The 258,725-nt window shown below is 57.3% G+C and overlaps 6 protein-coding genes across 10 annotated transcripts; 3 read left to right on the top strand and 3 right to left on the bottom strand.

Annotated features, from left to right (window-relative positions):
* Positions 1–10,329: 10,329 nt before the first annotated feature.
* On the top strand, positions 10,330–54,253 carry ACSS2 (acyl-CoA synthetase short chain family member 2). 2 transcript variants are annotated; one of them, XM_075901485.2, is made up of 18 exons: positions 10,330–10,494; positions 13,537–13,732; positions 34,699–34,790; positions 35,319–35,422; positions 35,645–35,717; positions 36,240–36,315; positions 37,726–37,840; positions 45,449–45,586; positions 45,763–45,933; positions 46,816–46,949; positions 48,734–48,866; positions 49,231–49,287; positions 49,607–49,687; positions 50,391–50,499; positions 50,642–50,710; positions 51,622–51,798; positions 52,614–52,688; positions 52,976–54,253. In XM_075901485.2, exons 1-18 carry the CDS (start codon positions 10,371–10,373, stop codon positions 53,101–53,103), a joined length of 2,052 nt encoding a protein of 683 aa, XP_075757600.2. In that variant the 5' UTR covers positions 10,330–10,370; the 3' UTR covers positions 53,104–54,253. The 2 variants fall into 2 exon arrangements, with proteins under 2 accessions (XP_075757600.2, XP_075757601.2); XM_075901486.2 differs by lacking the exon at positions 10,330–10,494 and adding an exon at positions 10,733–10,970.
* A 1,903-nt stretch (positions 54,254–56,156) lies between these two features.
* On the bottom strand, positions 56,157–71,269 carry GSS (glutathione synthetase). Of its 2 annotated transcripts, none has more exons than XM_075901487.2 (12): positions 71,005–71,269; positions 69,213–69,358; positions 67,003–67,078; positions 66,164–66,303; positions 65,481–65,597; positions 64,918–64,998; positions 62,751–62,828; positions 60,571–60,637; positions 59,788–59,982; positions 59,437–59,518; positions 58,659–58,848; positions 56,157–57,188 (listed from the first exon to the last, which is right to left on the bottom strand). In XM_075901487.2, exons 1-12 carry the CDS (start codon positions 71,140–71,142, stop codon positions 57,065–57,067), a joined length of 1,434 nt encoding a protein of 477 aa, XP_075757602.2. In that variant the 5' UTR covers positions 71,143–71,269; the 3' UTR covers positions 56,157–57,064. The 2 variants fall into 2 exon arrangements, with proteins under 2 accessions (XP_075757602.2, XP_025037228.3); XM_025181443.3 differs by lacking the exon at positions 71,005–71,269 and adding an exon at positions 69,958–70,395.
* A 4,741-nt stretch (positions 71,270–76,010) lies between these two features.
* On the top strand, positions 76,011–82,687 carry LOC102459295 (uncharacterized). Its single transcript, XM_075901488.2, has 5 exons — positions 76,011–76,089; positions 77,439–77,744; positions 78,829–78,936; positions 79,191–82,027; positions 82,480–82,687. The coding sequence occupies exons 3-5, from the start codon at positions 78,834–78,836 to the stop codon at positions 82,543–82,545; spliced, it is 3,006 nt and encodes a 1,001-aa protein (XP_075757603.2). The 5' UTR covers positions 76,011–76,089; positions 77,439–77,744; positions 78,829–78,833; the 3' UTR covers positions 82,546–82,687.
* Positions 82,688–101,723: 19,036 nt separating this feature from the next.
* On the top strand, positions 101,724–149,583 carry MYH7B (myosin heavy chain 7B). The gene is made up of 43 exons (XM_075901490.2): positions 101,724–101,853; positions 102,454–102,598; positions 103,356–103,459; positions 108,419–108,562; positions 109,156–109,312; positions 110,473–110,500; positions 114,555–114,651; positions 115,478–115,501; positions 117,188–117,280; positions 118,526–118,589; positions 118,691–118,789; positions 119,426–119,529; positions 122,684–122,822; positions 123,905–124,023; positions 124,707–124,856; positions 124,973–125,143; positions 125,506–125,685; positions 125,765–125,897; positions 127,035–127,111; positions 128,169–128,256; positions 128,812–128,929; positions 129,305–129,428; positions 129,869–130,005; positions 130,492–130,747; positions 131,141–131,383; positions 131,787–131,963; positions 132,869–133,014; positions 134,376–134,466; positions 135,115–135,504; positions 138,155–138,281; positions 138,946–139,064; positions 140,249–140,445; positions 141,166–141,515; positions 142,512–142,636; positions 142,983–143,098; positions 143,568–143,760; positions 145,738–145,941; positions 146,760–146,885; positions 148,210–148,380; positions 148,546–148,650; positions 148,955–149,050; positions 149,213–149,350; positions 149,483–149,583. The coding sequence occupies exons 1-43, from the start codon at positions 101,755–101,757 to the stop codon at positions 149,492–149,494; spliced, it is 5,976 nt and encodes a 1,991-aa protein (XP_075757605.2). The 5' UTR covers positions 101,724–101,754; the 3' UTR covers positions 149,495–149,583.
* A 2,757-nt stretch (positions 149,584–152,340) lies between these two features.
* Positions 152,341–204,245, bottom strand: TRPC4AP (transient receptor potential cation channel subfamily C member 4 associated protein). The gene is made up of 19 exons (XM_075901491.2): positions 204,088–204,245; positions 188,096–188,224; positions 187,607–187,726; positions 182,834–182,891; positions 181,817–181,872; positions 175,845–175,973; positions 173,788–173,989; positions 169,219–169,407; positions 165,790–165,932; positions 163,659–163,790; positions 163,169–163,227; positions 159,665–159,766; positions 157,207–157,290; positions 156,812–156,902; positions 155,881–156,021; positions 155,173–155,281; positions 154,703–154,815; positions 154,356–154,562; positions 152,341–153,096 (listed from the first exon to the last, which is right to left on the bottom strand). Exons 1-19 carry the CDS (start codon positions 204,196–204,198, stop codon positions 152,959–152,961), a joined length of 2,313 nt encoding a protein of 770 aa, XP_075757606.1. The 5' UTR covers positions 204,199–204,245; the 3' UTR covers positions 152,341–152,958.
* A 7,432-nt stretch (positions 204,246–211,677) lies between these two features.
* On the bottom strand, positions 211,678–226,099 carry EDEM2 (ER degradation enhancing alpha-mannosidase like protein 2). Of its 3 annotated transcripts, XM_075901494.2 has the most exons (11): positions 225,878–225,993; positions 225,692–225,802; positions 224,671–224,710; positions 224,119–224,224; positions 223,154–223,279; positions 221,689–221,900; positions 220,391–220,532; positions 219,807–219,931; positions 218,806–218,950; positions 216,276–216,397; positions 211,678–212,520 (listed from the first exon to the last, which is right to left on the bottom strand). In XM_075901494.2, the coding sequence occupies exons 1-11, from the start codon at positions 225,976–225,978 to the stop codon at positions 212,020–212,022; spliced, it is 1,731 nt and encodes a 576-aa protein (XP_075757609.2). In that variant the 5' UTR covers positions 225,979–225,993; the 3' UTR covers positions 211,678–212,019. The 3 variants fall into 3 exon arrangements, with proteins under 3 accessions (XP_075757609.2, XP_075757607.2, XP_075757608.2); XM_075901492.2 differs by lacking the exon at positions 224,671–224,710 and having other exon boundaries at positions 225,878–226,099; XM_075901493.2 differs by lacking the exon at positions 225,692–225,802 and having other exon boundaries at positions 225,878–226,076.
* Positions 226,100–258,725: the final 32,626 nt, after the last annotated feature.

Raw genomic sequence — 258,725 nt, 5'->3', positions numbered from 1 at the left:
GTACCGAGCACTTCAGCTGCCTATCCGGCCAGCAGGAACCTCACGAGCAAACCCCTCATACAGCCCATCTCTCCCTGTGCCCCAATCAGCCCCAGGCCTGCACACCAGTGTGGGGTTATAGAACCCAATCTCACCTCCCCCAAACAGACCCTCCCGATCCCAAAGAACCAGCCACAGGTCCCTGGTCAGTTTACACTCTGGATCTTACCCGCAAGAGCCCGCCGGGCCAGGCCTTTAGAATCTACAGTCGAAAGGTTTATTAACAAGAGAAAGAAAAGGTGGAGAGTGAGGTTGTTGGGGAGAATTCATCACGTGCCCCAGGCACCCAGTTCTTGGTGCAGGCTCTTAGCAGAGACGTTACAAACTGCTAGCTCTGGCGTACGTCCTATGTCAGGATGGGTCGGCAATCCTTCCCGGCCCGCTGTCCCCGCAGGGCTGCATCTGGGATCAGTAGCAAGACTGAAGATAAGATGGAGCCCACCTCATGGTGTTTTATATTCACTCCTGGTGTCTCCCAAGCTGGAGCTGATCACATGGTCTAGTGACCTGTCTGTGTTCCACATGCCGGCAGCCATTATGCCCTGGCTGGTTTGCAGGCTTCCAGACACATTCCTCAGGTGTGTGGGCCTCTCTGTGAGCCACAGTCCCTGGAGCCAGGCTAATTAGCACAGTCACGGACTGGCCAGTCCTTCCTCACACCCGGCAGCCCAGACCCACCGCTCTGTCTCAGGCAGAGCCCCTTCACGTAGCAAGCCCAGAGCCCATATGCATAACTCCCCACACAGACATCACACACGCACATGAGTAGCGCACACGGAATCAGCAGAACAGAAGCTTTTGTTTGACACCTCACATGGCCGACTTCGGGGCACACGCCCCCCCGGGTGCAGCCGTGATCTGTCTGCTCGCTTGCAAAGCCAATAACGTGGCAGCCCCCCACCCACGAGACTGCTGCACCCACACCGGCTTCCCGCTGCAGGGGGAGCCCCGAGCCTCATGGGCCAGATCCCGTTCACAGCGGGAGCAAGCGGCTTCACATGCTGATTCCCCCCTTCCCCACACTGCCGGGAGGCTTTCCCCTCTGCTCCCATTGGCCGGATGTGTGGTCAATGGGAGCAGCGGGAGGCGGTGCCTGGAATGCAATGCCTGAGGCTGGTCTACACTGCAGGGTTTTTCGGAAAAAGATACGCACATTGCAAACCTCAATTTGTGTAGCTTTGGCCACTTTTTCGGGGGGAAGAGGCTTTTCCAAAATTTGACTTGTCTGCACGGGGCCAAATTTCAGAAAAACCTCCTCTTTCGGAACATCCCTTATTTCGCTCACTGAGAGGAGCACAAGGATGCTGAAAGAACCCATCCGCTTTTCTGGAAACTATTTCGGACGCGGTGGAGTTTTTTCGGGATACCAGCGGTATCCCGGCAAAACTCTGTGGTCTAGACATTGCCTGAGAACGACGGGGGCACTCCCAGATCCCACACCCCCTCCCCACTCCTGCACCCTCCCTCCTGGTCAGACCCCCACATTTCCAGCCTGCTTCTGCATTTTCCTTCTTGCTCAAACACCCCACCCCCAGCCTGCTTCTGCACCCAGCAGGGCCAACAGCCACCATGGGCCCCGGGGCAAGGTGGGGGGGCCAGCTCCGCACCCCTGGAAGAGGTGGGGCTGAGGGCAGCCAGTCCTTAGCACCACCTGGACCATGGTGCTGGCACCCCCCGCACCCCAGCCTCAAAGCCTTGCAGAGTGGCACTCTGTCACCCCGTGGCAGTTCAAAGGAGCTCTAAGTCCCTGTGAATGGCCAGGCCCTGGTGCAATTGCCCCCTCCCCCTGTCGGGCCTGCTTGTGTCCTACTTCCTGCCCAGCCCCTGCGCCACCAACCCCTCCTGCACCCATTTGGGCATCAGGGGTGGCTGGCCAGTGGTCTGTGGAAAGGTTTGCATGGAGCCGGGTGAGCCGTGGAGACCCCCTGCTCTAGAGCGTTGAATGGAGCCCGGTGCACCCTTTGTGCTACCGATATGTGATGTGTGTGCGGGTTTCCCGCTTGAGACCCATCCCTGGCATGTACTATGAGAGTGTTCAGCACGCCGCCGGCGGGAGCCGTGCAGTGAAGCCGATTGCACGGGAGACGGCCAACCCCAAGGGCTCGCACGCTCGGCAGCAGGCCCCTCGAAACCATGAAACCGGCTAAACAATTGACAAGCTCTTACAAAAGATGAGTTTGCGTCTCTGTGGTCTGGTTTCTGAGCCACAAGGGGGGGCATTTTCTCCACAATCACAAAGGCAGAGACTACATCTGGAGAGGCCGGCTGTGCCCTCCAGAGCTCCGGATCCCATCGCCAAGTGTTGTCGGTCTCTAAGGGGCTGCCAGACTATTCGCTGTTTACGTTGTTACTATTTTAACGAAAGCCGAGAGCTATGTAACCACCTGACTCCAGGACCTGTAAAGAAAAATACCAAATATCGGGAATCTCAACAGAAGCCACCAAGCGCTGGCAGTACCGTTTGGCTGTGTGCAAGGGGCAGAGTTAAGGTTACTCATTCGCGCTTTGCTTCCCCCTTCCGAGCAGGCATCCTTAATGCTGCGCTGGCAGCAGGGTTCCCATGCTGTACGCAGACGGTGGGGCCAGGTTTGCAGGCTCCGTGCTCCACTCAAGGCCAGAAGAGCTCAGCTCCCAAGGTGCACTCCCTGTGCTGAAAATCTGGCTCCCGCCACACGTGGTGTCATCATGCCAGGCTGCACACGCTGAGGGGACCGATTCCACGTGGCTCGTGCACCTCAGGGACCCCAGGTGCCAAGGAGAGGCAGCAGAGCCTGAGTCAGTGAAGAGAGGCGCTGGCCCAGGCCCGGCAGAGCTGCCGTGCTGTTTGGGGGGTAATGCACGTCTCCCTGAGTGGCAGCCAGGGGGTCAGTGAATGCCCTGCCTTGCCGTTCTGGGCAGAGCGAGGGGCAAGGGCGGGGAGAAGCCACAAGCGAGCTGGCTGCGCCTCCCCGCCCTGCCCCAGCGCCCGGGTGGGTCCTCGCCCCAGAGTATCAGGAGCAGCACAGCTCTGTTCCACCTCCCCATCCCATCCCTGCAGGCCAAGGGCTGTGGGGTGGCCAGAGCAGGAGACTCCGCTGCCGTGCCAGCCCATTCGGACAGGCCCCGCGTCACTAGCATGCCCCGGCCCCGGCCCGGGAAATGCTCAGCTCCTCCGGAGCACGGTTCCCAGCTCCTCGGCTTCGCCAGGCCCCCTTTGAGAACTTTGGGGGCGGGGCGGACGCCGCCGGCCATCCAGCTCTTCTGGGAGCCCCGCGAGGTGGCCATCGTCGAATGACTCACTCACTCTAGGGAGAGCCACTGGGAAGCAGCCTGGCAGGCGCCCCTGCGAGGGTGCGCTGGAGCTCTCGGTGCTGAGCACCGAGGCAGGGCCCAGAGCCGGTGCTGGAGCTGGCTGGGGGAAGGCTCTGCCCAGCACACGCAGGCCATGGCTGCCCTGGGGATTGGGGCGACTATGTTAAAAGTTGCCTGTTCAGCACCCGCTTTTCGGACGCCCCAGGCGATTCCAAGTAGCGTCCCCCGTGAAAGCGATGCTGCGGGGCTCTGTCCCTCGGTCCATGCGCCCTCCCGGTGCATGCCGGGACCAAGCCTGTGCCACAAGCGGTCTAGGTACCTGTCGTCAGCGGCCATAATGCACTCGTCTCCTCCCCTGCGTGAAAGGGCAGACGGGAGACGGTCTCTCTGGGCCTTGGCCCCAGCTATCCGCACAGACGCCATTGCCACGTAAGCACGGACCCAGCCTGCGCCCCACTGAGCGTCACAGCACGACGGCAGCCACGTTAACCACGGTGCGCCTTAAGCTGCAGGCCCAGGTGCCATGCTGCTGCTCGCTGCACCCCTGGGAACTCATGGCCAGGAGCAGCGGCGGATATAGGGCAGGGCGAGCGGGGTGGCTGCCCTGGGCCCTGCGCTTCACTAGGCCCCGCGCCCTCACAAAACTCTCGTCCACCCCAGCCAGGGGCGCTGCCTGCTCCGACTCTGGCCGCACGGGAACTGAAAGTCAAACTTTCCTGGGGCTTTTCCCGTGCAGCTGCAGAGCAGCAGGGTTGGCCGTGCCGGCCCGCGTGGTCACCGCGTGGCACTGTGGGTCTCCTCCCGGGGAATGGCAACGCTCACAGCTCACAGCTGTGTCTGCCCTGCAAGGTCCAATTTGGTCTCACGCCTGGTGAGAAGCAGGAGCTCCGAAACCGGAATGACGACCGCGCGGGCTGGGCAGGGTGGTCGCTGAGATGCAGCTAATCTGGACCCTGACTCCCCGTCTGCAATGCCCGATGCTCGCCGCTGGAGGGCGGGAGACCCCTGGGTTTCTGCTCCAGGGCTGCGGCTGGCTGCAGGCCCGGCTCAGTGGATGGAGCAGGGTGGAGAGGCTGGATGGAGCAGGGTTGTGAGGAGCCCAAAGCTGTTGGACGGATTCTCAGAGTCCAAGGCTGCAGCTGGGCTGGGTCTGATCCACCTGCCCGGGTTTGTGTGCTGCTGCCGTGTGATTCCCCGCCCCTGTGCCCAGGGCAGCAGGGAGCTGGCATTGCTCACGCCAACACCTGCCGGCCTACTCAGAGGCTCAGGAGCAGATCAGCCCCCGCGTGGAGCAGGGGAGCCGGTCCCGCCACCCGCCAGTGTGTTTGCCACTGGACCAGGCACGCCAGCCAGAACCCCGGGCACGGCTCTTCCGACAGGCAGCAGCACAGGCCAGCATGAGATAATGGGTGGGAAGGCCCCCCCACCCCGAGTTCCTTGTCTCCCCTCGCCATTTCCTTCAGCCTGTTACTTGCCAGGGGGCCGGCAAGGCTGGAGCAGGGGAACCGTCACGGGGCGCTGGGGCGGGGAGAGAGCTGGGCGGAGCCGTCGGAAGGGGAAGGAAGGACCCAGCCGGCCCAGAGATGCTGCCGCTCAGGTGCTGGGAGCAGTGATGTTTGCAAACAAGGGCGTGAAGCAACGGCCCGCAGAATGACACGGCCTTAATCCCGGGGGCGCCGACTGAGCAGGCCGCTGGCTGGTGCCTGGCTCACGCCGCTCCACGCCCTCGGGAGCAGGAGGCTAGCGGCGGCCAGTCGGCGTAGCCTCGCTCATCTGCGCCCTGCGCATGCGGGGGCCCAGGCATCTGTGTGCCTCAGTCTCTCGTTGGAACGAGAAGCTTTGCTTTTGTGTCCCTGCTCGTTCGGGGGTAATGTCTGTGCAACCCCGGGGAGTATGTGTGTAGTCACAGAATCCTAGGAGTGGAAGGGACCTTCAGAGGTCAAGTCCAGCCCCTGCCCTCATGCCAGGACCCAGCACCAAGACCAAGGTGTCTGTCCAACCTGCTCTTAAATATCCCCAGAGATGGAGATTCCACAACCTCCCTGGGCAACTTATCCCAGTGTTTGACCACCCTGACAGGTGGGGAGTTTTTCCTAGTGTCCAACCTAAACCTCCCTTGCTGCAGTTTAAGCCCATTGCTGCTTGTCCTGTCCTCAGAGGCCAAGGAGAGAGGCGTAGTGAAGCGGGGATGGGGGGGCAATTGCCCCGGGGCCCCACGCTAGGGGTGAGAGCGAGCGCACACTGCGCAGGCTCACCTGGCATGGACGGCGAGTTATATGGGCGTCCCCCCCGCAGCCCCAGACCGTCCCTGCCTGTACAGCATTTAGTCGGCATCCCCTTGCCCACGCATGCTGCCAGCTGCTGCTGCTGCCATGAGCAGCGTTTGCAGGTAAGCAGGAAGGATGCCCGGGTATGACATGACATCACAGCCCGGGACTTTAAAACTGCGAGGTGCTGCGTTGCGCTGTGCAGCCTAGCTCCGGGTTCCGAGTCCGGGGTCTTCCGCGGCCCGGGCACAGACTCTGGCCCCGCAAAGTAGAAGGCAGAAGGTAAGGGAGGGGGAAAACTAGGGGGAAGGGGTGGGAGAGGAAGGGGCTTGTGTGGGGGGAGGGGGAAAGCTAGGGGGAAGGGGTGGGAGAGGAAGGGGCTTATGCAGAGGGCGGGGGTGGAGGAAGGGGCTTGAGTGGAGGGGGAGGGGGAAGAAAGGGGAAGGTACCAAGGGACGGGGGTGCAGGAGAGACAAATGCCAGGGGTCCAAGTGCAGACAACGAGGAAAAGGGGAGGTGTCAGTGGGAGGGGGGACAGGGTGATGCTGTGAGAGGAGAGGAGAGGGGAAGGGCATTAGGGTCTAGAGGGGGAAGGGGGAGGTGCTGGGAGAAGGCTTGAAAGGAGGGGTGGACATGAGAAAGGGGGATGGAGCAAGGCATGTGTGAGGGCACAGGGGCATGAGAGGAATGGGGCAGAGGGTGGTGAGAGGATGGGTATCAGGGAAAAAGAGGGCAAAGGGGGCAGGGGCAGTGAGGGAAGGGGGAGGCACCAGGAGGGTGCAGGGCTAAGGGAAGGTGCAGATACCAGGGGATTCTGGGGTGAAGCAGAAGGGCAGACACCTGCAGGGGAGGGATCAGCACCAGAGGAGAGAGGCAGGACAGGTGTGTAGAGGGAGGTGTTAGGAGAGGGGATGAGGAGGGGTAGCTCACCTGATCAGAGTGGGGCTACTGGAGGAGTGGGCACAGGAGGGAGTGAAGGGCTGGTGGAGGGGGCAGGTTGCAGGAGGGCTGAGGGCAGTGAGAAGGGCAGGAGTCAGGACAGCAGAGGAGGGTGAAGAGTTGGGGGGCAGCAGGCACCAGGGGAGATGATGGAGCAAGGAGAGGAAACATGGCAGCAGAGAGAAAAGGTAAAGGGTTATAAAATATTTATTAATAGCTTGGCATGCTGCCCATGGCCAGTTTGTTTGCACCCAGCAGTGCAGTTTGGGTTTATGTGGGGATCAATACGTGGCCGGCGAGTGGGAGCCGAAACAAAAAAGTAGTCAGTGTAATGATCTTCTGTTGAGATGCCGTTTAGTAGTTAAATTCTTGGACTGTCATTGCTCATGAAAAGTGTTGTCACATGGGTAGAAGTCGGGTAAATGTTGCATTTTATTAACATCAGCAGAGCTGACTTAAATGGGGCCTGTGTGTTGTGCAGTTTTGCCTTAATCTTTGTATTCATGCCTGTCAGTGTGAGAGAAGCTATTTGTATCTATTTGCCTGCATATGCAACCACGCTTAAGTTGAGGCCCTCAGCATGTTCTGTAAGTATCAGTGTGGCCCCTGGGGCTTCCAACGTTGAGTTGCCCTAGCTCATCCCTGACAGGCGTCTGTCTAACCTGGTCTTAAATATCTCCAGGGATGGAGATTCCGTAATCTCCCTGGGCAATTTTCCAGTGTTTAACCACCCTGACAGGAAGTTTTTCCTAATGTCCAACCTAAACCTCCCTTGCTGCAATTTAAGCCCATTGCTTCTCATCCTAACCTCAGAGGCCAAGCAGAACAATTTTTCCTCCTCCTCATGATACTCTTTTAGGTTATGTCTACACTAGTCCCCTAGTTCGAACTAGGGAGGCTAATGTAGGCATTCGAAGCTGCAAATGAAGCCCAAGATTTTAATATCCCGGGCTTTATTTGCATCTTCCCATCCGGGCGCCATTTTTAAATTCCCTTAGTCCAAACTAACTGCCCGCGGCTACACGCGGCAGTCAAACGTTAACTCCAACTAAGTCCTTAGTTCGAGTTAACTGTTACACCTCGTTCCACGAGGCTAATGGACTTAGTTTGAGTTAACGTTTTACTGCCGCATGTAGCCGCGGGCAGTTAGTTCGGACTAAGGGAATTTAAAAATGGCGCCCGGACGGGAAGATGCAAATAAAGCCCGAGATATTTAAATCCCGGGCTTCATTTGCAACTTCGAATGCCTACATTAGCCACTCTAGTTCGTACTAGGGGGCTAGTGTAGACATAACCTTAGATACTTGAAAGCTGCTCTCATGTCCCTTTTGGGTCTTCTCTTTCCAAGGTAAACAAGGCCAATTTCTTCAGCCTTGCCTCATAGCTCATGTTCTCTAGACCTTTCATCATTTGTGTTGATCTTCTCTGGACTTTCTTCAGTTTCTCCACGTTTCCTGAAATGTGGCGCCCAGAACTGGACATGATACTCCAGCTGGGGCCTAATGTAGATGGCTCATTCCCCGCCTAGGGGATGTGAGACTGAGTGGGTTAATTTCCAATCCTCCTGTTTATTCTTTTCCTAAGTCAGGAGGGCACAGTAGTTCTGATGGGGGCTCTGCAGGAAGGCAGCCCGCACTGCCCCCTGCCTGAAACCTTGTGCAGGTGTTAAACAGCTGTCCAGCCCACCCTAGAGGTGACTGCATTTCAGCATGCCTGAAGCAACAAAGCACCAACAATGGACAGGAGAATGGCTCCTGGGCATGGGTTGCTCATGACTGCTTCAGTCCCGTTGATGGGCCTCAGCCTCTTTCCTTCCACTCCCCCGCTTTGCAATGGGTCTGTAGACTCTAGGGCTGTGTCTACACTGGCCACTTATTCCGGAAAATCAGCTGCTTTTCCGGAATAACTTGCCAGCTGTCTACACTGGCCCCTTGAATTTCCGGAAAAGCACTGACAATCTACTGTAAAATCATCCGTGCTTTTCTGGAAAAACTATGCTGCTCCCGTTCGGGCAAAAGCCCTTTTCCAGAAAACTGTTACGGAAAAGGGCCAGTGTAGACAGCACAGATTTCTTTTCCGCAAAAAAGACGATCGGGGCTTTTTTGCGGAAAAGCACGTCTACATTGGCACGGACGCTTTTCCGGAAAAAGTGCTTTTCTGGAAAAGCATCCTGCCAATGTAGACGCGCTTTTTCCGGAAATACTTATAACGGAAAACTGTTGCGTTTTAAGCATTTCTGGAAAAGGATGCCAGTGTAGACGTAGCCTTGGGGAGAGGGCTGGAGGCAGGCAGAGGTGTCTCCCTGCAGCAGATGTAGACACGTCTCTGTATTAATCATTCTCTCATTGAAGTTTTAGCTTTGTAGCAAGTCCTTTTACATGGAAACTTTGTATGATGTCTCGGTAGAATAGTCCCTAGGACAAGTGAGGCAGAGACTGGCCCTGTGGGGTGAATGAGGTGGGAATGGAGAAGGCAGAAGGTGAGCACCTCAGGGCAGTTGCAAGGGTTGGAGAGGGGATGGAAGCCAGATCCAAGATCAATGAGCCCTGGGCAGTGGGCCCATTGAAAGGAGACTGGACCTGTGGATGCCTTGGGGTCTGCAGCAAGGGCCTGCTTTGGGAAGCCCCCTCTTTGGAGGTGAATGTGGCAGCATTGAGACACCACCCAGAAGCTGGCGCCACAGACACTAACTGCAGGTGCATGGGAGAGCTCTCACGGATCTTGCACGTGCATAAGATGATAGATCTGCAGGAGGGGGGGCAGTGGTGTAGCGAGGGGGCCAGAGGGGCAGTTGCCCCTGGGCACCATGCTAGGGAGGCTCCAATGTAATCCCATTCTGCTCCCCCCGTTATCCCTTCAGCTCACATGCTCCTACTCCGCCTGGCACCGGCAGCTGGAGCCTCCTCCCTTCCCCTCTGCTCCAAGCCCGACCCTCCTCCATCTCCACCGGCGGGTTAGTGCATGCGGGAGCCCGGGGGTGGGGGAAGATGCGGTACAAGTTCCCCTCAGCTGTGCACCAGGTTCGGGCGGTGCCACATGGCGGCGGGGGGAGGCGCAAATGTTGCCTTTGCCCCCGGGCGCATAACACCCTCGCTACGCCTCTGGCCAAAGCGCAAGTTTTCTCTCTCCTCCTCCAAACGCCTTTTAGATACTTGAAACCGCTCTCCTGTCCCCTGTCTGCTCTTTTCCCACCTGCACAAGCCCAGTTCCTTCTGCCTCCCCCTAGCTCGTGTGCGCTCGACCTTCCACCCTTCTGCTTGCTCTTCCCTGCACCTTCTCCAATTCGTGCACTGAAACGTGGCCCCGGAGCCGCTGCTCCCGGAGCCGCTTTCAACTGTCCGAGTTTTGCAGAGAGAGCCCAGGAAGAAGCTGGCCCGCGGGTCCCTGGTTCTCTCAAGAGGAGTCAGGAGCGAGGGTGTTTCCCAAGGCCGTGCAGTGACTCAGCAGGGAGCAGCATTTTCTGGCTCCCTGCCCCGGCCCCGCAGTTCTCAGGCCGGCAGGCACTTGGCAGGGCCCGAAGCGGGCTGGGTGCGGGCCAGGACAGGGCCCCTCACGCCGGCGGGGGCTGGGCAAGGGGCTTTCCTCGCCCAGCAGCCCCGTGGCACTGCCCGGCCGCTGGGCTCCGAGCAGTGTCCCTGCTGGCAGGGCGGGCGCACGGGCCATGTGCGCGGCAGAGACACGGGGGGGGGCGCGTCCAGCGGCCACCGGAGCCAGGGCTCCCCCCGCGAGCGGGCCCAGGGCGCCCGGCCGGGGGCGGGGCCGGGATCGCGCTGGGGGCGGGGCCGGGGGCGGGGCCTGGCGGCTCCCGGGCGGCGCGCTCAGAGCGGCGGGGCGATGGCGCTGCCGGCCGAGGGGGACGCGCTGTTCCCGGCGCCGCCGAGCCTGGCGCGGGGGGCCCACGTGCCCAGCCTGGCCGCCTACCGGGAGCGCTACCGCCGCTCGCTGGAGGAGCCGCAGGGTGAGCGGGGCGGGCGGGTCCCGGCCCCCAGCGAGCCCCCGCCCGGCCGAGCCGGTGCCCGGTGCCGAGCGCAGCCCGCGGGAGCCACCGGCCCCGGGGCGCGGCAGCCGCAGCCCTGCTCGCACCGTGATCTTCCTCCAGCCGTGCCCGCGCCGCGCTTCCGGGCCGGGCCTGGTCCCGCCCCGTGCCGGGCCGGGGGGTCTGCGCCCCGCCCCCGGGCCCTTCCCCTGCGCTGCCAGCCCGGCTCCGGGTCTGCCCGGCCCGCGCGGCTCCTGCTGCCCGAGGACCGCCCTGTGCCGCCCGCTCAGCTCGCTGCTTGCGCGCGTCTGGCCCCGCCTGCCCGGCCAGCGGAGTTTGCCCGACGCCCCCAGCCCGGTTGGGGTCCCGGGGGGGCCCCGCTCCAGCGCAGGCGGGGCCGCAGGAGGTGGCACCCAGAGGGTCACCCCGGCGGCGGCTGGTCGAGCCGGTGCGCCCCGGTAGGAAGGAGCCGGGGGGAGGGGGCCGCTCCTAGCTGGGGGCCGGGGCTCCGCGCCGCGCTGATGTGCTGAGCGGCAGGCAGGGGAAGGGGCCGGCTGGGGTCACGGCCTCCATTCACTTGTCTGGGGCAGTCCCAGTCCCGGCCCCCAAAGGGGGGCTTTTAGGGGAGAGTGCCCCCCCCCAGACTTGTGCCAGGACGCTGCTGTTCCTGCCCCGCACTGTGGGGGGGGGGGGGGGGGACGAGCTGTGTGCTTTCCTCTCGCTCCCTGACGGCTGGAAGGGAGGAGCAAGCAGCGCCCTGGTACGAATGGGTATGGGGGCTTCAGCCCCCCCACAACCCCAACCAGCTCTGAGCCCCCCACTCCTGCACCTCCCCCAGCCCTCTGCCCCACGCCCCTCCTCACACCCCATAACCCTCACCCTCCCCACATCTCCACCCCTTGCCCTGAGCCCCCCACCCCCTGCCCCACCCCACAGTATCTCAACCCCCTTCCGCCTGTCCTGAGGGGCCCCCGGAGGACTTGAACCCACCACCCTGCCCTCCCCTAGGCCATGCCAGAACTGGCCCTACCCCTTACCTTCAGGGCGTGCCTTGTCCCACTTTGCACCGGGACAGCCTGTGTATTGGCAAGCCCTCTGCTCCCAGTGGGTGGCTATGACTGTACCCCTAAGAGATGTAAAGTATCAGAGGGGTAGCCGTGTTAGTCTGAATCTGCAAAAGCGACGAGGAGTCCTGTGGCACCTTATAGACTAACTGAAGTGTAGGAGCATAAGCTTTCGTGGGCAAAGACCCACTTCTAAGAGATGTAAGTTACTAAGAGATGTTACTAAGAGATGTTTCTAAGAGATGTAAGTTACTTCCAGCCTGCGGTTGGTGCAGGCCCAGGAATCGTTTTCTGCGCGCTAGGTGGAGTGGTGCAGACACGAACGCCCGTGTGAGGCCGGCAAACGGGCAGTCAGCTGGCCCGCGTGCAGGGGCAGAGTTCTCCCGGGCTCTGGGCTGGTAACAGCTTGGATCGGGTGTAGCGAGGGGGAGGGGTGCCGAGGTGGGGGGGATGATTATGGCGGGCACTGAGCATGGGGCGAATTGTCTAGCAGCGGAGGCGGAGGAAGTAGCTGGAGTCCCTCTGCTGGCCCTGGCTCCTGTGCGCTCGAGGCTGCAGCTCGCAGGCCTCATGCCCGTCCTGTCCCTTGCCTGCCCCTCGCGTGCAGTGCTTCCTGGTCACGTCTCTGTGCTTGCCCGGTGCCAGGTGCAGAGCTGAGTCGATCAGAACCGGGTGGGTTGTGGCAGCATTGCTCCTGTGGAAGTTGCAATGCCCATCGGTTGGGCACCGTCCATTTTCCTTAGACACAGGACGTGGCCGTGTCCCCAGGAATTACTTCAGCATGACTTTGAAGGTCAAAGTGGAATAGTGGAAAAATCTGCTCCCTGAGAAAGGGTGGGGCGTTGTTAGAAAGCGAGGGCGTGGTCACAACCTGCGTGGTGTGAGGACACCGCTGGAAAGGGATCCCTTGAACGGGGGGAAATTGCCAGGTTGAAATGCAACATGTTTGCTCCCGGTTTTGGAGGAAGGTAAAATGCTTCCATGCTGTGTCCTGTAATCTGCGTGGAACCGGTTCTGTGTGAGCGAGGAGTCCTCCTTCCGCTCGACTCTGCGCTGGTCAGGCCTCCGTTGGAGTGTTGTGGCCAGTTCTGGGCGCCGCATTTCAAGAAAGATGTGGGGAAATTGGAGACGGTGCAGAGAAGAGCAACAAGAATGAAGAAAGGTCAAGAGAATACGAGCTAGGAGGGAGGACTGAAGGAATTGGGCTTGTTTGGTTTGGAAAGGAGAAGACTGAGGGGGGACATGAGAGCGGCTTTCAAGTACCTAAAAGGGTGTCACAGGGAGGAGGGAGAAAAATGGTTCCCCTTGGCCTCTGAGGACAGGACAAGAAGCAAGGGGCTTAAACTGCAGCAAGGGAGGTTTAGGTTGGACATTAGGAAAAACTTCCCAACTGTCCGGGTGGTGAAACACTGGAATAAGTTGCCCAGGGAGGTTGTGGAATCTCCATCGCTGGAGAGATTTCAGAGCAGGTTGCACAGGTGCCGTCAGGCATGGTCTAGATCAAGGTCTCAAACTCCTGGCCTGGAAAGCCACGCGCTTGGGGATGGGGGTGCCAGGGTTAGAGGGCGGGGCATTGGCGGGAAGGGGGAGGTGGACAGGCCCCCCAGCTTGCCATGAATCCCAGGACAGGTTGTGCAGTGGCTCCAGCTAGATTTGGCCCACGGGATGAGAGTTTGAGACCCCTGGTCTACACGATACTTGGCCCTGTCAGGAGGATGGGATGGGACTCGAGCTCCCAAGGGCCCTTCCTGCTTGGATTCTGTTATTCGAGGAGGACTAGATGTGGGTGGCAAAAGCTGCTTTTAAAAGAAGCCTGAGCGCATGCACATTTCCGCTGCCTGACGTGTGGCAGGTCTGCAGCCTCTGCTGAATCTGACCCTGTTCCTGAATTTTCTCTCCAGATGTGAAACGTGTCTTGAGCCGTGTTTTGTCACTTAAGGTCCGATTGTTGTTTTTGCAGAGTTTTGGGGTGACATTGCCAAGGAGTTTTACTGGAGGACCCAACCCTCGGGATCCTTTCTGAAATACAACTTCGATGTGACAAAAGGGCCCATCTTTATCGAATGGATGAAAGGGGCTACCACCAACATCTGCTACAACCTGCTGGACAGAAACGTCAACGAAAAGAAACTTGGGGACAAAATTGCTTTTTACTGGTAACGATCTGCTTTTAGTATCGTATCGTGTCATGTCTGTGTCGTGCTGGGGCGGTGCTGCTCGGCCCGTGGCCGTGCATCTCGGGGGCTGCGGGCCGGGGCCGAGGGGGCTGCCCGAGTGACAGGAATTAAGTTGGAGATCCCATATTGTGTTAATTCAGGCTGGGTGAGGAAACCTGCAGCTAGGAGTTTCTTGCGGGGGAGAGGATACGGCTCAGTTGCTCGTCACCGGGGACTGTGTGCAGTTGGCTGCTGTTGAAGTTTGCAATGGAAGACACTGTCGCAATGTGGCCAGGCTGGAAACCAGAGCCGAGTTGGTGGCATGCCATGGTGAACCCCCTAGCAGCAGCAGAACTGTTGCTTTCTCAGGACACGGAGCAGCCGTTTTCTCTCTGGTCTCCTGCCTCACTCAGTCCCTTGGCAGTAGGACCCGCTTTGTCGGTAGCAGGAGTAGAGGCTGTAGCCACCTGTTCCAGTTTCTTCCCCTTGCAGCTCGTTCCTGGGCATCGCCTGCTCCAGGAACAATTGACAGTCTTTTTATTGTCTGTCCCTGCCGCTCGGGACGCCTCTTCCTGCTCCTGCCTCACAAGCCATAGAAACCCCCCCGTGCCGGATCGTTCGGTAAAACCCCCAGGTGCGTAGCAGTTAGTGCTCGGCGCTGAGGCTCGCTAGGTCCCAGGGCGGTCACTGCCCGGTATTTTGAGGTGTTAAACGTAACAACCCATCGGGAGGCAAAACTCGAGTTCCCGGACACTGCCTCGGCCTCTAAGTCCAAAGGGGAAGTGTGGCCTTGCAGGGCTCATGGTGTCTATTCCGCTCTGGGGGTGCGCGCCCGTAACGCGACTCCTCTCGCACCACAGCAGCGCCCGTGTGGGTAAGTAGCGGGTTTGAAACGCTGGTCTGCCCGTGGCAGCGAGCCAGCCTGCCCCTCGTGCAGCTGCAGGGACAGCCCTGGGGAGCCAGGCAGCTGGGAGGGGGCCGGGGAGCGAGGCCGTGGGCTGAGCAGTGAGGCGTGGCAGGGGAGTGGTGGCCTGTTGGAGGCAGGGGAGAGGTGGCAGAGCTCTGAGGCTCCTGCACCTGCTGGCTCTGATCACGCTTAGGCGGTTTGGTTCCTTGTGTTCTTGGGCACAAAACATGAATCATCCTTAAAAGGGGGAAGTGACGATCACAAACTGGCGGTTTTACTTCAGCTCTGTTTAAAAAAGCCTGCGGCCGTTGCAATGAATGGCCTTGCAAGTCTGAGCCGTGGGGGGACGTGAACGGCTGCGTTACGAAGGAGCAAATATCGGGGGGAATTGGAGAGAGAAAGCATCTGGCAGGATCTTTGCTGCTTCAGCGGCTAGCCAGGGTGCCTGGGCATTTATTCTGAGAGGTGGGAGGGGGCTCCACTCCCAGGGCGCGCCCCTCTGCGAGCCCAGCCTGCGGGCGGCTGTTTCCTGCGTTGCCTCCGTGCTCTGGGCTTGGGATGCTGCCGCCCTCAGACGCGGGGCGTCCCGGGCTCTGGAGGAGGAGAGCAGAGGGGCCCGGTGCCCGTAAGGAAGGGTCTGTGCACATGGAGCGCCCAGGCACCGCTGGCTCTGCCCAGCCCCCACGCTCGCGGTGAAGAGCGGAGCTGTGTCCTCGCCTGCCAGTCCCCCCGGCGTGTCCATCCCAGCACTGGCCCCGTTCACGTGGGGACATGCTCCCGAGCCCTGCCGGCTGCCTGCCTTTGGGAAGGAGCTTGCGGTTTGCGTTGCTGCAGCGGGACCTTTCTCGGCCGTACTCGGCATCACGTCGCATTGCAAGGAGCCGGGCCTGGAATTCGTCAGGTGCTGCACCAGGCCTGATTGCAGCGGCAGCTTTTCCTCTGCGTCTCGCTCCCTCCTCCTGCCCGGCGGGGCGCGTGCAGCGTGCGGAGGGGGAGGTGACGGGAGGGGAGGGGGGTGCAGCGAGGAGCTCAGGGAATGCAGACGTTACAACTAACTTGCTTCGGCTCCCTGCTCCCTCTGTGCCCTCGCCCTCGGCGCCCCAGGCGAGGACTCTGGCCGTGGCCAAGCCAAGCCAAGTGTGTCCAACTTGTTTGGGAACTGGAGCCCTTTCCAGGAACCCTGCTGCAGCTCTGCCCTGCTCGGCACATGGCTCTCCCGTGGGAGGTGTTGGCTCGTTCACCTGAGCTCCGTGTGCCGTGGCTGGCTGGCACGGGCGAGCGAGAACGCTGTAGGGCAGACTGTTCGTGGAAGACTGGTTTAAAAGTCGGGTGACCGTTCGAAAGGAGAAAATCCCAAGCACACTTAAGCTACCACTTGAGCCAGACTGCCCCGGTGGCACCAGCAGATGGGGGGACTTTCTCTCTCGCTCCCGGGGCGTTTTTCCCTGGCAAGACAAAACCAGACGTAAATCTGTCGTCTTCTGCCGGCGTGGATTTCTGCCAGGCTTTAAGTGATTAAACTCGGTGGCTGACTGGCTGAACTCTCCTCTAAGTGACTATTTGTCCTCATTACGGGTTTAACCTCGGGGAGGGCAGATCCACGTCTCCCAGATGAAAGGATGCTGGGCCAGAAGCAACATGATTCGGCGCACGTGCCGCCGCAGCGACCGCAGTGGGCGTGGTGGGTTCGCCTGCGGAAGGAGCAGTGCGTTTAGCGCACTGGGCTTGTGTGGGGCAGGAAAAGGGCGTGTCCCCGTCGCCCCCCCGGGGCTCCAGCAGGAGTTGTGCTTCGCTTCTGAGCCCGTCCCTTTGCGTGGGGCGGCCCAGAGACTCGTCCAGCTGCCGGGGCCCTTCTGGCGGGGGCGTGCCCTGGTGCCAGCGCGCCGACGTGGCTCCGCACGACAATACGGCCCAGAGACTCGTCCAGCTGCCGGGGCCCTTCTGGCGGGGGCGTGCCCTGGTGCCAGCGCGCTGACGTGGCTCCGCACGACAATACGGCCCAGAGACTCGTCCAGCTGCCGGGGCCCTTCTGGCGGGGGCGTGCCCTGGTGCCAGCGCGCCGACATGGCTCCACACGACAATACGGCCCAGAGACTCGTCCAGCTGCCGGGGCCCTTCTGGCGGGGGCGTGCCCTGGTGCCAGCGCGCCGACGTGGCTCCGCACGACAATACGGCGCAGGGGCTCGTCCAGCTGCCGGGGCCCTTCTGGCGGGGGTGTGCCCTGGTGCCAGCGCGCCGACGTGGCTCCGCACGACAATACGGCCCAGAGACTCGTCCAGCTGCCGGGGCCCTTCTGGCGGGGGCGTGCCCTGGTGCCAGCGCGCCGACGTGGCTCCGCACGACAATACAGCGCAGGGGCTCGTCCAGCTGCCGGGGCCCTTCTGGTGGGGGCGTGCCCTGGTGCCAGCGCGCCGACGTGGCTCCGCACGACAATATGGCGCAGAGACTCGTCCAGCTGAGGGGCCCTTCTGGCGGGGGCGTGCCCTGGTGCCAGCGCGCCGACGTGGCTCCGCACGACAATACGGCCCAGAGACTCGTCCAGCTGCCGGGGCCCTTCTGGCGGGGGCGTGCCCTGGTGCCAGCGCGCCGACGTGGCTCCGCACGACAATACGGCCCAGAGACTCGTCCAGCTGCCGGGGCCCTTCTGGCGGGGGCGTGCCCTGGTGCCAGCGCGCCGACGTGGCTCCACACGACAATACGGCCCAGAGACTCGTCCAGCTGCCGGGGCCCTTCTGGCGGGGGCGTGCCCTGGTGCCAGCGCGCTGACGTGGCTCCGCACGACAATACGGCGCAGGGGCTCGTCCAGCTGAGGGGCCCTTCTGGCGGGGGCGTGCCCTGGTGCCAGCGCGCCGACATGGCTCCGCACGACAGTACGGCGCAGGGGCTCGCGAGTGCTGCTCCAGAAGCCCCGTTGTGCCAAACTCAAAGCTGCTCTCGTGCCCATCGTCCGCGGCAGGGCAGGGCAAACCGGGGCGGGGGCAGGGAGGGGCTGCAGCGGGGGCGGGGGTGAAAGCATCCAGCACGAGGCTTGGACATCTAAACCAACGCTTCCGTCCGGGGCAAGTCCTCTGTGTGCGTCTCAGGCCCCGAGTCCGGAGCAGAAAGCGCAGGCGCTGAGGGGCCGGGCTTGAGAACTGGGCATGCCCCCGTCCCCACCACAATTCCCTGGCCACCCCACTCCTGCCACTGTGCTCGCTGTGGACCTGCGGCGTCCTCAGGCCTGGGGGCCGGATGCCTGGGTCTGGCCCCGGAGGCTCAGCACTGGGGAGCCCGTGCTGGTGCTCCAGCCCCCCACCCGCATGGCTGGAGCGCGCACAATCTACCGAGGGGCACGTGGGGAGGGTCTCGCTTGTGTACGGCCCCCGACTGATTTGTCTGTGGGTCCGTGGCCCTAAGGCGATCCGCCCCCCGGTGTACGGCAGGATTTGCTGAGTATAACCTACTGCCAGGGTTGGTCAAAGAGCAGAACGTAAATTGGCAAGGGCTGCACGCCTGTGATCTCGCCAGCGCTGCGCTGCCCTGCGTCCGGAGCGGGTCTGGCTGTCTCCGTGTTGGTCGGATCCGATTAGCGGGGTGTTAGGGCCCCCCCCCCGTTAGTGTGGTCGTGCCGCGTTTAGCACCCGGGCAGCGTTGTCGCCGTGCTCATCAGTTGGCGCACGTGCTTGTGTACAGTTGTGCGATGCTCCTGGCTGCCTGCTCCGCCCGCTTCTGTTTCCCTTGACTTGGTCAGGCTCCCTCTTGCTGCGCCCGCCAGGCCGCTGCCTCCCAGAGACGGTTGCGCCGCGTCCCGCGTGGTCCTCGCCCGCTGGCTCTCCCTTCGTCCTGCCCTTCGCGTTCCCGGTGTCATGCTGGCTGCTGCATTTCTGTTCCGACCCTCCAGCCTCCCTGCTCAGGGACCCTGCAGGTCCTGGGAGCTGTACCCAAGGTGCTGGAGCCAGAGGACTGACCCTGCTAGCCACAGAGGTGGGGGGACCTCACCCATCGGGCAGATGCGTCTGTGAGATGGCAGCTCCTGGTCCCTGCCTGCCCAGAGAGGGGCGTGTGCCAGGTCCCTCCCTGGGGCCGCTGGAGGGGGGGGGTGCAGAGACACGACTCCTCTTCTGCTACCTTGCTAGTGTGCGGTAAACATCACGTCTCCTCTTTCTGTCCTTCCAAACACCTGGCCCCTGCTTTCCCCCTGCCGCCCGGGCAGGGGCCGATTCTTTGCTCTCGCCTCCCCCGGCCTCCTGGCAGCTGCGAAGGGGGCGGAAGGGAGCGCTCTTGCTTTTTGGGATCCACCTTTGAGTTCCCTTCCCCCAGGAGAGTTCCCACGCGCCCGGCTGTTCGGAATGTGCCTGTGCGTGAATGAAACTGACCAACTGCCTGTGGCCCGGGACCCGAGAAGCCCGGCGTGACCCTGACGGGACAGGCCGCTTGTTGCTGGTGTGGCTTGCGGCAGCGGGGCCGGAGTGGTCTGTCTGCCCGGCACGCTGCAGCGATCCGGGTTGGGGGGTTGTCGTGGCGTTTGCCTCCATGCCCTGGGCAGGGGGGTTTAAATCCCACCGGTAGCTGGCTCCAGAGCACAAAGGGGGCGGTCGAAAGACTCTTCCGGTGACTCCGCACGTGTCCTTACTGGGCAGGCCTGGTGCCTGGGTCAGCGTCTCACGGCCGCATGCTGCCTGGGGCCGGGCCGGTTCTGAAAAAGGGACACGCGCCTCGGAGCCATGGTTCGCGTGGCTCACGGCACTGAGGGGGCCTTAGTCTGCGGGTCCGTGAGCCTGGCTGCACCTGGCCCTGCGCGCCGAGGGACCCAGGCCTTGAGAAGTACAGGCCCTCTGCTCGAGTCCCCTCCCCTTTAGTGCCGCTGCCGGGCAGTGCTCTTCCCAAGGAAAGCTCCTTGGGGCAGCTGGGCAGTCGGGCTCCTCCGTCGCCATGGCCCACCCCGATAACTAGCTCCAGAATGTCTCCCCGGAGAGTGTCTGTCTGCTGGACTCTGCAGTACACGCCGCTGTGGAAGGAGCCGCTGCTCCGGGGGAGCGTTCCCTGAGCTGCACACAGCCCAGCCCGCCTGAGTCGTGGGGCTGGAGCGGCCTCGCGTTGCTGCAGCAGGTTTGCCCTGGTTCATGGACCGCTTGCTCACCTGTCCGCTGGCTCCTCCCTGCTGAGGGCAAGGGGAGCCCAGGGATGGGGTGCGCCTCAGGTGGCATGCCAGGGGTAAGGTCATTCCCTGCTCGTTCGTGCTGTGGGGGCACCGCTAGTAAATCTGGGGGCCCTGCTGCCCCCCGAGAGGGTACCTGGATGAGAAGTCCCAGCTCTTGCAGATTGGCAGCGAGATCAAAGCGCCAGCCTCTGAGAGATGCGCGGGGCAGTGTCTGGGGCAGGGTATCCCACCGCTGCCTGCAGGTGTTTACACCCTCCTCTGACACGGTGATGGGCCAGGTCAGGGCACCGCTGAGAGCGTCAGCTCAGGGCGAATTGCTCAAAACTCGGGGCTCTTTATAGCCCCCAGTCTGGCGGCCCTTCCCAAACAGGCCACAAACGAGTCACACAGAGCGCTAAGCTGCCTGTCTGGCCAGCACGAAGCCTCGCGAGCAAAACCCCTCGGACACGCCAGCGCTCTCCTTGCCCCAAACAGCCCCGGGCCTAACACACAGGTGAGGGGTTTTAGAACCTCATCTCACCCTCCCTGAACAGGTTCTGTCCGGTCCCAAGAAACCAGCCCCAGGTCCTGATCCATTTACACTCTGGACCTTACCCACAAACCATGCTGAGCCGCTCCTTTAGAATTGAACATCTAAAGGTTTATTGCCACAAGAAAGAGAAGCCTGAGAGTGAGGCTGTTAAAGTATCGTACGTTACGTGCATTGAATCTCCCAGTTCTCAGTGCAGCCTCTAGCAGAGATGTTACAGCTGCTGGCTTAACAGTCCTTGGTGCGCATCCTAGGTCAGGATGGGGCCACAGTTCTTCCGGGCTCGCTGTTCCCTGCAAGGCTGCATCTGGAATCAGGAGCAAAACTGGATACCCCAATGGAGGATGCCACATGGCATATTTATACCCCTCTCTGGCTTCTTCCAAGCTGCAGACAGTCACATGGCCAGTGGCCGGGTGTGTCTTTGGCCTTCAGAGGCCCATTGTTCCCGGGAGCTTTGCTAATTAGCATGTTCATAGGCTGAGCCCACAGACAGAGAAACTCCCAGTATTACCGCAGAGTACATATCCGTAACTCCATGCGCAGACATTATACAGGTGTGTGAAGAGCAGATACAGACTCAGCAAAAGGGAAGCTTTCATTTGACACCTTACATGGCCCCCTTCGTACCCACTTTTGGGGCAAACACCCCCCATGGGCGCAGCAGTGACCTGGCTGCTTCCCTTAAACTCCGGTAACGTGACACACGGGACACCAGGAGCCGACTGAGCGACCCGAGAGCGCCCAGCCCAGGGACTTCAGTTCTCTCTTCCGTCCCAGAGCGGTTTATCATGACGTGCTGCCCGGAGCCGCTTGCAGCTCCAGCACCGCTGCTCCAGCGCATCTGGCGCGGGGCACTGTCAGAGGCCTGTGCGCTGCAGCCTGGTGCTGATCTATAAAAACCTCTTGCTGGAGCCTGGGGGGAACATTTGACCCCGACTGGCCAGGAGAGAAAAGCACAAAGATCTGGAGTTGGACGGTGCTGGAGAATGGCGGGACCTGGGCTATCGAGCCAGCAAGGGAGCCACTGGGATTCAAGCCCTGTACAGCAGGGGCTGGGGACTGCTCTAGCTGGACCAGGCAGGGCTCACCGCGCCATGCTGCGGGCAGGGGCTGCTCCGCGGGGCTGGGCCACCCATTAACCGGCCGCCAGTCAGCATGCCAGTCAGGCTGACGCTGGTAACCCTTTCCCTCCCTGAGCCAGCTGTAGACGTGGCAGACGTGGTTTTGTAGTCGTGGTGCACGATATTATCTTGGTTTATTTTTAGGCATTTTTATCTATTTTAAATGTTCCCGGGGGGGCCAGGCAGGTTCTGAGCAGCAGCACACCGGGGCGGTCAGACGGCTGACGCTTTACCAGCTGCTCCAACGCAGTGTGTCCCCTCAGATCCACAGCGATTCTCCTTAAACGTGCTGTGACTGGCCCTTGGCTCCTCTGTCGCGTGGGGGAGCGGGTGGCAGGCCGGTAATTCCCACGGATGGGAACGGTGCATATGGACACGCACTGGAGGGCTCTAACACGGAGAGCCGGGTTCCCTCCAGGAGAAGGGAAGGCAGTCTCTCCCCCCGCGTGAAATCGACACAAGGAGGCCGGGGCTGGTGATGTCTGGGAGCACCCGGTGATGTGCTGGATACTACGGCGGGTGCCCTTCCAGCGGGCTTGGGGACCAGGCTGTACTCGGTCTTACCTAGGGAGTTTGGCTGGCTGGCAAATTGGGGTCCCGGTAGTGCACTGCCAGTCTGCAGATCCCCGCTTTGCACCCGCAGCTGCAGATGCCCATGGACTGTGTGTGTGGATCAGATGCAGGTGCCAGTGTTGTGTCCTCGCAGGGCTCTGTCAGTGTGACACCAACAAGCCCCGTTTGCGAAGGCAGAGGGGTCACGAGGCTGCCTGTGGCTCTGGACGGTCCCGGGGGGGGCGTCCCAATTGCCGACCTGCGTGCTGGTTAACAAGTGCCGCCTGGGCCTGAGCCAGCAGGGGTGGGCTGGGGTCTCTGAGGGGCAGTTACCGGCGAGGCCGGCAGCCGCGCAAGCCGAAGTTGTGGAGGAGGGAGAGAGACGCTTCCCCTGGGGAGCTCCGTGGGGCTGCTGAGCACTTGGCCAGCGTCTGCAGTCACCTGACACGTTCGTCCCTGGCAGTCTGGGGCTTGCCCGGTGAAACACAAGGTGTCACAGGAAGAGTTTCCGTAAGGGGCTTGGACTTGCCTCGGAGACGGTAGGATTAACTGAGGCCGTGCAAAACACTGATCTGCTCTGCTTCCCCAGCGGGCGTGCAGGCTGCTGGCTGGGCGGGGTAGTTAGTAACCGTGACCAGGCAGAGTCGACAGGCCAGCGAAACACGGTACCTGCCCTTGCCCAGCTCCCCAAAGCAGGCGAAACGATCCCACCCAGAGACGCTCGTGAGCCAGTCCGTGCTCTGGAGCAGTGTCCGCCTGCAGCCGGGTGACGGGGCCGTCGGGGCTGCACGGTGCAGAGCCGGCTTGGGATTGCAAAGAGCGCGTGTAATCTGCCTAAAAGCTGCTGGCAGCGGCTGGGGCTCTGACGGCTGTGAGTAATGGGAATGGCTCCGAATTTACTGCCTTGCTTGAATTAGCCTCCGTGCCCGAAAGGCAGCACGCTAATGCAGCGCGGGCGTGGGAGGAGGGAGCTGCTGCTTGGAGTCTCTGTGCTGCTAACGGCTGCAGCTTGCATTCAGACACCAGCGAAGTGTCACTCGGCCAGGCCGGGCCCAGGGCCTCTGCAGGCGATAGACACTGTTCCAGGGTGGGGCATTAAAACAAATTCCTTCCCGAGGTTTATCCCCGGGGTTCTGCCAGGGCCTGAATCGCTGCAGAAGTGACTGTGGAGCGGGGCTGAAGGGTCCACAATCGCCCCGGCTTTGGGCATCTACGGGGCGCCCCAGAGTCGGTTAGAATTGCTCTGCCGCTGTCCTGGGTAACTGGGCAAATCGCTCCTGCCTCCGGTTCCCTAGCTGTAGACCGGGGCTACTGCCCCCTCCCGTGCGAGGCCCTTGGAGCGCTCAGGCGCAACGCACCGGCCCTGGGGCACCACAGAGAACACAGATGTGTAGGTGGGGCAGGAGCGTTGGTGGGCAAAGCCCCTTCCTCGGAGGAGAGGGTCTGAGCGGCCGAAGAGCAGCGGGTCCCTATGGGCGCCTGCCAGCCCCCCTGTGTCCAGGGGCCCGATGGGCCGCGTCGCGCTTCCTGGCTCGCCACGAGGAATGCTCTGACCGGGGGCGGGGAGTGTGGGGTCCAAAGCCGAGGCCTTTGCAGAAATCACTCTGCTGCCAGCCCCCTCCCCCGGTAACTACGGGGCCCCTGGGGATCGGTTCTGGCTGGGCCACGGAACCTCCTATGCACACGCATCCTGCGCAGCCACCGCTGTTTGGAAGTGGCCTCTGGCCTCGGGGGACCGCGCCGTGGCGGGCGCTGGCTGCCCGGCTGAGCTGCTGCGAGGCTGTGTAGCCAGGGCTGGCTGCGTGGGGAGTCCCTGCAGCTCCGTGGCGTGGCGCGTCAGTCGGTGCGAGGGGACCGCACACCCTGGTCGCTCCGCGTGGCCTGGGGGGTTCTGTCCAAGCCGAATGTCTTGCGCAAGTTCCCGTTTTCGGAGGGGCAGGATTTGAGGCTCCTTCCGCCCCATCTCTCTTCTGGATCAGTGTTTCGTCGTCCCGGTTGCCAGGGCAAATCCCCCCTCCCTTTATGGGTGGTTGGTTTCATGGTGTCTCTTGGCCACCGAGCGTTCCCAGTCACCCCGGTTTGACTGGCTGGGCCATTTCTGGGCGCCGGCCCCGCCGGCCGCAAGGTTGGTGGGTCTGTGCTGTCGTGCTGGGAGCCAGCTCTCTGAGCTGTCCCTTGTGGGGTGTGCTCCGGCCTCGCGCAGCACTTCCTGGCCAGAGGCTGCCAGCTCCCTCTGGGTTACATTTGCCGTCTCAGGCCCGGGGGAGCGTTTCGGCCGGGCCCCAGGGCGCTGGCAGCGCGGCCGATGAGGGGCTTTGCCCTCAGGGCTGTTTTCCTGGCCAGTGCGAGCTGGCGCTGGGTCCGCCGGCGGGCAGGCCGCTCTCCTGAGCGGTCACCCGGAGCAGGTCTCCCGGCGGCGTGCGAGCCCGCGGGCCGGCAGAGGGGCAGGTTTCAAGTTAGTGGCAGTCTCGGGCCCTCCTGGCTAACTTGCCATTTTACGTCCCGCGCTCCCCCCGCTGTCCCCAGTAGCCGCCTGCACCAGGGCTTTCGGTGCTGTGGGGCTAAGGAGACTCACCCTGGCCCTGCACTACTCCCACAAGCAGCCAGCCAAGTCCCTCCATCCCTGCGGGGACACCTGACAGCAGCCCCCCTTTTCTGCCTCCCCCACCCTGCCCAGCCAGCAGGAGACGGGGGCAGCTCCAAGGCAGGGGGCAGCGGGGTGGGGAGCTGAAGGATCTGCCCGTGCCCCTGCCCAGCGCCCTCCCCCACGTAGGGCGGGGACAGGGGAGCAGGCGGCAGGCCACGGAGCTGGCTCTGGCTGGTCCCCTGTGTCACGTTACTGGATCTCGAGGGGAGCAGCCAGATCACTGATGCACCCATAGGTGGGGCTGCTGGCCCTAAGAATGGTATAGAAGGGGGCATGTGAGGTATTGAATAGAAGCTTATTATCTGCTGATCCTGTGTACGCTATTGATGTGAGTGTAGAATGTCTGTGTGTGTAGGTAGGAATCTGTATCTGTGTGGAAACTGAATATTTCTCTGAGTGTGGTTGAGCATTGGGCGGAGCCTGGCCTATGGACATGCTAAAGTGAGGCCCTGTGGGACAATGGCACTCGATGGGCCAAGGACACACCTAAAGCAGGAGGGCGGAGGCCCAAGAGCTGCAGCAGAGAGAGGCTAACGGCCAGGTGACCGGCTGCGGCCAAGGAGAGGCCAGGAAGGAGGGATAAAGAGGCCATGTGGGGGACTCCATTTTGTTCTCATCCCAGAGTCAGCATTGCAGGGATCGAAGAGCCCGGAAGACCTGTGAACCCATCCTGATCGTAGGATGTGCAACAAAAACTTTTAAACCAGCAGCTGTGACATCTCTGCTAGAGCCTGCATCGAGAACTGGGAGATTCGGTGCATGTAACGTACTATCCTTTAACAACCTTACTCTCATGCTTTTCTTTCTTGTGATAATAAACCTTTAGTTGTTAGATGCTAAAGGATTGGCCCAGTGTGATTTGTGGGTAAGGTCCAGAGGGTAAATTGACCAGGGATCTGTGGCTGGTTTCTTGGAATCAGACAGGACTTGTTCGGGGTAGGTGGGATTGGGTGCTAGGACCCCCCACCTGTGTGAGAGGCCCGGGGCCATCTGGGGCACGGATATTGCTGGGATGTCGGAGGGGTTTTGCTCGGGAGGCTTCAGGCAGGCGGCTGAAGCACTCTGGGACTGGTTTGTGGCCTGTTTGGAGAGGTCACCAGTCTGGGGGCTGTAAGGAGCCCTGGATTTGAGCAATTCGCCCTGAGCAGACGCCCTCAGCTGTGCCCAGACACGGCCCGGTCCGTCACAGTGGCATAGTCGGCAGGATCCACAGATCTTGGTCAATTGAGCTTTGGGATCAGGATCCCACGCTGTCTAAATTTGATTTTAGCTACTGAGAGTTTGGTTGGTTAAAGAGCAGCTGCAGTGAGTGAGCTACAGTATGAAAGTCTGGACAGAGAGGCTCTGGAACTCTTGTGCTTGGAAGGGGGCATTGCCTTTAATGAGGAAGTTTCTAATCCGGAGCTGGCATTTTTGTTAATGGTCAGAAATGCTGCAGAAGAAATGAGAGCAGGATCCAGTGAGGAGAATGCAACTTAGATGTAAACGAGAAGTGGAGGAGTCTCGTCTGCTGTCACAACAGAGAATACAGAGGCGAGACCGAGAACATGCAGAGAGAATGGCAGAGTGGGACAGACAAATCAATCAAGGCCGGGAAAAAGCTGCCAGATTTGAACTTCAACCCAAAAGAATTGAAGCATAAAAGGAACCGTGTCTTCTTGAAAGTTCGGTGTGTGACCGTGTGGGCATGTGGGGTAATGTTGTAGCCCAGCCCCGAAGCATGTGTGGGGTTTGTGAGGGGGGTACAGGTAACTCTGGGAAGCTTTCTGGGGCTAGTCAATCTTATTGTAACCGAAAGAAAAGCGTCTCTAAATGTTTGCCTGTGGCGGGTAGCCATGAATCTGCGAGTGAGGCTTCTAAGGGCCTGTCTAGTGCCTCAAAGGCGAGGCTGAAATCAGCACCAGGGCAGAAAAAGCCCAGAAATCAGAGAAAGTTTTCTGGGGCTGGCCAGTTTTACTGTAACCAAGGGGAAAGTGTCTCTACATGTGTGCCTGTGGCAGAGGGCTGTGTGTCTGCAGGGGGGCAGTGAGCCTGTGAGTGAGGGACCCAAGGGCCTGTCTGATGCCTCAGAGGTGAGGCTGGAATCAGAACCAGGGCAGGAAGAGCCCAGAAGTCAGGGAAATGTTTCTCTGGGGCAGCCTGGAGTGGCTGGCCAGAGTGAAGTTTTAGTTGAGGAGTTGGTGGCTGGTGAGGTTTGTGGAATTGACCCTGCACAAGCTGAAAGTGAGTTGTGTGAAGAAGCACAGTGTGTGCAAGCTGGCGATTTGGCTGGTGGAAGTAGCAGTGGGGCAGTAAAGGAAGCTGTCTCAGTGTCTAGCTCTATGCCTGAAATTAGCCAGGGGTATTGGGACAAGAGAGAAACTGTCTCTGGTTGCCTGTCTGTGTGTGGGGAAGGGTTTCTTCCTTTGTCTGAGGAAGGTGCCCCACAGCCTGTGTTGGCTGAGAGCAGGGCTGTTGTCCCAGAGTTGGGTCTGGATACAAAGAAGGCCCAGAAAGGAGGTGTCTCTAAGTTTGTGTCTGCTGGGGAGGAGGATGCTGTGACTTGGGTAGATCCAGGCAGTGTCTTGCCAGAACCCCAGAGACCAGACAGTGGGGACCCTGATGTTGTGCCTGATGCTGCTGTGTTGCTGGAAGAGGGGGAAGTGAGTCTGTGGGACCAGGGTGACCCCTTAGCCCAGGCACAAGGAGGGAATCAGGGCATGTTAACTCTGGAGCCTAATGATGTTGAGGAAGTTTACAGCCATCTAGAGAGCTGCAAAGGGAGAAAAGGTGTCTCTGACCTTGTATCTTGTGAGTCTGTCTGTATGCCTGAGAGGGGATTGTCTGTGAATCCACCGGAGGGGCCAGGGAGGACTCAAGGAGTAAAGGAATTTCAGGAGGAATTGGTTGTGGCTCAGCAGGGCTATGCTGCTGCAGAGCCAGGGAAGGGTGAACTGCTGCTTAAGGAAGCTCATAGGGAGGAGAGTCCTGGCAGTGCTTGTAGCAAGCAGGTTGCAGTAACTGAGGCAGGTGACATGGCCTTGCTGGGAGAAGGCATTGAGGAGAAAGCTCTGCCTGTAAAAGGCAGCAGCTTGTTGTGTGAGGCACTTGTTGTAGTGCCTGATGGACACAATTTGTCCATTAGCAGTGACTCCACTGACTTGGATATAGACAAATCCAGTGTGGAGGGTTGTGGGGAAGTCTCGGAGGGACTGAGGGTTGTTCCAGATGAGGCAGGAACAGCCAGAGAATTGGAGCAGGCTGATAACCCAGTGACTGTGTGTGACCAGCTTGCTGGGAAGTCAGTGTGTGTGGGACAGGATTGTTCCCAGGTGAATGAGGAGAGTGGGAAGTTAGTGTCTCAGATTCAGGAGAAGGGCTGGGTAGCTAAGTATGCAGAGCAGAACAGCTGTGTGGTCACTCTCCCTAGGATGCAGGAGATGGCAGTTACGCTCCCATCTCTGGACACGGTGGACACTCATACTCAATCAGGGAGGTTGATATCTGGTTCCATGTGGAAACAGAGGTTGGAGGTGGACAGAGGAGAGACTTGGGAGTCTACAGCTCACTGCTGTTACCCCACTGAGTGGGGAAAGGGGGAGAATTCCAGGGCCATTGTGAGCCAGGGAGTCACGCCCAGCCAGCCCTTTGTCTTGGTCAGGCCAGAGGTTTCAGGCCTGGAGCCCAGAGGACAAGGGGGAAGGGTAGGACTTGCTTTGGTCAAGAAGATTTGCAGTTTAAACCTGAAGGGCCAAAACTGCAATGGGGTGGAGCCAAAGAAGGGGCCAGATGGAGAATGTCAGTATACACCTGATATAGGATTGTTCTTGTTACTGATGTTAATTCTTGTAACCAATGGATTATTGTTGCAGAGAATCGTAAGGGTGTATGATGTGCCTGATCTTATGGAAACACCTTGTAACTTGTCAGGGAATGTGCCCAGTGACAGACTGGACGTAAAAGGACATTGTGATGTTGATATTTCATGCTTAATGCTTGTAACTGGTCCAGGAACTTCTTACAGGACAAAAATGGTTCCAGCCGGAAGGTCCTGTGTGGAAAAGGGAAACTGAGGCACGCCACCATTTTGTTTTCGTGGATAAGTGCAAAAATGCCTACACTATTTGGGATGAGAATACCTGCATTCACACAATGTTAATTGTGGTTCAGAGAGTTGCCAGAGCTGGCCGGGATAAATTCACTACTTTCTTCAGCTCTGGGCAAAATCACCTGACACACACGGGGATCGTGCTACAAAGGCAGATCCAAGTAGCTCTGGGTTTTACCAAGTTTTACCTTGGGATTCTAAGACAATGCAAGGACGTGGTTGTCGCTATGACAGACCTTGCAGTAATGAAGCCTATTTTTGGCGAACTGGGTTCTCATACACTGATCCAGCTCTGTACTGTTGTTTCTAACATTGGGTTAGAACATGTGATGAGACAGAGCCAAAGCATGGGGAGGCCTGTGATGCCCTCAGTGATGTTACTGGCATCACGTCCTGCATCAGTTTTGCATTGGGGGTGTCACGTTACTGGATCTTGAGGGGAGCAGCCAGATCACTGATGCACCCATAGGTGGGGGTGTTGGCCCCAAGAATGGTATAGAAGGGGGCATGTAAGGTATTGAATAGAAGCTCACTGTCTGCTGATCCTGTGTACGCTATTGATGTGAGTGTATAATGTCTGTGTGTGTAGGTAGGAATCTGTATCTGTGTGGAAACTGAATATTTCTCTGAGTGTGGTTGAGCACTGGGCGGAGCCTGGCCTATGGACATGCTAATTAGTGAGGCCCTGTGGGACAATGGCACTCGATGGGCCAAGGACACACCTAAAGCATGAGGGCGGAGGCCCAAGAGCTGCAGCAGAGAGAGGCTGACGGCCAGGGAGAGGCCAGGAAGGAGGGATAAAGAGGCCATGTAGGGGACTCCATTTTGTTCTCAGCTCAGCACTTCATCCCAGAGGCAGCAGTGCAGGGATCGAAGAGCCGGAAAGACCTGTGAACCCATCATGATGCTAGGATGTGCAACAAGAACTTTTAAACCAGCAGCTGTAACATCTCTGCTAGAGCCTGCATCGAGGACTGGGAGATTCGGTGCATGTAACGTACTATCCTTTAACAACCTGACTCTCATGCTTTTCTTTATTGTGATAATAAACCTTTAGATATAGATTCTAAAGGATTGGCCCAGTGTGATTTGTGGGTAAGGTCCAAAGGGTAAATTGACCAGGGATCTGTGGCTGGTTTCTTGGAACCGGACAGGACTTGTTCGGGGTAGGTGGGAGTAGGTGTGTATAGGCCCGGGGCCATCTGGGGCACGGATATTGCTGGGGTGTCGGAGGGGTTTTGCTTCGTGAGGCTTCAGGCAGGCTGCTGAAGCGCTCGGTGGGACTGGTTTGTGGCCTGTTTGGAGAGGTCACCAGTCTGGGGGCTGTAAGGAGCCCCGGATTTGAGCATTTCGCCCTGAGCGGACGCCCTCAGCTGTGCCCAGACACGGCCCGGTCCGTCACACCCTGCCCTAGGGGGGGTGACGCCCTGACATAGGCGCAGTCCGGCTGCTCCGTGCCGTGGGGCCGCGCCTCCTTGGGAGCGGCCTGTCCCACAGCCCGGCAGCGCTCCCTGTTCCTCGCTCGGCTTCTCCGCCTTCCCCCGCCAGCCTGGACCCTGGCCCTGCCATGGGGCCCGCGGGGTTTGGCCTGGGCTCACCGGGGCCCGCCAGGCCTCTCTGGTGCTTGGCTCGTGTGGGGGCAGGTGCTTGGCGTCCCTCGGGGCGGTGGGTGCCGGGGGAGCCCTTACTTCCTGCACCCGCTCCCTCAGACACCCACCTTGCTGGCGAAGGGGTGGCCCTTTGCCATGTGCAGAGCTCTCGGGCGGCCTGTGCCAGAGCCCCCCGCCCCGCCCCGTACGGAGCTCTGCCGGGCTCCCGCGCAGCCTCCTCTGGGCCTTGGCTGAGGGGTGGCTTTTGCCCACCTCTCCCTGGGCTGGCAGCCCTTCCTCTGTGGCCCCTGCTGGCCCCCCGGTCTCCTGGGCTGGTCCCAGGCTGCTTTCCTGGCACCTCAGCGTCTCCTGTTTCCCTCCCTCCTTCGGGGCAGGCTTCCTGGGGCCGGCTGCTGCGTTATCACTGCCGTTACCGCGGCGGCCTTGCTGGACTGGGGTGGCTGCCGCGGCGCGTCCTCCGGCTCCTCCTCCCCTCCCCATGCGTGCCGAGAGCGTGAGAGCCCCCTGCCCCAGACCTGCCTCCCTTCCAGTGCACCCGCCTGGGCTCTGGCTAACCGCTCCCGGGGGTCGGGCTGCAGGAGGTGCCTCTTCAGCGGAGGGCCCTGGACGGCCGTTTTCCCGTTTGGTTGCCTTGGGGGCAGAGAAAAGGAGAAGGCCGGGAAGTGCCCACCGGCTCCGTGCCTTGGGAAGCCAGTGCGATCCACGCGCCTAGGAAAGAGGTTCCCGGTGCTCGTGGCCGCTAGCGGCGCTGGGCGGGGGGACAGTGGGTTTTCTGTGGGGTGGGGGACGATTTGACCTGCAGCCGTGCGGCCGAAACGCGGGGGCGGTGAGCTGTCCCCGAGGGAGCCAGCTGGCGGGGCTCGCCTTGTGTGTGCGCAGTCAGTGCACAGGCAGGGAGAAGGACCGACCCCGCCGCGCCAGGGAGGGGCTGTGCCAGAGGGGCCGATAACGGGGCAGCGAAGCGCCCAGCCATGCTTGGCCGGGGTGCCTGCTGGGGGAGGCCGAGTCCAGCCGGGCCCGTGGGAGGGGGCTGCTGAAGGCCCCAGGAGCGAGGGGGAGGCCGGGGACAGGCCCTGGGCGCTGGCTGTGGCTGTTCAGCGCGACGCGCTCTGTCTGCAGGAGCCCGGGGCCAGCTGGCGAGTCCTGGCACGTGCGGCCGGCAGAGGGGGTGACGTTCACAGCGAAGGGCTGCGGGTTCTCCCAGGGGCTGTTTCTCGCTGATCTGCTCCAGGGTGGCGGCAGCAAAGGTCTCTGGACTGAGCGTGACAGGAGGGTTCAGTGCTCCCTTCTGTCCTGGCCTCTGACTCGGTTTCCCTCTCCCGGCCCTGTGGCCGTCTCCCCAGTGCTCTGACCCTGGGCAGAGCGCCGGGTGGCTGTGCTGTCTGCTCTCATTGGCTGCTGCACCCTGGTGGACTGATCAGCTCATCTGAGCCCAGCAGGCACCACCCTGCCCGGGCGGGAGCGGGAGCTGGAGCTGGCTGCTGATGCAAGAATGTGTTAATGGCCCAGGAATTAAATGCAGCCAAGTGCCGCCTGGGGCAGGGAGCCAGGCCAGCCAGCAGGAGAGGGAGGCGCCGAGGGCTTCACTCGTCTGCTGCGTCTCCCGCCTCTAGGTCACCCCACGGGGAGGCAGCGTGTGGCCGGCTTCCCCAGACAGCCTGCACACGCTCCCGCCTCGTGCAGCCTGGCCCCGCGCTGCCCGGGCCTGTGGGCGGAAGAGCTGTGCCCTGCTGTTCCCTTCCGCAGGGGGCGGGTTCGCCGTGGTCCCGAGACGCCCTGGCAGCTTTACCCGGCTCCCTGCCCCACAAGCCCAGTGAGCTGCGCTAGGCAGCGTTGCCAGCTCCCGTGGGTGCCATCTGCTGCCAGTGACCCGCCCTGCACTCCCGCCAAGCAGGTCTCTTCTCAGACGGGTGCCCAGCGCCTCCCCTGGCAGCAGAGCCGAGCTCAGCAAGGGCGGGAAATGTCTGACAACGGTCTCGCGTTTGCAGGGCCCAAGCCTCCTGCGCAGGCCTCAGTTCCCCTCTCACCCTGTGTTTGGCCTCGCCTTGCAGGCGGCCACGCTGGCCCGTGATCAAGACATAAGAGCGGCCAGGCTGGGTCAGAGCTAAGGTCCATTAGTCCAGAGTCCTGTCTGCCCACAGTGGCCAATGCCAGGTGCCCAGAGGGAGTGAACAGAACAGGAAACGATCATCTCCTGCCATCCATCTCCACTCTCTGACAGACAGAGGCTAGGGATCCCATTCCTCAGCCATCCTGGCTAATAGCCAGGGCTCAACAAATAATGCAATCAACTCGCCCATGGCGAGTAGATGGCAACCCGGAAGAGCCGGGTTTGGGCGATCTGCGCATGCGCAGATTGTCGGACAGCGCGGCTGGCGAGCAGGGCTTGCCGCAGTTCGGCAAGCCCTGCTAATAGCCATTAATGCACTTAACTGCAATGATTTTATCTAGCTTTCTTTGAACCCTGTTAAAGTCCTGGCCTTCGCCACATCCTCTGGCAAGGAGTTCCACAGGTTGACTGTGTGCTGAGTGAAGAAAAACTTCCTTTTGTTTGTTTAAAACCTGCTACCCATTAAATTAATTTGGTGACCCCTAGTTCTTAGATGATGGGAACAAGTAAATAACTTTTCCTTATTCACTTTCTCCACACCTGTTATAGATCTCCATCAAACTCCCCCTTAGTCTCCTCTTTTCTAAGCTGAAAAGTCCAAGTCTTTTTAATGTCTCTTGAGATGGGACCCGTTCCAAACCCCTCAGCATTTTTGTTGCCCTTTTCTGAACTTTTTCCAGCGCCAGCGAGTCTTTTTTGAGATGAGGTGACTGCATCTGCACGCCGTGTTCAAGATGTGGGGGTCCCCTGGTTTTATACAGCGGCAATGAGATATTCTCTGTCTTGCTCTCTCTCCCTTTTTTAATGACTCCCAACATTCTGTTTGCTTTCCTGGCTGCGCTGCCCGCCGAGTGGATGTTTTCAGGGAATTCTCCACAATGACTTGAGATCTCTCCTGAGCGTTAACAGCTGATTTAGTCCCCGCTGTTTTATACCCTGCGTGTTCCAGCAGGGATTCCTGGGCACGTCTGACACTGCATTGCACCTGCCAGGCAGACACCCATGGTCCGTTGCCAGTGCCTGGAGGCCTGTTGCAGACTTGCGTGCGGATAGAGGCAGTGCGTGGGCAGCATGTGCACGCCACTGTCGGCCGCGCTGCTGTTTCACGTGGGCAGGGCCCAGCGTGAGCTAGGACTCAGCAGCAGGACCTGCTGGCGCCGGGCTCCCACGCTGGCACTCTGCCCCCGGGACCCTGCAGCAGGGTGGCCTTGGGGACGCGGGGGGACGGTTCTGTCTTCGCCCCCAAAGCAGCGCTTGTTTCCTCTCGTGCGTCTGGCGCCCTGCCAGGGCCATGCTGTGTGCCCGGAGCCCTCCTTACCCGCTTGCAGCTGCGTAGAGCACCCAAACATTTGGGGCACCCCTGGTCTTAGTGTCCACCCACCTGCCTCTTCCTAGCCCTGGGCTGTGGCTCTGCTCCCCCCTCCCCTTGCAAGCCAGCCAGGCTGCCCGAGCTCTGATCACACGCTGCCTGGGACGGGGGAGAGCCCGCCCTTGGGCCGTGCTGAACGTGCTGCGCTTTAAAGCGATTCCCCTCCTGCCGTGCCGAGGGGCCTAAACTCCTCCCGGCGGCCGGCGGGCGCAGGCTCTGCCCAGGGCCCCGCCAACCCTCGGGCCGACCCTGGCCGCGCGGGGGGGGGGGGGCTGACGATTCGGGGAACGTGGCTGCTGCTTGTGCACTGGCCGGACCGGCGGCTGGAAGGGGCCCCCGTTGAGTCTGCGGGCTGGCGTTCTTTGCACCCCCGTTAACCCTTCGAGTAGCCGCGCGCCCGGCCTTGTGCGCGTCCCTGGGGTGGCTGCAGCAGGTTATCCGCTTGGAAACAAGGCCCTGGGTGTCTTGCATGGCGGCAGGCGCTTCCTGGGGCGCGGCAGGGCAGGAGTGCGGGGGAAGGGAGCCCTCTGCCCTGCCCTGGGCCTTCTCTTTGCAGCTGGTGGGGCGGGAGGGCCGAGGCCTGGCCTGGTTTCCAGGAGCGCGGGAACCGTGCAAGAGGCCCGGTGCGCGCTGGAGCACAGCGCGAGTGCCTGGCCTCGGGGCACTGGCAGTTCCTGCTGCTCGGTGCGTTCCCGGCTGCCCTGCCCGGAGCGGGGGTCCAGCCGGGCTCTGGCTCCGGATACACCCTCCTGCTGGGGCGAGCGCGGCCCCCGGGGCTGGGCAGGCTGGGCCCTTTCTGCTCTGAAGGGCAGTCCCTGGAGGCGCCCGGCTGTGCTGAGCTCCCCAGCTGCTGCTCCCCCCCCGACTCCCTTGTGCTCTCTGGCTTCGCAGGGAGGGGAACGAACCCGGGGACTCCACCGTGATCTCCTACAGCGAGCTGCTGCACCAGGTCTGCCAGTTCGCCAATGTCCTGCGGGCACAAGGTACGTGCTGAGCCCCGGCTCGCATGTGGGAGGTGGCTTTGCCTCTGGGCGGGGCGCCAGGCGCTCCAGCGGCCTGTACCCCGGGCCCGGTTCCCACGTCCCCAAAGGCCTGAGAGCCGCTGAGCGGGCGATCCCACCACCCCCTGTGGCTGGCTGAGCTGCACCGGCACCTGGCTGGAGCCGGAAGCCGTTGCGCGGGGAGCTGGCACCCGAGAACCGTTCCTGGCGCCTCCCCCAGCCAGGGGCCCGGGCGTGATCGTGCGTCTGCAGGGACCTGGCGTGGCCGGGCCAGGGGCTGCCGTGTCGCCATCCCCCTTGGAGCATTGGGGTCCCTCGCCGAGGCCAGTGTCCCTGGGAGCCCTTGGCAGGGCCCTGCGCCCGCCAGCTGAGCCACGAGCTTGCGCTCACTCGCCTGGGGCCCGCTGAGGGGCACGTGGCTGGCGGCGACCCCTCCCCTCCTGCTGGGCTTGTGAGGAGCAGCGGGCACCGCGCTCTGCCAGCCTGGGAAATCGCCCTTCTCTTTGCCAGGCGTCAAGAAGGGAGACAGAGTTTCCATCTACATGCCCATGATCGTGGAGCTGGTGGTGGCCATGCTGGCCTGTGCCAGGATCGGGGCCCTGCACTCCATCGTGGTAGGACGTGCTCAGCGGGGAGCCGCGGCGGGGGGGTGGGCTGTGGGTACGTGGGTGGTGCCGTTTCCTAGGGCCCGTGCCCTGCGAAAAGGCCGGAGTGGAGAAGCGGAGCGCTTCCTGCTTTGCTCCGCCACCGCCCTGGGCCCCTCCCCCCGTCCTGCTCCACGGGGAGCCCCGGGCGTTCCCGCTGTGCTCCGCGTTGAATGACTGTGTCCTTGTCAGTTTGCAGGTTTCTCTGCAGAATCCCTCTGCGAACGGATCCTCGATTCCAACTGCTCCCTCCTCATCACGGCAGGTAACGCCCCCGGCTGGCCTGGGCCGATGCTACGGCAGCAGCTCTGCTAGCGGCTGGTGACGGGAGACGATGTCCCGCGGCCGTGCCGGGCTGGGCAGCTCCTGGCAGTGCAGGAGGGACTTCCCCTTTCTCTGATGACGGGGGAGCGCTGGGAGCGCTGTGCACAGCCGGCGTCTTGGAAAGGCCCGGGGGCCGCTGGCTGCCATCGCTGCGGTGGTGCCCTGACCCGGGGCCGGGCGGCTGCAGGTCTGCACTTGGCAGAGCAGGGTGTCCGTCCGTGTGGGGCGCCGTGAGGTCTGCCCGGCAGCCCAGCCGGGGTTTCCGTGGCAACGGCAGTGCCATTCCCCCCGCCGGGGCGCGGGGAAGGCCGATGTGGCCGGGCAGGCTGTTCCCCCGGCCGTCCCCAGGGGGTCTGGGCAGGCTACATTTGAACCCGTCCCCAGGAGGAATTGGGCCCCCCTGTGCGCCCGCCCGGCTGCCCCGGCGGAGGGCCCGGGTGAGGACTCGCTCGCTGTGTTGCAGACGCCTTTTACAGAGGGGACAAGCTGATTAACCTGAAGCAGATCGCGGACGAGGCCCTGCAGAAGTGCAGAGACAAGTGAGTTCCCGCCGGAGGGCGCGGCGCGATGCACCTCGCGGCCGCGGAGCCGCCCGCCCATGGGGGGGTGCGCGCTGCAGGCGGCTCTGGGCCGGCAGGGGAATTCCATACGGGGTGGTTCCTGCCACGCGGCAGAGCCCCGTGCGCCAGCGTGGGAGGGGCCTTTCCGGTCAGGGCCGTGGCAGGGAGCTGGCGGCAGCGGGTTCCTACTGAAACGCCCGGGTGCGGGCCTGGAGGGCGGCCAGGCCGGGTTGGGGCGCTCTGGCCTGTGTTCGGGCCGAGCCCTGGTTCTGGGCGGGGTGACGAAGGGTCCCAGTGCTCCGGTACACCAGGCCCTAGCTCCGGCCGGGCTCCTCCCCGTTCAGGGAGCTTAGGCCTGGGCGCAGGCTGAGCTCCGGCAGGCCCAGGCACCGGCTTAGGGCGGGACAACAGTCGTTCAGGGGCACCAGCACGGGGAGACGGTGGCAGGGGGACGCAGGCCGACCTGCTCTGCTGCCTCCCAGCCCCAGCCCCTCACAGCGGCCGCTCCGGCTGGCGCTGGGTCCGCGGGGTCCTGACCAACACGCTGCCGCCTCGTGCTTCCTTCCCTCTCCTCAGCCAGGCACAGGGGCTGCCCGGCTGGGTCCCTGCTCTGCGCAGTGGCTCAGAATCCCCCACCTGTGACAAGGGCTCAGCCGCCTGACCCTGCAGCCTCGTCCTGCGGGGCGGGGCGGGGCGGGGGGCGTCCGAGCTTTGCGTTGCTGGGTTTCACGGGGCTCTGGGCCCGCTCCTGGGTGTGGGATGGTGGCCGGGGGCTCGTCGCCCTTGCTCGGTGGGCTCTGCGTGCAAGGAGTGCCGCGCTGGGCGGCCTGCTGGCTGGTGCTGGTCGTTCGGAAAGCGCTGCCCGCTCTGTGGGCGCCTGCTGGTGCCCGTCGGAGACGGCCCGGCCACAGGGCTGGAAGTGAGCGACCCGCCACGGGAGAGCCCTGCTGTGCGCCCAGAGACGCGGAGACACCCCTTCGCTCGGAGCGGCGGGGCTGAGCGTGCCTCTGGGCCGGGTCCCCGCGGCAGGCCTTCTGACCTCGTGTCGCACGTGTGCTCGGTCGCCACGGCTGGAGCCGGCCTCCCCGATGCCCCCGCGCTGGTTCGCTAACTGGGAAACGCCGTCCCGAGCAGCTGGGAGCCCAGCTCGGAGCTCTGGTGGGCCTTGCCCCGCTGTGCAGCGCTGCCACGGGCCGAGCCACCGGTGTCAGCGCCAGGGAGAGGCGGAGACTCCCCTCCGCTTAGCCCAGGAGCCGGCGGCTGGGGAGCGAGCCGACGCGGCTCGCGGCTGCCTGGGGACTGCGGCGCCGGCAGGCCCGGGCAGGGCAGTGCCCACGTGTGCCGGGCGCAGGCTGATGGCCCCTCCTCTCCCCTCCCTTCCCTCGGCAGGGACGCCCCTCTGAGGACCTGCATCGTGGTCAAGCACTTGGGCAGGGAGGCGCTGGTGTCGGGCGGGAGGTGCGGCAAGTCGCCTCCCCTGAAGAGGCTGTGCCAGGACGTGCCGGTGAGTCCCCGCGGGGGGAGCCGAAGGGATGGCTCAGGGTCTCGGGGCGCCCCGTCCGCAGCCTTCCTGCTCTTGTCCCCCCCGAATTACCGTGTGACGTGACCTCGCAGGGACCCCCCGCCCGTCCCTGACTCCTAGAGCCCCGCTGGTGCCAGGCGCCACGGCTCCGTTCCCCCCTTCCCAGTGCAGGCTGCTCTCTCTCCCGGCACGGCCGCCCCGTCAGCTGAGCCTGGAGCAAACCCAGCCCCTGCCGGAGAGGTCAAGCAGCTGCAGCTGCCGGGCGCTTGGCGTGAGCTGCGCTGGGCCGAGCCCCGGGCCCTGCTCTGTCAGCGAGCGTCCGGCGCGCTGGGGGTCAGGGCGTCCCCCGAGAGAACCCAGCCGCCTTCGAAACCACCGGGGGCCCTCGGGCGAGCGGCCCCTCCCCGGGCAGGGGGGCGGGCGAGGGGCTTCTCAGCGATTCGCAATGGCCCGCTGCCCTCGGAGGGGGCCTGGGAGGGGAGCTCCCACTTTAGGTAGGTCCCTGGGCCCATCCTGCCCAGCCCGGCGGGAGCTCTGTGCGGAGCGCCCTTGCGGCGCTGACGACTGGCTCCGGGCCAGGGGCCGCATGGAGACCACGTCGGGCGGGAGGCGCTCGGGCCGTGGTGTGTCCGTGTTTTGCCGAGGGGCGTGCAGTCGCGTGGTGCCCGTGCGCAGCCCAGGAGCCCCGCTGCCAGCTCCCCCGCACTGCCAGTCACGCCCTTCGCCGGAGCTCTCGCCTGTGCCCTGAGGATCGCGGCTCCGGGCCTGGCTCCGCCGTGCCTGGGAGCGAAGCCGGCGGCAGTGGGCGGGGTGGCTGGGCGGAACGGGAAGGTGCCGGGTTGGAGGCTGGCTGGACGCCCCCACCCCTCCTTCGGGGCTGCAAGTGCAATGTTGGCTCTGCGGTCCTGCGGCTCTCGGCTTGTCGCCGCGGGGACGCGGGGCTGGGGCCGATGCTGCCCCCGGCTCTACTGGATCGGGTGCTCGCCCCTCCCAGGGCAGGGAGCAACTTTCACAGGCGCTTGGAGAGGCCATCAAGTCCAATCCCTGCCCTCGTGGCAGGGCCACGCCCCGTCCGGACCATCTGGGCAGCTCGCCGGCCACGTGCGGCCCTTCGAGGTTCCCCCTGCAGCCCGCGCGCGCCCCCCCCCTTCCTCCACACTGCTTGTGCACTGGGACGCTGGAGCCTTGCTCCTGCCTGCTCCTGCCCCTCCCTCCAGCGCTTCTGGGTGTCAGTCCTAGTGCTGGCACGCACGGCACAGCCCCCCATTCCTGTTCGCGTGGCCGCTGGAGCCTGCCACGGCCTTCCCTCCTTCGCAGACAGCCTGGACAACGCTCCCTCCGCCGCTGCACGGGTCCCAGCTCCGCTGGGAAAACGAGAGAAGAGAGACGTTAAGTCCCCCCCCCCCCGGACTCCTTCCCTTGACCTCGTTTTTCGAGGGAGTTACCCCAACTCCTCCAAACAACATGTTTCGTCTCGAAGGGAGGAGAGCGAGAGCGTCACCGTGTGGCCACGCCCGCTCCTGGATTTAAGGAGAGTGACACCGGGAGTGTCAGGCTCTGACACATCCCCAGGAGCTTCGCGACACGCCGCACTTCCTGACAACACAAAAGGGAAAGAGAGCGCACGTACACGTGCACGTACATGCACAAGCACGTGCACGAGCATGCACGCGCACACGAGCATGTACGTGCACACACACAAGCACGCGCACATACGAGCATGTACACACGCACACGCACACGAGCATGCAGGCACACGCACACAAGCACGCCCACACGCACGTCCTGCAGATGGTGCAGGTCCCAGTGCGCCGTGGCTCAAGTGTGTCTTACTGGCCAGGCCAGGCTGAGTGAGGAGCCGGGTTCCTCAGGCTGAACCCAGAGGCCATGGCCAGAGCCCCCGTTCTTACACGGGTCAGTGCCCCTTGGAGTCTGGATTTGCGGGTCAATCGGTGTTCTCCGGGGCTGCCCTCGCGGGGGTGTCAGGCAGCCCAGGGGGTCTCTGCCTGTCCCCACGGCTCTGCCAATGCTGCTAATTCCATTCGCCTCAGACACGAGGGCTGTTTCCTCGCTGCCTGCAAGTTCCCCACTTCTCGACCACCTGGTGTCTGCTGGCGCCGTGCCCCCCCCCCCCCGCGCGCCAGCACACAGTGCGAGAGGCTCAGGAGTGACCAGATCTTTGCAGGCCGCACTTAGCCTTGCAGCCGATACTGAGACGCAGCTTGGCTACAGCCGAGCCTCCCGTGGGCGCTCCGGGGCCCTGCCCAGAAGTGCTGCCGCGCTCGTGGGGCCAGGCCAGGGCGCTGCGCCTGAGATGGCCTCCTGGGAAAACACCTTGAGCCACTCGCCCTGTGAACTCTGGGCCCAGGCCGAGTCTCGGGCTTCCACTGCCCCCAGGGAGCGAGCGTTAACCCCAGTGGGACCCCTGCCCCTGGGCCGAGCTCTTCCGGAGCCAGCAGCGCTGACAGAGCCAGCCTTGGGCGGCCTGTGGAGAGGGCGCGGACGGGCCAACCCGGAGCCGAGACCGCGGTCTCCCTAATAGCCCCGTGCGGCGCAGCGGGGGGCTGTCTGCTCTGCGACCCGGGGCCCCTGCACGGTGCGGGGAGATTCTCACTGACTCTCCCAAATGTGGATTAACCAGGCACCCAGGCTCAGCCCCCCAGGGACAGACAAAGGGAGGAGGGGGAGACCAGCCCCTGGCTGGGGGGCAGGCAGGGGCTGTCTGGGAAGCAGGGAGAGAGGAGGCTAAGCTGGGCTGCAGTTGCCCATCCCGGGGTTCAGTCTTGCAGCTCGCAGAGGCGAGGGGGTCGCTCGCGAGCCTGGGAAGGGCTTGGCGGGCCGAGCTTTGGGGAGACGCCGGGTGTTGGCCTGTGACGTAGTGGGGGGGCCTTGCTAGGGCTGTGGTGACCTCTGCTGTCTGGTCATTATGCAAAGGGGGCTCCAAACCTGTCTGACCAGCTAACCCCCATGGGGAGAAACAAAGGAAGGGGGATGCTGCCCCTGGCTGGGGGCAGGGCTGGAGGAGAGTGAGTTAGTTTCTGTCTGGGAGCATGGAGGAAGCAGCCTCAGCAACAGGCTGGGGGGTTAGAAGCCGGACCCCCCCCCATATCAAGGGGGGCTGAGGCATCCTAGGCCTGCCCTGTAACCTGGTGACGTCTGTGCTGGGCTGTATCCTGGAGAAGCAATAAACTCCTCTGTTCTACCGGCTGGGGGAGTCTGTTCGTGCCCTTTCGGGGGTGCAGGAGGTGGGGGATCCCAACGCGCCGTCACAGCCTGCCTGGCCGTGCTGCGCCTGGTGAGCTGGGCTGGGCGTCTTGGTGGGCAGCGCGCCGCCCTCTTGGTGTGCGACTGGCTCTGGGCGCCTGGGCACCTTGGACCATCAAGCAGCAGGCTCTCTGCCGCCTGGCTGGGCGGGTGCAGGGTGCTCAGCGCCTCCCCCGGGGAATCCGCTCCAGTGCGCCGCGATGCTGCTGTGGGCCTGGGCCTGGCGCTCCCTGGGCGTCCCATCAGCTGTGTCCCGGGCCACGTGGCCCCTGGCAGAGGGGAGGGGCTCTGGAAATGGCAGCGAGAGTCAGGCTCCTGGCTGAGACACCGGGAGTGCTGGCTGCTGGGCCAGCCTGGGGCCCCCACGTGCGCGGGCACGGCCCAAGCGCCAGTGTGGGCCTCTGCTTCCCTCCGGGCTTTCGACAGGAGACTGAGCACCCGGAGAGACCCGCCCGAAGGAATTTCCATCCAGCGGCAGCGTCCCCCGCGGGCACAGCGGCTGCATGGCGGGGCGGGGCGGGGCCTCGTGTTACGTGCGAGGGGGCGGCGGCGGCGCTGCGGAGCCTGTCTCCTGTGCTGTGTGGGGTTTGCCTGTCCCGGTGCCCAGTGAGTGGCTAGGGCAGCGGCCGGTTCCGCTGGGTGGCGCGGAGACAGCCCGGTCAGCGGCGGCCGCCCGCAGGGGCTGTGCTGGAAAGTGACTCTCGTGCCTGGTCCCCGTTTGCCGTCCCCGGCCGGTCTGGGCGAGGAGAGCGCTGCTGACCCCCGGCGCCGGCCAACCCTCCAGTGCGGGCCGGGGAACTCCCCCGCCGGGGAAGGGCTGCCCCGGGGCCTCTGTCTGGACGGAGAAGGCTCATCTGAGCAGGCAGGAGCTTGCCTGGCCCTCGCCCCAGCTGGCAGGCAGGGCTCTCAGCTGATAACAGTGTGTGCTCATCCGGGAGGCGATGGCCTGGTGCCACCGCCCTGTAGTAACCCAGCAGGGCCGTGGGCCTGGCCGCCTGCTATCGGGTGGCGCGTCGGCGGGCAGAGCTGGGCGGCAGCCGGGTGTCCTGGTCCTGCTGGCAAGCTGCTGCTGCGCTGGGCGTGGGCGTGGCACACCACCGGCTGCACTGACCGGCTGTGCCCGGGCGTGGGCGTGGCACACCTCCGGTTGCACTGACCGGCTGTGCCCAAGGGGTGGGCGTGGGTGTGGCACACCTCCGGTTGCACTGACCGGCTGTGCCCAAGGGGTGGGCGTGGGCGTGGCACACCTCCGGTTGCACTGACCGGCTGTGCCCAAGGGGTGGGCGTGGGCGTGGCACACCTCCGGTTGCACTGACCGGCTGTGCCCGGGGGTGGGCGTGGGCGTGGCACACCACCGGCTGCACTGACCGGCTGTGCCCAAGGGGTGGGCGTGGGCGTGGCACACCTCCGGTTGCACTGACCGGCTGTGCCCAAGGGGTGGGCGTGGGCGTGGCACACCTCCGGTTGCACTGACCGGCTGTGCCCAAGGGGTGGGCGTGGGCGTGGCACACCTCCGGTTGCACTGACCGGCTGTGCCCGGGGGTGGGCGTGGGCGTGGCACACCTCCGGTTGCACTGACCGGCTGTGCCCGGGGGTGGGCGTGGGCGTGGCACACCTCCGGTTGCACTGACCGGCTGTGCCCAAGGGGTGGGCGTGGGCGTGGCACACCTCCGGTTGCACTGACCGGCTGTGCCCAAGGGGTGGGCGTGGGCGTGGCACACCTCCGGTTGCACTGACCGGCTGTGCCCGGGGGTGGGTGTGGGCGTGGCACACCTCCGGTTGCACTGACCGGCTGTGCCCGGGGGTGGGCGTGGGCGTGGCACACCTCCGGTTGCACTGACCGGCTGTGCCCGGGGGTGGGCATGGGCGTGGCACACCTCCGGTTGCACTGACCGGCTGTGCCCGGGGGTGGGCATGGGCGTGGGCGTGGCACACCTCTGGTTGCACTGACCGGCTGTGCCCGGGGGTGGGCGTGGCTCACCTCCGGTTGTACTGACCGGCTGTGCCCTGGGGTGGGCGTGGGCGTGGCACACCTCCAGTTGCACTGACCGGCTGTGCCCAAGGGGTGGGCGTGGGCGTGGCACACCTCCGGTTGCACTGACCGGCTGTGCCCGGGGGTGGGCGTGGGCGTGGCACACCACCGGCTGCACTGACCGGCTGTGCCCAAGGGGTGGGCGTGGGCGTGGCACACCTCCGGTTGCACTGACCGGCTGTGCCCAAGGGGTGGGCGTAGGTGTGGCACACCTCCGGTTGCACTGACCGGCTGTGCCCGGGGGTGGGCGTGGGCGTGGCACACCTCCGGTTGCACTGACCGGCTGTGCCCGGGGGTGGGTGTGGGCGTGGCACACCTCCGGTTGCACTGACCGGCTGTGCCCGGGGGTGGGCGTGGGCGTGGCACACCTCCGGTTGCACTGACCGGCTGTGCCCGGGGGTGGGTGTGGGCGTGGCACACCTCCGGTTGCACTGACCGGCTGTGCCCGGGGGTGGGCATGGGCGTGGGCGTGGCACACCTCTGGTTGCACTGACCGGCTGTGCCCGGGGGTGGGCGTGGCTCACCTCCGGTTGTACTGACCGGCTGTGCCCTGGGGTGGGCGTGGGCGTGGCACACCTCCAGTTGCACTGACCGGCTGTGCCCGGGCGTGGGCGTGGCACACCTCTGGTTGTACTGACCGGCTGTGCCCGGGGGTGGGCGTGGGAGTGGCACGCCTCCGGTTGTACTGACCGGCTGTGCGCAGGGGTGGGCGTGGGCGTGGCACGCCTCCGGTTGCGCTGACCGGCTATGCCCGGGGGTGGGTGTGGGCGTGGGCGTGGCACACCTCCGGTTGCGCTGACCGGCTGTGCCCGGGGGTGGGTGTGGGCGTGGGCGTGGCACACCTCCGGTTGCGCTGACCGGCTGTGCCCGGGGGTGGGTGTGGGCGTGGGCGTGGGCGTGGGCGTGGCACACTTCCGGTTGCGCTGACCGGCTGTGCCCGGGGGTGGGTGTGGGCGTGGGCGTGGCACACCTCCGGTTGCGCTGACCGGCTGTGCCCGGGGGTGGGTGTGGCCGTGGGCGTGGCACACCTCCGGTTGCGCTGATGGCTGTGCCCGGGGGTGGGCCGGCAGCGGGAGGGAACTGGGTGCTCGAGCCAGGGGAGTTGGTGCTGATCCCTCAGGCCCTTTGGGGGAGTCTCTGGGGCTGCCTGCCTGGCCGGCCAGGCCGTGTCGTTTGGGATGAGCGCCCGCCTGGCCCAAGCCGAGGGGCAGAAGCTGGGTTCCAGAGGCCACCCTGGAGCGAGTTGGGAGCCGTGGGCAGGGTCTCTGGAGCTGCAGGAACCAGGGAGTAGCGGGGTGACGGCGCGTCGGGGTCCCCCCGATCCTGCACCCCCAGAGCAGCCAGAACAGACTCGCCAGCCAGTAGAACGGGGGGTTCCTGCTTCTCCAGGACACAGCCCAGCACAGACATGAGGTGGCCACAGGAATCAGGGCCAGGGTGTCTCAGCCCCTTGGGGTGGGGTGCATCACCCCTAGCCCCTCAGCCCAGGCAGTTCCCTCCATGTTTCCCAGCCAGCAACAGCCCCTTCCCCCAACACTCCCTTTTGTCCCGTCCCTTCCCTTAGCCGGTAGGACCGGTTCGGCTGTACCACAGGCCCCTAGAGCAGGGGGTGGACAAACCGAGGAAGCTGCTAAAAATGGCCCTGAAGCCAGAGCGGAGGTGCTGTCCGGAGCCCTCTGCTCCGCCTTGCAGGGTGCTCGGGTCGCGTGCTGCACGGCGCCGCAGGGCTGGGTGGCGCCGTGTGGCTGTGAAGCGAGGGGCGCCAGGAGGGCAGAGGCCTCTGGAGGAATGGGCGACCCACATCCCACCCAGGGCCAGCAGCTCCTCTCTGTAGCATGCCCGGCTTAGCGGCCAGGCTGGGGCAGAGCAGTGTCCGTGCAGCCCGGGATCCAGTCTGCTGCCAGCGGCTGGGGCCAGGTGCCCCGAGGGAAGGAACTCAGCAAGAAATCCAGCCCCCCAGCGCCCACGAGACATCCCTGACCATCCTGGCCAGCAGCAACATCTCCGGTTCTCTTTGGACAATCCTTCTTCTTTGGGCTTCCCCGTGTCCCTGGCCTCGGGCTCCGAAGGCTGAGGGGTGCAAGGTGGGCCGGGTGCCTGCTGATCTTACCAGCCAAGCCCTGGCTCTCGTGGGCAGGGGAAATAAAATGTCTGTTGGCTTTCTCCGCCCCTTTGCGACTTGCCCGACTCGTCTCACGTGTCTCCGTCGTCTCGGCCCCCACCCGAACTCTGAGCGCGGGGGCAGAAGGGAGGGGTGAGGAGGCCTTTGACTGTCCCTCTCCCCTGTCCTGCAGACTCCCTGGGATGCGGGCGTGGACCGGTGGTGGCACGAGCTCGTAAAGGACGCCAGCAAGGAGTGCGAGCCGGAGTGGTGCGACGCGGAAGACGAGCTCTTCGTTCTCTACACCAGCGGCTCCACGGGGAAGCCCAAGGTACTGGTCGGTGGCCAGCGCCTGGCCAGGCCAGTCCCGCCTGGTCACCAGCCCACGGACCATGGGAACGGGGCCCGCCTGGCACTTGCGCTCTGGAGCCCGCTGCGGAGTGCCGAGTGCCCGGCGGCGTCTCCGGCTGCGCGGCGCTGGTGGCTGAGCCCGTGTTCTCGTTGCAGGGCGTCGTGCACACGGTGGGTGGATACATGATTTTCACTGCTGCCACTTTTAAGTACGTGTTTGACCACCATCCTGAGGACGTGTACTGGTGCACGGCCGACATCGGCTGGATAACTGGGCACTCCTACCTCACCTACGGGCCGCTGGCCAATGGGGCAACTAGCGTTTTGGTAAGTTCTGCAGGGTTGGAGCCTCTTCCAGTGTGCTGCTTTGGGGCATCTCTGGGGAGCGGGAAAGCCCCGGCGGGAGCCGGCGTGCGCGCCCCGCGGTGACCAGGGTGCCCGGCGGGAGCCGGCGTGCGCGCCCCGCGGTGACCAGGGTGCTGCCCGGCGGGAGCCGGCGTGCGCGCCCCGCGGTGACCAGGGTGCTGCCCGGCGGGAGCCGGCGTGCGCGCCCCGCGGTGACCAGGGTGCTGCCCGGCGGGAGCCGGCGTGCGCGCCCCGCGGTGACCAGGGTGCTGCCTGGCGGGAGCCGGCGTGCGCGCCCCGCGGTGACCAGGGTGCTGTCCGGCGGGAGCCGGCGTGTGCGCCCCGCGGTGACCAGGGTGCTGCCCGGCGGGAGCCGGCGTGTGCGCCCCGCGGTGACCAGGGTGCTGCCCCTGGTCTCCCAAGCAGGGTGCAGGGTTTGCCGGTGGGCTGGCCTTGGTGTCGTGGCTGGCGTTAGCCACTTTCCCTGCTGGAGCACCAGGGCAGAGCCTCGGGCCCAGTGCTGAGGAGGGGCTGGAGCCAGGCCTCCTCTGCCCGGCCGGTCCCTGCCTGGCGGCCAGAGCCAAGGGAGACCGGGGGCAGGGGCTGGGCCTGGGAGGAGCAGGGGAGGTGCGAAGAGGGTTGTCTCTGCTCCTCCCTTCGCCTTTTACCCCCCCCCCAGCTGTGTCCTCGGCGTCCCTGGGCCCTCCCTGTGCGCAGCTGCGGAGCCTGGGGGATTCGTGGAGGTGCCGGCTGGGGGCTCAGAGCCGTCCTCGGGCTGCGCTGTTCCTGCCCAGGGCGGGAGGAGACGGGCCCAGCCTCACTCGGCAGCTCCCCGGGCCCGTCCCGACCCCGTCTCTCGCTCAGTTTGAAGGGCTGCCCATCTACCCCGACGTCAGCCGCATGTGGAGCATCGTCGACAAGTACCAGGTGACCAAGTTCTACACGGCGCCCACGGCCATCCGGCTGCTCATGAAGTTCGGCGACGAGCCCGTGAAGAAGTAAGTTTGGTGGGGGGGCTGACAGCTCCGCGGGTGCCCGTGGGGGGGGGCGAGAGCTCTGTGGGCGCCTGGTGGGGGGGGAAGAGGGGCTGAGAGCTCTGCGGGTGCCCGGCGGCGGGGGGGGGGGCGAGAGCTCTGTGGGCACCCGGTGGCGGGGGGGCGAGAGCTCTGTGGGCGCCTGGTGGGGGGGAAGGGGGGCTGACAGCTCTGTGGGCGCCTGGCGGGGGGGAAGAGGGGCTGACAGCTCTTTGGGCGCCTGGCGGGGGAGGGAAGGGGGGCTGACAGCTCTGCGGGTGCCCGGCGGCGGGGGGGGGGGGGGGGCGAGAGCTCTGTGGGCGCCTGGCGGGGGGGGGGGGGAAGGGGGGCTGACAGCTCTTTGGGCGCCTGGCGGGGGAGGGAAGGGGGGCTGACAGCTCTGCGGGTGCCCGGCGGCGGGGGGGGGGGCGAGAGCTCTGTGGGCGCCCGGCGGGGGGGGGGGGGGCTGACAGCTCTGCGGGCGCCCGGCGGCGGGGGGGGGGGGGCGGCGAGAGCTCTGTGGGCGCCTGGCGGGGGAGGGAAGGGGGGCTGACAGCTCTGCGGGTGCCCGGCGGTGGGGGGGGGGGGGGTGAGAACTCTGCGGGTGCCCGGGGCGGGGGGGGGGGGGGGGGGGGCGAGAGCTCTGTGGGCGCCTGGTGGGGGAGGGAAGGGGGGCTGACAGCTCTGCGGGTGCCCGGCGGTGGGGGGGGGGGGGTGAGAACTCTGCGGGTGCCCGGCGGCGGGGGGGGGGGGGGCGAGAGCTCTGTGGGCGCCTGGTGGGGGGGGAAGAGGGGCTGAGAACTCTGCGGGTGCCCGGCGGCGGGGGGGGGGGCGAGAGCTCTGTGGGCAGGAGAAGGCCCAACAGCTCCGCAGGCACCGGGCAGGGGGAGGGGTGGCTGAGCGCTCCCGGGCCGTGGCCGTGCGGCGCGTTGCCTGTGGCTGGCCTGTTCGCTAGGGCTCGAGGGTGCGTGGCGGGGCGGGCGTGGGCCCATGGGAGCCGGCAGCCGAGGCCGGGACGCCGGGCTGTGCTGGGCTCGGAGGCGCCTGCCGGCCGCTGCTCCCTGCCCCCCCGCCGGCCGCTGCTCCCTGCCCCCCCGCCGGCCGCTGCTCCCTGCCCCCCCCTGCCGGCCGCTGCTCCCTGCCCCCCCCTGCCGGCCGCTGCTCCCTGGCCCCCCGCCGGCCGCTGCTCCCTGCCCCCCCGCCGGCCGCTGCTCCCTGCCCCCCCCTGCCGGCCGCTGCTCCCTGCCCCCCCCGCCGGCCGCTGCTCCCTGCCCCCCCCCGCCGGCCGCTGCTCCCTGCCCCCCCCTGCCGGCCGCTGCTCCCTGCCCCCCCCTGCCGGCCGCTGCTCCCTGGCCCCCCGCCGGCCGCTGCTCCCTGCCCCCCCTGCCGGGCTGCTCCCTGCCCCCCCCCTGCCGGCCGCTGCTCCCTGCCCCCCGCCGGCCGCTGCTCCCTGCCCCCCCCTGCCGGCCGCTGCTCCCTGCCCCCCCCGCCGGCCGCTGCTCCCTGGCCCCCCTGCCGGCCGCTGCTCCCTGGCCCCCCGCCGGCCGCTGCTCCCTGCCCCCCCGCCGGCCGCTGCTCCCAGCGCCATGAGGGGTGGGCCGGGTGGTGGAGCAGCCGCTGCCTGGGCACGCAGGCCGACTGGACTGGCCCCTGCCGCGTGCCCGGCTGCCAGCGCGTCGGCGGGTCCCTGGTGCCCAGGCCCTTGGGGCTCCGCGCCAGCCTGCCCGACTCTCCGCTGGCGGGCGCCGACTCGCCGCCTCTCGCCGCAGGCACAGCCGCAAATCGCTGAAGGTGCTGGGCACGGTCGGCGAGCCCATCAACCCCGAAGCCTGGCTGTGGTACTACCGGGTGGTGGGGGAGGAGAGGTGCCCCATCGTGGATACCTTCTGGCAGACGGAGACCGTGAGTCCCCCCGGCAGCCCGCGCCCTGCCCCGGGCGTCCAGCTCCTCCGAGGGCCCCAGGCAGCCCCGTGTGTGTCACCGGCCCGGGGGCCTCGCAGCCACGCTGCCCCCACGGCGCTGGGGCGAGGGAGGGACAAACCGCCCCTGCCTGGGGCACCTCGGCTCGCAGGCCTGCCCCTCGGTCGGGGGTTGGGGCTGTGCGCGGCGTCCAGCTGGGCTGCTGGCCGTGCGGTCCGGGCCCTCGCCTGCCTCTCTGCGCTCCGCCCCTGGCCCCTCGCCCCCGCGTCCCGCCTGCGCCTGCCGTGCCCAGCGTCCGGGGCGGGGGCCGGGCCGGGCGAGGGCTGATCGTTGCTTCCTCCTGCAGGGTGGCCACGTGCTGACCCCTCTGCCCGCTGCCACGCCCATGAAGCCGGGCTCCGCGGTGAGTGGGGACCGTTTGGGCGCCCTTGGCTGGGGGGCTCCGCTTGGTGCCCTCCTGCTGGGGCGACTTCCCGGGGGCCAGTGACTTGGGGGAGAGGGGGGTTAGCGACACTGGGCCCCTCCGTGAGCGCCGCTGCCTGGGCCCGGCGCCGGCGCGACTGCGCTCCCTGGATAAGGGGGGCTCGGCGCCCCTGGGAGAGCCTGGCCAGGTGGGGCCAAGCCCCTGGGGCTCCTGTCCGGGACTGAGCCCCTCCCCAGAGCCAGGCCCTCCCGCCCTCCCGGGCCTGGGGCCGGGCGTGAGTTTGCGCTGTCCCCCGCAGACGTTCCCCTTCTTCGGCGTGGTCCCCGCCATCCTGGACGAGTGCGGCGAGGAGCTGGAGGGGGAAGCAGAAGGCTACCTGGTAAGGAGCCGGGATCCTGCGCTGACGGGCCGGGTCCTGCTGGGGGGGCAGGCGCTTCCAAGCCGGGCCCTCCCCCTCCCCAGCCCCCCAAGGGTCCCTCGTGCACCTCTGCCGGGAGCCGCCCGGGAGCCCTGCGGGGGCATCGGAGCTCCTGGGCCACTGGCCGGGATCCTCCTCCCCTTAGGAAGCCCCGGGGGCTCTCCCAGCTGGCTGCTCTCGCGGCAGCGGGAATGGGGCGTGGAGAGGCCAGTGCCCCCTTGGACATCGGCTGCCCCGGGGACAGCCCCCCTGTGCCCTTCCTAGCGGGGACCAGCTCTGCCCTGCCCCACAACCCTTCCCGCGGAGCTGGGGGCATTCTCCATCCCCGGCCCTTGGAACTCCGGCTTGGAAGTTTCTCCAGCAGAGGCAGCTTGGGAGTTATTTTGGGGAGGTTCTGGGCCCCGTTCTGGAGCAGGGTGGACGGGCTGTTGGCCCCGTTCTGGAGCAGGGCGGACGGGCTGTTGGCCCCGTTCTGGAGCAGGGCGGACGGGCTGTTGTCTCTGTTCTGGAGCAGGGCGGACGGGCTGTTGTCTCTGTTCTGGGGGGGCGGGGGGGGCTCTTGGCCCCGTTCTGGAGCAGGGCGGACAGGCTGTTATCTCTGTTCTGGACACCATCTGTGCCCCACAGCCTAGGCTGCTGACCCCGCGTCTGTGCGTCCCCTCAGGTGTTCAAGCAGCCTTGGCCTGGAATAATGCGGACGGTGTACGGGAACCACGAGCGCTTCGAGACCACCTACTTCAAGAAGTTCCCGGGCTACTATGTGACGGGGGATGGTGAGTCCAGACAGCAGCCGTGTGTGGGGCCTGGCAGCGTGCGTGGCCCCGCGGCGTCCCTGCTCTGCGCGGCGGGCTGTGGGCTGCTCCCCGCCTCCTGGCCCTGGCGCGGCGGCCTCACGCGGTGGCTGGTCCTTTGCAGGCTGCAAGCGAGATAGGGACGGCTACTACTGGATCACGGGGCGCATCGACGACATGCTGAACGTCTCCGGTGAGGCCGGGCCCTGGGGCCGGGGGGAGAGGAGGAGAGCGCAGCCTCCCAGCCAAGCCTTGCCCAGCGGGGAGGCTACTCGGCGCTTGCTATGGCGGCCTGGGCCCTGGGCTACCCCCAGCCTGTGATGGGGCCCGTGGTTCCCGCCAGCTGGGCGGGGCGGAGCCGTGTCCCAGTTCCAGGCTCTGGAGCCCTGTGGCGCATTCCTGCCCGCCCCCTTCCCCAGGACTGAGATCCGGAACCCCCTGAGCTCCAGGCAGGCCGAGGGGTCGCTGGGCCCGGGGCTAGCGCGCTTGGCAGCGCAGCACAAGCAGGGTGTGGGGCGAGGCAGAGAATCGCGCCTGCAGCGACCTGGCTCCAAACCCGCAGTCCTGCAGTGCCCGGTCTCCGCGCGTTGGGGCTCAGGGCTGCCTGCCAGGGAATGTCCTGTCCCGTCTCCCCGCGCGGAGCACCCCGTCCCTTTCCCATGCGCCCCAGAATGCCCCCCACGTGCGCTCCGGCCCCTCAGCTCCACCCGCCACAGGTCCCCAGGCGGAGCTGTTGCTGCGTGGGGAGGGCTTGGAGTCACTGGCCCTGAGCTCTGTCCTGGGCAGCCTCTGGCTACCTGCTCCCTCGGCCTTTGGGCCAGGCCCGGTGGCCTGTGTGTGTCGGCCCCAGGCCTGTGATGCCCCAGCTCCTACGGGCCCCCTGCGCAGGGCGAGCATGTCCCAGCGCGACAGCCGGCAGGGAGCGGCAGCCAGCGAGGGGCCCGCTCGGACGCGTGTCTCTGCCATGCAAAGCGCCTGCCCCTCGTCGGGCCTCCGGGCCGGGGAGTGGAGCCTGCCCCGTCCTGCAGGCCAGCAGGCTGCCGACCGGCACGTGGGCCTGCTCCCCGCAAGGCCCCAAAGCGCAGCCTCTCTGCTTCCTTGCAGGCCACTTGCTGAGCACGGCGGAGGTGGAGTCGGCGCTGGTGGGACACGCCTCCGTGGCCGAGGCGGCCGTGGTGAGCCACCCCCACCCCGTGAAAGGCGAGTGCCTCTACTGCTTTGTGACCCTGCGGGACGGGCACGAGTTCACCAAGGCCCTGAGGGACGAGCTGAGAAACCAAGGTAACGGCGGGGGGGGAGGGTGCTTCGGCGGGGCCCCACCCCAGAGACGTGGGGAGCAGCTGCTGGGCCTGGTGAAGGCCCCTGGCCGAGCGAACCCCCGTGCCCTGCCAGGGCTGGGCCCAACGTCCCGGCCCGGGGCTGGCGGAGCCCCCGTCCAGATCCCCGAGGTTGCGGCTGCTCGTGTGCTGCTGGCAGCCCCATGAGGCTCCTGCTTCCCATGGCGACCTCTGCCGCGGAGCTCAGCCCCCTCGGCGCACGGAGCCTGTGAGGCCGCAGGCCTGGCCCTGCACCTGTGAGCTGGGGCGTGGGCCCCCGGGGGCTGCGCTTGCTGCTGCCTTTTCGCCGTAGCCGGGCGGCTCCGGGCCGTGTCCGGGGATGTCAGTCGTGGGCCTGCTGTCTCTGGCTGGGTGTGAAGAGCCGTTCCGCGCGGGGAGCCTGGGGAAGCTGGGGGCCCATCAGGCTGGCCCTGGGTGCCGTGTGATGCTGAAGGTGGCTGTTTCCATGGCACGGCCTGGGGCAAGCTGGTTCGTGTCCTGGGCCTCCTGCGGGCGGCAGGGAGAGGCTGGAGCAGGCAGGCATGAGTCCTGCCGTGGAGAGCCGCGTGCTCGCTCCTCCCCTCCAGCCGCGGGTCTCCCGCCCCAGAGCAACTGGGCTCGCGCGGCAGGCACCGTGCCGTGCCGACAGCGGTGGTCTCGGAGTCGCTGCTGCGCAGCCCCTGGGCACGCACCCCTCTTGCTGCTCGGGGGTTCCCTGAGTCCTGGGGGCTGAAAAATCGCTCCAGCACCATAACGCTCCTGCAAATCCCTTGTTTCTAGTCCGAGAAAAAATTGGGCCGATAGCAACCCCCGATTACATCCAGCACGCGCCTGGCCTGCCCAAGACCCGCTCAGGTACGGTCCCCCCGGGTCACCTGCTCCCCCCACTGGGAAGCGGCACAGCGCCTGGCCTCTGCAGGCCGGGCCTCCTTAGAGCAACGGAGTCACCGGGGTGCTGGGGGGGCATCGGAAGGAGGTTTGGTGGGGGCCCCTCGTGCTGGGAATGGTCCTAGCTTGCCCAGGTCTCTGGTGTGTCTGGGCGCGGGAGGAATCTGTCCCCATGCGGCTCGTGCAGGGCTGACTGCGGACACGGGCTGACTGGCTGGGGCTGCGGCTAATCCCCGCGTTGCTCCATTCGACAGGCAAGATCATGAGGCGCATCTTACGGCAGATTGCGAAGAACGACCGGGAGCTGGGGGACACCTCGACGGTGGCAGATCCCGCCGTCATCAGCCAGCTGTTCCAGCAGCGCTGTGAGGCTGCCGAGTAGCCGACCGCTGGGCCATCCTGAGGAGACGCCGGCGCGCCCGGCCCTGGGCGAGCGGGGCCCTCTGTCCGAGCGCTGCACTCGCGGGCGGGACGCTGGTGCCGGCAGGGAGGAGACGGGCCTGGCCGGGCTCTCGCGTTGTGCCTCTGGGGAGGTGCGTTACATTGCCGACCGGCCCGGCGCATCTGGAATCAGCCTCCGTCCCTCGCCATTTCCTTTTCCGTCCTGCTTGTCGTTCAATGGGCGAGGCCAGCGGCTGCCCCCCTGAACCCCTCCCGCCACGGCGGGTCAGCTGAGCGCAGGGCACCGCATGGGGGGAGGCCTGGGGGATGTGCTGGTACCCCCATTTGGCTACGGTCACTGCTTGACCCCAGCAGTTGGATTCTGCCTGCACAAGGCCCCCCGGAGCAGTGGGCGCAGGAGGGAACCGGAGCCGGGGGGCCTGGGTTCCCTTGGCCGTGCTCCAGTGTCCTAGTGCGGGTGCCTCTGGCTCATGCTGGGCTGGTTCATCGAAGGGGGTGCTCAGCCCGGTGCCTTGGGGCAGTGGCAAAGGTGACCAGGCCGGTGGAAAGGGGCAGCCAGGGCCTTCTGTTCCTCTCCCAGAACCCTGAGGGCAAGGCCTGAGCATGGCCGGGCTGCCTTCAGCTGGGACCTCACCCCAACAGCCGTGAGCCCCCCATGAGCATCCTGCCAGCTGGCTACAGCTTGGGGGTGGGTTTCTGCTCCGTCCCTGCTGCTCAGCTCCAGCCCTGCCCTGGGGCGGGTTCCTGTTGCAAACAGCTGCCTGGCTCGTTTTGTAACTTACACAACCCTCGTGGCTGCCGGCGGGGGCCTTGCCCCGTGACTCCGGCACTTGAATCGGCTCCGACCCCTCAAGGCTCCATCCCAAGGCCAAGCCCCCCCGGACGCCGCCAGCATTTCCCTGGCTGCTCCCTGCTCGCAGGTGCTTGCGCGCTGTTCTCGTGCTGTGCGTACCTCCCGCTTGTACCTCCCACGCGGCTCTGCCGGCTGTGGGCTGCTGCCAGGGCCTTGCTACTTTGTGGTCCTCCACCTTGCTTCAACCCCCCCCCCCCGTGTCCTTTGAATCTTGGTCTGTGATTTTGTTGGAAAATGGCTGGAAGTGGGTTCTCGCTGGAATAAACATGAGCCCGGCCTGGCGGCGCAGTGGCTGCTTGCTCGTCTCGGGCGGGGCCCCGTGGACTTAGGCTACCGCTTATCCCCCCCAGACCTGCCCCTCACTCCTGCGGCTGCAGCCGGCATGTAGCGGTGGGCGTGTAACTGCATCACAGGGAGCTCGGCCCCAGGTCACTCTCAGGGTGCAGAGCCACAGGCTACTGCCTGAGGGCCAGGGCTGGGTGGGGCCATGACTGGACCGTGTCCTGGCTTGGGCAGGAAGATCAAAGCCCCTGCTCAGGCTTGGTGCATCAGCTGGAGCCCCAAGCGGCCGGCTACCTCCTGGAGAGGGGAGGCTGGGCAGCTGGGCTCCCCCCAGTGTTGTGTGCACCGCTGCTGGGCTGCGTGTGGCTCTCCAGGTGCCGCACAAGACTCAGCTCCCCCGCCTGGGGGCCTGGAACCCTTTGGCTGCCGGGAGCAGGGCTGAGGCCTGGCCCATGGCCAGGGTCAGTCAGAGCGACTGCGCCGGGGTGGGCGAGGTTGGTGCTTTGCTGAGTGACCCCAGCACCCTGCCCCCAGGGGCTCCCCCTGCTGCCCCCCACCCCATGTCCCAGTCAGACACCAGCATCTTCCCCTCAGGTTAACTCTGAGGGGGGCTCGGACCAGCGTAATGACAGTGGCTGGCCCAGGAGCGAGTGGCCTTTACCCACCCTTTGTCCTGCCATGCTTCTGGTGTAGCCCCCCCCCCCCCCCCCCCCGTGCAGCTCTGCCCCTCCTGTCCTGCAGATACACTCCCAAGCCAGCTGCTGAATCCCTGGCCAAGACGCTGCCTCCCTCTCATCTGCCCTGGCCCTGCCCCAGGAAGGTGCAACTTGAAACCAGGCCTGGCCCTGGGCAGAGCAGCCTCAGGGGTGGGCCTGCCCCTCGGGGAGGGAGCGTTCAGCACCTGGCCTGTGGCAGGGCCCGAGTGAACTCTAGCATGTGGGCAGGTGCTGGTTTGCTCAGGGTTGCAGGGGCTGGCTGGTGGGGTGGGGTCAGCCCAGCAGGCCCCACCCACCTGAGGCACCTGTGGGTGAACACTTCTGTATCGGCCCCTCGGCCAAGATGAGCCTGGGGGGTTAAACAGCTGCTAGGTGGGCACACTCATGGACGGGCCAGCTGCCAGATTACAGCTCAGTACAACCAGCGGTACCAACAGGCTCCCTGTGCAGGCCACTACCCCTTGACTGGTCCCTCCTCGCGTGGTAACTCAGGCCCCCCATTTCGCTGTGACATGGCGCTGGTTTCCCGCCGTGCCTGAGCGCTTGTCTCGCTCGCTACCAGCCCACCCACTAGCCAATATCGCCCCTTGTGGCGTGTGGGCCCAGCCGTTCCTGCGTGCGAGGGCAGCGACGAGCCCGGCTTACCTACAGCCACATTCCTCATGAGGCCCCGTTCTTCTGGAGCCAGCAGCAAGCGAGCCCCCGTGGCTCTCCCTGCAGCATGTGGCTGGAGCAGTGTTTCAGGGGCGCCCTCTTGGATTAGCTTGGGTCAAGCTGTTAACTAGCCTAACCTGCTCAGTGTGTTAGGCCCCTGGAACAGCCTGTGCCGTCCCAGAAGGTACCACGGTGCCCAGGCAGCCTGCCCTCTTCTACCACGAGCCAGACCCCTGCACCATTGCCAGGGCAACACCTTCAAACAGCAAATCTTGGTTTTCAAAATGGGCTAAGGCTACTAGCACCGCCCCAGCCTGGCATAGGCCACGCCCACCCCCTTTACTCAGGGCCCAGTGTGTGCAGAGAAGGGATCAACAGGCTCTTACTAGACCAGCTGTGGGATGCCCAGGCTCACTCTGCCCTGGGCCAGCAGCCCTCCACAGCCTGACCCAGACCCACTGAGGGGCTGGCTGCTCACACGACTGCCCCGCACCAAGGGCTCAGCGCAGTAAGCAGGACTCCCCTGCCGCCACCAGGCCTTTCTCCTTTATTCACTGCTCCAGCCAAGTTACATTACACTGGGACCTGGCTCGTTACCCACCCACAACCCTGTACCTGCTGCTTTCAGCAAACCCCCGTGCTTCTTAGCCAGGCTGGGCAGGGATGGCCCCGGGCCTGTTCGCCAGAAGCTGGGAATGGGGGCCAGGGGAGGGCTCACAGGGGGGTTCCCTCCCTCTAGGGCACCTGCGTTTGGTCACTGTGGGCAGACAGGACACAGCTGGATGGGCCTTTGGGCTGATCATTCTAGCCTGCTGCCTTTACACTGCACAGGGGTAGGGAGTCCTGGCTTTACATTAGGGCCAGTGTTTCAGCACGGCTAGGGCTGCCTTGGCTAAGCTCATGTACCAAATCCAGAAGCAGGCAGGGGGTAGGAGACCTGACTTCCACTCAGCCTGCTGAGGGCTTAGGGCTCAGGCCTTGCTCCTAGATCCATGCTCCCTCTCTGTGAAACCAAGCTGCTCTAGATTTGGCCTTGAGCAGCAGCAACCCACTGAGCAGCAGAGTGTGGAAGAGCACAAGCTCAAACCAAGGCACATTTAAGCCTTTGGACCAGGCACTTAAGGCACATCCAGGCAGCTGTCACCTCCTAGCGCTGATCGCCAGGCGAGCCTCAGCTCGACTCCGGCCACTTCAGTGTGGCATGCACAGCTGGCTGCCGGTGCAGGGTGGGGACGGGGCGGTGGCTTAGGGAATGTGATATTTAGAAGACCAGTGGAGAAGCCCAGTCTTTCAAGGGGAGGGGGTGGCATAAAAGGAGCTGGCCCGTTCCATGGCCAGGAGGGGGAACGCCCTGGGGCCCTGACTGCAGCCATGTATCAAACAATCCCCAAAAGAAATGCCAGCCCTGCCCAGCAGCACAGTGGGAGCTGTCCTCTTCACACCAGATAGGGGGTATCCAGTACGGCCACCCCAGCCGCCACGCCGCCATCTGCATGCTCAACGGCCTTGGTGCGCAGGAGGTGACCGACGTGCTTATTCACAACCAGGTCCGTCCCGTGCCTGCAATGGAAGTGTACGGTGAGTGGCTGCCGCATGCAAAGCTGGATGCAGCATCGGGCCTTGCCCCTGAGCTGAGGGGCCTGGTCCCCTTGCGCACAGCCCAGGGCGGGACATGTGCAAACAGGCTCTGACCCAGCCGTGAGGCCTCTTCAGCGGAGAACAGACCTGAACGAGGGTAGGGCCCAGAGCTCCAGTCCTGGGCCAGGACTGCTCGGTGCTGGGTGACTCAGCAACGGACCCTGCCCCTGAGTCAGCTTGCCCCTGCTTCACCCAGAGACCAGCCCAATCCCACAGCCAGTGGCCCCCGGCCCCACCCAGAGCACTCCAGGGGCACATGAGGAGATTCGTCAGGCCTTATGCCTTAACACGCGGCAGGAAACGAAAGCCGCGGCCGCGTTCAAATGTTTGCACAACGGAGACACTTCCTACAGCGCTAGTTCCATTTCTCAGTTTCTTCAAGAGCGCCCCTTGCTGGAGGCGTGCTGGCCGTGTGCTCTTCCTCACGGGGGCACGCCGGGGCTGCGAGTGCTGCTGGGACAGGTCTGTCACTCCGCTCACACACCGTGGGGTTGGAAAGCATGGCCGTGTTTCTCAGGGCCCGGGGAGGGGCTGTTTTCTTTAACCAAAGGGGGGCGGAGGGGGGAGTCAAAGCAGCAGCCGACACGGCAGGAACACACGGAGCCCAGGGAAAGCTGTGCTCCAAGCCAGTGTTTCTCAAGCTATTTGTTTTTTAAATAAAGTACCCCCTTTAAAAAAAACCTGTAAGTACCCCCAGTACCTACAGTTTTCACACACACAAAACATTTTTCTACCATTGCAACACATTTGTTCAAACAACTTAATCGTAGCCAGGCGGGCGCTGACATTTTTGGGTGTAAAAAGTACAAAAAGAATAAAGTGCTGGAAAACAGACAGGTTCAGTTTTCTCCCAAGTTCAGTTGTGGATGTACCCCCCCCAGACTCCTCGCAGGTACCCCTAAGGGTCCTGGTACCACTGGCTGAGAAGCACTGGTCTTAGCGGTCCTGCTCAGGGCATGGGGCATGCCATGAAACCCCCTGGCCGGGAATAGCTTCGAAGCCGCTGCAGAACTGAGCGGCGCAGGGTTCGTGGAGACCTGCCATCGCCAGCCTTATCTCTGCAGCCCCAGGCTCGCAGACTGCCCCGGCTCACTAACCTTTCTACTTCAGGCGGCAGGGCCGCAGCGAGCGGCAGGAGTTAGCCGTAGGCTGAAGCACGATGGGCCGGCCCTAGCAGAGTGCAGGTGTGCCACTGACGTAGCCGTGCACTACACAGACCCAACCTCGCCTGTGAGTGGCTAACAGCTGCATTTCTGTTATGCACTCTCACGTCCGCACACTCACCTGGCGGCTGCACTGGAATGCAGCCTCCCAGAGCGGTGTGAATTCACCAGAACCCAGGGGAGGGCTGAGAGCTGGGCACAGCACTATTGCAAAGAGCCGACTCCTCACCTGATGTAGACACCAAACACCCCCAGCTCAGAGATACAGCTGGAGATTTCCAGGGGGCTGTGAGCCCTGAGCAAGCAGTTCAGCGAGGGCCGAGGTGTGATCTTATCCATTAGGATATAGGAGGTCCTCTCGGGGCTGTCTTTGATCTTCTCCAGAAGTTGCTTGAGCTCTTCCCCATAGAGGTTGTTCCCTGAGAACACACAATCGTACATTTCAGCAAGTCACAGATGGCCCTGAAGAAACTCAAATGGCCCCCCAGCAACACAGTCTGCAGTCACCCTGCTGGAAGGATCCGCACTGGCTCCCCAGGGAATTTCAGATTCCATGTTATGGGCCTGGCTTTGTTGATCTGGGTCCTGGTGTGTGGGGGGTGAGCGCTGAGGGACAAGTACAATCAGCAGCACTGTTGGGGGGGGGGGGGCATGGGTTGATACGCTCGCTCTGCCGCTGGCCAGCTTCATGGCCACGGAGCAGCCTGCACCGACAGGTCAGCATGACAAGCCTCATCATATTACATCGGCAGGAAAACAAAAACCCTGACAAGCCAACACGGGGTGCTGGCAAGAGGAAGATGCCGGTTCTGCCTGGGCAGCACAGACGATGCTCACACAGGGGCTAAGAGGGCCTTAAGTCACCTAGTGCCACAGCTGGGAAAGGGCCCGCTATGGTGCCCTAAGGCCCAGGCACTGCAATGACCATACAAAGCAAACGTCCGAGAGAAAGGCAAAGGCTGCTGGGCTCTGTAGCTCACAGGCCCCACCTCAGGGAAGCTGAATACCTCCTCCTTCCCGCTGAGGCTTCAGCACGAAGCGCTCCGGGTCAGCAATGGCCATAGCAACCATCCTGTCACCTTCTTCGCCCTAGTGGGAGAGAGAGAGCACGATCCGTATTCCTGTGCCTCGGGACACGCAGCCAGCTGGCTGCGCTCTGGAGGGGAGCAGAGAGAGCACAGCTCGCGGAAGAGGCCAGAAAGGGAGGCTCAAAGCCTTGGAGGGGACGCGGGGTTGAGAGTTCCCAGCGGCTGTCACCCTGCGTCCTGGGCGGCAGAGTGACTGACAGCTCGCACAATCAAACCCAAGCAGGCGGAACAAAGTGCTGCTTCACGCATCGCACACACGAGCCTACTTACCATATCCAGGGAATAGAGGCCAGTAAAGGTCGCTCTTAACCGAGCAACTGCCTCAGGCCGGTCGGGCAGCAAGCTCTCCAAGGCTCCTGGCTGGCTCAGCTCCTGCTGCACTTTCTTGGTCCCAACAAGCTGGGTAGCGATGTCAGGACACTTCACCGCTTTGGACCTTTCCATCAACAACCGCGCCTCCCAGTTCTAAGGGGAGACAGAACAAGAGTCACTTGGTCCCGGGTGCACTCCACTTCCTGGAGCTAGCCATCGGCATGCAGGCTCAGCGGGCAGGAAAGGCCCACACGGAAGGCATGCAGACCAAAGCCAGGGGGGTCCCTTGCTGCTACCGACAAGCAGCACGTCAACCTGGTTATTCTCCACTGGACGGACAGCTCAGCGTTGCTAATGGTGATCGAGGTGGAAGCTCTGGAAGTGCCCTAAACAATCCATTTCAGTCTAGGGACTTTTCCGAAGCGGTCCTAATGCATTTCTCCAGGCCAGGCACTACCGCTAGACAGAGGGACAGCCCTATACATTCCTAGCCAACGGGTCGGCTTCAGCTTAGTAAAGGCATTCAACTGCTTCTATAAACATGACAATGAGCAGCGAGAAACTCGAGAAGAAATCTGTTCCCATGCCCAGATATTCCTCACCCCTGCAATAGCCAAATGCCAGGGGTGCACGGAAGCTCAGATAATTAGGGGATTCCCAAGGTAATTTACAGATGAGCGATTCCATTCAGGATACAAAACAAATACAAAGTGAAGTTAATTAAAAGCAGCCGGTACCCACCTGTTTGTTATAGTTCTGTGGCACATAGCCTTCTCGGTAATACACCACTGCAACCTCTTGGCCTTCCCTAGAGCAAAGACCAGCAATATCAATCCAGCCTCCATCAGCCCTCAGGCTGTAACATGGGGGCCTGAAAGCAAGTGGCAGTGAAGGAGGCGCACAGACATTGCTATGCTCGTGCGTAGCTCGCAGCGTATCGCACGGATGCGAGGCTTTTCACCGAAGAGTCGCTAGGAGCCTCTGGGACGCATTAAAATATCAGCGATTTGAGAAATGGAACATTCAGAACAAACTCCTCCTAGGGCAGCAATTATGCAGCTTTTTAAGAGTCCCTCCGGTCTGTGCACAGACCATCTCCCCTCCTAGTTGTTGCACAACATCCCTGCAGCAATTCCAGCAACTGCTTCTATGGAGAAGCGCAAGCAGGAAAGCACTGATGTATTCTGTGCTACATTTAATGGCAGCCTCCTGCTCCCGGCCACAAGCGGGGGGAAGTAATGGCAAACGCCCCTGGACTTTAGCAGGCCCAAGATTTCAGCCACTGTCTCCTCTGGATGTCTCACCAATGCTCGGCTCTCCTGCCCGCTCGTCTCTGCTGGCTGCTTCCCTTCTCTAGTGTAAATCCATGTGTTTTAAAGTCAGAAGCAACCGTTATGCTCATCAGAGAGCCCTCCTGTACAATTCACCCTGCACACTGCATCAAAGCCAAACACCACGCCCACAGTCTGGTCCCCCCTCTCCCTCTGGTCCTTGGACACGCTCTCCTTTTCTTCTCTCTAGGGGCTCTGCCTCGTCCCGTCACCCTGATCCCTCTGGCTCCATCTGCCGCTCCAGGGGAGAGAGGACAGAGATGACTGTCCTCTCCGTTTCCATGGGCACCCAGATTTCTCTTTGCAGAGGAGCCTGGATGCAACCCCGGCAGCTGGACGAGGGAGGCAGCACGTGACTTGCCTGCTCTCGGCGGAGCACTAGCCAACACATGGACCACAGGTGGAGAAACTGCTGTCCAGCACGAGGCGTCACTTCACAAGTCACTCAACCCATTCGCCAGACTTGCCATTAAGTCTCAGATGGGAGCAACTCTGAGAGCTCAATAATGCAGGGGATTTTCACACAGCCACTCTCTGCTCCAGCAGCTAGCACAAGAGCAGCTCTGTCTGCTCAGTGAGGAGCAGCTGGAGAGGCTGGTCATCTCCCAAGAATGACTAACAAAGTCAGTCCGAAAGGAGGAATTCCTGCAGGAATACACAGTGTGACAGGAGCTCTGACTAAACTGGGGGGGGGGGGGGAGGAGGGAGCGCATTGCTGTAGAAACTTCAAATGGGAAGCTGGAGAAGAGCAAATGTAACCGCGTAAGTAGCTTTGGGACAGGACTCGCCCCTTTCACGGCTGGGCAGCACGCTCAGGACCCACCCAGAACCAATAAGCAGCACGTATTTGGATTTTGCGACGGTCACACTAGGATTTCAGCAGTCTGACCTATGTCAGGACTCAAGGAGACCGAAGATTGAGACAGAAACAGCGAGATCGTCACCAACTAGCAAATGAGCTGGCCGTTACAAAAGCTGAGCGCAGGAAGGAACCAGTGCTACTTATGATGGTACCAATAGCTATGCAATAACGTTCTCCTGATATTTCTCCTGGAAACGTAAAGCGCGTCACACTGCCTGTAAGCAAACGAGTGCTCTTCAGGGCAGCGTTCCCCAACAACCAGTCAGTGGACTGGCGCTGGTCACGGAGACCTGCCAGACACAGTGTAAGGCAGCAGCAAGTCAGTCCCTGGTATCAAAAAGCTTGAGAAAAAACTGCTCTAGAATAGCTAAGCTGTTTACATACCCACAAAGGAAACCACCATCCCCATGGGGCCTCAGGGCTCTGGTTTGGAAGCGGGAACGTAGGTCTTTATATGGACTAGTTTATATATGCTCCCCCCACACAAACCCAACACAGAAACACTGCTAGAACTATTGCAGTGCCAGTGAGTTTTCTTACTGAAGAGGATAAAAGCGTGAAGTCGACTGAAGAGAGGGTTATGCCGCCAATTTGGACTGAAAATTGCCATTTATGAGTGATGTAACAAGCCTGTCAGAGATCCACCTTGGCCAGTCTGGACACAGGTGTGAGCCCAATGCCCTAAGAACACAGCAGAACGTTGTGGCCGGGCCTTGGCAAGTACTTACATGTACAATCTCCTGTCCTTATCCAAAGACGCCTTTTCAAACACCTCTTGAAACCGTCTCCGGATCACCCGGATATTCCTTTAAGAGAGGAGTGAGTCACTGACCTTGGCAAAAAGCTATATCTGCAAGCGAGCTCGTGAGTGGAACGTCCACCCCCAATGGCTTTAGCCCCCAGAGGAAACGGGTAAGGCTTCCCGGCCCCTCTTCTTTCCAAGGTCGCTTCACTAACAGATCTTCCGCAGACTGGCTAGGGCAGGCCAGGCCATTAACAAGGTCTGTAGCTGGTCCATAATCATGCGTCCCCCTTTCCATAACTAGACTGTCACCATCACGCCTGCCCGTCTTAGTAACATTCTTAGCACAAAGCAGCCCAAAGAGCAGAAGACCTGTCCCTAGGTTTTCACACCAATGTAACGGTAGCAGGTTCCTTTGAGAAGCCACTAGGAGGATAAAGAATTGTGACAGGCTTAGCGCTCAATGTGGATCTGAAAGCAGGGGCAGGATAAAAGGGGAAGCAGCGTACAACCAAATACCCCCCAGCACAACAGCACTGCTCCAATACAGAACGGCCCGCGAGCGGCAGGGTTACTCTGTCCTCAGAGGCCAAGTGCCTGTCTATTGCCCAGACTGAAATGCCAAGTAACCCTGACAAGTTCTTAAACGCACTCTCAAGTTTTACATGCTCATTGTTAATCTAAGAGTGTTTCTCAACCCGGGGTCCCAGTACCCTTAGGGGTACTTGAGAGAAGTCTGGGGGTGCGTCAACACAACTGAAACTTGGAGAAAACTGAATTTGTTTTAAGTTTTACAGCGCTTTTGTCACATTACCGAATTGGAGGGAAGCAGCCAGATCGCTGCTGCACCCCTAGGTGGGGGTGTTGGCCCCAGAAATCTGTATGAAAGGGAGCCATGTGGGGGATTGAATGGGAGCTTGTTGTTTTCTGATCCTGTGTACACTGTTTATGTGAGTATATAATGTCTGTGTGTGTAGATCTGTAATCTGTGTGGAAACTGAAGATTTCCCTGCATGTGGTTAAGCATTGGGCAGGGCAGAGCCTGTGGAGCCTGTGGACATGCTAATTACCTGTGGAACAATGGTTCTCAATGGGCCAAAGACACACCCAAAGAATGGGGGCTGTCCTGAGAGCAGCCAGCAGGGAACACAGAGAGGCTGAGGACCAAGTGACCTGCTGCATACCAGAAGAGGCCAGGAAGGAGTATAAAGAAGCCATGTGGTCGATGCCATTTTGTTCTCAGCTCAGCACTTCATCCCAGAGGCAGCACTGCAGGGATTGAAGAGCCCGGAAGACCTGTGAACCCATCCTGATCTTAGGATGTGCAATAAGAACTTTTAAACCAGCAGCTGCAACATCTCTGCTAGCGCCTGCATCGAGAACTGAGAGGTTCGGTGCATGTAACGTATGATACTTTAACAACCTCACTCTCAGGCTTTTCTTTATTGTAATAATAAACCTTCAGATATAGATTCTAAAGGATTGGCCCAGCGTGATTTGTGGGTAAGGTCCAGAGGGTAAATTGACCAGGGATCTGTGGCTGGTTTCTTGGAACCGGACAGGACTTGTTCGGGGTAGGTGGGATTGGGTGCTAGGACCCCCCATCTGTGTATGAGGCCCGGGGCCATCTGGGGCACGGATATTGCTGGAGTGTCGGAGGGGTTTTGCTCGGGAGGCTTCAGGCAGGCAGCTGAAGCGCTCTGTGGGACTGGTTTGTGGCCTGCGTGGAAAGGTCGCCAGTCGGGGGCTGTAAGAAGCCCCGGATTCGAGTAATTCGCCCTGAGCGGACGCCCTCAGCTGTGCCCAGACACGGCCTGGTCCGTCACAGCTTTATTATTTTTGTACTTTTTACACCCAAAAGTGTCATCGCCTGCCCAGCTACAATTAAGTTGTTTAAACAAATGTGTTGTAATAGTAGAAAAAAATTCTGTGTCTGAAAACTGTAGGAACTGGGGGGTACTTACAATTTATTTTATTTTATTTTTTTAAAGGGGGTACTTTATAAAAAAAGGTTGAGAAACACTGCTCGAAGACACTCCCAACAAAGAGAGGAAAGGGTTTTTTTTTTTTTTTAAATAAATTAGTTGTATGAGCTGGCTCCTGGTAAAGTGGGATTAAACAAGTTGTTTCATCCTAAAATGATAAGCAGTTACCTGGTCCACAGCTCATTTTCTATGCAGCGTTGGTCAAAAATATTCCTTTGGGTGTCTTCAACCAGGAACATCACCACAGCTCTGAAACATACATCCCAAGATCTGCTTCAGAGTCTGAAACAGACAGACCCCACCCAGAACCACAGGCCTCTAGCTAAAAGATTTCATCTTTTAAATTCACTTTGGTGGTACGTTTCTTGCAATGCTTTCCAACTGATGTTTTCCAGTACCCAGTCCACTTCTAAAGGGCAGTGTCATGATCTTACTAAAAAGCAGCTCTGGGCAGGAGCACTAGGGGAAGAAACAGGAAAATTCCAGAATGGCTACAAAAACATTTCTAGAGGTACAAGTCTTCCCCACCTTTTGGGAGCAGCTGGATACTGTGATTCTAAAGAAAGCGGCATATGGCCAACCCAGGGACCCTGAAGATCTCCTTTCCCTGGGATGGGAGGGGAAGGAGAGCAGTACTCAGTTTAAAAAAGTATTCCAGAGACCCCTTGGAAAAGAGAAATAACCATGTGCTCATCTGACATCGTCCCACCCACAGGCCACTTCTCCCTCACCTGGCTGAGCCATAGAGCTCCCAAGCTCTCCCAATGCCTGCGGCAATCCCCTTGGATGGATTATTGTCCAGTAACTTCGACGCCTCCTTGGACTTCCCCAAAACATTCAATACGTGCCTGTGATGCAAGAGAAATACGAAAAAAAAAAATCACATGATGATCTGCGCTGACCTAGGATTTGTAAGACAGAACTCAGAGAGCTTGTGGCGATTCAGAGGTTACAACAGGGCGCATTGGCTAGGCCTACACTCGCGGCTTCTTGCGCGAGAAATATGCAAATGAGGCAAAGCATGGAGTATCACTGAGCCTCATTTGCATACCTAATGAGCTGCCATTTTTGCAGAAGAGGCTCTTGCTCCAGAAGGAGCGTCTACACTGCCCCCTCTTGCGCAAGGCTGCTACCCTGATTATTTTCAGGAATAACAGCATTGCCCAAGAGGGGTTTTCTTGCGCAAGAGGGGGCAGTCTAGACCACTCCTTCTGGAGCAAGAGCCTCTTCTGCAAAAATGGCAGCTCAGTGATATTCCACGCTTCGCCTCACTTGCATATTTCTCGTGCAAGAAGCCGCGAGTGCAGAGAGCCATACAGCGGCAGAGACAGAAAACGTGCAGTGATGGTTTGCTGAACCCTCCTCACTGGCTACGGGTCCTGCGCTGGCTTTCGTCTCAAGGAGGTTCCCGTACCGATGCACAGCTGTGGTTCTCGAGGTAAGGCCTCCGAAGCTGGCAGCAATGGTGTTTATTTCAATTTGCTTCAGTGCTGGAGTGCCATCTGCACCATGGTCAATCATGTAATCAGAGCGGTTTATTCCCAAGAAGACGGTCTGAACAAGAGGGGGAAAAAAAAAAAAATAGCACACAGAGATCCCCACCTCCACCTCTGACCAGCAGAGCAGGGGCCTTTGCTTTCCACAGGCCACTTTGACAAAGTCACTTAACAGCCCCTTTTCAGGATGGTTCCAGCAACCTTCGCTCAGGTCCAATAACCCCCTGCTGGTGTCAAGGGGAGTTTTGGCAGGGCAAAGACTGTAGGTTGGGTCCTTCAATTTCCTGCAATTATTTGGAAAGACCCCAGCTGAAGCCCTTGGCATACATCTCATGGCAGGAGAAGGTAACAGATGCAACTGCAGTGCAAGAGTGTGGGGGAAGGCGTCCAGAGTGATGCAGCTACGCAGAAGGGCTATCCGCAGCATCGAGTCTGCCTCCTGCACACCCCAGGCCACTCATCACAAAGCTCTTTGGAGACTTTCAGAGCCAACACAAGTGGCGCGCTCAGACACGGCTAAAGGCTGTTTCCAGCAATACCCAGCAAGAATACTTAGAGGCATGTTTGCTGAATGGTCTCCTGAATGAGACAATTTACTCTTATGGTGTAAGTGGCCAAGATACCATAACCTAGAGTAACTGAACAGTTCAGAACCACCCCTCCTCCAACAATTTGAGAGCGCTGTCAAATTACCAGCCCCCAAACTTCCCTTAGGAAAGAAAGGAGGGGAGGACGGAGAAGACTCCCTCTGGGATACCTGCGCCAGCCCTTCTTTCAGCACTTGCGTGTAGATTTTAAAGAGTTGCGCTGTGAAGTCATCTGCCCTGATGGTGCTAGAGAAAAAGAGAGCACAGCAATCACTGGGCCTTGCCGGAAGGGGGAGAGACAACAAATCAATCCCTTGCCCCAGGAAGCCTAGTCCATCGTGGAAGCTATGGGGTCACTCAGCACAATGCACTGGGCTGTGGCCCAGCCATGCTCTTGGGCACCAAGCTAAAGTCTCACCTAGGGCATCTGCAATGTAGCCCTGTGCACAAGGCAACCACTGCAAGAGGCGAGAAAACCCGTATCCACAGCGCTCAGCTGTAGGCCCCCTAATAAGAAGGTTCACAGACTCACAGTTTAAGGACAGAAGGGACCATCGGGATCATCTAGTCTGCTCTCCTGCACCTCACCGGCCCCAAGCCTCACCCATCTGCTCCTGTAACGGCCCTAACCTCTGGCTGAGTTACTCGCGCCCTCAGAGCAGGGTCTGAAGATGTCACCTTACAGAGAAGCCACCATTCACACTAGTTTAAAGCTGCAGTTGACCTGTGCCCATACCGCAGAGCTCTCCCTCCCTCACTCTCCCCCTGCAACTGCCAACGGGAATCTCTGCGAAGGAGGAGAAGTCAAACATCTGATAGAGAAAGGCAGCAGAGATAAAATCAAAGTCCTCCCACCCCCATCAGGGCCTGGCATACTAATCCACAGGGCAAATTATGGGGACCACCACCACCAACTTCACCTGTTGGTAGTTTACTGGCTGGCCATGCTGCACATCACTATACTCACCACTGCGTAATCCTTCTAGAAAGGGCTCTGGCACAAACAACCGGACTAAATTACTAGCAGTAAGATGTTTACATAATACACTGCTCCCACCTCCCCAGGCCTAGAGCCACAGGAATCACGGGTCTGGCCTCGGGATCAGAGACACTGGGTTGTCTCTGCTCCAGGGGTCTCTTAATAGAAGACTTCCCTGTGCTGTACAGTGCAGAGCGGCAACTGGGAGGGGAGAGGGTGTATGCTGAGTGATGAGAGACCCGCGAAGCAGGGACGGACCCAGCATCTCAGTGAGTCGGCTGCCCTGTGCTCTCAAATGCAGAGCGGCAGCTGGGGGAGGAGGAGGAGGGGGAGGGAAGTGACTACTCGACAGCGCTAACCAATAAGTTCCTGCTTAATGGTTAGTCCACTAGCTGCCAACATCCCTAGTCCAGCCAGGCAGCCACAAGTAGCAGCTGCCAAGGTGGGGTGTGCACGTCTTCTCCATCAAATGTCCACTTACACAGCTCTGCAGTTAGATGGCTCAACCTTTAGTCCTTTGCCTCCCCCACAAGGGTCACAAGTTTATTCCTGTCTCCATTATCATCACAGCTCTTTGACCATACCAGATGCACCTCAGTACCCCAGCATTACTAGACTGATAGGGACAGCGACAGATGGGATAGGATTTTGGTCCAAAATTTGGGGCAAGGCTCAGGTATCTTGTCTTTGCCGAATATTTCCCTAGGTAGGCTGACAGTACAAACCTACAACTCTCAGACCCTCCTGGCAGCCAGCAACAAAACCTTCAGCAAGTAGTACTACAAAGAGCAAGATCCCAAGAGCTCAGAGTCTGGTTAATACTGAATTTAAATGCCAAGCAGGCTCCCTGGTGGTAGGATAAACTCTGTAAGGCCATCTGAGGTGGGGCACACACTGAGGCAAGTGAAGCCATTCCCAGTCCCCCTATGGATCAGTCATCTTTTGCAAGGCTTAACCAGACCCAAAAATCTTAATGAAAACAACTAACAAAACTACTAATGTAAATTGCAATGTAGCGTCTGATACACCTAACTACTTATGGACTACTGGCAACCACGTTATGAAGTGTCAGTGGAGAAAAGGAGCTACTGGTTCCATGACCAGTTTGGCAGACAGAGAGTAAGTGGTAGCAGAAGTGGGGCATTTAAACGTCTGCCTAAACCTGCAGAACTTGAGGGATGTGCGTAAATGATCAGTGGAGGTGACCGAGGGCAATTCAAGAATTAAGAGCAAAAACAGACTAAGATTAAGAGCAGCAGAACTAGGGTTGCCAGCTTCCCCAAATGGGCAGCCCAGATGCCATTACCATGAATGGTGTCTGGTCGGGAAAGAGGGCAACCCTAAAAAGAATATAAATACATTAAAGTATCTGTATAGTTAATATATCTAGACCATAAATACCTAGCAAGAGCACGTTCCAGGAATCCCACGTTCTGGCTAACAGCATCCACAAGTAGGTTAAAATCTTGCTGAACAGCATAGGCTTGCTCAAAGAGGGTGCTTGGGACTGCAGAGGGGAGCAGTGTCAAGGGAGCATAGTTCACCACCTGCGGAGAAGGGTCCAACAAAGGAAGTCAGCCATTCTCTTCCCCTAACAGACTGGGCTGAAGCCCCCTGACTCTCTCAATTTGTACTGAGTTAGTCCCAATTTAAAAGCAGACATGCTCTAGACTAGATCCTTACTTCCTTTGTCCTTGAACAGACTTTTCCTTGATAGGCCACTAGGTGCACTGGCCTGGACTTTGGCCTTTCTAGTTTTTGAGTGCTTCACTTCACAAACTTAATATAATGGCATTTGGGTCAGATTTCAATAGCAGCTCCACAGTGACAGTTGCATACAATCTCTGTTCTCACGCTACTGACAGAATGCTGTCTTCAGATTTAGTTCAGGGAATTAATTTTCTAGCATATGCCGTTCTGAAATTTATCTCTGAGGGTCTCACTTTCACTACTCAGCTCTAGTCCCTGCAAGTTCCGGACACCACACGCTTCTTCACTAGACCCCCAACTCAGGCATAAGCCACTTTGAAAACAGCAATTTTATACAAGACAAAAGTTGTTCTCCTTGTTCGTCAGAGCTGTGTGTGGGGGTCAAAACCCCCTGGGGCCACCGTGTACATCTGCTCTGCAGCACTGCCTTCCCTACCCTCCGCATCAAATCCTAGAATTCCCTAGGCACAGGCTGATCTTTGTGCTCCACGGCATCACTGTTGGTCATCTTCAGTCTTCTTCCAGTCTGCTCATGGATGCAGGCAACTCGTTAGCCTTCAGCCAATACACCTTCAGTCCCTCGCCCTCCCGGGCTGCTGGTGGATCAGGTCTATAAGCAGTTCTGGTCCGACAGACCCTGCTGAGAGCTGTAACACCAGCTCCCCTCGGGCAAGTTGCAGGAGAGACACCAAGGAAAACGCCTCCCAGCAGAGCGGGTGTCCCGGATTTCAGTCCAAGCCATTCCCGGCGACACCGTCTTTTAACCCTGTTCCGTTAGGGGGGCAGTGGGAGGCCCCTGAGCAGCAGGCCCGCTCGCTGACAGCCCGTCTGGAACTGCACAGGGGGCTCTGCGCGACAGAGACGGCATGTTCCTCACCCCCCCGCCCGCGGGGAGCGCACAGCCCCGGCCCCCCCCGCCCGAGGGGAGCGCACAGCCCCGCCCCCCCGGCCCCCCCCGCCCGAGGAGAGCGCACAGCCCCGGCCCCCCGGGCCCCCCCCCGCCCGAGGGGAGCGCACAGCCCCGGCCCCCCGGGCCCCCCCCCGCCCGAGGGGAGCGCACAGCCCCGGCCCCCCGGGCCCCCCCCCGCCCGAGGGGAGCGCACAGCCCCGGCCCCCCGGGCCCCCCCCCGCCCGAGGGGAGCGCACAGCCCCGGCCCCCCGGGCCCCCCCCCGCCCGAGGAGAGCGCACAGCCCCGGCCCCCCGGGCCCCCCCCCGCCCGAGGGGAGCGCACAGCCCGGGCCCCCCCCCGCCCGAGGGGAGCGCACAGCCCCGGCCCCGGCCCCCCCCGCCCGAGGGGAGCGCACAGCCCCGGCCCCGGCCCCCCCCGCCCGAGGGGAGCGCACAGCCCCGCCCCCCCGGGCCCCCCCGCCCGAGGGGAGCGCACAGCCCCGCCCCCCCGGGCCCCCCCGCCCGAGGGGAGCGCACAGCCCCGGCCCCCCCCGCCCGAGGGGAGCGCACAGCCCCGGCCCGCCCCGGACTCACGTCGGACGCGCCGGCCGCCTCGCGGGTCCGCATGAGGACGCCTCCCAGCAGCGCCGCGTCCACGGCCGCCGGGGCCACGTCCCGCACCAGGCGCTCGTCGAGCAGCACGTCGCGCCACAGCGCGGGCCGGGCGGCCATCGGGGGGGGGGGGGGCTGCTTCCCGCCCACAGGGGGCGCTGCCGGGCCCCGCAGCCAAGCGCTTCGCAGCGGCGGCTCCCGAGCAGGCCCCCTACCTGGCCCGGCGCCGTTGCGGTTGCGGTTGCGGTTGCGGTTCCGGTTCCGGCTCCGCCCCTCTCGGATTGGGCACGCCGACAGCCTATCAGCGCCCCACGCGGCAGGGAGCGCGCGCCATCCCCCGCGATTGGCCGGAGAGCGGTCACGGGGCAGGAAGCCGCGGTGTAAGGAAGCTCCGCCTCGTTCCGCGGGGCGCTCGGCCGGCCAGGCAGTGCGCCTGCGCGGGGCCGGGCCGTGGTGCCGAGCCGGCCTGCAGGGGGCGCCGTGGCGCGTATCGGGCTGGTCCGGCGCGGGGCGGGGCGGGGCTGTGGGCAGAGCGGCCAGTGCCGCACGTGGGAGCCCGGAGCCCCGCGCTAGGGGCGCGTGTCCCCGCCCGCGGGCTGGCTCCGCACAGGGCAGGCGGGGCTGAGTCCGCTGTTTGCATGTGGCAAGACTGGCACGTGCCCATCTCGAGCGTGGTGCGGATGTTTCTCCCGCTTCCGCTGCAATGTGCCTCCCCCGGGCTGTGCCCCGGCAGCACCCATTGCATGGCCGCTGTTTGTGCCGCATAGCGGGTGGATAGAAGTGGATGTGAATTCCCTAAGCAGAGCTGTCCCGCTGGTACGCTTTGGTGTCTGCAATGCAGCGTGTAGTCTGCCTGGTAGAAAGCTTGAATTTGTAATTGCCTGTGCGCGCAATACTAGCCTCTAATTCAGCGCAATACTAGCCTCTAATTCAGCGCAATACTAGCCTCTAATTCAGCGCAATACTAGCCTCTAATTCAGCGCCATGTGTGCACAGGGCAGGTTTAGTGTTAAGGGTGTTTATACTGGGCTTCAGTCAAAGAGTTCACTAAACAACAATGGCAATTCTAATGCTAACGTCTAAGTTACATGTAGATTATTAACACGGGCCTGTTCACTTGTACAAAATGAAAAGTGCTGGTAGTGTTGATGGTTCTTCAATTTCCATGCACAGCACAGGGTAGGCAAATCTACATCTGTGCTATAAAGCGCCAATGCTGTCCAAGCTGCTAGTAATCTGAAGCAGGAATGTAAGTCATCCAAATATTTGGTGGATGCTTTTCTGATGAGCGAGCCTGATGAACGTCTTTCAAATGTTCAAAGGGTTTTGTATTATACCGCTTCAGTCCTTCAGTCTGAAATAGCCAAAAGGAAAGCCCCAGAATATTATCCGGCGCCAGCTGATTGTAGTTTAGAGATGTCATCTACCTTTCTGCCCCAGTGGATGCAGGTCCCAGCAATGAGTATAATCGTTTAGAAGACATTCAGATAAGATGCCCTCAGTTACAGACCATATAGATTTAACACTGCACAAAAGACTTGCTGCAGAACTACACCGTGACAGGCTATTCCTTCACTGATTTGATCAGTTATGATGAATGAAGGCAATTCATCATGAGTGCTGCAAAAACTGAAGTAGAAAGACTCCAGGGAGATGTGTCCATCCCAAATGGAATTGTACCGCTACATGCAGATGGAAATCTCATCCATGAAGGAGACAATATAATCACATAGAGACCGTTGATGGAAATACTGTCTTTCATTCAGTAGACAGTGATACTTCAAGAAGTCTCCAGATACTTCTTGTGATGCTGGGCTATCACTGAAATGTGGGGAAGACTGTCGCTCTGCCCGTGCAGATTCTCTTATGCAGCATTTGAAAAGCCTAAAAAACATCTAGAACCAATTCACCATGAAAAATACTTGAGAAAATGAGCTGTGTCTGCTGTCAGCGTTTCCCCTGCACAGAGCTATATACATAGCAAGAGAATAAGGACTGTGATGATAATGTTGACTAGAAATGTCACTACTGCTTTTACCTCTCTATCATACCTGTATGGTGCATGCATTTAGGGTTGGTGATTATTGTGATGCTTTGAGGTTACAAGAAATCCAAATTTGTGCCTTGAAGTAAAACATAGACTAGTCATTACACTAGCAGTTCGAATGTGTTGATGGTGTCATTTATCCCTGTTTTTAATGGCAAGGACTCCACACCTGACCGCAAGTAGTCAAGATGGGCTCCGGAGTGATGTACAGTGCTTGTGCATAGAGAAGATACTTTAAGCTGAGCAAATCAGTGGTGTCTGCTACTCCTTTATCTCAGCTGAGAAAGCTGGAGTCTGTTCTGCCTCACACATCCAAAGAATTATTAGTGAAGTGTCACTTGCAGCATCTCAGGGGCATGTCTACAGCTTTTAGTGACAAGGCTGTCTTGGCGCAGTTGCTAAGAGGCAACGTGTGTGAATGCTGTTTCACAGAAAATACTTCTCCCAATGGGCGCGCTTTCCGACAAAGTGTTCACACCTGCACTTGCCACAAACCTTTGTTGTTCACGCGGCGCAGGGGCGGGAGGGTTAGGCACCCAAAAAGGACAGAAGGTTTGCCAAGCAAGGACAAATCTAGACACCCAGGCGCTCCTGGGGAAGTGTGTGTTGTGACTCAGGCTCACCAACCTGTACTCCCCAGGGAAATGCCCTATCCCCATGGCCACTCCACCTCCCTACTTTTGGAGGGTCCCTTATGCTGCCTTCCTAATACTGCAGCCAGCTACACCCCTGGGGCAACTGGTGATGGCTGTCCAGGGCTGCCTGGGTGGGGCGAGACTTAAACCCACCACCCTGTGCTAATGCCCTATCCCCTAAGCCATGCCAGAACCCACCCTGGTGTGTGGTGCCCCGGGGGAGGTGTGTCGTGCACCCTGGGGAACCGTGCGACACTCCTGGGGGAGGCGTATGTCATGCACTCCTGCTGTGCGGTGGTCCGGGGTTTCGGTAACCGGGTTTGGTTCTTTAAAGGATTTGAAACTACAGACAGAGGAATACTTCTTTTTAGGGTCAAACAAAGATTTTTTATTTTTTCTATTTATAATAAATTTTCCATTTAAATCAATTCACTATTTTTGATTCTTTAAAACAATATACAAAGAAAAAGTAGAAAAACAGTACAGTTAAAAAAACCAAGAAATAACAACTTCTCCTACAGATATACCCTCCTGAGTAACCTTTAAACAAACAAATATATAATACGTTAAGAAAGATAGACGCATTGCTTAGATTCAGGAGATATTCTTTTCTTTATGTTTTTCCTTTCTTTGGATTTTTCGTTGCAACTTACGTCCGGTGTTCGTTCCCCTTTCGGAGCTTATGTGCGGCAGCGAGATTCAACGCTGGGGAGGGAGCCCTGGTTGATCAGACCTGGCTTTTTGGATTCGCAACCCGTCCGCTCTTGGTCTGTTTCAGCCCACCTTATATACCCTGTTTTGGTATTTTGGTATTCCTCCACTCGCCTGACAATTGCTGACATTAGATTTTTGTTGTCTCATTCTGCCTTTACAAAAAACTTTCGGCTGCTCCATTTGGGGTAATCAGCACTTTGTTGCATACTGCTGTCTGAGATACTTACTTCCCTAAAAGTGGGGTTATTGTTGGTCAATCAAATTTTGTTTTTATTTTTATCTCCTGTATCTGTCAATGCTGCCTTTCCTTTCCACTTACAATTAAACTGGTGCTCATTTGACATATTCTGGGTAGGCCTCAATACCTTCCTTTCACACGGGGGAGGCGTGTGTGACTCCAAGGGGGGGTGCATCGTGCCCCTGGGGGAAGCGTGCGTGGCGCCCTGGGGGAGGCATGTGTGGCACTATGGGCGAGGCATGCGTCGTGCCCCTGGGGGAAGCGTGTGTGGTGCCCTGGGGGGAGGTGTGCGTGGCGCCCCGGGGAGGTGTGCGTGGCGCCCCGGGGAGGCGTGCGTGGTGCCCTGAGGGGAGGCGTGCGTGGCGCCCCGGGGAGGCGTGCGTGGCGCCCTGGTGGGAGGCATGCGTGGTGCCCCGGGGAGGTGTGCGTGGTGCCCTGAGGGTAGGCGTGCATGGTGCCGAGGGTAGGCGTGCGTGGCGCTCTGGTGGGAGGCGTGCGTGGTGCCCCGGGGAAGCGTGCGTGGCGCCCCGGGGAGGCGTGCGTGGTGCCCTGGTGGGAGGCGTGCGTGGTGCCCCGGTGGGAGGCGTGCGTGGTGCCCTGAGGGTAGGCGTGCGTGGTGCCCTGGTGGGAGGCCTGCGTGGCGCCCCAGGGAGGCGTGCGTGGTGCCCTGGTGGGAGGCCTGCGTGGCGCACCGGGGAGGCGTGCGTGGCGCCCTGGTGGGAGGCGTGCGTGGCGCCCCGGGGTGGCGTGCGTGGCGCCCTGGTGGGAGGCCTGCGTGGCGCCCCGGGGAGGCGTGCGTGGCGCCCTGGTGGGAGGCCTGCGTGGCGCCCCGGGGAGGCGTGCGTGGTGCCCTGGTGGGAGGCCTGCGTGGCGCCCCGGGGAGGCGTGCGTGGCGCCCTGGTGGGAGGCGTGCGTGGCGCCCCGGGGAGGCGTGCGTGGCGCCCTGGTGGGAGGCGTGCGTGGCGCCCCGGGGTGGCGTGCGTGGTGCCCTGGTGGGAGGCCTGCGTGGCGCCCCGGGGAGGCGTGCGTGGTGCCCTGGTGGGAGGCCTGCGTGGCGCCCCGGGGAGGCGTGCGTGGTGCACTCATGGTGTGTGCTGGGCACCCGGGGCAGGGCAGTTTGCAATGGCCCGAGCTGGCTGCAGGGGACTGTGCACGCCTGGCTATGTGCTGCTGGGGGTGGGGCCCGGCCGGGAGGAGGCGCTCGTGGCGCACCGGGACCCAGCAGGAGCCGGCGCGCGCTACCCGCAGCGGCAGCCCGCAGAGCGGCCAGAAGCCGCCACTAGGGGGCGCGCTGACGCCGGCCCCCTCACAGTGCGTGTGACGTCACCGCGCGCTGTGAGGCGTGCTTACGTCACGCAGATGCTCTGGGGACCCGGAAGCGTCGGGCGCGGGGGAGTAGAGGCCATGAGCTGCAGAAGGGGCGGAGCCTGCGGGTGAGAGGGGCGGAGCCGGGCCCGAGGGCGGCAGGCGAGCCCCGCTCTGGCTCAGCCCCAGTGTGGACCAGGGCCGCGGGGCGACCCAGGGCAATGCAGACACGGGGCGGGGGGCGCCTGGCCCCTTAGAGGCCCGGGCTGGGACCCAGGAAAGCTCCCTAGGCCAGGCCCCCGGGAAATGGCGCGTCCTGCGGGCCGGGCCGGGGGGGCGGCTCCTGGTCCCCGGGGGCATAAGGAGTCTGACACCGACTGGCGGGGCCACAGCGCGAGGGCCTGCCCCGGCTCCCCGTGGCCTAGGGCCAGAACCTGCCCCTTGTCACATGCCCAACCCTGGGAGCCCTCCCCCCAGAGATTCCGGCTGGAGCCCTGGCGCCTGGGAATGTGCTGTGGGACGGCGCGTGTCGCTCGCGTGTTCCCTTTGGCGTCTGGGAGAGCGAGGCTGTGTCTGCATCGGCCAGACGCAACTGCTGCCGCGCAAAGTCGTGCCAGCCGTCGAACCTGGCTGCGAGTTCTCGTGCGAGAACACTGGCCATCCCATGTGTGATCGTCAGTGTTCTTGCGCTAGAACGCTGACGCGCCCGCTCGGGAAAAAGCCCTCTTGCACAAGTGTTCTTGCACAAGAGGCCAGTGTAGACAGGGACAGGAATTTTTTTGCAGAAGAAAGCCCCGATCACGAAAATGGCCGCCAGAGCTTTCTTGCGCAAGACGCCATTTACACTGGCACAGGATGCTCTTTTGCGCAAAGGCACATGCCAGTGTAGATGCTCTCTTGTGCAAATGCTTTAACGCCAGAACTCTTGTGTTAAAAGTATTTGCGCAAGGGAGTGCCAGTCTAGATGCAGCCCCCGAGTAGAATGACTTAGACCCCTTTCGGGCCATCCTGATGGGGTCACTGAAAGAAGCAGCATTCTCAGCTGTATTCCCATTTATGTGAAGTTGTTGAACTGTTTATATAATGAACTCAGTAAAATGCATCCTAGGCAAATCTCTCTGGCTCCAGGGAAGTCTGGAGACCAAAAGCCAAATTCCCTGTTGATGGAGCCCTATTTTAGCTAGAGTTGATCATTGTCAGTGCTGGGTGTAGCTGAATGGAAGCTGAGCGCTCTGCAGCTTAAGAAAGGACCCGCCCTGTTCAGCACCACTTTAGAAAAGCCAGTGCTGTTCTAGCCACCGTTACTGAAATGGCACTGAATGCAGTTTGCCCATAGCTACATTCACAGTTAAGCTGTGTCCATGCCCTGGTCATAGCGTAGACATGGCTCAAGAAGGCTGCAGGCTCTGTGCTTTCTCTCTCGGCTTGGCTGTTCGTGGCACTTGTCTTCCACTGGCTTTGTTTCTTTTTACCACAGTGCTAACACCAGTCTAACTGTGGCAACAGTGTCAGAAGCTTTAAGTGTGGAGGGGCCACCAGCGTTGTTAAGACTTGTCTGCTGGATGTACTGTGAGCAGGCTTGTGTGCGATGGTGTTAAGATGCCACCGGTGCTGTCTACGCTAGGACTTGCAATGCTGCTACCTCTGGTGGAACGGATCACAAATTGCCACTTGAAAGGGGAGGATACGATCTCCTTGAAAGCACAAATGACGTTAAACAGTAGACCGAGGCCTGAGACAGTGCTTAAGATGCAGGTGTGAGGTGCCCCATGAGGGGTTGCAGGTAGGATGGCCTCTCACCCATTCCTAAAATGCCAGATATTCTGATACTTTCAGAAACAGTGCGCCTGTCCCTAGCTGTGTGACCCTGTCCCGCTAACATAACCTCACCCGCATGGCACATGGGCGGCTTTGCCACGTGGTGGTCATTTTGAAGAGAGCAGTGCCCTGCCTCTGCTGGTGTGAACTTCCACATCCAGTGTGGGCAAGGTCAGGCTGGCCAGGGCAGAGTGGTGTGCTCTCCGTTATGGTGGTGCCCATCTGATACTGATAAAACCATATCTGGTTTGCCTCAGGCTTGGATGGGGGCCAGACAGCACAAGAGCAGGATGCGCCAGTCTGAAACAGGATGAGCAGCCTTCCAAGTTGAAGAGCAGAAAAAAAATGCCTTTGTCACTGTGCCGGGTTGCTGAGGCTCACGTCTGACGCAAAGCCGCTGCGCCCAGATTAGAATAGACTCCTCAGGTTTTTTTGTCTGACAATAGATTCATTCTCTGATCCCATTCTTAGTACTTCGCCTGTCTTTAAATAGGCACTGCTGATGCTTCATTCGCTGGTGGAAGAGCTCAGTGGCCACATATATTACATTTCCATGTCTCTCTGAAAGGCAGTGTGGTTTTGTTGTAGCCTGTGAATTCTCGGCCAGGTTTCTGGGGGTGACAGCGGTGTTATTTTTCTTTTTCCGCAATAATAGAAACTGGTTCATTAGGGCGGAGAGTTTTGTGTTGTTTTTGTACAGCCCAGTGGTGTTCTGGTCCAGCACTGCTACCAAAATACAAATTATCCGCCAGAAGAATATCAGTAGGGATCTGAAAAGCTACTAACTATAAAAAGGCACGGAGTCCTATTCTGTATGAAAGAATACAGAGGTGCTGAGGGCTCCATCTCTCTTTATCATTCCAAATAATCATAGAAACCCTGCTGAACACATTGTGAGTGGACGAAGTAGTCAGGAATCTTACTTAATTATTTTGAAATCCCTGCAAAAGTCAGATTCCAGCCCCACCCCACCCCCGTCCATCGGTAGCATCAACCTCTCTATTCCAAAGAGTGATATTTTCAAAGCTTCTGATATGTTTCTGTTTTAGGTGCTATGTCCAACCAGAACTCAGCATGGTGTGACGTTGCAAATGAATCTGATTTTTATTGTTGTTCCTGGGAAGCAAGCTTTTCACATAGTCATTGTAGCTGCAAAGGTAAAATGAATGTCAGGTTACAAAACTTTGTGTAAACTTTCAGGAGTGTTTTGCTTTGAAGAATAAATGGTGAATTATTAAAGAATTTAATAGGAATCTGTTTCTCTCTGGTGAATTTGTTGCTGGTACTTTATAATATCTTGCCAAGGGTTGATATGAAGAGCGATAATGATTTCTTGTAATATATTTTGTAATTGTTGTATGGTGAAGAATTATTTTGAGTTGGAAATAACTTCTAAATGTTTCCTCTCTAGATTTAACTGCCTCTGACAGTGAAAGTGATCTTCATCCTTACGTTGCTACAAAGGATCAGTGCCATTCACTGGGAGAAGCGAGGGAAAGAAGCAAAAGAACCAATGACGTGACAGACGCTCATCTGGTCTCAGGAAACAGTCAAAGCATCAGCAAAAATAACTCTAGGGAATATCTTCTAGTACAAGGAAATAAATCAGAACGTTCTAGGGGGAGCCCAAAAGGAAAGATTTCCAAATCCACCCTCCCTTCTAGTGTTGCCGGGAATCAGACAGTTGCTCACCAATCGACACGTTCAGCCAGAGTGCTGCAGTCAAAGTCGGCCTTGTCGTCTCGAAAGGATTTGCCTTCCCAAAGTGAGCCCCGTCAGCTCTTCATTACTGAGCAACCAGCCCAGGAGCCAGCCTTTTTCACAATTCAGAAAGCTTACATACTCAACAAGCGACATCGAAAGCACCTGCCTGCTGATTCTCTGCCAACTTCGAAGTGCAATAAAGCGGTGCAAGCTTCTCTTGCTTGTCGGGGGGAGGAGCTTGGTGAATGTATTGTCTGTGAATGCTCAAAACAGTCGTCGTTAAAGGAAGAGAGAGACGGAAAACCATACAAGAAAGCTGCTGTGATTCATACCACTGAACGTATCGCCAGTCGAGATTTATCATCTGGTGAACTGGTGAATGGACATGTGCCTTCTACTTTGGAAGCAGTGACTGACATTCCTGTCAAACGCTATACGTCCAAGCATTGGTGTTTGCCCATTAGTTCCTCAACTCTTGTTATCTCTCTAGCATTGGAAGCAGATTACTCAGTTCCATCTGTTTCATTAGCAGGAGCTGGAACAAAATACAGTAGATCTGCAAGGGCTAGGAAAGTCAGAAGAGATGCAGGTGAACCTGCCTTAGCTTTCAAACTCAAAGAACCAGAGCTTAACCAATATTTTAACAAATTGTGTATTTCTATAGTTCCAAAACCTGCACACTTAGACACTGACACACAAAATCAATTTACGGGGCAGATAGAACGCCAACAAATCCCAGGTCCTGAAGCCAGACAGCCTCTGGAAACCCAGACAGAATCATCTGATTCTGACAGTCCTGGAGCTCAGCTAGAACAAGCATCTTCTATATTTAAACCTCGGTCTGCCAAGCAGGTCTTGGTGTCCTCTGAAGATAGACAGGATACAGTTTGTCCTTCTGCCTCTTACAGTGTTCAAAAATTGCCACACAAAAAAGGGATATCCATTAAAGAGCCCTTTGAAGAGCAGGAACATCAGTTAAAAGTCTCCAGGTCCATCAGACATCCTACTGTGCCTCCCAAACCCAGAGAAGCTCAAAGGGGTCTAAGATTTGTAAGCAAACCCTGCATCTCTTCCAATCTTGACAACACAAAGACTTTGGATATTGAGCCTTTCAGGCAAAAATCTGGTCGCTACAAAACTGTGAAAGAAACAGATAAATTGAGGACTGTGCCCTTATCACAAACCAGTAAGTGTCATTGCAGTCCTCTGTCTAACTTGAGTGTGAACCTGAATCCAAAGCGGCGATATTCTGGCATTGAGAAATCCCGAAGCGCTAGCAGAAAACCTCCCAAAAGAGGTGGTGTGACACACCGATTTTCTGCACAGTCTCTGCTGAGTGATAGAGACAGCCCGGAGGAGACCCCCTACGTCTCTTCTGCCAAAAGAAAAAAGGATTCGAAGATGCAGAGCATTCTGAACTTTTGTTTTGGGTGGCCTGGGGCACAAAGGAAACATGAGAGCGCGCCCTATAAAGGGGAGTTCCCTTCCGCTGCTGCTGATTTCGAACCAAGAGAGAAAGGTCTTTTGAGCCCTCCTTTACCACTGGAAAGGAGGAGTCTGACTGTCCCATTTCTCCAAGATGAAAGAGAGGGGCAAAGTCCCGCAGATGGGACACTGCAGCCTGAAGACAATGTGAGTACCTTGCATTATCCTTATCCTGGGAACGTCAGTAATTTAGTGCAGCCCCCAGAGCAGAGGGGTGTGTTTAAGGCCAGTAATAATGTGCCCTTGGAGACACTGGACTCAGAGTCTGCCCCTGTTGCTTTTGGAGACTCCTTCCTGAAGAAACTGATGTTTTGCAGATGTGGACAGATGCCCCAGCATGGGCTCTTCCCCAATGGAGAGATTTTTCAGGCCGTTACTAAGAAAACCAGAAGCAGTCCTGCTACTGGTCTGGGACCCTGCAAGAGCCAAGACCTCGAGCCTGCAAAAGGGTACTGCTGTAGAGAAACCCCAGAGAACGTGCACGAAACGTACCGGTACAGTAACCAGTCTGCGCTGCCCACTCATTCATCTTTGGAAAACATCCGTAAGCAGGAAGCCACAAGAGGGCACTTCAGGAACACACAGTCTTATTTTGAGAACAGCGTCCCAGCAACGCCGGCGGCAGAGGGGCTGCGGCAGGAAGGGAAGCGAATGGAAATGGGTGAATGTGGGACCACCAGAAGTGACAGAGATGCTACCGCCATGCAGCAAATTTGTGCACATGGCGTGTTTGCTGCAGCACCTGCTGGGGGTGGGGGGAGAGAGAAAACACTGCCGGAGTCCTCCGTATGTCACCCTCGCTGTTGCCCATCCCGCCAGCCTGCTGCTGCCCCAAAACTTGACGCAGCCAGTGACTATTACAGCTGCTTCAAATCACAGCAGAAGGAGCCCGAGAATTACTTGAGCATAGAGAGAGGGTTTGCAGTGGATCCTTGCCGGGGGAACAGGAACCAATGCAAATGTTCGCAAGAACTCCCCCTTCCCTACCTGGAGCAAAGTCTCGTGCATGAGGAAAGTAGAGTTACGCCTGCAAAGAGAAGTGACCACGACCCAATTCAGGTTTGTACCAGCTCAGCATGGCAATGCTAGTGCATTCAGACGCTCAGCGGGATAACATTACAAATCTTATCCGGTGCCCCCAAAAGTCAGAGCATTCCCCCTATACATGCGTCCTACAGCGTGTCTAACTGGCGCAGTCCATCAAAGCCTTATTCTGCTCCAGCTCCCACCAGGAAATGTAAGTCCAGAAGCAACAGAAGTAGGACAAAGATCTGATCCTCGGTAGGGCTCTCCTCTAAGCCTCTCCCCGCTCCCCCTCCCTTGGGATAGGTCCTTCCGGAAACCGACTCGCGACAGTACTCACGGTACACGTCTCAGAGATGAAAAAGTAACTCCTGGCCAATCGCGTGTGAAGGGCACAGCCATCTTCTGCCTTTCCCGGCTGGGGCAGCCCATTGCCGGGAGCGGCCGGGCAGAGTTTCTCTCCTCACTAACGTATTTCTTTTCTTTAGGACTTTCCCCAGAGCTGCTGGGGCTGGCGAAAAGCGGAGGGCCAAGCAGGCTGTCAGGGCAGGTAAAGCTCGGGGTGGCCTGCTGGCGGGAGGGGCGCCGAGTGAAAACCAGGAAGAAGAGCTCCAAGGGGCAGAAGCGATTATTTATCCCAAGACGCAGAGCCTGTCAGACTGACTCTCCAATAAAGCTGAGACAGTGGCATGTGAACGTGAGAGGACAAAGCCCATTCCTACTGATGCATGAAACCAGTTCCCAGCCTCCACAGCCGCCTGTGTAAAATCCCATCCCCTCGCTGCTTCCCTCCTTCGAGCCTCCCTTTGCTAGACTCCCCGGGGCAGCGCCTGTGGTCGCACAGCCCCCCGCACAGGTGCTGCTGCGAGCAGGGGCCTGGGCCCAGGTTCCTTGTGTGCCCAGGAGCTGTCTAGCACAGGGGAAAGGCCCAGCCAGGCCCCGTGTGCTCGTTGCCCAGGGAACAGGCGGATAGCACGCCCCTCCCTGGGGAGAGGACAAGCCACAGATGTCGCCAGGACGGTTTTGTGCCTCCCGTCCCAGAGGAGCTAGGTCCCCGCCCAGGAGAAGCTGCGCGTGCACACACTCTCCTCTCTGGCCAGGGCAGCCACGGGCTGGCCTTTCTGAAGAACTTGTGGGTTCCAGCTGCCAGAGGCCTCACTTCCCCTCAGGGCTGGGGTAAAGCTGGGGAGCAGGGCGGGGCCCAGCAGGGAAGTCGGGGATAACAAAACCCCCTAGTCACAGAGGGGAAAAGTGAACTGTTCCTGCTTGTTCTGACTGGTAACCACTGGCAACCGTCGCTGTGGGGTGTCAGGACTGCTGGCCAGGCTGGGGACCGCTGGAAAGCGTGCTAGCCTGCCCGTACGTCCTCGTGTCGCTGGGGAATAAGTGTACTGGCCCAGGGAGGGAGAACGGTTACGTTGTTCACGGCTTCTGAAGAGTGAGCTAAGTTGCTTTGACACCTTCCGGCTTGCTGGGATATCACTGCACCACCTTCCCCATGTCCACAGAGCCAGTTACCTCGTCATAGAAGGCAACCAGGTTGGCCAGGCAGGACTTGCCCTTGGTGAATCTATGTTGACTGTTCCTAGAACATAAGAACGGTCGTACTGGGTCAGACCAAAGGTCCATCTAGCCCAGTAGCCTGTCTGCCCACGGTGGCCAGCACCAGGTGCCCCAGAGGGGGTGGACTGAAGACAATGATCAAGTGATTTGTCTCCTGCCATCCCTCTCCAGCCTCTGACAGACAGACATAACTTTCCTGATCACTTTCCTCTCCTCCAAGTGCTTCCAGATTGATTCTTGAGGATCCCTCCGTGATTTTTCCAGAGACAGGTGAGGCTGACCGGTCCGTAGTTCCCCAGATTCTTCTCTCTCCCTTCTTTAAAGATGGGCACTACATTTGTCTTTCTCCAGTCATAGAATCCTAGAGCTGGAAGAGACATTAGGAGCAGGACCAACCCCAACTCAATCATCCCAGCCAAGGCTGTGTCCAGCCGGGACTTACACACCTCTAAGGATGGAGATTCCACCCCCTCCCTAGGGAACCCAGCCCAGCGCTTCCCCACCCGCCTAGGGAAAGCGTTTTTCCTAATGTCCAACCTAGACCTCCCCCACCGCAACTTGAGACCTTTGCTCCTTGTTCCGCCACCATCCAGGACCTCCCTCAGTGGCCACGAGTTTTCAAAGATAATGGCCAGTGGCTCTGCTATCGCACCCCCGGATGCATTAGATCCAGCCCCATGGATTTGAGTAGGTCCAGCTTTGCTCAATGGCCCTTACCCTGTTCTTTCTCCACCAGGGCTGCCCAGTGTGGCAGTCCAGGAGCTGACCTTATCTGTGAAGTATTGAGTACTTAAGCTTTCCCCATATCATCTGTCACTAGGTTACCTCCCTCATCCAGTAAGGGCCCCACGCCTTCGCTGGCCTCTCTTCTTGCTGACATGCCTGTAGGAACCTTTCTTGTTCCCCCCGCATCCCTCACTAGCTGCGATTCCAATTGCGCTTTGCCCTTCCTGCTGACACCCCTGGATGCTCGATCCTATTTATACTCCTCCCTGGTCATCCATCCAGGTTCCTGCTTCTTGGCTTCCCTTTTGGGATTAAGCTCCCCAAGGATTTCACTGCTAAGCCAAGCTGGTCGCCTGTCCTATTTGCTTTTCTTGCTGCGCATCGGGCTGGTTTGTTCATGTGCCTTCAATAAGGCTTCTTTAAAATCCTGCCAGCTCTCCTGGGCTCCTTTCCCCTGCATGTTACATCCCAGGGGATCCTGCCCATCAGTTCCGAGGGAGTCAGGCTGCTCTTCTGAAATGCAGGGTGTGTGTTCTGCTGCTCTCCTTTCTTCCTTTGGTCGGGGTCCTGAACTCGACCGTCTCCTGATCACTGCTGCCCAGGCTGTCCCCCACCTCCACTTGCCCAGCTAGCTCCTCCCTGTTTGAGCAGCAGGTCAAGCTGCACATGGCCCCTGGTTGGTTCCTTCAGCACTTGTACCAGGAAGTTGTCCCCAAAATCCTCCCAAAACTTCCTGAATTGTCTGTGTCCTGCTGTATTGGTCTCCCAGCAGATGTCGGGATGATTGAAGTCCCCTGAGAGAGCCAGGGCCTGCGATCTGGAATCTTCTGTTAATTGCTTGAAGAAAACCTTGTCTCCCTCATCCACCTGGTGTGGTGGTCCCTAGCAGGCACCCCTGGCTCCAGACTCTCAGAGGGTGGAAGTTTTTTGTCCGCAAAAACATCAAACATGTTTTACACTGCCTGCCTTTTAGTAACGTGGCCGTGTTGCTAAGCAGTGTGTAGCGTGGACGTACCTGAGGTCTTCCCAAAGAGCCTCCCCCCCAGCACCGTGCTTGGGAGCAGAGAGTTGTAAATCATGTGAATCAGGCCGTTACTTCTGTCTCCTCCCAGTTCACCACTTTCACGTCCTGCTGCTTGTGATGTCACCGCTCCATCAGCTTCCTGGGGGGCTGCCAGAGACACAGGGTGGCTCAGACCTGAATGCAGTGTAAGACCTTAAACCCCTCGCTTCCAGCCTTCCCTCTCCACCCTAACACCGACAGAGAGGGCCCCGTCTGCCCTCCCCGGGGGAAGTACCTTTGGCTCCTGCAGCGCCCGTCTGAACTGCCCTTGGCCCAGGTCTCATCCAAATGGAAAGCAGCTTTTGCATCGAAAACTCCAGCTGTCCCCCCCCTCCCCCCCCCAGAGCTGAGGCCATTTCCACTCTAATCCTGGGCTGCTGTCAGGGCTCTGCTAATGAATCCAGCCCCTAATCTCCATGACACCCGCGGAGGGCGGCAGAATAGCTCAGGGAAGGTTAAATGATAAACAGATATGGCAGCCATGGCAAGCATTTGGCACGCGTCCGCAGCAAAAGATGAACAACAGCAACTGTGACATTATCTTTGTTTGCTAAAAATAGTGCCCGGCAAAGTGTTATAAACAGCACATTGTGCTGCCTGACCTCTCCTCTGGCTGCTCATCAGCCTCCTGGGCCAGGCTGCGCGGCACTCGGGTGCAGGGTCCCTTTCCCAGGCCGCCCCCGGCAGCTCCGTACAACGGCGGCACCACCAGGGAGGGAGCGAGTAGCTGTCACGTGACCCTGCTGGTCTTAACCGCCACCACTTGAAGTGTTAGCGTGAGCTTTGCCACGGCCATGTGCTGCCCCGCAGCACAGACAGACGCCCCCACAGGCACGCACACGGAGCACAAGCATACGAACGAATAGTTCACCAAAGACATTGCCAGGTTCTGCAAAGGCAACCTGTGCGGGAGCTGACAAGCGTCTCCTGCTGGGCTACGCACCTGGCTCCTTCTCTCAGGCAGCGACGCACAGGGCAGAGGATGCATTCCCCAGCCAATAAAGGGAAATGCAGGGACAGAGTTTCACAATGGCCATTTCAGCTCGTGCTGTTATATTCTTGTAGATTAAAGCCGGAGAGATGTGGGCCTCTGTGGAGCTGATAGTAAATTTATTAGCTAGAACACATAGCTGGAGGGGATGACCTCATGTTTGACACCTGCTAAATAAAGCCAGAACAATTGTGCTATTTTTGCAGGAGAGGTTGCATATCTATCCACAGGGAGCCGGCTCCTTGAGAGGCCCCACACGCAAAAGACAAACAAGCAAAAGCTCCTGCATTCTGAACGCTCCTTTGTGCAAATACCAGCTCGATGGAGGGCATGAAAAGAACCCCATTGTCTCTGGGCGGCATTTCTCCGGGCAGCGTGCTTGGAAGGCCAACGATCCTAAACCCCCAATGCATGCGCCTATTGTTTGAAGTGCAGGACAACAATCGGAGGGTGCTCTGATGAGCTAAAGATAGAACTGCAGCTGGCGCTGTCCATCTCCCAGGAACCGGGACTAAAACAATGGCCAAGTATTGTCTGCATTGCTGGCGCAGCGACATTGGAAACTCTGCCGCCGGAGCAGCTCGAAGATCAATGAAACCTGGGTTATTTCTGAGTGGGTCGTGTCATTTCTTCCCCAAAGTCGTTTCGTTTCCTCAGCCTTTGCCACCAGGCCTGGCGTGTGACATTCACAGGCAGTGAGCACGGGGGCCAAGTATAAACAGCCTGGAGAGAGACTGGGACCAGACCAAACAAGCTTCCTCCCAAGCTGGCCGCCGCCTCGCTTCCCGGGTCAGTGCGGTCCTGGGGCCTGCGTTCCCACAGCAGGGCACAGCGAGGCACGGGCAGCATGGTCTCTCAGGAGCGTCTTCCTCAGGCCCCTGCCACAACACGCAGCGCTCCGAGGCAGGAGCTCCTCCCAGGTGGGAAGGAGAGGAAGGAACCTGCCAGCCCCCCAAGGGGCGTGGCCCCCAAGCCATGAGAAAGCAGGGTGTGCGTGCGGTCACTGGAGGGTATCGGCACGCAGGTCTGGGCACCGACTCTCCTCTCGCTCGCACTGGGGAGGTACTGATTGGCATGGGTTCTCCTGGCTGGGAGGATGTAGTCCAGGAAGAGCAATAAAACCTCTCATCCTACTGGACGCCTCTGTGATTTCCTGCAGGCTGACCTGCCGCTCACAGGCAGCGCTGAGGGCGGGGCGGAGGCATCATCTCTGGGTCGCAGTGAGCCCAGTGGCTTCTGGGAGACTGCGCGTGCAAAGCGGTGCCAAGAGACCCGGTAATGCTAACGTGCCCCATGCCAGGGCCCGGCCTAGAATGGGCGTCTCCGGCCGGGGCAGGACCCCTGCCCTCAAGCAGGCGCATGTGTATCACGGAGCAGAGCCCTGGGCGCCGACATTACCTGTAGCCTGTGGGAAGTGCCCAGGGCACTTCTCAGCCTTCGCTCAGAGTGAGAGCAGGATCAGTGGAGTCACACAGGGCCTGTAATGGTGGCTCAGCCAGCGAATGGCGCCGTGAGACACCAGCCACGAGGGTGGGCACCACCCCATGCTGACTGTGGCACCCGCATCAGCGCTGGCTTCCCTGCCTGTCATCCAGCAACCGGGGAGTCGTGTCCACCCCAGGACAGACTTGTGCCTGGCATGGTCGCTGGTGTGCAGCCGGGAGACGCCAGCCCTGGGTCCCTGCCCGCTGTCTCTGGCTGGCTGGACTCACGTGAGAGGGGGCCCCGGGTGCTGGCCATGCCCCATTCAGTGCACAGGTTCTGCCCTCTTGACTAGCATGAGCTCTTGTCATGTTCTGCGTGTCAGAATCCCAGACAAGCGGGGCTGGAAGGGGCCATGACAGGCCAACTCAAGCCCCACAGGACCTAACAGTCCTAGGCCCTCCCAGGCAGGTGTGTAGGCTTCCCTCAGAGCCTGGGCCAAAGCTGAGCTACCCGAGAGCGAGGCTTTCCTCCCGTCCGCCCCACATCTCACCTCAGTCTCCTCGACTGCAGCGTCAGCCCATTGTGGCCAGTGGAGACAGCATCGCAGCACTGAGCAGAGGGCTGGAAGCTGCGACTCGGGGCCAATCCATGGATGGCCCTGCACTGGGCAGAGGCAACAAAGCCCATCCCAGCCTGGCACTTGGATCGTGTCTCATTAACGCTCCCCTGGTCCGTCCCTCGGCAAGCAGGAGAGCCGCTGCAGGGGGGGCTGGGTGGGGCTGGCACCAGCTGGCTGTCCCTCAGGAATGGCCCAAGGTGCCTAAGAACCAGTCGCTCCATCAGTGCTCCAGGGAGCCTGGCCACTGCGGCTGGCGTGGCCGATGCAGAAGAGGGAGGAGTAACAAGCAAGGCCAGAAAAGCAGTGCTGCCTAGATGGCTGCGTGCACTCACTGGGTAAGGCCTGGCTGGCAGCCGGGGAGCCCCTGCCCCCTCACTGGTCCCCCTGGTGCAGAGATGATGCAATCTCTTTGGAAGGCGACGGAGGCAAGGACAGAAAAAGGTGGCAAGCCACAACCGTGACGATGTCCTACCACTGGACTGAGGCAGCCTGGGCCTAGGCCTTGGGCATATCTAGAGACCTGGGCTCTGCCGCTGTCTCTCTCTCCGACATGCCTCAGCAGCTCCAGCTGTAGTATGGGCATAGCCGTGTTTAAGAACAGCCCCACCTAATGGCAAAGAGCTGTTACTAGGTGAGAATAAGTCCCCCCAAGACCCTGAAGCAGTGTTGCCAGGCCATATTATCAAGCCCATATGCCAACCTGTGATGAGGCAGCCCATATTATTTATGGAAAGATGCTTATGAATATGCCTAACAATGTGCTTCATGCAAAACATTGCGTGTAACCTGTCATTGGAGCACTTGTAGCCCCCTCAACATGTACATTCTACTTGTGGGCATGGACCCTTCCTGTATTGGACGTTAGGCATAGGAAGCATACACCTGTTTGCTGAGCTAGACAGGCTAAGTGAGGGCCATTAGTGGTACTCAAGTAATTAATGGCCTGGTATTCGGGACGATGAGCTGTGAATTGTCTTGCTGCTCCTGTGAGCCTGGGCTGTGGTTGGTCCTACAAAGGCATGTGACCAGGCCGCCTGACACTGGAACCTGTGTTGGACACACTACTGTTCCACTCAAGGTGAGACAAATTTGAACTGACCACCAAGGATTCCTACCTTGGTCAAAATCTATCTAACGGCTTGAAACCAAACTATCGGGGCGGCTACCCAATGCCAAGAGACCCTTGGCTACCATGTAAGGTGCCTGCTGGGAACATCGCAGAGAGATCGGGAGAAGGATCATGCCCAAGCTAGGAGGCTGCCACGCATGTAAGAAAAAGGGATTGGAATGACTGCGAGGGTGAGAACGTGCATGTCACACATTTCTTGGAGTTTCGGGGGCAGGCGAGTGAGTCTGTAACAGGATAAACTTAAAAAACAACGAATAGTCTGGTGCACTTTAAAGACCAACAAACCATGTTGATGGGCTCCTGAGCTTGTAGTATTAGGCTTAGCTGGCAGGGTTTGTTTTATTTTTCTTAGTAGCTTACTTTGATCTGTCTGCTACCACTTGCAACCACTTAAATCGTACTTTTTATACTTAGTACAATCATTTGTATATTATTAAACCCAGTATGAATAATTGTTATGGGCTGCATCTCTCTTCACTGATAAGGGGGAGAGCAACTCACAAGCTCACTGTAGAAACGTTATGCCCGGTGGGATGGGTTTATCTGGGGCTCTGGTCCCACGGGGCCTGTGCCCACTCCCTGGAACTGAGCCTTCCCAGAGCTGAGCTGCTGTCTGTGTCAGTGCTGCTCTGCTGTGGGCTATGAGCGCCTCTCTGGTGCTGGGGGAGGTCAGAGGGTCTGGCCCAGCAGGACAGGGTGGTGGGGCTTGTGACGGACCGGGCCGTGTCTGGGCACAGCTGAGGGCGTCCGCTCAGGGCGAATTGCTCAAATCCGGGGCTTCTTACAGCCCCCCTGACTGGCGACCTTTCCACACAGGCCACAAACCAGTCTCACAGAGCGCTTCAGCTGCCTGCCTGAAGCCTCACGAGCAAAACCCCTCCGACACCCCAGCAATATCCGTGCCCCAGATGGCCCCGGGCCTCATACACAGGTGGAGGGTCCTAACACCCAATCCCACCTACCCCGAACAAGTTCTGTCCGGTTCCAAGAAACCAGCCACAGATCCCTGGTCAATTTACCCTCTGGATCTTACCCACAAATCACGCTGGGCCAATCCTTTAGAATCTATAACTAAATGTTTATTATTACAAGAAAGAAAAGCCTGAGAGTAAGGTTATTAAAGTACAGTACGTTACATGCACCGAATCGCCCAGTTCTCGATGCAGGCTCTAGCAGAGATGTTGCAGCTGCTGGTTTAAAAGTTCTTATTGCACATCCTACGATCAGGATGGGTTCACAGGTCTTCCGGGCTCTTCGATCCCTGCAATGCTGCCTCTGGGATGAAGTGCTGAGCTGAGAACAAAATGGCATCGACCACATGGCCTCTTTATACCCCCTCCCTGGCCTCTTCTGGTCTCAGCCGGTCACCTGGTCCTCAGCCTCTCTGTGTTCCCTTTCAGGTGACAGCCCCCATTCTTTGGGTGTGTCCATAGCCCATTGAGAGCCATTGTTCCACAGGTAATTAGCATGTCCACAGGCTCGGCCCTGCCCAATGCTTAACCACATGCAGGGAAATCTTCAGTGTCCACACAAGTACATGCTAATAATTGCACACACAGACATTATACAAACACAAGAACAGCATACATAGGATTATCAGATAATAAGCTTCTATTCAATACCTCACATGGCCCCCTCCTATACCATTTTTGGGGCCAACACCCCCACCTATGGGTGCATCAGGGATCTGGCTGCTCCCTTCAAGATCCAGCAACGTAACACCCCCAACGCAAAACTGATGCAGGAAGTGATGCCAGTAACATCACTGAGGGCATCACAGGCCTCCCCAAACAAAATGGCGGTGTGCCTCAGTTTCCCTTCTCACTCAGGACCTTCTGGCGGGAACCCTTTTTGTCCTGTAAGAAGTTCCCAAACCAGTTACAAGTGTTAACCATGAAATAGCAACATAACACTGTCCCCTTACATACCGTCTGTCGTTTGGTACATCTCCAGACAGATTACATGGTATTTTTATAAGCTCATGCACACTGTATACCGTTACAATTCTCTGCAACAATACTACAGTGGTTACAAGAATTAACATCAGTAACAAGAACAATCCTATATCAGGTGTATACTGAAATTCTCCGTCAGGCCCCTTCTCTGGCCCCACACCATTGCAGTTTTGGCCCTTCAGGTTTAAACTGCAAATCTTCTTGGCCAAAGCAAGTCCTGCCCCTCCCCCTTGTCCTCTGGGCTCCAGGCCTGAAACCTCTGGCCTGCCCAAGACAAAGGGCTGGCTGGGCGTGACTCCCTGGCTCACAATGGCCCTGGAATTTTCCCCTTTCCCCCACTCAGTGGGGTAACAGCAGTGAGCTGTAGACTCCCAAGTCTCTCCTCTGTCCCTCTCCAACCTCTGTTTCCACATGGAACCAGATATCAACTTCCCTGATTGAGTATGAGTGTCCACAGTGTCCAGAGATGGGAGCGTAACTGCCATCTCCTGCATCCTAGGGAGAGTGACCACACAGCTGTTCTGCTCTGCATACTTAGCTACCCAGCCCTTCTCCTGAATCTGAGACACTAACTTCCCACTCTCCTCATTCACCTGGGAACAATCCTGTTCCAATTCTCTGGCTGTTCCTGCCTCATCTGGAACAACCCTCAGTCCCTCTGAGACTTCTCCACCACCATCCACCCTGGGTTTCCCTAAACCCAAGTCAGTGGAGTCACTGCTAACAGTGTATTTATTCCTGCCTCTGGAAATTTCCACTACATGCATCTGACGAAGTGGGTCTTTGCCCACGAAAGCTTATGCTCCTACACTTCAGTTAGTCTATAAGGTGCCACAGGACTCCTCGTCGCTACTGCTAACAGACAAATTCTGTCTGTCAGGCACCAAAACAAGTGCCTCACACAAGAAGCTGCTGCCGTTTACAGGCAGAGCTTTCTCCTGAATGCCTTCTCCCAGCAAGGCCCTGTCACCTCCCTCAGTCACAGCAAACTGCTTGCTACAAGCACTGCCAGGACTCTCCTCCCTATGAACTTCCTTAAGCAGCAGTTCACCCTTCCCTGGCTCTGCAGCAGCCTTGCCCTGCTGACCCACAACCAACTCCTCCTGCAATTCCCTAACTCCCTGAGTTATCTCCAGCCCCTCTGGTGGATTCACAGATAATCCCCTCTCAGGGACACAGATAGACTCACAAGAGACAGGGTCAGAGGCATCTTCACTCCCTGTGCAGCTCTCTAGATGGCTGTAAACGTCCACACTATCATTAGGCACCAGAGTTAACACACCCTCATTCTCTCCTTGTGCCCGGGCTAAGGGGTCTCCCTGCTCCCACAGAGTCGCTCCCCCCTCTGCCAGCAACACAGCAGCATCAGGCACAATATCAGGGTCACCACTGTCTGGTCTCTGGGGTTCTGGTAAAACACTGACTGACTCTACCTGAGTCACCTCATCCCTCTCCCCAGCAGACACAAACCTTGGGCCACCCCCTTCCTGGGCCTTAGCCATATCCAGACCCAACTCTGGGACAACAGCCCTGCTCTCAGCCTTCACAGGCTGTGGGGCACCTTCCTCAGACACAGGAAGAAACTCTTCCCCACACACAGCCAGACAACCAGAGACAGCTTCTCCCTTGTCCCCACACCCCTGGCTAATCTCAGGCATACAGCTAGCCACTGAGACAGCTTCCTTTACTTCCCCACTGCTACTTCCACCAGCCATATTGCCAGCTTGCACACACTGTGCTTCTTCACACAAATCAATTTCAGCTTGTGCAGGTTCAATTCCACAAACCTCACCAGCCACCAACTCCTCAACTAAAACTTCACTCTGGCCAGCCACTCCCGGCTGCCTCAGAGAAACATTTCCCTGACTTCTGGGCTCTTCCTGCCCTGGTTCTGATTCCAGCCTCATCTCTGAGGCATCAGATGGGCCCTCACCCACAGGCTCACTGCCCCCCTGCACAGACACACAGCCGTCTGCCACAGGCACACATGTAGAGACACTTTCCCCTTGGTTACAGGGAGACTGACCAGCTCCAGGAAACTTTTCATACCCACATGCACCCCCTTCCCAAACCTCCCTGTTAGCTACAGGTAACACAAAAGGTTTGCATTCACACATGCTTTGGGGTTGGGTTCTCACATCAGCTGGGCAAAATACGTCTGCCATATCATAAGCACACCGCATACCCACAGAGTTATACATTGAACCTTCAGGAGGATACAGTCTCTCTTGTTGTTTTAGTCTCTTAAGCTGGAGGTCAAGTCTAGCATTTTCCTCCTTGGCTAGGGCCATCTTCTCTGCATGCTCCGCCATTTCCTTAAGCTGACGTCTGGCCCTCTCTGCCCTTCTCTCTGCATGTTCTGCTTTTCTCATCTCAAGTTCCCGATCCATCTCCTGCTTTCTCTTAGCAATTTCTTCATCTGCCTTCCGCCTTCTTTCAGCAGCCTCCTTGGCTTGCTTCTGCTCCTTTTCATCCACATCTCTGGTTAGTAACAGCACTACCAGATCTAGTTTAGAGGCCCTTTTCCTAAAGGCAATGCCTCTCCCCAAGCACAAATCCTTCAGAGCACTTTTGCTCAGACTCTCATATAATTCCGGGATCATCGCAGCGGCTCTTTAATCAACCAAACTCTCAACACCAAAAATCAAATTTAGACAGCGTGGGGTCCTGATCCCAAAGCTCAATTGACCAAGATCTGTGGATCCTGCCGACTACGCCACTGTGACGGACCGGGCCGTGTCTGGGCACAGCTGAGGGCGTCCGCTCAGGGCGAATTGCTCAAATCCGGGGCTCCTTACAGCCCCCCTGACCGGCGACCTTTCCACACAGGCCACAAACCAGTCTCACAGAGTGCTTCAGCTGCCTGCCTGAAGCCTCACGAGCAAAACCCCTCCAACACCCCAGCAATATCCGTGCCCCAGATGGCCCCGGGCCTCATACACAGGTGGGGGGTCCTAGCACCCAATCCCACCTACCCCGAACAAGTTCTGTCCGGTTCCAAGAAACCAGCCACAGATCCCTGGTCAATTTACCCTCTGGACCTTACCCACAAATCACACTGGGCCAATCCTTTAGAATCTATATCTAAAGGTTTATTATTACAAGAAAGAAAAGCCCGAGAGTAAGGTTATTAAAGTACAGTACGTTACATGCACCGAATCTCCCAGTCCTCGATGCAGGCTCTAGCAGAGATGTAGCAGCTGCTGGTTTAAAAGTTCTTATTGCACATCCTACGATCAGGATGGGTTCACAGGTCTTCCGGGCTCTTCAATCCCTGCAGTGCTGCCTCTGGGATGAAGTGCTGAGCTGAGAACAAAATGGCATCGACCGCATGGCCTCTTTATACCTCCTTCCTGGCCTCTTCTTGTCTGCAGCCGGTCACCTGGTCCTCAGCCTCTCTGTGTTCCCTTTCAGGTGACAGCCCCCATTCTTTGGGTGTGTCCATAGCCCATTGAGAGCCATTGTTCCACAGGTAATTAGCATGTCCACAGGCTCGGCCTTGCCCAATGCTTAACCACATGCAGGGAAATCTTCAGTGTCCACACAAGTACATGCTAATAACTGCACACACAGACATTATACAAACACAAGAACAGCGTACATAGGATTATCAGATAATAAGCTTCTATTCAATACTTCACATGGCCCCCTCCTATACCATTTTTGGGGCCAACACCCCCACCGATGGGTGCATCAGGGATCTGGCTGCTCCCTTCAAGATCCAGCAACGTGACAGGGCTCGGATATTTTCTGCACACCCGCTGACAGACTCAAGAGGATCTCTGTGACTGAAGAGGTCATGCAGGCCCGAGGCCTGCTCCTTGGGGAACTGCCTGTGTCCCACACACGGGCATGCTGGCTCCCAAGGGCTCCGGCTCAGCTTGATCGCACGTGCTGCATGGAAACCTTCAGAGCCCTTAGCCCAGAGCTGGGCTGATGCTGATGCTGATGCTGATGCCCTGCCGGAGCAGCTAGGGCAGCCAGCGGGCTTTGGAGCCCTTGTCTTGTGCATGCACTCACTGAACACCACGCCTGCTATGGCCGAGGCGAGGCTGTGGCACCTCTTGCTGTGGCCACCCACCACCTGCCTCCTCCCTCTGCACGAGGCCAGCCATGGTGAGGGAGCCCCTGCCCCTTTGTGCTCAGATCGGCCCCTGGCCCCCTCCCTGGGCTCTGCAGGCAAACCACAAGCAGGAAACCGAGGCCCAAGGAACAGGGTCAGCCATGGGGCAGCCCAGCCCAGGAGCCCCCCCAACCAGCTTTTCTTTGGGGGTGCATGTGTCACAACTTGCTTGTCCAGCGGCTGCGAGAGCAGAGCAGGGGCTGTGGCTGAACAAAGCCTGTGCCCACTTGGCAGCCCCGCCTTGGCATTGCATGCATGGTCAGCGACAGCAGCTGGATGTTCTGCACGGCCAGCGCCGGCTGCGCTCCTGGAATCGACCCAGGCGGCCATTCCAAATAGCTCTGCAGCCCGGAGCCCTGAGAGTAACTGAGGGTCCCCGGCGCCCTGGCCGCAGGGGTGCAGCACCCTGCCCAGAGGGGCGCTGACGGTGCTTAGCTGCTGCTCCCCGCTGGCAAGCGAGGCGCGCTCGGCGGGCTCCCCTTCCTGACCAGTTCTTAAAACCACACGGATTGATCCCAGCCTGCATGGCCTGAGGCCCCCTGACCTCGGGTGTCTGGCCAAGGGCCAGGCTTTCTGCCTCTCCCCCCATGGGAATTCAACACAGGGCGAGCAGAGACGGCCCTTAGCCAGGGTTACAGGCCCCTGGGGAAAAGATCTCGCGAGCTAGGGCTGGCCCAGAGCCTGGCACCACTGCGCTGTGATGGGCACTCAGGCCATACTGGCTGGCCTGGCTGCGCGGTGCCCCAGCAAATGCCCGGGGCCCAGTCTCCTCTGCCTGCGGTATAGATGCGGGGTAACTCTGTCAATGGAGCGACGCGGCAGGGCAGGGGGAGCAGGGCCAGCCCCCGCCCGTCGCTGTGGTGAGGAGGAACCGGGACGGAGCAAGGTGCAGAGCGGAACGGCACCGGCACCGGCCAGGCTGCTCCAGGAAGGCGGGTGCAGATGCGTTCCCTAGCAACCCCAGGCCAAGGTCTGGGGGGTCTGGGGTATGTGCACGAAGCCCATCTGGGCCACTGGGGTCGCGCGGGGGCCTGGATCCCTGGCGGGCGGGCGGGATCTGCCTCCCTGGGCGGGCACTCTGACTCAATGGAAACATGCCCAAAATAGCCCGCCGCAGAGCGGGCCTATCTAATCAGCGGCCTCCGCGCTGGCTGGGCCCCACTGCAGGGCAGCTGATAGCAGCGGCATGTGAAGTGTGGCACTCGCCACCACCCCGCCCCACGCTGACCGCCACCCCCGCCCGCCGCCCGCAGAACAGCGAAGGGGCCGGTTCGCAGGCAGGGTCGGGGGCTGGGAACGTCGCTCCTCTCCCAGCCTGTGCCAAGATCCTTCAGCCCCCGACCCCCCCGCGGGGCCAGCCCCTATTCTGGGGCACATGGCAGGCGAGTTGCTGGTAACCCCCCCGCCCAGGGGGCCTGTCTGGCTCTTGGCTACTGCCCAGGGAAGCTCAGGCTGAGGCTGGTCTCCTGAGGGCCTGGCCATGTTTGGAAGTGGAGGCCTGTTTGTGCCATCCCACCACTGCCATCCTTGGGCCAAAATTCTCTGCCGAGAGACAGGCATCTTCTCCAGCGCCTCCCGTGGACACCAGCTGGCCAGGACTCAGGCCCATGGGCTTCTAGTAAAACATGGCTGCCACCCTGGACAGACAGGACCCTTAGCCGGTGAGCAGCTAAAGCCCATGCACAGGGACTGATCATTAACCTCTTGTTCTTATCACAGACCCCAAGAAGAGGAAACTGAGGCACAGAAAGAGCAAAGTAACTTGCCAAGGTCACCCAACAGGCCAATAGTAGAGCCAGGTTTCTTGACTCCCAGTGCCAAAAATTAGCCCGTTGGCCACACTGCCTGAATGAGGCATCCATGCTGCAGCTGTAACTCCAGAGCCTTGCCGTAAGCCAGCAGTATAGTCCATCTCCGCTACAAGCATTAGCCAAGGACTTTGCAATTGGTGTATGCATGGGAGCCTTCCTTCCTGAGCGGGCTTCTAAGAGAGAAATTGACCTGGGGACGTGGCTGGTCCTTTGGGACTGGAAGAACCTTTTTAGTTTTTGAGATTGGTTTTCCTCTCTCTCATCTCACCAGGGATGGTCTTGGTGGTGACCCGGAGAGCTGGCGGGTCCGAGGGAACGGTCGTAGGACTCCGTTAGCCAGCGTGGTGATCAGACGGGCTGGAGGGGGAGACCAGCCCCACCAGCCAGCAACAGCCCGCCCGCTCCCATTGCTCACTATTGTCAAGCAGGTCAGCCATGGTGTGGTCGCTTGTGGCCCGAGCCCCACGTACCACTTGGGACTAAACCGAGAACGGCTCTCCCCGGTGGGTTGCAGGGCTGGCTGCTCCAAGAAGCAGCGAGTCAGACACGGCGTTGAGACCTTTGGCCTCTGCGTCACGGCCCGAGGTGGCATTCGCCGGCTCCATAGGACGACAGTGACGTTACCCATTACCACCGTTCTGCTTTTATAGCTGCCAGGACCCGAGCAAGGGCACTCGGGGGCAACTGCCGAAGCAGGCTCAACTCTGAGGCTGGGAGCAGTCGAGACCTTTGTAGTCGGGTTCCAGGTCATGGTCAGCACCAAGGGTCTGGATGCAAAGTCCAGCTCAAGCCAGGCGCTGGAATTGTCATAACAAGACCCACACCGCTACCTGAACACTTCCTGCAACGCCCTGCTCTAGATAGGGCAGGGAGCCAATCAGGAGCCATGAGGCTGCTGCTTGTCAGAGTCCTTGAGGCGGGACTTTCCATGGTCTGTGTCCACAGCTGATCACAAGGTGTGACGTACCAGCAAGCTCCCGTGGCTGTGAGATGCTCTGTGGCTTTGCAAGTCTGGGGTTCTAGACCTGCTGGGGCCTCTCGGACATGCTTTCATCTCCTTTGGTATTTTGCCAGCTGTGCTCTTCCTAGTCAAGCCTGGAAGTTCTGTCCCTAGAGGCTACCACAGCGTGCTTGTTCCATCTTGGAGTTTGGACTCTGAGCTGTTTTAACACCTGGGGCCACTCCCCCAGCAGCAAAAACGACTCTGTCCTTCTGGTATATTTCGTATCTTGGCACCGAGTCCAAATGATCGTCCTCATTCTGCCAAGCGTCCATGACGCCTACTACAGCAATAGCCTCATGCTGTACCAGCCACTTGAGTGCCCCCATCTTAGTCATTTGGTTTGCAGCATTGGTATGTTTTGTCAGAATCAGTCGCTTCCTTGGTAGGTTATATTTCAGCAGGACTCTTACGTTTGATGGTTCCTCATCAGCTCCTGCCTGGACTTTATCAGCTTCTTTCTGAGCCTCTCTCTTAGGATATAGACTTCCTCCTGTGACAAGTTCAGCCCTAAGGAATGTCTCTCCACACCTGCTGGCTTTCCCTCAGCCCTTAGTTTAAAAAATCCCCAACCGAGTGTTTCATTTTACATGCCAGCAATTGGGCTCCGGTTTGGCTCCATCCTCTCTGTGTAGGCTCCTCCTTTCCCAAACAGTTCCCCAGTTCCTACTAAATGTAACCCGGCCCTCCCTACACCATCGTCTCATCCATGCAAGGAAAGCCCGCTGCTGTGCCTGTGTAGCTGGGCTGGCCCATGGAACGGGAAGCGTTTCAGAGAACGCTACCACGGAGGTCCTGGAGTTCAACTCGGAGGGGGCGTCTACACTGCCAATTATGTATCTTATTTCGGTCTACTTTAGCAGTAAAGCGCTATTCCGAAACGTCCCTTAACTCTTGTGGACTGAGGGTTCCAGGGACGTCGGCATAGCGAGCCCATCATTTCAATAGCTACTTTGAAACAATGGGCTGGTTTAAAAGACGTGGAATCGCTCTTTTGGGATCCCTCCAGTACCCTGAAATAGCACTACAGTCTAGGGGTACCCTTACTGAGCAGCTGAAATGTGGCCAACTTGGGGTACGCGTTCTCCCAGGGGGTATGAGAAGCTTCTCAAGAGGGTATGGGGAATATTTGGTAAATAACTAGATTATCCTAATTGAAATATTCCAAAAGGAGTAGTGAGAGTGAAAAAAGTTGTGGATTCTAGAGTCTAGAATGTATTTCCTTTCCTATGGAAGGGGGTACGGGAAGGTTTACTAAAAGCCAAGGGGGTACGGGGACCGAAAAAGGTTGGGAACCCCTGGTCTAGAACCTCACTCCTATATTTCTTTAGGTCACTGGTCCTACGTGTACAGCAACTCGGGGCTTCTCCTTGGCCCTACAACTCTGTCTAGCTATCTTGTGGGATCTGCAACCTTCTCACCTGGCAGGCAAGCCACCATGCGGTTCTCCCAGTCGCCGCAAAGCCAGCTGTCTACATTTCTGCTAACTGAATCCCCCGGGACTAGCACCGAGCTCTTCCTGGGGACTGGGGTCCCCTCCCCCTGATGGGTGATTTCAGAGCAAGAGGATTCCATGACATCCTGCGGAAGGGGGTCCCAGTTATGGGACCATTTCCCTCCACTGCAGTCTGATGCATTCCTGCCCCAAGACCTTCATCTTGCATACCTAGTGGGGCGGGCCAGCCCTGCTGCGTCCTGGACAGTCTCTGTCACAGAAGCATGGAAGATTAGGGCTGGAAGGGACCTCAGGAGGCATCTAGTCCAGCCCCCTGGCCAAGGCAGGACTGATCCCACCTAAACCAACCCACTCAGGGCTTTGTCAAGCCTGGCCTTAAACACCTCTGGGGAACCCAGCCCAGCGCTTCACCACCCGCCTAGGGAAATAGCTTTTCCTAATGTCCAACCTAGACCTCCCCCACTGCAACTTGAGCCCATTGCTCCTTGTTCTGCCACCTGCCCCCACTGAGAACAGCCTCTCTCCATCCTCTTTGGAACCCCCTTCAGGAAGTTGAAGGCTGCTCTCAAATCCCCCCTCACTCTTCTCTCCTGCAGACTAAACAAACCCAGATCCCTCAGCCTCTCCTCACAGGTCATGTGCTCCAGCCCCCGAATCATTTCAGTTGCCCCCCACTGGACCCTCTCCAATGTGTCCACATCCCTTCTGGAGTGGGGGCCCAGGAGCAGACGCAACGCTCCAGATGTGGCCTCGCAGTGCTGAACAGAGGGGAAGAACCCCTGCCCTGGGTCTGCTGGCAACACGCCTCCTAACGCAGCCCAACATGCCGTTAGCCTGCTTGGCTACAAGGGCGCCCCGGTGACCCCCATCTAGCTTCCCAGCTGCTGTAGCTCCCAGGGCTGGGCGCCCATGTTTCCCGAGGGTGAACCCGGCACAGCTGGTAGAATTGCTCCAATTCGAGGGAGTGCAATGGCAACTGGAACGGTGTGTATCCCTGCCCTGGGGCGCCAGGGAAGGCAGCCGTGGGGGCCTAGGCTAAGGATCCCGGCGCCCCACAGCTCAGGGGATCCCAGGCCTCGGGGACTGGCCTTAACCATCCCCATTAGTTCCAGTGATACTGGGGACCAGTGCAGTGACTGAGCGGCCTCATTTATGCAGCTACCCTCTTGCGTGGCCAGTGTCAAGCCCTGGCGTGTTCCTGTTGTGGGCCGGGCAGCCTCGTTGATCTGTGAGCTCTGGCCACACAGGAGCCCCCAGAGCCCTCCTCGGTCTGGGGCGTTTGGCTACCGCCACCCAGCTGATTCCACAGCTGGCCAGTGTATCTCTAAGGGGCCGAGCCAACCCACTGGAGCCATGGCCACTGGCAGCTCACATCTGGGTGCAGGGTGCTGGTGCGGTCACTCAGCTAGCCCCCGCCAGGCTGCGCTAGGAGATTGCTGGACACCTCAAGGGCGAGAGAGCCACTGGCCCTCCCTGTGCGACCCAGGGAGGCAGAGGAGAGCGGCCCGCGGGGGCCCAGCCCTGCCCTCCGCCCCACGTCGCTGCCCCCCGCAATCGGTGGGAGCGGGGCCCAGTGGGAAGCCGAGGCAGCGGCTCCGGGTGAGGGTGGCGCTGAGGTTGGCGGGGGAGCCCTGTGCCCTCCCGGGCAGCGTGGCGAGACACAGACCCGGCCAGGTGACGGCGGGCAGAGGAGTCAGTCCTGCAGATCGGCCAGGCACAGGCTGGCCTGGAGAGCTGTGCTGGCTCCCAAGCCTGCAGCCGCCCTCTGCCTTTGTACTCGCCTGACAATACAGGAGTAAAAATAACCGGGCGCATTCCCAGGGAGATAAAAGGGAGGTTTGCCTTTTGTGTCGCTCCGGGCCGGAGCGGAGCAGCACCAATGGAGCCGCATGGACGTGACACATGGGAATTTCTGACATAGCTCTTCCCACTCTGACCTTGACGGACACAATAAAAAGGGGCTTTGCCGCAGGCCTGCAGCCATTCAGTCCGATAGCCAAGGTTGGTAGTAAAGGGCACGTCCCTGTGCTGCTAACCGCTCCCTGCCGGCCGGGGGAAGGGGGTGGGCGGCAGGGCAGCCGGGCTCAGAGGGAGGGACGGAGGAAAGGGGGCGTTTGGCGAGGGCTGGGCAGCGTGGGAAGTTGCTGGTGCCAGGGCGTTCCCGAGGCTGCGGTGATGCGGCGGGGCCGTTGTACGGAGGACAGGGAGCAGTGCCACCGTCCCTTGCCGGGGTTCACACTCTCACCCCTCTGTTTCCTAACTTTGGGAGCCCCGTATCCGCACGGGCTTGGCCTGCCTCCGGGGGTCGGAGCAGGGACTGGCTGCCGGAGGTGATCCGGACAAGCGAGCTTTCGCTGCCCCTTTGCTGCTGCCGGAGCTCCACACGTGAGGGGTGGGGAGTTCAGCCTGGCGGTTGCTCCCAGCGGCAAGGCGCGTGGGGACAGAGCCGGCAGGAGCACCGGGCGCGTAATCAGGAGCCTGGGTGAGCCAGGGCTCTTTGCACGGCCGTTATCCTCCTGGGCCGTGTGTGAAAACCCTCGCTGTCCTCGCTGGAGCAGCTGTCTCTGGACTGACTCCTCTCTCTGCTTCCCTCCTTTGCAGTGCTCCCAAGTCTTTGGCGTCTTTCTTTGCTGCTGCCCAGCCAGCACCATGTCAATGCGGGACATGACCGAGTTCGGGGAGGCTGCCGACTACCTCCGCAAGAGCTACACGGAGCAGCTCAAGCTTCAGACCATCCCGTTCGATGGTAAGAGCAGCAGCCCCTTTGAGCCTGGTTTGCGGAGCACCCCTGGCCTGCTCCCCAGGCTGTGGACCCTGGCAGGGTTTCATGGCGGAGCCCCCACTGCAGCGCTGCCCTTGTGCTCCCCGGTAGGAGGTCAGAGGCCCAGAAAGGCTTTTGGCAGCCAGTGGCCACGGCTCTCGGCGTGGCGGGTAACACGGCGGCTGTGCATCTGCACCGAGGCGACGTGCCCAGACGGGCCGAGGGACCCAGCAAAGCCTGTGCCACAGAACCCCTGGCTCAGCAAAGCTGCCGTCCCATTTCACTCGAGATGGACGGGGATCGTTGGGGCTTTGGGTGACAGATTCCTCCCTGTACCTCTCTGTGCACTCCAGCCTCATCTTCAGCACCATTGCCTCAGTGCCACTGTGCGCCAGGGGCAAAAAGCCCGGGGTTTGGGCCAGGAGAAATTCGGGGGTGGGGGGTGTGGAGCTGATGAAATGGGATGAGGAGAGAACTTTGTATTCCCTACACTGTGCTTTCCATGTGAGTCTCCAAATGGAGCAAACAGCAGGCGGAAGCCAATCTTAGCACCAGCTGGGGCAAGTTAAACAAGCCCCCGGCTCGAACAGGCCCAGGAAAGCCTGCCCCTAGGGTCAAAAACAGAGCAAGGACAAGAAGGGCCCTTAATATTGTGTTCGTGCTGCCTCCTGAAGCTATTGGCAAGAGCCCGGCGTTCCCTTCCCCTCCGACTGAGGGTTCTTCCTTTTCTTGTGCTCTGCAGGGAAGAAGCGAGCGTGGATCCCAGATGACAAGGAAGCCTACATTGAGGTTGAAATCAAAGAATCCTCTGGTGGCAAAGTCACCGTGGAAACCAAAAATAAAGACGTAAGCAAAACAGGCTTGATTTTTAACGTTTGGTGTTCCCAGGACGGGGGAAGGCGGAGAGGCGAGGGCTGCATGACGGGGCAGGGAGGGGGCGTACGTGGGAGCAGGTCAGAGCTGAAATTAGACACGTTCTTGCGGGAGGCTCTGAAATGCCCAACCTGCAACCCGGCAGCGTGCTCGCGTCCACGGCTTTTGTTACCCTGCCACGGCCTAGGAAACAATGCACTGTCTGACTCGCCAAGCACGCCGGGCCTTCGCTACACCAGCATCAAATGTTCCCCCGCAAAGTGACAGGCAGTAGAGCTTCCCAGCCCAAAGGGATCAGCTGGCACCTTAACAGCTGTGACAATAGCCAACAGGAGAATCTGCTCCGTCCGGGAAAAGTGCCAGTTGCTCCTTTGGACAAAATTATCCAGCTAATCTCAAGAGAAAATCATTCAAAGCAGGAACCAAGGGGAGCTGGTGTAAATCGGGGGTTACTCTGAAGTTACACCAGTCCCGCAGAGAGCGGACTCTGCCAGAGAGCTGTTGTAATGAACTAACAATGTTGTTTAGAGGGCTGGGAACTCAGTTTAATTACGGTTAGATACAGCTGACTAAAAGGTTGCTCTTTTTCCAAATAGGAATCAATTGTTACACATAGAGCAGGGGTGGCCAACCCGTTAAAGGCAAAGAGCCACAATAGTTGGGGGGGATAGCGCAAAGGGCCGAGGGGGGAAAGTTGTTGAGCCAAAAAAAAAAAAAAAAGGCTGCCCCCTTTAAATGGGTGGCTTTTTGGCCCCATCAGAGGCTCCCCTCAGCCAGCACCATTTTGCTTCGCTGCGCTGGACAGTGAGTACAGGGAACCGGGGGTCAGGGGGTGGTTCTTAGGGACGCAGGGGTGGTTTTGCAAGACACAATTTAAGCTGCGGGTTGGCTGGCCCTGACAGAGCCATATTCTGAGCTCTACCCATGTCACTCCATTGGGGCTGACCTCATTTATTACAGCAGTGTCAATCAGGAGTCAGTCAGTCCTCAGAAATCAAAGCAGTTTTACCAGGCTAGGGTAGTGGAGAAATCTGAATGAGAGTCACGGGACTCAGTGCACCTACTGGTGTAAGGGCAGCATCTGCTTTTAGCAAACTACTATCTCGCAAAACTAACGTATGGGCTGCATTCTCCGCTCCATGGGAACAGTTTTATGCCGGAGCAATATCGCCAGTGTAGAACTGTGGTGACGGAATGGGGAGACGTCCTTTGCACACAGTGATCTGTGTACTGCTTCATATTGCGCTGGGACTAGTCAGTCTAATGAGCAATAGCTTATATCTGTCGAAATCCTGAACTGGTTGGAAAAGAGATTTTCTGTCCAAGCAAAAATTATTTCAAAAACCACCTTTGTTCTGAGTTAGAACAAAAAGCCAAAACTTGGAACGCCCCAGGCCGATTGAAACATTTTGTTTAATTAAATTCAACGTTTAATTCCATTTCAAACCTGTTTAATGTTTTTAAAATATCAAATAAAGTACCTTTCAAAACAAAAAGTCATTTGGCAATGAAAAATCAAAATGGGAGTATTTGGGTGTGTTCAAAACTTTTGCTTCCATTTTTTAGTAAATGAACCATCACCCAAATTGAAACAATAGCAACAACAACAACAACACCTGTTTTGTTGCAATAACATTTTCCAACAGGAAGCTATTGGGACTACATTTTTCCAGCCAGGTCATATCTAATCCAAGTCTGCCTAAATTCTGCTTCCAGTTAAACTAGTGCTAGACCATGAACTGTGGAGGGGTTGCCCCAGTACCTGTAGGATTACAAAGGGCCCAGTTCTGAGCTTGAGTCCATGGCTCATCATTACTGATTCTGACAGAGCGACCCTGAGTTACATGAGAATAAATCGGAGGAGAATTAGCCTCAGGGTCTCTTCCAAACGACGCAGGAACCGTGTCACTCCACCAGGCTGTGGACTCAGTAGCTAGTATTAGCCCCATTTCATAGCTAGTGAGACTGAGGCCCGGGGAGGTAATAAAAGCCTGGCAGAGGGTCACACGGACTTGAAGACAGAGCTGGGATTAGAACGCAAGTCCTGAGGCCCAGTTCCCTGCTTTCATCACTAGACTCTCGCCCTCAAGCCTTAGTACCGGGGCGGGTGCTAAATCCAGGCCCTCACAGCCAGGCGTGGAGATGTGGCGTGACAGGGCTAACAGGTTCAGGGACAAGGGCCGGAGGGGCCATGCGGGCTGTGTCACGCTCCCTCGCCCTATTCTTTGAGATGGCACGGGGCCGGACAGACCCAGGGCCCCCGGGCTCAGGAAACAGGTAGCAGCAGGAACGCAGGGAGCGGTTAGAGCAACAGGCCAAGGGCTGGGGCCGGGGCACGGTGGGATAGCCCTCCCCGAGCAGCAAGGAGCTCACGTCTTGGGGTGGGGCATGTGGACAGGCAGTGGGGGACCTGGCTGTGTGCGCCCCCCGGTGGGATGGGCAGGGGCAGGGGACAGCGGGGTGGCGGGGGAGACACAGCAAGGTCGCTTTCACTGGCGGTGGCTGGCGGGGCCGACGCCGTGGCCCTCCTCCACCCGCCCAGGGCACCGCCCCAGCAGGCGCTGCACAGGGCTGTGGCTGCTCTGGCAGAACCCGGCGGGAGCGGCACATTTCACCGCTCAAAGGCTCCTCCGCTCAGCCCTGCAGGCTGGGAACCTGCTGCTTCATTTAACGGCAGGGCAGGGACAAGCCTGCTGGCTACCCGGGTGAGCCAGCTCCCCCCGGGCTCCGCTGGGGAGCCACTGACCCGCTGGGCCGGGCGGCTCGGGGAGGTGGCCCTGTGAGAGGACAGTGTGGGGCAGCCCCGCGGCGCTCCGGCCGGTCCATGCCAGGGGGCTAGTTACGCGGCTCCTGGTGGGATCGGGCCTTGGTCTCCCATGCTTTGTGTGCGCCGGCCCAGCGCCGAGCCAGCCCTTCCTTTCTCAGCCGCCACCCCCAGAGACAGAGGCCAAAGCCGCCCGGTGCCCGGTCCCTGAGCGCCTGGCCAAGCCGCGCTGGGCTGCCCGGCAGGACGAGGGAGCAGGCAGTAGTGCCCCCCACGGAGGCTCCGGAGTGGAGGGTGCTCGGGCTGGGGGCAGCTCTGCACTGCCACTGGCGCCGCCGAGGGGGTGAAAAGCCCCCCGAGTGCTGCCCACGCCGGCGCTACGCCGCAGGGAGACGCGCTCCGGGAACGACGCGGGCGGGCGGGTTAGTGCGCTCCTCTCTGCAGAGCATCCCCCAGGCGCTGCGGGGACACAGGCCTAGGCCTGCCTCCGGCTCCCGCCCCACTGACGCCTGCCGGTGCCCAGCCAGCCCCTCGCCCCGGCGTTCCGGATCCAGATGAGGCACTCGTGTCCTGCTGCCCTTCCAAACTGCCACCACCGCGGCGTTGCACCCGGCCCAGCTGAGCAGAGACATCGCCCCGCCCAGCCTAGGCCATGGACACAGGGCCAGGCGGGGGCACGGCCCCCAAGATCTGTTCTCCTCTGCAGTCCCGCAGGGGCAGCCAGGGTCAGTCTGAGAGAGTCACAGGAGGGCGCGAGGCCCGGACAGGAGACTGGCCCGACGCCCCAGCCCTTCCCGCCGCGTCTCTGCCACGCGCCCATCCGCAGGGCCTGCCCCAGACGCCCCAGCCCTTCCCGCCGCGTCTCTGCCACGCGCCCATCCGCAGGGCCTGCCCCTGACGCCCCAGCCCTTCTCGCCGCGTCTCTGCCGCGCGCCCATCCGCAGGGCCTGCCCCAGACGCCCCAGCCCTTCCCGCCGCGTCTCTGCCGCGCGCCCATCCGCAGAGCCTGCCCCAGACGCCCCAGCCCTTCCCGCCGCGTCTCTGCCGCGCGCCCATCCGCAGGGCCTGCCCCAGACGCCCCAGCCCTTCCCGCCGCGTCTCTGCCGCGCGCCCATCCGCAGGGCCTGCCCCAGACGCCCCAGCCCTTCCCGCCGCGTCTCTGCCGCGCGCCCATCCGCAGGGCCTGCCCCAGACGCCCCAGCCCTTCCCGCCGCGTCTCTGCCACGCGCCCATCCGCAGAGCCTGCCCCAGACGCCCCAGCCCTTCCCGCCGCGTCTCTGCCGCGCGCCCATCCGCAGAGCCTGCCCCAGACGCCCCAGCCCTTCCCGCCGCGTCTCTGCCGCGCGCCCATCCGCAGGGCCTGCCCCAGACGCCCCAGCCCTTCCCGCCGCGTCTCTGCCACGCGCCCATCCGCAGGGCCTGCCCCAGACGCCCCAGCCCTTCCCGCCGCGTCTTTGGCACGCGCCCATCCGCAGGGCCTGCCCCAGACGCCCCAGCCCTTCCCGCCGCGTCTCTGCCGCGCGCCCATCCGCAGGGCCTGCCCCAGACGCCCCAGCCCTTCCCGCCGCGTCTCTGCCGCGCGCCCATCCGCAGGGCCTGCCCCAGACGCCCCAGCCCTTCCCGCCGCGTCTCTGCCACGCGCCCATCCGCAGGGCCTGCCCCAGACGCCCCAGCCCTTCCCGCCGCGTCTCTGCCACGCGCCCATCCACAGGGCCTGCCCCAGACGCCCCAGCCCTTCCCGCCGCGTCTCTGCCGCGCGCCCATCCGCAGGGCTTGCCCCAGACGCCCCAGCCCTTCCCGCCGCGTCTCTGCCACGCGCCCATCCGCAGGGCCTGCCCCAGACGCCCCAGCCCTTCCCGCCGCGTCTCTGCCGCGCGCCCATCCGCAGGGCTTGCCCCAGACGCCCCAGCCCTTCCCGCCGCGTCTCTGCCGCGCGCCCATCCGCAGGGCCTGCCCCAGACGCCCCAGCCCTTCATGCTGCGTCTTTGGCACGCGCCCATCCGCAGGGCCTGCCGTGTGGAAACAAGAGCCGATCCCAGCCCTTTGCCCAAGAGGCGGGAGCAAGCGGACAGGGCCCTGCCGCGGCTCATGGAGCCTGCCAGGCCTGGTCCCGCCCCGCAGGGGCCCCGGACACGCTGAGGCTCCCCTGCTTTGTTTCCTCCCTGCAGATTCGGGTGGTCAAGGAAGACGACATCCAGCAGGTGAACCCCCCCAAGTTCGATATGATTGAGGACATGGCCATGCTCACGCACCTCAACGAGGCCTCGGTGCTGTACAACCTGAAGCGCCGCTACGCCCACTGGATGATCTATGTGAGTGGGGCCGGCAGGGGGTGACGCGCGGAGCCCTGGCGCCAGCTCAGAACCACAACCCACTTCTCCCAGGGTTGTCTAGCCGGGCCGGCTGGGCCTGCTTTGCCATGGCGCACGGGAGCGCGAATCCCCCGCAGGCTGGGGCAGAGGGGGGTAGATTTATGTGCGCTGATCAGACTCACTGGGCAAACCTGGTAAAGAGAACTAAGCCTCTTGCCATGCCTGGGGGAAGAGACTCGCTCACCGGGGAGTCTGCAAAACAAAACCCAGGCGCCCAGTGCCAAGGGGTTTCCAGCTACTGCTCAAGCGGGCATGTCCCGGGCAGACGCCACCAGCTTTCCTGGCGGGCTGCCCTGAGCAAGGCGGCCGCCGGGGTGCGGGGCTAGCGCTGGGCACCCAGCTGCCCACGGGGCGCGGGAGGAATGCCACCGCCAAAGGAAGGCGGGTCAGCACCGGGGACGCTGCTGTCGCGGCCAGTTGCTCCCTGCTCTGCAGCGGAGAGAGGCGCCGGCCCGGCAGCGTGTCTAGCTCTGCGCTCACAATTGCCTCTGTTCGGCGGGTCCCGCTTCGCTCACTGGCCTCTCTGCCCTCAGACCTATTCAGGCCTGTTCTGCGTCACCATAAACCCCTACAAGTGGCTGCCAGTCTACACCGCGCCCGTGGTGGCAGCCTACAAGGGCAAGCGGAGGTCGGAGTCCCCGCCCCACATCTACTCCATCGCGGACAACGCCTACAACGACATGCTGCGCAGTAAGCCCCCCTCGCGCCCCTCGCACCAGGAAACCAATGCACAGCCAGCCCCAGCCAACCCAACCGCTGGCGTCCCGGCCGGGCTCTGGCCGCAGGCTCCGGGCCGTCCTTCGGCCGCTGGGCGCAAGCAACGCGGTGCAGCAAATAGCCCCGTGCCTGCCGCACAGCAGACCCCTGGCCTGGGTCTGCAGGGAGCCCCACAGGGAGGTGGCGCCAGGCTGCCCAGCCCCCCGGGGGAGGGGCAGTGTGACAAGCCCCAGAGGAGGAAAGACCCATAAAGGACGGAAGGGAGCTGAGGAGAAAGGACACGTCCCTGCAGGGCAGGGCCCTGGCAGCACACTGGGCTGGAGCTGGCCCAGGCTCTTCTGGGGCGGGGGGCAGGTGCAGAGAGAGGAGCTGTGTAGACTTGTCAAGGCCCCAGGACACGTCTTCCCAGAGCTGCCGTCCCAGGGGGCCTAGGGAGCCCCCACGTCCACAGCCAGGCTGACGGGGAAGCAGCGTGTTCACGTCAGGCGACCAGCATCACCGCCCCCCTGGAGCGGGAAACCCACCATCACTGACCAGCCAGGCGGGGAGGGGGTGGGGGTGGGGACCCACCGTCACTGACCAGCCAGGCGGGGAGGGGGTGGGGTGGGGACCCACCGTCACTGACCAGCCAGGGCGGGGAGGTGGGGGGGGGAGGGGTTGGTTGGGGGGGGCCCACGGTCACTGACCAGCCAGGGCGGGGAGGGGGTGGGGGGGGGTGGGGGCCCACCGTCACTGACCAGCCAGGGCGGGGAGGTGGGGGGGCCCACGGTCACTGACCAGCCAGGGCGGGGAGGTGGGGGTGTGGGAGGGGTTGGTTGGGGGGGGCCCACGGTCACTGACCAGCCAGGGCGGGGAGGTGGGGGTGTAGGGGGGTTGGTGGGGGGGGCCCACGGTCACTGACCAGCCAGGGCGGGGAGGTGGGGGTGTAGGGGGGTTGGTTGGGGGGGCCCACAGTCACTGACCAGCCAGGGCGGGGAGGTGGAGGTGTGGGGGGGTCGATGGGGGGGACCCACAGTCACTGACCAGCAAAGAGGGGTGCGGGGGCAAGCCCAGCCCCCGGCTGCCTGCAGGGCTCTAGCGCTCCGAGCCATCGCAGGCCTGTGTCCATCTCCCGCTGGCGCTTTCTCTTCCAGATCGCGAGAACCAGTCGATGCTCATCACGTAAGTGACCCGCGCTGGCTCCCGGCCACCGGCCGCGTCTCTGGCTTGGGCTCCGGCCCGACAGGCCTGCCCCGCTTAGGGTCCAGGGTCCCCTGTCATTTGGGCGGGCCTGTCGAGAGGCAGCCTGCCCCCAGGAGATAGGGCTCCCCACTCCGCCCCGCGCCAGCCCGCCAGCATCTGGCCTCGAGGCCTGGCCCCGTGCCAGCTGCCTGCGCCCCTGAACAAGTGTCCTTTGCCCCGGCCAGGAGCCGCCAGGGCCCGCGCGGGCAGCCCGCCGGTGCTGGGGGAAGGGCCACTCAGCCCGCGCTTGGTGCCGCTGGCGCCGCAGGGCAGGCATTGCCCACGCACGTCTCTTGGAGCAAGCCGCAGCCCCGGGGCAGGCCACAGGCCCCGCGGGGTCTGGACAAAGGGGATGCCCACCTTGGGGCAGCAAAGGCCTTGCCCCTGCACAGGCCTGGTGGGCAGACGAGGCAGCTGGAGCCAGTGTCATGGGGCACAGGGCAGGCTGAGGCGGGTGGGACGTGGGGGAGGGGCCGGGGCAGTGGGGGTGGGGGCAGGACAGTGGGGGGTGAGGGATGGGGGGGACGGAGCAGATTGAGGCGGGTGGGCTGGGGCAGGCTGGGGGAACAGGGCAGGCTGAGGCGGGGTGGGATGTGGGGGAGGGGCCGGGGCAGTGGGGGTGGGGGCAGGACAGTGGGGGACGGGGCAGGCTGAGGCGGGGTGGGACGTGGGGGAGGGGCCGGGGCAGTGGGGGTGGGGGCAGGACAGTGGGGGATGGGGCAGACTGAGGGGTGGGAGGGGGGCCGGGGGGGGCAGGGGGCGGGCTGGGAGTGGGGGAGGGGGCAGGACAGTGGGGGGGGGAATGGGGGGCAGGGCAGGCTGAGGCGGGTGATACGGGGCAGGCTGGGGGAACAGGGCAGGCTGAGGCGGGGTGGGACGCGGGGGATGGGGCAGGCTGAGGCGGGTGATACGGGGCAGGCTGGGGGAACAGGGCAGGCTGAGGCGGGGTGGGACGCGGGGGATGGGGCAGGACAGTGGGGGGTGAGGGACGGGGGGAACAGGGCAGGCTGAGGCGGGTGATATGGGGCAGGCTGAGGCGGGGTGGGACGTGGGGGAGGGGGCAGGACAGTGGGGGGTGAGGGACGGGGGGAACAGGGCAGGCTGAGGCGGGTGATATGGGGCAGGCTGGGGGAACAGGGCAGGCTGAGGCGGGGTGGGACGCGGGGGATGGGGCAGGCTGAGGCGGGTGATACGGGGCAGGCCGGGGGAACAGGGCAGGCTGAGGCGGGGTGGGACGCGGGGGATGGGGCAGGCTGAGGTGGGTGATACGGGGCAGGCTGGGGGAACAGGGCAGGCTGAGGCGGGCGATATGGGGCAGGCCGGGGGAACAGGGCAGGCTGAGGCGGGGTGGGACGCGGGGGATGGGGCAGGCTGAGGCGGGTGATACGGGGCAGGCCGGGGGAACAGGGCAGGCTGAGGCGGGGTGGGACGTGGGGGAGGGGGCAGGACAGTGGGGGGTGAGGGATGGGGGGGACGGGGCAGGCTGAGGCGGGTGATATGGGGCAGGCTGGGGGAACAGGGCAGGCTGAGGCGGGGTGGGACGTGGGGGGGGGAACAGGGCAGGCTGAGGCGGGTGATATGGGGCAGGCTGGGGGAACAGGGCAGGCTGAGGCGGGGTGGGACGCGGGGGATGGGGCAGGCTGGGGGAACAGGGCAGGCTGAGGCGGGGTGGGACGTGGGGGAGGGGGCAGGACAGTGGGGGGTGAGGGATGGGGGGGACGGGGCAGGCTGAGGCGGGTGATATGGGGCAGGCCGGGGGAACAGGGCAGGCTGAGGCGGGGTGGGACGTGGGGGAGGGGACAGGACAGTGGGGGGTGAGGGATGGGGGGGACGGGGCAGGCTGAGGCGGGTGATATGGGGCAGGCTGGGGGAACAGGGCAGGCTGAGGCGGGGTGGGACGGGGGGAGGGGGCAGGCTGAGGCGGGTGATACGGGGCAGGCTGGGGGAACAGGGCAGGCTGAGGCGGGGTGGGATGTGGGGGAGGGGGCAGGACAGTGGGGGGTGAGGGATGGGGGGACGGGGCAGGCTGAGGCGGGGTGGGATGTGGGGGAGGGGGCAGGACAGTGGGGGGTGAGGGATGGGGGGACGGGGCAGGCTGAGGCGGGGGCCGGGGCAGGCTGGGGGAACAGGGCAGGCTGAGGCGGGTGATATGGGGCAGGCCGGGGGAACAGGGCAGGCTGAGGCGGGGTGGGACGCGGGGGATGGGGCAGGCTGAGGCGGGGTGGGACGTGGGGGAGGGGGCAGGACAGTGGGGGGTGAGGGATGGGGGGGACGGGGCAGGCTGAGGCGGGTGATATGGGGCAGGCTGGGGGAACAGGGCAGGCTGAGGCGGGGTGGGACGTGGGGGAGGGGACAGGACAGTGGGGGGTGAGGGATGGGGGGGACGGGGCAGGCTGAGGCGGGTGATATGGGGCAGGCTGGGGGAACAGGGCAGGCTGAGGCGGGGTGGGACGGGGGGAGGGGGCAGGCTGAGGCGGGTGATACGGGGCAGGCTGGGGGAACAGGGCAGGCTGAGGCGGGGTGGGATGTGGGGGAGGGGGCAGGACAGTGGGGGGTGAGGGATGGGGGGGACGGGGCAGGCTGAGGCGGGTGATATGGGGCAGGCCGGGGGAACAGGGCAGGCTGAGGCGGGGTGGGACGTGGGGGAGGGGATAGGACAGTGGGGGGGGGGTGGGGGGGACGGGGATGGGGGGGCAGGCTGGGGGAACAGGGCAGGCTGAGGCGGGGTGGGACGTGGGGGAGGGGGGGGAGGGGGCAGGCTGGGGGAACAGGGCAGGCTGAGGTGGGGTGGGATGTGGGGGAGGGGGCAGGACAGTGGGGGGTGAGGGATGGGGGGACGGGGCAGGCTGAGGCGGGGTGGGATGTGGGGGAGGGGGCAGGACAGTGGGGGGTGAGGGATGGGGGGACGGGGCAGGCTGAGGCGGGTGGGACGGGGCAGGCCGGGGGAACAGGGCAGGCTGAGGCGGGTGGGATGTGGGGGAGGGGGCAGGGCAGGCTGAGGCGGGGTGGGACGCGGGGGATGGGGCAGGCTGAGGCGGGGTGGGATGTGGGGGAGGGGGCAGGACAGTGGGGGGTGAGGGATGGGGGGGACGGGGCAGGCTGAGGCGGGGTGGGACGTGGGGGAGGGGACAGGACAGTGGGGGGTGAGGGATGGGGGGGACGGGGCAGGCTGAGGCGGGGTGGGACGTGGGGGAGGGGACAGGACAGTGGGGGGTGAGGGATGGGGGGGACGGGGCAGGCTGAGGCGGGGTGGGACGTGGGGGAGGGGACAGGACAGTGGGGGGTGAGGGATGGGGGGGACGGGGCAGGCTGAGGCGGGGTGGGACGTGGGGGAGGGGACAGGACAGTGGGGGGTGAGGGATGGGGGGGACGGGGCAGGCTGAGGCGGGGTGGGACGGGCACGGTTAAGTTCACGTGACATCTAGGTGACTGCTATATAAAGTTCTCTGAATGGCCCGACCCTGCTGCCTTGAGCCACTGACATTTTGAGCCCAGGCCACGGCCTAATTAGGTCAGGCCGGGCTGAGACGGGAGCTGCTTGGCTCATGTCCAGTGGCAGCCCCCCCACCCCTCCCGCTGGGCGCTGGGATTGCAGTGGGAGAGCGGGTAACGCGAGCCAGGGATCCACGGCGCGGCGTCGCCAACCGGTGCCAGGGGCGCCGCAGACCAGGGCAGCAGCAACGGCCCGGCCCGCCGGCTAGGAGCCAGCCCCATGGCTCCCCAGGGCTCCTGTGGCCCACACGGCCCTTTGAGGGGTGGGCGAGGGCAGAGCATGTCCCAGCCCCTCTCCCCCCGGGCTCCCAGGCAGAGCACTAGCCAGTCGGACGGGATCCTGGGCCGCCCAGGGCCGGACTCTCCCGGGACGTGTCACTTCTCCCACGACACCGTTGGCAGGCGGCTGGGCCAGGCCCTGGCTTCTGAGTCTCAGTGCAGCTGCAGCGGGTGTGCCTGTCTCTGCCTCATTTCTTGATCTGTGTATTTCTGTTACCCTAAGCGGAGAATCTGGTGCTGGTAAGACTGTAAACACCAAGCGAGTCATTCAGTACTTTGCCATTGTGGCGGCCCTGGGCGACACGCCGGGCAAGAAAGGAGTAAGCCCCCCGCAGGGACAGACGCTGGCTGCTCTCCCTGCCTTTTCTTTTCTTTTCTTTTCTTTTCTTTTCTTTTCTTTTCTTTTCTTGTTCCTTTTTGGAACTTTTGGCGTTTGGAAGCGTGTTTGGATCTGGCCCTTCGTGGGCTTTGCTTTTCCTTTTCCTTTTGAACAAGCAAGGCTTGAAACTACTGCTCTTGGGGAAATGGAGTTTTTCTAGCTCACCAAACCAAACAGCCACCCCAGGCCCTGTGGGCCCCTCTCTTCCTTCAGCCCGACTGATTTTCTTTCAGAAGCTTTAAAGGGGACTGAGTCCCCCGCCTATTTCCACCCCATCTCTTTTAAGCCTTGCTTTTTGCTTTTTGCTTTTTGCTTTTTCCCGCCTTTTCTCTTTTTGTTCATTTTGATCCTTTTCCATCTTGTGCTTTTTCTTGCTCTTGTTTTGATTCTCTCACATTTCTTGGGTGTTGGTTATTTTTGAGAGCCCTTGCAATTGCTTAGTCCTTCTGGGTACTTGTGGCTCCAGTCTGCTTTCTCTTGCAGGCACGGACTGGCGGCGTCAGGTACTGGATAAGCAATTCTCCAGCGTTGTTTTCCTTCCCTCTTCCCTGGGCTTGGATTTAACTGTTCCTGCTTTTTGATGCTTTTCTTCTTTTTCTTCAGCTAATCTATTTAACATTTTTGGTGGATTTTTTCAATGTAATCCTTCAGGGGTTTTTGGACCTTTTTAGTAACTACATTTTAACGTCCCGCTTTGATTGGTGCGTTCTGGGGTTTTGATCTGTCCCTTCTGGAATTCTAAAGCCACATTTCTTTCCTTTCCCTAGCAAGCTCCTGCCACTAAAACTGGGGTAAGTGTTCCCAGGAAGGCCAGGCTGGACTCGGCTAGCGCGGGGGAGGTGTTGGGCCTAGTCTGAGCTCACAGACACCAGTGCAAGCCAGGCGGCTCTGTAAGGATGTTGCGGGTGGGAGTGCTGGGACAGTGACGCAAGACCGGGATCAGGCCCCCATGCACGGGGCCGTGGTTTGCTGACGTGACTGCGGCTCAAAAATGCTTGTGGCGGCCAAGAGGCTCCAGGGAGGCTGCCATGGTTCCTAGAGCAGCTTCTCCCCGCAGAGGGCTCGCTGTGGCCAGGGTGAGGGGCTGCAGGGCACTGAGGCAGGCTGGGAGTTTCTATCCACCGCCCTGGCTGGGGACAGAGGTTGCTTAGCTCTCAGCTCACTGCAAACCTGTCCAGCTGCGTCCTGGGTGGGAGGGGGCCAGAAGCTAGTGCAAACCAGAAACAGCTGCCCAGGTCCCTGGCTGGGCTCAGTGTCTGGTGGGCCGAGCGCTTGCTGACCTCCTCAGACCCGGAGCCGGGCGTGGCCTCCGTACCAGCCCCGTGGGGCCAGAGGGCAGGGGCTGCTTGGGTCGGGAGGCCTTGGCTAATGGCGGGGGTGGAGCACAGAGAGGACCCCAGCCCCAGGAGCCTCGGTCGACTCTGCCTGGCACCTCCCCGCTAGGAGCCGAGACAGCTGGATGCGGGGGGATGGCGAGGAGGAGGGAGGCTGCTGCCTGGTGGTTACATTTGCGGTGGCAGTCGTGCAGCTCACAGGTGGGCAGAGGCCCCGGGGTGCAGGCGCAGGGCCGGGCTGGCGCACAGGCGGAGGGAGCTCGGCTGAGGAGGGGCCTCGAGCGAGAGACGATCGCCGGATTCCTGTTCCATAATGCTGGGGGCCTCGGGGCCCTCGTGAACTCAGCCCAGCACGGCTTAGCGCGGCGCCGGGCCAGTGGCTCTGCTCGGCCGCAGCTCCGCTTTCTAGGGGAAGGGCGTGTGAGCATCGGCCATGCAGGCCAAGGGCTGCCAGCCCACAGAGGAGCAGCACAGCCCGCGAGGCTGGGCGGATCCAGCCGCCGTCTCCCGGGGGGCAGGGAGCGGGGTTAGTGGCGGCCCGGCCGTGGGCCCGGCCTAGAGTGTTGCAGGCAGGCAGGTGTGGGAGCCAAGGGCTCAGGTTAGGTTATTTGGGGTATTTTCCAGTGTGTGTGTGGGGGGGAATCAAGCCCATGTCCTGGCTGGCTCGTTCAATTAGCGCGCGAGATTTACAGCTTGACTCCCCCTAGTGAAGGGTTTGCCTGGCCGTTTCCTTGCTGGACGTTTGCGCCAGCGTGGCAGCCCCAGACCCCGGGGCTCCCCACTAGCCTCCCTTCTCCCCCGCCCCCGCCCAGGCGTGGGGACAGCGGGAAATCCTGCGGGATCGCTGAGCGGCAGGCAGCCAGGCTGCATGTTACGGCGACTCCCAGGTGCCGCTGAGCTAATAGCCTGGACGTTGCGGGGAGGGGCGGGGGCAGGTGGCCACAGCGTTCACGGCCTCGGGGCCCAGCCCCGTTCTCCCCGGTGTTACTTACAGAGACGTGCCCCCCGAGACTCAGCCTAACGGGGAGCCAGGGAGAGCCGCGGGGGGCTGAGGCCCCTGCCCCGGGCCCTGCAGCAGCCGTACCCAGAGGCTCTGCTCCTAATGCTACGGGCACAAGCTGACCCACCTTTGGCCTTTTCTAGGGTACCCTCGAGGATCAAATCATCGAGGCAAACCCGGCTATGGAAGCCTTCGGCAACGCCAAAACCCTGCGCAACGACAACTCCTCGCGCTTTGTAAGTGTGTGCGCAGCCCGCGCCTCGCCGCAGCGACGTGCCGGCCAGCCAGGCCCCGCGTGGGCGCAGGGCCCAGAAACCCCCCTCCCGCGCTCGCTCGCTCGCACACAGGCAGCACTGCCCTGCGCTGGCCAGCCAGGCCCCGCGTGGGTGCAGGGCCCAGAAACCCCCCTCCCGCGCTCGCTCGCTCGCTCGCAGCACTGCCCTGCGCAGCCCGTGCCTCGCCGCAGCGACGTGCCGGCCAGCCAGGCCCCGCGTGGGCGCAGGGCCCAGAAACCCCCCTCCCGCGCTCGCTCGCAGCACTGCCCTGCGCAGCCCGCGCCTCGCCGCAGCGACGTGCCAGCCAGCCAGGCCCCGCGTGGGCGCAGGGCCCAGAAACCCCCCTCCCACGCTCGCTCGCTCGCAGCACTGCCCTGCGCAGCCCGCGCCTCGCCACAGCGACGTGCCAGCCAGCCAGGCCCCGCGTGGGCGCAGGGCCCAGAAACCCCCCTCCCGCGCTCGCTCGCTCGCTCGCACACAGGCAGCACTACCCTGCGCTGGCCGGCGGCTCTCTCCTGGGCAGGCGGGTTGGCTGCAGGGCTGTAAGCGATGCCCCTCACCAGGCGAGCTCACTGGCTTGTGCCGTGTAGGTTACACCAGCCAAAGATCTGGCCCTACCAGGGGGCTGGAGTTCAGGGCAGCCCACCCGCAGCTCAGCTTGGCACCGGCTGTGGGTGCTGACTGGCAGCGCCAGGAAAGAGCCTGGCACAAAAGAGTCCCGCTGCTGGAGGTTCCCCGTGCACAGGGATGCAGCACCCCCTTCTTCGCCCCCTGGGCTCAACCAAACCCCTGGCCTCTCCATCTCCATCTCCATCTCCATCCTATCACACTGGAGGTGGCAGAGGCCACAGGGGCCGGCGGGGGCCTCCCTGGATTCCCTGATGCACCTGGGGCCTGGGAGTGTCTGGAACTTGATCAGCAGCTACAGGCCAGACGCCACCGACCCAGCATCGGGCAGCTCTGCCCCGGTGCCAGGGGCTGCCGGACACGCTCCACGTGCTGCCTGAGCGCAAGGCCCGGGCACAATCCCTGTCGAGCCAAATTCCTAGAGGAGGGACCAGCCCAGGCCAGAGCCTCCCAGCCAGTCTGCTCGGATTAGGCCCCTTCCCGGCGTGATACCAGCTGTGTGCGCCTGGGAGGGCAGCGGTACCCCCCTTAGCCCATTTGTCCAGCCTAAGCACTTGCCTCCCTCCCGTCTTCCCTCAGGGCAAGTTCATCCGCATCCACTTTGGCCCGTCCGGGAAACTGGCCTCAGCCGACATCGATATCTGTGAGTGAAGAGCCGGTCGCAGGCGGCCCTGCCAGGCTCCCCCCACCGCGCGCTTCGGGCCCCGGCCCTGGCTCAGCCAGCCCGCTTTCTGCTTTGTCTAGACTTGCTGGAAAAGTCCAGAGTGATCTTCCAGCAGCCCGGCGAGAGGAGCTACCACATCTACTACCAGATCCTGTCGGGGAAGAAACCCGAGCTCCAGGGTAAGCGGCTTCCCAGCCACAGCGCAACCCCCTCCACGCCCCCGGAGGAGCCCTCCCTGCCGGGAGCCGCTGGGCGCGGGTGCCTGGGGACGGGAACCCTCCCACCCTGGAGAGAGGCTCGGTGGAGCCTGGCGGGAGAAGCTTCTGGCTGCTGCTCGATGGCGAGTGGGCCCTTACCGGGCAGGCCTGGGGCGCCCTGGAGCGGGGCGAGGCCGGCGCGGCCACTTCCAGATCAGGCTCCGAGGGGCTGTGGCGCGACGGCAGAGCAGGGTTCTGTCTATTGCTCCTTTGGTCCGTGCTGCTCAGCCGGCCGCCTGAGACGGCAGCACGTGGCCGGGGCCCCGGGGAGCAGCGGGTTTTGGGGGGTGCACGTGGCACTGTGGGCGAGGCTCGAGGGAGCCCAGGAGCTACACGCGCTCCGCCCGCCCAGGGCAGCTGCTGAGATTCAGGGCACACGCCGAGGGCCAGGGCTCCAGCCAGCCCCCGCCCCAGGCCTGGGGGCGCCCAGCCCAGAGCTCAGCTGAGGAGTCCTGGCGCTGGGCAGAGCGCTCGCCCCGCCGGTCCTGCCCCGCCTCTCCCGTGGCCATTGCTGGAGCTGCCCGCACCTCACGCCCTCGCCTTCCCTCCGGCTCCCAGACATGCTGCTGCTCTCGCTCAACCCCTACGACTACCACTTCTGCTCACAAGGCGTCACCACGGTGGACAACCTGGACGACGGCGAGGAGCTCATGGCCACAGACGTACGTGTGGGCCCTGCCCGCGAGGGAGGGGCCGGGGAGAGCCGCCCCCCACTCCAGGCCAGAGCCGCCATGGGCCAGCGTCGGCCACACACCTCGGAGTCCCCTGGCGTTTAGCAGCGATCTCTGGCCCCTGCCCCTAGGGCCCACAAGGCTCGCGGGCGTCCACGCCCCGGCTGTCCTCCGCAGGGAGGTGGGCGCATTCTCAGCCCGGGGAGCAGGGCGCAGCGCGGGTAAGGGCCTGCCACGGGGCACACGCAGCCCTGAGAACTCCCGGCAGTTCTGGGGGAGCGCCTCCGAGGGAAAAGCACAGAGGCAGTGCCAGGCCTGGGACTAGCAGCGGCAGCCGGGCCCCCGCTCCTTGCAGGGGTGTGACGGCACGTTGGGGGTTCCCCGTCTCCTGCACCCCGAAATGGCACAAACAGACTGCACCAGCCAGTGGAATTGAGGGTGGTTTATTGCTCCTCCAGCACAGCGCAGCACAGATGTAATCTGGTTACAGGAACTGGGCTAGGATGCCTCAGGCCCCCTTGAGATGGGGGAGACTGGGCCCCTAAACTCCAGCCCCTTCCCCTAGGCTCTCCTCCATGCTCCCAGACAGTAACTAACCAAATTCCCCTCCAGCCCTGCCCCCCAGCCAGGGCAGCATTCCACCTTCCTTTGTTCCTCTCCATGGGGGGTGTCTGGCCACTGGTTCAACAAGTTTGGCATTATCTCTGCCTAGCGAGGTTTTCCCTGCTGGGTCTTGCTCCGGACAGCAGGGGTCACCACAGCCCAGCAAGTACCCCCACTACGTCACAAGGGGTAACTCAGATCAGGCAGAGCCCCCAGACACCCAGCCCAGTGGGGCGGGGCAGTAGCTGGGAGCAGCGAGAGATCTGCTGCCAGGGGAGGAGCCCAAGGGGTTTAGCAGGGAGGAAGGCGCCGGGCAGCAAAGACCAGAATGCCTTTTCCAAACACGGTGCTCCCACCCCTGCAGTGCGTGTCCAGTTCTTGTCCGCCCGGCGCCGGGGCCGGGGAAAGGGAAAGCCGACTAGGACGGTCGAGCCTACGGCATGGCTTCCCTGCAAGGAAGGTGTGTCTAGACTACAGGGTTTTTTTGAAAAAATTTCCCCTGCGTCTAGACTGCGCCCGCGTTCTTTCGAAAGTAAATCGAAAGGACGTGGCAGTTTTTTCAACCACAGAAAACCTCGTTTTACGAGGAAGACGCCGTTTTTCAAAAGTGCTCTTTCGAAAAAAGGCGCTGTGTCATGCAAACTGTGCTTTTCGAAAGAGAGCGTCCAGACTGCCTGGGTGCTCTCTTTCGAAAAAGCGGCTTGCAGTCTAGACGTAGCCGGAGAGACTAGCCCCGGTGGAGGTTCGGCTTAGGAAAGCGATGACTAAGGACAGAAGCCCGTACCGTCATGGCTGGCCTGAGCAAAGGGAGGGGAGACGTGTTATTTCCTCTGCCTCTCTCTACAGAGCCAGGGCTCACTCACTGACATGACTAGGAAGCAGGTTTAATACAAACCAGAGGAAGAACGGTCCCACCTGCACAAGTAACCGGCAGAGCGCACGGCCCCAGGCTGCAGTGAGGGCCAAAGCATACGTGGGTTCAAAGACGAACCAGAGAAGTTCTGGGAGGCAGGCCCAGCAGTGGCCATTAGCCCGGTGCCCGGTGCAGCCCTCAGTGGCTGACGCCAGGAGCCAAAAGGGGCTCGTGCCTGCTGCCCTGGCCCGCATGCTCACCGGAGCCCTGGCACCGGCACGGGGAGCCACGCTCCTGGGTGGGATGGACACTGCTCTGAGGCGCACGCAGCTCTCCCGACCAGCGCCCGGGGCTCCCGCTTGCTAGGGAACGCAGATGACAGACACTAATTGGTGAAAAGCAGCTGGGCCTGTCCAGCCTGGACGCGCCGAGCAGTGGCAGCCACATCGCGCACCCTGGCCCAGGGCTGGGAAACGTGGCTTTCTCTGGGAACGGGACCGTCTTGCCAAAATAAGTGAAAACCAAAAACCTTTGGTCAAAAAAACAAGTGGGGTTTTGGGGGGGAGAGAATTTTTTTTCCTGAAAATACATTTTCAACTGGGAACAGACATTTTTGTGGAGCAAAAAGATTTCCAAATAGTTTTGACAGAACTGTTTGGACCCACCCTGCTGCAGGTGTACATGTGGCCAGCAGTCACAGTGATGGCATGCGGCAGAGGCTTCGTCTACACTGCCAGTTTTGCCAGCAATGAGTATGCAAATGAAGTGCAAATTAGAATATTTCCATGCCTCATTTGCATTTGTGGGAAAAAAGTAGTGTGGATTTTTTTTTTGCACAAAAAACCCCCATCCACATTACTTTTTTTTCCTGCAAAAACCCTTTGTGCAAAAACGGCATGCATAAATTATGCAAATGAGGCACGGCAATATGTTAACCCATGCCTCATTTGCATACTCACTGCCAGCAAAACCGAAGCCTAGACAAAGCCTCAGGCTAGGTCTACACTGCAAGGTTTTTGCACAAAAACCTGTGGACTGTCCACACCTCAAATGTACTTTTGAGCAGGGAAATCAAGAGTAACATGGCAGAACAGAGGCCTTTTACATGGACACTCCAGAGGGGTTTCTTGTGCAAGAAACCCCTCTGGGAAAAAGCACAGGTGCTCGGATGGCCGTTCTGTGAACCGCCATCAGAGCTTTCTTGTGCAAGAGCATTCATGTGTCTTTGAGGTGTGAACATGCTCTTGTGCAAGAAGTTTTTGCACAAAAACCCTTGCACAAAAGGCTTCCTGCGCAAGTAGCATGTAATGTAGACATAGCATCAGTGCTTAGTTTTTCTCCTAAAGGCCCAGATCTTAGTCATGTGACTTTTCCTTCCTTCCTTTCCCTCCCTGTGCTTGCAGCTAAATGTGACCCCAATAAAGGCTCCATAAACAAATGAACACAGCCCCATGTTGATGATTTCTAAGCCACCCTAATGGTGTTCAGGGCCTGCCTCCACACCCCGGTCCCTTGGGGCAGGCCATGCTGTGCGGGGGGGTCGCGTGACCATGCTCAGCCGGCAGCACTGCAGCATCTGGGGGGACCCTGGGAGCGCAAGTCCGGCTGCCCCGCCGGGAGCCCCATTTGCAGGTGGGGGTGGCGTCTGTGGCAGCAGCTGGCTGGACGCTCTCTGCTTGTCGCCCTCAGCATGCCATGGACATCCTGGGCTTCAGCAACGAGGAGAAGTACGGCTGCTATAAGATAGTGGGCGCCATCATGCACTTCGGGAACATGAAGTTCAAGCAGAAGCAGCGGGAGGAGCAGGCGGAGGCCGAGAACACGGAAAGTGAGTTGCCGCCCAGCCGAGGGGCGGGGGCTGGGCAGCGTGGTGAAGCCCAGCATGGTGCCCATGCTCCTTGCACTGCTGGGCAGGAAACCACAGGGCTGGAGCACCGACCTGTCCCCATTCTGCTTCCCATTCGCACAGTGCCCAGGGCTCCCTGCAGGTGGGGGCACATCCCTGGGTCTGCTTCCATCACTTGAGAGAGGCTGCTGGAGCCTTGCCTGCCCCGCCCTGCCCACGCCCGAGGGGCAGGGAAAAGGGGGACACTTAGTTCCCAGTGAGCACCGTGCAGGTACAGGCAGGTGCAGCCGCGCTAGCAGAGAGAACATCGTCCAGCAGGAAGCTAGCGAGTGGGGCTGGACGAGGATGATTGATCTGGGCTTGTGTAGTCTGCAGGAGAGAAGAGGGAGGGGGGATTTGAGAGCAGCCTGCACCCCCCTGAGGGGGGCTGCAAAGAGGCGGGAGAGAGGCTGTTCTCAGGGGTGGCAGGACCAGGAGCAATGATGCAGCCGGGTTAGTCTGGTCTGTCTGAAACAGAGGACAGCGCCAGGCAGCACTTTGAAGACTGACAAGATGGTTTATTAGCTGATGAGCTTTCGTGGGCCAGACCCACTTCCTCAGATCTCACGTTGCGGGGGGGGGAGGTCTAGGTTGGAGATTAGGAAAAACTGTTTCCCTAGGCGGGTGGGGAAGCGCTGGGCTGGGTTCCCTGGGGAGGGGGTGGAATCTCCATCCCTAGAGGTGTGTAAGTCCTGGCTGGACAGAGCCCTGGCTGGGCTGATTGACTTGGGCTGGTCCTGCCTCGGGGGGCTGGACTCGATGGCTCCTGAGGGCTCTGCCCGCCCTGGGGCTCTATGACTGCAGAGGGCTCATCCAGCCCCCAGGCTCTGGGGTGAATTCTCCGCTCCCCTGCCTCGTTACAAGGCAGAGATCTCAGAGGCAGGTGTGCGAAACCCCCAGTGCTAGGGCCCCCCACTCTCCCGTGCCCACCGCACCCTGGGAGCACAAGACAGACACTGCCCAGGAGCCCTGACGGAGCCACGGCCACCCGTCCCAGCCCTCCCTCCTGCTCTGATGTGTTGCAGGTGCCGACAAGGCCGCCTACCTCATGGGGATCAGCTCAGCTGACCTCATCAAGGGGCTGCTCCACCCCCGCGTGAAAGTCGGGAACGAGTACGTGACCAAAGGCCAGAACGTGGAGCAGGTGAGTGCTGGGGCGCTAGCCTGGGCCTGCAGGCGAGTTGGGGGGCGCCCCGGGCAGGCGTGGGGCCAGCTGGTCCTGCTGCTGGCCTGCGTACTCGTTGCTGTGGGCTGGCGGGAGGGCCGGGACTGGTGGCCGTGCAGTTTGCTGAGTTCCCCGGGTGAAGGCGGAGAGTTTGGGTTCAACTCCGCGCACGCTGTGGTGGGGCCGGGGGTGGAGCCCCGCCCTGCAGTTCTTGCAGCCTCCACCCCCAAGGCAGCAGCGTGAGAGCAGGAAGGCTGCAAGCCCAGCTCGGGGGTTTCCACCCACAGCCTGGCCTGCCCACTCCCGTGCACACGGGCCTGGGGGTCACATGTCTGAGTGTCCCACCTCCCGTCGGCCCAGGCTGCACCGTCCGGAGGGACTTAGGCACGTGGAGCGTGGGGCTCAGAAGGGCCCTGGGACTCAGGCTCCTAAGTCACTAGAGCACTTTGGAAAGCGTCGCCCTCGACCCAGCCCGGCCCAGCCGGAGATAACGGGCTGGCTGAACACAGGCCCATGGGCCGAGTCGCTGGCTGGGAACAAGAAGGGCCGAGGTGGGAGCAGCCGGAGAGCAACGGGTCTGCCCACCTCAGGCTGGGCGGAGCCAGAAGGGAGCCGGCGGCGCACGTCCCGCTGCCACGAGCCCTGTGCGGCTTGCCTTGCAGGTGGTCTATGCCGTCGGGGCCTTGGCCAAAGCCACCTACGACCGCATGTTCAAGTGGCTGGTGCTTCGGATCAACAAAACCCTGGACACCAAGCTGGCCAGGCAGTTCTTCATCGGCGTGCTGGACATCGCGGGCTTCGAGATCTTCGAGGTGGGTTGCTGGGCACTTTCCCAAGGGGCGCCCGGGGGCCTGCGCAGGCGGCGGGGTGCAGCCAGTGCTGCCCAGGGCTCCCGCTGCTGACCCCGAGCTCTGATTGGTGCCCGCAGTTTAACAGCTTCGAGCAGCTCTGCATCAACTTCACCAACGAGAAGCTGCAGCAGTTCTTCAACCACCACATGTTCGTGCTGGAGCAGGAGGAGTACAAGAAGGAGGGGATCGAGTGGACCTTCATCGACTTCGGCCTGGACCTGCAGGCCTGCATCGACCTCATCGAGAAGGTGAAGCGGGGGGCAGGGCCAGGGGCGCCACGGAGCCTTTTGGAACGAAGGCAGCGCCGCTCGGTGGCTCCTTTTCTGACAGGAGAAGGTGAATTGGCTGCGGGAGGCTGAGCGAGGCAGGCGCTTGTGCCCTTGGGCGCACTGGCTGGCAGCCTGGCCCTGGCTGCCGGGAGGGAAATCAAGTGGGACGCCCTCTGGCCGCAGGGAAATTCCCTTGGCTTGGGAGCAGGGGGCAGGGAAGATGTGGGGCGTGCGGCCAAGAGCGGCCCAGGTGCTCGGAGGCGTGCCAGGCGTTGGGTGGGGGCCTGGCCTCTGCCCGCTGCGCCCAACTCCCAGCGGCTCACAGGTCTCCTTTCCCGCAGCCGCTGGGGATCCTCTCCATCCTGGAGGAGGAGTGCATGTTCCCGAAGGCCTCCGACATGTCCTTCAAGGCCAAGCTGTACGACAACCACATCGGCAAGTCGCCCAACTTCCAGAAGCCGCGGCCGGACAAGAAGCGCAAATACGAGACGCACTTCGAGCTGGTGCACTACGCCGGCGTGGTACGTCCCCAGCCGCCCGGCTCTCCCGCCGGCCCGGGGGGCCACAGGTCTGACCCCTTCTCTCTGCCCCACGGGACAGGTGCCCTACAACATCGTGGGCTGGCTGGATAAGAACAAAGACCCCCTGAACGAGACCGTGGTGGGCGTCTTCCAGAAGTCGCAGAACAAGCTCCTGGGCAGCCTGTACGAGAACTACGTGAGCTCCTCCTCTGGTGAGCCAGGGGCCTGTCCCCACCCCTCGCGCCCCCCCGGCCTGCAGCCGCACTCGCCGGCCTGGGGGCACCGAACCCTGCTCCCGGGAGACTCCCAGGGGGCAACGCTGCCCTGACTGCGGGGCCCAGGCACGGCCTCGGGCAGCGGGCCTGGAGCCCAGCGAGGGAGGGTGTCGTGGGCGCGAGGGGAGCCCAGCCTGGAGAGGGGGGCTGCCTCTGGCTGCGGGGCGCTCCAGGGGGAGGGCTGCCATGTCCCCCTTTACCGAGACCCAGTGCCCAGTGCTGGGGGGTTTGCTACGCTCTGCCCAGGCCCCCCCGCGAGGCCAGACGGGGGGACGCACGCACAGCTCGGTCCCTCCATTGCCTCGCTCAGCGATGCTACGCACCCGGCCCCCAGCGCCCTTCTACCGCTGTGCCTGGGCCACCCCTCCCACCTCATGCACCGGGCCCCTCCTTCCCCTCACACACCCCCAGCCTTCCTCTGCTACCCCCTTCCCCCTCCCACCTCATGCACCCCCAGACCCTTCCCACCTCACGCGCACCCCCTCCCCTTCCCACCCCCCCTCCCCCCCGCCTCATGCACCCCCAGAACCTTCCCCCACCCTCCCCCACACACCCCCCCCCTCCCCTCCCCCCTCACCCCGCCCCCCCTTCCCCCTCCCACCTCATGCACCCCCAGACCCTCCCCCTCCCTCCCACCCCCCCCCTCCCCCTGCACCCACCCCTCCCCCCCCTCCCCTCTCCCCTTCCCCCTCCCGCCCTCCCGTGCACCCCCTCCCCCCCCCTCCCCCTCCCGCCTGCACCCCAGATGTATCCCACCCCCTCCCCTTCCCCCTCCTCCTCCTCCTCATGTCCCCTTCCCCTACCTCTTCACACACACCCCCAGCCCTCCTTCCCACCTCACACACATCCCCTCTCCCCCTCCCCCCATGCACCCCCAGACCCTCCCTCCTTGCACCTCCCCGTCCCCTCCCCTTCTTTCTCCCCCTCCCTCTCCCCCCTCACGCACCCCCAGCTCAGAGCTGGCCGGTGGCTCCAGCCGCACCAAGATGGGCCCCCTCTTCCCAGGGCAGCAGCCACAGGCCACAGCCCAGCGCTCGGCTGCCATTGTCTAGTGACCTTGTGTCCCCCCAACAGACGAGCCGCCGAAGGCCGGGGTCAAGGAGAAGCGCAAGAAGGCAGCTTCCTTCCAGACTGTGTCCCAGCTCCACAAGGTAAGAGCCAGCCGGCCCTCAGCCTCCCTCTCAGGCCCCTCCGGGCGCAGACACCCTGCAGGGCTGGTGCTGCCGGCGGCCTGGGCGGGACCTGGCCACAGCCCCTGCTGCTAGCCCCTCTCCCCCCCGGGCCGAGGTCCCAGACTGCGCCCGCGATGGCCGGCGCCCGGCAGCCTCTGGGAGAGCGGCGGTTAAGACTTGCAGTGATGTTTAGCTAATGTATTACATGAACATCACGGTGAGTCTGTGCTACCTCTCTCCTCACGTCCGGCGGCAAGGGCGGCCCGCGGCAGAAGACAGGCGCCTGGATCTCACGGGGCTCTGAGCAGGCACCCTGCGCCCCTCCCAGCACTTCCCCGGGCTGGCTGGGAACAGGCCAGAGGGGCTCTAAGCCAGGTCCTGCTGGGCCGGGGGAGCTTTCAGAGCCGAGGGGCCCGGGTTCAAAGCACGGCGGGGACGCTGGCCGGCGCCTGCCTTGTGCAGCGGGAAGGCCTCTGTCTTGCAGCCAGGCTGCTGGGAGGGGACCATGCTGCCCAGCGACGAGCTCTGGGTGACCGGCTGCTCTGGGGGTGCCTCCCCCCGGCTGGGCCCTGCCTTCGCCCCTCCCCATCCATCGCCGGCTGCCAGCGAAGACGCGCTTGGCACGAGCGGCACGGCCCAGGCCTGCTCGGGAGCCTCAGAGGAGCGCTAGGCCGAGCCCCCACAGGCCCCACCCAGAGCGCTCGCTGGGAGCGGGGCGTTGCTCCCACACAGCCCAGCAAGGGAGCCAGGCCGGGGCGAAGGGGCAGCTGGTGGCACCGAAGTCACGAGCGGGAGCTGGCCCGGGCCTGGCTCAGCCCCTCTGTCGCCAACCCGACATTCAGCCTCACGGCCCAGAGCCTGGCTCCTGGCCAGCCCCGCAGCGCTGGTGGGAGGCGCTGGCCCTGCCGGGGCTGCGTCTAGCTGGCAAAGCAGCGGGAGGACTCGCCCCCGGGGCGCGAGGAGGGGCTGGAGCTGAGGGGTGACGCCCGGCAGGGCAGGGGCCGCAGGTCCCCCTCACCCTCTGTCTGCCCGACAGGAGAACCTCAACAAGCTGATGACCAACCTGCGTGCCACCCAGCCTCACTTCGTCCGCTGCATCATCCCCAACGAGACCAAGACCCCAGGTATGCAGCTGCAGGGCCGGGCGGGCGGCCCATGGCAGCCCATCACCAGCGCCTCAGGGCTGCACGGGTGGGGGTCCCCGTGCCCACCAGGCCGCGGAGGGTCGCCCCACCGCTAGTCACTGCTTCCCAGCCAAGGAAGCTGGGCGCGCGTCTCTCCTGGCCCATGAGGTTCGTCCCCTCTAGGAGGGCTTGTGGCAGCAGCTTCTGCGTGTGCCCTGGAGAGGCCCCGAGGGCCCCGGCCGCAGGGGCCCCTGGGGTGCAGCAGGGACAGGACCGTTTCCAGGGTCCAAAGCTAGAAGGAAGCGGCTGGCTGCTCGGGAGCGTGGCCTTGGCGAACGCTGCTCCCGTGGCCAGAGCCTCCTGGCAGCCCTCCCGGAGCCGTCCTCAGCCCGCGCAGCACCTGGGGCCGGGGAGGGGCAGGCCCTCAGGCAGGGCAGCCCTGCTGTAGAAGGGGCCGAGCGCGACGGCAGGGCCAGGGGAGGCTTGGCCAGCTGGCAGCCCCGGCCTGGTCGCCATGGGCCCCGCTGACGCAGCCCTGCCCTCTCCCCTCCGCAGGTGCCATGGACGCCTTTATGGTGCTGCACCAGCTGCGCTGCAACGGCGTGCTGGAGGGCATCCGCATCTGCCGCAAAGGCTTCCCCAACCGGATCCTCTACGCCGACTTCAAGCAGCGGTGAGCCCCCCTCGGGCCCGGGGAGGGCTGCCTGGGGGGGATGGCGCCTCAGCCTGCTCCCCCGGGCGAAGCTGCCGGAGTCCTGGCTGCACCCAGGCTGCCGTGGCGCCAGCGGGGCCTTGCCCAGCCGGGGGCCGGGGTGGGGCGGAACGAGGCCCATCGCCTGTGAGTCGGGCGCAGCGCCGGGGGGAGGCACTGGCAGCCCAGGCACCATCCGGCCTGCTGGCCTGGCTCCAGCCGGGTCGGCTCCAGAGGAGGCAGCCCGGAGCTGCCAGGCATGCTGGGTCCCCGTGGCCAAGCCAGCGCAGGGCCTGTGCAGTGCGGCCGCTGGGCCCGTGGGGAGGGGGTGCTACGAGCCCGCTGCTGTCTCTGCAGCTATCGGATCCTGAACCCCTTGGCCATTCCCGACGACAAGTACGTGGACAGCAGGAAGGCCACGGAGAAGCTGCTGACTTCCCTGGAACTGGACCACTCCCAGTACAAGTTTGGCCACACCAAGGTGAGAGGGGAGGGGCTGGGCAGGGGTGAGAGCTCCCAGCACTCTGCTCCAGCGCGGCCTGCGCTCCCCGGGCTCCTGGCCTCCAGCGCCCCGCCCCCGGTGTGCCTGGGGCCCCAGCTAGAGAGGGGCCCGGCGAGGACTCGCTTTCCCAGGGTCCCATCCCCCGGTGCACGTTGTGTGTTTGCATTGCCGGGCGCCTGGCTCGGAGTGCCCCAGGCCCTGCCCAGCAGTCCAGGTGGACGAGGGGCGCTAACGCCAGGCCAATGCAGGCAGTGCTAATGAGCCGTGGCGCTGCCATGCGGTGGGGGGGCTGCCACGGAGAAGCAGGGTGCCCTCCGCCGGGCCAGGAGGCTGCGGCGGGCGGCTCTCGTGAGCAGCCTGCAGGGCTGTGGGTGGCACCGGCTCGCTGGGCCTGCTCCTCCCATGGGCTCTGCCTGCAGGTCTTCTTCAAAGCTGGCCTGCTGGGCCTCCTGGAGGAGATGCGGGACGAGCGCCTGGCCAAGATCCTGACCATGCTGCAGGCCAGAATCCGGGGGCGGCTGATGCGCATTGAGTATCAGAAGATCATCAGCCGGAGGTAGAGCTGCAGGGGCTGCCCTGCCCGGGGCCCGGCCGGGACGAACCTCCCCAGGGCGGGGCGCGGTTCCAATGGAAGTGCTGGCTCCGTGGGGCTGCTGTTCCCGCAGAGCCCCCTGGCTTCGGGGCAGCCTGCCTAGGAGCAGCCGGGAACCTGCTCCCCGGCTCCTGGCTCCAAGGTAGCTCCGCCCAGCAGCCTGCCTGCGGCTCCCTTCCCTTCCCTGGAGAATTTCAGTCCAAAGGCTGCACTGCCCCATGGCTCCAAGGGCGCCTCTCCCATTGCTGCCAGCCAGCGGGGCCATACCCTGGCTCTGCTGCTCCTGGCGAGGGGCTGGTGGCTGTCAGGCCGGGGTCCTGGCTGAGCCGAGGTGGATGCTCAGGGAGCAGGCCAGGGAAGCGGCCGTGCGGCTCAGGAGAAGGGCTAAGGAGCAGGTGCTTGGGGTGGGAGGCAGCGGGCGGGGACTGAGCCGGCCCCCCTGTGCCGCAGGGAAGCGCTCTACACCATCCAGTGGAACATCCGCGCCTTCAACGCCGTCAAGAACTGGTCCTGGATGAAGCTTTTCTTCAAGATCAAGCCGCTGCTCCGGTCGGCTCAGACGGAGAAGGAGATGGCCACCTTGAAGGAGGAGTTCCTGAAGCTGAAGGAAGCTCTGGAGAAGTCCGAGGCGAAGAGGAAGGAGCTTGAAGAGAAGCAAATTACCATGATCCAGGAGAAGAACGACCTGTCGCTCCAGCTCCAAGCGGTGAGCCCCGGTGCAGCTCCGTGGCGGGGCGGGGCGGGCGGCGAGCGTGGCGGGAGGCAGGGGCCGGCCCCATGTAGAACCACGAGCCAGAAACAGCCCTGAGATGGGAACCGCTCACCCTCCTTCTGGCCCCTTGCGCCCCGCACTGGGGAGAGGGTGGCGCCAAGGAGTGAGCTCCGGAAAGGAGAAGTGCTGGGCCAGTGCTTGGTCTGGCCCAGGCCAGCAACGGCCCGTGCTGAGCGAGTGCCCCTTGTGCCTGGGCAGACGGGGGGTCGATGGGCCACTGGGCAGAGGTGCCCCACCCACGTGGGTGCCTGCTCCAGGCACTGGCAGCCCGGCCAGGACCGTTTCCTGGCGGAAAGGCACGAGCACGTTTCCTTGTGCGCGCTCCAGGAACAGGACAACCTGGCCGATGCCGAAGAGCGCTGCGACCTGCTGATCAAAGCCAAGATCCAGCTGGAGGCCAAGGTGAAGGAGCTGACGGAGCGCCTGGACGACGAGGAGGAGATGAACGCGGACCTGACCTCCAAGAAGCGCAAGCTGGAGGACGAGTGTGCCGAGCTGAAGAAGGACATTGACGACCTAGAGATCACGCTGGCCAAGGTGGAGAAGGAGAAGCACGCCACAGAGAACAAGGTAACCGGCTCGCCGGGCGCCGCTGCCCGGTACTGCGGCCGGGCTCTGCCGGCTTCCCGGAGCACCGGGGTGAGCGCTGGAGTCTCAGCGAGGATGGACATCCCGGAAGCAGGCGCCACACGATCTGAAAGAGCAGTGAGCCCTGGACTCAGGGCGTCGCCCAGTCTGTGCTGCGGGACATGGGGCTGCAGCCACGCCACGGCATGGCCTGGGGCAGCTGCTGGGAGCATGGGGACAAGGCCTGGCACCCGAGTGAGCAGCGGGGCAGAGGCGGCGCAGGCGATGATGCTGGTGGGGAGGGTGGCAGGGGAGGCGATGCCGGTGGGGGGGTGACGTCGTGTTCTAGGGGTTCGCTCTCCCCCGTCTCCGGGGAGCTGAGGTCTCTTCTCCGCCACCGACTTAGGTGAAAAACCTGATTGAAGAGATGGCGGCGCTGGACGAGATCATCGCCAAGCTGACGAAGGAGAAGAAGGCCCTGCAGGAGGCGCATCAGCAGGCCCTGGACGACCTGCAGGCTGAGGAGGACAAAGTCAACACACTGACCAAGGCCAAAGTCAAACTGGAGCAGCAAGTGGATGATGTGAGTAACGTGGGTGCAAAGACCAGCGACAGCAGCCCCATTGTACCGATGGGCCCCGCGCCCCCGGGGAATCGGCACAGGGCCCCGCGCCCCCGGGGAACCGGCACAGGGCCCCGTGCCCCCGGGGAACCGGCACAGGGCCCCGCGCCCCCGGGGAACCGGCACAGGGCCCCGTGCCCCCGGGGAACCGGCACAGGGCCCCGCGCCCCCGGGGAACCGGCACAGGGCCCCGCGCCCCCGGGGAACCGCCCCGGCACAGGGCCCCGCGCCCCCGGGGAACCGGCACAGGGCCCCGCGCCCCCGGGGAACCGGCACAGGGCCCCGCGCCCCCGGGGAACCGCCCCGGCACAGGGCCCCGCGCCCCCGGGGAACCGGCACAGGGCCCCGCGCCCCCGGGGAACCGCCCCGGCACAGGGCCCCGCGCCCCCGGGGAACCGGCACAGGGCCCCGTGCCCCCGGGGAACCGGCACAGGGCCCCACGCCCCCAGGGAACCGGCACAGGGCCCCGTGCCCCCGGGGAACCGGCACAGGGCCCCGTGCCCCCGGGGAACCGGCACAGGGCCCCGCACCCCCGGGGAACCGGCACAGGGCCCCGTGCCCCCGGGGAACCGGCACAGGGCCCCACGCCCCCGGGGAACCGGCACAGGGCCCCGTGCCCCCGGGGAACCGGCACAGGGCCCCACGCCCCCAGGGAACCGGCACAGGGCCCCGCGCCCCCGGGGAACCGGCACAGGGCCCCGCGCCCCCGGGGAACCGCCCCGGCACAGGGCCGGGTCAGACGCCGTGCTAGATTTCGGCAGCCGTGGAGAGGGGACCTCTCCCCCGAGGCAGGCTGACGTGGAGGAGCAGAGGAGGTCGGGGTACCGAAGGGAGTTCCCCTTCTAATCTGGGCTGTCTCTCTCCAGCTGGAAAGCTCCCTGGAGCAGGAGAAGAAGATCCGCATGGACCTGGAGCGGGCGAAGCGCAAGCTGGAAGGAGATCTGAAGCTGACGCAGGAGTCTGTCATGGATCTGGAGAACGACAAGCAGCAACTGGAGGAGAAACTCAAAAAGTGAGGGCAGCCAGCGCCCGGGCACACGCCCCCAGCCGGCCTCCCGGCCTGGCCCCTGCTCCACGGGCCCGAGCACGCCCACGGGTGCCATGGGCTGGGCTCTCGCGTCCTGGGGCTGGTTCCAGGCTCTTGTGCCGTGTAGTGCCCAGTGTGCCCAGACACGACCCAGCAAGGTCCCTGCCCGAGGAGCTTCCAGCCCAGCCAGCCAGCGCCGGCGGGATCTGCTCCCCACGGCCCAGGGGCCTGTGGCTCAGAAGATGCACTGACTTGCCCAGAGGAGCGGGCGGCAGAGCTAGATCTCCCAAGTCATGGCCCAGAACAGCCCCCCCATCTCACTGCCGCCCAAGCTCTAAGGGGGGCTGTGCAGAGCTCTCACCGGCACCCCAGAGGCTGTAACAAGTCAGTAGGGCTGGGAACATCGGCTGCTTCCCAATTCATGGCCAGGCCGCACGCCCCCCCCAGGGGACCTGCCCCAGGGCAGGGCAAGGCAGGGCTGAGCCACGCACCCCCAGGGGACCCGCCCCGGCGCAGGGCAGGGCCGAGCCATGTGCCCCCAGGGGACCCGCCCCGGCGCAGGGCAGGGCCGAGCCACGCGCCCCCCAGGGGACCCGCCCCGGCGCAGGGCAGGGCCGAGCCACGCGCCCCCAGGGGACCCGCCCCGGCGCAGGGCAGGGCCGAGCCACGCGCCCCCAGGGGACCCGCCCCGGCGCAGGGCAGGGCTGAGCCACGCGCCCCCAGGGGACCCGCCCCGGCGCAGGGCAGGGCCGAGCCACGCGCCCCCAGGGGACCCGCCCCGGCGCAGGGCAGGGCCGAGCCACGCGCCCCCAGGGGACCCGCCCCGGCGCAGGGCAGGGCCGAGCCACGCGCCCCCAGGGGACCCGCCCCGGCGCAGGGCAGGGCCGAGCCACGCGCCCCCAGGGGACCCGCCCCGGCGCAGGGCAGGGCCGAGCCACGCACCCCCCAGGGGACCCGCCCCGGCGCAGGGCAGGGCCGAGCCACGCGCCCCCAGGGGACCCGCCCCGGCGCAGGGCAGGGCCGAGCCACGCGCCCCCAGGGGACCCGCCCCGGCGCAGGGCAGGGCTGAGCCACGCGCCCCCAGGGGACCCGCCCCGGCGCAGGGCAGGGCCGAGCCACGCACCCCCCAGGGGACCCGCCCCGGCGCAGGGCAGGGCCGAGCCACGCGCCCCCAGGGGACCCGCCCCGGCGCAGGGCAGGGCCGAGCCACGCGCCCCCAGGGGACCCGCCCCGGCTCAAGGCAGGGTCGCACAGGGAAGTCTCCTGCACTGGTCCCTGGGGGACGGGCCAGGAGGCGCCTGGCTGCTGGGTTCTGCTAACGCAGGCTCTGTCTCGGGTCTGGGCAGGAAGGAGTTTGAGACGAGCCAGCTGAATTCCAGGATTGAAGATGAGCAAGTTCTTGGGGCCCAGCTGCAGAAGAAGATCAAGGAGCTGCAGGTAAGGGGGTGGCGGGAGAGGGCCCCGAGGCCACCGGCTGGCAGGTCCCTGAGCGAGCGGAGCATGGCCTGCCTCCCTGGGCTCTGCTCTCCACCCCGGGCAGCGTCTCCCTGTCCCTCTGCACCCTGGGGCCTCGCTGGGCATGTTCCGGCCACTCCCAGAACCCAGCGGTTCCCTAGGGCTCGCCCTGCGCACGGGGCCTGGGCCAGGAGAGAGGGATTCTTGTAGCCGCATGTGAGGGACAGAGCAGCCCTGTGGGCGCGGGCCGGGCGGGGCCCAGGCTGGGGAGCAAGCCAGGCCAGTGCCAGGTAGGGCCGGCAGGTGACGGGGGCCGGGTTTGCGTGACCCGCGCTCCTGGCCTTTCGGCAGCGGGAGGCCACCCTTGAAGGTCCCGCCCTTTGGCCATGCCCCAGAGCCTCAGGCCCTGCAGATCCAAGTGTCACAGGCTGGGCCCCCGTCTCCCAACGGGCCAGACCAGATCCCTGGGGCTGGGCTGCCCTTGTTGGGGGCGGATGCAGGGGGCTGAGAATCCAGTCTCAGCTGGGTCCAGACTGGGGGGCAGGTGCTGAGCAGCGCCGGGCTGGCTGGGGGCGGCAGGTGGGAGGGTGCGGAGGCGGCGCTAGCCCGGGGCTCGCTTTGCCCCACCAGGCCCGCATTGAGGAGCTGGAGGAGGAGCTGGAGGCAGAGCGGGCGGCCAGGGCCAAGGTGGAGAAGCAGCGCGCGGAGGTGGCGCGGGAGCTGGAGGAGCTGAGCGAGCGGCTGGAGGAGGCGGGCGGCGCCACGGCCGTCCAGCTGGAGATGAACAAGAAGCGGGAGGCGGAGTTCCTGAAGCTGCGCAGGGACCTGGAGGAGGCCACGCTGCATCACGAGTCGACGGCCGCGGCCCTGCGCAAGAAGCACGCCGACACGGTGGCCGAGCTGGGCGAGCAGATCGACAACCTGCAGCGGGTCAAGCAGAAGCTGGAGAAGGAGAAGAGCGAGATGAAGATGGAGGTGGACGACCTGTCCTCCAACGTCGAGTATCTCACCAAGAACAAGGTGAGGGGCCTGCGGGGGGCTCGGGTGCCCCAGAGCAGCAGTGGCTGAGGCAGGCGCTGGGCTCTAACACGCAAGCGCAGGGGCTAGGGCAGGAGCCTGGGGCTCGGGGCCATGTCTCTGACCTCCCTGCTGCTCCAGGCTGGGGCTCTGGAGCCGCTGCGCTCAGAGCCGAGGCTGGAGCCGTTAAGCCCTGGATGCTGCGTGTGTGTCGGCCCCAGCTGAGCCGTCTGTGCGTCTGGCAGCGGCAGGCCCGGGGCAGAGACTGCAAGGCCAGAGGGGCTGCTGGGATCCCCATGTCTGACCCGAGACCTGCCCTGCAAATCCCTTTGAGAGAAACACCCGCCCTCGGGTGCAAGATTCACCCAGAGCCCCCACCACGACCCTGCGGCCGCTGCGGCAACGGTACAGACAGGCGCCGGACAGGCGGAATGTGTCGGCGACAGCCTCCCGCCAGCATTTCACAGGCCCCGCGGAGCCCAGGATTAAATATTTGCTCCCCGGGTCTCAAGCTGCCCTTTAACCTGCTCTGGAAGCGGAATGGGCCGAGCTCCTGGCACCTGTCACTGCAGGCAGGCACGGCCGTGTAGAGCCGTGCCGCGTGGCCAGACGCTGCACACAACGGTGGCAGCCCCGCCGGGCCTGACTAGTTCACTGCCTCGATTGCTCCCAGCAGCAGAGCTGCACTGGTGAGCGATTCCCATGCTCGCGTAGGGAGGGACACTGCTAAGGACCGCGACCTGGCATCCCTGCAGGGACGGGCACGGCCGCATGCCTCGCTCCAAACCCAAAGAGCACCAGGAAGTGAGACTCGGACCATTAACTCAGGAGATTGGTCTCTGCAGCCTGAGCGTGCAACCGATGCCTTAGCTCAGCCAGGGCAATTGTAGAGTTTATTGCAGGGCTGGTCGATTAACTGCTGCAAACTCAAGCAATTAATGCAAAACAAATTAACCCAATTTTTAAAAAGTTGCAGTTATCTGCAGTTTTAATTCCACTGACAGACGACAGAACAGCAGTGTTAACTTATTACAAATATCCTGGCACATTTTTCAACATTTTCAAATATTCCAACCTCAACCACAACACAGGACACAAAGTGCACAGGGCTCACCCCACATTACCACTATTACAAATATTTGCACTGTAAAACCCCCAAATAATTAGTATTTTCCAAATCGCCGCATACAAGTACAGTCATGGAATCTCTTTTTTGTGAAAGTGTATCTTATAAATGTAGATGTTTTTAAAAAGACACCACTCAAAAACTTTTACAGCCTGTAAGTCCACTCAGTCCTACTTCTCGTTCAGCCAGTCGCTCGGACAAGAAGCGTGTTTACATTGACGGTCAAACATGCTGCCTGTTGCTTGATTACAAGTGAGAACAGACATTTGCCTGGCACTGTTGCAGCCGGCGCTGCATGGTTTTTAACATTCCAGGTATGTTAAATAGTCACATGCCCCTTAGTGCTGCGATTTGTAGCTTGCACCCTCTTTTTTACAGTGCAGATATTTGAAATAAGAATATAGCGAGCACTGCCCACCTTGCGCCCTGTGCTGCTGTCATGGTGCAATCCCACAACCGACACTGCATGCAGAGAGGGGGGCTGGCTAGCAAAATAAACTCTGCAAAAGCCTGTCTCTGATTTCCAGAGACAAACTTATTCAGTCTAAGTCCCCCTGAGATCCCCAAAAAATTAAGGCTGGTTCCTCGCTGCCACCGCTCCAGTGAGTCCAAGAAAATACAAAACTAAAGCCTTTTGCAGGGAAGAGATCACCTGGGAATCACCTCCCTAAGATAAAGCTCTTCCCTGCGCAACCTCCGTTTTGCTTGGAGTTGGGGCAAACAGACAATGGACTCTGCCCTTGTATCTAGGCACCGAGTCCTAAGGACACAACACTCAACCAAGACCGCTTCATTAGAAGAAAAAGAAAACTCTCCGTTATTCTCAAAAAACAAAGCTACAGTTGCAAGCGGAGTAAATCGGCTAGGTGGTAAATAGCCACATACTCAGGGAAGTCCCGGGCTGCAGTCCTTAGTTACAAAAGAGACACCCAATGAGCCAGCTCAGACATGATTTCCAAACCCCCGAACAAGGAAAACAATGAACCCTGATGGGCTCTCAGCACTTCTCCCTCCGTGCACATTTCAAGAGGTCCGTTCTTGGAGAGAAGCGTCTCCCACTTCCCTCAATCCCTGAGAGAAACTGCTCTGATCTCAAACAAAGAAGGGAGAGAAAACCTCCCTTTTCCAGTTTGAAATTCCTACCTGCGTTGTTATTGGCTGATTTCCCCCCCCCCCCCCCCCCCCAACACCTTTGCTAGGTACCTGAGTTAACCCCTTAGTCACTGGGTGCCGTTCTACACATTGGAAAGTGTAGAAAACATTCAAACCCAGGTAGGATACGTTCCAACGGGCGCCCGCTCTCGTTCAGCCGGGCGATGGAACCACCTCTGGGACCTCGTGCTAAGTGGTGATGATGTGCGAGGGTCCCGTGCTGGCAGGCCTCTGGGTGAGAGGCTAACGGGAACGTGGCCTCTCCCCGCTGAAAGGGGGCGCAGCCCATAGGGTGGGAACAGGCCAGGCCTGGGGCGGCGGAGTGGGCGGCTGTGGCCGTGCTGGGCTCTGGCGCTGACCGGCTGCTCGCCGCAGGCCAACGCGGAGAAGCTGTGCCGCACCTACGAGGACCAGCTGAGCGAGGCCAAGTCCAAAGTGGATGAGCTGCAGCGCCAGCTGGCCGAAGTGAACACCCAGCGCGGCCGGCTGCAGACCGAGAACGGTAGGCTCAGGAGGGCTTCGCGCAGCCGGGCGAGTGGCGGAGGGGCCCCAGGCGGGCTTGCCATGGCCTGGGCCTGGGATCAGGCACTGGCAGCTCCTTCTGCCTCAGAGCTCAGCGGGGCACAGGCCGGAGAATTACTGACGCCAGGCGGCGCCCGGAGGAGCCGGCCAGCTGCAGAACATGCGGGCGCCAGAGGCAGAGCCGCGGCAGCAGGGGAAGGAGCCGGGGGCAGCATCAGTGTGGCTGGGGACGGGCCAGGACCTCGGCTGGGAACTGCCAGGCGTTACCTGCGGCGCAGTTCAGCCTCTGCCCCTGCTGCTGTCTGTGGGCCCGGCCTGGCCCAGGCGCTCTGGGCTCTGTGCTTGGGGGAGGTGGGACACGACCCTGAGTCCCTGGCCTGAGGGAGATCAGCCCCATGCCCAGGCTCACCAGGTTCTGCCACTCTTGGCCTGGCCGAGGCCCATTGCGCGCGAGAAGGCCTGTTGTGACCGAGCGCGCGCTGGGCTGTGGCCGCAGGGCTGGGGCTGGACGTCCCAGCTCGGGAGCGCAGAGGGGCTCAGACCCCCTGGAGTGGGGCCAGGTCTGCGCCATGGCCCCGGGGAGCGGAAGGACGCGAGCCGGGCCTGGGCCGGCATCCCTCACGGCTGCTGGCTCCGGGCCCTAGGGGAGCTGAGCCGGCTGCTGGAGGAGAAGGAGTCCTTCATAAACCAGCTGAGCCGCGGCAAGACCTCCTTCACCCAGACCATCGAGGAGCTCAAGAGGCAGCTGGAAGAAGAGACCAAGGTCAGCTGGGGAGGGCCTAGCGCTCCTGGGGCGGGAGCCTCACTGGCCAGCCAGGAAGGGAGCCGCGGAGCCCGGCAGGGCCCTAGAGAGGGCTGGAAAAGGCCACGTGTCGGGGAGCCCCCACCCTGCGCCCCGCGGCTCTCAGGCCATAGGCAGAAGGGCTACTGCCTCGCAGAGACCCAGCGCAGCGTCCGCGTCCTCTTGGGGGAGGGGGTCACAGGCCTGGCTTAGCCTGCTTCCTTCATGCCCCAACCCCAGCAACCGGTCCCTCCGCCCCCAGGCCGCTCCACCCCACGGTCCTGCTCCCACACCCCGGGGGGTCACCTGGTCCCCACCGGAGAGACTCTGGCACACTTCCCCAGGGCGTCCTGCCTGGCCACTCCCCTCATGCAGAGAGAGCCGCAAAGGGGGGACTGAGGGACCCCCCCCCACAGTCACACCAACCAGGCCAGCCGGGCAAAGGGGGGGACTGAGGAACACCCCCACACACAGTCACACCAACCAGGCCAGCCTGGCAAAGGGGGGGACTGAGGGACCCCCCCCCCCCAGTCACACCAACCAGGCCAGCCGGGCAAAGGGGGGGACTGAGGGACCCCCCCCCACAGTCACACCAACCAGACCAGCCTGGCAAAGGGGGGGACTGAGGGACCCGCTCCCCCCCCCCAGTCACACCAACCAGGCCAGCCTGGCAAAGGGGGGGACTGAGGGACCCGCTCCCCCCCCCAGTCACACCAACCAGGCCGGCCGGGCAAAGGGGGGGGGGGGACTGAGGGACCCGCTCCCCCCCCCCCCCCCCAGTCACACCAACCAGGCCGGCCGGGCAAAGGGGGGGACGGAGGGACCCCCCCCCCCAGTCACACCAACCAGGCCAGCCGGGCAAAGGGCTGAAGCCGCAGCTGTGAGCGGGGAAGACCTGCCCTGCAGTGCAGCCCCGGGGGGTTGGCCGCTCAGTCCGGAGGCGGCCGGCTGGAGCCCGGTGCACGGAGCTGGGGTCTGTCTGCCAGCACGCGGCTCCCTGCTCACCCCGGCGCAGCCTCCCTCCTGCCTGGTGGCCCCGCCGGGCCGGCTCGGGGCTCACGGGCGCCTGGGGCACAGAAAGCACCAGTCCCCGGGCCCCCGGCCTGCACTTGGGCGGCGTGGCGGCTGGGGAAGCCTGCGCCCGTCTCACTCTCGCCTCCCCCCAGTCCAAGAACGCCCTGGCCCACGCGCTGCAGGCCTCCCGCCACGACTGCGACCTGCTGCGGGAGCAGTACGAGGAGGAGGCGGAGGCCAAGGGCGAGCTGCAGCGCACCCTGTCCAAGGCCAACGCCGAGGTGGCCCAGTGGAGAACCAAGTACGAGACGGACGCCATCCAGCGGACAGAGGAGCTGGAGGAAGCCAAGTGAGTCCCAGCGAGGGCCCCGCTCTGGGAGCAGCTCTCCCCGGGGCCGAGCCCCCTGCCAGCGACCGCCGCCTGCTGAGGGAGGGAGGGAGCCGGGCGGCCTGCCCCACGGCCAGCCAGCAGCGCTGCCGGAGCGCCCGCCCGGGGGGGCCTGGTGCGCGGTGGCCGCGGGTTTGCGTCGGGACGGCCCCGCCGTGTGGAGAACTGGCCTGGCTTCTGCCACAGGCTGAGCCCTCGGCCCCTTCCTTTGCCCGGGCAGCGTGGGGCAGAGACCCCTGCCGGCGGGGCTCCCCTTCGTGGCAGAGGCCTCGTGCCCCCGAGAGGGCTGGGCCCCCCACTCTGCCATGGCCACTGGGACAGGGGCTGGGCGGCCACGCCCTGACACGCCCCTCCCCTGCGGCTCAGAGCAAGAGCCCATGACACAGCGGCCGGTGGCAGGCACCCGGCGCAAAGGGGCGCGGTTAGGGAGCCAGCGGGGGCCATCCCGCAGTGCCAGGCTGGGGGCAGGGCCGGTGGGCTGCTCCGTGGGGAGGCTGCAGTCAGCCACGGGCCTGGCAGCACCAGGCGCCTTCCGCCCTCGCCGCGTGGGGCCAGGCGTGGCCAGAGCCGGGCTCGCGCCCAGGCCGCGGGAGTCAAGGGAAGCTCCCTGGGCCGGGAGGCGGGCGCGGTTGGCTGCGAGGCGCCGTGCCTACCCCTGCTCACGCCCGCGGCCCGTGGCAGGAAGAAGCTGGCCATCCGGCTGCAGGAGGCGGAGGAGGCGGTGGAGGCCGCGCACGCCAAGTGCTCCTCCCTGGAGAAGACCAAGCACCGGCTGCAGACGGAGATCGAGGACTTGTCCATCGACCTGGAGCGAGCCAACTCCGCGGCCGCCGCGCTGGACAAGAAGCAGCGCAACTTCGACCGGATCCTCGCCGAGTGGAAGCAGAAGTACGAGGAGACCCAGGCCGAGCTGGAGTCCTCGCAGAAGGAGTCGCGCAGCCTGAGCACGGAGCTCTTCAAACTCAGGAACGCCTACGAGGAGTCCCTGGACAACCTGGAAACCCTCAAGCGCGAGAACAAGAACCTCCAAGGTACGGCTGGACTCCGCCCCCCCAGGGCTCCAGCCCCAGCTCCGCCCCCCTGGGCTCTGCCCCCCCCAGGGCTCCAGCCCCAGCTCCGCCCCCCGGGCTCTGCCCCCCCCAGGGCTCCAGCCCCAGCTCCAGCCCCAGCTCCGCCCCCCGGGCTCTGCCCCCCCCCCCAGGGCTCCAGCCCCAGCTCCGCCCCCCCCCCAGAGCTCCAGCCCCCCGCAGGGCTCCGCCCCCCCCCCCCAGGGCTCCGGCCCCCCCAGGGCTCCAGCCCCGCCCCCCCCAGGGCTCCACCCCCAGCTCCGCCCCCCCCAGGGCTCCAGCCCCCCCAGGGCTCCGCCCCCAGCCCCGCCCCTCGCAGGGCTCCGGCCCCCCCAGGGCTCCGCCCCCAGCTCCGCCCCCCCCAAGGCTCCAGCCCCAGCTCCACCCCCCCGGGCTCCAGCCCCTCCCAGGGCTCCGGCCCAGGGCTCCGCCCCCCGCAGGGCTCCGGGCCCCCCAGGGCTCCAGCCCTGCCCCCCCCAGGGCTGGGCACAACCAGGCTGTGGCTCTCAGCACTGCCCCCCCAGGACTGGGCATGGCTGGCTCCAGCCCCGCTGCCCTCCCTGGGCTGTCCCTGCAGCGTGGGCCCTTGCGCTGAGACGGGGGGGGGGCAGTCAGACTTCCCTTCTGGGCAGGGCTGTAGCCCCGCCGCCCCCCCTCGGCCAGGGCAGGGCAGTTTGTCCTGCCCCAGGCTCTGCTGGACTGGGGGGCCCGAGGCCCCGGCTGCCTGTGGTGGTCGCTCGACCAGGGTCTGCCGGGCGTGGGGGGGGCTGCCTGCCGAGCGCTCGTCTCTGCCCCGCTGGCCAGTGCGGTGGGGGCAGTTGCTGTTGCCCATGGAGCCTGCCGCAGGGCCTGGGGCTGCCGGCGGGGGCGGGGAGGGGGGCAGACCCCCATGAGGCTGGGTAAGGGCCCCGCAGCTGGGGGCTAGGGCAATGCAGCCCCCCACGTCCCTCGTCCCCCCAGAGGAGATCGCCGACCTGACCGACCAGATCAGCCTGAGCAGCAAGACCATCCACGAGCTGGAGAAGGTGAAGAAGGCCCTGGAAAGCGAGAAGAGCGACATCCAGGCCGCGCTGGAGGAGGCCGAGGTGGGTTTGGGCGACGCCCGGAGCAGCCCCTGCCCCGCCGGCCTCAGGGGTCTGGGCACGGCCCTGTCCCGGGGCCCCTCGTCCCTCAAACGCTCCCCAGCCCCACGCCTGGCCGGCAGGTCCCTGCTGCGCCCCTGGGGCGAGCCACGGCCTGTGTCCTGGGGGCTCCCCGGTCGCCAGCAGGGCTGGGCTGGGCCCTGTGCTCAGAGCAGGGGGCGGCTGGCTGGCTCAGCCTGCCTGGGCTGCTCCCCCCGCCCCCCACCCCGGCTCCAGCAGCCGCCCGCTCCGCACAGCCCAAGGGGCGCCCCGGAGAGGGGCCCCAGTGCCCATCGCCTGCTGCCCACAGGGGGCCCTGGAGCACGAGGAGAGCAAGACCCTGCGCATCCAGCTGGAGCTGTCCCAGATCAAGGCGGACGTGGAGAGGAAGCTGGCCGAGAAGGACGAGGAGTTTGAGAACCTCAGGTGGGGGGGCCCTGGGGCAGCACCTGCCTGTGCCCATCTCCCTGTGGGGGCCACCCGCCGGCATGGCTGGCAGCCGCATGCTCGCCCATGGGCCTGGCGGCAGCACTGGCGTGGCCACGGGGGGGGGGACGCTCACAGCAGCACTGGCGTGGCCACAGGGGGGGGGGGGGGGGGACGCTCACAGCAGCACTGGCGTGGCCACGTGGGGGGGGGGACGCTCACAGCAGCACTGGCGTGGCCGGGGGGGGGACGGGGGGGGCCAGGGCTCACGGGGGGGGGGGGGGGGACGCTCACAGCAGCACTGGCGTGGCCACGGGGGGGGCTCACAGCAGCACTGGTGTGGCCACGGGGGGGGGGACGCTCACAGCAGCACTGGCGTGGCCACAGGGCGGGGGGGCACACCGTGGCGAGGGCAGGCTGCCAGCAAGCTCTCGGCCCCGGCGTAAGATCCACCGCTGCCCGCCCGCAGGCGCAACCACCAGCGCGCCATGGACTCCATGCAGGCCACGCTGGACGCCGAGGCCAAGGCCCGCAACGAGGCCGTCCGGCTGCGCAAGAAGATGGAGGGCGACCTCAACGAGATGGAGATCCAGCTGAGCCACGCCAACCGCCAGGCCGCCGAGTCCCAGAAACTGGTGCGGCAGCTGCAGGCCCAGATCAAGGTCAGCGGAGGGCAGGGCCGGGTCTGGGTGCGGGGGGGGGGGGCTGGGGGGAGAGGAGCAGAGGGTTTAGGGCAGGGCCGGGTCGGGGTGCGGGGGGGGGGGGGTGGTTGGGCTGGCGCGGGGGAGATAGTACTGCCCTGGGCAGGTTGTGAGGGGGGGGAGCCTGCCCTGGCGCAGGGGGGTACTGCCCTGCCGTGGGTCGGGGGGGGAGTACTGCCCTGGCGCGGGGGAGATAGTACTGCCCTGGCGCAGGAGGTGCAGGGGGGGGTACTGCCCTGCCGTGGGTCGGGGGGGGGGAGTACTGCCCTGGCGCAGGTTGTGAGGGGGGTACTGCCCTGCCGTGGGTCGGGGGGGGAGTACTGCCCTGGCGCGGGTGGGGGGGGGGGTACTGCCCTGATGGGGGCCGTGGGGGGGGGCTGTACTGCCCTGGCGGGAGCAGTGGGGGGGGGGGCGTGGGGGCGCCCTGGCACCTGCCGAGCCTCGCTGAGGGCAGGGCTGGGTCGGTGTAGGGGGGGGGGGGGGGGCTGAGCCGCGCGGAGGGCAGGGCCGGGTCTGGGTGCGTGGAGGGGGAGCTGGGTGGGCTGAGCCGCGCGGAGGGCAGGGCCGGGTCTGGGTGCGTGGGGGGGGGCTGAGCCGCGCGGAGGGCAGGGCCGGGTCTGGGTGCGTGGGGGGGGCTGAGCCGCGCGGAGGGCAGGGCCGGGTCTGGGTGCGTGGGGGGGGGGCTGGGTGGGCTGAGCCGCGCGGAGGGCAGGGCCGGGTCTGGGTGCGTGGGGGGGGGCTGAGCCGCGCGGAGGGCAGAGCCGGGTCTGGGTGCGTGGGGGGGGGGGGGCTGAGCCGCGCGGAGGGCAGGGCCGGGTCTGGGTGCGTGGGGGGGGCTGAGCCGCGCGGAGGGCAGGGCCGGGTCTGGGTGCGTGGGGGGGGGGCTGGGTGGGCTGAGCCCCGCGGAGGGCAGGGCCGGGTCTGGGTGCGTGGGGGGGGGGGCTGAGCCGCGCGGAGGGCAGGGCCGGGTCTGGGTGCGTGGGGGGGGCTGAGCCGTGCGGAGGGCAGAGCCGGGTCTGGGTGCGTGGGGGGGGGGGGGGGCTGAGCCGCGCGGAGGGCAGGGCCGGGTCTGGGTGCGTGGGGGGGGCTGAGCCGCGCGGAGGGCAGGGCCGGGTCTGGGTGCGTGGGGGGGGGCTGAGCCGCGCGGAGGGCAGGGCCGGGTCTGGGTGCGTGGGGGGGGGGGCTGAGCCGCGCGGAGGGCAGGGCCGGGTCTGGGTGCGTGGGAGGGGGGCTGAGCCGCGCGGAGGGCAGGGCCGGGTCTGGGTGCGTGGGGGGGGCTGAGCCGCGCGGAGGGCAGGGCCGGGTCTGGGTGCGTGGGGGGGGGGGCTGAGCCGCGCGGAGGGCAGGGCCGGGTCTGGGTGCGTGGGGCGGGGGGCTGAGCCGCGCGGAGGGCAGGGCCGGGTCTGGGTGCGTGGGGGGGGGCTGAGCCGTGCGGAGGGCAGGGCCGGGTCTGGGTGCGTGGGGGGGGGCCTGAGCCGCGCGGAGGGCAGAGCCGGGTCTGGGTGCGTGGGGGGGGGCTGAGCCGCGCGGAGGGCAGAGCCGGGTCTGGGTGCGTGGGGGGGGGCTGAGCCGTGCGGAGGGCAGGGCCGGGTCTGGGTGCGTGGGGGGGGGCTGAGCCGCGCGGAGGGCAGGGCCGGGTCTGGGTGCGTGGGGGGGGGGGCTGAGCCGCGCGGAGGGCAGGGCCGGGTCTGGGTGTGTGGGGGGGGGGGCTGAGCCGCGCGGAGGGCAGGGCCGGGTCTGGGTGCGTGGGGGGGGGCTGAGCCGTGCGGAGGGCAGAGCCGGGTCTGGGTGCGTGGGGGGGGCTGGTTGCTGCCAGCCCCAAGCAGGGTCCGGCCGGCGGAGGCTCAGGCCGCTCTGGGGTTACGGGCCCCGAGCTGCACCCAGCCCCCGCCCGGGCCGGCCCCCTCCCCTGACTCCGTGCGGGCGGGGGCGGGGCAGGACTTGCAGATCGAGCTGGACGACACCCTGCGCCACAACGACGACCTGAAGGAGCAGGCGGCCGCCCTGGAGCGGCGCAACAACCTGCTGCTGGCCGAGGTGGAGGAGCTGCGGGCGGCGCTGGAGCAGGCCGAGCGGGGCCGCAAGCTGGCCGAGCAGGAGCTGCTGGAGGCCACCGAGAGAGTCAACCTGCTGCACTCCCAGGTGAGCCGGAGCCGGCCTGGAGCCCTGCACCCCGGGCCAGAGACTGCCAGCCCCCGCCCGGCCCTTCCGCACGGGCAGCCCCATCCGGGCCCGGCCCTGGGAGCCGTGCAACCCGCCCGGGCACGAGCCGTGCAAACAGCCCCGTCCCCGTGCGACCCGCCCTGCCCCCCGTGCAAACAGCCCCGTCCCCGTGCGACCCGCCCTGCCCCCCGTGCAAACAGCCCCGTCCCCGTGCGCCCCGCCCTGCCCCCCTCACAAGCCACCCCGTCCCCGTGCGACCCGCCCTGCCCCCCGTGCAAACAGCCCCGTCCCCGTGCGCCCCGCCCTGCCCCCCGTGCAAACAGCCCCGTCCCCGTGCAACCCGCCCTGCCCCCCGTGCAAACAGCCCCGTCCCCGTGCGCCCCGCCCTGCCCCCCGTGCAAACAGCCCCGTCCCCGTGCGACCCGCCCTGCCCCCCCGTGCAAACAGCCCCGTCCCCGTGCGACCCGCCCTGCCCCCCCGTGCAAACAGCCCCGTCCCCGTGCGACCTGCCCTGCCCCCCTCACAAGCCACCCCGTCCCCGTGCAACCCGCCCTGCCCCCCGTGCAAACAGCCCCGTCCCCGTGCGACCCACCCTGCCCCCCTCACAAGCCGCCCTGGCCCCGTGCGCCCCACCCTGCCCCCCTCACAAGCCACCCCGCCCTGTGCGACCCGCCCTGCCCCCCGTGCAAACAGCCCTGTCCCCGTGTGACCCGCCCTGCCCCCCTCACAAGCGGCCCCGTCCCCGTGCGACCGGCCCTGCCCTGCGGGCGAATGACCCCGCCCTCTTGCTGCTCCAGAACACAGGCCTGATTAACCACAAGAAGAAGATGGAGTCGGACGTCGCCCAGCTGAGCGCAGAGGTGGAGGAGGCCGTGCAGGAGTGTCGCAACGCGGAGGAGAAGGCCAAGAAAGCCATCACCGACGTAAGGGGGGGGGGGGGGGGGCGGGGTAGCCACGCAGGCCTGTGCCACGTCCGACCTGCTGTGAAACGTCCCCTGGGACCCAGGCCGGCTTGAGCTAAAGGCCCCTGTGCCAGAGCCTGGCCAGCTCCAGGGGGTATCGCCCCCGCCGTGTCGTATAGGGGGCTGCCCGGGCCAATTCAGGGCAAGATGCCTGAGCTCAGGGCTGCCGTGGCCCAGCCTGGGGGGCTCCACTCCAAGGCACCAGCCAGGCCCAAAGCGCCCCTCTGTCCCCCTCCCCCGCCAGCAATACCCCCCCCCAAACAGCCGCTCAGACGCCCCTGCCCCCGCCGCCACCAGCCCGGGTCTGAGAGCCCGTCTCCCCAGTGGCCCCAAAGCGCGCGGCGCCCGCCTGCTGCCACAGAGCGCAGGAATAACCCCCCCCCCGCAGGGGCCTTGGGGAGCTTGCAGCAAAGGTGGAACAAGCCGCGCTGCAGGGTCCCCCCCCGGCCCCCGCCCCCCGGAGCAGAGAGCCTCCGGAGAAGAGGAGCTGGTTGAGGACGAACGGGCGGAGCCTGCAGGGCCCTGGCGTCTCCTCGGCCACGGAGTGGGCTGCACGTGTGGCTCACAGGTCAACGCAGGCTCAGGCTCCGGCCCACGCTCCAGACCCGCCCGTTCAGTGTAGCTGCTTCCCGGCTCCATGGCCCCTGCTGGGCTGCTCTTCCCAGGCGGGCGCTCCTGCGAGGGGCGCTCCAGGGCCAGCGGCTGAGCTGACAGCTAACGCCCATAGCGGCACGTGCAAGCCCCACCTGCGCCCACCCCTGGAACCAGAGCCAGTGGCCAGCCCCCCGCTGGGCCCGCATTGCACCCCACACGTACCAGTGGCTGCAATACCCAGCCCTACCCCCGTCACAGGCCCGGCCCGGCCGACTCTTGTGCTGAATTTCCAGCCACCGGCTCTTCCCCTGCTGGGCAGAAGAGACCAGCTTAGATACTTGGGGCCCAGGCTGGTACTTGCTGACTGATCAAATTCCCTGCCCAATGCTCCCGCTAATTTTTTCCATCCATGTGTGGAATACTGTTGAGTGCGCACAAAGGCTCGAGATGTGCACCACCCGTGGAAACAAACCCCAGCTGTGTGCACACGCCCCTCAGCTGGGGCCAGCGGAACCTCCCGCAGGGCCAAGCGCCCAGCTGCCAGGGACACCGCCCCGAAGCGGCAGCGCTCCAGGAGGCCGGCACGCAGCCACGGTGCCAGGGCTCCCGCAGGCCTCCCCGAGCACGGGAGGGGGCCGGGGGCCATGTGCCTGGGGCCCTCGTCCGCACTGACAGCCCCCCTTGGCCCTAGGCGGCCATGATGGCGGAGGAGCTGAAGAAGGAGCAGGACACCAGCGCGCACCTGGAGCGCATGAAGAAGAACATGGAGCAGACCATCAAGGACCTGCAGATGCGCCTGGACGAGGCCGAGCAGATCGCACTCAAGGGGGGCAAGAAGCAGATCCAGAAGCTGGAGGCCAGGGTGAGTGGGGGCAGGGCCGGTTCCAGCCCCTGGGTGGCGTCCCCTCCCCTCCCCCAGTGCTGGGCCAGGGGCTGGCAGGAGCCCAGAGCCCAGAGCCCCAGGTGCATCCCCAGCCCCTCCTGGGCCAGGCCGCCAGAGCCCGAGCGACCCCGCCTCTGCCCACAGGTGCGCGAGCTGGAGGGGGAGCTGGACGTGGAGCAGAAGAAGATGGCTGAGCTCCAGAAAGGCATCCGCAAGTACGAGAGGAGGGTCAAGGAGCTGACCTACCAGGTACAGCAGTGCCAGGGCCCCAGCCTGACCCCCGCCGGCCATGGGGAGCCCCCCAAGCACAGTGCACATCTGTGGGAAAGCCCCCGGCCTCGCCCCACTCAGCCCAGCGCCACACAGGGCCCCCGGCCTCTCGACTCGCTGCTGGGGGGTGGCCCCGGAGCTGGAAGCAGGGCAGAGGGGGGGGGGGGGGGGAGAGAAATCAGTCAGCAAGCGGGGGATGTGGGGAGGGGCCCAAGGGAGTGGGGGAGGGACACTGGGGGTGGCAGCCTGGGCTGAGGCTCACGGCCCCGGCGGGCTCTTGCAGACGGAGGAGGACAGGAAGAACCTGGCGCGGATGCAGGACCTGATTGACAAACTGCAGAACAAGGTCAAGAGCTACAAGCGCCAGTTCGAGGAGGCGGTAAGTGCCAGGCCCAGCCCGCCCCAGGGCGAGCCCCTGCGGCTGGGAGGGGGACCCTTCGCCCCGGCCCAGCCGGGCAGAGGAGGGGCGGTGCTGCCCAGAAGTGCCGGGCAGGTTGGGGCCCCGGAGCCCTGCCCTCACCCCCTGCTCTGCCGGGCACAGGAGCAGCAGGCCAACTCCAACCTGGTGAAGTACCGCAAGGTGCAGCACGAGCTGGACGACGCCGAGGAGCGAGCCGACATCGCCGAGACCCAGGTCAACAAGCTGCGCGTCCGCACCAGGGACGTCATCACCTCCAAGGTAGGGAAGGGGAGCCAGGAGCCGGCCCGGGTTTGCACCAGCCCCTGGGGCTGTGGCTATGGCTATGGAACGGGCCAAGGGGCCGCCCCTGCAAGCCCGGGGCCTGAGTCCACGTTTCTGTTCTGTTGGCAGCACGAGGAGTAGGAGCCACGGCGCCCGCCTGCGGGTCTCGAGCAACCGGCTGCAACAGCCGCTGCCCGCCTGTCCCGAGGAATAAACGCAGCTTCCCACGAGCCCGGCTCCCTGCTGTCTGTGGGCGGGAGGGCAGCCCCGGGCCTGTGCGCTGGGCTGAGACCTCGGGGCCTTGAGGGCCGCGGCTGTGCAGGGAGCAGCCCGCCAGACGCCCGGGGGGACAGGACCCAGAGGCCATGGCACTAGCCCTGCCCGCCAGGAAGCCCCAGGCCCAGGCCCCCAGGGGAAGGGAGCCGAGCTCGCAGGCGGCACTGGCTCCCTGGCATGGCGCTTCAGCCTGGGTCCTGCGGGACACGAGCCGGGAGGGGCCAGTCGGGCTAGTCCAGCAGCCGCCATTGCTGGAAAAAGCTCGTTACCTGCCCCAGGGCGGCGGCGGGACACAAGGGCAGCGCCCGGCCCAGCGCCCTCGTCTCTGAACCATCTGAGCCATGGTCCCAGCCGAGTGCTTCTTGCAGCACGGCCTGGCCCGGGGCGAGGGGAGGCTGCCGACCCCGGCTCAGGGGAAGGCGGCTGAGGGCCCTGGGCTGCCATTCCAGCCCGATCAGCGGTGGCCGGCAAAGCTGCTCCAGGAGCGGGGAGACGCAGAACTGGGGCTGTGGGGACAAGCCAGCGGAAGGCCCGGCTGTGCCGCAGTAACGCACCTGCTGCTGGCCTGGCGGTGCCACAAACTGCAGGGGAGACCGCTGGGTTGGGGCTGGATCCTGGGGAGCCTCCCACAGCTTGGGCCCAGCCGGGGACAGGCCAGCCACGGGCATGGCCCCCACCACAGTAAAACCTGGGAGGAACCACAGCAAGAGGGAAGAGCCCTGCCAGGCTCAGCCGGGACCAGCCCCCCGCCCCGGCCCACCTGGCCACTGCCGCAGGAACCTTCCCACGTCCTGCCTCCTGCTCTCAGCTGAGGGCTTTCCGGGCTCGCCAGCCTGGGCCTGTCTGTGCCAGCAGCGGGCAGCCCCACGGTGCTCTCCGCACACCGCCCGACCCAGCAGCTCAAGCGCTCACCTGCCAGCCAGGGCCAGGGCCTGAGCGAGGGAACGCCAGGCAGCCCGGCCCGGCCAGCGGCGTGGGAGAGGGGCGCAGCCAGGCAGGGCCTCTGAAGACAGACACCGCTCCACCCAGCTTTTAAAATAGAGTCTTTAATTGCTTCCATGGACACACGTTCGCAGTTAGTCGTGGGCAAGAGCAGCAGCACCCCCTCAGCAAAGCCTCTGGGAGAGCACCGAGCCAGAAACGTTGCATCCCGGACACTGCTCCAGCCACAGCAGCAAGCCCTGTGGTCCCTCAGGCCGGCCCGGCGAGGCACGTCAATCGGAGCGCCCCTCAGCCAGGATCAGGGCCGGGTCGGCCCTGGCCCCTGCAGGGTGGGGCTCCCCGAGCAGCTAATGCCAACAGAGTCCCTGGAAGCCAAGGGCGCGAGCTTTCACCCCAACCTACTCAGTCGTGTTAGAAACTCGGCTCACGGAGGGTCCTCTGCCCCGTCACAGCTCAGAGCCACCCCTCGGGGCGGGCGGGGGGATTGCTTCCGTGCACCTGCCCCAAGCCCCCCAGATCAGTCCGAGCCAGGTGATGAACGAGTCCTGGCTCCACAAGTCAGACCCTGGAGCTGCCTGCAGGCCTGACCGCCCGAGGCGCTCGAAGAAAGGGCGTCTGAGGCACTGGCCCGCGACAGAAGAGGGGCGCCAGGAGGGGCGCACAGCCTGGCCCCACCCCCCCAGACAGAGAGTGCCGAGGGCCGGTCCTCTGCAGACGCACAGCAGCCGTTCGTTAGCGGAAGCAAGTTAGCGAGATGCCAGCAAGGGCTCTCCTGTAACCTTCGCCTTCTAGGCCCAGGCCTGGATTTGCAAGGGCCCGCCTAGGAGAGCTCCGAGCAGGCAGGGGCACAAAGCAGCCCAACGGCAGAAGAGGGCCCTTGCTGCGAGGAAAGGTGGCTGGAGAGCTGAGGCGGCCGCCGGGCGGCCTGGCTTGGGAGGAGAGGCATCGCCTGGAGCTGCGGGTTAAGTGTCTCCCTCAGGCCAGGCTGTCCAAGTCCCTGGCTGGCTCAGCTGGGCACTCGACAGTCCCCTGCTCCTGACTGGGAGCTGTCAGGCTGCCCATGAACAGCACGGGGGGGGGGGGGGGGGGAGAGAGTGGGATGGCCCTGTCCAAGCCAAGCCCAGCCCGCACATGGCAGCAGCAGGCCAGTTCCCCCAACGCCAGGGCCTGGACCTCGCAGGGTTATTCCTTCGGCTGGCAAGGCTCCACCAGCACCGTGCGTCTGGCCCCTGGAGCTGCCCTGCCCTCCCCTCCGGCGGCAGACGGGATCTTGGGGGAGGTGCTGGCCCGGGGTCAGAAATACCCTCACTGGCTCTCGCGGCAACGAGCCGCTCCCAACGCCGTCTGGGGGGAGGAGGAATCCGGCCCCAGGGCGTCCGCGAGATGCAGGAGCTTTGCGGTGAACGCGGGAGCTCCACCAGGCTCCAGCGCCGCACCGACTCACTCCACTCATGGGCCACGCGGCACGCGGCCCTCCCGCGACCTGCTCGGGCCCGCTGGGAAAGGCAGGCTCGGCGAGGCAGCAGAGTTCTGCCACACGGGGGTTTTAAAGTGACTTGGACCAAAGGTGGGTCTGTCCCCAGCGCCTCGGCCAGTCAATACCGCACCTGGAACGCACCGTTGTGTTCACAGCAAGCTCAGCCCGCCCTAGGCTTCCAGGCACACGCGTTAGCGCTCGCCGGGCAGCGTGGGGAACCCCACAGCAAACGCCAGGCTCCAAGCTTTAAACTGCCTTGAGATTAGTGACCCAAGAAGGGACAAGCCACGGGTTTAAAAATCAGTCCATTTAATGTTAATGCCTGGGCCAACCGAGCCCTGGCTGTGATTTCAGCCCCTGCCCGCTCCTGCGCTCGGCTCGGCAGCCCTGCGGGACACTCCCGGCAGGAGAGCGCCACCGGAGAGCAGGAGCAGAGACCCCGCCCCCCGCCCCAGCGCAGACGGGGGCACACCGATTTAGCGCCAAACAATCCAAACAGGGATGGGACAGGGTGGCCAGAGCTACCGCAGCCAGGCATTCCAAGCGCGCACCCAGCCCAGCCCCGCAAAGCGCGCTCCCGGCCTGCACCGTGCTGTGGACAGCCTGGGGCCTTGCTTCATTCGAGTGGCCAGAGAAGCCGCAGCTCCTGTGGCCAAGGGAGAAGGCGTGGCTAGCACACTGCACGGGGGCGGGGTTCGCAGGTGATTAGTTGTATCCCGAGATGCTTGGAAGATCCATCCCTGAACAGGCCCAGAGAGCTTCCAAAGAAAGTCCTTTCCTGCAGGAGCTGCGGCGGGGGAAGGGTCTTAAAGCACTAACATCCATGGTTCCAAGCTGGTGCACACACGATGCAGCGTATCCCTGAAAATCCACCATCTGCCAGACACTCCGTTGGAGCCAGCCTGGGGAATCACTCCTCCACGAAGTCTCTGTCGATGTCCATATACGCCTCCTCAATGTAGCTAACTATGGCCCAGGGGGACGTCCGGTCGGGGCTGAGCAGTAGAGAGACAGTCTCTTTCCAGTAGGTAAAACTAATACAGGAGCTCTGAGGGGGAAGAGAGTCCAGTCAGGTGACAGGCTGCAAATATCCCTGATGCTCGTTAGCATGAGCCTGAGCTGCCCCCAGATACGAGCTGGTCTCCCTCCCCGAGCACCAGGCAGAGAAACCCAAAGGCCCACGCGGTCACCCGCTCGCCAGGACCCTGCGTGGGGCGGGGCTGGCCCTAAGGGAATCATGGGTACCCAACCCCTGGATCAGAGGCAGCAGTGCAGGGTGGCAGGCAGGAGCAGACTGGCTCTGATACAGAGGCAACAGCAGCCCCTGTCCGTGAGGGAGAGGCGCTCCCCACAGGCTGCAAGGTGGGGGGGAGGAGAGAGTGTGGTTAGTAGGATTAACCGACAAGCCCAGGGTGATGGGTGAAATCGACGACACGGTAACATCCCCAGCCTGGGTTAGATGCTGCAGAGGATGTTTGCTTGCTAAGTTTCCCAGCCGATTTTACACGGAGACATTTCTATGGGCCTTGGGTTGGGTCAAAGCCGATCACGGTGAACGCTCCATTTCCAACCTGCTGCCCGCTCTAGCACAGAGGAATTCTGCTCAGCATTTGATCCAATGCAGACAGGCATGTCGGTCAGTAAAGCTACCGAGGGGCTATTGCCCCACCCATGCTACTCCCACCATGGAGCAGAGGACAAGTCCGCGGTTTGCACCAGGGAGCGGGCCCTGGCTGGAGAGAGACAATGGGGCAAGGAAGGGTTCCACTGGACTCCTGATCCCTTAAGACTAAGCCGTGGGAGAGGAGCACCATTTCCTGCTGGCGTGAGCCGAACCCCGAGGTGCTGCCACGCTAGAGGGGCGAAGCGAGCGAACGAGCAGGAAGTGCTGTGGCGGAGAGGAAGCTGGAGAGCTGTATGTGAAAGGCGTGGCTATCCGGGGGGCAGACGGGGGCGTTAGCACAAGTCAGGGGAAAGCTTCCTGATCTGGCGCCGGGGCAGAATAGCCCCTCACCCTCCTCGCCCCCAAGGAAGGGGAACAAGCCCATTGCTTGGGACGCTGACAAGGAGACTTGCCAAGTTCCAGGGAACAATTCTGCACCGACTCCTCAGGACCCTGCCTAAGGCCTTTGCCCCCCGAGCCGGTCCCAGGGCAGACCGGATTCCAGCCCGACAGCTGCCTCCCGCTCCCGAGTGGGTGACCTGGCACGGGATTGCCGAGACAGCACAAGCACTTTAGGGACACTCCCTTGGGAGGCAGGGACACTAGCAGACCCGGTCTCCCAGGGCAGTGGAGACTCCACCTACGTTTTCTAAGCAGGTGCTGTCCTTGTCCTTGTTGAGGTAATGCTGCTGCCAGAAGCGCAGGAGACTATGGAAGTTGTTGAGGATGAAGCCGGGGTACTTTTGGGTGTATTCCATCTCTTGCAGCGTGTGCAGGTAGAAGGGGAGCTTGTCTTTCCGCCGGGCCAGCATTAGGATAACTAGGCTTGTGTTCAAACAACTGACGTTCTCCTAGAAGGCAGGAGAAACGGAGAATCAAGGTGCAGAGCACTGGCGAGATCAAGCATTCCAGTGATCAGAGAATTAGCTTGGGAGAAATGCTCCTAGCACCCGCTCGGCCGCAGCAATGCTATCGCCGTGCCAGCTCTTACCTGCGTGAGCGTCTGGACATGAATGATGTTGATGAGGCGGAAGAGGAAGGACATTCTCATGGTCATCTGAGACATGTACGACAGCAGGCGGCACTCCGACAAGACTTCGGCGACTGTGGGGCCAGAACCAGAGCGTTAGCTTTGCAGAGTTTCGATACACAGGAATGCAAGTGTGGATGGAAGGGCCGGGCAGCAGTGTCTGAACCCGCGCCTGACAAGGCCCTGTGCTCAGAGCTGCAGGCAGGCTGGGCGTCCCTCAGAACAGACGGGGACACTTGGCTTGGAGGAGACGGCTGTGTGGGGTCAGACGGGGCTGGCACAGAGCTCTGTTACTGCGAGGGGTCTGCTGCTGAAGGCTCCCCCCTCCCCGGCAAGGTGGCAGCGCAGCAGAGAGCTGGTGCTCACAGGATGCACACGGGCCAAGTCACATGAGACACAACCTCTCCCAGAACTGCCAAGTCTTCCCTTACCTTTAATATCAGACAGGTTCTCAAATCGGTCCAGAGACAAGGTAATGCAGCGAACCAGCATGTTTGAGTCAACCAGTGAACTGTTGATCTGGTTCAAAAAGATCTGAAACTGAAGACAGCCATTTTAGAGCTAGGTTTGCCAGTGACATGAGAGGCGGGCGCTGGAGGAGCAGTTTCACACGTGCGGAGAATGCTGAATGCAGTAACAAGCGGCATTACATGGCAGGAACAGCTATTCGGACTCTGGTGTCGAGGACAAGCGGACTCTGGTGTCGAGGACCAGCCTCCAGCCCCCGGCTTACAGCGAGGCCTTTCACACTCTGTGCATCCAGCGTGCAGCTCCCCCAACAGTCCCTCCGAGTACAGCGCCCCGACCACTCCAGGGCCCATGTACCCGAAGCCCATGGCCGACACCCCTCCCTGTCACAGCCGGAGAGCTCCAGGCAATGGGACGCTTGCCCAGGAAGGGATACGAAGATGCACAAACTGGTCTTTTGAATATCCCGGGACCACCGCCCCTGGGCGTTCCCGCCCAGCCGGGTAGAGCCAGATGGGCTGCCAGGCAGGCCCCACGCAAGCAGCAAGGTGTCTGAGCCCCTCCCGCCACACCAAACCATCCCTCAGAGACGGAAAGGGGCAATTAACTCAACTCAGCACAGCACTGCACCTGGCACAGAGCAGGGAGGCTGGCTTCCCGAGGACACTCACCTTCTCGTCCGTGTTGATGTATTTGTTGAACCTCTTGAAAGCGTCAATGTTGAATTTCATCAGTTCTCCCAGAAGGTCGAAGTAACTCTGAAGCACATCGCGGGACTTGCACTCGCTGTCAACAATGCAGTAGAGAATATGCTGGCGAGAAAGGAAAGGGGGTTACCGCCACATCGTAGCCTACGTCAGCAGAACGCAGATTCGAATGCTTGCGACCCAGCTACTGCTTCCGAGTGACACGCGAGTACACTTTCTGGAGGAGGTGAATCAGGTGATTTTCCCCTGTAGGACCCACAAACGGAGCAGCTAAGATCTCCTTGTCTATGCTACCCCCCCGCCACCCATCTAATCTACATGACTCCAGCCTAGCTGAAGTTGACGTACTCACCGCTACGTCGTCTGCGCTGTAAGGTCTTCCGCTCTCCCATCGACACCTGCTACTCACCAGGGTGAGCATAGTAGCCAGGGTCAATGGGCGAGCGCGTGGAGATCGATTTATTGCATCCAAGCAAACATGATAAATCGACGACCGGTGGATCGATTGCTGCAGCATCGATCCCGGTGCAGTGGAGACAAGCCCTCAGGTAGAAACAAGTCACCTAGAATCTGCATACTGTAAGGACCTGCACCGATTCCCTGGTTCGGAGTGAGCCCAACCTTAACTCTGATCACCTACAACCGTTCAGATGCCTAGAATCACAGATCTACCAGATGTGACCACCCCTTAAAAAGTTGATTTTGTTGAAAACAAAGCTACACCTCTCAAAAGTGTCGCACTAGGTGTAAGAGCTGCCTATTACTGCAGTGAATTCCAGCTCTCCTTTCTTAAGGTGCCTGAATTTTCTTAAAATTAAATCCACCCATTTCCATGGAGATACCAGCTAAGTTCGTTCCAGTGTACGTAGGCCAGAGCAGACATCTAGGGGGTTACCTCCAAGAGCCCTCTCTTTAGCAGGAACATCTGGTCTGCATAGGAAGTGGCACCTCGGAGAAAGCTTTCAACTGCTCTTGCTTGCCAAAACCTGAAACAAATACAAATGGAGTTTTCCCCAGGAGCCTTGTTGAACTAGTAAAGATCAATTTAGCACGCACATTTCAGGCTGAACGAGGCCTCCCTGGCCATTTCGTTCCAGCACACAAGTGAAAAGGTGCAAACTGATTCCACTGAAGAGTCACTTCCACGCACTACACCTGAGAAGCCGGATCGGCCCTTCCAAGTCTTCTCCCCACGGATAATACAATACGGCAGCTGTCACAAGCACTGATCACTAGCAAGTCTTGCCAGTCCCGCAAAGAGCCACGTACCCCAGGGTAAATGGAACCCACCTGAACGAGGACTCGGCCGGTTCCTTCTTCATGACCTGCAGCAGCCTGGTTAGCAGCCCCCTTTTCCCGTCGCAGACCAGACTTCTAAAGGACGCAGGAAAAAGACTGGAAATATTTCAAATGGCAACGAAACAGGAGTGCTCAGAAGGAGCAGCAGGCCTGACGGTTCTGCGTGAGAACGGGACGGGGGAGGGAGAGTTTGGTTCGACAAGCACAGTGTCTCTACTGGACTCAGAGCCAGGCAGAGCCAAGTGAGCTCGTCCCCACAGGAAAGCCTGCCCAGCTCATCGCGCCTGACCCAACCAGACAGCGGCATCACCGGGAAAGGCAGAAGTGGCGCCTGAGCCACGAACAGAATTTGCAGGCACGGGGTGAGACGAGCTAGGGAGGGACATGGTGGTTCAAGGAGGCGGCAGCGGCTGCAGCCTGGAGCCCGCAGAGCAGAACTCTGCACAAGGGTGGGCGCCGGCCTAGGACAGCTCACCAGCGCCGTCAGCAAACGGGACGTCCCCTGCGGCGTACACAGGCTGGACGAGGCCGCCTCCCCCGCCCCCTCCTAGCGGCCACGCCACGCAGGGCAGCGCCTCCCTCCGCACGGCCGCCTCCCCCGCCCCCTCCTGGCGGCCACGCCACGCAGGGCAGCGCCTCCCTCCGCACGGCCGCCTCCCCCGCCCCCTCCTGGCGGCCACGCCACGCAGGGCAGCGCCTCCCTCCGCACGGCCGCCTCCCCCGCCCCCTCCTGGCGGCCACGCCACGCAGGGCAGCGCCTCCCTCCGCACGGCCGCCTCCCCCGCCCCCTCCTGGCGGCCACGCCACGCAGGGCAGCGCCTCCCTCCGCACGGCCGCCTCCCCCGCCCCCTCCTGGCGGCCACGCCACGCAGGGCAGCGCCTCCCTCCGCACGGCCGCCTCCCCCGCCCCCTCCTGGCGGCCACGCCACGCAGGGCAGCGCCTCCCTCCGCACGGCCGCCTCCCCCGCCCCCTCCTGGCGGCCACGCCACGCAGGGCAGCGCCTCCCTCCGCACGGCCGCCTCCCCCGCCCCCTCCTGGCGGCCACGCCACGCAGGGCAGCGCCTCCCTCCGCACGGCCGCCTCCCCCGCCCCCTCCTGGCGGCCACGCCACGCAGGGCAGCGCCTCCCTCCGCACGGCCGCCTCCCCCGCCCCCTCCTGGCGGCCACGCCACGCAGGGCAGCGCCTCCCTCCGCACGGCCGCCTCCCCCGCCCCCTCCTGGCGGCCACGCCACGCAGGGCAGCGCCTCCCTCCGCACGGCCGCCTCCCCCGCCCCCTCCTGGCGGCCACGCCACGCAGGGCAGCGCCTCCCTCCGCACGGCCGCCTCCCCCGCCCCCTCCTGGCGGCCACGCCACGCAGGGCAGCGCCTCCCTCCGCACGGCCGCCTCCCCCGCCCCCTCCTGGCGGCCACGCCACGCAGGGCAGCGCCTCCCTCCGCACGGCCGCCTCCCCCGCCCCCTCCTAGCGGCCACGCCACGCAGGGCAGCGCCTCCCTTTGCACGGCTGACGCAGGACAAGCAGGGTAGCCGCGCCCAGGAGGAGAGGGCTCGGTCGCCGGGGTGGGGATCTCTCAACAGGGCAGCTAAGAAGGAAGCTGGCAAAGAACTGGGGAATCCCACCGCGCCAGAGACCCCTCCCGAGTCAAGGCACCGCTGCGCTCACACCAGCTTTCTGGTCGGAGCCATTGGCGCTTTGGTCTGCTGTCGCCGGAGCCCTGCAGAGGGAAGAGCTGGGTTCTTGTGTCTCGCACACGAGTGGGGCCGTGTGCCAGGGCTGGTCTCCAGAGGTCACACGGATCAGACACCTTCGTGGGGCCACTCCAAAGGGTTTACACACGTTAGGGCAGGGTGGCCGAACTGGATCAGCAGCCGCCCTCACGCCCCTTTAGCAGGTGCTCACATCTGTTCACTCCAGTGACTCAGAAGCCAGCTGGGGTCATGTGGGACTGAGGCCAGGCCTACAGCCCAACCGCAAAATAGCACTGGGGGCTAGTCCTGAGCTAGGGGGGCTGCAGCTCACTTCCCACAGCCACTGGCAGGCTGGCGGTCAGAAAGGCCAGGGCCCCTGCTCAGCAGCACAGAGCGTGGGGAGCCCGGCCACACGCTGGAATCCGGTGCCACCGTCCCCGCCACCGGAGTCGTTGCTATGAACACAGCGCAGCCGGTCGGGATCTGCACCTAGCGATGCAACGGCCCTACAGAGCACGGCTATTTGATACGGACGTGCCTAGCTTCTTCCACGTGACATGAAAACACATCTCTTGGCGTGCCCATCGTTTCCCAGTGCTTATGCTAATGCACCTTCTTGCAGACGCTAAGGGAATGAGGCTTCGCGAAGGATTTCAGACACAGCAGATCGACAAAACCTCTAGTGCGAGCACGCACCGAACTTCTCAGCGTTTAAGGAAGCTTAAACTAGCAGGCTGCAAAAACTACAGCCGCCCCCTACCTGTCTGTGTTGACAACTGCATCTACTTCCGGGATGTTGGCTTTGAGGGAGATTGCACTCAGTTCGTTAAGCTCTTGGCTGTTTAACAGAAGATACTTGTTCCTGAAAGTTATGGAGAGGAAAAAGGAGAATGAAGCGAGCACATCCACGTGTCTCCTTAATTCATGGTGTGTGTAGTGCTGCTAGAGCAGCACGTGTATCTAGCAATCACTGCCTCCAAGCCAAACAAGATAATGTGGCTAAGTTACCTGTGAAACTGGAAATATGGGAACAGACGTTTATTTAGGCAGCCTGCTAACAGGTGGCTATCCTGCTTATGAGTGCATGCTGTCTCACATCGTCAGTCCTCCCAAAGTTCAGTCCCTGCCACTAATCATTAAAAAAAGCAGTGCTAAGCTTCTTACGCTTGTCTCCATTATACCATAGTCACCCAAAAGCACATTTGAGATGCAACACAAGGGTGCCCTTTCAGCTTACAAGAGGCATTTTTAGCAGCTTACAACAGATAAAGTAGCAATGACACTAACTTTCAAAAATAGTCTAAGACTTTATACAATCCCTCAAAAAGCTGCCTATGAATAGTAGCCCAAACATATGAACCAGTAACATTAAATTGTATAAAACACTCAACTTTTCCAGTACTTGGTCACAGTTTACTTGACTGTTATTCCCCTATTCCTGAAGAGATCTGAAAAATGCCAGGAAATGAACTAGAAAATGGGGATGATATAGCAACGTCAAAAACTCACACAATAAAACGAGCCTAGTAACTACACAAAAGTTTTTCCAGTGTCATTCAAAAAAACCTTAATTTCCCATTTACCATTTTCAAGAGAACAAAAAAAAAAAGTCACTCACTATATAATATTCACCGTGAAAGAAAAATATTTTCCATCTAACCAATGCATTGTATGAACTACTCTTTCCAATGCAACAGCCATTTTTGCTGTACGCCATAACTAATTAATTTTTAATCAGACATGGCAGCCTGGCCTTCCTTATCAGCACTGTCTAGCTATTTTCTAGGCCAAACCAATTCCGGCCACCTGCTAGTCAGGGTGGCTTCCAAGACTGCCCAGGCTTTGCTTTCATGGGCTAACAAGCCCTGAGCACTGGTCAGCACTTCTCCCCTAGTTTAAGATGCTGGGCCAAGACCAAGAGAAAAATACAAATTGTTCCTCAGATGCCCTATGGCTTTCAACTCCTTACCCTCCTGATTAGCATCAGCTGGAGATGCCACATGGTACCTGATTCCTTCCAGGTCAATAGGTTTCTGCAATGGAATTCTAACACCTTTCACTATTCCAAAGGGAATTCTTGAAATCCTTAGCCAGTAACAGAAGGGCTCAGGTGAGTCCTCTCCCCCTGCACTAGCTGAGTTTGAGCCCTCTTCAGTTTCTTGCTTTCATCTGCTTTTCTGGTAACTCCAGTTTATCAGTCATTTACATGCCTTAACACAGACTTTACTTGCCTATTATTTAATGTTAATAACCCATTCTCTTAACATTTCTGCTCTAGATTCCACACTTTCCATTTCGTTTCAGCCGATTCCAATCTTCATGAGCTAAAGAGATTCAACTTATTATTTTTCAGAGGGTTTGCCGGGTTAGTCCAACTTCAAAAACAAGTAGTCCTGTGGCACCGCAGAGACTAACAAATATACTAGGCAATGAGCTTACATGGGTAAAACCCACTTCATCAGAGGTGTTGGAGTGGAAATCCAGACTCCAGGTGTGAGAGACCAGTGTTAATGAAGCTAGCTAAGTCAGGCTGGAAGTGTCCCATCCGTACCATTTGATGTGGAAATGCAAATATCAAAAGCAGAGAAAATAAACGCAATACAAAGGCATATGTGAGAACACACTTGAAACACACTCACCAATCACCTTCCGCCCACAACAGAAGCACTAATCCAGGAACCTGTCCTTGCAACAAACCCTGTTGCCAACTCTGTTTACACATGTACCCCAATGACACCATCATGGATCTAACCACACCAGCCATATCAAAGGCTTGTTCTTCTGCACATTTACTACTGTGATCTATGCAATGATGTGCCAACAATGCCCCTCTGCCATGTACACTGGACAAACTGGACAGTCTCTACGCAAAAGAACAAACGGACACAGTCAGACCTCAAGAATGGTAACATGCAAAAGGCAGCGGGAGAACACTGTAGCCTCCCTGGACAGTTACAGACTTAAAGCTGCCACCCTCAAGCAAAACAACCTCAAAACCAGGCTGCTACGTGAAACTTCTGAGTTGGAACACACATGCAAATTTGACACCATTGGAATAGGTCTGAATAGGAACTGGGAATGGCTCATTACAATTTTCTACTTTTGGTTTCTCATCACCTTCTCCACATCCACCTGGATTGAATTAGTTCACGTAACACTCCCATCTCTGTATCCTTACCTTCCATTTCCTTTTCTTTCCCTTCATGCATCTGATGAAGAGAGTTGCAACTCAGGAAAGCTTATGCCACAATATAACTGATAGTCTTTAAAGTGCCACTGGACTCCTTGTATTTTCTTGAATTAGTTTTCTCCATGTGGGCCTTTCCTGCACATTATAAAGTATCTATATTTGTGGGTCTGATAATGCCAGGAAGCTACATAGCATGTCCCATAATTATGGGGACAAATTCAGGTTGGAGCCCCAAGGACCCATTTTGAAAACGTACAAGTGCCTTTTGCTAGATCTGACAATCCAGAGAAATGTCCTACTTCGTTAGTCACGTAGGGCGGTTATGGAACGGGAGCACTGGCATCACAGATAACGCCTATGGTCAGACAAAGAAATGCCACAGTGCCAAGGGAAAAGATGAACCATGGAACGTTACCTGCCCCACCAAAGGGGCCGGCCAGCAAAAACAGCAAAACATGGCAAGTCTGGATTTTGCCAGTTACAGCCTAGAGCAAAATACACATTGGCAAGATGTGTTCCGTCCCTCGAGCTATACCCCGAGACAGATCTGCATCATCTTATCGCTCGCAGAAAACAGCCATGACATGTAGCTGTTCATGTTAGGGATGATCTAAATTGTTGAACACGGTAACCGTGTAGTGCTGAAAGCGTCAGCGGTTTCAGGCGCTGCGGGCTCTGCAGCAGCTTAGCGTTACCCTGCAGAGCCTGCAGCGAAGCCTCCCTGGCCGTGTGTAGCAGATCCCATTAATCGGCAGGCACCAGCGTCAGGGTTAAACGGCTACTCGGCTACGCGCCAACATCCCTAGTTCACGTGGGCCGGGATTTTGCTATTTAAGAAGAGCTGCAACAGAGCCTGCGTGCCACACCACTGCCGGGCTCAATGCTCATTCTGAGGGAGGAGAGCCACCTATGGACTCAAAGGTCCCTTTTACCAACATCCGCAATGGGACATTTCACTACGGCAGTTCTGAGCAGGGATCTAAGTGCATTTGCGGATGCTCAACAGTTTAATTCAAGGGAACAAGAGACGCCACTACACACAATTTACTGTAAGCTTATTTTTCCCATACTTACTCGTGGTGATCACTAAAACTTTGAAGAAGCCTCAAAAACTGTATCTTTAAAGTAATGTCCTACAAGAAAGAAGGTGAACAAGCCCTTTAAAATACGTACAATACATATTGCAGCATCAGCACGAATGAGAAGCAGAGGACAAATAGGTCTCAGGCGAGGGCAGTCAAATCTTTCTAGACTGTAAAAGCATTCACAGCATCCTGAGCGTGACAAGCAATCAGCGCAAGGAAGGAAGAGCCACACTTCGCGAGCGCCCCGAAACAGAAGAGAAGGGAGATAGGAGTGCAAGGGGGAGTTTTGGTGTGCAACGCAACATCAAGCTAAAGTTTACCACCTCCCCCAACCCCACAACAAAGCAAAGTTTACTTCAAGTGTGCAGGTAAAGCAATACCTCATCTCTGGTATCAATGGGACCACGGCAACTCCAAGGGACAAGTTTACAACTGTAGCATCTAAATTACCCTGCATGTTGTGAAATTAGGGTACTCACTGGACTACAGTCACAATTTTGATTATGCCCATGCAGAACAAGGGTTGATGCCGAATGCTTCCTCCAGATCAGCTTGTCGAAGAGGTTATTAAGGCCGGGAATCAATTTGAATTCTGCTATCATTTTGTGAACCTGGTCGAGGAAAAAAAAAAAAATGTTCAACTTGTCTGGTTGTCTGATGCTTTCCTAAAGGGAAAAAGGCAATTCAGAACAGAGCTGGGCATAGCTCCATGAACTCTGAACAGACACACGGAAATGCTTTACTGAGCATGGGGTTTACTCCCTGCAGAAGACGTGGTAAATCCCAAAGGGAAGACTTCAGCCTCCCCCAAGAATTAATTCTGCCCACTTCCCTTGAACAGAACCACGTGATCCAGTTTCTTGGAGACCACCAAAACTCAGGCTTGAATTTATGAAGGCTCCTCTGAGGAAGGAGTGTATTCCGCAAGAGGCAAGTTAGCCTTCAGTGTGCTAAGGGGCACTCAGCTACTATCTAGTAACTCAGTGCCTGGACCCTCCCGTCTTTCCTGCTGCTCCTACGGCAGAACCCTGCTTCTGGGGGGCCCCTTGAGGCAGCAGTGGAAAGTGCCAAGTGTCCTAGCTGCTGTGGAGAACGCGATCCTGAAGCACTACAGGGAACTGATCAGCAACGCACAAGCAGCGGACTCTGTGGCCAGCAAGGCAGAACGTCCCTGGTCCCTTTCTAACACAGAAAATGCCGATCAGAGGCAGAGCTCCTGGGCCAGCCGTCTGTCACTCCAGCTGCCAGTGAGGCAGGGGAACTGCAGCTGCCTAGAAAAGCCCGTATCTTAGCAGCGAGTGAAAATAGGGTTGTGCCAGGTGTCTCGTGTCCAGTAAAAAAATTCAGAAAATACCAGACCTCTAAAATCCTGGGTGCTTACCGGGTTCCACAGGGGAGCTGTCTGGCCCGGAGCAGGAAGACAAGATGCGGACAGCCACCGGCAGCTTGTTAGGGCCAAAAAGGCCTCAAAAGCATTTTTTAAAGGGGCCACGCTTAAAAATTTTTTTTTTGCTTAACTCAGGGTCCTTTTTTTTGCTCAATAACTTTAATCTCTCCCCCCCCCCCCCCAAACAGAATCTTTTCCCTGGTGTTTCATTGGGGGGGGGGGGATTCTGTATTTTTGGTTAAGCCATCTGGCAACCTTAAGTGAGAAAGAGCAGCCAGACTAAGGAGCCTGGGGCTACACACAGGCCCAGGGAAGGAGGGCTGGGGGGCCGCTCTTCCCGTCCTAAGGCTGAGAGCCCAAGCTGTGTATGTGAAGCAGGTGGCGGGAGCGCGCCCAGCAGACATGCACTGTGACTGCAAGCTCCAGGGTCTCCGAGTGGCTGCTAAAAGCAGCAGAGGCAGGAGCAAAGGGGGCCTGCTACAGTCACCACCCCTCGAGCACCCCTCTTAGGCTGCCAAGGCCCAGATGGGGGGTGCCATGTGACACGAGGGCGACAGCCAGTCACGCCGGATACTTGTGCTGCGGGATCCACTCCTCATGAGTGAAGGGAGGGAGAAGGCCAGGGGGTTACGGGAGGCAGGGAGCTTTGTGCCGTCCCGTGAGGTGAGGTGCCATCTAGAGATCTACTCCCAACCTGACTAGGGCAGTCTTGGTTCCCGAGTGCCCTCCCCACCAACGCCAGGCTCCCGGCAGACTCCTACCCTCAACTCCTGCAGACTGCTGGGTGTTTGAGTTACCAAGGATTGTCCACAGAGCAAATGAGAAGCTCCAGTGAGCATTAAAACAAGGCTGGCAGCTATCCATGGCAGAGGCTATATCATCACTCATTTAAATACAGCAGAGTCGACAAAGCCCATGCGTTCCAGGAAGCAGAACTATTTTCCAGCAGTCCATCTCATTTCACTCATCTTCCTCAAACTGGCCAGCTGTTTAGACCAACTCAAACAGGCCGCGCCGCGTTTTTAATTGGATTCTAGTCAATCATTGCCACAGCTGGCATTCTGTATAGCAACGAAATCCATGGCCTGGGTACTTTCTAACCAGTGACTTCGGTACAGCATCACTACAAAATGTGGAGCGCATGGTGGTGGGTCCAGGTAGGTTTCACCTCGGTCTAGCAGTCAGAGAAAGAATGTTCGACGAACACCTAGGTAGCCACTTACCTGATTCCTCTGTCTCCCCATCAGCAATACACAGAGAACGTACAACACCTCCAGCTTGTACATGATCTCATGCATGATCTTCATGGACTGCGGCAGCTGAGTTCTTGCCGAGGTGTTGGCCAATCCACTTTCATCTGAAGATTCTAGATAAGAGGTCAGAGACATAAGCCCAAAGCAGCACTAACAGGAGAGGGCCGGTCACAGCTTTACATAATAGCAAACACCACAATTCTGCATGTGCGGGACACTTGCTTCAAGATCTTCCTAGCAAAAGTGAAGATGTGTCACGAGACAAATAAGCAATCCCACGTTTGCTGCAAGACTCTCTCTATGGGAAAAATGCACCACTGGTAGTTTAGATGAGAATATTAGGATCCTTCATTATATTTTGTACCTCAAATATATTGTTAAATAACTCGCTTTCTGATAAGCCAAAGAGCATTTCACACACAAAACTAACAGATTATAAATGTGAAATGCCTAATGACAATGTGTCACTTCTTACCCCTGCACAAGAAATCGTGAATTAGAGGTAGCTTACCTCACGGCCAGCTATCTTCAGTGGGGGCTGCAGTGAGGCCAATACTCACTGCTTCTGAAAACCCATTCCGGAAGTACAATGCTGAAGGACAGAGCTAAGGGGGACAGCACAAGTGACGAGCACTGGGACTCCCTGTGTGTCCTGTGTAGCAGGCGTGAACACAGTTAGATCTCCCATTGGAGAGTCGTTGGGAAGAGATTGCTGCACCTTCCGGTCGCTGGAGACAGACAATCCTGTGGATTTGTGGAATGATTTGGTTCTACCCAGGAGAGGGCCACAGCCTGTCTGACGCTGAGCGTGTGATGGGAAGCTTCGAGGGCGTCCTTGTGTGGTTTAGGAAAGCACGCAGGCAAGCGTACAGGTTCATAAGTGTGGAACATTGGAAGCAACTTTGCCTGCACCCTAAGATTTTGCCCAGAGTGAGATTTTCTCTCGTAAGCTAGTGTGGGCAGGGTCTGCCGTAAGGGCTGTTACTTCACCTACTCAACTGGCAGAGGGGATCGCCGCCAGGAATACCTCTGTCATCGACATGTGCAGGAGGGAGCATGAGGCCCAGGCTTCGAATGGAGGGCTTGGGAGACCCCTAAGGACCTGGTTAAGGTCCCAGGGTGGCGTAAGGTTCGCCCTGCACTTCAGGACGTGTTTGGATTCCCATAAGAAAGCTCTTGGTGATACGGTGGGAGAAGATGAACGAGCTGCCCATCGGTTCATGAAGAGTCATGACAGCCGCAAGGGTGCTCAGGACTCCGCATGATACGCAATGACATGCTGGACCGTAAAGAGGGCGCTGAGGTAGGAGACACTTGCTTTTGTTGGCACTGCAGGGAGAATCTTTTCCACGTACACAGGAGTCTCTCACTGTGGGACAACAGCTATTTAGTAATAGTGTTTACTCTGTCAGAAGAGGTTTCTACCATGGGGGAGCCATGCTCTGAGTTGGAAAGATGTGTTGTTCATGTCCATTGCAATGCCGGTCCCACCGCCCCTCTGTTGGAGCAGGCAGCAAGAAGCAATTGAGGAGGGGTTGGGTCAACAGGGCGCTCTATTGGCCTGGGCTCTATAGTGGGTACCACGAAGGCGATACTCCCAGAGGCACCCGGGCTGACGCTACAGGCGCTGCTATGGGAAAATCTTCCCGCTACCGTGCATGTGCACAGCGCTAATTGGAATAGCTAGAGCATCACAACCCAAAGCACAACAGTCACGAGAAGGGATGTAGCCGTTTTTTCTTTGGCTGCTTGTGTGTGCTCCAATAAGGTGATTCGCAAGCAGGCGGTTCAGAGGTGGGGTCAGTGCTAACCACAGACTGTTATACAGCTTGGCCACAGGAAGCAGCCGCCAGCCTGCCGAATGTCCGTGCGATGCAAGGCGAAGGTACGCGACACGGCCCTGTTTGCAGATACAGACAATTGCTATGGTGCTGTGTCATGACAAACACCGGCGTGTTTAACGAGCACAATGTCGGACACCAGCCTCGCTGCCCTGAGCCCCGACACAGACGAGAAGGGACAAGTCCGCCTGTGACCACAGACCTTGGGTCCCAAGTCCCACAGGGCGGGCACCCCAGCCCAGGCACCCTAGCCCAAGCCTGAAGTGGGAGACGGGAGGGATCCTGTGAGGATTCCCTGTGGGGTATCTGGCATTGGTCACTGTGGGCAGACAGGACACTGGGCTGGATTGACCTTTGGGCTGACCTGTCCGGCCGTTCTTATGTAAGTGTCCATCACAAATGACAGGAACAGCCCGGCATGCTGCCTGTTAAATGGAGCAATCATCCGACGGGTTACAACAGGAAGGGCTTTAAAAAAAACCTTTATTCCCTCTCCCCTTTTTTTAAGCAGAGGGAGGGCGGGCTATGGGGAGGTGGCGGGAATAACTATTGCAAGGTTTTCATCTCACATTTCAGGGTGAAGGAGTCAGCCCCGGGGATGGCAGAGACAGAACTGAGGGGGCTGCACACACACACAAGTGGGCGCCAATGACCCCACGAGACAACTGAGCATGTGCAGCACGGCCAGGCCTGGCTAGCAAAAATCTCCCATCACTGGCGCAAGGATGTACGGATGGTTAGAGTGCAGCACCTGCAGGGTTAGCACTCGAAAAAACCACTTTCTCCGTGTCCCCTGAAGGAAGGCCAAGAAGTAATGAGCTTAATAGGAAGCACGGAGGAGCTGGGTTAGAGATCAGGAAAAGCTTTTTAACCCCAAGGGTATTTAAGCTCTGGAACAGGCTTCCAAGGAAAGGATGGAAGATCACTGGAGACTAAGAATAGGACAAATACTCTTCAGGAAAGGCCGACGTTTACTTGGTTCTTTGTCAGCACAGGGGCTGAACTTGACCTCTCCAGGTCCCTTCCAGCCCTACATTTGTATGAGCTGCCATCTCCAGCTGCATTGAGATGATGTAAAATAAGTAATTTGTTGAAATAAACAGTTTATCCAAATTAATTCTCATTGTATGAAGGTTACTGAGTTGCCTGAGCATAGCGCTGAATGCCAGAACGCTTGGATTGTAAAGCAGTGCTGCAGCCAAGCTGCTGAAGATTTGGAGGAAATTGCTTAACTCATGCCTCAGTTGTTCCCATCTGTAAAATGGAAATAAAACATTCTTCTTGTGGAAGAGGGATTCTGAGGACTGTAGGCATAGCGCTACAGAAGGAGCACTTTGGACAGCTGAAATGTCAACTTTTCCACAGGATAGAGGTACAAAAATCCACTCAACACATCGGAGTAAAATAGGAGACATATCAAGGTATACTATGTTCCACACGGTTGGTTTTTTTTTTTTTTTTTTTTTTTTTTTAAAGACGGCGGGGGAAGGAACCCGGCTATTCTACAAGTGAAACTATAGATTAGTAAACAATGGGTATAGAGATTTGAGACAGATACCTGTGCTGCTCTGCTCTGCTTCCTCATTTGCTACTCGCATCAGGGCATCAAGAACGAGTGCATTGTCCAGCCAGGTGTACCATTCCTCTAACTCCTGGAGAAAATTGGAAGTACCCGTTGTTTCTGATACTTTCCTTGTTGCCAGCTTGCATAATCGTTCAACAAAGCCGGGAATATTCAAGAGCGTAGCTACAATAGGAAAACAAAAACAAGTCAACCACCAACGAAGACTACATACCAGACGGCAAATTCACTTTCCAAAATGCTCCTATCGAAGTACAAACCAGTATGTACAACCAATTGTATATTGCTGATAAAGCCCAAATTTTGGTTTCTTGATGAGCCATCAGTAGCAGCAAGAGGGAGGCCAGGTAGAGAGAGACGACAGGTTGGGCAAACAAATCATTTAAAAAAAAATGGATTTTTAACCCTGGAACATCTGGTACGTCCACATGAAGCTATGGAAACAGCTACACACGTGGTTGAGAACATTGTTAAGAATATCAAGTTGCATCACCACCGGGATTCAGTCTGTTACTGTCCCATATTTAAGTTTCTCAGCCATTTTCACTTTATGCAGTACACCCATGCAACAGCTCGTTTGAAATTAACATGGGCTATTACGATTTAAGGCCTAAACTTGCTATAAATAAAACCTGCCACCTCAAGAGTCCTCGTCAGTGTTCCCTGTAAGTTGTGCGCTTGTGCAGTTGCCCAAGAGAAATTCAAATACTGCTCAGCTGTTTAGAGGAGCGCCCAGAGCAAGGTTTTGTGTTTCTATTGGTGGTGCACATTAGCACATGGCTTGGTGCACAAATTTATTCTGCACATGGATGGAAAAGATTAGTGGGAACATTGTCCATTGTGATATCCGAAGGAACTCAACCAAACACCACTCAGCAGCTCATTAACAGGCAACAATTTCACCAGTTGTATGAGGAAGACTGCAGAGAGGGTGGATTCCCTTGCTCAACTGCTACAATTCTTCAACACCATTCATGCCACAGCCAGCAGCGCTTACAACAGCCTTAAACACCCTCACGGCAGCACCCAGTCCTAGTGGCCACCTGTGCAAATCTACACAACCCCCCAAGGCAATACAACCACCACCCGTCTCAGCACATGCAGTAACTCAACTCTGAACATCCACTGAGTCAATGTCAAGTGATACAACAGCAAACTATATGGAGGAGAACTTTTCTTTAAAAGACCAGATTCCATCATCCCCTGGATGTGCAGTCTGTTACTGTCAAGTTCTCCATTTTTTCTTAAAAATAATTACAAGTCCCCACCCTTTACAGATTACCTCTGTGAAACAACATAGGTTTTCATCTACTCGTTTGCAATTAAACTCAGGCTAAACTTACCATACACTCTTTAAATAAGAGAAAAACGTTCCCCAAAACCAATGCATTTACTACTGAAGTTTTCAAGAACCAGGTCACTGAACTGGTGCAAGTAATTGGCTAAGGACCTTGAACCACAATTTGTTGAAGTGTTAAACTGGCTAACAGAAGTTGCCTCTTCTACAGATGCAAAGAATTCTCTTTCATTTCCCTTTTTTCAACTAATTCAGTTCAGTACCCAGCTCATTCAAAGAAAAACTGATTGCGAGTTGAAATGTTCCCCCTCCATGAAGGACATGAAGATCAGTACAATTCAAAACTACAGAGAATACTTACATATAAGAGGAAGTTTAAGGTAGCTTTAAATCAATAAAATAATGTTTTTGCATTTTTAATTGATATCCAATTTCCATCCAAATAGCGTTTGATACAAGTTTAAAAAAAAATGTAAGACCAACATCATTCATCATTTCCTAACATATTTCCACATTCTTAAATCTCTATAACTGCTTAAATAAATGTAGAGATACAAGATAGCCTTCTGGTTGGCAAAATGAAGTACCCAATGCAGCAGAGAAGCTATATTTAGTTGGAACCCCCCCCAAAACCGCCACATGTTCTAATGATTACCACCCATGGCAAATCAACTAAAGGAAAGTAACTAAAGCACAATGCAAAAGAAGATCAAAATCAATTATTTAAATCAAGATTTCTTGCTTGCTGCTTTAACTCATGATTAAAAACTGGTGATTTAAATCCTTTTCCACCCAGGGTGGATTGATGTTGAATTTTTGTTTTTCAAAGACTTTTGGAAAGATACATATTATCAGGTCTTCATTATCATCTAATACAGAGCGGTTAGATGTATTCCTATGCTAAATCTTCATCTTTGTGCACTCAACAGCAAGGCCCTTAGCCCATGAAGGGCCATTTTCAGCAGCTGCATCAACAGTAGCACATCAGTTATGGAATTCTGAAGTTAGAACAACCCCACATTTCCAATGTAATTGTATAAGAATTTGCAAGCGTGCACATGGTTCACCTTTGAGCGTGCGTGGAGACTCCGGCAGTGCCCAAGAGTTAAGCATCTGTAGGATCAAGGACTTATTCGGTTAACTTGCTCAATCAGCCTCAAAACGTGCACATTCGCTTGAATACAGCGGGGTCCTTGGCACGCCAGCCGTAAGGGCTTACTGCAGCACAGATCAGCCGCTGGCCACCATCCAGCAGCCACCACTTGAGCACACGCTTTACCGGGAGCTTCCGAGGCAGCTACTCTGCTGCCCACAGCCAGTGTAGAGCACAGGGAACAACTGCAGAGAAGGGCAAGGAGGATCTCTCCTGGCCAGCCCACTTGCAGGGCTTGAATTTGCTATTTGCAGATGTGGGTTAAGCTGAACATTTAGAAGACACTGCGACCCCTCAATGCACTGGGTCCTGCCATGGGGCAGGGACTGGTCTCCACCCTTCAAGTCCCTTCCAGCCATAGTGTGCTAGGATTCTAAGTACAGGAGCCTCCTGGAGTCCCTACACCACAGAGCCTGGGGCTGCTATTTCAAAGAATTTCAGCACGAAGACTGAAACCAGTCCACCTTCCCGCTGACGGCATTTCAATGACTATACGGTTAAAGCCTAGAAGGTTTATAGTAAACCAGGAGCCTCAGAGAAACTTTCAAGATGCAACTTCGAGGTGTTCAAGCCAACAGGAAAGTTCACAGGATGTTCAAAGATGCTGAGCACTCTCGGCTCCCAATGCTTCCCAAACGGTCATCAGGTACCTCTGGGGGAAACAAGCCAAAATCACGACCCATCAGGGAGGGACTTTAAATGCAAGAAGTTATGCATACAACTATCTCCGCCATTTGTTTAATTCACTGTCCTTAATACGAGTGTTGTTCTGCCAAAAATCTAAGCTCAAAACGGGAACCAACAGATTGCACCTAGGACTGTTTGAAACGGCTTAAATTATTTAACCTGCAACACTGTTTTATTCTGAAACCACCAACTCAATCGGAAAAGCTGCACACATGTTGCTTCAAGGATTTCCAGCAACAACTAGACCCATCTTGAAGTTCTGCACAGAACAATGCCTAGTTCAGCCTGTGGTCCGGACTGTTCTCAGACACGGGTTTCACCTTCTGCTATCTAACACAAAAGCATCTCGCAAACGTGGTAACTTAACTCCTGAAACTAAGGGAAAAAGCATCGACCTGGAGAGTCACACGAGGGTCTTGATTAACACGCCTAAGTGCAGGCTAGAAATCCTAAGTCCCCGAAGAGCGATCGATCCATAGTCCTTCCAGCACAGCTCAGCTGGAAACTGGGACATACCCATAAGCTGCCTAAGAGTCACAAACCACGTTAGTTCAGGGACAGGCACAGAATGTAGGACTGCTTCCTCCCAGGCTAGAGCTCCCATTCCCACCAGCATGCACGGGGCATCCCTCCCGGGGCAAGTTGCATTCTCCCCCGTGCTGGAGTAACAACTGGTGGGTGATGTGGCCAGAGCCAAATCGGCTATTGTTTTCCTTAAGGGGAAGGAGACAGACGTGTTGCTCGAGAGCAAAATATTAGTTAAAGCCACTTGACGCTACTTGAAATGCTTGCCTGGGCAGCAGACACTGGCTACCCCTTCGGCAGAGACATTCCAGCCGGCCACCTAATTTCTTTCTAAGCTGCACGGCTGGGAGCCACGGACAGGCACCTCTCACCTGGCCCCAAGCTACTGTGGTGAGAGGGCTGCAGGGATCCTCTTCCTCCCTCGGGCAGACTGTCCCAGATCCTTCTCATTCCCAGCCCTCCCCTAGTGCCTGCACTCCCAGCCAGAGTCCTTCCCGCCACACACTCCAACTCTGCCCCACGCTCGCCATGTGCAGAATGAATTCTGCCCCAATACAGAAGCGATATAGGTCACCGATCACCTCCATATTGGCGCACAGCATCAAGCCATCTTCCCTCCACATCAACCATCAACGCCTACTCAGCTACTTTCTAGAGTGCAAGTGATGATTATAACCAAACTAAACGGTTCTTTGTTGGTAGCGATTTTGTAAGAGCCATCATGCAATGCAGAATGAAAGGAACAGGCATCATAAATGAAGAAAGCTTACAATATCACAATACAAAAGCCTCAGACAGGATGGAGAGAAGATTTCTTTCTTCCTTTTTGCCTCCTCTGGACTTATGCTTTGACTGCAACATTCCAGTACCCAGGACACTTTACCTTGGTTAACTTCAGCTCGAGAAGGACCCAAATTTTTTTTCTGCTGTGCATTTTTAGCAAGAAGCGTGTGTTTGTCATCACTCCCCGTGTCAAGCTCTGAAATTGTGACAGCAAGAATCCTGCAGAAATTAGCAAGTTGCTGTTGATCAAAACTGGATACTAGGCTTGCAAGATTGGGAATATCTTCTAGCTGTATCATTTCCTACAAAAGACAAAACAATGCATTGGTCATTTGATGAAATAAACCAACAGTAACAGAGGGAATATGTAAAAGCCTTCCCTAACAGGATTAAATTGTTTTACATTTAGTCCTACACAAAGGTAGATGGGGGGCACAATTTGAAAGGGGCTGTGCATCCCAAACTAAGGCTAAAAGGCCAAATGTTCACCAGTTCACAAGAGATCATTTTACTAACCCCCCCACCCAGACTTGTAAAAAAGAAGCATAAATCCAATTTTAGCTATTTTGATATTTTGTTTGTCAGTATCCTCAAACTTGTTGAAGTTAATGCATCCCTAGATAGAGGGCGCTGTTGGATTTTTTAAGTTATAGTGTCATCTGTGGCAAGAGAAGATTCTGAACAGTAATCAGACGGAAAGATCAGGCCAGGTGTCTAAGCACGCTTCAGAACAGTGAATCAAAGTGTACATCCCAATAGTGAGAATTTCCATAAATATTGAATTTCAGGAAAAGACAAATCCTACAGCAGGGACAGGCAAACTCCGGCCCACCAAGCCTTTTAACCTGCCTGCCCCTGTGATCTCACTGCGCCCTGTGTCTCTGCGCTCAGGAGAGGGGAGAAGGCTTTGTGTGCTGCCCTCACCCCCAGCGAAATCTCCTAGCTGAGATTTTGCAGTGCACAGCACCACGTTATAGAGTAGTACGGGGCTTCTGGCAGTAGGGAAGCCTGCTTGAGCACGCTGCTTTGCTGGGACCTGCTGAGGTAAGTGCCTCCTGGCCAGAGCTGGCCTCTGGCACGTCCACCCTCTCCCCTCCAACATTTCTCCCCCAGGTCAGAATCCTCTCCTGCACCAAAGCCCATCCCAGACCCTGCACCCTGATCCCCTGCCCCAGGTCACAACTCCCTCAGACCCCACATCCCCTACTGCACCCCAGTTCCCTACCCCAGTTCCCTTTTGCACCCAACCTCCGTCCCAGACCCTGCACCCCCCCTCATAGAAAAGTGCAGCCCTTGATCACTCACCAAAACCTTGGATTGGCACCCCCATCAGACGTTACTGCCCACCCCTGCCCTGCAGCCCAAAGCCCTCGGAGAAGGCAGAAATTCTTTGGACACTGAAGTTCAACTTTTGTTATTTCACCACTGCAGAGCTATTAGCGGAGGAAGGGGAATACTTAGGTTTGCAGTATTCCTTCCGTCTTAGAAGGGATACTGGTCATATTATTCAGGGCTACAGAATAGAATTTTTAGAGTACAAACAAACATTTTAAAAACCAGAAGTTGTGGAATTAGCAAGCCTCATTCCATGAGAACGAGTCAAACTGACAAGTGTATTTTCATTGTTCAACCCACTAAATGCTGTTTCAAATGTAATAGAATTTTTCTTAACACTCTGCTTCTTGCTTACCAGTAATTTAAATCTTGCATCCCTTTAAGGCAGAACTTTTGTTCTCATACCCAGCGACACTGCACAAAGTCTTGAATATTACCTCAGAGCAAACGAAAAGCCACCACATGGACTGGCAGCCTATGGCAAAAAGGCTCCTTTTAAGACTATCTGGAAAGCAGCCTGACACATGCATTCTTCAGTTCTCAGCGAAGAGAAGCACGTCTATCTTACCAATGCAACAGTGTCAAGAGACCTCCTAACTGTGGTCCCTGACCTGGTTACAGCACAGAGTAGATAAGACCGTAAGTGTACTCTGTCCGAGGTTTTACAAAGGGTTAGAAAAGTCTCCCACACTGTTTTACTTCTACACTAAATGACACATTTTCTTCAATGTATGTTCACAAAAATTCTATGAACACAGCTGACTTTCCCCCCTACAAGCCTGAATGGTTACACAACCATTGTTATCGGGAACATCCACAGACCTTTTTGACTCCTAGGATGTCTTCAATAAGTGTTGCCGTTTGTAGAAATGTCTTTTTGTTTGTCATCAATGTGAACAGGAACAATACAAAATCGTTTCTCTCTGCCAATCGTTTTGTGACTCCTTCAGTCTAGAATAAAGCGAAGCAACGTTATAGTACACACCACAGCAGCAGGCAGCTGCATTGGCCAATCAGATAAGCATACGTAACAAATCACTTTCACACACACTCTTGGTTACCTCTTTGGCAGGCGCTAGATCTTGGCGAAGTGCTCTCAGGGAGATCAATTCAGCTAATCCTCACCTGAGGTTAACATGGGACCTGCCAAAGTTACAGGCCCCAGCATGAAAAGCTCCATTTTGACTGGAAGGGTTTGCCTGTCTGGCACAAGATTAAGTGCCGCACAGCTGGACCCTGCATGGTCTGGGGCTTTAGCTCTATTGTAACAGAGAACAGCTGCCTTAAGCTTTTTTATGGAAGTGGTCTTCAATCTCTTGTCCAATTGCTCACCTAGTTCTCAGCTGAACGGAGTTTGCTCAAAGCTTGCACCCACTTCAATGGGGGCCAGAATTTCACCCAGCTCCCTGGCTGAAATAAGGTTGCTATTTGGTTTCAGTATTTTGAATGCTACCCAAAATGCTTGAAAAGCTGTCTGTTCAGAGTTCAGTAAGACGAGCCGCCGCTAATGGCCGTATCATGGAAAAGACCCGAAAAGGTCAAGTCCAGGCCCCCATACTGAGGCAGGGCCAAGTACACCTATCAGGGATGGTCAAGGTTTTTATATAAACTATTCTTAAAAAACCTGTAACAATATGGTATTGATCAAGTGGATTAAATATCAGCACAGATATCACACCTAGATACAGAGCGAATTAATCCAGAATGGCACCAAGACACCAGACAATCTTAAAAACCAAACACCACAAGTATGGAGTGGCAAAATTAGAAAGGCATAAAACAAGCTCAATCGAGCTAGAGACCAAGGGTAATAAGAAAACATTCTACACATATATCAGAAGCAAGAGGAAGACCAAGGACAGGGGTAGGCCGATTACTAAATGAAGAGGGGGAAAAAAATTGAATAACCGTTCCCAGAGAGTAGTTCTCAATGGTTCAGTCATGATGGAAGGGCATGCCACACGGGGTTCCGCAGGGATCAGTTTTGGGACCATTCTTTTCAATATCTTCATTGGTGATTCAGATAACGGTATAGAGAGCACTTATAAGGTGTGCAGAGGTACTGGGCTGGGAGGGGTTGTGAGTGCTTTGGAGGATGGGTCATAATTCACAATGATCTGGACAAACTGGAGAAATAGTCTGAGGTAAATAGGCTGAAATTCAGTAAGGACAAATGAAAGTCACCACTTAAGAAGGAACAAGAACCCTTTTCCTTTTGTTCTTCTTATATATACACCTCCCAGGCCTCTAAACTCCACTCCAAGTCACCCGATGAAGGGGGCTTTACCCACAAAAGCTTATGCCCTAGAAGACTGTTAGTCTCTACCATGCCCCAGGACTCCTCATTATTTACAGGAAATGGGAAGGAGTACTGCAGAAATGGATCTAGAGGTCATAAAGGATCATAAGCTAAATGTGTGTGTGTCACACACACACACACACCCCTCCCAAAACATTCTGGGATGTATTAACTGGAATATTGTGAGCAATAGACGAGGAGTCATCCTGCTCTGATTAGGCCTCAACTGTCTGTCCCCAGTCCTGGGCATCACATTTCAGGAAAGCTGTGGACAAAATGGAGAAGGCCCGAGAAGAGATCTAGAAACTGTGACCCCTGAGGGAAGACTGAAGGAATTCCGACTGTTTAGTCAGAGGGGACATACCAGTTTTCAAGTTTTTAAAAGGCTGTTAACAAGGAAGGAGGAAAAGTGTTCTCCCTAACCCCTGAGGCTAGGACAAACAGCAATGGGCTTAAACTGCAGCGAGGGAAATTTAGGCTGGACGTTAGGGAAGACTTCCTAACAGTCAGGGTGGATGAGCCCTAGAATATATTGCCTAGAGAGGTTGTGAAACCTTGGACCTGCCATGAGTCAGGGGACTGGACTTCGACCTCAAGGTTCCTTTCAGTTCTATAATCTAAGAAGGAAACCTCCACTTGAATTCATCCCAATAATTCAGAGGTACTACAACTGAACTGAGTTAGTCAGTCAGTGCTATTCTATAGACTGCAAATGTGAAGGTCTGTAGATCAAATGCTGCCATCCCCTCTCCCCCCGTAGTAGATCACCACACTGGAATTCTCAAAGACCAGCCCTTGCCGCTTTCACAGGGTCTCCATTGATTTGAGAACACTGTGTACTAATGCTTTGCTAAGGTTAAGGGAAAGTCCAGCTTCTCTAAAGGGGTTCTAACCTAACGATTACATGCAGCATGCCATTACAACCACTGTATTTTACGCATGGCCTCAGCCTTGTGATTAGTCAGTCACGGAAGGGTTATGAGTCATTAGAGATGCCATTTAGGCAGGGTGGATACAAATTGATTAAAAACCATATTTTGATTTTTTAAAACCATTGAAATATTAGATTTCTCATTTAAAAAATAAGGTACAATTAAATCACATGTCAAACATGCTACAACTACAGTCTCAAAAAAGTTCAGTTTAACTAATCCTTATGGCTTGCGTGTTTCATTAACTAGGTTTAGAGTCATCACTCAAGATGACAGTACTGAAAACTGCACGAGATACCAGGGCGTGTTATTTTTTTACTTTACTAGCAGACTTACCTGGTGTTGCCTGGATCCTTCAGGGCTGGGGCTGACAGTGTAGGGGCGCAGAACTCGGGGATGTATGTGTGTGGGGGGGGAAGAGCATAAGAGTGAGATTTTGGGGGTGAGGGGTTCAGGGTGGGAGGTCCCACCTGGCACAGCCCTTTTCTCTCTCCCCTCCAATGGCCAACCCTCCCAGCCTGCAGGGACTCCCCCCCCCCCCCCATCCTCCAGAAGGGTTTAGGTATAGTGACCATATTTTCTGAACCAAAATTAGGGACACATTAGCCACACCCCTGACCCCTGTTAACCATGCCCCTGATCGCCATTAGCCACACCCCGACCTCCGTTTGCCACGCCACTGGAGGTCACGCTCGCGGGGGTCAAGATGGACACATGACCAGAAGTAAAAGACGTCATATGCGCCCCCCCAAGAACTTTTCCCACCATCTTCCTCCCCCCCTTCCCCCCCCACGCAACTATCCTGCAACTGTATTAACCCAACGTGTGTGTCAGTAACTCGGGGGGAGGGGCGCAGCGAGACTGGGGGAAGTGTTCCCTCTAAGACAGCGCTTCCCAAACTTTTCAGCATCACACCTCTTTTTTGATTTGAGAAATCCTCATGCCTCCACCTCCCTCTCCCCCCCCAAAATAGCAGCAAAAGTTGGGGTGGGATTGACGAGAGGGTGGCAGGGTCACCGCGCCCCCCCCCAGGAGGCACGTCCCCCAGTTTGGGAACACATGCTCTAAGTTTCCTCCCATGAGCAGAATGAATGTTGTGTTGTGCACCAGTACTGAGTTCATGGGGCTTGTTCGGAAGTGCCACTGTGGCACCCAAGTTAACCCCACACCCTCCTCTGCTGTCCTAACTCCTGCCCTTCTCACTCCCCTCAGCCCTCCTGGAACTTGTCCCCCTGCACCAGCCCTTCTCTCCCCCGTGCACCCACTCCTCCAGCAGCCCCTTTGATCATGTGAGCTACCCCTCCTCATCCCCTCCCCTCTGGTGCTGGTCCCTCCCCTGCAGGTGTCTGTCCTTCTGCTTCACCCCAGAATCCCCTGGCACCTGCACCCTCCTGGTGTCTCCACTTTCCCCTCAATGCCCATCCCCCCTTGCCCTTTTTCCCTGATGCCCACCCCCTCCCCACCCTCTGCCCCAGTTCTCCGCATGCCCCTCTCTGGCCTCACACGACTTGCTCCATCCCCGCCTTCCTCATGCCCACCCCTCCTTTCACCCCTTCTCCCAGCACCTCCCGCCTCTTGCCCCCAATGCCCTTCCTCTCTCCTCTCCCAGCATCACCCTCTCCCCTCCACCTCCCCTCCTGCCCTTTTCCTCATTGTCTTCACTTAGCCCCCCGGCATTTGTCTCTTCTCCACCCTGTCCCTTGGTGCCTTCCCCTTTCTCCTCCTGCCCTGCTCCCTCCCCTCAGCACAAGCCCCCACCCCCCCAGACCCACCATGCGGAGCACAGCAGATTGAACGGGTCCGTGCACTGCCGCTCCCCCAGCAGGGGGAGAAAGGGACGTGCAGAGAGCGCACCAGCAGAGCCCGAACTTACCCCACTCCGCAGCGCTCCAGCCGGGCTCTGCGCGGTCTCTGCTGGAACTCCAGCAGCTGCTCCCAGGAGCAGCTTGCCGGGATTATCTCCTTCCTCCAGCAGCGGTGGCGGCCGCCTGCAGACGGAGGCGGCAGCGTGGCCAGACTGGCGGTCCCACAGCAGGAGGGAAGGGCCATGGGGAGGGGCGGCGGGGAAGAAACGTGCCAGACAATGGCACGTGATGCAGGGGACCTTGGCCCCGGGCAGTGGCCCTGGGTGCCCGTGCAAAGCACCAAAGGAGCCACTTACGTGCTGGGTGGAAGCAGGGCGTTGCTGCTGCACCGCGCTAGCGCTGGGTGTCTGCGAGGGTGTCCCGGAGAGGGGGGGGAATGGCGGTGCCGTTTGTAGCCAGATCCCAACGGGTTTTCCAGGACATTTGCCTCCTTTATCGGGACACCGGGACAGAACCCTTAAATCCGGGACTGTCCCGGGAAAAAAGGGGCACATGGTCACAGTAGGTTTAGGACAGGGGGGCTACTTACTTGGTGGGCTGGCAGGCAAGATGGCGGAGCCCCAGCCCTGCTGGCCACACCTTTGGTGGTGCGGCTGCCCCAGTGGCCACTCTGCAGGAAAGCTCTCCCCTCCGTTTTCCTTGCTCCCAGTGGCCCCTCTTGAATCACATCCCTCCCCTCCCTTTCCATGCTATGGAAGAAAGACCCATCCCCGGCACTTCTTGAGCTCCTGGCCCAACCAAACCCTGGCCTGGCTTTACATTAGGAGAAGAGGAAGCTGCCTGCCGAGTTCTGTGATCCTAGCTCTTCCCATTTTGGAGGCGTTCTTGAACAAACAGACTTGCAGACAGACAGACCCACTCAGACAGAGACAGGGATATAGTACAAGCGCCTTATTTCAGAACATCATGGCCAGACACCAACGGCGATGTCCTAAGTCTATTCCCTATTTAACTTCAGCTTTCCCAAGGGAATCCCTTTCTATTCTTGTTGTCAAAAACAGAAGTGCCAGTGAGTTCAATGGGCCTTATCCAAAATTAAGTGCACTCTAAGTACAGTCACTCTTCGCTTTTTTGATAATTTGATTTAAATCAATGATTTTTGGGGATGATTTAAATAGTCTTGATTTAAGTCAATTCACCCTGATTTTAGGCCACAATATTTGAGCCAAGCTCTCAGTAGACTTCTAACCAGTAGCCCTCCCTCGGCATTCAGATGCCACCGATGGACAAAGGGTGTTCTGCACCTGCACTGTCTGCAGAATCAGGCTCCTAACACCTTGGGTCGATGAGGCTTTTGCACGGAGGGCAAAACGCTCAGATGAAGACGTGGGTACACATTTTTCCAGATGATATTTCTGTACAAGAGCTGAAAATAGCTCTCAGATGGGAACATGAACATGCAGACAAATATCCACAATCATGTGCCAGAATTACAGGCCATTCAGCTACTGCAGTGGTGTATTACAGAAAGGCCTATAAATAAAATGCTACTTAGACAAATGCCCAAATGCGGTAGGTCAAGATAGATAACCAGACTTGGAACAAAGTTCCAAACTAGCGTTGCAGCAGGTCTTTAAATTATGTTTTAAAGCAAATAGGTTTTGTTTCCTTATTGAGGTACGTGCAGCCAATGCTGAACCATGGACCATGTTTGTTGCCAAGAAGAGGAACACACATTGTTAAAGAGGCAGTACTTACACATATGCAAGTGTTGTACAATATGCTTAAGCAGTCCTTGATCAGGTCATCACTTACTACAAAGCAAAAATAAGACGTCAATCGATTACACAGTTTTAGAACACTTCCTTCCTGTACCACAATCAAAGCATTAGGTAGGAGGACTTAATATATTCAGTTAAATAGCCTGAAACAGATGCAAAAAAATTAAGCTGCAATGAAGCAAGCAATTAGAAATAATTAATGAGATACCCAACCAGTACAGTCCAAAAGATTTAACAGACTGAGGGCTTCTTATAGGGCATGCTAATTCTGACCTACATCCAAACAAATATCAATCTTCAAGTCTTCCCCCTCCTCGGATTAACCACAACCAGCTAACACGGTTTCAAACAGGACACATTTTCCCAGCGTAAACAAAACCTTTGACAGATTTTATCTTGATATTTCACCTGTGAATCTCAGTTTCTTCACTTGAGAAGTGAGGAGGATACCATAATACTTCTTCCAGAGGCATTGCAAGCACGAGATAGTGCCAGGTAGACATGGAAGATGAAAAATACAAATATTGAGCCTACTGAGTTGCTCCAGCAGACAAAATGCTATTCTGAAGCAACCACTGAGTTCACTTTGGCACACTCCCTTTATTACAGAGTTAGGAAATGTCTAGTCACTACATCTCTGGAAAAATAAGTTGAGTCAGGGAAGCCAACTCCTGTTGTGTATCCTAGGGATGACATTCTGGAACATTTGAGTAGGAGCTATATAGTCACCAGTAACTTCAGTTAAAGTTTCTAACATTTGTGGACATGCCAATAACCGGAAACCAAGTTTATGCACCAAATATAGACACTAAAATGATGCTTTAACACACACAGACTATAACTCGGCTCCTCATAAATTAGCGCCACAGCGAGAGACAGTTTTCATATTCAGGAAAAGTGAATCCTTTGCTTAGTATTGAAAATAGATATAAATAATTGGAGGGGGAACAAGGTATTGAAAAACAGCTATTTAATCTTAACCTTATTTACTTACTTTTCTGTTTCTTTTTCTGTGTAATCAGAGTTGGTCTCATAAGAATTTCCACTAGAAGCTGTGAAAACAAAGAATGAATTGAAGTGGAGTCATTTTAACAGGCTCAAGACACGATTTTTATCTTCTCTAAATAGCAAGCCCCAAATCAGACTATTTCCTAGGCCATGTCTACACAGCAGCATTATTTTGAAATAGGGATATTAAGGGATGTTAAATGGAGTTTAATCATCTAATCGACTAGTCGATGGCATTTCCGTCGATTAGCTGATAATAGGGGGAACTGCAGAGCAACAGCTGGGTTAGCTTCCGGCCCTAGAGAGGTAACCCTGCTGTGGCTCTGACTTTTAAATGTATTAAGAGCCACCAGGCTCTTAATACATTTAAAAAGCACAAGTGCAGCAGGGGGGACTGGACGCAAGCCGAGAATCAGCTGATTCCTGTCTCGCACCTGGTCCTCCGCTATACCTCTGTCTCCCCTACCCCCCACGGAGACAGTGCTGGGGGGGAAACCGTCTAATTTTTATTAGTCTTGACAGAAGAACTGATAACAGAAAGAAAAAAAATAGTAACTTTGGCCCTTTTAAAACACCAAGTATTTATATGACTGGTCTGGATATTATATATGTGATCAAGTCATGATCACTTGTACCAATTTCACAAAGCTTAAAATAAATCAAGCCAAAAATCAGCTGGGCAGAAAACGTAATAATTGGGAATTGTTCAAGAACACTGCTAAATGTCCAAAAAGCCACATTAAAGATCCTCATATTGGTCAAAAAACTGACTTGGTTTAGTGAGGAAGTGACGACAGCTATAACCTTCTCCACCCTTCCCCAAACACCTCCCACAACTAACAAATGTAAGAAAGGGGGGAACTGATGATAGTTGAATATTAGTCAGAAACTATAATTGTAGAAAATCGATAAGGGAAGCAAAAGGACAAAATAAGATCTCTAGAGCTAGCAAAGCTAAGGACAATAAAGAGTTTAAATATACTATGAATAAAAAGAATCCTGACAAAAGGGTTGAAAGATACCTCAGGAGGTCATCAAGTCCAATCCCCTGCTAAAAGCAGGGCCAATCCCAACTAAATCATTCAAGCCAGGACTTAAAAACCTCTAGGGATGGAGATTCTACCACCTACCTACCTAGGTAACCCATTCTAGTAATATTGGCCCATTATGAGATGAAAATGGCAGAATTATCAATAAGACAGCAGAAATCAATGAACACCTCTGTATTTCGGGGGAAAATCAGATTATGTAATCATATCCCATGACTTTTCATTGCACTAGTTTTGCTAAGGATGCTGAACAGCAGCTATTGAAGTGAAATCTTTTAAATTGGCAAGTCTGGGTAACTTGTAACAAACTTTTGAAAGAGCTGAGTAAGGTGCTCACTGGACCATTAATGCTGATTTTCAAAAGTCTTGCAACACCAGTGAAATTACAAAAGACTGAAAGAAAGCTCATGTTGAGCCAATACCTAAAAAGGGTAAAAAACAAGATTACCTGTGTAATTACAGGCCTGTCAGAGACAATCCTGGGTAAGATAAAGGAATAGCTGATTTGGGACTTTATTAAAAAAGCATCAAATGAGGATAATTAATTAAATGCCAATCAACACAGATTTACAGAAAATAGGGCCTTTGTAACTATCTTTTTTTCTGATTTACAAGTTTGATACAAGAGAAGGATATGAAATTAACACAGCACATGTTAAATGGATGAAAAGCTGGCTAAATGATGGGTCTCAAATGTAACTGTAAATAGGGAATCCCCATCAAAGAGCATGTTTTCAGTAAGGCCCTGCAGGAATCGGCTCTCTGCTCTACAACATAACATTTATTAAGGACCTGTAAGACAACATAAAACCATCTCTGATAAAAATCAACGGGTGACAGTTGGAGGAGTGGTACATAATTAAGGTGACAGGTGATTCATTTAGAGCAATCTGGATCACTTAGTAAGTGGGTGCAAGCAAACAATATGCTTTTTAATATGGTGAAATGTAAGTGTACCCAATCAAGAAACACAGAACGTAGGTCACACTTACAAGAGTGGAAATTCTATCTTGGGAGTGGGTTACTGAAAAAGATTTGGAGGACATGGCGGATAACAAGCTAACCATGCGTTCCCAGTGTGATGCTGTGGCCAAAAGGGCCACTTAAAACTCTTGGATGGATCAACAGGGGACACCTGAGCATGAGTAAAGGGGTTGTTTTACTTGCCATTGGTGTGAATACAGCTTCCAGTTGGGGATATCAGAACTGAAGAAAGATATTGATAAATTGGAGAAGGTTCAGAGACGAACCATGAGACTGATCAAAGGATTAGAAAACATGCCTTATCCAAGTGATAATTTAAATCGACTTAAGGAGCTCAGTCAAAAGGGTGATAATCAATCTAACAGTACCCATATAGGGAACAAACTTTTAATAATGGGCGCTCTAATCGAGCAGACAAAAAGGCCCAACATGATCCAATGGGCCTCAATCCAAACACCTCAACTTTGAAGACCTGTATGTGACCCCAATTAAACCAACAGTTAGCCACTCGGTTTGGAACCAAGACCTGAACGAGGTTTCCAGGAAATTACTGGTGTTAAACTTTGGACGTTGTGTTTGTGACTGGGTTTGCCCAGGAAGAGCATAACACTGAATATAAAACTGAAACAGCGTCGCTTATACATGGGGAGTTGAAGCTTGCCCATTTAGAAAGCTCAGACCAACATCAGGTAAGGTCAGTGAATATTGCCTATAGCTAGATCTGCCAAGGACTACTACTTTGCACCATCTTTTAAATCAAAAAGGGAACCTTTGCTAATAAGAATCTCTAGAGGCAATTACAAATGTAGCGACAGTAGTACCTGGCTGCTCCAGAGTCTAAATCTGACACGTTTAACAAAGGAGAGCAAGTCACAGTATAAAGACTCATTACAAATATAGAAGTGAAAATGGCAGCACTTCCTCTCTGAGATAAGAGGACAACAACGCTACCTCTCGAGTCCTGGACTGACCCTCTGGTTAATTCACAGTGGATCTTTAGGTGTTCCAAGACCCATATATCACAGTCACTGAGGATACCTTTCTAGCTGCTTATACATGGGAGCCAACAGTAGTTACCAACTTCTACTAAAGGGATATTAGTTGGATTAGTGGATTTGCATTACTGCTTTACTTCAATACTACACGTACTCAACAGTACAAAACAAACCATCTTCTGTTCGTGCTGCCATTCTCTGTCCCCCGCCCTCCAGTAAGTAACAGGGGCATCCCGTTGCTGGGCTTCCTCCTTCTAAAGTATTTGAAAAGGTTTTAAGGTTACCTTTTGTGGCTTTATCTAGTTAAATTTGGTTTTATGCCTTGGCCTTTCTAATTTGGTCCCTACATACATGTGGCGTTTAGACTAAGGATGTTAAGGACTAGTCGACTATCCGATAGGCATTTGCTTATCGGATAGCTGAGTTGACTAATTGCTTCCCCTCCTCCCCCCTTGCTGCCTCTATCTGATAGAGGCAGCAAATGGGTGGGGGGAGAAGAGGAGATACTTCAAAGCGGCAGTTCAAAGGGGCAGCACTGGATAGCTGATCCTGGGCTCCGTGTGGCACTGCCTCTTTGAAATGCCACGTGGAGCCTGAGATCATCTCCCGGGCTCTGCATGGCATTTCCGCAGAACCCAGAGGTCCTGCAGAAATGCTGCATGGAGCCCAGGATCAGTTGGGGAGTCCCCAGATGACTCCAGGTTCCGTGGAAATGCTGCACGGAGCCTGGGATCAGCGCTTGTTTTGAAATGCACAAGAGCCCCCACTGGGGCTCTTGTGCATGTGCCTATCGATTACTCGACTAGTAAATTAATCGATATTTAACATCCTTATACTCATCCTTTGTAATTTAACCTAGGGCTTTTTTTGGTAGGACTCTGTTTCAGATCATTGAAGATCTGCTGGATAAGCCTCATATTTTTCCCTTCACAAGTGAGATGGTTTGCACTTGTGTCCTTAACGCCTTTGAAAAACTGCCAACTCTTTCCAACTGTTTTCCCAGTTGAGAAGGGTTAGCCACACGTGCCGTTAGCCTCATAGCAGGGTATAAGGAGGAAAGTGCTTGTGCAAGTCTAGCTGGACCAAACGTCCTCCAATCAGTAACATATGGACACAAGCACACCTGAAGTGGAGCATCCATAGGGACACGACTCAAAGAATTTCTGTGCCTCAGTCCTCAAGAGATCCCTGGACAAAAGGCATGTGAGGAGCTCCCAATATCATTTGATTAGTTGGAACAAGATAGTTTTAGCAGAACGTTAAGCATGCAAAGTATGTCAGTTTTTGCTTTTAAAGACAGTGATATTTGCTTCTTTTCACGTTATGCAAATTATGTACGTAATCAGAAATCAATTTCTTCCACTTTGTCCGATACCCCTTCATCTTTTCTAAGAATGTAGCTATTATCTTAGATCTGACAGAACTATCTGGCAGCAGCAGAGTAGAAGAATATCATCTTTGTTATGTGCTCCAGAGCCAGAACAATTTCACCAAGACTTCTTTTCCATGTATCTTGCTTTTGAACACACAGCACCTTGGAAAGCACTTGCAAATCAAACAAAGTAGACAATCTTGTGGGGATTCTCTTATGAAACCCAACATGTGACAATACAACCAAAGCTTCTAATCATGCGTCATTTGCATTTAAGACACTGCTTCGGTTTACTCGCTATAAAACCCTCAGAGGTTACTCAGCTACAGCCATGTTTAACAAAACCCCCAAACACTTACATCTACTCCTCCAAACAAATCAAACGTGTATGTGTTTGGGAAAGTGGATTCTTGAGCAGCTTTTCTATTATCTTCAGTGACAAACGCCATCGCTTCCATTGAGAGGAGCGGAGAAATTTCCTGAGAGAAAAAAACAAAACAAAAAAACCAAATACATTCAGTCAACACCTTAGCAACAAAGTAGGGACGTCAACAAACATTTGTTTTTGTAAACGTGTGACGCTCAGCAGCACAGGGGGTGGACAGCTCTGCAGGAGCCGGTCCCTGGGGGGAGGAGGGGAGAGAGCCAGTGTTTAAACCGGCTCCCCTGAGCTGCTGCCTCTGTGGGAGGCCGTGTGCGTGCGTGCACGGGGCTTCCAGGGGAGCTGGTATGAGCAGTGTACCACCTCCTGCCTGCCTCTCCACCACCCACGCTGCTGAGGCGGGAGGGTGCGTAACCTTCTAACATGCAACGTGAAGCGACACAGTCAGCGACCGAGTAGATATTACCTTGAGGATGCCTTGGCACTGAGAGAAGTCGCTGTTCGGATGGCTGTTCTCATACAGTTTCTGCAACAGCAGGGGAATTCCATTCCATTTTGCTTGTTTATCCCTTTCCTTTAACAAGGCCTCTGTGATCTACAAGGGAGAACACCATTGGCTTTTGAACTAACATTTTCTTACCTTTCCCCATATGCTGCATGCCACCGTCAGGCTGACCTCATGACTCATCATCACTATGCTCCTAAATCTGGTGAGCTCTTGCTTATTTCACTCCATTTTAAACACTATAGCAACTCACTGAAGCAAGGGTGAGGGACGTCCCAGCTGCTATCTCTAGGAGTAAGAAGAAATAGAGGAGGTGGTGGTTTGGCAGGGCCCTATATTAAGCACCATGGAGGTGCCACTCCAGGAGGCACCCAGACCGATCCTGTGGATTACTACTAGGGGACATCTTCTAGCTACTCTGCACATGTGCGTGGGCCCACCCCCAACAGGAACGCACATGAACAAGCACTCGAACATGAGCTACTGAATGCAGGAGTCGGGAACGTTTACTGCTGAAATTTCACGCTGATTTTGCCCAGCAAAGGAGAGGATGATAAATTTGGGCTGAAATTCAAGAGTGAGAGGGAGGATTCAGAGAAAACTGAGCAGAGGTAGGGGGCTGGCTATAGTGAGGGAGGGCTCACTCATCACGTTAGAAGTCACATTGCTCTTTCTGACCCATTTGAGCACTGTGGTAGAGTTCCAGGTTCTCACCTGTTTCAATGAGGGTAGAAATACCCTAAACCTGCATCCATACCTTGCTTTCTTTAGCAAGCCAACACGCTCCTGTCCACATTGCACAAGAGTGAGCAGTAACTGCACTTCAAGGAGCGGGAAAAGGGTCTGCTTAGGAAATCAAATTTGTTCAGGAATATAACTTCTTTTCCCCTTCCTATTGCGTCCATCTAATTTCCAGCACACTTGGTTTACTGATTTCTACTTGGATTTGATGACTGATTTGTTAGCCATCACACAGTTCTTGAACTATCTCTTCAGGCCTTTTTGTTTGGTCCATTTTTCTGCCTCACTCATGCACTCCTCCACTCCCGCCAACACAATTAGGGCAAATTTATGGGCCCAATTATCCCAACAGGAGCACTCATGGTAGCAAAGTTGAGCATATATGTAAGTGTCTGGAAGGCTCTGAACACAGTCCATCTTGAATGAGACAGGTGCAGGGAGGGAAAAACAGAAGGATTCTGTAATTAGAGCATGCATACACACAAGGGATCCAAATTAAGGTTCCATGGCATTTCCTAACTTGAGTGCTAGAATTAGCAACTGTAATTTTCCTTATGGCAGAGTTTAATGTAGGTTTTGTGTGTTAAAAAATGGAGTGACCGGCCTTGTAGTGTGGAGTGCTCAATACAGTATTTGAGAGGTGCACGGTGTAGACGACAGATGGCATTTCCATGGATGATAGGGTGGGCTTCACTTCAAGGTTCCAGGAAGCTTAGCTTCCTGCTCTTTGTGACTAGTTCCTTCTTGGCAATGGCAGAGGGGCTCAGGAAGCTCTTGAAAACAAACAGCTTGGTACAGCGCTGAGCTGAATCCAGGATCTTTGCATCCCAGGCTCTCCAGCAAATGCTGTTGGTTGCGGCGTAAGCTCCTCCTGGAACAGAGAATCTCTGTGCAAGGCTTTGCCTTGTGAGCAGAAAGCTGGGCCACTGCTGCAGGAGCACTGATACTTTTTAGCAGTCGTTCCCCTCCATTCTTCAAGTCTTCAGGCCCTGGCTTGTGAGAGACCTAAACACTGTTGAAATTCCTCACTCTGTGATTTAAGTGGGAAGATCCTTGGTGTTTTCCTGGTGTCTCCAAGTTGGGGGCACTGCTTCTGTTAAAAGCCCTCACGTAGCCTGCTAAGGACTTCCCCCCTCTCTCCATCCACCTGCAGGAAGCAGTCCATGCTGGGGAATATCTGCATCCTCTCTGCTGCTGTGGATCCCTAGTGGACTCTGCATCAAGCTTTATTCAGAATCTTCATTAGGCTTTCTTTTTTCCTTTCTCTTTTATTTGGAAAAGACCTCCCCACCTCCTCCCCACCTCCACTTCTGAGCCTCAATTTTTGACAGCTCTTTTCTATTTTGGACAAATTGCTAGACAGGACTGTAAATTGACTCAAGTGCAGCAGGTTGCAATGCTCTTTAGGATTTCCTACCAGGTCAAGTTGGCAACCTTGGCACCAATCAACACTATCAAGCTTGTTGTCCCTCTTGCCAGACCCGGCCCACAACTACTCAGAATGGGCTATTCCACACACCACTTCCTTAAGGACCCAAAAGACAGGAGGACGTTGGGGAAAAAACCTGACTACTGGAGCAAGCTTCAACATCATGACTACCTCCTGGGACTGCAGGCCTCTCTCATGCTCACCCTGACCAGATGGGTCAAAGAGGACCCAGATGACACCGCTACCACTACCAGCTCTGGCAAAATCCCAACTACCGGTGATGTGAGAGATTCATTCCCTCCCTCCCCTTGCCCTTCTCCTCTTTCTCCCCCTCTGTCTTCTCTTTAATAAGAATCTGCCTTCGCCATCCAAGACCGTATATTTTGCAACACCGCTACAAGCTTATTACCAGAAAGAGGCAGCTATAAGCAGAGCCGTAAACAGCCTCATTCTAGGACAAGTTTGCCCGGTGTCAATGCTCCCATCCTTGACACTGCAGGAATATTCCTACTAATACCCTTGCTAAATTCCACATCTCTATCCCAACCATTTTAAGAAGCTCACGGTTTGTAAGAGGTTTTCTCCTAACCTCGCCGTGAGAAAAAAGCCAAATAATTTTTGGTGACGTCTTCCAACAAAATTCAGCCCAAAGGAAACTTCTGGCATGGGAAGTTTCAGCCCAAATGTTCTAAATTTGGCTAAGTTTAAGCAAGTGAAAACACGGTCTTACAAATGGAAGATGCCGGGCAATGTCAACTAGAGGAGTCGCCAGCAGCACAGTCCGTAATACATGGGATAGGAAATACAATACAAAACGATGCAGCTAACACCCTAGACCTGCTGAAACTTTGAGTGTTGGAAGCTGCATGCCCACAAAATAAGATACACTCATCTCACAGCACTGTGGAGGGCAAAGGCTTATGCTGTGTAAGGCAGGGGTGGGGAACCTCAGGCCTGGGCACCGGATGAGACCCCCGGCTTGTCTGGATCCAGCTTCCAAGGCTCAGGGCTCCCCCAGCTTTGGGGAGCTTGTGCTGGTGCTCCAGCTCTCCCACCTCCCCACTGTGGGGCGGGAGCACACAAAATCTACTGGGCTGGGCCCCCCGAGGCTCTGGTGCGAGGGAAGGTGGGGAGAGTCTCTCTCCTTCTCCGTCAAGGGCCATGTCACTCAGGGGTTGTCTCTCTTCTCACGTGTGCCTGGCCCCTGATGTTTCCGGATCCAAAAATGGTTCCCCAGCCCGACGTAAGGTAACAACCACCACGTAATTGTCACTCAAATACTTCCTGCACCTCCCCTCCTGGCTCTTTACAATCGAAGGCCAACTCTACACAACAGAACTGCTTCAACCCAGCCACATCCCGGAGCGAGTAATGGTGCCAACCTCACCCAGGGCGCAGGCAGTGCTAGCGGAGCAGAAGAAAGCTTCCGTCAAGCTAGACCCCACCCCTCCAGGAGGCAGATTAGCTAAAGCAAAGGAGAGCCCCGCCCACAGTCGTAATTAACATCTGCACTGCAATGCTGCTGCGCCATACGCTGGTTGGCGGCATGATCTTTAAAAGGGGGCCACCCCAGAAGGGGAGGGCCAGGAGACTTCTTGTGCTTCCTCCCTGCCCTGTTTGGCCTGGGGTGGGGGAAGTGCAAGAAGCCTGACTGGCCTGGGGGAGGGGAAGCAGCAGGGCAGCCCAAATCCACCGGCTTGGCAGGCCAGATCCAGCCCGCAGAGGGCCCTTTGCCTACCCCGATCTACACTGTACCGTTAGGTTGCCATACGGCAGCTTCTGTTGCTCTGCCAGTGTACACACTCCAGCCTTGCTCCCCCGACTGGCGGGCACGGAGCTCACGCTGAGGTTGGTAGGACGACGCAGCGCCAGCGCAGACACTACACTACTAACGCTGGCTGTTGCCAAAAGCCCAGTTTTCCAGCTGAGCTGCCGCCAGGTCTCCACTCCAAGCCAGACTGCCCCCTGGGTCTCAGCTTCAAGCCCTGCTGCCCCATCTCCCCTAGCCCCCGTGCACGCTCGCAGCTTGGAGCCCTCACGGAGACGGGGGGGTGAATCCAGACTCCCTGCTCAGGCTTTAGCTCTCAGTTCTGTCCTGGAAGAATAGCAGCTGACCGGACTCATGCTGCAGCTTCCCTGGGCTCCTGGCAGGAAGGGAAAGGCCCAACGCAGATGGGCTCCAGGTGATGAATAGAGCAGAGCCAAGAGCCCTGGCTCTCAGGGCCGCACACTGCGCTTTTCAGCCGGGGCAAGAGCTCCCAGCAAAGATGCACAGCAGCAGCAGGAGGACGGTGTGGACATCAGCCACTACCATACTTACTGCAGCGCCTCAGTCTCAGCCTAAGCCAACCTAACGTAGGGTGACTTAAGATTGCAGCGCAGACATAGCCTAAGACTGGCCCGAGCCTCGTGAGAACTACTTCAAACAGGTCTTACACGAGTGGATGCTAGCTAGGAAAAATCATAGAATAGAATCATAGAATACTAGGACTGGAAGGGTTCTCGAGAGGTCATCGAGTCCAGTCGCCTGCCCCCATGGCAGGACCAAGCACTGTCTAGACCATCCCTGACAGACATTTATCTAACCTGCTCTTAAATATCTCCACAGATGGGGATTCCACAACCTCCCTGGGCAATTTATTCCAGTGTTTAACTATCCTGACAGTTAGGAAGTTTTTTCCAATGTCCAACCTAAACCTCCCTTGCTGCAGCTTAAGCCCATTGCTTCTTGTTCTATCCTCAGAGGCCAAGATGAACAAGTTTTCTCCCTCCTCCTTGCGACACCCTGAAAACTGCTCTCATGTCCCTCCTCAATCTTCTCTTTTCTAAACTAAGAAAGCCCAATTCCTTCAGCCTTCCCTCATAGGTCATGTTCTCTAGACCTTTCATCATTCTCATTGCTCTTCTCTGGACCCTCTCCAATTTTTCCACATCTTTCTTGAAATGTGGTGTCCAGAACTGGACACAATCCTCCAACTGAGGCCTAACCAGCGCAGAGTAGAGTGGAAGAATGACTTCTCGTGTCTTGCTCACAACACACCTGTTAATGCATCCCAGAATCATGTTTGGGTTTTTTGCAACAGCATCATACTGTTGACTCATTCAGCTTGTGGACCACTATAGCCCCTAGATCCCTTTCTGCCGTACTCCTTCCTAGACAGTCACTTCCCATTCTGTATGTGTGAGACTGATTGTTCCTTCCTAAGTGGCGCACTTTGCATTTGTCTTTATTAAACTTCATCCTGTTTACCTCAGACCATTTCTCCAATTTGTCCAGATCATTTGAATTATGATCCTATCCTCCAAAGCAGTTGCAACCCCTCCTAGCTTGGTATCATCTGCAAACTTAATAAGTGTATTTTCTATGCCAAGATCTAAATCGTTGATGAAGATATTGAACAGAACTGATCCCAAAACAGACCCCTGCGGAACCCCACTTGTTATGCCCTTCCAGCAGGATTGTGAACCATTAATAACTACTTTCTGAGTACGGTTATCCAACCAGTTATGCACCCACCTCATAGTAGCCCCATCTAAGTTGTATTTACCTAGTTTATTGATAAGAATATCATGCGAGACCGTATCAAACGCCTTACTAAAGTCTAGGTATACCAGGTCCACCTCTTCTCCCTTATCCACAAGACTCGTGATCTTATCAAAGAAAGCTACCAGATTGGTTTGACACGATTTGTTCTTTACAAATCCACACTGGCTGTTCCCTATCCCCTTGCCACCTTCCAAGTGTTTCAACCAGGGTTCCACGCAGGGTGCATGTCCGTGCACCAAGACTTTCAGTCCCATCCACCCCCTCAGCAGAGCCGTGCAGCTGCAGCCCCCACTGCTCCCGGGAGCAGGGCTGTGTGGCGGGTGGCTGCCCTGCCCCAGAAGCAGCTGGGCAGCTACCTCATGGCCTGCATGACGGCTGCTAGAGCAGGATCCTAAGCACCACGGCTCTTGCTTCAGCCCCAGCACACAGGGCTGCCACCTGCCATGCTACCCAGCCCAGCAGGTTCAGGTGTCAGGATGGCAGGTGGTGAGGGAAGGGGCAGGGGGAGAACTAAGGGGAAGGTAGAGGTGGACAGAGGAGGGGCCAGGGCAGGAGAAGAAAGGGGAAGGCACCAAGGGGCAGGGTGGAGGAGAGACGAATGTTGGGGGCCAAGAGGAGATGAGGTGCAGGGGGGATGGGACGGTGTCAGGGAAGGCGGGAGAGGAGAGCGGACAGGGTGATGTTGGGAGAGGAGAGGGAGGGGCAATGGGGGCAAGAGGGAGGAAGAAAAGAGGGGAGCAGTGGGTGCTGGGAGAATAGGGGTGAAATGAGGGGTGGGCACAAGGAAGGCAGGAGATGGAGTAAGTCATGTGTGTGGGTGCACAGGGGCATGAGAAAAACTGAGACAGATGGTGGTGAGGGTGTGGGCACCAGGGATGAAGAGGGCAAGAGGTCAGGGCAGTGAGAGAAGGGGGAGGCACCAGGAGGGTGCAGGGAGCTTGTGGGGGTGAAGCAGAAGGGCAGACATGGAGAGGAGTGGAAGGGAGGGACAGGAACCAGAGGGCAGAGGAGAGAGGCAGGTGCTAGGAGAGGGGAGGAGGACTAGAGGAGGGGTGGGTATGGGGCGGGGGGGGGGGAGGAGGACAGGTGCAGGGGTCAGAGAGGATGGGGAGGGGCATGAGAAGGGCAGGAGCCATAACAGCAGAAGAGGGTGGGGGGCAGCACGCACCAGGGGAGCAGATGAGGGGAGCGGAGGGTGGGGGAGACAGCAGCAGAGGGGAAAAGGGAGAGGTTTATAACTTGGGTGCTGCGATGGCACAAATCCAAACAAGCACACACAACCTCAATACTCAAGACCTCAGGGTAACCAGACTAAATTTGGAAAGTGAGGTTCTGAACTTCATTGGAAATACTGCAGTGGCGAACCAGAGAAAGTCCATAAGAACGTACCACTATATGAAGGACACATGATTATGTATAAATAATGCATATAGAAAACATCAGAACCTGACAGCTAAAAAAGAGAGAGAGAATGAATATGAATAAAACCCAGTGCATGCTAAACTCACAGGTTACCGTCTTCCTTAATGCACATATGGACTAAAATTCACTTTAAGATAAGCACAAATTGTTCGTCACCTGGAATGTAAGTTTGGGTATGTTCCAACTAGACTTAAAGCAAAGTAGTTAGTATGTAGTAACAGGCAACCAACTAACTATTCTAGTCAAACCCACAGTGCACACACATCCCTATTAACCACAGCTTGAAAAATTTACCAGCTACCTGTTGCCAGAGGCCAACAACTAATAGCACTAGGCCAAAATCAAAGAGGGAGCCAGTAGAAAGGTCCAGACACAATACCCTGAAACAAAGTCAAATGCCACCCTCTGGATCCTGAGAAAGATGCAACAAAATGGCTCATTCAACTGAGAGCACATTACCAGCCAAACAATCCAAGTGTAAGGACAGACACCTCTGTCAACACACCGGCCCCGTACAGGGTTCCCTTGTGTCCATCAGTCATTACTGCTCTGATTCAATGGCAGAATGCTCTGTCCTTTCCCTGGGGGTAATAAAGTTCTTCCCCCCCTCCTGGCACAAAATCTAATGGCACGTTAGGAGGCAAGAACAGCTGTCCTGTCTTCTGACAGAGGCACAGCAAGAGGCAATGCACAGAACAGGACAATTATGAAACGATCCATACTGTGTCCTCCAGTCCCAGAATCTGGCAACAGAAGTCACTCTCTGCTGGTTGGAGACATCTCTAGCACTACCTCTATTTTAAAAAGAGAAGGAAAAAGGTGTTGCTCCCTCTCTGGGTTTGCAATATGCTTTGGGTTTTCCATTATCCAACTCCAGTTTATGGGCCATTATTCTGGATTTGTTGGAGTCTCCCTTGCTTTTGGTTTTTTCCACTGAGGTGAGGTCATCTCCTAATGTGCAAATTCTGCACAAGCATCTGTGCCAATCCAGATTGCAGGTGGATCTCTGCAGCTGTTCTGGTGAAGGTCTTGGGCTTGTGACTTTGGTAACTGTCTCTGGCTAATGGATTTCCAGTAAACCAAGTGGTCTCCCTTCCCCTGTGGAGACCTCTCTCTGACAACAGTCTGTTAGTGAAACAAGAAAACTCTACCCTCTCCACGCTCTTCTCTCCCTTCACACCTACTGCTAGAAAGTTCCATTGACCACGGCTCTCTGTCAAGGACTGAATTTGTTCATTAGTTGTTGACCTCCACTGAGCCGGACACGTGAACACCTCTGATGTACAGCTTGAGATAAGAAGGTCTTGCCCAAGTGAATGTTGTATCTCAGGGAGCAGAACGAGATCAGACAGTTCACTAACCTAGAGGGACAATTCTCGGTCACAGGAGCTATGATCATCACATGCTTTAACTGGCACATGCTTTAAACTAGAGGAAAGAAGATGAACTGAAGACGAAGCATGACTGCACTAGGTGAAAACTAGAGACAGCCACACTGTAATCACCAAGTTAGAGAACCTTTAAATGCTGGTCTCTTGTTTTAATACTGGGTTACATACAGAAGTTTTGAAGGGCCCCTCTCTCTCGCTACTATTTTATCTTCTCATTTGCAAAATCTAAAGTAACGTGTAATTTCCAGCTCTTCCACTTTTTCATATTCTAGAGACAATTTCAACCTGGACAATTCTACAGAGGATTTCGAAGTGGACAATCTGCACACATTAGGCAGAAAGAAATTCCAACTTGTCAGCTTTTATTGCCAACTGGCTGTATATTGCTCCGTATACCATGTCTAACCAAATATGAGCTATTTCCAGACAGTGTGCAACAAAGCACAGAAAGACACCTTCACTTGCAGCCAACAAGCCACATACATTTAGAGACGACAGAAGTTAAAACGCAGAGCTATAAAATACCTGTCATGCAGCCCACCCAAGCTTGCACTCTAGAGCTCTTTTCTGGTTCCTTGTCCTGTCTAGTCTTGGCATATCCCAAATGACAAGGGTTCATATTTTCTCTTGAGCTCATTTCAAATCCTGATAGCTGGTCACAAAGCTTGTCCCTGGTATTCTATCTAAATACGTCTGTTCCTACATTTTAAATCCTAAACTATGTTCAGTACCCTGTGTGCTTTCAAAACAGGCATTTTAGAAACAACGTTATACGTGTCCTTTTAGTTTCATCCCATTCTTCCTATTTATAACCACCTAATGACTCATCACTAGTATATGCAGGTTTCAGAAGAACTGAAATAGCCCAGCCTTAAAATAAAGATTTTAATTAAGCCCTTCAGCAGCTTTGGCCCTCTTCTCATCACTAGGTCCAATTTGCTAATGCATTTGTAACGTGCCCAGAAACGGATGCTGTATTCCAGATGCAAGCTGTCTTATGGGGGGGAGAACGGGGTGGAAATACCCCATCCTCAGCTCAGTGATGTGGTGGCCACTGTATTTGCACTCAAAGCTAGAATTTTTTTGCTAACATAGGGCACTAGCAAGTGGCCATTCAGATAAATGACGTCTTTCAGTCATTCCTACTTCCCATGTTCTTCTCTTTCAGCAATCCTTTGCAGATTCTCCCCCAGCATCCCAAGTGCATTAACTTGCATTCCCTCTATATGGAATCTCATTGTTATTTCCTAGCCCTGCTTCTCTTATCTCTAGTTCCCAGAAGAGGGGCATCTACCCACCCTTTACCCATTGCAAGTTGCACCGGCGAGGGAATCCTTAAGCCACAATTCTAAAACTATTGCACTTGTTTTTACACAAGTTAGCGTGGTGATGATACAAACATAAACTGGAAGTCCTTTACAGACTCCAAGTCTCCTTTTATTCAATATTTCACCTGTCTGCTTTTCAAATAGGGTCTTCTACAAATGTGCGAGAAAAACAGCGTTGATGCTACTAGTGGACAAAATTAACATTGTCTGATGATCTTAGATATGCTTTTCCAAGTCTTTAAAAATTCCACTTTTTTTTTAAAATAGTGTGCAAACCTTTCAAAGCCTTTAATCGATATGTTCCAAGCATTTGATTTGGGGGAAAAACGGAAATGCTGATGTCTGTGCAACTAACCATTTCAATTTGACTCAAACTAGTATTCCTTAGCAAGCAGCCACTGGACATCTGCCAAAGCAGCACATATCCATGACTCTAGGGAGTGCCCAGTCACCTCAGCCCACTAGTTTACTTGTGGACTTCCAATCACTAATAGGGATGTAAAATCACATTTAATTGGTGAATTAGTTAAATGACCAATTAAAAGGGGGTACTGGCTGGAGTGCCCCCCCACACACTGTTGCCAGACTAGAGCACCACTCAGATGGAGCAGCCCCTGTCTGAGGTGGGTGGGGAGCTGCTCCAGCCCCTAGTGGCTAACTGGAACCAGTGAAGGGTGATGCTCACCAGTTAGCTTTTCGCAGCCGTACTCACTAACAGACAGTCCACTGGGCTGTTTCTCCTCAAGACACCTGTCCTTCCACAGAACGAGCTGAAAAGATGAACAAGACAGCCCACTTCTAATTTACCGCCCTAGATGACAACAATAGAAATAAGCAGGATGCCAGTGTCAGTCACTTTCAGACCAGTTTTAAGTAATAGTCCATAAATAAAGGGTGAAATGCCTCGATGGCAGCAGAGATTGTGTTATTAATGACATGCCTGGGACTCCGGGGCAGCTCAACGTACGAGAGCATCAAACCTGAAGGACACTTCCCAAGTTCTAGTAAGATTACCTTTAATACCCCCTTGGGGCTGTGTTACATACCAATAGCACACTCATTTTTTCCATGACTAGTGCCAGGGTCCCTCTAAGCTGTGTGGCTGCGCCGCTGCCCAACAAGCCCCCGCTGACTGCCGGGCCCCCAGTGGCAGCAGCAGGGCCAGGTTAAGAAAGGGGCTTTAGGGCCAGCCCTTCCAGTCTGGGAGAGATTCCACACACTGACTTTCCTCCTGTCCTGGCCAAGCTCCGGCCTCCCGGCTGCCTTCGCCTGAAAGCTCCACCCCCCACAGCTCACTGGCCAGGAATCGAAGACCCTGGGAGCTGTGGGGAGGGCAATGCCTGCAGGAGCCACCTGTTTCCTCCTACACAAACAGGAGCTGCCCTATGTCAGTATCCCACCCTCCTGCTCTGGCCCAGGGCACCCTTACACAACCGAAGATCCTAGCCCCCGCCACATGCCAACCCTAATTCCCCTCCTCAGCCTAAACTTCCTTCTAGACCCCCGCCCTGAGCCATCTTACACACTCAACACTCTTGGCCCCGGCTTGGCGCCCCTCCTCATCTCCAGCCCCACCCCAGAGCCTGCATCCCCAGCTGGAACACTCACCCCCTCCCACACGCACTCGCCTGCCTCAACCCACAACCCTGCCCCGTACCCCAAAGGCCTCATTTCTGGACCCACAAAAATCAATAGACCTCTCCCAGCAGAAGAGTTAACCCGGCCTTGCCCAGCAGGGGGAGGCACCCTCTCAAAGTTCTCCCACCACCATTCCCAGCAGCACGGACCTGCCATAGCGGGGAGAGGGGCATCCCTACTCCAGCCCTGCCTCGGCCAGCAGGGGGCATCTCTCTCCTGGCCTGGAGTTGCCAGAGAGTGGGTTCCCACAACCCCTCATCCCCAACAACAGCCTTCACCCCAGCACCTCAATCCTCTGTCCTAGCCCCGAGCCCCCTCTACTTGCCAAACCCTTCATTCCCAGCCCCCACACTGAACCTGCGCTCCCAGAGCCCTCAGCCGCCCACTCACGCCGAACCCCAGGTCCACCTCAGCCACAGATCGTCCATACGCAGAAGGTATTGTGTTATGGGCACCAATATAAAACCATACAACTTGATGACCTCTCTGGTTCCTTCAAGTCCAGTCCCCTGCACTCATGGCAGGACCAAGCACTATCCCGGTCAGGTGTTTGCCTAGGAAGGCTGTGGAAGCTCCATCTATGTCTAACCTAGTCTTAAAAATCTCCAATTTATTCCAGTGTTTCACCACCCTGACAGTTGAGAAGTTTTTCCTAATGTCCAACCTAAACCTCCCTTGCTGCAGTTTAAGCTCCTTGCTTCTTATCCCATCATCAGGGTACTTGAAAGTTATGGCCCCTCAGTCTTCTCTTTTCAACACTAAACACACCCAGTTTTTTCAGCCTTCCCTCATAGGTCATGTTCTCTAGACCTTTCATCATTTTTGTTGCTCTTCTCTGGACCCTCTCCAATTTCTTCCCATCTTTCCTGAAATGTGGCGCCCAGAACTGGACACAATACTCCAGCTGAGGCCTAATCAGCACAGAGTAAAGCAGCAGAATTACTTCAGTGGCTCCTATGGAGCCACCCCCTGTGTGAAAATTTCAGCAGTTACATGTTTACAAAATAAAGATTGAACATCCCTAGTCTGTACAGGCCCTACCATACCACAATGCTAGCGGTCCTTTCCAGTTACTTTACAAAGAAAGCCCTGCGGCTCAGAGTTGCCCATGTAATCTATACTACTGCATGTCAGATGAAGCCACCATCTTGAATACTTTTAATTATACAAAAGATTGCTGCCATTTTTAAAGAATGGACTTTTGACATTTACCGCTATCGAAAGCATCCTGTTATGCTGCAGCTTTCATTACTGCAAGCAGCTCAATCCCTGAACATTTTAGGAGAATGGTGATCCCACAAAAGAGCAATTACAGATGTGCCTGAGCTGGTACTACCCCACTTTCACTGGAGAGTCTGCTTTTCACTATGAAGAATAGATCCAATACTGCAGCTGCTTCTCATGTGGATATCCTACAAAAGACAATGGGGTTTGTGTGCACAGCAGCTACAGAATAATTGCCCTTAATTACAGTAGCCCTCAGTGTTGAGCCAGCTGTGATAGTTTGCAGAAAAAGCCTAGCAGGGTAGATTGATTTAAATCACCCCCTTCTCTCCTCCCAAATCCCACTGATACATATTTTTGAGTTTCCTGCACCTCTGCTCTATGCCTCTATTATGGGACCTTCCTAATGCAGAACAGTGGATTGACCTAGTCTCTTACTGGTGATTAGTGTTTGCCTGGATGAGGGCTAACTGGCTGAATCTCAATCCAGATAAGATGGAGATAATGTCTGCAGATTTGAGAAGTAGCCAGGAAGAGCTGGAAAGATTCTTGCTGAGAATATGGCAACCATTTGCTATGGGCTGTCCACAGTTTAGGCATCTGGCTAGATATTCAGATACCAGCTGTAGCCAGACAAGTTTTTCCCCATCTGTTCCTGGTAAGCCTAGAACCACTGTACCTTCCAGATGCAGACTTTGTAACATTTATTTATTCATGCCTTTACCACTTTTAAGACTAGGCCACTATGTTGTTTCCTTCTTGGGGCTGGATCTTGAAATTGCCTGAAAACTGGAGCTAGTGCTGAATATAGGAACCCATTTGCTTACTACAGCTTCATGTCAAGAAAAATCATGAGATACTCAAGTAAGGTCACTGATTGCCTCACAGGGTCTAGATTAGGGACGGCAGAGACCATGTTTAGTAATCACGTCTCCATAAATTGCAATGGTTACACGATTACTAAAATACTCTCAGGGGCAGCCAGTGTGCCCTGCCTCACTCCCAGAGAGCCTCCATCACCCTGTGCTGCTGCCTCTGCATTACAAATAAAACAACAGCAGCAGCATTTGCTCCAGTACAAAAGAAATACATGCCTGGTTATGAGATTATGATACCAGCTTGAATATCTCCCAACTCCAAGCAAGTGTACAAAGATACATAGCATTTAACACTTGCACCACTAAAATGATTTTTAATGCCATAGTAAAGTTCTAATCCTGTGCCAATTATACAGTTCATAACCTGTCAAGCAATTCCATTGCTCCCTCAATCCAAGGAATTTAATGAAGTGTTCTTGTGGCACTTAAGTACTGGGAGCTCTCAGCCTTCAGCTTTAAGTTTCTCCAATGCAGCCAAGTCAGTGAGTTTTATAAAAGGAGAGATGTAGTTAGCAGAGAAATCCTAACCTAGTATTCTGGGAAACTGCACAGGTGTAGTCACATTTAATCAAACTTTTTACAAAAGCACTGACAAAAATACAACTAATACGATGCATAAAATGAAGGTGTACAAACATCTAAAGTGAATGCACAGGAAGGTGTCATTGCATTATACATATGATCATTTACTTAAATGTGTATAGCATGAGTATCTGCTATAGTAAGCACACAAAAAAAAGCACAACTCAGACCCTGAACAAGTTACCCACGTTAAATGATTTGCGGAAAACAAACTCATTTTCAAGAGGCCATGGAAAGGTTAAATTAATAGGTTAACAAAATATAAAGAAAAGTAAAAGCTGTTGAAAAGTCATTTTACTCAGACTGGACAATATACTGGACAGTTGGAAAGTGCTTAAATACAAATACTCTTCGTTTCCACTGAAATAATCTTTTGTCCCAAACCCCACCCAACATCAAGAACGTAAAGGGTAGAGGTCGCTTCTCATTAGCCAAGACTCTGTCAAACCCGTGAACCTTCTTTGCTGGTATTTCTACTAGGGGAGAGGAAGGGAGCATTGCCATAAAGCAGTGGTCTCCAACCTTTTTACACCCAAGATCACTTTTTAAGTCTCAGAACAGGCGAAGATCTACTGCCCTGCCCCTTCCTTGAAGCCCCACCTACATTACATGAGGAAATCTAATGTAAATGTACTGCGCAGGTGCGCAGTTCAGAGAGGGCTCAAGAACTACTCTTAGAGCCCCTGAGATCTACCGGTAGATTGCGATCTACTGGTTGGTGACCACGGCCATAAAATATACAGACAGAGAACTTGTTTCGAGTCCCATTGATTCACATTTTCCTCCAAAATAAATGCTACTTTCTTTATATTAACAACAGCTAGTAGTCTGGCACCCATGCACTGCTTTCCAAGACTGCAGAACATACAGCATAAGCAAGAAACAGACTTCATTCCCTATAGTCCTTGAAACTAACAGAGAAACCAGAGATTTCAGTCATGGTCAGTAGTATTTTAATAGAACACAAAGACTGGCCCGCTACTCAACAGGTGAGGAACCAGATCTTACTCAGCACTAAAGCCACTAGGTCATGCATGCCACTGAATCAAAAATAAGCTTAATATTTTGGGTTATATCCTAACTCCATGCCAAGTTCCATTTCTCTTCAGAATGGAGAGCTACTTAGGGATGTAAAATCCTGTTTAACTGGTTGAGTGGAGCGAACTCCTGCAGGTTAATCGCAGCTGGTAAGCCTGTGAAGGCCGAGGTTTACCAGTTCACCACTAGCATCCCTGCCTTCCATTCCCACCACTAATCCAAATGCAAGCTCAGAACAGCGCTTGGACGCTGCCCCTCTCCGGCTTGTTTCACGCTAACACCGCGGCGGCGGGGGAAGGAGTCACAAAAGGGGCGCGCACTCCCCGTGCCCAGCGCTGCCGCGGGCAGTGCCGGGGGGGGGCAGGCAGGGGGGAGTCAAAACCTGCAGGGCCCAAGCGGCCGGGGCTGGCGGCGCCTCAGGGGCTGGCGCCGAGCAGGAGCCCGGCCAAATGCTGCCGCTCAGCGCGTCTGACCCCCCCCGGCCCGGCCCCGCAGATAAGGCCTGGCGGAGCCCTCGGGCCCCGAACAGCAGAGACCGGGCGGATCTTTCGGGGGGGGGGGGCACGAGCGCCCCGCCCCCCCGCCAGGCAGGCGCCTGCCCTTCCCCCGGGGGCGGGGGGGGGGGGGGAGTCACGCGGAGTTTCGCCGCGCGGGGGGGGGGGGCCGAGCCCGCAGCCCGGGCTGGGGGCGGGAAGCGCCGCGCGCCCCGGGACAGGCCGCCCCGCCCCGCGGTACCTGCGCCCCCCGGGTCAGGCCCCGGCCGCTGAGCTGCCCGCGCCGCAGCTGGGCCAGGATGTTGGCCGCCCCCCTGCGGGCTCCCGGCCCCGGGGCCCCCGCCGCCGCCATGGCCGCTCCGCCTCGGACGCAGACAAACAGGAAGAGGCGCCCCCTCCCCCAGCGCTTTGTACGGAGCGGCGCAGGGGCCATCCCGCAGCGCCCCCCGCCGGGCCCCGGCCGCACTGCGGGCGGGGGAGCCGCCCGGGGGCCGCTGGGAGTTGTAGTCTCGCCCGGGGCGGCCGGAGGCCCCCTTCTTAAAGAGACAGCGCCCTATTGGCGCCCTCGCGCGGGGGGCTGCGCACGTCACCGGGGCCCGCGGACACGTGTTCATTGCTCCTACAATCGAGGGGAATGAACTGTCAGGGTGGAAGAAAATGTTTTAATTTTTTTCTCACATCAGAAAAAAAAGAAACTTCTGGGGCCCACGGAATCGGTTCCGTGGGGCCGGAAACGGAAGAGTCGCTGCTGCACGTTAGATACAGATAATGTTGAATGTCGATATTTCAGGGCTCGCCGAGCTGCAGTAGGAAGAAGAGATCCTCCGGCAAAGGGCTTTATTCCGGAGGATCGCGCCAGTCTGGACGCTCTTTTCCGGCTTTTCCCCAAGCCGGAAAAAAAGCGGCGGCCATGTTTATTTAAATCCCCCGCGGATTTCCCTATTCCAAAGTTAGAAATTAGCATGCCTCTTCCGAAGAAGGGGCCAGTGTAGACACAGCCTATTTGTCCAGCCCTGGATATTATTATGGTGCAAAAGTGCCTAGGGCCCACGAAAGTCATAATGCAGCCCTGCTCCCGTCGGCCCTTGACACGCTCCCCCCTCGCTGTCCTCTCCCTGCTGTGCCTGTTCACCCTCCCCCAGCTGGGACTCGGAGCCCTGCGCCTCTGCGGTACCTTGAAGGCCTGAGATCCTTAAATGCTCGGAACAGAGAAAAGTTCCCCGAAAACCCCAGTCTGTGTGCTCCAGTCACCCAGCCATTCACAAAGAGCAGAGACTGGATCTCTGCAGCCATCGTTTCCCCATTTCATTTGTCACATGAAGAGAACATTCCCTCTGAGAAAGGAGGAGACATGCAAAGCAAGCCCTGCCTAGTGCTTAGGGCACTGCGTCTTGGGAGACCCACGTTTAACTCCCTGCTCTGCCACAGACTTCCCATGTGACATTGGGTGCTTTACTTGGGCACCGTGCCTCAGTCCCCCTTCTATATAATAAGAATTATAGCAAAATGTGGCAGAGAGGAAAAATAAACTAAAGATTGCGATGTGCTTTGAGATCTACTGGTGAGAAATACTACATAGGAGCCAGGCGTTATTACTTGCCTGTAATGTCAGTGATGCGTGGGCTGGAAAAGATCATGAGGCCATTACTCTTCCCTAGTCAATGGTGGTTTGAACAGTGAGCTGAGTCACTGTCCCATGTAGCGGCACTTCGACCACTGACAGCGAGAGACAAGAACAAGGGAGCGCTGCAGCCACAGCTGAGAGCCAGCTGGCTTTGTAGCTCAAGCTCTAGAGCAGGGGTGGGGAACCTGAGATCCAGGGGGCTGCCTGGATCCAGCCCCTGGGGCTCACGGACCCTCACAGGATTGGGGAGTCTGCACTGGTGCTCCAGTGCCCCCACTTCTTCTCTGCTTCTCCACCAAGGGGCTGGAGCCCCCCAAATCTACTAGGCTGAGCCCCCCTAGGCTCTGGTGTGTGAGGGGAATGTAGGGAGAGTCTTTTCCCTCAGTCGGGGGCCATGGCAGTGAGGGGTTTCTTGTTTGCTTCTCACTTGTGTGCAGCCCGCCCTTTGATTTGTCTGTGGGTCCAGACATCCCAGGTTTCAGTAGTAGTTACATAATGAATGGGGGAGGGGCAATACCCTTTTCTGGGCATTCCAGCCCTTCAGTTAACTAATGTCTTTTCACAGGGGTTAACTCCAGACCTAACCCTAATTGTCTTGCCTGTAAGGGTTAAAACCATAGACAGTGGGTCCTAGTGAGTCTCCAGGAATGCTGGGGAAGCAGGAAGTGAATTGGCAGGAAGCCAGAAGAGCCAAAGGAAAGCGAATGTGAGCGCTTGAATTGGAAGAAGCAACCTTCCTGTGCCACGCCTGGGAGACAGGAGTTAAGGCAGGAAAACAGAGCTGGAGGATTCAGCGACATCCATGCCTAGGAAAGGGTTAAGTCTTGACACTACAGAGATGTGAGTAGAACAGGGAACGTTTAGTCAGACACAATCAGGTGATTTCTTTATTTTCGGGTTTGTTGGACTTCTCTGTGCTGAGCACATATAACCCCCCTTACACTGCAATTTTCCAAACTGAATCTCAGGGAAGCACTTCTCTGTATTTTAATCCCCTTTTTTTAAGTAACACCCAGCAACCAGGCAATGTTTCACTAAGTGTGTTTGCTTTTTTGTTCTCGTTGTTATTAAAAATCACCTTTGTAAGACCATGATCTGATCCCTGTGTCCTAGGAGGTTCTGCGTGCCTGTGATGTGCCTAAGACTGCAAGCTGGACTACTAGGAGAAATTAGTTTTCCAAGCTCTCTCCAGTGTGAAGGTTAAAGAGCTTGCAGGTATCCACAAACAGGAATTCCCAAGGGTGCTCTCCTGGCTACTCAAAGAGGTTTTGCAATACGCAGCCCAGGCCCAGGGTATGTGACCTTGGGGTTTTGAAGCAGAAGCCTTTAGAGGCAGGGTATTTTAAAGTTACCTGAGGGCCCTCACCTTCTGCAATCAGATTGACAGAGTAGGGAACAGCCTTGACGGGTATCGTGGAAAAAACGACATCATCATGCAGCCAGAGCCTGTTGCATGAGGCCTGCCACAAAGGGCAGAACTATAGGAAGGTTGCGCAGAACCTTCGTTTTGGAATGAGTGTTTCACCAACCTGACTCATGTTTTAAAAGAGGGTTGTGTAGTAGCAACATCGCTGTAGAGGCGAGAATGACGCTCGTTACTACGCTATCAGAGCACCTACATCTCCCCTTGCCAGGCATCTGCCGAACTCCAGCAAGCAGGGCTGTTTTCACACTCCCCAACTCCTCTTACATGTCTGGGGAGCTAAAAGAAACCAGGAGGGGGGTGGGAGAAGGTACTTCTGGGGCAGGGAGAACTGGAAATGGCAACAGCTTTGTGACTCTGCAACACAACGGTCCATAGAAAGGATGGTAAGGTTTTCTGGAGGGCTCTGAACATATATGCAGGATGCTTTCCAATGCCAGAGACATGGGCTCAACCCGTGTTTGGGAAACAGTAGTAAGGCATGTCATGCATCGCTGGGCCTGGGATTGCTCTGATAGGATGTCTGGTCTGGATACCTCGCCTAGGCACACAGAGACTCTCATTCAGTAATAGACAGACCTGCGGGGCTGCCCAAACCCTGTGACCCCACCCCCACTCCAGTACAGGCTGCCAAGGGGTAACAGCGTTCACTGCCCCACCTGCGAGAGCCACGGCTGCTGCTCTGGCAGCTGGAAAAGAGGATGCTCATGGAAGCAAAGACTGAAGCCCACCTGCCCCTCTCACATTTGGGCTGCCCCTGCTACTTTCTGGAATGACTTCAGGGTAGCCAAGGGTTGCAATGCCTGAGTAGATCCGAGTTTCCTCTCTATAATGTCTAATGAACGTGATCCAGTATATAGCTCTGAGAAGTCCCCACACCCTGACTGCTGCCGCCAGCAGATGCAGTCATAGGTCCAATGGGCCAAATTTGGCCTGAGAGAGGTCACATCCCATGTCCACACCTGCATCACAAATGCCACGCCAGCAGGCTGCGTTTGACCTACAGAGTAGCAGCCTTCTTGCTGCGTGACCGCCCATATACAGGGTGGCCTTGCACGGATGGTGCATTTCTCCAAGACCTTCTATTCTCTCTTCCTGCATGAGCACTTGGGGACCGGTTATGCCTGTTCCACACGGAAGTGAAAGAGCTCTCAGGCTGAAAAGTGCTGGGATGGTTTTCTGAACTGAGACACATGCTGTGCACCTGTGCAAGCACCTGTTGATTTTCTGCATTCCCAAAGGAAGAGGGGCCTTCGTGCCTGTGTCAGATGTATTCGGGAGTTTGAATGAACAGAGTCCAGGCCTGCAAGGGCACCTCTATAGCAGAGTGACTCTAAATCACAGGACTCCAAGGCTATGTCTACACTCGCGGCTTCTTGCGTGAGTAATATGCAAATGAGGCTAAGCGTGGCATATCGCCGAGCCTCATTTGCATACCTAATGAGCCACCATTTTTTTCAGAAGAGGCTCTTGCGCAAGGAGCGTCTACACTGCCCCTTCTTGCGCAAGAAAAGCCCTCTTGCGCATGCCGTTACACCTAGTACTTTTCAGGAAGAACGGCGTTGAGCAAGAGGGTTTTTCTTGCGCAAGAAGGGGCAGTGTAGACTCTCCTTGCGCAAGAGCCTCTTCTGAAAAAAAGATGGCTCATTAGGTATGCAAATGAGGCTCAGCGATATTCAACGCTTAGCATCATTTGCATATTACTTGCGCAAGAAGCCGCGAGTGTAGACATAGCCCAACTGTTTTCTGAAAGTGTAATTTTTGGAAGACAAACTATGAATTCTTCCTTCAGCTTTGCAAGTTCCTGAATGAGGATGAAATGGTTCCACCGCCTACGCAGGAGTTGGCCGAGTCTCTCAGCTGGCTGGAGGACAGTTTAGGTCCTTTTCCCCTGACCTGGATGTGATCGAGTATGAGTGGGTGTGAAACCCCTTTCAGTGCAAGCCTGAGCCCATGAAGTCGCCAGCAGCTCACTGAAATTTCTGGTGGGAGATTCTTGCAAGGAACCTCGTCTGCGAGTTTGGCTGACGGTCAGGAGCGACTAGCCTGCACTCACTGGCGCCAGTGGCAAGCCTGCTTTGATCTCAGGCTGGATTCCCTGCGTGTGTCCATCAAGTCTCTCAGTTAATCTACTGTTGCTGCCACAACCGGAGATCAGATGTGCCATTTCTACCACTGCCAGGCTCTGAGAAGCGGTGTCACCCCATGCAAGCCCCAGAGAGCATTAAATAATTTACCTACCATGTAAATTCCTCGCATCGCTTGGTTGCTAGCAGGTTACTAGAGACTGTCAGTCTCAAAAAGGGGTTATGCAGGCAAAATGTTTGGGAACCCCCTTGTAAACATAATCTAGTTATTGTCCAACACGAAGTGAGGTTTGGGGCTTGGTTTACAGCACTTTGCCTGCCTACCACCATGGCAAACATGCTAGTAAAATCATTTGAACCTTTTATTAAAGGTAAAGCAGGACAAACAGTTACAGCACTTGGAATGTAAAGTACTAGCCTTTCATTTGAACACTATCCTTTTCTTTCTCTCTCAAGCTAGGGAGTTTTTAGAAGGAAAACACTTCTAAAATCATTTGGGTGCGTCTCAGTTGGTATCAAAGACAGTAGCAACTGCCCTTTTGGGGACAGGAGGGTGAGATGAGCTGGAGTTAAAGTCTGATCCCATTTCATCCCAGCTGGTGTCTGGGAGGCAGCTGGGGAGGGGATAGGTGGCAGTGTCATTGGGGTACCTCTCTCTGGTCATCTGGTGAGAACATTTCTCAGAGCGACCCGGCTGCTAACGGCCCAGAGTCCCAGATGGTGGGGGTGGCAGGCATGATGGGGAGAAGCCCCTGACTGAGAATCAGACACTCGCCACATTCCCCTCACACACCAGAGCCTAGGGGGGCCCAGGCTGGTAGATTTTGTGGGCCCCCATAGGCTCCAGGGTGCAGCCAAAAATGAGGGGCTCAGTGTGTGGGAAGGGGCTGCCAGGAAGTGGGTCTGGGAGGGGGAGTGAGAGACGGAGGAGGGAGGCAGGGTCTAGGTAAGAGGGGGCGCTTTGGGCAGCTCGTCGGGGATGCACATGGCTCTGTGCCACTTACTGCTCCGCTGAGCTAGGACTGTGGCCCATCGCAGCAGCAGGGGAACAGCCCCCAGGCAGAGCTCTGCTGTGCTGGCCAGGAGGAGGGGGAGCGGCAGTGCACAGAGCTGTTTCCTGCACCTGCCAGGCAGATCTGGCTTTGGCTGGCCTGATACTGGCCAGAGAGGTTTGCCCTCCCCCACTGCAGTGGGGAGCCAATGTTGCTGCGCCATCCCTTGGGGGGCTGGAGCGCCAGCACGGGCTCCCCACTACTAGGGGGAGCCTTGGAGGCCAGATCCAGGCAAGCTAGGGGCTGGATCTGGCTCCTGGGCCTTAGGTTTCCCACCCCACTATATGGGATCAAACCAGCAGGCGCTGCCATCTCCAGCCTTGGGCAGTTTGGTTCCTGCTACCTCATCCTGCAATGCACCTGCCACCATGACACAGGGGCAGGCTCCCCAGGGCCCATGCAGACGCAGAAGGGCCAGGGTTCTCTATGCGCCCTGTGACTCAGAGCAGGGGGCCGCCCAGCAGTCAGGACAGCGGCAATCACAGGGCACCAGCGTTAGCTCCAGGTGTAAGTGCCCCCCTTCTATGCCCAAGGTACCTTTGGAATTTAAGGGCAACCCGACACCCACGTCATCCTTTCCTTGAGGCCCCCCGCCCGCTGCTCGCTCCCCCACCCGTCACTGACGGACTGGACTAGGGCTGGGAGTTGGGCGTTGGAAGGGGACTGGGATGGATGCTGGCTCTGGGAGTGGGCTCAGGAGGGAGGACAGTGCAGCGAGGCTGGGGCAGTCTCCCTGCCCGCTCGGCCGATCCAGGGTCTGCCCAAAGCTAGACAGTGGCAGTAGTTGCTCCACAGGCGCTGCCCCCGGAACGCAGTGGCCAGAGAGAGCAGGGTGCCCCCGCTCCAAGGAGCCAATGCCCCGCACCAGTAGCTCTTCCCAGCCATGCGGCTGCACTGCCTTCAGCCCGGTCACTAGTATCAGAGCCCAAGCAGCATCGGCAGCTGGGGGCGGGCTTTTGGCCACAGTGGATTGGCAGATGCCCATGTCAATCTTCAGGCAGACATTTGTATCCACACACCACTCCTGGAAGTGACCCACCCGCGGCTGTGGCCCCAGCAGTGAGGGGCATGTGACTCTGCACGCTGCCCCTCACGGTGGCCAGGGGGAGCAGTGCCAGCAGTTTCCTGTTCCCCGGCCAATGGGAGCTGGGGTGGGCGGTGCTTGCAGGTAGGGACAGCACCCCAGCCCATGGGAACATGCTGGCCCCTCCTGGGGTGGGCTAATGGCGTGGGGCTAGGGCAGGCAGCCTGCCCAGTGTTCATTGTAATCAACTGGGGAGACTCTCCGGGATTGGCCAGACAATTGCAATTGACAGGGGATGTAGGGTGAGCAACTGTCTATGAAACAAACCCATTTCCTGACACTGACAGACCCTTGCACCTTGGTTTCCCTCCTACTGCCAGGTCTGTCCCTCTGCAAGCATGGAACTGAAAACCTGTTATTTGGGACAGTGTTTGCCTTGTTGCTCATCGGGGACCTCTGGGTGTAGAAACCTCTGCCCCTGCATGCAGCAGTAAAACGGAGGGCTAATCACAGAGCCAACAGGCCATTTCTTTAGTAAGCTGCTAGTAATTCGCTTCTGTTCTCATGCTGCTACAGCCAGGGAGCTCAACTTCGCTCGTCGCGTAAGCAGGAGGCCCTGGAAACCCTGCACATAGCGGAGACTTTAATCAATCTCAAGGCATTTAACACAGCTGCAAAGAAACAGGCCCAGGCTCTTCCTTCTCAAGGATTTCTGCTTTCCAAGGGGTAAGTCATGCTGGTACAACACGACAGCTGTGTTACCATGCGGCAGTGCCCCCGATTCTCGCACTGCAGCTGGCAAGACTGCAATGGATTCTCACAGACGGGTGTTTTACATAACTCTGGAAACCCTGCTGGGCACTTTTTCCACCTGGGAAAAGCATTTCCCACTGAATAAAAGGGTTCACTGAGCGCACACCCAAGCGGATTTATTGACTTCAACAACTTGGACTCACAGCGGAGTCACGTGTTGTCCAGAAAGACCTGGCCCAGAACGGCAAGTCTGGAGGTAAAAGGCTGAGTGGGGCAGCTCAGGAGAGGGACCCTCCTCTTGGTGATCTTCTCTGGGTTCCTTCCCTTCCCGCTGCTCTCTGCGGTGGTGTCTGCAGAGCCTGCCTGGCTCCCCCCCCGACTGTGGGCTGCAGTCCTTGTGAACATGGACTTCCTCTTCCTCTTCAGAAAGTGAAACTCTCTCATTAAGTCTTGCACTTCCCACTGCTCTTCCTTCTGCTTCCTGCAGCAGTGCAAGGCAGCAGGGTCTATGGGGTGAGCTTCGGTGTTGAAGACGTATCCGCCAGCACCAAGGATGCACTCCCCGTAAGGCATGGGCACCACATCAAAGGACGACCCATTGTTGTGAATGAAGTTGTCGGGGTCGAAGAGAAGATACAAGTATTTCACGGTTTCGGCCAAGAAGAAGGACTCCATACGATTATCCAGTCGGTGATCCCTCAGGTCTTTGATCTGTAAGAGCAGAGCAAGTGGATTATGTCTGCCCTGACCTCAGAGCCTCGTGAAGTACAAACCAGTCAGCGTGGAATTCATCCCTATGCAAAAGCAAGCTAGGGAATCACAGCCGATCCTTACCCAGAGGCCTTGCTATTTGACTTGATTTCAGATTGCTCACTTCTAGCCGTCTCTTTGTGGATGTTTTACCCAGCTGCAATGTGTAGCAGTTACAGCAAGCGACTGCGAATCAGGAGGCGAGTTCTAAGCTAAGAATTTCCATTGTGACTTGGCGACATGAAGTGAGTAGCCCACCATCGCTCACCCTGTAAAATGGGGACTTACCTACTTCAGTTGTGAGGATAAATTCTCAGTGCTCGTGCATTAATCATTCATCGTGACAGGTATTAGAGAAGTGTACAGAAACCACTGCTACAGGCTCATGCCAAGGCAATGCAGACCTGTACCACTCCAGCAAACCGCAGCTCCTTAGCACACAGTGGGAGCATACCCTGGCCGTGCCTCCTCCCCAGTCCCTTAGACCCTCAGAGGCACTAGGAGGAAGCAGTCCCTGTGCTGAGGGCAAAGGGAAGCGGGGAGGCTTTTTGTGCCTTACACAGCAGCTCCTTGACTAATCTGGGAATGGACTTACTCCACGAAGTATGACAAGGGCTACAGATTCAGTTTTACAAGGAACAGTTTGATCTGCCTTAAAAAGAAAAAAGGAGAAAACTAACCGTGGGGCCCAGACTGTCCACTGAGTTCTTGGACTGCACTGAAGACAACTTTTTATTTCCGAAGGCTGGAAAACCTACTGGGGGGAAGCTGTTCTAGGTTTGATTTTAACAAATAGGGAGGAACAGGTTGAGAATCTGGAAGTGGAAGGCAGCTTGGGAGAAAGTGACCATGAAATCACAGAGTTAAGGAATGGTAGAAGGGAGAACAGCAAAACAGAGACCATGGATTTCAGGAAGGCAGATTTTGGGTAAGCTCAGAGAGCTGGTAGGTAAGGTCCCACCATGGGAAGCAAGACTAAGGGGAAAAACAACTGAGGAGAGTTGTCCGTTTTTCAAAGGGCCGTTATTAAGGGCCCAAAAGCAAGCTATTCCGCTGCGTGGGAAAGATAGAAAGTATGGCAAAAGGTCACCGTGGCTTACCCAGGAGATCTTGCATGATCTAAAACTCAAAAAGGAGTCATATAAAAAGTGGAAACTAGGTCAAATTACAAAGGATGAATATAAGCAAACAACACAAGTATGCGAGGGCAAGATTAGAAAGGCAAAGGCACAAAACCAGCTCAAACTAGCCACAAAGGGAAACAAGAAAACATTCTATAAATATATTAGAAGCAAGAGGAAGACCAAGGACAGGGTAGGCCCACCGCTCAATGAGAAGGGAGAAATAATAACAGGAAACTCTGAAATGGCAGAGGTGCTTAACAACTTCGTTTTGGTCTTCACCAAGAAGTCTGATGATGAAGGAATGCCCAACAGTGAATGCTAGTGGGACGGGGTAGGTTTAGAAGATAAATAAAAAAAGAACAAGTTAAAAATCACTTAGAAAAGTGAGATGTCTGCAAGTCACCAGGCCTGATGAAATGCATCCTAAAATACTCAAGGAGCAGAGAGAGGAGGTATCTAAGCCTCTAGCTATCATCTTTGAAAAATCATGGAAGACAGGAGATTCCAGAAGACTGGAAAAGGGCAAATCTAGTGCCCATCTATGAAAAGGGAAATAAGAACAACCCAGGAAACTACAGACCAGTCAATTTAACTTCTGTGCCAGGAAAGATAGTGGAGCAAGTAATTAAGAAATTGATCTGCAAACACCTGGAACTTAATAAGGTGATAGGTAACAGCCAGCATGGATTTGTAAAGAACAAATAATGTCAAACCAATCTGATAGCTTTCTTTGATAGGATAACGAGTCTTGTGGATAAGAGAGAAGCGGTTGAGGTGGTATACCTGGACTTTAGTAAGGCATCGGATACGGTCTCGCATATTCTTATCAATAAACCAGGCACATACAACTTAGATGGGGATATTATAAGGTGGGTGCATAACTGTCTGGATAATAACTACTCTCTGAGAATGGTTAATGGTTCACAATCCTGCTGGAAAGGTATAACAAGTGGGGTTCCGCAGGGGTCTGTTTTGGGACTGGTTCTGTTCAATATCTTCATCAATGATTTAGATGTTGGCATTCAAAGTACGCTTATTAAGTTTGCAGATGATACCAAGCTGGGAGGGGTTGCAACTGCTTTGGAGGATAGGGTCATAATTCAAAATGACCTGGAAAAACTGGAGAAATGGTCTGAGGTAAACAGAATGAAGTTTAATAAGGACAAATGCAAAGTGCTCCACTTACGAAGGAACAATCAGTTTCACACACACAGAATGGGAAGTGACTGTCTAGGAAGGAATCCTGGAAAAAGGGACCTAGGGGCCATAGCAGACCACAAGCTAAGTGACTCAACAGTATGATGCTGTTGCAAAAAAAACAAACATGATTCTGGGATTCATTAACAGAAATGTGAGCAAGACACAAGTAGTCATTCTTCTGCTCTACTCTGCGTTGATTAGCCCTCAATTGGAGTATTGTGTCCAGTTCTGGGCACCACATTTGAAGGAAGATGGAGAAATTGGAGAAGGTCCAGAGAAGAGCAACAAGAATGATTAAAGATCTAGAGAACACGACCTAGGAAGGAAGACTGAAAGAACTGGGCTTGTTTTGTTTGGAAAGGAGACGACAGAGAGGGCACATGAGAGCAGTTTTCAGGTACCTAAAAGGGTGTCACAAGGAGGAGGGAGAAAAATTGTTCTCCTTAGCCTCTGAGGATAGAACAAGAAGCAATGGGCTTAAACTGCAGCAAGGGAGGTTTAGATTGGACATTAAGAAAAGCTTCCTGCCTGTCAGGGTGGTCAAACACTGGAATAAGTTGCCTAGGGAGGTTGTGGAATCTCCATCCCTGGGGATATTTAAGAGTAGGTTAGATAAATGTCTATCAGGGATGGTCTAGACCAGGGGTGTCCAAACTTTTTTCAAAGAGGGCCAGATTTGATGAAGTGAACATGCGTGAGGGCCGACCATTTTGCCTGACATTCTTTGAACCATTAAAATTAAATGCAAATTAGCTATTTTATGCAAAGTTTATTGCAAACGGCATACTTTTCATTTCGTCACATGGATGACAAATCTAAACTGGTATTAAATCACTCTGCCTTTTATATCTGAAGGCCAGATGAAAAGAAAATCCAGGAAGCTGAAATATATGTCAGGAACATTGTAAAGTACATTACATATTATTGGTAATAAAGGTTGCCTGTCAACTTTTAAGTTCAAAAAATACGAACAGGAACATAACACCAAGTATACATGTTGTGTCAAATATATTTATAACTGATTTAGACCAACTGACATTAACTGAGATTTTACAATGTATTCATCTCAATACATATGGATTCGTTGGGGGCCATAAAAGATAGATATTGCCAAATTACCTGTGGGGCCATATTAAACCGGAACACGGGCCACAACTGGCCCCCGGGCCGGACTTTGGACATGCCTGGTCTAGACAGTACTGGGTCCTGCCATGAGGGCAGGGGACTGGACTCGATGACTCTTGAGGTCCCTTCCAGTCCTAGTGTTCTAGGAAAACCTCCAGCTCTGCTACTCCTGAGCAACCAGCCAGACTGCAAACATCCTCCCTCCTCAGCAAATGATCAAGAGAGCGGCATCTGCTGGTTGGAAGCTGGTTTTCAGTACACACTTACTGTTGCAAATCCACAATCCACCTTGCTGGTTTTCTCTATGGACTCCACAGCATCTCTCCCCAGTTCTAAGAGGGTGGGATCTCGTGTGGCACGGTACAGGTACATGGCACTCTCAATCAGCTCTGCAAAACCCAGCAACAAAGACATTGCTACATCACTGCCACTCACACAGATTCATAAGCCCTGCACATCGCCCCTGGCTCACCCCCCGACGACAAGCCAAGTCCGAAAGTGAACATTTTGAACTGAGATGACCTGTTCACTATGCCCCCCCCATCTCACGTTTGTGGGTTGGGAATAAAGTTAAAAAAAATATTTAAAATTAGCTTGCCCCAATTTGGAAAATTGCTTTTAGATGGCAATTCTGCATTAGAAAATTCCAGCCCCATTAAAAAAGTTGTATATTATTTTATAAGCCACTGAAAGAGAGGGTTTCCTAATGGGCCACATGGAAACAGACATGGCTGCATCTTCTCTTTTCCTTACTACTGAAACGTTGCTACTGTGATGCTGTAATACACAGGTAAAATTAGTGTTGCTGAGAGTTTTTGGTAAAAAAAAAAAAAAAAGTCCCATTTACATGCCACCCAGAGAATACTACAGGCAGTCCCCGGGTTACGTACAAGATAGGGACTGTAGGTTTGTTCTTAAGTTGAATCTGTATGTAAGTCGGAACTGGCGTCAGCCGCTGCTGAAACTGATCAGTTTCAACAGCGGCTGAATCTGGCTTACATACAGATCTGACTTACATACAGATTCAACTTAAGAAACCCAGGCGTCCCCAAATCAGCTGCTGCTGAAACTGATCAGCGGCTGATTCCAGGAAGCCTGGGGCAGAGCAACTCTACCTCGGGCTTCCTGTAGTCAGCCGCTGGTCAGTTTCAGCAGCGGCTGACTTGGGGATGCCTGGGGCAGAGCGGCTGGGGTGCTGCTGGGTTGCTCCAGTAGCGCTCCTCGGCGCTACTGGAGCAACGCAGCAGCACCCCAGCTGCTCTGCTTCAGGCGTCCCCAAGTCAGCCGCTGCTGAAACTGACCAGCAGCGGCTGAATCAGGACTCCTGGGGCAGAGCTGCTGGGGTGCTGCTGGGTTGGTCCGGAGCAGCACTGCGGGACCAACCTGGCAGCCCCCAGCTGCTCTACTCCAGGGGTAGGCAAGAAAAGCCTGGTCTGCTGGGGGGAGGGGGAGAACTAGCTGCTCCCCCCCCCAGCAGACCAGGGAGACGGGGGTGGGGACCCCCAAGTCCTCCACGGCTTTGCTCCGTCTCCCTGGTCTGCTGACCTGGGAGACACGGAGCAAAGTCGCAGAGCACGCGGGCAGCGGGAGAGTCCAGGCACGCCACGCTGTCCCACTGCTGGCTTGCTCCAAGGCTTTGCTCCCCATCTCCCTGGTCTGCTGGTCAGACCAGGGAGACGGGGAGCAAAGCCTTGGAGCACGCCCGCAGCGGGACAGCCCAGGTGCGCCTGGGCTGTCCTGCCGCCGGCTTTCCCAGCGGCTTTGCAAAGCCGCCGAGGGGCTGGGGCTGCGGGGCAGCCCAGGCGTGCCTGGGCTGTCCTGCCGCCAGCTTCCCGCGCGGCTTTGCAAAGCCTCGGGGGAAGCCGGCGGCGGGACAGCCCATGCGCGCCTGGGCTGCCCGAGCCCCTCTGCGGCTTTGCTCCGCGTCTTTCTGGTCTGCAGACCAGGGAGACGCGGAGCAGCTTTTCTCGCCCCGGAGTACATGGGCAGCGGGACCGCGAGGTCCCACACTCCGTGTCCTCTGGGGCGAGAAAAGCCGCGTTCGTAACTGCGGATCCGACGTAAGTCGGATCCGCGTAAGTCGGGGACTGCCTGTATTATGCTGTTGTAACAGCCACTCAGGGAATTCAAATTAACAAAACCCTCTTGCAGACTTACATGATTCAGGTGCACAAGTAAATGAAGTAGAACCATTATGTGTTATAAGAAACGGAAAAGGGAAATTAATGACCGTGTTACAGAAAAGAACAAAGGAACAAGGAAGAATCCTTTTCTAGTTTCAGAGAGGATCTTACATCACTGGATTATTTGTGTTACTCAACTGCAATAAGGTTAATAAAACCAGAGGAATAGTAAAAGTCCGCTTTACTTTATGCACCTCATTCAGCAAAACTAGACTGATCTGTATATGGTCAATTTCACTTTCTAGTTACACTAGTACACAATTCGTGTGCAAGTGCATATTTACATCAAAAAAAAATCTTTTTACTGCTTTAGAACTTGAGGACACCTGACTGATGCAGCTCTTTTTTAACAGCACAACTGCTACATTTTAGGCTTAATCCACTTGGCATGACCTTTTTTAAGAAGTGGACAATGGTTAGGTGCCTTTATAATGTAGGCCCACCTATAGTGAAAGTCAGACTATAATTTGTGCCTTGCCAAAAATGAAGAATACAAATGGGAGTGCATTGGGACTGAAGTAATTATGGCACTAGCATAGATCTTGTAGGCTAGAGGTGAAATAGTATTTAATTACTACACCAGAGTTAAAGCAGGATTCAATATCAATGTTTACCAGGTCTAAGCGGGTACCCTTCTCGCTTCTCCACTGTATAGCCCTGGGGAATGTTGTAAAACTCGGGTAGCCCACCAAACTGTTTCCAAACCGTGTAATAATTGAGGAATGTTCGCATGGCATTATTGATGTCTCCTATTAAGCTCTGTGAAAAGAAAGAAAAGAGAACACCTAGAGAAGCGATTCAGTTGGGGAAGAACAAATTACATAGACTCTTTTGTAGGAAAGCCCTCTATCACAGTCATTACATGAGAAGCCAATGAGCTGTGCAGTGTGGAACTTGTATAAAAAAACAACCCCCCCCATAAACCCAGAACTTTGTGGGCACAACCCAAAAAATCATGTTACCATCTACATGTTTTGTTCATCTTTAAGGTGCTACCAGATTATTTGTTGCATTTTAAGGTTTTCCTGTTCCAGGCTCACTCGGCTGCCCCTCTGAAGCTTGTGTCATATTCAGACAGATAAGGGAAGCTGAAACTAAAGAGGATAGAGGTGACACTTTTTGGACCCTCCCTTCTGCCTGACTCACAGTGCACATTCCCTCTAGGGCTTCCCTGACTCATTCGAAGACACTCTTCCTTTCAGTTCAGCAGCAGAGGGGCTGCTGCTGGGGCTGTCAACTACAGGACACCAGAGAGGAGTGAGAACTGCTCCATAAGCAATTCTCATTGCAAGAAATGCATTCAAACATGGAAAGCATTTAGGATGAAAGGGGGTGGGGGTGGGGAGAGAAGAGATTTGGTCTCTTTTCTTAGGTTCCCAGCTGCATAACAACTATATTAGGCAAGCAGGTGACAATATGGCTGTCCCCATTCACACTTCATATATGGAGTCAAATTCAGCTCTGCTGAAGGCTGCAAGAGGTGAAGTTTCTCTGCACTACACATCAGAGCCAGGCTTTACCCAGGGCAGGAGACAAAGCTATCCTGTGTGTTTGTGGTACAGATAGGCCCAAGACAGGGAGGAACAAGGTTAGCGTACGTTATTTCTCTTCATACCTGCAAGCCTGGCCAGTAGGCCTCCAGAGACTGAAAGACAGGCATGGACACTGTCCCTTTGTACATCTGAACCCAGAGATACCAGTCTTCAAATTTTGTGTAGTTACTAATGGCTTTGTTATAATCTAAAGAGAAGCAGAGGACGAGAATTTAACACAGCCAAGTTTTTAAACAACAGCCCCTTTCCACTGTGGTCTACTCAAATTAGCACCAAGAACATTCGTTCATACAGAACACTCTCAAATCTTACAAGGTTTTATTGGTACAAAATGATCGCTACAGGAAACAGTGTAGAAAATTTTGTCTAACTTCTAGCACCTTCTTACTAAAAGAAAGTCTAAAAGACGAAACACCGAAAGAAACAAGTTTAGCTCAAAAAATACCCGAGTACTAGCCTACACCTACTGAAATCAACGGGAGGCCAGAATCTCACCCAGAGAGCTGAAGAGGCCTCAGTATGGAGGTGCTTAAGGTTGCATTTCCTGGGCCTCTCTCTGCACATAGATACCTGTCCCAAGGCTGTGTCTTAAGTGTACCTACAATCTGGTGGAAAACGGCACAATCATCCAGTGGACGAGTCTCACCTAGGAACATGGACATCAGCTCTTCGTCATGCAGAAGAACTGCTCCTTTAACAAGATATTCAAAGTAGGAATCTACCCCAGCCCCGATGCCTGCGTCTTGGGCTACCCATTTGGCAGTTACAACATCAATGTGGTTACCAACCTGTGGGAAAAGGAAGGTTTTAAAGACATGCCAAAGCTTGCTGTTAATGCTACATTCTAAAGACAATCATCTCTTTCTGTAATGGTTTGGAAAGACATGGATTCCAAACACTTGGCAATCTTTATGAAATACAGACACATACAGCAATACGACATGAGCATTGCTGCCCTCATCTTATTACGAATTTGCAAGTTTCAAGTTGAATTGTTTCCACAACTATACCTGGTTTGTCAACAGGGGGATGTAAACAATATTCAGGAAGCCATTACTTTGCATTTTTAATGTGCAATATTAATGTCTCATTGGTGTAACATTTTACCTAGGATCTTATTGATTACAAGGCCATAAAGTGCAGCTTTATTTGATCAGAATTCTAGGACTACAGAATAGTGCAACTGCATTTTTCTGAAACTCCAGATGATTTTAAGGTAGGAGACTCTTTATACACAAGGAAAATATCCTATCTGTGGCACTCAAGTTTTAGAGCATGGCATTATGGAACTGGACCAGACCATAACTATATGCTTAGAGATTTTTCTCTGTCAGAGTACATGTGTGGAAAGCTTTGTATTTTATTTAAATTTGCCAGCTTCCTCATTTGAGGTCTACCTACTTATGGAGATGAACATTTTTAAACTTCAGAAATTTCCAAGATTTGTGTATAAAATGCAAGTACCAGGAGAAATATACGTATATTTTCAGTATGGTGAAATTGTATTTTAACACTCGCTTTCAAAGCCATCAATTGACAGGCCTTGATTTAAAAAAAGGTAATCTTTGACACAGACTATACTTGAAGTTCCAGTACTAAGGCAGTGTTTTAAGGAGACTGTGAATCAGCAAGGACAGGGAGCATAAGGAAAGCTGAGTTATAAAACTATAAAACTGTGAAAACTAAAATATATTTGCCCACCTGCCTCTTCTGTGTGGAATACAAGAACTGTGTAATACAGCTACAGCAGATACAGTATTTAACTGACGTTAGAGGTGTTCTGAAACAGTAGGCTGTGCGCCACCTATAGCATGATACCCCAAGGTATCATTCATTGAAGGCTAACGCTTGGTTATCTACCCTGGCTTACCTAGTACTGTCCCCCGACACAGTATATACAAGAAGAATATAAGCATAACACGAAAGGCATTCCCCCCCACTCACCAATCCAATATCTGAACGATTTTTCCAAAGGGCCTTAAGTGCTTTTCTGGCTACATTCTCAAAAACGGGGTCACCCGTAAGATGGCTTAATGTAGCAAATTCCACTATGAATGTACCGATACCAGCAGTACAGGTAACTGGGGTCTCTCCGGGGTTTACTCCATGCAGCAAATTCACTGTCCCATATGGCATGCCAGTTGGGGTCTGAAAAGCTGAAACATCAGAATTGAGATTCATGGGAGAGTGTTCGGCATCCATCACCAGACAACATTTAACAGGCTGTCGACAGGTGGAACCTCTCTAGCCCAGCACCCTCATGACCTGACCGGTGCCAAACCAAAGAGTTTGCCAGATCACAGGAGGTCAATATTGTTCAGCGGCATTCACAACGCTTCCACTGCTTGCTGGGCTCTTAGAAGACATTTGGGGTAAATTAGAGCTAAAAAACAGCGCAGAATACTGACAGCTAGGACTGGTGGGACAGCAGGAACCTTGGCCACACCTGGGATTTGTGGACCTCCAGCTGACTCAAATCATGCTGGACCACAGATGTTACTGGACTAGAGAGGTTCAACGAGAATTACTGCCTGTGTCTCTCATTCAAATGCATGAAAGCTAGCCAGAGACTAGGGCTTGGGGTAGCCCCAACAAGCATAGCAATAGATGGGTGATGGTACCACAGCCCAGTATGGGAATAAAGAGGGGGGAAGCCAGAAGGCTAGAGAACAAGTGCGAGGCATTGACTGTGGTGCCCTATCACTTAGCGCACAATGTTCGAGGTACACCTGCTTCACTGCACAAGTGATGATCTCTGTGAGATACAAACATTAAACAGCTGCCGAATACAGTCCTGTGCCCTGGCTAAGGTGCATGAAAACATTACGACTCTCATACTTGGTCTGCTTATCTTAATGGAAGCCCACAATAGAGTTTGCACATTTTCTACCTCTCGAGACCATTTAATGTTCTTTTAACATCTTTTTTTTTTATATTTTGCATGGCATAACCACTATATCTGATGGTGTACATTCATGCGACTGAAAATGCCATGTTCTAGGTGTCTCCTGCAGGCATTACACATACTTAAGGCTGTCATTTCAGGACAGCCTCACATAAGGTATTTTGTCTCAAGAGACCCATCAGTCCTTCATTTGGTAACCATGCCACAGCTGCTTTGGAAGCTTCAGAGGTTTCCATGTGGATTGTACAGGACATAGGAGAGCACAGGCCCCTTTTCCCCAAAGTCAGTAACATCAAAATACTTGTATATCAATGCAGCTCTGACAAATTATGGGTGTTTAATGCAACCAATTAGGCATCCCCTACGATTCCAGTGATCTGGGGGGACCATTTTAGATGCTGAAGTGATGCTACTTGCATTACTACTGTCTAATGAACCTGGCAAATACTATCCAGAACAATGCAGAGAGAAGTCAGATCTACAGCTCTGGAAAGGCTCTCTCACCTGGCAGGAGTTTACGAGCAGCTTCTTCAGCCATCCTCAGAAGAGGTCCCGAGCACGGCCATCCTGCTTCCACTTCAACACCAGCTTTCTTAGACAGCAAATGAGCAGACAGGAGACCACCTACCACTGGAACAGCACAAAGGGAAGGGCTCATTAGGAAGTTAAAGGAGGAACGAAGTGAGTTTTCCCCTCAAAACACCCAAATCAGCAGCATTTTATTGTGTAATTAGGAACTTGTGGGTGGGAAGGGGGAAGACAGATGGCGCATTTGTATTGTCTAAGAAGGTAGTAAGCAAAGATGTTTTGCAAAGAAAAAAGTTGGATTATCTTTATCGTTACTTCCTTGTAAACTATCAGAAAGAACTGGAAGAACTTCTTTTAGTTCACTGAATTAGAAACAGCAGACTTCACCTATGCCCATTTAGCTGTATTACTCTAGAGACAAGCAAAGAACTTCTCATTTTATGACATCTGAATAAAATATGAGCAACTGAAAGGGAAAAGAGTGTGTGGGGTTGTTTTGTATTTTAAATAAGAGTTTAGAATTCGTGTAACACAGCAGCCATAAGCCACATGCTATTAGTGTGTAAAATATTTTAGCAGAAACTGTCTCAGGGTGCAGAAGCCAGCAGAGCAGTGGAGGAGCCAGGGGCTTAGAGAAGGGGCGGAACAGGGGTACTTGGATGTGAGGCAGATCCTGGCCTGACTTAAATTCAAGAAGTGATCTTGTGCTTAAAATAGTTGGAGACCACTGATGTAAACTATACATCTGGAAGCATTCAAGAAGGCGGGGAGGAAATGCACAATGAAGGACGGGAGGTGTATTTTTCTTTGTTTAGTTTGTATACAGCAGAATTCAATTCCAACTGCTGCTCTGCATTGCCCCTCTACACAACACACAAATTCTGAAGTCAGACTGACACACAAATGATTTCCAGGTTAACCTAGTCTAGCGCCCAGCTCACCTCGGATGTTGGTTTCAAAGACAGATGCATTTACGTCAATATTAAAATCCACCCCCTCCTGCAGCACATTGACAACCCTCTGGAACTCTGAAACATTTCCCAAAATCTGGAAAAAGACAAGGAAGACATGACATAAGACATCTCAGCAGCTTCACTGTAGGGTTCGGTACTGTTTTAGATCTTTTTCCCTTGACCCTAACTGGGAGCAGAGGCTGCTGACTCATGAAATTGAGATTACAGAAGATGCTGAGAAAATGATTCCTACTTGACTTCAAAGCCTGTCTCGTCTCATTCTGGATTCTTATGCCATATTTAGAAGGCCTCAGTGACTGGGCACTCCAGGCACCTGCATCTCAGTGCTGCAGTGAAGTCAATGCAAGCTCTCCCTCGCTCAATTAATGCATTACTCTCAAGTGGTGAAGACCTGAGAGGAACAGAGGTGGCTCTAGACTTCTAATGCAGGACATTTAAAAAGTTCAGGAAAAAAACATTTTATGAAATAAAACAGAGGGAAATGGACAAGAAGAGGCTATAACTGAGCAAGGTACTTACTAGTAGAGTGTCCAAAGCATCAATCAAGGTGAGAGAAAAACTGAAAGAACAGAAGGCAGTGTAATGAAATGCCAATGAGATTGTCAGCATTTCTGCTGCTTGACAGGAACAAATGGGATGCTTGGATATTTAACAATTGATAGTCTAACTACAACACCGGTGGCTAAAAGGTAACAGCGGGAAGCCCCCTAAGCTGTGTATAGAGAAGGCTGGGAATCCTACCCACATGGCATCAGAGACCCGCACGAAATCATCCTGCGGGATCGGTCAGGTCACAACCTTTGCCCTAATGCCACCCCTGAAAGCAGGACTCCAGTGCAGAGCCGGCACGAGGCAGAACGAAGATAAAAGTAACCTGCAGCCTTAGTGGGAAAATACCCCCCCCCATTATCCACTGGCCTGAAGTCACCCCAGTCTCTCTTCTTACTGAGTGTTCACAGACCCCCGCCCTCCGGGCTCGCGGCGATCGCCCCTCCCCCTGTACCTGTCTCCCCCCCCCCCCCCCCCCGCTCCGGGCTCGCAGTGATCGCCCCTCCCCCGCTCCGCGCTACCCCCCCTCCCCGGTACCTGCTTCCCCCTCCGGGTTCGCGGCGATCGCCCCCCCCAGTACCTGCCCCCCCGGTACCTGCTTCCCCCCCCCCGGGCTCGCGGCGATCCCCCCCCCGTACCTGCCCCCCCGGGCTCGCGGCGATCCCCCCCCCGTACCTGCCCCCCCCCGGGCTCGCGGCGATCCCCCCCCCCCCCCCGTACCTGCCCCCCCCCGGGCTCGCGGCGATCCCCCCCGTACCTGCCCCCCCCGGGCTCGCGGCGATCCCCCCCCCCCGTACCTGCCCCCCCCCGGCTCGCGGCGATCCCCCCCCGTACCTGCCCCCCCCGGGCTCGCGGCGATCCCCCCCCCCCCCGTACCTGCCCCCCCCCGGCTCGCGGCGATCCCCCCCCCCGTACCTGCCCCCCCCCGGCTCGCGGCGATCCCCCCCCCGTACCTGCCCCCCCCGGGCTCGCGGCGATCCCCCCCCCGTACCTGCCCCAGGTGTCCTGCCCGTCGCACGTGAGCGGCCGCAGCTCGTCCAGCGGGAAGGCGCGGCGCAGGTAGCTCTCGTACGCGTGGTAGAACATGGCGCGCACGCGCCCCCTGCGGGCACACAAGGCGTCAGGCTCAGCCCCCCGCCCCGGGCCCCGCCCCGCCGCGCCCCGCCCCGCCGCTCACCGGTAGTGGGCGGAGTCTATCCCGCGGGCCGCCGCCCCCTCCCCGGCGCCCGGCAGGCGCAGGGCCCACAGGCAGCCCAGCAGGCAGCAGGAGCGGAGCATGGCGGGGACGGGGCAACGGGAGCCGCCCGTCGCGGCCGCACCGGCACTTCCGGGAACCGCCCCTTCCACGGGGCCACGCCCTCTTCCGGGAGGCCGGGTGGCGCATGCGCTCACGGCACCGCCCACTTCCGGGCTCCCTAGCGCTCGCACACAGCTCGCTCCCCGGAGTGGGTCGTGACTCAGAGCGAGGCTGCGGGTTCCCCTTCCGGGGCACGGGGCTCTGGCGGGGGGAGAGGCGCCAGGCCAAGCCCCGCCCCCTCGCCTTGCTCCCCAGAGTTCCTGAGGGCTCCCGGGTCCCGCCCCTTCCCGCCAGCGCGGCCATGTTGGAGCGCCCCGGAACGCGGCCACCCGCGCGGGAACGAGTCGGTACCTGCCCGCTCCCGTATTGGCCCGGCACAGACACAGACACCCAGCGCACAGGCCTCCAGCCTACAGGCACAGGCACAGCCACAGCCCTACAGGCACAGCCCTCCAGCCTACAGGCACAGGCACAGCCCTCCAGGCACAGCCACAGCCCTACAGGCACAGCCCTCCAGCCTACAGGCACAGGCACAGCCCTCCAGGCACAGGCACAGCCCTCCAGGCACAGCCCTCCAGCCTACAGGCACAGGCACAGCCCTCTGGTCGACAGGCACAGATACAGGCACAGGCCTCCAGCCTACAGGCACAGGCACAGCCCTCTGGTCGACAGGCACAGATACAGGCACAGGCCTCCAGCCTACAGGCACAGGCACAGCCCTCTGGTCGACAGGCACAGATACAGGCACAGGCCTCCAGCCTACAGGCACAGGCACAGCCCTCTGGTCGACAGGCACAGATACAGGCACAGGCCTCCAGCCTACAGGCACAGGCACAGCCCTCTGGTCGACAGGCACAGATACAGGCACAGGCCTCCAGCCTACAGGCACAGGCACAGCCCTCTGGTCGACAGGCACAGATACAGGCACAGGCCTCCAGCCTACAGGCACAGCCCTCTGGTCGACAGGCACAGATACAGGCACAGGCCTCCAGCCTACAGGCACAGCCCTCTGGTCGACAGGCACAGATACAGGCACAGGCCTCCAGCCTACAGGCACAGCCCTCCAGCCTATAGGCACAGCCACAGCCCTACAGACACAGCCCTCCAGCCTACAGGCACAGCCACAGCCCTCCAGCCTACAGGCACAGCCACAGTCCTCTGGTCGACAGGCACAGATACAGGCACAGGCCTCCAGCCTACAGGCACAGGCACAGCCCTCTGGTCGACAGGCACAGATACAGGCACAGCCCTCCAGCCTACAGTCACAGCCACAGCCCTACAGGCACAGCCACAGCCCTCCAGCCTACAGGCACAGGCACAGTCCTCTGGTCGACAGGCACAGGCCTCCAGCCTACAGGCACAGCCCTCCAGCGCACAGGCACAGCCCTCCAGCCTACAGGCAAAGGTACAGGCACAGCCTCAGCCCTACAGGTACAGGCACAGCCCTCCAGCCTACAGCCACAGCCACAGCCCTCCAGCCTACAGCCACAGATACAGGCACAGGCACAGCCCTCCAGCCTACAGGCACAGGCACAGCCCTCCAGCCTACAGGCACAGCCCTCTAGCCTACAGGCACAGCCCTCTAGCCTACAGGTACAGGCACAGCCCTCCAGCCTACAGGCCTACAGGCACAGCCCTCCAGCCTACAGGCACAGGCACAGCCCTACAGGCACAGCCCTCTAGCCTCCAGCCTACAGGCACAGCCTTCCAGCCTACAGGCACAGCCCTCCAGCCTACTGGCACAGATACAGGCACAGGCCTCCAGCCTACAGGCACAGGCACAGCCACAGCCCTCCAGCCTACAGGCACAGCCCTCCAGCCTACAGGCACAGACACAGCCACCCAGCGCACAGGCACAGCCATCCAGCCCACAGGCACAGGTACAGCCACCCAGCCCACAGGCACAGCCACAGCCATCCAGCCTACAGGTACAGAAACAGGCACAGTCATCTAGCCCACAGGTACAGGTTCAGCCATCCAGCCCACAGGCACAGTCATACAGCCCACAGGCACAGGCACAGCCATCCAGCCTACAGGCACAGTCATCCAGCCTACAGGTACAGGCACAGCCATCCAGCGCACAGGTCCAGCCATCCTGCCCACTGGCACTGCCACAGTCATCCAGCCTACAGGTACAGACACAGGCACAGTCACAGTCATCCAGCCTAGAGGTACAGGCGCAGGCACACACACTCCCACTCGGGGTGTCCGCTTCTGGAGGTTCAGTACCGTAACCCACATCCATGCACGCTGCTCAGTGTTACATTCTCCACCCAACATCTTTCTTAGGCCTCTCTTGCCTCGGAACTGCCCCTCTGCAAAACCAGTTCACTCCTTCCCATGTCACCTAAAGCCATTCCCTGAGACCCTGTAGTCCTCCCAGAACATACAGCAACGGGGACCCCTTCACCTCAACAATCAACTGCTCCTGCCATTGGCCTCTCTCTGATGGCCCTTTGCTGTCCCCCCAGCTACTGCTTCCCTTTTATCCAGAAGGCTTGTTACCCTGTCAAAGCTGTCGGTGGTTTGACATGATTTGTTTTTAACAAATCCATGCTGACGGTTACTTATCACCTTATTAGCTTCTAGGTATTTGCAAATGGATTCCTTGATTATTTGCTCCATTCCCTTTCCTGGTTCAGAAATTAAGCTGAAGTGTTGATGCACTCCAGCCAGCATCCCCCACAGGGAGTACATTTTAAATCCAGACACATCCTGGTTTTGAATGACTGGCAGTTACCCAATGCTTCCCTCCTCACACTTCGTGCAGTCTAGTATGGTCCCACTCCCACCCCCTCCACATGCGGACTCCAGTACCAGCATCAATTAACAATGACGGGTCCCCGGGGGTTTGATTAGTCCATAATAGTTCACATTGTCTCTTTAAAGCAGTTATTCCTGGAAGTGAGTGTGCATGCACATGGTGAAGGAGTGCAAGAGAGGCACATGCAGAGAAGAGATGGAAGGAAGGTGAAGGCATGTGGCAGTCTAGGTCTTGGCCTGCCAAAGCTGTGCTCTGTAGAAACCAAACAGATCAAGCAATTTGCTTTCAGAAAAGGGAAGGCTATGACCAGCCTCATAGCCTGACATGAGTAGCTGTGGGGCGTCATGTCATTGCCAGCTGACGTTTGTTAGTAGGAAAGGTACTCTAACTCTCAATCTTTAAGGGGATACATTTTTATTCACAGGTCCCTGTGTGCGGTACTCACAGCAGGCAGCAGAGAGGCGAGAGCTAGGTTTGGAGTAGTCTTTTGCAAAAATTGGTGTTCTTTGAAGAAAGTGCAAATTCTATGGACGGTGCTGGTGGGCTGGTTTCTTGGCTGGGTGTGTGACCACTAGGTGTCACTGCAGGTTTGCATACAAACAAAAAGTCACTGAATAATTTCCACATAGTGTTCATTTGCTGCAGTTGTAATTTAGGTTTCTAAGGCCATTTATCATAAAGCTGTTTGCTCTCTTATTCCATGGCTGAAGGCTGCTAGAGTATGTCTCACTACGCTCCTGGGAGAATCAAAGTATTGGAGTTGATTTCACTAAAAGCTGTCACAGCACATTATTGGAGCACATTTTATTAAAGTTCATTTTCCAGACTTGAATTTAACAGTTTTCTAGACCACTGTCATTTACCATACAGTGGAACAGTAATTTCTCTATCAAAGTCAGTTATTGAATTCTGAAAGTTGACTAAAGTATTTTTGAAACAGATACAGTATGTGACTTGAAAGAAAAACAGGAGGACAAGATGCTAGATTGGAAAAATGCAACAGTATCTTTCACAGGCTAGATGCTGGAATCTGGAGGACAGGACAGCAACAGTGAGAGTACAAATAACGGGATAAGAAAAGGCAGATTCCAAAGGTGAAATGGCAGAAATATCAGTGGGAGCATGTTAATTACGCATTGCATCCCTATGGGCACCTGGGAAATATAGTGGGAAAAAAATCTCCTTCTTCCTTCCTAGAATATGGCAAATAGAGTTTGGATAAAATGTTGCAAAGTACTCCTCATCTTTCAATCTGCTAAAGCCAGAGCCTGTCCAAGACCAAACTGAGAGTAGCAGAGGACAGTATAGATGCTGGTGAATCATTCCTTCAGGGCGTGATGAGAACAGGACTGTTTAGGTCAGAGGAGTAAGTGGTTCTAAAACGAGTCCTATTTATAATGGGTTCTATCCTGTGAAGTGCTAAGCACCATGGACAGGGCAACTGGTGAGGGGAGATCCAGGGAGTGACCAGCCATATGGCCCCCCCAGCCTGGGGAAGGGCCAGGATAACCCCTCTTCCCCAGATCCACTTCTGGCAGTAGGGTTCCGCCTCTCCCCACCTCACTGGCAGCGGCGGAGGAAGCAAAGCAACACAGTCCCAGCTCTGCTCCCCGGCTGTGTCACTCCACTCCCCCTGGTGAGTGCGGGGATGGTCCCGCCCCGAGCAACATGGCTGGAGTAGCAGAGTGAGTTGGAGCCGTTTCCCTGTCACTGCCAGTCGTTTTACAACAGGGAGGGCTGCTATGGGTGCCAGGTCCCCTCTGCTAGTCCCCCTGTTTTACCCCTTTTGCATATGGTGTTTGGGGGGCATGTGACCCTTCTTGCCCCCATGCAGTGCTCTGACCATGGGCTTCTATTGTAACAGCAGCTAGAGTGCCTATCGGCATGCAAAAGGCATCAGTGCCTTTCAGCAGGGGTTCTTAACCCCCAGGACATGCAGAGCTCTTCCTGGTGTACATCAGCTCAGCTAGATCTTTGCCTCGTTTTACAACAGGCTGCATGAAAAGCACCAGCAAAGTTGTACAGACGAAAACTTCATACAGACAATGGCTTGTTCATACTGCTCTATCCACTGAAATGTAGAAACGGTACTTCTGTGCCAATGGATGGTTAAACTGACAAAATAAGCACATTTTCAGTGGACTTTTGCAGGTGTATGTCTGATTTTTTAAGCAAGTGGTTTTAAAGTGAAGTGAAACGGGGTCTAGGCAAGACCAGTCAGACTCCTGCAAGGGGTACAGCAGTCTGGAAAGGTCTAAGCCGGGAGCTGCTGACAGGATCAGGCCCACTGTGTAACAGTTGAGAAGCAGGTGGATCCTGTATTGTGTGGGCTGAGGTGAAGTAGCATGGGAATGCCACATCATTTCTCAACTCCTGGCCGCTTTGCCTTTGAATCACGTTAGACATGAGAGCCCCAAACTGCCAATTTACCCTGCATCCCATGGAAACGACGCGGTGGGGCCACGCCCTTTGTTGCATGGTGTTTGGCGGCGGTGCTATGAAGAAGTCCGGCTCTGAATTGCTTGCACTTCTGGAGCATGTTAGAGAAATGGAAATTGCTGGAGCTTGTGTAGCACCTGCCTTTAGGATTTATAGTGAATACCAGGCAGTAGCACAACCAGTACCTTAATGGTAATAAACACAAATATGCCCTTGGCTAACTGACATACTGTAGAGAAATGGAAACTATTGGTCTGGTGGTGGTGAAATGTCTCATCTACTCCCCTAGACCATGCTAGTTACATGTGTCTGGCTCCAGGGGATGCAGAAAGGAATGTTAAGAGCAGTGCTTTCAAATGGACATTGTACATTACTAAAATATTTAGGCCACGTCAGGCTTAAGTGCTTCTTCAGCTATGTCACTGTACAGCTCCGACATTCAATCTCTCTCTCAAGGCCGCTGGTGCAGTAATAAAAAGTTTCATATGGCTGTGGAGGAGGGTGCCCTCTAATTGTTATGAGGGTGTTTAATGCTTTGGTTTATGAAATCCTTAACTGGTGACTTGTTCACTACATCTTATTATCGGGAGTAGTTTTGTTGCCCTGCCTGAAGATCTGAGGCCCATTAAGATGGAAACTGTATGTAAATCAGGATCCCCCATTAATATCTATAATTCATGCTGCAATGCCGGAGCTTGCTTATGACAAGAAACCATAAACAGGAATTTTATAAACACTAAAAATTGTTGTAAAGGTGGTTCACTTGGAATAATTTTCACTTGCAGGCTCATATCAATTCTTAATTTTAGTAGCACCCATAGCAGGATGGAAATGATGATTGATTTTTCTCCAGGTATTGTGGGTTGCTGCAATTGAGATTTCACTATAAAAGACTAGACATTTCAATTGCTTTTTATACATTCAGAATTGATTTTATTTGCTAAGCATGAGACTAAACTAATGAAAGGGCGGGCGGGGGGAGAATAACAAAGCACAGCCAAATGCTAGGGCTTACTGTACAGAAAATACAATGGGACCTTGTTTTCTTCTTTTGGGCGCAGTGAAATTATGTCGTCCAGTAGCTCAGGGGTGGGGAACCATTTTTGGATCAGGAGCCATACAAAAGTGAGAAGCAAAAAAAAAAAAAAACCAAACCCCAACCCCCCAAATCCTCATTCCCCATATTCCCCTTGCACACCAGAGCATGGGGGGGCCCAGCTAGTAGTAGATTGTGTGCTCTAGCCCCATGGGGAGATAGCGGGGGGAGGGGGCTGGAGCCTCGGGGGCCAGATCCAGGCAAGCCAGGGGTCACATCCAGCTCCCGGGCCTTAGGTTCTCCACCCCTGCTGTAGCTGAAAAAGAAAGAAGCATGCACACAGCTCTTCACATATGAATGACTGGATAGCCTATTGCTGTCCTGTTTCAAAATCAGATAGTCCTCTTGGGGAGCAAGGGGGAGGATGTGTATTCTTCAGAAAGGGTCAGAAACTGAGAGAAAGTATGTGTGGGGAAAGGCTGTAGCTGCTGATACAGAGGCAGCCGGCGGGGGCGGGGGGAGCGACTAGTTGAGGGACTCGACTACCTGAGAAGCCTAGGCTCATCAGGTACTCGACTAGTCGCTTCCTTCCCTAGCCTGCTGGTAGGTTCTCTTAACTGAACGTATTGTTAGTAAGTTACAGTTAGCGGGATGTGGATGGAACATGCATTGAATTACAGCATATACCTTCAGAGTCAGCATATGCTGCCTTTTTTGTCTCAATAGCTCTGCCTTCAAACCTGAAATTACTTCATTGTATTCACATAAGTTTGTCCTATTAAAGCCAGTCGGATAATGTCATCTCGGCTACAGCATGTCCTCTCACGTATTTTTTGATGGGAGTAAATAGCAAGTTCCTCCCTGATGGCGGTTGTGTTAGTCTGCGTGGGAAAACAATCTCCGATGCTGAAACCTGTTATCCTCTGTGAAATGTACTTGGATGCTCAGTAGTTTCAAATGTGTGACATCCAACTGAGTGTGCAAGCAGCCCAAGTGACTCTGCACAAGCACTCATTGAAAGAAAGGTGGAGCCCTGATCTGTGCTAAGGGGAATGGGCTGCTCTGTACCATAGAGTCACGCTAGAGGTAAAATCCTGCCCCTGTTGAAATCTATGGGCATTCTGACATTGAGTTCAGTGGAGCCAGGATTTCACCGCAGGAGAGACATCTGGACTGGCTGGAGTTGCTGAATGAACTGGCTGTGGCCATGTCTCCTCCAGACTGTTGTAGAGTGGGGCTGTCTCAATCCAGAGGGAGCAGCAGCCTTATTGAATGGGGGGTTTGAGCTCCATGATAGAAGCTGGGAGCCAGAGCCTAAGCTGGTGTAAATCAGCACAGACCCCCTGTGCCAGGTGACACCAGTTCAGAATCCAGCATACAGACTCCTAGGTTTTGTCACTAATGTCGTGTGAGCCGTTTCTTTGCTGGGCTTAGCCAGACTTTCCCATGGCTGTCTGCCTTGTAGGAAGGCAGGCTGTGCTTAGGGTCAGGGTGCTGCACGAGGGCTTCGGAGATCTGTGTTCAAATCCTCTCAAATACACCAGAAGGGTCTGTTTTAATCAGTGTGGCCACGGGGATCTGCCCTAGATGTGAGCTCCACTGACAGAAAATGGGTTAAGGTTTATAAAATGTCCCAGTGTCCTGTAACCACAAAGGTTAAGAAAAAAGGCGCCAAAGGGAGCCAGGCAGGCCGAATTAGCCCAACAAATAGACTCCTCATACAGTCCAAGGACTGCACTGATATCCGGCCTGGTAAACCAAAGGAGGATGTTGGTGTGTCAAAAATGGGAGCTCATTGGTGAGCAAAATCGTGAGGGCAAAAGCCATCCTGCCCATCGCTGCCTTTTTGCATCTGTAGGCGGGGGGTGTGTGTCGAATGCGGAAGGAACTCCTGAGTTTTGACTTGCCTGCATTGCACGTCAGAGACCCATCCTCCATTGATGAACCTTGAGGATCATCCTGGCGCCCAGGTGGTGCATCAGTAGAAAGGTCTGGTCATCACGGCTGCACCTGCCAGGACCCAGCCTGGTGTACAAGGCCCTGCTTTCTCTTCCCTTTCCTCAGGTGTTCTATTCACCTCCCTCTACCCTCCCTTCCTCCCTCTCTCTTGGCTTTTCACTCATCATAGGACCTGCTGCACCACAAGGCACCAGCAAGGCAGCATGAAATGGCTTGTCCAACTCTGTCTAGTCTGAGATGAGCTGGCGAAGGAGAGGGACCTGACCAGTCCAGCCAGATGGCCTCCCACACTAAGGAAGTGAGCCAGACTCCAAAGCATCAGGTACTGTGGCCAATCCGCCAACACAAAACATCTGTGCATGACAGCCCAGATACCTTGTATTCTGATAACATCAACAAAGAGCTGTCTTCTCCCCATCTTTACTAGCCTGTCTCTTCTTCCACCATTTGCCTGTCTTCTTTGGCAAAGACACAGACAGGGCTGTCATCCACAACTCAGAATTCAGCCACAGAGCTCTTCACTCCCAGTCCGGAGGTCTGTTGGAGAGCGTAAGATGCTCTCTCTGATGACCTTTTCTATTCTCTGATTTCCCCTTCTCGCAGGGAGAACTTGGGGGAAGCACCGCAGAAAATGAAAAAGCAAGACTAGTTCAATAGAGTAACTGTGAGTAGTACATTTTGCATAATTTGATCTCGTTAGCTGCAAACAGCCATGCTTTTCCAGGAGCTGTTTAGTGCTTTGCTTAATGGACATTGGCCATGCGTACAGTCGGGAAGAGGATTGCTAGCTCTGCATTTATTTTTTTCTTGAAAGATAGGGGCTGGCATGAATGTGCAGCAAATTCCTTGGCCTTCCTACTTCAGTCATGAAGGAGGAGTCTGCACAGTTGGTCTAGTCTCTGTCTTTTGCGCTAAACTAGTCTGCAGCTGATGGTTCAGAGAACCCTCCAAATTGCAGGGTATGAAGACAGTTGGCCAGTGCTCAGCAAGGGATAGACCTATCTCCTGACCCCCCCTCCGCTTGCTTGAGAATCACGAGAGAAGGCAAATATATTTCACCTTCTTGAGGTACTGCTCTGCTGAGCGGCATTAAATGATCCAGCCTCATCTCCAGAGCACTGGCGTCCATGCACACAACTGATTTCATTGATCTTTGGATCAAGCTTTCAAACCCTGTTCTTTTGCCTGGCTGCACAGTGAAGGAAATGCTGCAGAACAGCCTTTGTCGTGTTCTTTGCTGGGAAGCTGTTGCTCCTGCCCTTAGAACTTGCCGTAGATCTTGTGCTCTGGGACATTTCTGTTTCTCCTGGACAGTTCTGCTTTTCATAGCATGTGCTGGTGCCTGGAGAACTGCGAGGACGCCTGAAATGCCCTGATTCCTCATTTCACCAGCCAAAGGCTCTGGGGTGAACGTAGCTAGAGTGTCTGTCTTCAGGACATTTTGCTCTGCCCACAGAAGGACAGCCTTTTGCTTCACGAATCCCAGGAGGCTGAGTGTGAGGCTGCCCTTCAGTTCTACCCCCCATGTCCTAGGTCTCCTGGGGGAGGAGACTATGGAACCAGGTCAGGAGGGGAAGTTGTTCTGCTAGGGGCAGGTGGGGGGAGCCCGTCCTGGTACGTGTCTTGGAAAGCTGCCATGCAGTCCATCACTGACGTCAGGGACAAGACAATTTCCTGGTGCTTCCCTGGTCCATTTTTGCCTTTGGATTTGTGCAAGCCAGACAGCTGCTGGAGATGGGAGAGGGAGGGTTCGCAGCCAGCTCCCTGATTTGGGTGGAATTGGCTAGGTTTCCCCAAGCTGGTTGTAAACCTGTGGCAACATCATTGGCAAGTTGTTACCATGCTGGTCTTACGAAATCTGGTCCTGCTCCTGACTCTTGATGTAGAAAATAACTGTACCCTAATCTGTCCCCCCTGCACTTCTGCTCCGAAATAAACAGCGTCCCTCGCCAGCCCCAAGTCAGCAGCCTCTCTTGCCTCCAAACAATGCGCTTTGTTTTGCATTTTCTTGTGGGCAAGGTGATGAAACTGCTAAATCACGGCTGCTTTGCTCATCCAACCCCCAAAGCGCCTGTAGACCCTGACACCTGCTCCCGCGCTGCAGAAAGCCTCGTGTACACAGGAACGATTAGAGATCTCTCTTGGTTTTATCGCCGCACCTCCTACTCCTGCAAGCTGCCAGGCAGGGCTCAGTTACTGTCTCATGGGCTAATAGCTTCCTGTGTTACTCAGAACTTCAGCACCCAGAGCGCGATAAGGGACCGGCTTTGTTTAAGACGAAATGAGCATTAATAAATACCTCATTACCAGAAAGTTTATACTGAAAGTGCTGCATTTCTCCAGGCCCACAGCTGGATGCTGATGATCCCCACAGTCAGTAGAACAGCACAAAACCCTGTCTGGGGATTAGCACGAGTGTCGCTAAACACAGGAGCAGAGAGCAGTTAGTGGCTGTTGCAGCCGCTGATCAGACAGGTGGACTAAGGTGCCTTCACTCTACACAGCAATGGCCATTAGCATGAATTTGCATGAGCTGCATTTCGTGGCTATCAAGCATCCTGTTGGGTTGCCAGGAGCAACGGCCGCTCTGTTAAGTCCCCGCCCAGTGTGTGCACTGCAGTGACTGCTTCAAGTCGCTTTTCTTGGCCAGAGATGGCCACTTCTCATGCTTTCTCCTACTCCCCCATTTTTGAGGGGCAGCCTCTTGGAGAGATGGGGGTAGCCTCATGGATACATCAGGGTGACGTTAAGCCCTTTCCCACCCCAAGGGGAGGGCTGACACCCATTTCACTCGGTGGGAGTTCAGCCTACAAGTTTTACTACTGTAGAGAGATTATCAACTGAGGAGGGACCCCATGGTACACACCAGAGACTTCGCAGTGCTGCAATAACCCTACAAACCCAGCAAACAGCACGCACACCGCAGTCTGGCAAAGAAGGACGGGTTCAGAGGCATAATATTTGCCCACCATGCCTTGCCGAAACCCCCAGAGTTTTAGTCCTCATTTGCTTCATCTTCCTCACTACCATCTTCGTCTCCCCATCCCCCAGTTGTGTTACTGGTGCCTGGCCTTCCTTCCACGACACGCAGGCCAGGATACGGCTTTGAGAATGGGTTACGCCGACACCCACAGGGGTTCATACGCATCTGGGAACCTGCTAACTCCTTCCCCTTATTTGAACTTCCACGCTCTGCCTCTCCTGGGCTGCCCCATTTCTCACACGAGAGTCCTTAGTTCCCCGTGTGCTCACTAATGCGTCTAGGAACAACACAGGCACCGCCCCAGGCAACGGGCTGCGCGTCAGGGACTGGTCCGGCTCTGAGTGGTGTGGGCAGAAGGCTTCCTTCGCGCCAGGGCAGTGCTGAGGAGTAGTGGGGTGCAGCTCCATGTGTGTGAGAGGCAGAAAGCCAGCAGAGGGGAGGGAAGCAGTCGCCAGCTTGAACCAAGAGGGAGCCGAGAGCCATGGCTCCTGCTGACACAGAACTGGCTGGAGAGGAAGGCTTGGAGACTGGGAGCACAGCTGGCCTGGTGCTGTGTGTCTCTCCTGCGTGGAGGGAGAAGGGTTTGTGCATTGGGAGTGACAGTGTTGGCTGTGTCAGATGTCTGCCCCGGGTGATAGCAGATGGGGGCTCGGCTAACCGATTGTGGGAAGGTCGCCAGTCAAGAGCTTTGCAGCACTTCACAGGCGCTGCTCCCGGGGGGAGCTGCCCGGAGCTGAGGAGATTTGCCGTGAACATTCAGCCCCGCAGGTATGCGGTGGCCGCTGCCTGAGAAGGACGGAGCCGTGCCTGGACAGGGGACTTGCTCGTGTGGCAAATTCCATCTTGGGCTGCACTCAGGAGCGGCCTGAGGCGGGCTGCAGCAGCTGGCGCCCCAGGTGGAACGCATGATCAGCGCCCCCGCCTGCAGGGCCGTCAGTGGAGTGACGTCATCGGCGGGCGTCCCCATGATGTCGTCATTGGGTGCCCCAGGCGGCGGCGCCCTAGGCGGTGGCCGAGTCCGCCTATAGCCACGGGTCACCCCTGACTGCAATTTCCCACAGCAAGAACAATGGGATTCCCTCCCCGGGGCGAGAGTACACGGATGGCACTGGGGGCTCCTCCTCCATCTTTGTCTTCTGGAAGGTCTCTGCTGGGGTCTGAGTTGGAACGGACTGATGACCCGTCCCAGCAGCGCACGTATTCCAGAGCCTTGTTTTGAGAAAGCCGATTCTCCCATCTCTGCTACAAGCCTGCCCCAAGACCTTGGCACCTGGTGTCTGTCCTTTGATTCCTTTAACAATTGTATTCTCCCCCCTTTCTCTCTTCTTATTAATAAACCTGTAGATGTTAGATTCTAAAGGACCGGCCCAGCGTGCTTTTCTGAGTTACACCTTGACCTGGGGCTGTGGCTGGTCCTTTGGGGTCAGAAGAACCTGTTCCCATTTGGTGAGATTGGTTTTCATAACCTCTCCTCTGCACTGGGAGTGGTATTGGTGGTGACACATGAAAACTGGAGTGTCTAAGGGGGTTGCTTGTGTGACTCCTTGCTGGCCAATGTGGTAAACGGAAGTGCTCCATGTGACTGGTTTGGTGCCTTCTAGTAGAGGACCCCCAGTCTAGGACTGCAAGTGGCCCTGTCCTGATCTGATCCTCTCAGCAGTGCCCCCAGACTCCTGCTTTATTACACTCTCGGAATCTCTCTCTCCTCTTAATGGGAACAACCAAGTACAATCTCCGACATTGGCTAGGAACCCAAGCCAAAGGGGCAGCAAATACAGTAAATCCTCCATGACTGCTTGTCAGAATCTCACTCTGCGTTAATTGTATTCCCCTCCCAAAAATATTCCAGAAAATTGGTCGTGGGCAGCGACGCTCACTGGAGAACTCAGACATTAAAGAAGGACCGGAGAATATCTGCTGGAAGTGAAACGTAGATCGCGCCTCACGAATGACCCTCTGTAACCTGACTCTCGAGGGGCGCCCGTTCCCAAGGTACAGATGTACACCAGTGACTAGTGCTCGCAGCTTGGGTTCTGAAGGGGAAATAACAAACTGATCATGAATAAGCTGCTGACTGCGTGTCAGTGTCAGGAATGATTTGACGCATGATGCCAAATGAGAAATGCGATTCAGAGAATCACTGCCTGCTCTCTGGCAACTTGCATGCAGAAGTGGCAAATAAACTCAGTGATGCCAATTCTTAGAATCACAGAACCCCAGGGCTGGAAGAGACCTCAGGAGTCATCGGCCGTGTCTACACTGGCCTCTTATTCCGGAAAATCAGCTGCTTTTCCAGAAAAACTTGCCAGCTGTCTACACTGGCCACTTGAATTTCCGCAAAAGCACTGACGATCTCATGTAAAATCATCAGTGCTTTTCCGGAAAAACTATGCTGCTCCCGTTCGGGCAAAAGTCTTTTTCCGGAAAACTGTTCCAGAAAAGGGCTAGTGAAGACAGCACAGTAGTATTTTCCGCAAAAAAGCCCCGATCGTGAAAATGACAATCGGGGTTTTTTTGCGGAAAAGCGCGTCTAGATTGGCCACGGACGCTTTTCCGGAAAAAGCGCTTTTCCGGAAAAGCGTCCTGCCAATCTAGACGCGCTTTTCTGAAAATGCTTTTAACGGAAAACTTTTCCGTTAAAAGCATTTCTGGAAAATCATGCCAGTGTAGACGTAGCCATCGAATCCAGCCCCCTGCCCAAAGCAGGACCAACCCAACTCAATCAGCCCAGCCAGGACTCTGTCAAGCCAGGACTTAAACACCTCTAGGGATGGAGATTCCACCCCCTCCCTAGGGAACCCAGCCCAGCGCTTCCCCACCCGCCTAGTGAAATTGTTTTTCCTAATATCCAACCTAGACCTCCCCCACTGCAACTTGAGCCCACTGCTCCTTGTTCTGCCATCTGCCACTACTGAGAACAGCCTCTCTCCAGCCTCTTTGGAACCCCCTTCAGGAAGCTGAAGGCTGCTCTCAAATCCCCCCCTCACTCTTCTCTTCTGCAGACTAAATAAGCCCAAAGCCCTCAGCTCCAGCCCCCTAATCATTTCTGTTGCCCTCCACTGGACTCTCTCCAATTTGTCCACATCCTTTCTGCAATGGGGGCCCCAGAACTGGATGCAGTACTCCAGATGAGGCCTCACAATATCGTGTATGTTACTGAAAGCCTCCGCTGTTGGGGTCAAGCGTTCACCAGGGAATCTTAGCTCTCATTTAAAACTCAAAGGATGTTTCTAGCCCTCATGATTGTGGAGAAAAAATTGAAAATACGAAGCAAGTAAATGCAGAAGAATCAGGAATTAAGGCGGCAAATAAAACTACTGATTTATATTATGGTTAAAAAACTCATGAACGAATTTCATGATTTTGGGGCAGACTCCTGAATTTTCAATATATGATGTTGTCAGTACTGTACAATTATTTATTGCAAATGATACTCAGGACCAGTAGAGTCTTTAGGGGTACTGGGGCCACATTTTGAAGCTTTCTCTGTAGCCATGAGGGCCAGAAACTTGCTTTTTCTTTCCGAACGAAGGCTGCAGTCCTCGGAGATCCACTTGAGTCCAGGAGCTGGGACTGTCAGGCAAACAAATTATCACCAGACTCATCACAAAATCCTAATAGTTGGCAACACTGGACGAGCGACTCATTTTTTTGCATTAAACCCACGAACCTATCTGATGTCAACGTCTGTTTGACAGTCTCTTATCTAGATCATTTCCCCTGAATCTTTCCCTCTCTGCAGCTTTGTGCTGTTGGTAGGGGGATGGGCTGGGACGTTGGCTGAGGGAAACTAGCCAGATAACAGAAACCTTTAGCTGCTAAGGTGCTGGGCTCATGGAAAAGCATTTCAGTCTGACAGGCACTAGGCCAGGGACTCACAGGACACATTTTTGGTGGCCTCAGAGTGTGGCTCCCTACTCTTGCTGGTGGCTCCTATCCCACTTTTTCCTCAAGTACTTAATTAGCTTTAGGGAAAACAAAGCAGTGTGCGTGTCCACGTGTCCAAAGCACGGCCATTTCTGCATTCCCGCTAGTCAGTCTCCTGTGAAATATGATCCTAGCAAACCTACACATACCACTTTTCAGTGCAGAGTTATGCAGCCCTCACAACCCCGGGAAAAAATTAAGCGCCCATGGGGAGAGATTGGGGGTGACAGCAGGAAGCAGGGGCAATTGGGGTGGGAGGCCAGAGAGACAGTTGTGGGCCAGAGCCTTATGCACACTTGCCAGAGCCCAAAGCCCTGTGACTGGGAGAGGAAACCCAAAACTGCATGGCCAGAGTCTGGGGGCTGCTGCCAGAGAGTTGGAGCCCAGTGCTGGAGCCATGGCCAGAGCTGCTGCCCCACCATCCCCGGGGTGAAGCCCAAAGCGTGAGCCCCACCACCCTGGGAATGGGGGGACTCCTGTGAGCACCATGTCACCAGAGACTGTTACTGGGTCACTTCACCGGGCGTGGCTCCTTGCCACTTCCACGGGGCGTGGCTCCTCGCACTTCCACGGGGCAATCCGTTCCACCTCAGAGACGGGCTCTGTGCAGCCTCAGCGCTTCTCTCTCTGGCCCAATACAAGGTATCTGCTCCCCACTTGTCTCTCCACTGTGGAAAAAGGCACTTTCCCAAGGCAGCTCTCAACCCAACACGAGACTGCTCCCGCCGCTCGATGCAATGGTGGGCGGGACGGCAGTGAGGAGAAGCCGCTAGTTCGCTGTTTTCACAGTTCTGTGACAATCCGGGAGCAGACGCCCCCGGGGGGAGAGGTGGGCTGAACTCGAACCCGGGAAGCCAGTCACCCCCCAGCCTCTGGAGGAGCCAGACACCTGCCCTGCACTCCCACGCTGGGAAGTGGAGGTGGACCTAACAGAGGCAGACGACTGGCCTTGACCGCCAGGCCCATAGTCTACAGCCTGGAGGAACTGCCTCCCTGCCGGAAGTTCCAGCCCCCCAAAGACCAGGGCACCTGCACTGGAGCCAGCTGGGCCCGGACGGGGAGCGTGGAAGTAGCCCAGGGCAGCCGCCCTTAGTCAGGTAGAACCAGAGCCTGCCAGCCAGCCTGTTGTGGTCAGGGTCCCCGCTGATCCAGTGGCAGACTGAGCTGCCACCGTTAGGGCCCTGGGCTGGGACGCAGCGGAGCGGGCAGGCCCGTGTCCCCTGCCAAGCCACCCGTGGGTGGCTGTCTCTCCCTCCCTCTGTGATTGTGAGCCAACCGCCTGTATTTGCCGGCTCCCCGCCAGTGCTGGGAGACCCGTCTGCTTGTCTGCTGCCCTGGGCCAGGTACCTCAGGCCTGGCTGTTGATTTGCTGCCCTGCCCTGGACTGTTGTGGCCCGTCCCCAGTGAGGGCTCAGCACAATTAACTGTTGACTCGGCCCAATCATAGGCCTGAGCCCCTGGTCTTAGTGACTGTCAGTGTGGACTGGCCAGAGGCCGGCGCCCCAAGAGAGAGGAGCAGGGGTGCAGTGAGGTGGAGTGGCCTGGAGGGGGAGTGTGGAAGGAGGGGTGCAGGCCCTCCCAGGGCCCTGCTGGGGTACAACGTACAATCGTTTTGGGTATAAATAAGTATATGCCCAGTAAGATCTCGTCGTGTTCTGAGCCCGACGGTCCCCAGGACGCGTGTCTCTAGACTCCGGTGAGGAGTTTTCTGTGCTCATGCTTTGTGCTGCAACATTCAGCTCCGTCTTGGGGAGGAAGCGGGGAAGCAGTCAGGAGAGAGGGGCTGGCCCCCTCGCCAACCACAGTCCAGGAAAAGACAGTGGTGGACCGCTAACGTTAGTGGGAAACCCGGCAACAATCTGAATCGGAAACAAAACCCTTCCCAGGCAAAACTAAGGAGGAAATGTTGCCCCACCCAAATAATCATGAGTCACCCTGGCAAGAGAAGAGAAAAAATATTTTAAAAATAGGTTGTCAGCACCTATACACTTGGCCTGACCTATACCACCCACTGGGTCAACATAGGCCAGTAGCAGGGCTCAGAGCAGGCGGCTCCACACGGCCCTCCCTCACCTTGATTTCTTGAGTCGGGGCAGGGAATCTCAGGCCTGGGGGCCAGATGTGGCTTCCGGTTTGCCTGGGTCCGGCCTCCAAGGCTCAGGGCCCTCCCTGCATTGGGGAGCCCGCGTAGGCGCTCCAGCCCCCTTGCTGCCCCACCATTGACCTGGAGCATGCAGAGTCTACTACCGGAACCCCCCTTGGCTCTGGTGTGCAAGGGGAATGTGGGGAGCATTTTTTTGCTTCTCAGTCGCCGTGACATGTCAATGAAGATCGATTATTTTTAGGGCTGTCAATTAACGTGTGTTAACGCCTACGATTAGCGCAGGGCAGAATTAGCGTGCCGTGGCGTTTCAAAGGGGCAGTGCTGCATGGAGCCTGGGGTCAGCTGGAGCCTTATTATTGTTTAACAGTGCGATTAATCACAAATAATTTTTTAAATCGTGATTAATTTTTAAAATTGCTTGACAGCCCTATTTATTTATTTATTTATTTATTTTGCTTCTCACTTATGTGCAGCCCCCGACTGATTTTTCTGAGGGTCAGTGGCCCCTGACCCAAAAAAGGCTCCCCGCCCTATATTAAATCAATGGAAGCGCTCCTGGGGAAGACATGCTGCTAGCAGAAAGGTGGTGTGGGCATGAAAAACTGCAGTAATTATTGCAGTGGGGATCTGTCGAATTATCTTAAGCTCCAACACTTGATGTGGTACATCCTGCACACAAAAAATGTACTCATTTTATTATTTCAGTTTATTCATTTGTTCAGCAACATTACGGAACTATGGATTTCATTCTAATATTTATTTTGGCATGACTTTCTTTTTCAGAGGTCGCCCTTTGTGTTTGGGGTCATCCTTAGAAATTGAAAGATACCAATATGATTTAAAAACCTCGGTGAACGTGATCACAGCAAACTGGATAAATGAGTTGCCTCTGAGAAGAGATCAAAGCATCATAAACTTCATGGATATAGATTTTCCTCTGAACAATTCATCAGGAATTTTCATCAGTCTATTTGAGTTTCCTGCAGGCCAAGATCCAAAATTCAAGGATGCTCTGTAAGCCATTCTGAAAGAAGCAAAGCACATCTCTGCTGAATTTTAGACTTAATAATTGATAGCATGAAGATGATTTTGTAAGATATTATTGAAGATATTCAGAAAAATAGTGATGTCAAGGTCTCCTGTGTGAAATGTGACACTCCAAGGGATGCTGTGAATGTAGAAAACGTATCCTACTCTGTTAATGGCAAAAGCCAAGGAGAGACTAGACTAGCCCACTTGCTCAGCGTCGCTGCTGAAAATATGCAACAAATGTTGAAAGTCCTCCATGTCTCTACTCTCAAAATGCTGTGTCCGAGTGCAAAGGAAGTAGACAAATGTGTTTACATCAGAAATTAAACAAGCATACATCTTACACATACTGCTTGAATCACCAAGTACACCTGCTGATTATGCATGTGTATGAGAAGAACTCAGCAGGGCAAATATGTTCTCAAATTGTAAGGCTGTACACAAATGTTGTCACAGGCATGTGCTGTTCAAATGCTAGGACCTGTGTCTGGCAGGTGAAGGCAAGCCTCAGTCCCGCCCCTTTTGCCCAAGGCCCCACCCCTTCCACCTGAGACCCCGCCCCTTCAGAAACCTCCCTCCCGGAGCCAAGCCCCACCCAACCCCAGCCCTGAAGCCTAATTGTTCCTGGCCAGCTGGAGGGCTGGGCCTGCTGCACTGTGGCCCTAGCCCTCCTGAGTGGCCGGGGAGCCAGGCTCCTCAAGCACGGCCCCAGTCCTCCCAGGTGGCTGGGGACCATAGGAAGTTTTGGAAAGGCAATGCCTCCCCTTGCCTGCATTACCTGCTAGCCCTGCCAGGACCTGCCAAGAGTAGGAGCATGTCCACGCTGTAAACTGAAGTCAACTGATATCAGGCTGACTTACAGGCACTGCAGTAATCACTGGCCTTTAGCTGTCAGTGGAGTGCATGCTCATCGACGTAAGACAAGGGGACGCATGAGGGACTGAGCACCAGGGGTCTCAGCTCTGAGTGCAGCTCCCTGCCCCAGCCTGGCTCCCTGTTCCCTCCCAGCAGCTCAGCTGCCCCCGGCCCTCCCAGCTCCCTGCTTCCCTCTGGGAACAGGACTCTCATACTGGGCTTCTTGGCTCCCTGCTGACAACAGGGCAGCCAACCAGACTCCAGGTGTGGAGCTCCCTGCCGGGCGCAGCTGAAATCCCAGTGGCCTGGCCAGGAATGGGGAGCAGAAACCCAGGCTTTGGTATAACATTGTCCCTGGGGGAGCCTGGGTAACAGCCTGAGCCAGGAGCCTGGGTGGAAGATCAGGCCAGAGACTGAGAAACAGCCTGACTGGGGAGCCAGGAGCTGGCTTCTTTGTTAATTTCACAGCTGCAGTAGAGGCATGAAACTGACCAGCATGACAGCCAATAGAGGAAAATAACCCAGTGTCTACAGGGACACTGTCACCCTAACTATACCGACGAGCCCTATGCCCCTCGTGGAGGTGAGCTATCATGTCGGTGTAATCAGTGGGAGCAAGATGATAGTATGTACGGTGCCATGACTAGGCTGATATAAAGTGCCTTACGGTGACCGAATGCTGTGATGCAGACCAGGCATCACAGAAACAAGGTGGATATAGAAACAAGGAAGCCACCTGAAAATCTTGGAAATAATCCTTGAGAATTTGGCAGTATTCTGTTAAATATTGTGAATGGTTCTGGCAAGCTGTCCATTGAAGCAAGACAGCTGTTGGAAGTTACCTAATTATCCACATTCTTGTTCTTAGCTGAGGTTCTGAGAATGATTTTTTGCTCCTGTGAAAAGTTACCTTCAAAAGGAATTAATGCGCCTTGTTAACTGAGCTAAATTGATTTCTGTTGCCTAAACCACAAGAGAGAAAGATGCTTGAAGATTTTTTTCCAGAGGGTTCATCTCGGCACTCTGTTTGGAAAGATTCATGTGGTGAAGCGTCAGCTTTAAGATGTGCCACAAAAAGAGCCAAGTTATTGTCCAGAAAATTTCAAGATTCCATAGGCAAACTCACTTCGCTGGGTTTCAAAGGGCAAATGAGCATCAGGGGCCCAGACGTATAAGGAATTGATGGATGATGCCAGTGGTGAATTGTGAAAGAGTTTTTCCTGAGAACACCAATACGAAAGCTTGTCAGAAATCCATTCCACCCACTCTCCTGACTTCTTGAAATTGGAATAACTGTGTGCTTTGATGGACTTGTGTGGATAGATATTTAGAAGGTAAAAGTAGAAATGAGTGTATTTAAACCACTGACGGAGAAGAGGAATTGCAAAGAATATGGAGAGGTTCAAGGTGCCATGGAGGAATTAAAGGAGGGCTTTCCCATGTATTTCTGAAATGGCGGTAGTGGACATCATAGAACACTAGAACTGGAAGAGACCTTGAGAGGTCAAGTCCAGGCCCCTACGGCAGGACCAATCACCATCTAGACCCTCCCTGCTAGATGTCTGTCTAACTTGCTCTTAAATATCTCCAGAGATGGGGATTCCACAACCTCCCCAGGCAATTTATTCCAGTGTTTGACCACCCTGACAGTTAGGAACTTTTTCCTAATGTCCAACCTAAACCTCCCTTGCTGCAGTTTAAGCCCATTGCTTCTTGTCCTATCCTCAGAGGCCAAGGAGAACAATTTTTCTCCCTTCTCCTTGTAACACTCTTTTAGGTACTTGAAGGTCTTGGTGTTTGGAGCATCAGCTGCAACTTGTGGGAATTCCTTTTCTTGTTTGAAAATAAAGATTATCATACCAAGTATGAGCATGGCCCATAAAAGAAGGAGAACCCTAATTCTCCTGTAATTAAAGTGATTTGATGACAAAATGGAACCTGGCCGGCTTTGTGGAAATCTTCAAGATGCCGTTTACTCAAGAAGATTTACAGGTTTAATGTCGGGGCAGTCTGGACGTTACACAACACTGTCATGTTAAAATGATACTTTCATACCTCTGAAAGCTTGAATGTTTGGTACCCTGAACAATTGCATCAGTACGGACCTTGTGTTTTCTTAGTCCATACAAATTATATTATAGGCTTCCGAAGGCTTCATGTTCACTAAATATGGGAACTTCTGAAGGTGAGCGCATGTGCCCTGTCTGTCATGCCATCAGACCTCCTTTCTCCCCCTCATTCCCCTGCCAGGTGTCAGTGCCCTAGAGGTTACGCTGGTTGGAATGGAGAAGCGAACAATCCGAAAGGAACCAGGCTGTCACTGTGAGCTCCTCCTCTATTCTTTTTTTATTCCGTGATGGGTCAGAGTCCCCTAGAGTGTTTCAGCTCATACATGTTGTTCTGCATGATTTGCAAGAGTGACTAGAGATACTGGAAGCTTCAGGGGGTAGGCTAGTGAGTCTGTACAGGACAAACTTAAAAAACAACAAATAGTCTGGCAGCCCCTTAGAGACTAACAAAACATGGAGATGCTGTCATGAGCACAGCCCACTTCTTCAGATGATCAGAGACACCGAGTCACTTAACTGGGGGATGCTTCACTGGCTGAACATCAGTCCCTTTAAGGCATCTCAGGATGGTTTCTCCAATCCTGTTCCCTGACTCTGAGAAGGGCCAGGTCCAGATACTTCCAACGAAGGTGTAAGAGCATTTCTGTCCAAAGGGAAAGGATTTTTTCCCTAAGGCAATTGCTAATTGATGTGATTTAGGTCTCGCTCAAGCTTATTCCCCAATCCTTACTGCTGTCAATCTAGATGCCCTTATTATACATCTAACCAGTTCATAAATTCTTGGCCTCAGTGATGTCTTGTGGCAATGAGTTCCACAGGCTAATTGTACAAAAAGATTTCCATTGCTTAGTTTGAAATTTGGCGCCTTTCAGTTTTTTGGGAAATGTCCCTTTGTACCTCTGATTATGAATAGAGCCCTGCAAATCCATGATATCTGCTTTATATCCACGGCTTGCAGATACAAAATTTTGCGGCTGCAGATACAAAATTTTGTATCTGCGCAGAGCTCTAATTCTGAGAAAGGATGAATAGCTTGCCCATATTTCCTTCTCAATTCCATTGTTTTTCATAACTCCACTGTCCCCTCTTTTATTTATCTCTGGAGTAAACAGCATTGGTATTTTCACCCTCTCCTTATCCAGATCTCTAGGCATTTTTGCTACCTTTCTCTGAAACCCTTTTTCTGCTACTACAATATTTCTCTCTCATACAGGGCTGACGTGAGCATATTAGGACTACGTGCATATTCTTAGTATTTCTGAGTACTGTGTGCTGGAGATGTGATTGTAAAAGAGCCCTCTTGATAACCTCTGTCCTGTCTCTCTACCCCCAGATACTGTCTTGGGCCATTTTTGGACAGATGGTCACTGTGAATACAAGCAGAGAGAGGGTAAGTTTAGAAGATACAAGAACAAGTTAAAAATCACTTAGGAAAGTTAGATGTCAGCAAGTCACCAGGTCCTGATGAAATGCATCCCAGGATACTCAAGGAGCTGATAGAGGAGGTATCTGAGCCTTTAGCTATGATCTTTGAAAAATCGTGGCAGACAGGGGAGATTCCAGAAGACTGGAAAAGGGCAAATATTGTGCCCATCTATAAAAAGGGGAATAAGAACAACCCAGGAAACTATAGACCGGTCAGTTTAACGTCTGTCCCAGGGAAGATAATGGAGCAGGTAATTAAGGAAATCATATGCAAACACTTGGAAGGTAATAAAGTGATAGGGAATAGCCAGCATGGGTTTGTGAAGAACAAGTCATGCCAAACTAATCTGATAGCTTTCTTTGATAAGATAACGAGCCTTGTGGATAAGGGAGAAGCGGTGATGTCATATACCTAGACTTTAGTAAGGCATTTGATACGGTCTCGCATGATATTCTTATTGATAAACTAGGCAAATATAACTTAGATAGGGCCACGATAAGGTGGGTGCATAATTGGCTGGATAACCGTAGTCAGAGAGTGGTTGTTAACGGTTCTAAATCCTGCTGGAAAGGGATAACAAGTGGAGTTCCTCAAGGGTCTGTTTTGGGACCCATACTGTTCAATATCTTCATCAATGATGTAGATATTGGGATAGAGAGTACGCTTATTAAGTTTGCAGATGATACCAAACTGGGTGGGGTTGCGACTTCTTTGGAGGATAGGGACATAATTCAGAATGACCTTAGCAAGTTAGAGAAATGGTCGGAGGTAAACAGGATGAGGTTTAATAGAGAGAAATGCAAAGTGCTCCACTTAGGAAGGAACAATCAGTTCCATACATACAAGATGGGAAGCGACTGTCTAGGAAGGAGCATGGCAGAAAGGGATCTAGGGGTCATAGTGGACCACAAGTTGAATATGAGTCAACAGTGTGATGCTGTTGCAAAAAAAGCAAATATGATTCTAGGTTGTATTAACAGGTGTGTTGTAAGCAAAACTCGTGAAGTCATTCTGCCGCTCTACTCTGCACTAGTTAGGCCTCAGCTGGAGTACTGTGTCCAGTTCTGGGCGCCACATTTCAAGAAAGATGTGGAGAAATTGGAAAGGGTACAGAGAAGAGCGACAAGAATGATTAAAGGTTTAGAGAACATGACCTATGAAGCCAGGCTTCATGAACTGGGCTTGTTTAGTTTGGAAAAAAGAAGATTAAGGGGGGACATGATAGCGGCTTTCAAATATCTAAAAGGGTGTCACAAGGAGGAAGGAGAAAATTTGTTCCTCTTGGTTTCTGAGGACAGGACAAGGAGTAATGGGCTTAAAGTGCAGCAGGGGAGGTTTAGATTGGACATTAGGAAAAAATTCCTAACTGTCAGGGTGGTCAAATATTGGAATAAATTGCCAAGGGAGGTGGTGGAATCTCCCTCTCTGGAGATATTTAAGAACAGGTTAGATAGACATCTGTCAGGGATGGTGTAGACGGAGCTTGATCCTGCCTTGAGGGCAGGGGCTGGACTCGATGACCTCTCGAGGTCCCTTCCAGTCCTATGATTCTATGATTCTATGATTCTGTGTCTTAGTTAGTTGGGATTGGTCCTACCTTGGGCAGGGGGCTGGACTTGATGACCTCCTGAGGACTCTTCCAGCTCTAGGATTCTATGATCACTTGATTTTACAAGTTTGAACAGCACCTAGCCCTATGGGGCCACAATTTGTATTGAAACCTCTCCATAGAATTGGAATGCAAATGATTAGAAAATACATAATTCATTTCTTGTATCTTCCCACTAGCTCCCTAACAAAACAGGATCTCAGAAGTTCATGAACTGATCAAACTTGTCTAACTGACAAAATAACAGGAAATGTACACATGGGCAAAAGTGGATCCCACCCAGTCTCTGATTGTGATGATAACACACACGGTGCAAGTTCCTTTGCCATGGAAACAGGCTTCTATAGGGCCTGAAACAGGGTCAATATTCCACAATTATTTCTCTTCTGAATTCAGTTTATAATTTCAACTTCCTTCTTGGTTTAGCTGCTAAAACTTTGCTCCAGACAAATGTCAGAGGGGGGCTTTACCCAAGATTTCTCCAGGGCTTGTCCAAAATTCATGTTTCCTGGGGTCTGAGCTCGTAGGATGGCCATGTCCAGGGTTGACACGTGGGCAGGGTTTGGCTCCTTCACCTGCACATCTACTAATGTGATCTGTGCCACTATGTACACTGGCCATACCAGATAGTCTCTGCGCCAAAGGATAAATAGACACAAATCAGACATCAAGAAAGATAACATACAAAACCCAGTAGAAGAACACTTTAACCTCCCTGGAGACTCAATCATGGATTTAAAGTAGCCATCCTTCTCCAGAAAAACTTCCAAGCCAGACTACAAAGAGAAACTGCAGAGCTGCAATTCATTTGCAAATTTACCATGATCACATTAGGACTGAATAAGGATTTAGAATGGTTCTCTGACTACAAAGGCAATTTTCCCTCCACCACCGTTCCCCATCCCTGCTGTGGGGGGAGGGAGGTAAGTCACATCTGCCCTGCTTCTTGTTCATATCATGAAAAGGGTACAACAATCTGGAAGGCCCGTGTCCCAGATTTTTTGTTGCAGTCTATAAGGGTCTGTCTACACAGTAAAGTTATTTCGAAATAACTTTACCAGCGTGTACACAGCCAAACCGCTATTTTGAAATTAAATCGAAATAGCGGAGGGCTTATTTTGAAATTGGTAAACTTCATTCCAGGAGGAATAGCACCAATTTCGAAAGTGCTATTTCAAAATAAGGGCTGTGTAGATGCTTATTTCGAAATAGGGGGCCTCCAGCCCTTCCCAGGGTCCCTGGTGGTCACTCTGGGCACAATCAAGAAAACTCCTTTCCCTTCCCCCCTCCCCGGAGCCCTTAAAGGGGTAGACTCTGGCCACAGTGCCGGTGCCTGCCCCAAGCCTGCCAGCCCAGAGCCAGCAGTCGCTGCACTTGACCCAGGGGCCCCAGCATGAGCCAGGCAGCCAGTGCCAGCCAGCCCTCCACTGCTCCCTAGGACCAGTCTGCCAGCTCCCAGGAGCCTGCCAGGGGTTGGAGAAGGTGGGCGCCTGCCTGGTCCAGTGCAGAGATCATGGACCTGATTGAGGTTTGGGGGGATGCCGCCAATGTCTATGATCTCCGCACTAAACGGAGGAATGCGACCGTCTACAGGCGGATGGCTGCCAGCCTGGCCACCAAAGGCCACATCCGAATCCAGGAGCAGGTTCTGATAAAAATCAAGGAGCTGCGGCAGGCGTTTGCCAGGGCCACAGGGGGAAGCTCCCAACAGGGGCAGACCCAGACCCCTGCCCCTATTTTGATGCCATGGACCACATCCTGGGGGGCAGGACGGTTCGTGCCCCCCAGGTGGTCATCGACCCTGGGGCAGAGCCTGCTGCCTCCTGCTGCTCCAGCCCCTGCTGCCTCCCCAGCTACCGCCCCTCCTTCCACTCCTTCTCCCCTCCCCACACCCCCAGGGATGCTGAGGCCCCAGCACCCACAGTGCTGGGAGACAGTAGGGCCGGGCGAGACCCCCAACCCTGAGCTTCTCCTCCCCCCTTCCTCCCCTTGCCTCCTCCCAGGTTTCCCCTTCCCCTCTCCCACCCTTCCTCCTTCCCCCTCCCACCTTCTTTCCCCAGTCTCACCTCAGTGTTATTCCCCCGCCACCCAGTTTTGTTCAATAAAGAGGCTTTGTTGTAATGCACACATGTCTTTTATTGTACAGCAGGAAAGGGGGTTAGGGAGGGGTAAGTGGAAGGACGTGAGGGAGGAATGAGGCACAAGCCCCCAGTGGGGCAAACCAGGGAGACTGTTATTGCCTGCAGAACATGCTGCCAGGCTCACAGCATCACATCCAGGAGAAGCACCAGAGTGCCCAGGGGTGGCTCCAGCTCCATGCTGCAGAGTGCTGTGGTGTCCTGAGTGAGGGCAACCAGAGCACGCAGAGAAAAAAATGCTTTTCTGTCCCTCAGTGAGGTAGGCAAGCAAGCAGGGAAACCGTAGAACCAGCTGTCTGGGGGGCAGGGGGGGTCCCTTTAAGCACAGGTCTCATATAGCCTCAGGCAGCAGCCACACAAGGTAACTCCTGACCTGATGCCCTGCCAGAACCGATTCCAGCCGGCCTTAAATGTGATTCAGCGTCCTATCAGTGTGGACGCGCTATTTCGAAATGCATTTTGTGTGTAGACGCGTTATTTTGAAATAAGCTATTTTGAAATAACGCCGTAGTGTAGACATACCCTAAATGTTGTAATACCTTGACATAACTTTGTCCAGCCTCAGGGGCAGTGGCAAGTCCCTCCATAGACTGAGCTCAGTCCATGGGAACGAGGATATGTGTCTGGTCCAGGGAAGCTAGGCCCATGCTTTGTTAACAGTAACCCTGACTCGGGTGTCTTCGTACCGTATCTGTTTTTGTGGTCTTTGGTGGCTCTCAGAGTCGGCTGTGCTGGCTACCTGCGCAGCGCCAGTGCAGCGTACGGGCTGGGGTGCACACACAGCCGAATGGTTCTCATTGCTGGACAGAGCAAGATACCTGTCAGGACACCCCACTGGTGACCTCTGACCCCACTGGAGCCATGCTAACAAAGGAAGAATTGTCTGATTCCACCTCTGGACAAGTAAGGGCAAGAGGCTTGTCCTCTGATGGTGTGCACACAGAAAGACCAGACAGGGAACAGAGGTGCAGCTAGTCCTGTAGCCAAGGCAAGGCCCGTAGGCCAAACCAACACAGCTCACTGTGGCTCATGAGCTCCCATCAGCTGGGTCATGCTGCTTTGGGTAGCAGAACTCAGCAGTTCCCCAAGTAACAGTTCAGGGTCTTCTATTGAGTAGTTGGCTTTGCAAAGAAAATGACTGCAGGGCCATGCATCCTGGGACTGCAGAAATAGAGCCATTGGGATTCAAGGCATGTCACATAATCTCGTCTGGAGAAGAGAAAGTTAGTGTTGATTTGTATTTCTGATACACTCGTATCACGGCCCTCAAGCTCTTGGTTTATTTAGGAAAGTGTGATTATTTTTTCCCCATTTGATATGCAATTTGGCATATGGGTGAAAGGCCTAAAGAGGAGAGGAGTCATTCACCATAGCAACATGAAAAGAAAGAGGAGCTTTGTCATTGAAATAATGTGTTCTCTCCACGGGTGTGATTGCATTTTATCATACAAAAAACAAGACAAATGAAATCTGACTTTCATCTTTGTCACCTTAGATGCTAATATAGATTTACAGTCAGGAAACTAAACTGATGGTGATTCGAGGGCAGGTGCTAATGCCAACAAATTTGCCTTTTGCAAAAGGAATCAACTTGGTTGCATAAAATATTTTCTTGGATTTGAAACACACACATGCAAGACTCTAGCTAGCAACTGAAACTACAGGAAGCGAAAGTTAGCGTCATAGTTGATTAGTGAGGGTGATCGCTAGATATTCAAACGGACTGAATGTGCGGGGTTGGAAAACAATTGTTCTTGTTGCTAGGCTGAGGTCTGCAGCATCGCTTTCTGAGCACGTCACGTGCGGGGAGAGATCGGTGCTGACTTCTATTCTCAAGGCTGGAAAATGTTGTGATGTTGCTTCCTCTCCCAAAGCTGCGAAAGTGAGAGATTCAGGCCAACACGGGAGGGGCAAGTGGGGGGGCCATCTTTGCCAGTGCACTGTTAATAAAACTGGCTCAGATGTCGGAGGAAGGCCACCGTTCCCGCCCTGGACACGAGGAATAGATGCCGTGGAAAGCCTGCGGCTGGACAGCCAGCACCGGAGTCAGGTTTTCCTAAAGCCCGTGGGAAGGGGCTGGAGAACACACTCCTGTGCATGGCTGTCGCCGCTGCTGTTCTCTCGGCTGGGCAGGATGCAGTGTGCCCCGCGGCCAGGGAGCACTGGGACAGAGGGGACGCTGAGAGCTCACGAAGGGCGTGGGACTGACACTGGGGGGGCCTGAAACCCTGCCTAGAAAACAGGCTGAGCCTGGACTGTGGCCGACATGGACTGTTCCTCGGGCTGACCCGTGATACTTCCGCAGAGCCCGAATGTCAGCATCTGACTAGTCCCATTGGCCTCAGTGAGGCTGCTCTGCCAGAGCCATGGACACGTCGAACTGGACGGGACCTCGACAGGCCATTTAGTGCCGGCCCCGAACCAGCCCAGGGGTTCTCAGACGTCATCGCACGGTGAGCCCTGCAATAACAGTGACTACATGGCTCGGGGCGGGGGGAGGAGAGGACCCACGGGGGAAACGACAATGCTGAAACCCTCAGGCCAAAGCCGTAGGTGACAGGGCTCGGGCTTCGGCCCTCGGTCCCAGCAGGGCTCAGCCAGCCCCGGCGACTCCCTTCAAATGGGGCTGCAGCCCACAGTGTGAGAATGACTGAGCGAGGCCTTCCCTTCCACGTGTTCTCCAGACCTCCAGGAGTGGCGATTCCACACAATTGTCCTAGTGCTTCACCCCCCTGACAGGTAGGAGGTGTTTCCTATGTCCATCCTAACCCCCCTTTGCTTCCTGGCCTGTCCTCCGTCGATAAGGAGAACCAGTTATCACCCTCCTCGTTATCAAAACCTTTTCCTTTCTGGCAGGCTGTTATGTCCCCCTCAATCGCCACACGAAACCGAACCGGTGTTTTCAGTCTTCCCTCATCAGGCATGTTTTGCAGACTTTCAGTCACTTGTGTTGCTCTGCTGGACTTTCTCCAATTTGTCCACATCTTTCCTGAACCCAGAACTGCCCAGAACTGGCCCCAATACTCCAGCGGAAGCCGTATCTGTACAGAGCAGAGCGGAAGAATCACTTCTCGTGTCTTGCTGACAGCACGCCTGCTAATACATCCCAGAAGGATGCTCCCTTTTTTGCACTAGTATTACATTGTTGGTCAGGGCCAGCCTCAGCACGCTGGATGAACTTGCCTCCCATCATTCCTGGCCCCCCTGGGCTCCATGGCCCCCCATCACATCTGGGTCCTGATGCCTCACCCAATATTTAAAGAGATGCTAGATTAAGCACTGGCAGGGCAGCCTGGTACTGGCAGGTGCTGGCCAGGCACCCAGCCCTGAAGGAGGCACCATTGCCAGCGGCCGTGCAGGAGTAAGGGCTGCAGCGTAGATGATGAATTGTCACCCTTCCTTCTGTGTGGCCACCGCAGCTGGTGTGTGCTCGGCGTAGGGCCGGGGCTTTCTGTTGCCACACGGGGATGCCTCTTGCCTGAGCCAATGGTCCTCCCACAGCCCTTTGGCTGCTCCTGGCTCACCGGGGCGCTGTCAGATATTGCACGGTAGGAGGTGTTGTCAGTCAGACGTCCTGATGGGTTCCTGACGGGGTCTTGTGCTCCGCTGTAGCTAATTATTATATAAAGAAAGAAAAATAGCTACAAATGCCACATAAAGCCACATTTAACGTTTATATGTAAATTTAGAACAATCGGGAGATAATGCAGCGGATATTCCCCGTCCCAAGCCATGAGGAATCACATCAGAAATACACAATCAATATTTTCGACACCATCTCTAGTAGAGACAAATACAAATAAATGAAATCTGCTTACTTTCTCTGAGACATATTCAGAGTTACTGCTTTTGTCTACTCTATTTTAGTCAATAGTTTTTCAATAAAAGCAGACTGTCAGGTGATTACAAATTAATTGCAATTAATCATGTGATTAATCACACTGTTAAACAATAATAGAATACCATTTACTTAAATATTTTTGGATGTTTTCTACATTTTCAAATATATTGATTTCAATTATAATACAGAATACAATACGTGCAGTGCTCACTGTTTATTTTTATGACAAATGTTTGTATTGTAAAAAACAAAATAAATAGTATTGTTTTCAGTTCCCCATTACAAATACTGTAGTGCAATCTCTTTATCATGAAAGTTGAGCTCACAAATGTAGAATTAAGATAGAAATCTGCATGCAAAAAACAAACAATGTAAAACGTTAGAGTCTACAAAGTCCACTCAGTCCTATTTCTTGTGCAGCTGATTACTCAAAGAAGTTTGTTTACATTTGTGGGAAATAATACTGCCCACTTCTTGTTTAAAATGTCACCTGCAAGTGAGAACAGGTATTTGCATGGCACTAATGTAGCCAGTGTCACAAAATATTTATACCTGCCGGACGTGCTGAGGAATCATATGTCCCTTTATACTTCAGTCACCATTTCAGAGGACGTGTCCATGCTGATGATGAGCTCTGCTCAGTAGTGATCAAAAGCAGTGTGGACTGATGCCTCTTTATTTTTGTCATCTGAGTCAGATGCCACCAGCGGCAGGTTGATTTTATTTTTTTGGTGATTCCTTTTCTGTACTTTGTGCATTGGAAGACTTTTAAAACTTCTAAAAGAAGGCTTTACATCTCCTCCCTCTCAGAGTTTGGAAGGCCCTTCAGATTCTTAACCTCATTCTGTATCTGTCTTTAAAAATCTCACAATTGTCACTTTCTTTGCAATTTGCAATGAAAGTATTCTCAAAAGAAACATGGTCTGGCTCATCATTCAAGACTGTGTGTGATACCATGAAATCTATGGCAGAATGCAGATAAAACACAGAGCAGGAGACGTACAATTCTCCCCCAAGGAGATCAGTCACAAAGTGAATTAACAAACATTATGATCATGGAAACATGTCCTCTGGAATGGTAGTTGAACAATGAATGGGCATATGAATGGTTAGCATATCTGGCATGTAGTTACCTTGCAATGCCAATTACAACAGTGCCATGCAAATGTCTGTGCTCACTTGTAAATAAGAAGTGAGCAGTGTTAGCTCCGACAATTGTAAACAAACTTGTTTTTCTGAGTAATTGGCTGAACAAGAAATAATACTGAGTGGACTTTGTAGATGCTAATGTTTTACATTGTTTGTCTTTGAATGCAGTTTTTTTTACATAGTTGTGAGTTCAACTTTCATGATAAAGCAATTGAATGAGAGTATTTGTAATGGGGGAAATGAAAAAGTACTATTTCTTTTGTTTTTTTATAATACAAACTATTATCATAAGAAGAAGTAGGACTGTGAACTTGTAGACTCTGAAATTTTACATTGTTTTGGTTTTGAGTGCAGTTTTGTAACAAAAAAATCTACACTGTAAGTTATACTTTCATGATAAAAAAATTGTGCCATGTTGCTTGCATGAGAAGAACTGAAAAATTCTGTGGCTTTTATTTATCATTTTTCAGTGTAAATATCTGTAATAAAATAAACTAAGCATTGTACATTTTGTATTTTGTGATGTAATTGAAATCAATATATTTGAAAATGTAGAAACATATAAAAAATATTCAATACAATTCAAATGGCATTCTGCTGTTTAACAATGCCATTAAAACTACAATGAACTGTGATTATTTTTTAAATCATGATTAATTTTTTTGAGATAGTCGCTTGAGTTAACTGTGATTAATTGTGAGCCCTACTAAAACATAATTTTAACACATACAGTGACTATGCTTTTTTCTCTTTTATTAAGAAAGGGAATTTAAAAAAAATATTTTGGCTTTTATGTTTACCGATCACAATCATGTATGTGACTCATAATATTTTCTTCCATCGTTGCTTACTGGTATCACAGTTTGAACTTTGAAGTTTATTTCCATGCAAATTTTAAGTTAGTTCAGTGACGAAAGAGCAAAAAGGACAGTGTGAAAATTAGCAGCCTCCATTTGCCCAGTATCTAAAATGATGTGTTCAGCATATGGGTTTGAAACTGGCCCTGCTAAGGTTAATAGAAGGGAAAGGAACATTTGAGAAGCATTCTGTGATTTGGTTGCACTACGTTAAATAACGAGTGACAAAGCACACGGCAGTAATAGAAGGAATAACGATGGTGACTCCAGCCAGGACGGGTCAGGCTTTAGAACGCGCTGCGGCTGGTCCGTGCAGTTCCAAGGGCTGGATGACCCTCAGCAACCCTTCTGCAAAGGCTCAGACATGGCTCCTGGCAGGCTGCACTCCACCCAGGAGTCAGGTCCAGATGGTAGATGGATGCCTCACTGATCCCCCCGCGAAGGGAGGCGCCGACCCCCACTTCTCATTTTCTCTGTGGAGTGGTGGCTTCCATCCCCCCAGCACGAGGCTCCTCCTCCTCCACCTGTGGGGGAGACTCCCCA

This window comes from Pelodiscus sinensis, chromosome 17 (genome assembly GCF_052426305.1).
Source record: "Pelodiscus sinensis isolate ZL-2025 chromosome 17, ASM5242630v1, whole genome shotgun sequence".
Taxonomy (NCBI): Eukaryota; Metazoa; Chordata; order Testudines; family Trionychidae; genus Pelodiscus; species Pelodiscus sinensis.
The sequence above is the reverse complement of the archived record's forward strand: the minus strand, read 5'-3'. Positions and strand labels throughout refer to the sequence as shown.

Bases quoted from the DNA above. Each gene is read 5' to 3' on its own strand.
- ACSS2 (XM_075901485.2), top strand. From the start codon at position 10,371: ATGGCGCTGCCGGCCGAGGGGGACGCGCTGTTCCCGGCGCCGCCGAGC. The intron at 10,495-13,536 runs GTGAGCGGGGCG...TTGTTTTTGCAG, and splicing joins CTCGCTGGAGGAGCCGCAGG to AGTTTTGGGGTGACATTGCC. The intron at 50,500-50,641 runs GTGAGTCCAGAC...GGTCCTTTGCAG, and splicing joins CTACTATGTGACGGGGGATG to GCTGCAAGCGAGATAGGGAC.
- GSS (XM_075901487.2), bottom strand. From the start codon at position 71,142: ATGGCCGCCCGGCCCGCGCTGTGGCGCGACGTGCTGCTCGACGAGCGC. The intron at 69,359-71,004 runs GTGAGTCCGGGG...CCTTCTCCGCAG, and splicing joins AGGCGGCCGGCGCGTCCGAC to GTGGTGAACTATGCTCCCTT. The intron at 67,079-69,212 runs GTATTTATGGTC...CTTTTTCTCTAG, and splicing joins CTGGAACGTGCTCTTGCTAG to CACCATCAGGGCAGATGACT.
- LOC102459295 (XM_075901488.2), top strand. From the start codon at position 78,834: ATGTCCAACCAGAACTCAGCATGGTGTGACGTTGCAAATGAATCTGAT. The intron at 78,937-79,190 runs GTAAAATGAATG...TTTCCTCTCTAG, and splicing joins TAGTCATTGTAGCTGCAAAG to ATTTAACTGCCTCTGACAGT. The intron at 82,028-82,479 runs GTTTGTACCAGC...TCTTTTCTTTAG, and splicing joins GTGACCACGACCCAATTCAG to GACTTTCCCCAGAGCTGCTG.
- MYH7B (XM_075901490.2), top strand. From the start codon at position 101,755: ATGGGAATTTCTGACATAGCTCTTCCCACTCTGACCTTGACGGACACA. The intron at 103,460-108,418 runs GTAAGCAAAACA...TCCTCCCTGCAG, and splicing joins TGGAAACCAAAAATAAAGAC to ATTCGGGTGGTCAAGGAAGA. The intron at 130,748-131,140 runs GTGAGCCCCGGT...TGCGCGCTCCAG, and splicing joins TGTCGCTCCAGCTCCAAGCG to GAACAGGACAACCTGGCCGA.
- TRPC4AP (XM_075901491.2), bottom strand. From the start codon at position 204,198: ATGGCGGCGGCGGGGGCCCCGGGGCCGGGAGCCCGCAGGGGGGCGGCC. The intron at 187,727-188,095 runs GTAATATCTACT...TTTTTCTCTCAG, and splicing joins AGTGCCAAGGCATCCTCAAG to GAAATTTCTCCGCTCCTCTC. The intron at 159,767-163,168 runs GTAAGTATGGGA...CATAACTTTCAG, and splicing joins AGTTTTAGTGATCACCACGA to GAACAAGTATCTTCTGTTAA.
- EDEM2 (XM_075901492.2), bottom strand. From the start codon at position 226,084: ATGCGCCACCCGGCCTCCCGGAAGAGGGCGTGGCCCCGTGGAAGGGGC. The intron at 225,803-225,877 runs GTGAGCGGCGGG...GTGTGCCCGCAG, and splicing joins ATAGACTCCGCCCACTACCG to GGGGCGCGTGCGCGCCATGT. The intron at 218,951-219,806 runs GTATGAAGAGAA...TTCTTTTCACAG, and splicing joins CCTACTGGCCAGGCTTGCAG to AGCTTAATAGGAGACATCAA.